This window comes from Lagopus leucura, unplaced genomic scaffold (genome assembly GCF_019238085.1).
Source record: "Lagopus leucura isolate 7727_CA_CO unplaced genomic scaffold, USGS_WTPT01 Super-Scaffold_100033, whole genome shotgun sequence".
Lineage (NCBI taxonomy): Eukaryota > Metazoa > Chordata > Aves > Galliformes > Phasianidae > Lagopus > Lagopus leucura.
Window position 1 is genome coordinate 5,370,013 of NW_024962282.1, and position 215,674 is coordinate 5,585,686.

General features: G+C 39.3%; 2 protein-coding genes and 3 long non-coding RNA genes across 10 annotated transcripts in view; 3 read left to right on the plus strand and 2 right to left on the minus strand.

Annotated features, from left to right (window-relative positions):
- LOC122185803 overlaps nt 1–9,002 on the plus strand; it is a 39,025-nt gene extending 30,023 nt beyond the window's left edge. The window contains exon 3 of the long non-coding RNA XR_006180977.1: nt 8,916–9,002. This is a non-coding gene — a long non-coding RNA (uncharacterized LOC122185803). The remainder of the gene's footprint in view (nt 1–8,915) is intronic.
- Nucleotides 9,003–54,384: 45,382 nt separating this feature from the next.
- SYT9 (synaptotagmin 9) lies at nt 54,385–123,461 on the minus strand. 6 transcript variants are annotated; one of them, XM_042881922.1, is made up of 8 exons: nt 123,279–123,461; nt 91,651–91,999; nt 88,379–88,925; nt 62,850–62,970; nt 61,664–61,835; nt 60,911–61,040; nt 60,119–60,275; nt 59,009–59,086 (listed from the first exon to the last, which is right to left on the minus strand). In XM_042881922.1, exons 1-7 carry the CDS (start codon nt 123,424–123,426, stop codon nt 60,168–60,170), a joined length of 1,575 nt encoding a protein of 524 aa, XP_042737856.1. In that variant the 5' UTR covers nt 123,427–123,461; the 3' UTR covers nt 59,009–59,086; nt 60,119–60,167. The 6 variants fall into 6 exon arrangements, with proteins under 6 accessions (XP_042737857.1, XP_042737858.1, XP_042737855.1 ...); XM_042881923.1 differs by lacking the exon at nt 60,119–60,275 and having other exon boundaries at nt 54,385–59,086; XM_042881924.1 differs by having other exon boundaries at nt 59,007–60,247.
- On the plus strand, nt 75,896–194,935 carry LOC122185801. The gene is made up of 5 exons (XR_006180975.1): nt 75,896–76,148; nt 99,393–99,502; nt 121,636–121,730; nt 190,957–191,116; nt 194,763–194,935. It is a non-coding gene; the product is annotated as an uncharacterized LOC122185801 (long non-coding RNA).
- On the plus strand, nt 136,916–150,208 carry LOC122185802. Its single transcript, XR_006180976.1, has 3 exons — nt 136,916–137,001; nt 148,356–148,508; nt 150,130–150,208. It is a non-coding gene; the product is annotated as an uncharacterized LOC122185802 (long non-coding RNA).
- Nucleotides 194,936–215,472: 20,537 nt separating the features above from the next.
- LOC122185769 (olfactory receptor 14A16) overlaps nt 215,473–215,674 on the minus strand; it is a 1,388-nt gene continuing 1,186 nt past the window's right edge. The window contains 1 exon segment of the mRNA XM_042881846.1: nt 215,473–215,531. Coding sequence (XP_042737780.1) covers nt 215,473–215,531 — 59 coding nt within the window.

Genomic DNA, 215,674 nt, shown 5'->3' on the forward strand with positions numbered 1-215,674 from the left:
ATTGCTCTCTATAACTTCCTGAAGGGAGGTTGTAGTGAGCTGGGGGTCGGCCTCTTCTCTCGTGTCATTAGTGATAGGACCAGAGGGAATGGCTTCAAGCTACGGCAGGGGAGATTCAGGCTGGACATGAGGAAGTATTACTTTTCAGAAAGGGTGGTCAGGCACTGGAATGGACTGCCCAGGGAGGTGGTGGAGTCTCCGAGCCTGGGGGTGTTCAAGGAAAGGCTGGATGTTGTGTTGAGGGACATGGTTTAGTGGGAGCTATTGGTAATAAGTGAACGGTTGGACTGGATGATCTTTTAGGTCTTTTCCAACCTTGGTGATTCTATGATTCTATGATTTTTCTCTTGCTGTAAGTTATTGAGGTCTTCAGTGCGCTAAGCGCAACTTAATGGTAATTACAGGTCTTTGTAAGATGGATAGTGGCTCTACCTGAATAGTCTGGTAAAACAGAAGTCTTATTTTTTTTTCTTGAAGTTGCTGAAATGAGTTGAAACTCATTTTAGTTCTATCCTCTAAACTTTCTCTGGTTTCTCTGCTTTATTAAGCAGTTATATTTTTCCTGGTAACTGCATTTCAGTCAGAAACACGATAGGTGAAATGTGTTCTGGATGAAAGGTGCTGTAGATTAGATTACTACTATGAGACTTCTATCCAAAGCAGTTACTAGGGATACAATTGTACACTTAGGAGTCTTTTTAACCTACCTGATTACCTAGTGCTTTCAGTCTGCAACTGAGATAATAAACATTAAAAGGATTGCAAAGATTTTACAATTCTAGTTAAGCAAACATTATATTGACTTTTGTTCTTAATGCTCAGAATACTCAGAAGTCGTGCTATCTCAATTACTTTTGCAATGAACATCATCCCATGAGAAATTTCAAATCCCCTACAATCTAACAGAATTTAGGCAAAATGGAAAATACGCACGGAGAAATCATTTTGCCCAGCTGGGCTTTGGCACACACTAACTCTTAGAGAAAAATTTTAATTTAATTCAGAACACCGAGAGTGATTCCTTGGAGTTATAATGGCCAGTTTATGCTGAATGAGAAATACAGTTTCTTCAACTACGCCATTAGTGTGACATACTGCTTCTCTCTACAACAGTGTCCTTGATATTGTAGAATATGGCTGGCTGCAGCAATGCTGTATCAGATGGGATTTACTCAGAGTGGTGGTGGGGGGAAGGATGTTCTACAACCTTATAGTCAACATTACAATCAAGCATGAAATGAGAATGAAAATCTAGTGTTTTAAGCTTAGCATTACCTATCAAGAGAGATAATTAGTGATTAGTTAATGAGAACATGCGGCTAAGTATCGTAAATATATGTGAACAATGACTGAACAGGTTATATGGATGTGAGGGAAAAACTCCTCAAAATGACTTGATATAGAAGAGTGTGAAGATAGCTTGTGCTGGATTTAGGTCCTTAGAGAAAACAATGCTTGGAGTAATATTTTTAAAAATAATTTACATTTATTTTAATAAGAAACTTTATAAAGCGAGGAAACACTTCTAAGACTGTGAAATCTTTCCAATAGCAGTCTGTGGAAACAGTGACTACATTTGACTTCATGGGGATGGTTATCCACCATTACTTTTTCAGAAGAATCCCATTAAGTTGAAACTTGCTTCTCTGCAGAGGGTCAACTTAATTCCTATTTATGCCCTTGAAATAAATGACAATTATTCTAGGGCCTGGCATTACCTTCAGCTTTCATGTTCATTTTGTCTTGGTTTTGACATTTTCAGGTGGTGCAGTTTAGTCAGGAATTTTCCAACATAGAAGCAGTTCTTCTGTCCTGCAGCTTTCTACAAGCCTTGAGTATCTCAAGAAGCAAGATGAGGAACTTCTGCAGACTTGCAGAAGACTTGCAGGTTCCCATCATTGTTTTACTTGCTTATTCATATTCTTGAGAATGATGCAGCTAGAAATAACTCCAAACTGTATCATTATGCCAGTAGGTTAGTATTAAAAAAAAAGCTGTTTTTTTTTTTTAAATAGTGTCCAAAACAGAATGATTTTTAAAACTGAACTTTAAAGCCACTTTTATGCATACATGTTTTGGAATGTCTTTAAGCCTCACATGTTCTGATGTTTTTTCTTCACTTTCATAGCTGCTTGTAATATTAACTGTATGCTCATAAATAAAAAAGCAGCTTTCTTGCCTGAAGGAAGTTTATTGTGTTTGTAAAAGATTGGTTCAGGGAGTTGAATTTCACTGACTACACATACTTGGAGGAGCAGACATAAATTTTGCAACTGCAAGCGTGGTTAAATCTTTTATTTATAGAGTAATGTACCTTTCATACTGCCAGAAAACAGTGAGCAGAATGTACTTCTGGTGCATCTGTCTTAATGTAAGGAAAATCTGCCAGTTTATAATTTCCAAACAAATTGTTGTAATATCAAATATCAGTCTTCAGCATGAGATCTTGAGAACTAAATTAAACAAGTCCTCTCTTACTATAAATAGACAAATGTGTTTTGATAAGTTAGTTTCAAAAGAAATCACCTTAGTCGTATGCAAAATATTATGGAAAAATATGAATTGTGAAAGTCTACTTAATTACAACTGGCAAACAGAGGGAGCTGGACAGATTGTGGTTTTAATTTTCAGCACTGCCTATGGGGCTAAAGAATCTGCTCTCCCAGAACTGTTTATAATGCATCTGATGTAACCGTGCCATCTCAGATTTCTGAAATGCATGAATTTTGGAGTAAATTGCAACAAAAAGAGTAAACCTGGACATAGGTCTGTCATTACTGTTCCTTTAACTCTATATGCTTGGCCTATTTGCATATACATGGATACACACTAACTCATTTAGAAGTAAGCATTGTGTGTTTGAAAGCTTGCTCAAGTGATTGTTAGGAGGTTGTTTTTTTCTCTTCACAGTTGCACCACTTGATCTAATTAAAGGTATTATGTCTCCCAGTAAACCTGTTCACACAAATGCAGCTGTGACAGCATTAGTTATATTTGCCATCTTTTGCACATACACTGCAGCCAGTTTGTGTGGAAGGGTAAAAGAAGACAAAATTTGATGCATTAGCTGACCAAGTACATGTTAGTATTTAGACTATTTAAATTTATATTTAATTTCAAATAATTTATTTATGTTTTTGGAAGTTTTGTATTTATTTTTAGCTATTAAGAATAGATGCAGAAGATGCATAACAGAAGTGAGGACTAGGAAAGCAACTTATTTGTTTCTTGGCAAATATATGAGCAACTTTGAAGTTCCATTTGGCATTCAAAGCTCTGCCTGTGAATGAAATTCCAAAAGGCTATTTCTTCACAGCTTTCTGGATAGAATAGTTTTCAGATCATTAGTAGAATAGGAATTTTTTTTTACTGCTTAATCTGAATAATAAATATGCAGAACAATTTACTACTCATCCTTGGCAAAACAATTTCACCAGTTTCAGCTACATCCTACAGCTGTTCTTTGAAGGCTGTGTTATGCAATGTTCTGACAGCAAGAATTGCCAGCAGCAGATTCAAAAGGCATTCATAGCTTTATTCTTATATGACATATAATTTATTACTTTTCTAATGGCTTCTATAACAAACTAATATGCAAGTCCATCCTATGTTAGATTTAATGTCCCTGAAGACAAAGGATATATATATATATATATATATATATATTTTTTTGCTTATATATGTAACAGTATTTATCATATAAATTCACAACTGATTGAAGGAAAAGGCATCAAATCTCATGCAAGATTTTTGTATTACATGAATTTAAGTGTAGTTGGTGGCACGGCATGGAATCAGTGACATGATAACCAAAGCTTATGAACTTTGGAAATGATGCTTTTCAGACTTCCAAGAATGCACTATCTTTCTACTTTAAGTGTATTACAGATGAAGAGTACATGATGTAGGAATCAGGCAGGAGGCATAGCCCTGAAACAACAGAACAATAGAGAAAAGATTGTTTGCTTTTTCAGGGCTGGGTTGTCCATTTGCTATGGTTTTGTTTAGGCTTTGCACAGTTTGCACAGCAATCCTTTTATCATCTGCCAGTGTATGCTGTCCTTTCTGTTTGTGCAACTGGACCTAATTCTGGACTCTAGGCATGGGCTGCACCAGGACCTGGGTTTGAGTGTTTATGTGCTACCACTGCATTTTTATGTTCAGTTTCATTTGCTGCCTTGCTTCCTTTCAGAAAAAGCTGATTAGCCAAGTCAGGCTGTCCTATGGGCTCTTTTTGCTGCCAGTTGGATCAACTTGATGTATCAAGTGGTCCCATGTCGGAGTTTAGATTACTATAAAAATTCTGGCTTTAGGTAGAATGTTCTGCTGTTAAGCCAGGAAGAATAGCCTCTTTCTTCTCTTGCTTTTAAAGTTTTACTACAGATCTTTGATCTGTTTTCTTTTTTTTCCCCCCTTATTTAGGGAATATTGTAGACTATTCAGAGCAGAATATCCATCATGGGATTGATCCTGATGATCTTTTTCCCTTTCAGGTGTCCTTCAAACTAATTTGGACAAAAATAAACACAAGAATTTTCTGTCCTGAGTGCCTCAGACGTTATTGGTCACTAACTGCCACAAATGGGTGCTTTGTCATTTGGCTTCTTCAAGTGAGGAGGATAAAAAATGAGTGCTGTCTGCTGAAAACACTCTAAATAGCTTAATAGCCATTATCCTAGGCAGTACATTTTACTCTCCATTTTGTCTTGATTCCAAAACATGACTTTATCTTTCCCATTTGTCGAATACTTTTCCAGATTTGCAGTCTCAAGAAATGAAGGTGCCTTCCTGTACCCAGAATAACTCCCACAAATCTGTCTGAAAAAGTGTTTTAGAAATCACCACTATAAATCATTAAATACTTGTGCTAGGGGGATGTACATCACCACCTATGAAGTGAATGATGTTTCTTTTTAGTGTCTGGTCTGAACAGATAAGAATATATTGGTGCTGTGATGATGAAGTGAAGTTATGATCTTTAATTACTATTATTTTGTACTGTGATATGTGAAAATATGACCTGTTCCTATGGAAGGTGAATGCATAATATTCTACTGTGGTAGAAAGTAGTTAATTCCAGATCAAGAAACTTTCTCAGAATTTTACATGGCATGGGTGCCAATATGTGCAGTGGGTGTATGCTCATAGCTTTGAGGCTAAAAGTATCTTATGGACATTAATTGTGGAATTGTGAAGAGTACACAGTAACAAATAAGGGAGGAAAAATTAGTTGTAATTCACCTTTCTCTGAGATTGGAAACCGCTCCTTTTATTTTTCATAAATATCTGGAAGTGAGCATGTTAGTGAACAAGTTCTAGTTGTGGAAATATTTATTACAATCTAGGGATATTAATTACTTCATTTTTTAAATTTAGAAGTTAGCCCCCAAGGCTTGACTTTGAACTCACATTTTGAAAACTAGAACATAAAAACTGTATTCCTAATTTAAGGCACTTTGTAAAATATGCTAGTGTTCAAATAAGAAGACAGTTACTGCCTTGAAAGAAGACTGCACAATTCAGTTTTCTCTCTGAAGCACTTCAAATTTACAGGAATTAAAGCTGCAGTTCACAGATAGCAACTACTTTTGAAAGATTGGGTGCCTTGGAAGCTATCTTAAGCAAGAATTTCTCATTTTAAGCCATATTAACCAGTTTCTGACACAATGCTTAATTTCTGTGCTACTTCATCAGGTCCTGTAGAGGGAGTTTGTGTGATTTTTCATCCTAAGTTCATTAACCTACTACTTACCCTAGGCTGGCACCAAATAGCAATGGCTCCATGTTAGTTGAAACTGTAAAATGGGTTGGCTCACAGATGCACCTGCATAAGCAGCTGTATACATACACATTTTATCAGATGCCCAAGTGTTGACGCTCTGTTTAAACACTTGGGGTCATCCAAATCATCTAGGATCTCATATAGACTATGGAGTAATTTTTATGGACTCATTCCAACAACACACTTTTTCTCTCTATTCAGAAGTAATGTTGTAGCTTACATGGCTCTCTGAAGAGAATTTGAGTTGGCAGAAACAAAACATCCTTGAGAGAAAGCTAGCATCAAAACATAAAATTATGTTTTATGTAGTTGTATTGTCTGAGTCTGTAGCTAGTATCAGCTCTGAAAAGGCAGTCTGTACAAGCTGGGTTATATAAATATTTTGTTGGGAGGTGCACTAATTTACGTACAAAATGAACGAAGTGATTGAGTGCCTGAACCTTAAGCATAGAAAAATGCCTTAAAATGGCACTACATGCTGGAACAACAGAGGCAGCAGCAGCAGACTGCTCTGTGTACATTATTTACACCAATCTATTGGCGCGTTTATCATCTGCATGCCATTAGAGGACTGAATGATTGCTTTACTGTATGACCAGATGTTATATTTGAAGACCATTAATCAAATTTCCTAAGGCAAAAGAAACATTAGGCAATTAATTAAGTTATAATACCGGTCTTGTAAGAGGCTTCTGACTATACTAATTAATCAAGTCAAGTTAGAAGGTTTTGTTCAAGGAGCTCTGAACCGCTCTCTGATAGCCTTCGGAGAAAAGAGCTCTGAATTTCGCAGAGATGTAAACTATTTGAAATGCATTCATCTTGCATTCCTGTCTACTGCTGTGATGGATTTGATCTTATAAAGGCATGATGAAGTCAAGATGTTTTCTTGAAGGGCTGCTCTAATGAGCCTCAGAAGGAAGATCTTCCTGGTGAGGTGGAGGAAAATTGTTTGAATTTTGAAGATTAAGCCACACTGCCATTTTGGTTGTTCGTTTTGGGAGAATGTGGAGAGACTACACTGTTAGGAAGAGCTCTCTTCTATTTTTTAATGCAACAATGTTCATGGCTGCAAGAGAGCCTATGGGAGCTTATCTGTATATTTTGCCATGAGTCACTGTCAATAATGAACAGCACCAAATTTCGTCTTAGCTGAAGATCCTCAGTGCTGTAGGAGCATACTACATATTTTTCTCATGATACCAACCTCCACCTCATGCTGAAAATAAAAAGAACAACTTTGTTACCATTTTATTTATTTGAAAGCATTTGAAATCAGCTCTACATGTAACTATCATTCTTCTGTATGTGGTCTGAAGGACCTGGGTAGATGTTTAAGAAACTTGCTATGATCAGTTATAAAGGAAATAACAAAAACTTGAAAATAGAAGATCAGATGATTTGAAGACTGTTTAAGAGAAGTAACCATTAGATGTGAAAATAAGTAAGAAAAGATCTATTTTGACACCTTGTAAGCTATAGCAGTCACGAGAATTCGTCTGAAAAAGTTACAACTATTTCATTAACTTTTAGTACACAAAGAAGTGTATTTGTTTCCTAGGTCACCGGTGCACATTTTGACTGACTGCTGGCCTGACTGGAAAAGCATATAAGTATTTTCTGGCACATACCAGAGGATAGGCCTTTATAGGAGATAGAAAAAAAGTTCATTAATCAGTAAGACCTACAGGCTCTTGAAAATAGAGAGCCTGTAGATGTGAAAAATTAAGGAGCAAAAAGTTCGAATGCTGTGGAAGATCACTGACACCTCAAGTGACAAAATGTGGTTTTGACAGACTGAGTCAGAGAAGAGATCAAGAACTGTGTTCTGTGGGTTTTGTGTGGTGAATTGTGGCTGCAAACTAAAATGGTATCTGTGAACTCAGTCAAGTTAAACAAATACTAATCGGAACTAAAGGGCAAATTCTGGCTCTCATATAATTTTTCCAAAAAAGACAGTCTTAAAAATAAAATATCATATGATGGTTAGGGGCAAGATTCTGAAATAAAAGAACATGACAGAAGCTAACTTTACTATTGGCTTGGGAAAGCTGTAAGACATATGTTTCCATAGAGGCAAAAATGATGGGTTAGTGTAAGTGCTGCGTGGGCCTATCTTTCCTTATTGCCTAGAATAGAGTTCCTTGGCAATGCATTGAACAGGCAGGTGCCAATCTCATGAAATCATCTAATCAACCAATAAATGAGGCAGGGAAGGTATCACTGTAACTGATTATATATGGAAAAACAAATCACATATATATACATGTATGTGGGGGGAAAAAAAAGCTCATATAAGTGTTGAAAAACTTTGTAATGTTTTTACTTGGTTTTTTTGAGTACACATTAAGGTGAAAGGGGGATTTTTGGTGTTTACTATGTACTACAAGATTAAGATATTAGGCAAAAGGTTAAATAGTATTTGGAAAAAACTCAGATGTATCACTTAGTACCAACAATATATCATCCATATCCCTGTCTGATGGAAGCGTGAGATTATTCTTAGCATTTTCAAATTTCAGGTTTGTCTCTCATGAGTCCTTGTGGGGTCTGTCTTCTCTTACGAATCTTCTAAGTATTTCTAAATGTGAGCTTCCAGAGAATGAAATAAACTGAGAGAAGAGACAGTGTCACCTGGGTTCTAGTGTCATAGATTTATTTCATCGTTCTTAATTTTCTTCTCAAGGCGGATGGCAGGATGGTGTTGTGCTAAAGGGAGATCCTAGGTAGCATAGTAAACTTGTTTATTAAGTAATATTCCAGCTTCCATGGGGGAAGTTGTGTGTGTCACATTAATTTATGCGTAGGGAATTTTACTTAGATAAAAAACAGGAATTAAATCAGTTTTGATATAGGACTTATATTTCAGATACCAATATTTACGAAAAAGCTCAAACAGCAACATTGCTATAGCAGAGTTTTTAGTTTATATAGTTAGAATAGGAGAAAGCAAGCCCTTTTTACACAGAACTAGTACTGCTTATTCTGTCTAGTATTTAGCAATTGTAGATTTTCTAGACTCACTCAACTTTCTTATAAGTCATATCTTTGATGAACTAAGTATGAGACTGACAGTGAACAGGCCTGATCACTTCGGTTGCCATTAATGTTGTGTCTTTGTTTGGGCATCTAGGTCTGCAGTATTTCAAACTTAGAAACATGCTACTGCTGCATTTGAGGAAGCATATCACTCAAAACATGCAAGTCTGAAATGAGAGAGGATTGCACCAGAATATTACTGGTAAGGAAATTTCTTTCATAGCTTGTTAAAACTGTCTATTATACAGTTTACTCCAATTAATTTTTTATATGTTGATTTTCTTAAAGATTGTGCACAATACATTTGTGTTATGAAACTGAATGAAAGATAAAATGTAGCGTATGAAGAAAAAGCATTCATTATTTCACAGTGAGTTATTTATTTTCATAATTTTGAACTAATCTTTCCTCCACTGAAATATGTGATGTACTCTGGAATGGAATATTGGTCAGGCTACATGGGCAGTGTTGACATATGCATAAAACAGTTTTAATTTTATTCTACAGAAAAGCATACATTATTTTCTAACATCCATGATCCAGTACTTTTTGCTGAAGCACAGACTCCAAATATTGTTGTTTCTTTGAAGCCCTCAGGAGCAATTTATTGTTCTTTTTGTTTATATGTTTCTGGGGAGCTGATGAGGGTGAAGTGAAGAGAGTACAGGGAAAATAAAATCTTCAATTCACATGACTGGGACCAAAGTATCAGGCTTTCTCATACTGTTTCTGTATTAAAACTGTTATATCATATTGATCCTGTTAGTTTCTACTTCTTCTCTGATGCTGTATTTATAGAACATACTTGACTTCATTACTCCATGTTCCAGTTGAATTTGTTTATTTTACTGTAAGCAGTAAGCTTGTTCACATATCCTAGAAATATGAGATGCTAGTGCATTTCAAATCTGTATGAGTGGTTACTTGAAATCAACAATCATAATACAGGTAAACATTTCTATCCAACACATGCAGATATATACCTGAGCTTCACTGAATTAATAAAGATGGGTCATGTCAATACATACATGCTTCATTCAGTGTTTGGAACTTACAGACTTAGACACATCCATTCTTTATCCATTTACCAAAAGATGCAAGTTGAAGTGTGTACATAATAAGCTTTCTAATGCCATGTCTATCTGTGGGTCTGTGATTACCTACCTGTGGGTAGATGATTACCTATTAAGTCATGACTCAATTTCAAGCCAGTTTTCACTTTTCTTCATTTCTTGCTTTCCACGAAAAAGGAATACTTAAAGATTAGAAGTCACCTGAGGCTCTGGTCAGCCTATGTAATGAATTGCATCAGGGATCATGTCTATCTTGTGGCTGTATGGAGTAAGGCCACTCAAGTGTTCAACTATAAGAGTATGTAATCAACTTACTAATACAGAATTAGCTGCGTAGCTACTTTTGTGGAAATTTGGACTTTTGAGGAAAATGCCTTCAGAAAAGCCTAAATAAATACATGGTTAGATAATAAGTAATTCCAGTGGGGACGTTTTTTTCAGAATATAAGCTTATGATTTTCAGCACAGTCATCAGAGGTTCTTATGTAATTAAAGATTGGAATAATCATGCCAAAATGAATCTACTGCTATTTACTAATCTTCCTTCAGTATCTTCCATTATTCTGCAGGTGTTTACATAAGACTCTTCTCAGAGCCCTTACTTCAGTATGAATTGTAATTAAATTTAGATATGTGAAATTGCTTTGCTTTAATTTTCTTCAATGACATCATTTACACAATTTATTATTTGTTTCTTCTTAACTTGCATCTCTTCTCCATTTTGCTACAGATGAAATTATTTAGTGCAGTAACTGATATAGAAGCTGAACTTTACTGGATATCATGCATGCAAAGACAACTGTGATAGTTAACACTGTGCTTGAAGTTTGAAATGTGAATGGCATAAGGCCCAAGTTCACTTTATACACAAGTCACATTGGTTCATTTCCATGTTTAGCAAGTCAGCTAATAGATCTCAAATATTTTCCTTTCTCATGAGGTGTCAGATTTGTACAATATGTAGTGTTCATATCTTTTTCAGTAGGAGGAAGCATGGTGCAAGAGACTGTAGAAATCCCAGCTCACGCATTGGCTTTCTCATGATTTTGGCATATAATTTTGTTTTGATCTCTCATTATCTTTCACAGAAATCTGTGCGTATCGCAGATATTATAACAAGAAAAACATGGAAATAGATCTCTACAGGGAAAAACGTGCTTTGCTACAGTAGATCTCTTTATAGTTTTTATCTGGTGTAAACTATGCAGGTTATTTTAGAGTAAATGACATCTTGCTTGTTTTAATCTGTTTCTCAGTCACCTGGCCTTTTAAAAGCACTTTTAGGTGCTTTTTTCAGCTTTTGTCTGATTTCAAATGTAGCAGCTGAGATTCCATGGGCTTTTTTTTCATTTGGGCAAGCAGAAATCCCCCTTATTCAGTGCCTATGCAGCACTGAAGTTTGACTCCAAATTCAGCACCCATAAACACTGTGTGTTCTTATGAGGCAGAGGACAAGAAATTTTCTAAGGTGAGGAAAATTTGAAGTCATTCATGATATTCTGTCATTGGAGAAAAAAGTAGTGCCAACAGCCTATAACTTATCATAAAACTAGAAACAACCTTTGAATAATTGATCTCATTAAATAGAGGCTTGTCATTATGGTAACATCATCCTAGTTGATGCAGAAAACCAAACAAGGTCGTAAAACAGCAATTATGAGACTCTGGAGTGTGTGAGTTGGGTAAGAAAGTAGTCTTTTGGGAAGTGATTGTTGGCAGGTTTCCCAGGGAACTGCTATTCCAGAGATGCTTGATTTCCCCTAAACCTCTTGCGGTCCACGAAGCCCAGTAATTGTCTGTTTTACTGAATGAACACTCAGTAAGATTCATTCATCAAATCCGTACTGAGTTAGGAGATTCCTTTCTAAAACTGTTACATTCAGGGACTGACTTTATCCTTAGGGATTTGGTTATGATAGTGAAACCTTTAAATGTTCAGAAGTTTTGAATGATGTGATCATATTATGTAGTACACAATATATGCAAAAACGTGGCAGATTTTGAAGTCGGTGCTTTTGAAGAGCCCATCAGAGAGAAAAGCATGCAAGAGATGGAAGATAAGGGCTATTGTTAGTATGGAAAAACTACTTTGCTGTTCTATGGACTTTTGTTATGTTCCAATTTATCACACTTACTGAGAGATCATTAATTATAATTAAAAAAACTGCAAGCTTTTAACTGTGTGGATTATTTGGGTATTTATGAGGGCAAAATTAAATCACTTCTTTTCTGTTCCTTAGCTCGTTAACTTTCTTGTGTTCTATCTTCAGTTTCAAATCACAAAAAATTTGGAAGTTGCTGTATTGCTGTAAGTTACAGGTGGATTACCAGTTGCTTTGCTAAAATGCTGCCTGTCAGGCACATAAATTTCTCTGCTAATTTTGTGCAGAAATATTAATTCATGTAGGAAAAGAAAGAATAGTGACCAGAGTTCTGGCGTGAGAGTAAAGAATGTTGCCACTGATCTCTTGTGGGACTTGGACAAATCTACGATTCTCGAATTTGGCTACATATACAGAATAGCAATATTTGAACAACTTATTGTCTTGCAGTCCTAAAGGTCTTATATAGACATAAACACATTTTTTTTTCTTTATCTATTAAAATATACTACATTTAAGCCTTGCCTTGTTATAGTTTTTAATCTGGTCATCTGTATAGAACTGCTGTGTGTGTAATGAAGTCAACGTGTATTTCACTGCACAACCTTCCACAGGAGAAGAAAATCTATGTGTGTAGGTTAGAGTAAGTTGAATAGTGTTGCTTTAGTCCTTTAATGAGCTGTTTTATTTACTGTTGCAAGCAGCTTTTGAAGGAACAGATACAAGGGTTGTGTGGCAGTTTGGAGATCTCACAGGTGCTTTTTGAAAACTTGGAAGTTAACCAGCGTTTCATAAAGCTCAGTGCATCAGTGTTAATGCTGAGATATCCAAGTGTACAGCTGGAACCCCTTCTGCCCTCATTATCAGGATCCTAGGTAGCCAAATTTAAGAAGCAGGAGTAACTCCTTATTCCTTATGGGAGTGAACAGCAGCATTCACAGGTTTCTCAGAGGGATAACATTTATCTAAACATTTTTCTGCCTTCCAGCTAACAAATCTGTGTTTCAGAAGTTTTAACACAAGTTTACCTCACCTTTAGGACATTCTTAAACTAACAAATTCAAGGCTCAAGACTACTACTAGTCATCACACATAGCTTCATCCTCTGTTTAACCTCATTCAAAATACATGATAATTTGTAGTAACAAAATCAATAGTTATTTTGATGATCTTAGATGATCAATGCTTACTCATTGTTAAAATGTTCTGCATTAAAACTTCTAAAACTTCATGTAAGACAACTTGTTCATGTGCAAATGTTATTGCTTGTTAACAAAAATGTTTGGATTTTAACTTTCTTATATGGTTATAGAATACCTGGTTTTATATGTAAACTATCAGGAGTTTTTCCTATGAGAAAACGTTCATTCCAAGAGCATAAAGATGTCAGTTCTATCAAATTAAATAGTGTGGGGAACACCAATGGGTATTGAACCTTTGTTGTCTGTATTGTCATAGTTTAAAAAAAGGCCTTTTGCTCCATTTTAGTCTGAGCTCACTGCCCGTACCGAGGCATGGTTTAAAGCCAGCATTGTCTGTGGAATTTCTGCAGTCAGCTGTTAAAATGTGGCCTGTTTTGGAGAGGAACACAGATAAGAGTGTGAGTGTGAACCATTCCATGTCAGCTAAGATACAGTAAGCCAATGCAGTATCTCTCTTATCAGTTTTTAAAATTCAGTTACTCATTATTTATTAAACAAAAAACAAAAACCGAAAACCAAACAAAAATAAGAGGCATTTACTGAAATGACTCAAGAAAAACTTTATTTGAATGTGTTTGAAAAAAGTTTTTGCCATTTTAGATTTTTCAAAATGCTGAGTACCCTCAGCTCTCCCAGTAGTCAGGTGGGGTTGGTATGCACAGCCCCCAGTTGAAGAGCTCTGTTTTGAGACGCGTGGCTGTAATAGATGCATGGAAGTATTGACCTAGACAAGAACAGATACACAGACATGACATGAAAATCAGTGGAACCATGCCAAAGGCGCTTAGGTAAAACAAGGGTACAGACACTGAACTAGATATTTGTAGGTATTTTATGGTAATAACAGAAAGATGCAGACAGATGAAGAATAGCAAAGCTCCGCTAATTTAAAATGTTGTTGCAAAGAAGAATAAATACCTTTGCTTTTAGGATTTTGAGATTTTTTTTGTGCACTGTGAAGTCAGATTCTGGAATATGGCAGAGCCTCCACCTCCAGGGGATGGAGCGGAATCCTAAATATAGCTGAGTCTGGAAAGTATTTGGATGGCACTATATTAGGGAATGTGTTATGAGGTTTCCATACATAAATAAAAGACGAATGCAATTAGTGCTCACCATAGGATATTTCCTTCTGTGTGACCTGAATTCATGGATTTTTTCTATGGTTTTCAGCAGATGTGTCATCAAGTGCCTTTTGAATATCAAGCAGTTGGAATGAGCTGTCATAATCAGCTCCGTAGCCTTTTATAACCATCTTTGGAATATGAAGAGCTAACAGCTCCGTAGTCAGCCATAGCTGTTGTCATTGAATGCTGCATTTATTTAATGTGATGTTTCCAATTTATTTGTAATTTGCTGAGTTCTGATCTTGAAAATGCTTACAATTGCTTCTTTTCATATAAATACTAGGACAGCTTTTGGGATAAGTCTTGGTTTTGGGGACAGAAATTCCATTTTTATGACAAATTTTTTATTTATGGAAATAATGCCAATCTTTTACGTTTTCTACTGTAATGGATGAAGGTGAAATTTATTGCAAGGGATACCCACAGTTTTTTGTTTTTTCAGCATGAAAAGCAGTGAACTTCAGTTTCTGATATCTACTCTAGGTTCATTGGGTCTAATAAAGCATTTCTTTTTCCACATAACACTGCTGGATGTAATTCTGTACAGTGCTGTTAAATAATAATTTCAGACTTGCTAGGGATGTCCATAAATTTTTTATGCCTGTAATAATACTTGTAAAATAACAGACTGACCAAAACCTTTGGTCATGCTTTACCAAACATACTTCTTTTGCTCTGGCTGTTAAGGAACAATCAAATCCAGGGAGATCTAGAATGGCTGTGGGAAAAGAAATTGTAAACAATTTGCCAGTCTGTAAGAAACAATGCGCATAATATATATAAATAATGATGACTTAGTCCTATGATATTTAAAGTCTTGATATTAGATTATGCTTTTTAGATATTGAACTCAGTGACTTCTTATGGCAACAAATCTTGTCTTCGTGATAAGTATCGTACCCTAGCTAGTATGATTTTGATGTTTTTTTGAGGACAGAACCAGAAACTCCTGTAGTAGTATTTAGTAAATGGAGATACAAGACAGTACAGAGGACAACATTGAAAGTTAGAAGCTTGGATCTGAATGGTGAAGATAAAATGGCTTTTGATAAGTTCATTTTGAAGTGCAGTAATTTTATGTGCTTCTTTTCAGATTCTGTCAGTGAAAAATTTCTTAGTCTTGCCTAGTTTTTGGGCAAGCTGGTGATCATAAATATGTTCATAAATAAAATAAAGTGCTTGTGGCAAGACCTCAAATTGGCCAGCACTCATCTGCCTAGGTGTTCTATTGCTAATACACTGCCCCGGCACTGTTTTCATCCAAACACAATTCTACTGACTTTAGAGAAATGAAGAAAGGTTCTTCCAGCACAATACTAGAGGTACAGACCTGATTTTTTTTTTTTTTTTTCCATTTGTATTTCGTTTCTACTTTCAATAGCAAGTAAAGTTTTGTTTCTGGAAAGGATTCATGTTGACAGATGCTCTAAATTATTAGCATTTATTTTATTTCATTGGCTTTTGTGCTCCCTACAAGTTTCCTTTCTTAATTCTGCTCCTTTGAAAACTGCAGAATCTCTTCAAAAATATTTCCTGTGAGTTACAACCTGTAAGTTAAGCTACAATTCCTTCCTGCATAAGCATATTTCTATGTATATATATGGGAACTACTGAATGATGGCCTGAAGCTCTGACTGATCACCTGAGGTGAGCAAGTAGTCAGCCATGGGAGCACAGTGAAGGCAATTCACCTGTGCTGCAGGAAGGGGTGGAGCCTGGCTGCACCTCTCCGAGACCCATTTAAGAGCTGACTGCCAGTGGGGAAGGATCTCTTCTGGAGATCTGCTCTGCTGGAGTTTTGTGAGTGAGCCCAGGATACGAGTAAGCTTTCTATCTATTCTCTTTTTGTTATTATAATCTGCTTTGCCTAACTCTCTTGCTTATTTCATAATTATGACATCTTTATATTCATTGACCATATACTACAATATCTTTACTATTTAAACTTGGATTCATTTTACTGTTGTGTTACAGTCAACTGATTATGTATTGTTAAAAAAAAAAAAAAAAAAAAAAAACCTGCAAGCCAGCTCAGAAGGCCTCATCTCTGAATCTTGGTGAGGAGTGAGCATCCCTGATCTTGTAGGGGGTGTTCTATAAATTTTTGCCTGCTCTCTTGCTCTCTATTTAGCTTTGAAAATATTTATCCCAAACATTGTGAGGTTTGGCAGCATTCTTGTGTTGGGTTTTTTTTTTTTTTTTCAGTCATAAGCTCCAGACTAAATGTATTTATGGTTGTGTCATGAAGCCCATATTACTAATTCCTCTGCCTTGCCTGCAACACTACCTAGTGGGAATTCTAGATGAATTGCTAAGATAATTTTGATTAAAAACTTAAAGAATATATATTTTTAATTGTTGGAAACCTGATGGCACTGACACTGGAGCACTGAAAGCAATGTGTAGTATTTAAGAATAAATCTGGTAGGAGCAGTGGCTGTTGGAACATGCAAGGCCTGGGAAGGATAGTTAGCAGAGGGAATGTATACCTGGGATGCTGAAGTTAGGGGGTCCATCTAGTTTATTTCTTCCTACCAAAAAGAGACTTTTGCATCAGAAACAAGTATCCACAGAGAAGTGTTGAACTTACCAGCTGAATTTTGCAAGATGTTAACATTTCTTGTGCCAGCTGAGCAAAACATTTTGACATGTGATTAGTTTCAAAAAAAACTGAAGTTCTTTTTGTATCTGTGTGTGGGTGGATCAGGACTACAAGTCAGAACTTTGCAGGGTAAGTTTCTTTCTTTCTTTCTTTTTTTTAAATAGAGCACTACTTCACAAATCAACAAAAACAAGTAATCAAAAAAAAAATGATGATACACTGTATGAAGTCAATTAAGGACTGTGAAGTATACAGAGACTCCAATATGACTTATCCAAATAGTCCTTCCATTACTTTTAGAAACAGAACAGTAAGTAATGGGAAGATGAGTTAGATACCCAAAAGAGTTCTGCCTTAATGAAATACATCCTGAAGTTTTGGTTCACTTAAATTCTGCTATTCCAAAGCCTTCTCTAGTAATTTAATTACCTAAAGGCTTTCAAGGTTTTTTCATCCTCTGGACAATGAGGGCTTTGAGATTGCTCATATCTATTTCCAGGTTTTATTGTTGAACTTAAGGACCAAACTTAATTTTGAGGGGAGGGGGGGGGGGAGGGGGGAGAGAAAGATAAACATACAGTTAAAAATAATGAGAAATGATCAGATGAGAAGCTTATTTTGAAGATATGGGAATGTGTATTTGACTAAATATGTGCTATAAATAATTCTGTATCTGTTGCATAAATCATACTGTGTATCAGTTGTAAGGTAGCCTGAGGCTTCTGTAAGTGTTACTCTGCATGTGTGCCTTGCAAAGACCCGAGAAATCAGCAAAGGTTTTGCATTTTATTAAAGCTTTACACAACGCTGATAGATTTCAAGCCTGCTGGGGCAAGAGTTTGTCCTTAAATGACTTTCTCAAGTGAGATGTAATTTGAGCACCTTTTCTTTGGCTACGTTTTCCAAATGTTTTACATGATAACAGGTAATCGTGTTTGTGTAGGTAGGCAATTGGTAACATCTGTTTATTTATTTATTTTGAGTAAATGAACTACAGTGCATCATCATCTCAGAGGTATGCTTATCCAGCTCAAATACTGTAAAGGTAATGTTCTAAGGAAACTAGAGAGGTAGATTTTTGTTTTCCTTTGTTTATACCTAGTCAAGATTCTGTATGTAGTATGTCCAGTATTCAGGCAGCTGAGGAGATAATTCATGTAGTGTGTACTGAAAATATACTGAGCACTGTAAGTAAGCGCTGTAAGGTCTAGAATCCAGCGTTCTGATCTCACTTCTACTTATTTGTACACAGAATCAGTGGAACATCGTACAGTTTTTACTGTTTTGTTTGAGCAGGATCTGCCATGTTAAGAAAAGCTCAACAAACTGCAAGTCACAGTTAGTTTGGGTAATTTATCTGATTAACGAAAAAAAGAAAATTAATTATATTAACTTTTTTTTTGAGGAGCTATAAAAATACAGAAGCTCATATCAAAATCTAAGTTCTATAGCAGGGAAATGCAGAGGCAGTCTTAACTCAGCTGCTGAAACGTGCTTGAGCTAAAATCTTTACCTATTTTTTTTTTTTTTGGTTAAGAACCAGAAAAACTCAAAACCCTGACTTAAAAATTTGTCTGGTGGCAGCAGTGCACTGTGTAAAGTTAAGATCCTCTTAGTCTTTCTTGCACGTCGTTCTCTCAGGCTTTGTTGATTTTTATAAACATGGTTCTGCAATTAAGAAATACATTTGTCCTCTATTCTTCAAAATTATGCCACTGTATTTTTAATTTAAGTATCCTGCTCAGTCTTTTAAAAGAAATCACAGTAGAAGAATAATTAAAAATTAAAATATTAAAATATTTAAAAAAAAACCTTTAAGCAGTGTTATAGTAGATATTACAGTGGCCCTTTAAAATTACTCTATCAATGATGTACACTTTGGTTTGCTGCACTGCTCTTTCCTTTATCAGTTCCTTCAGCTTTCCAGAATGAGGGTAGAATTATGCACTAACGGTACTCGGGGGGCCTCTGCTAGTCTTTGATTATAATCTTTTCTGGGTCAGATTAATAATTCATACAATATTTCCCTATGGAAAAAAGATGCTGCCTGTCATCTCCTGTCATCTTTCTAAGGCTGATTTCAGCCCTCTAACAGGGTGAAGACCAGATAAGTTCATTTGAAAATTAAGCTTGAGAAAAAGGATAATTACTAGGTTATGTGAACAGGCACCACATAAAGGACTCTTTTAACTTGGATGTGGGTTGTTTTTTTTTTTTTAATCTTCATCTATTAGTCTCCAGAGCAACTAGTTGTGGAAAATGATGGAAGATCTGTTACAGGAGGCATGTGTAATGCAGCTGATAATGCCTGATGGGAGGAAAAAAATCACTGCATAAAACTGCAACAGTTTTATGCAAGAGCATAGGTACAAATAAATTTTGTGGCCTTTTTGAGAAAGGGATGCATTTCCAATAGACTTTGAGTGGTTTATTTAGGCTATTTTACTACTCTTAACTTTTTTTACTATTCATGATCTTTGAGATGAGAAAATGGAAAAGAAAACAAGAGGGAGAGAGATGGATCTCTGATCTGAGGAGAAAAAAATGATCCCTTTACCTCCATTTTTAATTGAGGGAGGAAACCCATATCAAGGAGGACTCAGGTATTTCATAAAAATGGATTTGAACTGAGAAATTCTGAACATAAGGTGGAGCCCACAGTTTATAGTTGTTTACATTTTCCCACATTTTTTCTCAGTTACACTCAGTTTGTCTTTATTAATCATGATTTATTTGCTATACATTTACCTGTTGCCTACTTTCAAAGAGCAAAAAAGCAACGCGTAGCTTGAAAATCTCACATTTCTTACTTTGAAATGAGGTTAAAGGAAAGCTGTGGAATAGGATTGAGGAGAACCTCCCTATATAATATCTATGGCTTGATTATTCATAGAATTGTAGAATGATCTGGGTTGAAAAGGACCTCAAAGATCATCTAGTTTCCACACCCTGCTGTGGGCAGGGTTGCCAACTTTCAGACCAGGCTGCCCAGAGCCAAAGCCAGCCTGCATTCCTTGCAACAGAGGTGAGAAATAGACAAAGAAATGATTGCCCAGCTCATGATATGGCAAAGCTGGTTGAAAATCTTGATATATTATTGATATTTTTATGTGTGGGGAAGTTGTCTTGCTTCCCGGTTCAGAATGTGAGAGGGCCCCTGGCGCAGTGCCTGCTATAAGTCCTTTAGGAGATATGTTGAAAAATTGGAAGAGGAATTTGAAAACCAGGGATAAGGATAAACAGAAGGTGATTAAGTATTGTGTTATTGTATGGCCTGAAGAGCCGATTATAAGGGAATCAGTATTTTGGCCAAAATACAGGTCTGATGAAGATTTGTCAGGCTTCGAATGTGCATGTAAACAGTAAAATTCTTTTATTATTTTATTGCTTTGTTTTGCTTTGGAGGAGGAGTCCGCGTATGCTGCTTGTTGGATTTGGGGAGTACAGTAGTTAATCATGGCTAGACAAAATTATGTAGATAAGGAAGAAGAGAGAAGCCCCAGATGGGATCTTTGAAGCTTTTTACTCCTTGTACCCTTTCTCTAGGATTAAACTCGCTTGCTTTCCTCTATGGAATGGCATTCTCTCCCTTTCTCCCCCACCATCCTGGCCTTGAGTCAAGTCCTGTAACTACAAGAGGGAGGCTGGAGACAGCTGACAGAGTGGAGGGTATTGGCTCAGATCAGCCCCTTAACAGCCCACCTGAACCGAGCTCTGCAATTAGCGCTAATGCTGAAAAGAAAAAGGTCCGCCAGTTTGAGAAAGAATTGAAACAATGCAAAAGGGACATTATAGATTCTCCTTTTTCTAAATCTAACTCCATTAATCCCACTAATACTTCCATGTATCCTCTTGATGAAGTTCCAGTGTTATCAGGAGACATCATATGTAAACTCCCTACTTACTAGTGGAGAGGTGAGAAATTTTAAAAGGGAAATGAAATCTTTAATGAAAGATCTTATTGGATTAGTAGAACAGATTGATCAATTATTGGTCACCTTTAGCTTATAAAATACTGGGACTTCATTTAACTGGGAATACCTTAAGAACAGGGGTAGAGGGATCAGGAATAGTTTTACTTTCTGAGACTACTGAATTAAAATGTGAAGATAAAATAGTCACAGGGCAATTGTTGTATGTGCCAGAAGCAGGGACCAATTCACTGGCGAGAAATTTAACAGTTAAATTAGGATTGCAGTTGAAAACTTGTGAAACAGGTATAAAGGTGTTAATGAATTTGTTAACAGCTGATGATGGAAAAAGAAATAAATCCAAAGGTGTGGGCAGGGGAAGGAAACCGGGTGTACTCACTATTACTCCCTCAAAAATAATTGTCCAAGGAGGGAGTAAAGCTGTGAAACAGCGACAATATCCCATACCTTTAGAAAGGATAATGGGTCTAAAGCCTGTAATACAAACATTAGTTAAGGATGGTCTTCTGGAACTCTGTGTGTCACCCTGTAACACTCCAATTATTCCAGTACAAAAGGCAGATGGTACCTATCAGCTGGTACAAGATCTAAGAAAAATTAATGAAGTAGTTCTCAAGCAACACTCCCTGGTTCCTAACCCCTATACTCTAATGAGTCAGATTTCCACACAGACATAAATGGTTCAGTGTAATAGACTTAAAAGATGCTTTCTGGACCTGCACTTTAGACTCAGAGTCAAGATCTTTTTGCCCTTCAATGAGAAGACCCAGAAATGGGACGAAAGTAGCAATATAGGTGGATTGCTTTACTCAAGGGTTCACAGAATCACTTAATGTATTTATATTATTATTTTATATTATTATTTTATATTATTATTTTATATTATTATTTTATGTTATTATTTTAACTAATTAAGTGCTACAGAAAGTTTTGGAAAAACTTCAGGTTGAAGAGGGGGTAAAGTTTTTACAGTACATGGATGATTTGCTGATTTGTGGAACAGAGGAGTCTAAAGTAAAAGAGACTACAAGTAAACTCCTGGATTTCTTGGGGAACACGGGCTAAGGATGTTTAAAAAGAAACTGTAGTATGTGGAAAAAGAAGTCAGATACCTTGGGCATATAATTTCTGAAGGGAAGTGGAGAATTAATTCTGAAAGAATTCAGGGCATTATGCAGCTTCCTCTGCCCAAGACAAATAGGGAGTTGCAAAAGTTTCTAGGTCTAAATGGTACTGTAAATTATAAGAAGTAGTATATGTACTAAACAAACAAACAAAAAAAAATACAAAAAACAAAGAGATTGTATCTAAAACTATCAGAGGGAGAACCCAACATATTAAAATAGATGAAAGAGGGAAAAGAATTAGTATTGAAACAGGACTTAATCACAGCATCTGTGTTAGAACTGCCTGCCTTAAAGAAATAATTTCACCTTTTTATAACTGTTAGTGAAGAAGCTGCTCTAGGAGTTCTAACACAAGAATAGGGAGATGAAAGGAAACCTATTGTATACTTGCCTAAGCTATTAGACCATGTATCTCGAGGTTAGCCCAAATGTGTCCAGGTGGTAGTAGCAACTGCCTTATTGGTAGAAGAGAGTACATGTGTACTCCTCAGGGGTGTAAGGAGCAAATTGTTGAGTTGTTGATAACCCCCTGAAGAGATTGCTCCACATTTTGAGCCGTGACTGCTATTGGGGGGGAAAAAGAAAAGGAACAAGGGCAGGACTCCACTCCTTGACCTCTTAGAAAAGTATGGTGCCAAACCTTCCCTCATGAAGTTGGAGTGGGCACAGAGTAATTGGTCCAACTTGGAGTCGTGGATCATATAAATTCTCTCCACAAGCAAACTTGTATGGGGGAGGGAAAGGGAAAATGAATCATTTGTGCAGTCCTAAGAACTGCTCTTACTTCTACCATACAGATCTGCAACAAACAGCACATGGCAGAAACCCAAATTGGTCTGTCCCTGCAGGAATTGGTTACATACCTACAGGACCAAGCAGAAGATCTTAGGGCACAGTCAGAAAAAGAAGAACATTCAGAAGTCCTCCTTCAGCAAGCACTTAGAGAACAGTTGGTAAATGAGAGGTAGATTAATGCTTCCCCAGGTAGTGACTTTTATCTAGGAGAAAATCTGGAGGATGCGAGAGCCCAAAAAGACAAGTCAGGAAACCTGGTGACCCTTCTCTGCCCTCCGATAGAAATTGGGCATGCATATGAAAAGAGTGAAGGTGGATATTCTTATATTAGTATCAGAGAGGTCCCCTACACCGAGCTGGCCAAATTCAAGAAAGATTTTGGTCACGCCCCTAGGAAATCTGAGAGAGATTATGCAAGATGCCACTAACAGATCCTGTTAACTGAAAAGGAATCAGAGGGTTATTGGGGACCTGGAAAAATTTACACCACTGACAATCACTGTACCCTGTGGTCCCTTACTCAAAGAGCTGCTTATTGGGATGATTACTCCCCGGACAACTGGTGTTGATTGATTTGTTGCACGTTGGTCCTGTCCCTTTAACCCTCAAACCCTCTTAACAAATACATCTGGTAGGCTCAAGATCAAGGAAAAATGTATACAATTAACCATCTGGATTTCACCTGCCTTCCATCTTTGGTTCATTTTGGACCAAGAAAGTTTTGTTTTGTTTTCTTTTCCAGTTATGCTTTCTCTAACCTTGGTTCCTCTGGAAACAGGAAGTTCTTTCTCTTTCATTTTCCATATGCTAACAAATGCTGATCCTGTTGTTGTGCTTCACAATGTTCCCTTCTCACCCTGCTCCTTTCTCTGGGATTCCTGTGGTATCATTAATGCCACTGTTTTGTCCAGGCGCTGTCTTCAGATAATATTTGTAATTGCTTATGCTGACTCTATCACATTCTGGCTGGTCACAGTCCCATGCCCATCTTGGGCATACTGGATGTATGGGACTGAATTCTAATCCTAACAGAGGCTTAACCCTTTCAACCGTGGTTAAGCATGGTGATGAAATGTATTCAGGAAATGAATGAGGCCGGATTAGTAATGGCTGACTCCTGCAAATCTGAGGAGATGCAGGATAAAGAATAAAAGCAGGATGTCAGATGAACAAGTGATCTATGCACCCCTGCAATCTTCCCTATCAACACTGGAAACCAATCAGCAGTTCTTTCCTAATGTATTATCTCAATAGGAGTTAATTGTAGATGCACTTGCCAGAACTCAAAGTAATGTCTTCTTAGCTCTTAGTTGTAGATGGTAAAGGAAACATTTTACCCACTGAAATTTCAAAGGTGATTTGGGACAATGCAAACAAATTTGAAAGAGAATCATAGAATCGCAAGGTTGGAAACGACCTGCAAGATCATCTAGTCCTACTGTCCTCCCATTACCATTGCTACCACAAGCACTTAGCCATATCTCGTAGCTCCTCATCCAGACACCTCATGAATGCTGCCAGGGATGGAGACTCCACCACCTCCTGGGGCAGGCCATTCCAGTGCCTGACCACTCTCTGAGAGAAACAGGTCTTCCTTATGTCTAACCTAAACCTCCTCTGGTACAACTTGTGGCCACTTCCTCATGTACTGTTTGTTGCCTGGGAGAAGAGGCCAAACCCCTCCTCATCACAACCTCCCTTCAGGAAGTTGTAGAGTGCAATGAGGTCTCCTCTGAGCCTCCTCTTCTCCAGATTAAACAATCCCAGTTCCCTCAGCCTCTCCTCATAAGACTTGTGCTCCAGACCCCTCACCAGTTTCGTTGCCTTTCTCTGGATACGCTCCAGGGCCTCATTGTCTTTTTTTTTTTGTAGTGAGGGGCCATGAGAATTTCAATCTTAGTGGCATGTAATTGATTTTACTTATGGTCCTGTTATTAACTTTGCCACAGCTTTTGTCCTAACAATGCGCAATGCTTTGTATATACCATATACCCAGTCATTGCACTGGGTCTGAATCACAATGGGGTTACGCCCTACTTATTAGAACACGTAGTATGGGCCCAATAAAATGAAAACAAATGGCAAACTGTTGATGTTAGTTTGTGTGTTGTATGGGAACAACAAGGATTTATTTGTCAGAGTAATACCATCAAGATTCAAGACATTTGTATTGACATTGACCAAAATATTTGCCATTTTTAGAGGCAAATATTTAGACATGATGCCCCTGATAACTGGACTATAATGGGATTGTCAGGCCCAAAGAGTTCCAAGGAAGAATGGGTACCCTATCTGCCAAAACGCAGCTATGTAAGTCAATGAGATGTCGCTGATCAACTTGCTGCCTCTCCACAGACCAGTGAGACATCACCGGATTCCCTGGTGGTGACTATCCCTGCTCTGTAAACCATTTGCTAGAATTTCTTTCTTTATTATTGTTAAGTCCCCCATCTTCCCCACATCCTTAAAACCTGTAATGCTTATGTTGTAAGATTTACTGCCTGTTCTTACTGGGATGAATCGTACAAAGGTGAAGAAATTGTTCTTCTTAATAATCAATATATATAGTAGACTATGAAGAATAGCAAGATGATTAGCTTTGATAAATTATTATCAAGCATCAGGTTGGGTTAGTGAGGTAGTTTTCTTATATAGAAGTGTTTCATAGTCTCGTGCAAAAACACAAAAGGATAAAAAGAAAAATGGGGGATTGTGAGAGGTAGATTGTGTTTTTGCAGTGGAAATGTCCAGTATTTCTGTACGTAGTGTAGAGTAATTTGCCTTTCACAAAGAAAGTTGCTGAACAGAAGTTGAGACTGGGGCGTTCTGACCTAGGTAAAATTGGCACAGACACTAGGTAAGGTAATTATAGAGGGTAGGGGAGAGTCTGGTACAGGACAGAAGTAGTATGCAGATTGTTGAAAATACTGCCCTCCTATCACCATAAAAAGTACAGAACGTACCCAAAGACAACGGGTTGGTAACAGGCATTGTATGGAAGCGTAACATAGCTATGGAAGTGTAATGTAGCAACAGTGTTGGAAAACTGTGAGCCTGAGATGCTCAACCAATGAGTGCCAGGAGAGGCTTTACCTGCACTGGACCCAGGGTACATAACAGAGTGGATTTCGCTGACTAGTTGCACAATTTCTTCCTTGTCAGTAGGGGGTGAGCGCCCATTATTGCAATAACAAATAAAATGCCCTTCACAGAGATCTTTGCCTGATTGGAAATTTTTGATCTTGAGTGTGTTTCTCACAAGAATAACAGAATAAATCTGTTATGTGACATATACACTGTACTAGAAAAATGAATTTCTTTTTATTCTTTTAAAATCATGCTCTAAACTGATCCTGGTAAGGAAGGAGAAGTCTTCTGCTTAAAAGGTGGTTGTGATTAATAATACTGCTGAAGATTTGGTAATTCAGCTTCTTGCTAAGTCTTGCTGTCCAATTCTAAATTGATCTTGGTGCACTTTAAATTGAATCAAGTAACTGAAACATGATTAATGCTGAAGTTTGAAGATCAAATCTTGATGATCTGTCTGAAAGATAAATGAACGTATAGAAGAGTAATAAAGCTAATACTTTCCTTAGAGAACTAGTGATAACTGTCGTCTTCCTTCCATATTCCATCACCATAGGAAAGATTAATTTCTAAAATATTAGTAAGGATTACAGCATAAAATAGACTGTTATGGGAGAGGCGTAGTGCTTCTGTCTTTTCAGATGATATGGTGTGATTAAATTATAGGTAGAGACAAAAACTGCATTATAGCAATGTAAAAAAATATAGGGGGATAGATAAATTATTCTGAGGCACATGTTTCAAGAATGTTGTGCAATCAACATAAAATAACGGTATAACGTGTAAGGTAAGTATTAATGGCAAAGACATTTGTGCATAGATTTAAAGGTCTAATAACATATTGTAAGTACTAAACTGTCTCCAGCTTTGCCACAGATTGAAATGGCATCTGAGAGAAAGACCCAAGGAGGTAGATGAGGAGATAATCTGTTACGGTGTCTCAGTAGAACACAGGATTTATTTTGAAGCCTAAACCTGTCTCATTTTAACCATCAGCACCTTGTTAATGTGTGCTGGAATTAAAGGTATCCTTTACCATAATTTGCAAAGCCTTGTTTTAGGGAGAATTGTCAGCATATGCTCTGTTTTCATCTCTGATTACCTTTTCTCTGCTCTTAAATTCCTACTGCACTTGAAAAACAGAAAATGAATATCACAAAGCTTGTCCTGCCTGTTTTGCATCCTTTAAGGATTTCTTTAAGATGGGAGAATCCCATCATCCTCAGATTTAAAAGCTTTCTGGAGGTGTTTAACTTGTACATGTTTGTCTCACACAACACCACCACTGGTCTACTGTTTGTGTTCTGTCTGTCTCAACTTGCTACAAAAGGAAGGTTCATGTTTGTAATAGTAAAGGAGGCTGTAGGTCAGATCCCTAACGATTCACTCATACCATTTCTCTCTGTGTGCTTTCTGGACTGGAACAGCTGTAGTTTTGTATCTACAATCCTCTGTGTCTGTTAGTTAATATCTGTGAATAATAACAACTTTCATCACTGTACATTCAACATTAGAAAAGCACAGAGCTCTCTCTACTGTTTTGCTCTTTCTGGTATAAATATTTACATGGTATTTCCTGTTTGATGCAATATATTACCAATATCACTTAAAATACAGCAAATTACTACTGTATAGAGTTATTGAGGTCAGTAGAGCTTCTGAATATGTTATTAAAATATTTTATGTAAAAATGCAAATGTGATCAGAATAAATTCAACCTTTTTTACTTCATCAGAGGGTAGTAACAGGGTATGATTGAATTCAAGTATCTTGACATCAATCACAGAAATGAAATTAGTTAGCTTAGACTGCAACTTTTTTCCAGTGTATTTTACTCAAAGTTGAATAGTTTATGGAAATGCATAAAAGAATTACATTTTTAGTACATGTTTTTATGTAAAGTGGCAATGTCAATAAATGTATGAGCTAACTAGTTATTCTTAGGTTTAATATCTGGAATAACTCTATTCATTGTTCAGAATATTGGATCCACTTTCAGAAGAGTTTGATTATAGGTATAATACCATCCTACGTTTCAGTAAAAAGAAAATGAATAAACAAACAAATAAACCAGAAAAATCCAGATAAGAAAACAAACAAACAACCAGAAAACCCACAAGTTCTATTCTGCTATGGATTTTTCTGAGCTTATTTTTTTATTACTGTTACTTAAAAATGTGGCTTGTTGTGTCCTTTAACCTTTTCGCAGTTTTTTTTGCACGAAATTCAATTAACAAAAATCAAGAAAAGCTAATTAGTGCATGTCCACTGTTCGTGCTTTCACAAGCCATCTCCAGTTTTCTGATAGGCAGAGGCACAATCTGGAGAACATGAAAGAACAGGGAGATGCCGTTGGACTCTGAGTCGCAATGATTCATCCTGCGCTTGTTTCAATAACTGGACTATTCTTTATTTCTCATCTTTGTTATTTCTCATCTCATCTCTTACTTGCAATTTTTTGTAGGTTACACATACCCAATTTATTTTATTTATGCAAATGTTGAGGTTTTCATTTTAATTTTTTTCCCTGAGAACAAAGTAGTCTCTCTTCCCTTGTTGGTCTTCCTTTCATTTTTCTAAAAGCTGGATAATATGTACCATAAATTAAATATACATTAATTTAATAAGCTTTCATACGTTAGATTACTGTACTTCATGGGTGAGTGGGTGTAGGTGTAAGAGAAAATGATCAGCACCCAATTATGCCAGTGTTTTCAGGATGAAAAAACATCTGAATTTGACACTGGAGAAAGCCACCTCCTCTGTATAATTGCCAGGAAATACAAAAAAAAAAACAACAAAACAACAACAACAAAAAAGTATCATTTAAAACAGGAGGTATAATTCATTTTGGAACATATGTTTTCATTAAAAGACAGTTCCATTAAAGAGGATATACAAAATGCAGTGACAGAATTAGTCACCGTTCTACTCAGTACATCATTTTAATCTTCTGTGAATTATATTAAAAAATATTTTTCCCGTATTAATGGTGAATGTACTGGTCTGTATCTGTGGTGTCTCAGGACTTTGCTTTCATTGGTGAAATTGGCTTTGATCAGATCTGTCCTGAGAGTAAAATATTTAGTAGGTTTATACCATGTTACCATACATATGCATTTTACTTGAAGAAATAATTGAGAAATGTGTCAAAGACAAGCATAGATCAGTCAGCAAATCCAGCACATCATCTGTGCAATCATTCCTTTCACACACTCAGCTCAGCTTCCTTGGAAGTATGCTGTATCAGTGGGTGGTGAGACAGAAACGGGGCTGAGAACTCCACAGGGGAAGTGACAGCTATTACTGATGTTTAACTGGATACAGTTGTCTCTGAGTCAGGCATGTGCATGATATTCATAGAGAAGAAGCTAGCAGCTATTAAAGTATAACATAACATATTTTCACTCTCTAATGAATTCTCACAAAATGATGTGGCTTTCTTTAGTACTGAGCAGTTAGCTCTCTATTTGACTGACTTACTGAAACTTTCTCCAGCTTCTGTTAACAAGTGCATGTTTTTTTAAACTTGAGGTGGTAATTATCAATATGGAATGCTGTAATACAGTGCAATATAAGCTGCTTAAGATGCTGGATTAGTAACAGCAGCCCGGAGTAAAGGCAGGCTTACGGATCCTTACACTGTAATGCGTACAGTTCATTGTTACTTTTGGGCAAGTTTCGTTGTTAAACAACTGTGTAAAGTCATTACTAACAATCTTCTCAGATTGTTTGCACTTCAAATTTAATAAGTGTAAAATAAAGAAGTATTTTCTTGCATGTGATCTTGAAATACTTTGTAATATGGCATTAGCCCAGTGCACAAATGGGAAGTTTATTCATGCTGCTTCTAAGTGGAATTCTCTGCAGACATGTTCTCTATATATGCAGAGTTTTAGTCTCTGGTCTCTTCAATATGATGTATCAGATTTTCTTAAAGAGACAAATGGGGAAAATAAGTTCAAATTGCCATTACATTAAAAATCTAATGAGTTGTGTACTTGTTTTATCTATATTAAATTATCGATATTAAATCATATCAAATTGTGATTGCAAGCAATTGTCCTGCTGGTTGATTTCAACTATCCACACATCTGCTAGAAAAGTAACATGGTGAGCTGTAGGCAATCTTAGAGGCTCTTGGAGTGTACTGAGGATAACTACTTGAGTCATGTATAGATGGCCCCACTGGGTTGGGGGAGGTGCAGTATTGGACCTGTTGCTCACCAGTGCAAATGGATGGATTGGTGATGCCAGGAATGGAGGCTGCCTGGGCTGTATTGACCACACTATGTTTGGGGTTCATGCATCTGAGGAGCATGGGATGTGTCAAAGAGTAAAATCAGGTCACAAAATTTTAGGAAAGTTAACTTCCAGCTCTTCAGGGAGTTAGTCAACAAAGCACCTGTTATTGTGGGCAAAGAAGTAGAGCAGAGCTGGCAGATCTTTAAGGAAGCTTTCCTCAGGTGTATGAAATCAGGAAAGGAAAGCAAGACACTGGTTGAACTGTTACCTGCTAGTCAAACTGAAGAGCAAGAAGAAAATATGCAGGCAGTGGAAACAGAGGCTCCTCTTTGAATACTTTCACTGCTATTAGGTCACCTCAGAGCCTTCACTTCTCCAGGCTGAACACCCCAGCTCTTTCAGCCTGTCCTCACAGGAGATGTTCCATCCACTGGATCATTTTTTTAGCCCTGCACTGGATGTGCTGCAACAGGTCCGTGTCTCCCCTGTACAGAGTACTTTACATCTGGATGCAGTACTCCAAGTGAGGCCTCACCAGTGCAGAGTAAAGGGCAGGATCACCTCCCTGGAGCAGCTGGCCGTAATTCTTCTGATACAGCCCAGGATACGGTTGGCTTTCTGGGCTGTGAAGGCACATTCCTGGCTTCAGCTTCCCATCCACCAGTACCCCCAGGTTCTTTCTGGCAGGGCTGTACTCAATCCTTTCATTCCCAGCTTGTTTTGGTAGTGGAGATTACCTCGACCCACTTGCAAGACCCTTGCACTTGGATTTGTTGAACCTCATGAGGTTCTCCTGGACTCTCTCCTGGACACTGCTCAAGCCTATTTTGGTCCCTCTGGATAGCATCCTGTCCCTTTTGCTGTTGACTGCATTCCTTCCTTTGATGAATAAGTTCAGATGATTAATGGAAGGTACAAGTGATTAGAAATATGAAGAGTAGATCTAACAGTCACAGATAGCAAACTTCATCTGAAGTGTTAAAAGCACATAACTTTTAGCCTGTGTGATCACTCTCAGGAGGTTTCTGTTGGAAGCATACATTTTTTCCAAAAATCCTTGCTAATAATTATGTCAACAGATCTGTAGTTCAACACAGAGATGTATGTTTAAAAGCTATCGGAATTACTTCTATACACCCCTTAATGAAGAAAAGATGCAAAGATATTTTGGAGGCTGCAGACCTGAACTTCAGTCTCTGCTCATGAACAGGGAATACTGTCCAGAACCAGAGTGCTAATCTGCTGAAAATACACTCACTTATGCAATATGAAAATGCGTTATTTATAATTGTGAAATTTATGTAAAATCTTAGTGCTTTGTCCTGGTTTTATCCATATTCTAGATCATGACATCATCTGACAGGTTGTTGTCATGATATGGAATACTGTTATCTCTTCTTGTCTTAATTAGGTCAGTTTTTTTTCCTTCTCCCCGAAAAGGAGACAGGTGAAAGGGATCTTTTTCCCCTCTTCCCCCCCATCACATGTGAAATCATAACATGCTTATTCTACACTATAAGTATTTTATAGTATAAAGTACTGAATACACTATACTAAAAGTACTGAGTAGTCTTCTATGAACATCATTGCTTGCTCATTTTAAATGTACATTCTTCTAAAGGCTTTTCCTCCTAATACTTAAAGGGAGTTTATAAACAGGAAGGAGATCGGCTTTTTATGTGCTCTAATAGGGAAGTGTTTTTGAATTAAAGAGGGGAGATTTAGATTAGATATTAGGAGGATATTTTTTACTCAGAGGGCGATAAGGCACTAGATCAGATTGACCAGAGAGTCTGTTGATGCCCCACGCCCCGTTTCTGAAGGTGTTTAATGCTAAGTTGGATGTGCCCCTCGTTGACCTGATCTCTAGTGGTTGGCAATTCTACCCATGCCAGGGATTTGGAACTGAATGGTCTTTAAGGTCTCTTCCAACTCAAACCATTGTGATTTAGTTCCTCTTATGTGTTTGTGCTGGCGTCCTTACTAAATTTGTGTCCAGGTGGCACAGTGCAAGAAATGTAGTTGACAGTGCACATCTTAGAACTGCAGGATCATTGAAATTGCAAGGGACCTCTTGGTAATCTAGTCCAATCACTGCTTTTTAAAAACCTAAGTTACTAATTTTATAAATGTGGAAGTTGCAAAACACTTCCAAGGAATGGTCATTAGCACATGAGATTTGACACTTTTAGTGGTGTAATGTTTTTCTGTTGCCCTTTGTAGCATCCTGTTGAAGAAGGATTCATAGGCTGAAAATTAGCAAGCAGTAATTTTTGAGGTAACATCTAAGCAAGTGTACAGCACATTTTTTTTGCTAGGAGCAGTTCATGTTGTAGAAAATTAATTTGCATGGTTGCAAAATCAGAACCGATTGAAGAAAAGGGAGATTTCTTTGCTAAGTAATAGTATTTTTTAATTCAGTGTTAAAAAGATCAAAGCTGAGCATTTCTCTTTTGTAAATACAAATATTAGAATTAAAAAATCATTACTTTTGAATGCACAACAAAATAGACTGTGTGGAAAAATGCTGCTTTTCTGAAAGAGTGGTCAGGCACTGGAACGGGCTGCCCAGGGAGGTGGTGGAGTCACCGACCCTGGAGGTGTTCAAGGAGCGTTTTGATTTTGTGTGGAGGGACATCGTTTGGTGAGTACTATTGGTGATAGGTGGATGGTTGGACTGGATGATCTTGAAGGTCTTTTCCAACCTTGGTGATTCTGTGATTCTGTGAAAAAATACAGCAAGCACAAATAATTATTTCAGCAGATCACTACATTACTCCATTATTACATACTCCACTACATTACCTTTTGGTGTAATTAGTGTTTCAAAGCCATTCTACTGTGGGAATACAAGAAAAACTGTTCAGAGCAGCAGCTGTAGAGTAAGATAAGCAGCATGAGAACCAAGGACTCCTCTAGAAGAAAGAACGTCTCACGGTTCTGATTGGATAGGCAACTGCATGAACGGTTGAAAAGTGTTTTGTAGAATGCTCTGTTGACGTGTAAAGGTGGATGGGAAAGTCATAAAGGGGATGGGAAAGCTAGAAAAAGAAAACTTGTGAAGGTATATAAGTGATGCAAGAACTTGTAATAGACGATTTGGATCGTTCGCATCTGAGTCTGTGCATCAGATGCTGCATCCTGTAGGCTAATTGTTTGCTTAAGACCCAAGGCAACTCTGTCTCCATGGCAACTGTTCTTTACTTTTTTATTTAGAAAACTGTTCATGCTTCATACTTTACATATTGTTGGGTGTACTAAATAAGTTTAATAGTAACTTTTCCTTTGACTTAGTTGTTGCAGTGGCAATTCAACTGATTCTGAATGCTTTTTATCAGTGTAGTTTTCATGTAATTTAGCAGAGGTTTCTCAGCCGTGATAGTGATTGACACCACCACCAAAAGCAAACACATGTTATGATCCATGTTATATCACTCGTACCTGCTGTTTCATTCGCTAGAAAGTGTTGGAGAATTAGGACTAATAAACTGATACTGAGAAGGGACTCAAGTTAATAAATGAAAAAATATGAACCTGAAAAAGTTCTCTCCAGTGTTCAGGCTGGCATGTCCAGGAAATGAACGCCAAAAGTATATTTGTCTTCCAGACTGAATTACTGAAGACAACTCATTTCACCTCTGACTCAGTTCATAGTGGAAAGAGTGGTTTTTGTTGTTATTTTTGGTTTGGTGTTGTTTTTTTTTTTTCCAAAGTACTTCCAAAAGTACAAAGCACTTTTTTTTCCAAAGTACTGTGCTTTTGAAAACAGATGCTCGATATTTTTCTCTCACTGTGAATACTAACTTGCTTTTTTTGAAATATTTTAGCTTTCATCAATTCTTGCCCAATAGAGGTTATGCTAATGACTCCAAGTTTTCAGCCTTTTCAGCCACCTTAGTCAAGACATTTTTGCTAGGACTTCTTGTATGCTTTTCTATAAAGTTAGTTAAAATTATTAAAATCAAATTAAAATTTGTGCCAACACAGCTCATATCATGTGAGTTTTAACTGGTCAGGAAGGGTTATATTTTCCCTGTGCAGGCTTCTAGAAAGGAGTGTTATAAACTGAATGAAAAGAAATAATGAAGAATAACTACCAGCCTGGTGATGGTTCTGGAGCTCATGCCAGGACTTAATCAAAATGAATGATCTGTTTGGGAAGGCAGGCGTTGTGAGATGCGAGCAGTTCCAGGCAAATAACTGTCAAGAATGTTTTAGATGTAGTTGATTATCTTGAACAAGTGATGGGCCAGAGATCTCCCCTACAGCTATCGTTTTATGGTATTTTTCAGTAAGGTATGATTTTTTTTCTAAGTTATTCATTTTTATTTTTAAAACTATTGCTTTAGCATTTACTAAAAACTTTTTTCCCTTTCCTTTTTCTTTCAAAGTTTTCAGGTTAGTGTGTGTGAATGAACTGTACTTACTGATAGGCTTAAATTGAAGCAGTTCGATGCTTTGTGGAATCAAAGACCGTCCCTTCAGTGCCATGTCCTGCTGCCTATGCGCTCTACTTGAGAAAGATGAGACTTGATGTGGTAGTGACTAACCCTGCTGCTATTGTTGAGGTAGTGTTCAGATGCAACAGTGAAGAATATTATGAAGAATGCTTCCTATTGTTTGGAGTATTCTTTAATAAAGAAGGGAATATTAAAAATGCTTTGTTACCTTGTTCAAGAATAATACAGTTCAGATACTAATACAGAGAAAACATTTCAAACAGCTTACTGTGACCAAGAATAATGCAACTCAGACACCTAATACAGGGAAAACATTTCCCAAGCAGTTTTGTGTATACATCACTGGTCCAGACTAAACATCTGAAAATAATCACACATCTATAAATAATTTATAACTTTTTTTTTTTAAACCGGAAAGTATACAGACACCTTTCTCCCAGCTGCAATACAACCAATTCAGATATCAGTAGCATATGATAATAGCAAACTCTGCATCTATCTTCAAGCTCATATTAATAAACTTCAGACTTCTGTAACAGCTGTAAAGAAGTATAGAGGAAAGCAGAACAAGACTTCCTTTGTGTATTCCTGGATGCCAGCTGATTGCAGTGCATTTATTAAAGGAGCTAAACAACTTGCTGTGTATTTTTTTTTTTTGCATATATAGTGCAGTTATAAATGTGCACATTTCCCTGAAACTGAGCACATATTAGTTCTTAAACAGTTTGAAGGACAGAGAAGTATTGGCTTAAATTTTAATTAACATGTTCTTACATATTACAGTTATTATAAAAACAAATCAAGAAGATTTTATGGATTGAATTCATTCCATTCATATTGCTTTCTCTAAAACCTAGCAGCAATAGCCTTAGTGGTATTTACTTGATGTTTACTTGCAGTAACATCAAAGAGATGACCTCTAATTTTCTAGGAATTAAGCAAATATAAATTAAACAACAGTCTTTGCTTCCCTAAATCTCTCCAGTCTTTTAAATCTTGATATGTTCATGTGCCTTACTTCTTACAGAAGGTGTTTCTTATCTTCGGCTTCTCCATCTCTAAAGTCTTCCTTTGGATCAAGAATTAAGGCTTCAACTCTTGTTTTTATAAAAAAAAACAAGCTAACCAAAACACAATCTGTTTTCAGAACTCTTAGGCCTCTTGGAGAAGTCCAGTGAAAATGAGGAAAATGCATGCAGTTTGTCTGAGGAATGACCGTAAAAATAAGAATACTAACTATACACCTCTTAAATGCTAATCTCTGCAATAGAAAACCTGGAAGAAAATACGTGTCTGCTTTGCATTGCATCCTCAGTGTTCCTGTGGGAAAAGATAACAACAGAGAATCTCCTTTCAGAATTAATATCCATTTTAGATACTTCTGGCAATTGTAGTGAACTCTACAGCTACACAAGTGCTTTGTCCTTTAGTTATACAAGATATTTCCAAAAGGAAAGTAAAAAAAGTTAAAAAAAGTAAAAAAAAAAACCTGTAAACGAAAATGAAGAACATTCAAGAAGGCATAATCATATCCTAATAGCAATTTTATCTTCTTTGGCCAAAATGAAGTCTCAGAACACTGAGTTGAGTAAACATGCTCTTGCATTGTGTTGAGCCCTCTTGGCTTGGTGTGAATGAATAGAAGTTGAATAGTCGCTGAAAATGTTTCTCAAGTAATACTTGCATCAGGTACAATGCTTGAAGCAAAGGATTTACATCTCAGATAAAACATGAATATTCAAGGCATAAAGTGCAAGTGTTATTGTCATATAATCTAAATTAAAAAATAATTGAACTGAAGTTAGAGATACTGAGTAAGCTGATGATACTGTATAACTTACTATAAGCAAAAACCTGGGTGAAATAGAAATAATAGCTAATAGTAGAATAGTTAATTAGCACTTATGTTACAACATTCATGATCTTTGTGTAACGTCCCTATAGACTGAAGTACCTTTACCTGTTAAGTCTCCAGGTCAAAGAAAAGAACAAAACTGTGGTGTTGCTGATATCTAACATACGTTGGTGATCTTTCATCATTTATTTGCAGAAGTCAGATAGTCACAGAAATTAGAAAGTTTTGCTAACAAATATAAAATAGCAGATCTGTGCAGCATCTATTTCATTTTATTGTCTAGTGCTGTATTGACCCATCTCTCAGCACAGTATTGAACTTTGAAGCAGCAACGGTAGGAGGATTGTAAAGAATGAAAATAGAAAATGCAGAGAAGAGAACAAAGAGATACGCTTTATTTTCCTAATAATTTTATTGATTTTCCATTCCTTTCTTGCATGTGCTATAGTGCTGAGTTTGTAGGACTGCAATTAATTGATTAATAACCTTAAAAATAAATAGGCTTGTTTTTGTTAATTGTTTGATGAAGTTTATGAAAGAAAATATGTGGTAACATCACCATGTAGACCAGGGCAGCCTAGTCTAGTGGATGTTGATGTTGCCCATGACAGGGGGTTGAAACTAGATGATCATTATGGTCCTTTTCATCCCAGGCCATTCTGTGATTCTACGATCTGGTTTCTGGCTTGGAAACAGCCCCTATTTTACATTTGGTTTATGGCTGCTAATCCATGCGTGAATATACACCGATGCATTTACCATATATTGTACAGACTTGTTGGCACGGCTGTATCTAAGCAAGATGAGAAGTTCAGCATTATTGCAGTTTTTTAGCATCAGAGATAATGGAAGCTAAGAATATTTGCTGGGAAAAGAAAGACCAGAGAGATTGAGGTGCAGGTTTATCTTTGGAGACAAGAAAGACTGAAGATGTGTGAAAGTAAAGCAGCGTTGAACACCATTTATGCTTTTATTAAGAAGAGTAGTTTGGATTTGATATCCTTGAAATAACATGAGATATTTTGTTACAGTTTCATTTCTAAACATTTCCGTGGTTCTGCTTTCTGGCTGACTTGTTTTGGAGCCTTTGAAGTTCTTCGTTGACAACTCATTGAATTGTCAGGATTTTTTCCACATCATTGCCTTAATTCTAGTACTGTCTCTTTTTTTTTTTTTTTTCATCATATATTCTTCTCTCCAACTCTCACACTGTTGTCTTTTTCCCCTCCATCTCTTGCTGCATTTCTTGCTATTTCTTATTTGAAATAAACATCTCTATCTGATAAAAAATCACAGGCATGTTTTGCATTTTTGCTTTTTTCAAACATAGCCATTTGTTCTAAATAGTGTGCGGAAGTCCAAGTCTTGTGGCTTAAGGTTATCAAATGAATCCCTGGATATTCAATAGAAAAATGATTATTTCTCTGTGTTACTCAAAATTAAAAAGACTGCCAGTAATGTAGCAAGATAAACAGTAAGACCATTATGAAATTAATATGAGATGATAGCACACTGAAACAAAGAACTGTTAACTGAAGCTGGTAAAATATATAGGTCCCTCTGAAATTAATGCCTCCTACTTATTTCCATGGAACCTGTAACATATAAGGAGAACAATAACTATTTGATAGGGCAAATTCTCATCTACAGAACACTCTTCTCTTTCAACACAGTTGCCACCATTAGCTATGCATTTTCAGCAGCAGTGAACAAGAGCCTGCGTGCTACGCTTGTGAAAATCTGCATGTCCATCTGGAATATGGCTTGTTGCTCTTGCCTCTGCTGAAAGACTATCCATCTTCACTGCTCTCACATGCACTGTTTAGCCTTCATAACGTTCAGCAGGTGTCAGTGGGTGCAATTTCTTCCACAAGAAGGAATTCAGTGATGCACCTTTGCTTCATTGGCACCTGCATGTCAGACAGGATTCTGTCAGATTGCCGCTCTGCTGCCATCTGTCACAATGCAGCAAGATGGAACTTCAACCTCTACGGTTGAACCACCAACATCCACCTCTGACATTGAGGGCTGACGTAATAAAACAGAAGACATCATTTTTGAAGCAACCCTCATAAAGAAATCTTAAAGCTGGGACTGTATTTAGTTTTATTTTGTGTGTGTGCACGTGTGTGTGTGTGTGTGAAAGAAGTTCAAAATTTAGGTATATATATATTTTTACTCATCTCTAGAATAAGTAGGAAATATTTCAAATAAATACTATTTATTTTATTATAGACATGTTCTGAATGCTTTCAGCAACGAGAGTAGTTTAAAATCTGGCTCCTGGTTCTATTGCACTTACCTGGGACAAGTTTTTAAGAAGTGTTGAGTAATCTTGACCGCATTCTTGTGTTGAAGAGGGACTTACGTTTGGCCCTTTCTGCAAATCTTATTTGCTTCTTCCCCTAAGTATATATTCCCAGCTTGGCAGAATAATAGTGGAAGCACACTAAATCAGTTAAGACTGTTAATTTGCTTTAAAAAGAATTCTGATAGATGAAATTCTCCTCAGGCTCCATGCCTGGGGGCTTCAGATGCAGAAAGATCCAAAAAATGAGGGGGTTTTACAGCTGAGAGAACAAGGCTAGTGTAAAGATTTGTTAGAAATATTAATTGCTGCTCTTTCAGTGGTGTCCATAGACTGCCTTGGCAGGTTAGGGGGAAATTATTTCCATTTACTAATACAGGATAAGTGGGCAAGAAAGTTCTTTAGTCTTCATGTGATTGCAATGTAACTCTAGGCTGAAAATGCAAGTGAATTAATTGTGGAATGACTGCTTAATAATAACAGAGCTATTATCATTAGTTTGCATGGTAAGTCACATTTACTAACTCATGAATGGTAAGTCCTAGGGAAAGTTATTACTTTGCTGTTCAATCCTGTCATTCCTGTCTCTGATGGCAGGAAGTAACAGAGTACAGATGTTGAATAGTTGAAAACTGTGACGTGGGAGGAACTGCCTGTGATTTATGGTGGATCTGACAGAGAAAGTTAATATTTTCCTTTGCTACCATACAGTTTTTCTACTTCTATACTGAAATCTGTGAGTATCATTTTTCTACCCAGAAAGGATGATTTGCACACTACCAAGTTAATGCCAAGTTAACAATCTCCTTAAAGGAGGATTTTGTTTTTGAACTGTTGAACAAAAAGAAGCACAGTGTTCCTTGTAAACTTCCTAGCTCACTTTGCCCTGTATTCAGGCTCTTGTATTTATAAAATGAAATATAGATCTATACCACGTGATCCAACTTGCTATTTTATAAACTGAAGCAAATATTAAACTAGGAGTTCTTTCTGCACTGTGGTCAATGGCAGTTATTCCCAATACTGTGAGTAAGTGTGAGAATAGACCAGAAAGATGTTTGCTTGAATCAAATGAAGGTACAGTAGATAATTCTTTCAAGAAGTTGTAGCTTATTTGAAACACTTGGTTTGTCTTATGAGAGAAGCTGTATGCAGTCATTGTTTGCATGAAAATGCACTAAACTTGTCCAACTCATTTTAATGAGTCACTGAGGGACCATATTAATGCCTTCATCTGTTAGGCTGTATGTGAAGCAAGGGACTGTAATATTCAAGTTCAGTGCTCTGAAACAGAATGCAAATGTCCAATAGAGACTGTTCATGGCAATTAGGAAACAGTAACAGTTGTATGAAAGACAGAGACTACACGTTAGTTTAGACTATAAGTCTTACAAAAAAGATAATGGAATGCTTTCTTTGGAAACAGGATGAAATCTGTTATCATTTTGTGGTTTTTCTGTTTCTCAACAGGTATGTGTATCTCCAAAAACTAACTATTAAAGTAGGGCTTTAATTCTGTCACTTCAAAGAACTATCCCTGATGATACAGATAAATCTTGTAGTTGTGGCCATCACAAGGCTCCAGCAGAGCCTGAAAACATCATGGAAACCACTATGGGAGTTCTGCATCCACTGCAGACTTGAAGCTGAACAGAAAAGATAGAGTTTATCAGACAGTCACAAGCTCAAAAATCGTAGATAATATGAAGATCATGTGAAAATTACTTGAAGTCTAGAAGTAGCAAACGTGGATAAGTTAATATACTCTGTGCTCTCTGAACACTCTGAGTTCTTTAAATATCATCTCAAACTATGTGAAATGTGGGACATTCCTTTGGCGACTTGGTTCTATCTGTGATTTTAAGGAAAAATGCTGAACAACAAGTGTGAAAACACACTTCAACTCTAAATATATGAAGTTTTACTGTTGGTATCAGAACGGATTTAAACACATAAAAAGGCATTTGGGTGAAGTTTAGGTGCCTAAATCCAAAGATGCACTTCAGAATACTTTTACTGTATCAGGATATTCACTTATGGTTTGCAAAAGTATTAGATCTACGAGAACCTGAGGTCTTAAGTTTCTCGCCAAAACTATATGTGGCTGAAGATGAGAAAGATGTGAATAACCTGTTATATTTTATATGAAGAAAGCAGTGAACAAAAATACAGCAACAGTCTTGCTGGTCATAGCTGGTCATTGCACCCAGATCATGACTTTGACTCTTTCTGTTAACATCTCTGGACATGTTCCCCCCCACTTACTTAGCTGCTCTGTTTCACCCAATTTCATCTATTCAAACTTGAGAAAAATAGAAGGTATCACCACAATCTTCACAGACCTTATTGCTTAGTCTATTACCACATCAGTTAGTGGCTTTATATTTCTTTTGGGAGGTAGCAGCTGGAAGATTTGAAACCTCTCAGGTGAAAAAAAACTTGTTGATAATTACTGTGATTTTAATTCCCTATTATATACTAACTAAAGTTTTAAAAAAGAATATGACCACTTATTCACATCAGAAGTTCATATTTTCTTCATAGCATTTGGTTATATCTAGATCGTATCTACCATTGCTACAAAATTTACTTTATGCCTGGCTTGTTTGACTCACTTCCAATTAGCATCCCATTGTGAAGTAGGTATCAACCTAACACATCACTACAAAATCTGTTTGCATGAGAACACTGAAAATCATCCACTACAACCTCCTTCGTAATTGTCTACTGTTGTATTTGCTGTGATATTTCACAGGTGAAAATATTTAGCTCTGGTTTACAGAGAGGGAAATGGAGGTGTGGGTTTATGACCAAGACTTGAGGAAACCAACACTAAATGGAGGAACAGAAGCCTGTTCCAATACTGCCAACCTGTCCACTTCATCCTAGCAGAAGTGAAAACATCTGATTAGATTCTAGTTGAAGCTTTGGGTGGACAATAGCTTATAAGACAACATTGAGTCTGACCTCATTATATAAATACCAGAGGGCTTCTATAAGATGGGCTGAGATCTGGAGCTAAACTTGGAGTCTGACATCGACAATGCAGTTTCAGTGAGAGAAAGAGTTAGAAATACTTGGAGCTGCACTCCTTGGTAATCTTGGTGATCTCTCTTTGAGTTATTTTTTCCAAAGATAATATTTAAGGCTTAGACCTTCAAATACATTCACATTTGTATGAATAGTCTTGTTTGAATAAATTAGCCATGCAAAGTCATCCTGTACAGGTGTTATTCTGGGGGAATTTTCAACTGTAATAAGCAGTGAGAAGGACAACATTACTTCTTGTTGAGAGGATAATGAAAAATAGCAGATCCTTTGAAATGTATTTTACTAGAGAAGACACGATTAGTGAGAGAAATTTTTAACAAATTCTATGTTTCTAGGAGAGGAATACTCTTCTAGTGGGAAATGCAGATACTCAGGGAAAACTCTGTAAGTATGTGTTGGCAAAGGATTTACAAGGAAGCAGAGGAAAGAGGTAATCACTTGTGAAGGGATGAATGAAACAGTATTCTTTTGGAGACAGAAAACAGGCCTATACAAAACTTTCCTTGGTATTTCCCATACATTCTGTACTTTTCATCTTACTGTAGCTTGAAGAAAATTAACTTTGCTTTTATTTCCAGAACAGAAATCATTGCACAGAGAAGGAATACATAGAGTAGAAAGCACAAAAGAAAATATTAGGGATCAAAGGTCATACTTAGATCATAATGATTTGTTTATTTAAATGATGCTGGAATTCATTCTTCCAGTTCAGTAAAGGCCAAATATTTGTCTTTTGAAGATATAATAGATTTATTATTCTTATTCTTCTTATTATTATTATTGTTTTGTCTTAAAATATAACTCAGGACAGTTTACCTGTTTTGGGGGAGGATCTTAGAGCAACTCAGATTAAAAAGACTGGGCAGCTTGAATCTGTGATTCTGAGTATTAATGGCCCCTGATGATGGAGCCTGATGTGCAAAAAGTTTCTTCCCCGAAACATGATTATGCATTAGGTTGTTCTTGGCAATACCAAAATAGTTAAAATTACAGTCTGAGTTCTTTCCCCATGTTTACGCAGATAGCTGGTGTCTCTTCCTATCTGCATTATCTAAATCTCACTTGCTTTCCAGATGTTTAGGGCATTGATTCTTCAACAAGTGCTCTGAAAAGAAATTAGGCATTTTTTTCCTCATGTCTAGTGGGTGGACCTCTCAGAATTACCAAAGCATAAGTAATACAGCATAACTAAGCATAACTAAGCATAACTAAGCAATAATAATGATCATGTGAAATTAGAAATAGTTCTTAGAAGTTTTGCTGTTTCAATAAATCAGGATACAGCTGTAAATGAAAATGTCAGTGCTTCTTGGTATGGGCCAGGTTACACATAGCACATAAGTCTTAGTTAATCAAATAACAGAGTGGTTAACATTGGGAAGGACCTCAGATCCACTTATGACTGGTTCTGTTCCTATTTCTGTGCTTGAGGTTTGTGTTTAAGTATTTGTGCAGGTCTCTGGAGAATGTTTGAGACAAATAATTTCTTATGAATTAGGTTTGCAATAACAAAGCAGTTGTGCCAGCTGACAGACAACAGAAATGTAATGACTACCCTTCGTAATTATTTTATTCATGTAGCTGTACAACATGGGTTAGATAGCTGAAAACCTGGACCAGCAGGCCGGCTGACTTCCCAGGCTGTCTTTATCATGCTGCTGAACAGTAAAGTCACTATGTGTATTTTAAGTTAATTAGCAAAATGTTAGCATAATTGTAATTTCTTGATAGATTGCTTTCTGCAATCTAATGGCAGCACAGTTGGAGTCAATAAAATAACACTAAGGGAAATTGGATAAAATTTCCATTTCTAAATACCTTCCTTTGGCCATCAGTAAAGAGATGTAGAATTCTTTACATTGGAGAATAAGAACTCTGGCAGAGACTGTGTTTAAGACATTACACCATAAGGGAGGAAGGAGGAAATGGAATAAAAGGTCTCACACAGCTTTCCTAGCAGCTTTAAGGCTCTGAGTGTTCCTCTAGTCTGCTGGTTCTTTCTGTAAGTTCCCAAAAGGGAACACTAGGTTCTCCACAGACTCCCTGTAGAGGATCCACAGCATTATGCTATTTCTGAGACATCACATTTGGCATAGCAGTTTTGTCAATAAGTGGAAAAAGATGAGGAAGAAATCAAGCATGTTTTTGAGGTTCTTCAGAAATACACTAGCACCTTGAGTTTGTCTGCAAAACAAGTCATGGCCAGTACAAATATAATTTAATCTCATATTTCTGCTATCATGCTGCTGTCCTTTTTCTTTGGTATGCATGTCAGAAAGAGCAGGGCTTGGAAGTTTAATGACTGTCAGATATGTGTAACTAGTTACATGACAAAAAATGTCATCAGTGACAGTAGAAAGCAGGAAGCTTGGTCAAAATTCTGAAGTTGCAAAAGCTGTACTACCAGACTGAAGCTGCAATGTCAAGAGGAGCTGGTATTTTTGCAATACCCTACCAAAAAAATTCAGCATTACACAGAGGTTTGAGTTGAATTTAGCTTTATGCCACCTACCAGCAGGGATTAAACAATACTTGATTTCAGCCCTCAATTAGCTATGTGGCAATTATACATCCTTTCATTAAGAAAAAAGAGATGAAAGACTTTGCTAGCAGCCCTGATCTCCATAGGAAAAGTATGCTTATCTTGATTCAGTCAATGATTGTGGTGATGTTTTTTTACTTGAAAACAAGTATCTGTAGATTCAGGAATCCGGGAATCTGTGAAATTCTGTTTATGAACAGGATTAGATGGTAATGACTTAATTGATGTTTGAGCATGTAGACAAACTATCCATACCAAATCCTTTCAATAATTGTATCTTTTCATAAAGTGATTTTTTGTGATTTAGGTCTCAAACCAGCTGCTATTTTAGGCACTCTGAAGCACACCTGTACTGCTTCTTGTGAAGTTAAAAACAAATAGTAAAGCACTGTTGAAGCTCTTAACGCAGCAAAATGAATGAAAGTCACTTAAGGTAACGTGACATAATGTATACATACAATGTATTATTTTAGTTGATATTTATATTAATGTAATAAATTTTCTGGGTTCAGAGTCATGGCTGCATTTAGTCTGGAATTATTTTTTAAGTGTTGGATTGAGTCTTCTGGGTCAAACAGCTCAGGTGTCATTTGGAGACTCTTGCATAATAATCACAGAGTGCTGGGGGCCTTGGAAGGGTTGGGATGAATTGAAATTTGCTAACTTTAAAGGCCATAATGCACCTGCATAAGACACAGTGCAGCTTAGGAAGAAGTTAACATATCTACCTCTACTACCCACTGTCCTGACGTGTTCAGAGCAGACTGGATTTTCAGGGATGTAGTGTAGTAGAAGGTTGTCTATTAGATTGCTGCGTTCTTGTCGAGGCAGCAGGAAGGCTGGCATATGCCGAGATGGGAATTCTCCAAAGAGAAAAGAGGGTTTCCTGTCTGAAGGCAAGAACATGGATTTCTTCTTATCCAAAATGTTCTTATGCAATGCTGTTTATTCATCACACATTGTATGCTGTCTGTTGTCAAGCATGCTTTTCTTAGAGAGAGGAAATAAAACTCACCATCTGAGTATATTGTTCAGAACATTATTTCAAGGAAATTACTGGCTCTAAAATGCTTGTCATTGGCCACTGTGCAAAATAACAACAATCAACTGCCTCCCTCTTTGAAATTGACACCTGATACTAATGAATGTGCTAATTTTGTTTTCTCCATTCTTCTGCATTCCATGCATGAGCAGAGCTGATATACTATCTGTAACCTGTTTTTGCATTGGTACTCTCATTCCTCCATTACAGCAGCTCTTTTTACACCTGTTGCTTTAAGTAATTAATAGGGAAAGTGAAAACTGCATTCTGGAGAGCCATGTAAGAGAATTCTCTGAGAAAGTGATATAGAAATACATTATGAATTTTAAAAAGCAGGTTGTTCCACTAATCATTTAGTCAGCTCATGTGGAATTGTCTTTAAGTATTTCTTCCTGTGGGATTATTCTGCGTGAAAGAATGAAGCAGAAGGTAATCCCACCTGCCAGCTGCTAAGGGGACATAAAGATCTTCTTCCACTCGTGCAGCTTGCTGCTAGCTCGACTGTCACCTGCTGATCCAAGCACAAATACAAGCTAGGTGGAGAATGACTTGAGAGCAGCTCTGAGAAGTATTTAGGGGTGCTGGTTGATGAAAAACTCAGTATGAGCCAGCAAAATGCACTTGCAGCCCAGAAGGCCAGTTGCACCCTGGTTTGTATCAAGAGAAGCATGGGCAGGATGTTGAGGGAGATTTTGCCCCTATACTCTGATCTTGTGAGACCCCTCATGGAGTACTGGGGCTCCCAGCACGAAAAGGACACTGAGCTGTTGGAGTAGGACCAGAGAAGGGCCATGAAAATGATCAGAGAGCTGCAGCACCTCCCCTATGGGGATAGACTGAGAGTTGGAATTTCTCAGCTTGGAGAGAAGGCTTCAGGGGGACGTTTATAGCAGCCTTTCAGTACCTGAAGGGGGCTTTCAGTAAAGCTGGGGACTGACTATATAGAAGGGCATGTAGAGACAGGCTGAGATTATAAAATAGAAGAGAGTGGGTTTAGACTAGACATTAGGAAATTCTTTACCATGAGGATAGTGAAACACTGGAACAAGTTGCCCAGAGAGGCTGTGGATGCCCCTCCCTGGAGGCATTCAATGCCAGGCTGCACAAAGCTTTGAGCAACCTGGTCTAGTGGGTGGTGTCTCTGTATGGAGGTTGGAACTAGGTGATCTTAAAGGTCCTTTCCAAACCAAACCATTCTATGTTTCTGTGATCTGATATACAAAGAAACTACAGAGTTGCATTTTTTTCTTTATAGTATTGTGGTTCTGTATGAAAAACAGGGGACTAAATGGCAGGAGATGTGAGCAGAGACTCAATACTATATTCCTATAGGAAACAGGAGAAGAGGGCAGTGGTGGCTGTAAACTAGTTATGTTTCTCATATTCTACAGGAGCTATTTTTTCTGTTTATAGGAAAACAGACTCATAACTCTTCTGAATTAGAATTGCCCTAGTTCTCTTTCCACAGCTTGCTATGTATCAAATCTTTTATCTGAAGCACATATTGTATGCATCCTGCTTCCATGAATATTTTCAATTAGTTAATCAGAAGGATACTGCTAAAAGGAGATGCAATGGGATCTCAACAGCAGAATGGAAAAGCAGATAATTCCTTTATTTCTGTGAGTAGCTAGCAATCACTACTAAATGTATGATGCTCTGCATTCCTCACACAGTAAAGACTTGCTTGTTTTATTCACTGAAATGTGCCTTTCTCTTCTTTTACTCAAGTATCACAAAAAAGTGATTTTTGTTTTCTTTTTGTTAGAATGTTCTGTATTTCTTTGCTTTGTCTCAAGTTATTACCCTTACTGAAATAGTTCTTACAAAGTACAGGATCTGGCAGGGGGATGGAGGCAATTAATATGGAACAGTAAATCCAAATATCCTTTTTTGGAAGTTCATCTGTTAAGAATGGTATTATTAGAGATTGAAATAAAACTTCCAGAAGGCATTTCTCAATTAACTGTTACCCTTTGGGCAGTTAGAGGGATACTGTCTATTCCCCAAAATACTTTGGTAGCACCTTTTCTAAACACAGCACTCACCTGTTCTTCACTTGCCCTATGAACCAGTATTCCTATATTCCTGAATACTTGTTTGAACAACTCTAAGGATGCTCCTGTGTTATGGCATGTAACACTTATTGAAGCACTCTTTCAAGCTTAGCATGTTAACAAATGTTTGATGTCTTTAAGGAAAGACATCAATAATTATTGATAATGTATTTTACTGAGACCTTGGATTTTGTAACGTTCATCAAAAATGATTCAGGCCTGGCTACTACTGTTAACTCATTAAGTTCATTCTGACAATTAATTCTACTATGATCTGACATTTTGAAGCATCACTTGACCTTACACTGTTGGTCTGATACCTGAAGACAAAACACACTCCTTCCTTAATGAAAACGTTCTTGCTGAGATGCAATGGCAGACTAAATATGAATAGTGGCTGGAAGAGATTGTTACCAGCCTTATCTTCTGGAACTGAACTTGCTGATGAAATTGTAAGAGAAATCAATGTGTTTGAGAAGGTTTTCTTATGTATGAAGAATAAGTATCATTGAAGCAATCTCTCTATTGAAAATAGCTAAGGAAAAGATGATGCAGAAAAGATTATGAGGAAGGAATATGAAGAGAAGAATAGGTGGATAGCAGAAAAGTATGTAATGGGGGGAAAGTGAAAACAGCACAAAATTTAAATGAATATTAGGCATATAATTAGATGTGGCTTAGATAATATTTCTGCTTGGAGTGAAAGTTCTAAGGCAAAGTACCTTGGAGCTCATCCACAGGGCTCTAGAGATTTTGATTTTCCTGCCTTGAAATGTCCTTATTTTAACAGGGAAAGGGAAGAGGGAGAGACTGGCATTCATATTTTCAAGCAGACTTAAGGAAGCATAAAAACAATTCAACAAAGCCATAAAACTAAATCTAAAGATACTTCTGATGAAAAGAAGAAATTTATTTTATGGGGAGTGTTTGAGTTGTAGTTGGCAGCACTTGAAACTAGTTTTAATTTAAAATAGATCTAAATTGAGGGAAGGAGGAAACAGCTTCCAGTCCTCTCACTGAGAGGAGATTCAGCTCCAGTGTCACATTCAGAATTCCACCTTCCATTTCAATGCACTTTCACTTTTGGCTCAGGTATCATAGAAGAATTCTGGGACACTTAAAAATAATTGAAAAAAGATGCAAGAAATGAATTTATTTGGGAAAATACGGATAAAAAAATATGTCAGAAAATCTTAGCTCCTGAAACCAATAGCAGGAAAACCACCTGTAGTAGTAAAATGTTTATTTCCAATTACCAACCCTGTGCCATTATAGTACTGAACAGAATACGATGGTGATCCCAGGTATGCAATAGCTTTCTGCTACCTTTGTGTAGTAATGATTTCAGGAATCTTGTGCCATTTATAATGACCTAAGCATATTTTTGTTATTGACCCCAAAAGTGAAGAACGAGCTTGTGATCCGAGACAGCCAGCATGGCTTCACCAGGTCATGCTTGACCAATCTGGGGGCCTTCTATGATGGAGTGGCAGCATCGGTGGACAAGGGAAAGGTGACCGATGTCATGTACCTGGACTTGAGCAAGGCCTGTGACATGGTCCCCCACCACATCCTTATCTCCAAATTGGAGGGATGTGGATTTGAAGGGTGGACCCATCAATGGATAAGAAATTGGTTGAAAGGCTGCAGACGGAGGGTGGTCATCAATGGCTTTGTGTCCAGATGGAGGCCGGTAACGAGTGGTGTCCCCAGGGGTCTGTCTTGGGACCGGTGCTCTTAACAACTTTATCAGTGGCATCGATGGAATCGAGTGCACCCTCAGCAATTTCCTCTGATGACACCAAGCTGAGTGGTGCGGTTGGCACGGTGGAAGGAAGGGATGCCATTCAGAGGGACCTCGAGAGGCTGGAAAGGTGGGCCTGGGGGAACCTGATGAGGTTCAACACGGCAAAGTGCAGAGTTTTGCACTTGGGCCGGAGGAATCCCAGGCATTCATACAGACTGGAAGGAGCGGTGCTTGAGAGCAGCCCTGCGGAGAAGGACCTGGGGGTCCTGATGGATGAAAAGCTTAACATGAGCCAGCAGTGTGCTCTTGGGGCTTGGAAGGCAAATGGTATCCTGGGCTCCATCAGAAGAGGGGTGGCCAGCAGGGACAGGGAGGTGATTGTCCCCCTCTACTCTGCTCTTGTGAGGCCCCATCTGCAGTACTGCGTCCAGCTCTGGAGCCCCCAGTGCAGGAAAGACTGGGAGCTGTTGGAGAGGGTCCAGAGGAGAGCCACAAAGATGATGAGGGGACTGGAGCACCTCCCCTATGAGGACAGGTTGAGGGAGCTGGGTTTGTTCAGTCTGGAGAAAAGAAGGCTGTAGGGTGACCTCATTGCAGCCTTTCAGTGCCTAAAGGGAGCCCACAAACAGGAGGGGAATCAACTCTTTGAAAGGGTTGATAAGGGCAGACAAGGGGAAATGGTTTTAAGTTGAGGGAGGGAAGATTTGGGTTGGATGTCAGGGGGAAATTCTTTACAGAGAGAGTGGTGAGGTGCTGGAACAGCTGCCCAGAAAGGCTGTGGATGCCCCATCCCTGGAGGTGCTCAATTGGATGGGGCCCTGGGCAGCCTGGTCTGGTGGTTGGTGGCCGAGGTTGGTGGCCCTGCATGTGGCTGGAGGTTGGAGATTCATGATCCTTGAGGTCCCTTCCAACCCTGGCCATTCTGTGATTCTGTATTGTTCTACTTGATGCAGCCATAAGACTTACGGGTGTTTGCAGTTCTTGTAGCTCCCAAAGTCCTTTCCTATTAATTTAAAAATTTTTTTAGGAATTTGGTTATGAAATTCAGAAGCAGAATTTCCTTTAGGGGTCAATTGAACTTTACTACTATGTTTGATGTTGCATGGCCTGGGTAAGCTAGTATCTGAGTGAGATTCCTCCTGGGCAACGGAGGAGAGTGGATCAGGCTTAGCAAAGACATATGATATATGTTAAAAAAATCTGAACTGAAAGTATAATGCTGTCATGTTTGGAGAGATAATGTTTTATACCAAAGAATACATGTAGTATGACTAAAAGATTTTAGATTAGATTAGGTGAGATTAGAATTGTTTATTTTAAACTGTGAGGTTATTCACCAAATTTCAGTGATTTATTTACTCATATAGGGGTATATTTGCTCAAGAAATCTTTTTTTTTTTTTTTTTAAGGTTGAAAATCATTCAGAAAGTTCAAATTGTTGCAATTTCAGTTGATGGGTTTAAAATTATATAGTTTGTTTGTTTGTTTTGGTTTTTTTTAGACCTTAACTGAACTTTTCCATCATTCTTTAATAGGCTCCTTGGAGCAGACTTGTCTGCTCGGGCACATCTCATGCTATGGAACACAGGTTATTTTATTGGAACATAAATTCACTAATGGTTATTTGCAATTTTAAGTGGCTTAAGGCTATGACCTTTTGGACAGCATGGTGCACCAGATTACCGTGTCATTAATTAATTTGGAAAAGAGAAACGCATAAGCATTTCCAGCAAAGGATTTGATCCTGTTTAAATGGCAATATTAAAATACTGATCACAGTGATAAAGTGTTACTTGAAACAAGCTGTGTTCTCACAGCTGCTAAGGAACAATTTCAGTTTCCAGTTCTGAACATTACAGCTTCCTATTTGTACAAGTCATGGAAGGGTAGGATTTGACCCTGATAGATCTGCTCATTTCTGTTTCAAGGCAGAGTGTGGCTTTTGTTTAACATTTATAGAAGTGTTAAAAAAAAAAAAGAAAAAGAAAAAGAAAAAGAAAAAGATGTTGCTTATTAGAAACAGCTTTCAGGGCCAACTGTGACAAATTTCAGTCACTGCATGGTATATTTTCCTTTCCTGGAAAATGGCTACCTTTGGAGTCCCAAAGTTTGCTAAGTTTGTCATACCACTTTCTGTTGTTTTCTGAGCTACTTGTTTCTTGCTGAATGGTCTGTGTCCAAGGCTGTTCTGGGACATTGTCTTGCTCTGACACTCATGCCTGGCCCTTCAGGCTCTGTTTCCAATTTGCTTCAAGATCTTATCAGGCCTTTCCTCTGTGGAGAGTCTCAGCTGCTACTAAAACTCCTATGGTACTCCCATAACTGTTACTAATATGGTATCTCCTATAATTTCCATCTTGATGGGTATTAAATGCGAAGGAGCAATTGAATTTGTAGGTTTAATTCTGCTATAGATCAAGCTTTTTCAATGGGGATTGTATGGGAACTGCTGAATCATGGCCTCAACCTTTGATTGATCACCAGAGGCGAGCAAGGAGTCAGCCCTGGGAGCACAGGTGAAGGCAATCCACCCGTCTGCTGGAAGGTCAAATTGTTGCAATTTCAGTTGATGGGTTTAAAATTATATAGTTTGTTTGTTTGTTTGTTTGGGGTTTTTTTAGACCTGGCTGCACCTCTCCTAGACCCATTTAAGAGCTGACTACCAGGGGAAAGATCTTTTTCTGGTGATCCCTCCTTTGGAGTTTCGTAGTGACCCAGGACAAGGCTAAGCATTCTATCTGTTCTTGGATTGCAAGACCTTTGACGTCCTTATCTCTAAATTGTAGAGATATGGCTTCAGAGGGTGGACTATTTGGTGGATAAGGAGTTTGTCAGAAGGTCGCAGCTGGAGTTGTGGCAAATGACTCCAGGTCCAGATGGAGGCCAGTGATGAGTGGTGTCCCCCAGGGGTCCATCTTAAGACTGGCACTTTTTAACATCGCTATCACTGACACAGATGATGGGATCAAGTTCACTCTCAGCAAGTTTGCAGATGACACCAAGCTGAGTGGTTCAGGTGGTAGGACAGAAGGAAGGGATGACATCCAAAGGGACCTTGATAAACGTGAAATGTGGGCTTTGTGTAAACCTAATGAGGTTCAACAAATCCAAGTACAGTGTGTTGCACTTGGGTTAGGGCAATTCCATATATGTATTCAAACTGGGAGAGCACTTTGAGAACACTTGGCCCTCCCAAGAAGGACTTCGTGGTCCTGCTAGATAAAAACTTAACATGAATCAGCAGTGTGCTTGTACAGTCCAGAAGGACAATGGTATCCCAGGCTGCATTAAAAGAGAGGAGTGTGGCCAGCAGAGAGAAAGAGGTGATTGTCTCTCTACTCTGCTCTTGTAAAGATCCATCTGGAGTACTGAATCCTTGTCTGGGTCCCACAACACAGAAAAGCTTTTGGAGATGGTCCAAAGGAAGACCATGAGGATAATCAAGGTGCTGGAGTACCTCTCCTACAAAGACATGATAAAGGAACTTGTCATATTCAGTCTGGAGAAGGCTTCAGGAAGACCTCATTGAGGCCTTTGAATATTTAAAGAGAGATTATGAACAGGAGGGAAATCGACTTTTTACATGGGTAGACAGTGGTAGAACAGGGTGGAATGGCTTTAAACTAAAGGAGGGAGATTTAGATTAGCTGTCAGGGGAAGTTTCATCACTGAGATGGTTGCCTCAGAAAAGCTGTAGAGTATGCGGAGGTGTTAAAGGCCAACAGGATAAGGCCCTGCGCAACCTGATCTAGTGGTTAGCAACTCTGCCCATGGCAGAGAGGTTGACCTTTGAGCTCCCTTCCAACCCAAGCTACAATTCTACTTTTATTGGTGATAATACTAACTTCAACATAACTAGCTTGCTATGATTTCCTTTCCCATATATCTGTGATGTCAAATACTCTAAATATGACAACACCTACATTAAATTTTTTTTCAGTTGCACGGAATTATTTTGTCACTTTTTTTTATGTCACTGACCCTTCATTAATGCAGTATTTGCACGTAGGCTAGATCTTCCAAATGAGAAAAAACCAAGCTTACCCCCCAAAAAGATAGAGAAACTCAAAGTTAATTAGATGTTATGCACATGTAGAAGCCTTGCTGATGCATATGTAATAAATATTTCAGTTCATATGAAATAAAATAAGAATATAGCCCTTTTAGGTACAGTTGTGGTCACACCACAGTGACATCTGTGCTATTTTTTCCATTTGTTTCTGGGCTCTGCCAGTGAAACCCTGGGAATTTCCCCAAGCTACATGTCATGTTTTGACAAGAAGAATGCTAATCTTGCTAATCTGCCATGCTAAATACTAATTTTGGTATGGTAATTTACCATACTATGTGTTGGTAAAAGTACTTCTGTATCTTCTTTATTTTTATTCTTTATTATTACATATGAGATTCATGTTTGATACATTTAAAAATATTTCTATAATAAAAATTACATCCACAGAGGTAAACAAGAGGAAGATTCTGCATTCAAAACCCCAAATCGTGTTGGAGTGCAGTAAAGTAACTGTCATTGTTTTGTGATCTTTGGTTTTTGGTATTCCACATCATAACATCATGTAGTACACTGGGAGTTTAACTGTTAATGCTCAAGTTCTGGGTACCTGTCTGGAAGAGAAGAAGAACTATGTTCCTCAGGGGGCTTTGTGATCAGAGAGGAGATACAACTCCTGGCAAGGTCACCTGATTTCCTCTTCTTTGTTGGCTCTTCTTTGTCTCCCTGCTGCTCAAGGACTGTACATCTCACCTCAGCGTTATGGTGAGGCCCATCCACCTTTCGGACATTCTCTCTCTCATTATCTTTGATTTATTAGCTTCAGTTCTAATTATATTGTATTACGGTGTGTTATCTTGCATTCCAATACTGCATTTAGCAAACTAGTTTGTTTCTCCTCAGTTGCTGCTGTTTTTAATTATTTTGGGGTCCCCTGTTTCCCTTTTCTGGAGGTGCAGACTTTGTGAAATCCCTCTGCCCCGCTACTCACAGAACTGGGCCCAACCAGCCCATAAACCATTGACAGTAACTATCATGTTAACAGTTTTTTTTTCCTCTGATCTCATTTATTTTATAGAAAAAAAAACATGGAAAAAAAACGGAGTTAAAACACTTTCCAAAGTGTTTTCAGTGTTTTTGAATAATGAACTGAACTTTCATTTATTAAATACAAAATAGCAATAAATTACAATTGCACAATTTCTTACAGAGTTTTTATTAAGATCAAAATTACTTGTTCAGACTAGATTTATATAAATAGATCACAGTACATTTTTACTTGTGTTTAGAAGATTGTAGTACATATTACAAAATTAAGAAATTTTTTGTCCCTCAAACCATCACTGCGAAAAGAAATCATGCATTATTTTTACTAAACAAAAACAAAAAACAAAAAAAAAAAAAAAAAACAAAAAAAAAACCCACCTAGTTGAGAGAGCCTCAGTACAGGAATGGCTCTGCTCTTGAAAATTAGACATGAAACAGAGATACCAAGCCTATTTATTGAACAGGAAATAATAAAGTACAGTACAATGTTCGTGTTATTAAAAATGAAAGTACACAAAAACAACACAGCTCTCTTCACACACCTTTGCAAGGGGCATTAAAAATGACAGCTGGCCAGCATGCAACTGAGTAGAACAGTCCAGTTTTACAATGTCTAAGTGAGCAATGGAAAGACTAACTAAAAATCCAGACAAAACAAACAACCCAGATGCTTACAAGTTCTCATGTCACCTTCCCTTCCGTACCCTGTGTGCTGTGCTCAGTCAGCAGCTGAGTATGTCCTGGTGATACCTCTCCTGAATGGTGTCTCTTTCTGCCACCTGGACTAGTGCATTTCATGGCCCTTCAAGGAGGCAGAGGTCCTTTGGGGACTCTGGAGGACTTCAGCCAGAGTTCCTTGCACAACTCACTGTATTAGATGGTGACTCTAAAAGCAGCTCAGCTGAGTGTGCTGTGCTCTTGCAGAGTAATTCACACCTTGCATAGCTTGATTCATGAATCATAAGGCTGTCACTTTGGAACAGAATTGTGGTTGCAATCAAGGCTTTCCAGTACTTACAGCAAGTATCAAAGTGAAGTTGTTACAGAGTCTGTCCTGCTCCTATTTTCCTCAGCATGGAAGCTTATGTTAAATTCTACAATGTGGTGGATAACTTTCTCTATATGCTTTTTTTTTTTCTTTTGGAACAAGAAAGCCATTGTTTTCTCAATTGATACTGAGTTGTAAATATTTTTAAATGCATTGTTCTAACGGCAAGAAAACATTTTATTGATAACACTTCATGCTGACTTACCTACTGTGTGATTCCTTTGTTGTTTTTTTTTTAAATTCTTTCTGTTCAAATAAACCCAAAATGCATTAACAGTAATTCAATATTATAGATTTCTAAGTGGGTCAAAAAGATTCTTCAAGTAAATTTCCAGTCCTTTCTCCCTTTCCCTTTATCATTTGTTCCTTTTAGACTAGAAGAGAATAAAGAGAACTTTTAAGAGTTTTATTATTACTATTACTTTTTAATAGCAAAGTCCCCTTAATGCTCTAACATTGCCAGGTGACAAAATTGTCAATTTACCTTTAGGTGCCAAGTGTTGATATAGCTTTGTATAATGGTTGGAGTTTAAAAAGTGAAAAAACATATCAACTACTCCTCAAACCAAACATAGGTTCAACTAAGATAATCTTTCTTCTCGTTCTTTTCTGCTGCCCTTTGCTGTTGTACTAGTTCTGCTACTGGCAGCTGCATTGCCCGCCTATATAATAAGTTTGCTGTCTTATGTATCAGCTGGTACAGAATGCTGAGGTGTACTGACTGGCAGGAATAGTATGAGAGGTGGATCTTTTTTCTATGCTTGCTTTTTTTTTTTTGTCTTCTAGTCCCTGCTTCTGCAGGTTGTAATTCATGTATGGTTGGTGTATTGCCAGGATTATTTACGGGGGAAAATGATACTCAAAATCCTCAAGTGCTTTTAATACCTTGTGACTTCAGCGAAAATAAAGGAATTTCAACATTCAGCTGCAGAAGGGTTGTGCTTGTGAGTGTTTTAGCCCTGGAATTTCACACGACAGCCCATTATAGCCTGCTTAGTATCAAAACCTTGGAAAGCTCTCACTTTTTTTCATAAAAAATCTATCTGAAATTGTGGCTTCTTATGAAAAACTAAGAGTTTAATAGAATATTGTTAATGAATAAAGTGGGATTAAAATCTTGCTGAGATGCATTTCTAGGGGATTTCCCTTTTTGCTTCAGTAACACTTGTGATACAGCATAATTGTGTCTTCACAGGAAATAAAACAAATGAAGGTTGGAGGTTTGGAGTTATTCTTATGAGCTGTTCTACTAATTCACCACTGGGAATTATAGTTCAGCAAAGAGAGTGACCAGTACTGGGATCACAGTACTGCGTTTCCAACTGGTGTTCTAGCAGTAGATGCTCTGTTATGTCCAGTATTGCTATTGCCTGGCTCACCAGAACTGTAACATGGGTCTACTGAAGGTCTAGGGAGTAGTATAGATTAAGTTGAGTCAAAAGGTGAAGAGGGAGAAGCACAGAAAACAACTACTGTTCCACTTATGCACTGCTATGGAAAGGCAGATATTTTTATAAAGCACGAAATAATGCCATAGCCTGTGTAACAGCTTGTAAGTCATGAGTCAGAGAGCAAGAATTAGGAAAATTAAAAAAATGAAAAATAAGATTTTTCTTTTCTTTGTAAAAGAAATATTTCAAACTGTTTTCAAAATCATTCTCTTGATGCCAGCCCCTTGAGCATTAAATGAACTGAGTATGATAATAAAATAAAAAACATTAGCAATTACAATGACACTACTTTTCTGCTGACGCCCTTTTGAGTCACTTGAGGCAAATCTGAGAAAGATTTCTGCTCTGTTCCATGGAGACAAAATGAACTAGCTGCAGAGGTCTCTTCATTCTTACAGAAGCTACTGTTCATAACATTGCCCTGGTAATAGCCATTGCAGCGGGACAGCATGCAGCTGCCTGCTTTGCCCACGTGGGATTGCATCTATGCTGATTTATCCAGGAAATCAAAGATCTCCACTTACAAGGAAAAGGTCCTCCTCCTTTGTTCGTGCTTATCTCCCCATGTTGGCTCCTGGGAGATGTGCCTGAGTAAAGAGTGCAGAATTTTGCCTGAAGTGAAGATCATACACGAACAGGTATGAGCACTGTATTACATCACTGGTCTGCTGACATAAGGCTTCACTTGAGCATGTACTGAAATACATTTGCTAGGGCTACTTTGTATTTTTTTGTTCTGGATGTGACCTGTTACCAATCTGAAATTTTGCTCAGGCGGGCTTTAACAGTTGTTGAGTTTGCCAGGAGTGTCCTTGTATGTGATAGCTAAATTCTTCATAGCATAGCATGACATTTTATTTTTATTTTTTTATAACAACTGTACTTTTAAGACTTCTGCTTTATAGCCACACTACACATTTAGAACAGATCCAAGATCTTCTGCAACCATTAGGCTGTGTTTTTACCTGTTAACAATTCTGGTTTTCTGGAAGATCCTCAAATAACAAGTTATACAACTTTTTTTTTAATAAAAGTTGCAAATATTTTCTCGATTTTTTTACAGTCACACATGTGTCAGCTCAATTAGAAACTGAAAATGGTGAGCATTTAACACATACAAGATGCAAAACAATGTTCATGTGCATAAACTTACCTGAACAGTATATACAAAGACAAGGGCTACCTACCTGTGTTTAGCAGGCTACTAGATTGTATAATACACACATAATTTGCATTTGCCCTTTTAAGGTAAAGATATTGATGTAAAATCTTGATTCAAAGTCTCTCTATGAAAAAATTAAGGAAGAGTTAACCCTATGCATGGATAAATAATGAGCAAAATTTATCCGAGGGACTGTTGTTCCAGGACCTAGAGTTCATTATGTGAAGGAATTCAGTGCTTTGCTTTGATTTTTATTTTTATTTTTAAAATGGTCAGAATTCATTAGCATTTACAATGTACAATCATTTAAGGTAGCCCTGTCAATGTTAGTTCTACTACAAATAATAGTCTTCACAGACATTATATAGGTTTGGAGTGGCATTTTAAAATGGTGTGTGTGTGTGCTTGTGTGTATGATGAAAGAAAGCCACCTGTGAGATTCTTCCAGCCCTTCACAGTGTTATGGACACAGTGAAAAGCAGTGACTGGAAAATCATCTAATAACACCGAGGGCTCCCAGTCTCCATACTACACAGATCCTTATCTTCTTTCTAAAAGAACACGCTGTCATTGCAAAACACTGTATGTATCTTGTCACCCAACAGAACTTTTTACAGCTTTGAAGGATTTGAAGCATATCTGCAAAGGAGTGAATTAGTCTTGTTTTCATGTCAGGTGAAAGGAGACATGGAGATGAAAGATACAACTCACCATCAAAAAAGTCTGATGACAGTCATTCTTGGGAAAAAATGACTTACATAGCTTTACATTTACAATACTGCACTTCTTTTTTCCTTTGCAAATACAATAATCATATTTAAAGCTGGCTCCAGTATCTGTTGTTTTCATTGCTGTCATGTTGCTTGTAAAACCTGGGTTATTCTAATGAGCAAAACATTTGACTTGAATTTGGGTAATGCTTATGACCATACAAAAAATCTATCAGTAGCAATAGTGTCAGCTGGAGAACTAATGCTACAAGTGGATAATATTGCACTACTCAAAACCAATAGCTCTTCACACAGTTGAAGACTGAGGGTTCTATTCAGCAGTATTCAGGGTCCTATGGTTGTGGCCACAGAGGTTCCAGAACTCTCGCTGAGCCTAATCCTGATTCAGGAACCAAAATGATATGCTGTGTATATATTTCTCTGCACAGCCTGGATGCGCTGGATACCCTCCCCCACTTGATTCCTGGGAAGGGAAAAAAAAATTAGTCTCTCTTTAGCTCCGTGGCATGAAAAGCAATTCACAGCAATGAAATCTAAAGAAGTTAGCAAGGCATGTATGAAAAGAACAGGTTGCCTGCAAAAAAGGGAAGAGCTGTCAAAACCTGATTGTGGGCTCTGGCTGCAATAAAACTTATCAAAGAGGGAAGACAAGTTTGATTTAAGGATGTAGCCAACTTCTGCTAAGGGACACTTTTCATTTTGTAGGACATAATAACTGTTATAGTGCTCCTCATGTGTTCCCTTGGTCCGTTCCTATCAGGGTTTGGTTACAGCTGAGAGCTCAGTGATGTTTTTCTAAACTCAACTCCCAAATGCCCAGGCGGGAATTTCAATTGTGGCACTTTTGCCAGGAGCTAACTTTTGAATGAGGGCACAAAAAGCTGGGCTCCAGACTTAGCTTGATCTTCCTTCACAGCCATGCTTGTCTGTTGGTATCCCCGTTCTCTCACAGTGCTTCCCTGCTGCAACGGGCTGGGAGTGATCGAAGGTCTCCCTGTTGAAAATGTGCTTCTGTTGTCCCCAGGAACCAGAAAATGTAATTGATCATGGAGACAGACAAGGCTGGAGTATTTCTGCCATTTTGTAACATCTTCCTGTTGTGTGACATTTAACTTATGGAAAAACCTAATGCTGGTGCTTGCAACCAAGTCAAGTCTTTAGTTGCATTCTGGTCACTAGTCTACACTGCAGAAAGTGTCTGTCAGCTGCCTGCCTCTACATATCAGGTGCTTATGGCATTGCACATGGCTTAATATGTTATTTTTTCTTTTCTTTCAGCAGACAATTGTGACTGTCCATAAATATAGTAGCTTCTCCTGACTGGGATTATTGCCCGACTTCAACCAGTGAGAGTAACCATAAAAATAAACCATGGGAACTCTTAGGAAGCAATTTAGTTAGAACACTGAAGTTTTGTGTCTCATGAATCAAGATTAGCATTTCCTGTATTGGGAAGGGAGAGGATTAAACAGAGGGATTAAAAGGACATCTTTACCCCACTGGACTCTGTGGAATAGCCCCTGAGGATATGGCTAAGAAAGAGTTCAACAGGAATGCCAAATTTCTGCTGAATAGGTTAAAAGGGTGAGGAAGCCTCTTCGGCAGCCATCCAAGCGCAGAAGACCTGCATAACATTTCTGCTGAATAGGGCCCTGAAGACAAAAAACAAAACAAAACAAAACAAAACAAAACAAAAACCATAGGAACCTTGAAATTTTTTTCCTAATTGCGTGGCTTCTTATTAATGCCTCAAATCTCCAGAGAAACTTACACCTTTTTTTTTTTCTTTTTTTTCCCCCTTTTCAGGATAGATAGACATTCCTTGAGATTTGCTAGATGACATAGTCTTACAATAGAAGTAATAGAAGTAATCAGATTAGGTTTTTATACAGTAAAACAATAGGTATTGGTAAACCTTAGGAAGCCCACTTCTTTATATCAATTATCATTGAAAGTTACCCTATCCTATGTCTGAAAAACAAAACAAAAACAACCAAGAAAAAAAAACCCAAACAAATAAAATAAAATCTGAAACCTTTATCCACTGTACAATGTATGTGGCTTTTGTGTATTTATCAAATACATTAATTACTTTCTGTTCCCATGAAATTGAAAGGAGCAGACTTAATTTGCATGTTATCAGTATTGGTGTTTCTGAGCTCTTTTCTAGGCTTTAGGGTATACTTGTGGATCTTGTTTTTTTTTTGTAAAATTTCATCCTATTTCTAATGCCATATACTAAGATTTTAACAGTTATAGTAATGGGAAAGCAAGGAAAAATTCTTACCTCTGCAAGAGGATGCCAGTGGGCAATGGGTTTCCGAGGATATGAGAGCATTTCATTCCAATGGTCACGACCTAGACTTTCTGCATCGTTGCCTACTTGACATACTCCAATGACCTCATTGTGACCTACACTGTGAAAATGTTCCATAATATGCTTTTCATAAAATATTACCTTTAGAATTGTACCATTTGCATATTTCATTGAGGCAGTAATCATGATTTTTTAGATATATATATATAGCATAATGTAATAAAGTGTAAATTACAAGGGTTTGCTCTTTGAATTTTCCACAAATCAAAATAATTTAGTATATTATCCATGGTAGCAAACACTGCGTTTCTAGATGCATTTATTTTATTTTTGTATGAGAAATGTAAATTGTTGTTTGTTTTCTGTAACTAGTTACAAGTAAACTGAGCCAAATTTTATAAACTGAGGCATGTGTCTGAGGGGTTAGTGCAGTTGCTCATAAACAGAAAATCAGTGTGTGAACTGATTGTATGTTCAGTTATTTCTGTTCTGGTAAACACATGCAGCTTAGTTATGTTTGTTATGGATGCAAATCTGCATTTTAAAATTTAGAATTTAGAAATTCTCCCTGACAATGAGACATTTTAGTCTTCCACCTAACTCAGCATGAGAAAATATTTAATTTCCCTTCCATTGCGAGAAAAAGGATAACTTCATTCCTGGATGCAAAACTACTATACCAGATTTTGAGATAATGTTATTTTACAGCTACAGGTATCTCACCGGTCGTAATCCATCACAGCTATCGACAAGTTAATTTGGTCAATGTTTTCTGGAGGGACGTCAAAGACTATGGCTTCATTGTAAACGGGATTAAGGGTGTTCCTCTTGGTGGAAGTTTTTCTTTTCTTTAGTCGCCTTCCTTCACACATTAAAGAAACCTTCACGTAGGGATCTGTGTGAATCATAAGAACAACGCTGGTTTTCTTTTGTTGTTTTTTATGAAAAGATAGATGGAAAGTAAAGGCAGTATTCTTGTGTGCAGTTTGCAGTCACTTGCGTCTGGAATTTGAGCTTCTTTATTACCATGGAATGACTGGGAGACAATGGACATTGGAAAGCTTTACCTGTTGGAAATCCTATAATGAACAATTCAGCTTCAATAAGTTTTTCTTTGGGTACTGACTTCTGAAAGAGTATTAAATTATCCACTGAACTTTGACTGTTTTATACATCAGCCTGTGTATCAGTGTATTTACAACAACGTAATTACTTTTACAAATTTATAGGTTAGACAGAAGATGACAGCATTGTACACAGTATTGATGTATGGTTAAATATAATTCCAAGTGTAAGAAATTGCAGTTTATGTTTCTGAAGAGAATTATAATTATGGATGCAGTGAAAAAGGAGAGGAGAGGAGAGGAGAGGAGAGGAGAGGAGAGGAGAGGAGAGTCATTGTAGATCCTTTTTGGGAGTTCTAGTATGAAAAATGAATCTATGAGCTCTTATTTAATTTAGTTTTTCTTGTTTTCATTAGCCAATTTTGAAACTGTTGTTGAAAGGAGTTTGGGATGACTGTTTTGTCCATATGCCAGCAGCAGCAGAATTGGTTTGGTGTCTCTTGGAGACTGTCATGGGTCAGCTTGCCTCTGTGCCACAACAAATAATCTGTTGTATGATCCAGTCTCTAATATGAAATCAATTTCGCCACCTCATCCTGTTTTGAATCATGCTTGCTTTAGAAGTAATAGTGTTGTTCTCTTATAGAGAGGAGATTGTTTTAAACTGTTAGTTAAACCAGAATGAACATTATTTATTTCTCAGAAATTCCTAAGGAGACTTAAGAGCTTGCAGTGTAAAAACGCTTCTTTTCAAATAACATTCTGGTAATTGACAATACTGGAGTTCTGTGGCTTGGGAGGGAAATGGGACACTAATCCACACTGAGCATTAAATAAATTCTTACCTGATGCTCCTGTGATATCCATTGCCTTTAAATTTCTTGCTTTTATTATTGTAATAGTTAGTCTACCAGCTGTTGGAAGGTAGCAGAGTGAAAACATCAGGTCACCAAGATCCACATTATCCTGTTCCAAGGAAACAGAAAAAATATGAAGCAATAATAACAGTTTTCCCTAGACATAATCTGTAGGACATAAAGGTAAATTATACCTTTGAGAATCTACATTTCTGTAAGCAGAAGCTGAATTTTCATTCTCAAATGCAGCTGGAAAAACAGAAACCCATATGCACACAAGATTCTAGTCACTACATTTGTTGCTAGACCTTCAAAGCTGTGAAGTGTAAATGTAGCTACAGTTTTCTTTACTCGTACTTGGAGCTGAGACACATTGATGTGATGAGGTGTACCATGAGGTACTGGAACATCTTTGCTCTATGTTTCGTAGTGATTTGCATGTAATGTTGACAAGCTGCAGCAGATCTCTGTGCCTTCTCTTCTGCAGAATCACAGAATCACAGAACAGCCTGGGTTGGAAGGGACCTCAAGGATCATGAATCTCCAACCCCCTGCCACATACAGGGCCACCAACCTCAACATTCAATACTAGACCAGGCTGCCCAGGGCCCCATCCAACCTGGCCTTCAACACCTCCAGGGACGGGGCATCCACTAATCCCTAAATCTTCCCTCCTTCAACGTAAAACCATTTCCCCTTGTCTGCCCTTATCAACCCTTTCAAAGAGTTGATTCCCCTCCTGTTTGTGGGCTCCCTTTAGGCACTGAAAGGCTGCAATGAGGTCACCCTACAGCCTTCTTTTCTCCAGGCTGAACAAGCCCAGCTCCCTCAGCCTGTCCTCATAGGGGAGGTGCTCCAGTCCCCTCATCATCTTTGTGGCTCTCCTCTGGACCCTCTCCAACAGCTCCCAGTCTTTCCTGCACTGGGGGCTCCAGACCTGGACGCAGTACTGCAGATGGGGCCTCACAAGAGCAGAGTAGAGGGGGACAATCACCTCCCTGTCCCTGCTGGCCACCCCTCTTCTGATGGAGCCCAGGATACCATTTGCCTTCCAAGCCCCAAGAGCACACTGCTGGCTCATGTTAAGCTTTTCATCCATCAGGACCCCCAGGTCCTTCTCTGCAGGGCTGCTCTCAAGCACCGCTCCTTCCAGTCTGTATGGATGCCTGGGATTCCTGCGGCCCAAGTGCAAAACTCTGCACTTTGCCGTGTTGAACCTCATCAGGTTCCCCCAGGCCCACCTTTCCAGCCTCTCGAGGTCCCTCTGAATGGCATCCCTTCCTTCCACCGTGCCAACCGCACCACTCAGCTTGGTGTCGTCAGAGGAAATTGCTTGGGCAGGACAAAGTTTTCTGCAAATCTCAATTTTTTGTGAACTCAATTGTTTATTATTTATTAGGCCAAACTCTTATGAAAAAATACAGTGGATAAAGGATTGTATCAAAGGATTTCTGAGATTTTATATGCAATTTTTTCACTGAGAAGTGAACTGGTACCTTCACAGACCTACTGCCTGCAATCCAATATTTCACTTTTCCGTAAGAAGTTTTCCTTCAAATATACGTTCTAGATTGTATAGGGAAGAGCAATAAAGCTCTTGTGGAACATGTCTATCTTGCCTACATAGCTGTGTGGAACAGCTTTTCTCCTTTCTCAGGGCAGCTGCTCCTGTGTCATTGTGAGCATGTCTTCTGAACTGCACTCAGTATGGGGAAAGCAGCACCTACAGCACAGCTTCTGATTTACATGCCAGCCTCCCTAGAGCTTCTTGGAGAGGGGAAGGTAATGGCCCATGTGTGATTTGTACAGTTTGCCTCAGGTTTTTTACATCCATTAGGGAGTCTGTCATTTGGTATGTGGAAAACAGTTCCAGAATATCAAGTGTCAGGGAGAGATGACAACATAACATCAGCAGTCATTCCTTGGCACAAAATAACAGTAAACCAGGTTCTGAAGACAACTGCTTGTTATGATTAAGTGGCATGAGAGTGAATGAATTACTGTAACCATCCAACGTAATTTTATCAATATTTTGAAACGCTGCCTTTTGTTTCAAAATCACTAGTGACATGCTTTGCTTCTACTGGCAAATGCCCAAAGGATGGTTAGAAATAGTTTCCTGAATGGCAACTTACCTGAGAATAAAATAGCAAAGGTTTATTCACCTCTCTTTTTGAAGTAGTTGTACTTCAGAATGCCTGGTATTTGTTGGACTTAATCAGATACTGAGTCTAGAGGCAAGCACTTGGGAATAGGGAGGCCTGGGCTGCACTCCTTGCTATAATAAATAAATCTCAACAGGAAATAAAAAAGCTTCAGAAAAAGTTAATGAGAAAGGACATCACAGCGAGAAGCTTCTTGTCTAAACTAGAAGACATGGGGTATGAATGGAGTTCTCCCACATATATACCCCATTGAGTAATTTGTTAGTGGGAAGAGGATGACAGATTGCTTCCGACAAGTGTTTTCTGAGAACAAGTGGAAGAAGCATCCCACTGAGCACAGCACGTTGTGAAAAGACAGTTGCTGTAATTCTTAATTTTTTTTTAAATCAATTTCACCTCAGATGAACTTTCTGGTCCACTGAAAATATTTGCTTTCTGAATTGATTTTCCTGTAAAACTCAGTCTTGTAGTGAAGTTTGATAGAATGTAGCTGGATGGAAAAAATGATGTTTTTAAATGTATCTGCATAGATTTTGCACCCTTATCCTGGCACTCTTAAACACTCCTCCCTTTCTTGAATTTGACTGGAGCTTGACACAGGAAATGACTGTCAGAAGTGGGATTACTCTTCTACCTTGACTGCTTCACTTATTTCATGAGGCTACTGCTATGCTCTCCCCTATTTAACTAGATATCAGATACTCAGTGTTTTCTGAATAAGGACTGAGCACAGCATTTTGTTTTGAGAAAAGATCAATGCATCTGTAGATAAGAGTCTTTATCAGCTGTGTTTGTGCCAACTCCTATGTCACACATACATGTGCACTTAACCCCCCACCCAACGCACCCCAAATGAAGGATGGTAGAGGGCATAACCGGTAAGTGAAAATACTTTGAAAGAACTCCTAACAAATGTTTGTCTCTGAGCTGCTGCACAGACCAGTGCCCAGAGCCTATGCGCACACAATTCTGAGTTAGTAGGGAGATATGCAAGACAAAGAATGGTGGTCACTATCAGAGAAGAAGGTACATCAGAAGGGATTTCAGAAAATATGTGCATTCAGTCAGAAATAGCTCCTTTCCTTCTGCTGTTATTGGAGAGAGCTGCTGTCAAAGAAGGAAAATGCTGATAATAAGGACATTTTGTCAGTAATAACTAGTTTTTAACCCTGGCTGAACTTTCTCAACTGTCATCCCTTTCATTCTAAAGACCAGTGTTTTGTGGTGGCTGTAAAGCTGATAAAGGCCATGACAGTATCAGGATAGCTGATGTGACTCATCCTGTTTAGTGTCTTGCTGTATCGTGCTTGGAAGCAGACCTGCTGCAGCACTGTTTTGCTGACTTGCTTTGTGGCAAGTATCAAAGTGCTGTTTGAAAAGATGACGTTCGGTCCTACAAGCTAAAGTGATATCAGAAATCTGGGAGAAGTTCCTCTTGACTGACACCTCTGCTTAACAGTAGGAAAATTTTAGAGGGGGTAGTTTTTCTTCCCATTGTGAGAAAGAAAAAAATCCATAATTTAAGTGTAGTTCCTCAGCTCCAAGGTGCTAAGATTCCTAGCTGTGGAATACTATCTTCAACTGCTAAGTATGCAACTCGAGGGAACAGAATTTCAGAAGCCGCAGAAATTAATTCTGAGCAATGAGGGGAATTTGTCACTGGCAGATTTTGAGAATGGCTATTTTCCAGTATTCGGCCACAGCTCTTAGAAGAAGATAGCACTGTGAAATCATTCCATTTTTCTTCATCATAAAACCAACCCTATAAGGCACCTTGTTGTTTTAACTGTGTGTTGGAATATTTAGATATTGTCAAACATGGCAGGGTCATTCTTTACGCAGCTCCAGTGCTCCACTTGGTAACCAGCTAAAAAATTTGTATTATTAAAATCATTTTCAGTGGCTTTTCCTGAAAGATTTATTGCCCCTGCCTTTCAAAGACAACTCTTCAAGTATTTCCCCCTGTAAATTTAACATATCATGTCTTTTAAAATGCTGAATTCTAGTGCTCACATTAATAGCTTGTGTGACTATTATCAGAAGCTATTTACAGTTTTAAAAATGGTTTTCAGCAAATAGCCCGAAGGATAAGTCACTGCTTAGTAATGTGTCAGCAGCTCCATGATGGTGCTTAGGTTGTGCGTAAGTCAGCCTGACAAACAGGAGGATGTGTAATCTTAAAGGGAACTTGGTAATGGACCCCTTTAGGGCTTCACGTCTGATTCCTTTGAGGCAGCAATAGGAAACTCAGGCTGTATCACACCTTCTCAGTGGAACCTGATAGTTACCTGTTAGGGAGTTTCTGACAAATGGGAATTACGTTTGGCATCAGACTGCTCTTGTGGACTGATTCCTTTTCTTAAATACGTTGGGTGCAGAGAACAGGTGTGTAAAATCATTCTAAACAAGCGGCAAGAGATGGAAGGTAAAGAACAAATCATAGGTCATAAGTTCTCCCTTTGTCTCCAGTCTTGGTGAAAACATGCTATTGCTGAGTTATACAATCATAACTTTCATGCCCATGTCTCCAGAAAACTATTTGATTTCTGTAGCAAACAAGCTGTAGCGGGCTTGCTATCACACAGTGCCTGTGTCACTCTAAACTATATGCCTCAGTTATGAAGGTTCCTCAGTTCCTCATGTCTGTCTGTCTGTCTATCTATCTATCTATCTACCTACCTATCTATCTATCTACCTATCTATCTATCTATCTGTTCTATTTCCGGTACATTACAAAAATAAAGTGATGCTAATGATGGGTAGTGAGGTGCTCAGATATAGTTTTATCCATCTGATCAGCTTCACCATTAAGAGGAGCACTCAGAGGGAGCAATACCCTTGATGACATCTTTTAAAGGTGCTACTTGCTGAAACAGGTTTTCAAAACACTCACAATTTTAGAGGTTTTACAGATTTTTTTGCTCTGTCAGAAAACTGTGATGTCACAAACTACTTCCATTAGCAGTTTTGCATGTCACTGGAAACGAGGAATGAAATGGACATGTTGTTAAATGAGATTCTATCATTTGTGGACTAATTACCAGTATTACATTTCTTTTTCTTAGTTTCTTTTCTTAGTTTTTTTTTTTCTACTCCTAGTGAAGGAATATCAGTCCAAATTTAATTAAAAAAAAAAAAAATCCAGTTATTTCATAATCTTCACTGGAATTACTGAAATTATTCTTCTGTACTGCAAGATAATTTTTATTGTATATTATTCTTCATTAATATCTTTTAAGAATGAATTATCTGCTGGATAAGTAGCACAGCGAGCTGTAGGCAATTCAGGAAGCTCCTGGAAGCATTGAGGATAACTACTTGAGTCAAGTAATAGATGGTCCCACCAGGGGAGATGCAATACTGGACCTGTTGCTCACAGTGCAAATGAACTCATCGGTGACACCAGGATTGGGAGCTCCCTGGTCTGTATTGACCATGCCATGGTGAAAGTCAAAGAGTTTTGCTTAGCATCTTGGCAACTTCTAATCTTTGGATTGGTGTCATTGGGTTTTCTTCCATTTCACAAAGAAAACAAGATAAAGTTATGCTGTAAGCAATCCTATGTCATCACATCACAGCCAGACAAAGATTTTTCTTTTTCCTCTCCTGAATCCATCATCCTTGTGTCATGATTGTTTTTCTTTAGGACTGTATAAGGAGAATCCTTCAGACATGACTTTGTCTTATGTTAGTCAGTCAGAATATCTTAGAATGTGGGTAACAGGAGTCAAAGGGTATGAATGAAAAAGACATTTGAAGCATAATACCAAATGTGGCAACCTACAAACACTGACAGTGTGCCATATACTGAAGTGAAATATTCTGGAAGAAATGGAGAAGTAAATCTGTCCACAGCACCTCACGTAAACTCACGTCTTACAGGCTACGACAAATCCAGTATCTGAGGAGACCATATGCATAACTTGGTCTTGCCACAATATCCTTAGTAAGTCAAGGACAGAGGCCTTTTTCTGCAGGTGTTATACTTCTCTTTCTGAAGACTCTACATCTCCACTATCATAATTTATATGCTGTAAATAGAATGGCAGGGATTAACTGAAATTGCCTTTCCGATCGGTTAGCTGCGTGTTGTCTTCAGTTATCTGAAAGTATTTGCAGAATGTTCTTACTGAGTCACTGAAGACTATTGCTAAATTATTCTCTATTAAGATCCTTACTTTAAAAAGCTTCCATTTGATAAGCTTCAGACTCACAATTATTTTTAAACTCATATCCTATAGCTTTTACTGGCTTTGAATTCTTTACGTAAATTTTATATTTAGTAAACCAAAAACTAAATTACTTTGCTGAATATAGGCTCAGGAGTGACTTTAATGAATTATCCTATAGCTATTGAGATAATGTCTTAATTTATTCCAAAGTAAATTGATAAACGGCCTGAACTGAGCTGATTAAAATTAGTAGATGTGGCTGGAAGAGCTGGAATAGCTGTCCTCTTCATGTGTGTGTTGCTGTGTCAGAAATTGATGTCAGAAGTTAAAAAAAGTAATTTTTAGCTTCCTTGTTGGTTATAGCTTTCTACAAAATACAAAGTACTCTATGAATTCAGCAATACAAAAAGTCTGCCTTCCCTTTCTCTGCCTTTTCTCTTCCAGAAATTATGTGCATCTTGTATCATTTTGACAGGGAAGGGAATGTGTCTGTTTGGTAGGGAAGGATATGGGAACACTTCAGAACTAGAGAAGATTGTTTTATCTTTCTGATCTAATAGTTAAAAATGAAAATGTCATAGCCTGTAAGATGTGAGTTTACAGGTGAGGTGCTGTGGGCACATTCACTTCTCCATTTCTTCCAGTATATTCCATTTCAGTACATGCCACACTATCAGTGTTTATGGGTTGCCACATTTGGTATTATGCTTCAAAAATCTTTTGAAATTGAAGCTCCTTGAAACTGAGTTTGATTATTTCATGCTGCTGAAGTATTTTAGCATAGATTCAACTCAAACTTTTCTCTCTGAAGAGAAAGCAGCAATGCCTTAGAAATGTTGATGAGCTTTGGAACAGCCATGAAATACAAATTGTTCTATACTGGAATAGTTGTTTGGAGAGCAACTATCTTCTTGAAAGGAAAGCTAGAGGGAACTTCAGACGGGAGATGGTAGAGTTTTGATGTTAAGCTGCTATGCTTCAAACCCAGAGGGCAACTCAGCACAGTGCATCTGCTCTCTCACTCCCCAGGTGGGATGGAGAGAGAACTGGGAAGATAAAAGTGCGAGAACTCACGGGCTGAGATAGACAGTTTGACAGGTAAAGCAAAAGTCACACATCCAAACAAAGTGAAAGAAGGAATTCATCACTGCTTCTCATAGACATGCAGGTGTTCAGCCACATCCCGGAAACCAGGGCGCTCCATGCATTTGACAAATGTCATTGTTCCAAAAGACATCCCCTTTCTCCCTCATTCCCTCAGCTTTTATTGTTGGTAATGACATCATATGGTACGGGACATCCCTTGTGCCATTTTGGGTCATCTGTCCTGGTTCTGTCCCCAGCTCCTTTGTTTGTGTGCCAGCACACTGCTGGCAAGGCAGTGTGAGAAGCTGACAGGTCCTTGACTTAGTCTAAGCACTGCTCAGCAATGACACTGGTGTGTTATCACCATTATTCTCATAAAAAGTCTATAGAAGAGCATTATATGAACCGCTATAAAACAAAAATAAAAACAAAACAAAACAAACAAACAAAAAAGCCAACAAAAAGCACAACTTAACTCTATCCCAGCCAAAACCATGATGCTGGTAAAGACTGTAAAAAAAATGGACAGGTAGCTTGGGCAGACAGAGAGGAGATGCCTTACAGAGGGTGGTTTCACAAAACAGTCTAACAGCACAATATGAAAGAATGGATGGTACTTTATCAGTGTGAGAACCAAAGCTTTTAATAAACATCTGTCATTATATGCCATGTCAAAACCCATCATTTTTCAACAGACTTTGGATTTGACCTCAATTGTAGGTGGAGTACTGAGACTGAAAAAAAAAACATAGTAAGCAGAGGTTACTGTCATTGTAGTGTAGTATAGTTATTACATTATGCAAGCTAATCAGGGAGGGCCAGCCTTCCTGTTACATAAACTCTAGATGAAAATCACGCAAGTGGAAAGAGATGAGAAAATAAACCCCCATGGTTTCAAGGCTAAATCCTGGCCATTTGTAAGGAAGAGGAGAAGGCTAAATTACATGTTAGAAGTTCACTATCTCTAGGCAGGCATGAACTTGAAGAAAATGAAGCAGAAAATCCATCCTCACACATAAAATTATTTCTGCCGTGAGTTATTTGACAGTTACCTCTTGCTTCCATTCTGACATAAGTTGAAAGCAGTGTTTAATTTTCTCAATATCCTACTAATAATGAAGATCTCAAATGCATTCAAGAAAAATTGGAAGGGAGGAAATGGGTTTTAAAAATAAATTAACTAAGCAAAATATTTTAATCCAAAATGTCTTGCCTGTTAATATTGGTTTTTAGTGTGTTAAAATTAAAATGACAATTTAAACTAAATTTCTATGCAAATTAATGTAATAGCCTTTCATTCTACCTTGAGTTACAGAGGCTGTGTGTGAACTTACAGCTCCACTAAAACATCAAAAAATGCTCTAAGTTTATTCAATTATCTGTTCACTTACAAGGACTGAAAGCAAGCAGTATGGCAAGGATGTGCGGGCACTTGCTCAGTAGACCATTTTCTCCCCAGCAACAGCATAGGAAGGCCTGCTGTCCCTGCAGTACTGTAATCCCCCACTGCTCCTGGTGCCTCAGCCCCCAGGGAGCCACCAACCTGCCTGTGCCCTGCTGCAGTCTTAATTAAGTCTTGCAGAGCAGCCGTTCCGTAGGAAAAAGCTAATATAGACATGCTGTTAAAACGAGATGAAATTAAAGCTATGGGCCCTAACTAACAGCTCCTCACTCTTCCTTAGTGCTGAATGTCATTCTCAGTACTGGCACCTTTGTGCTGCCTAAAGCAGACGTCTTCTGTCATGAATTCTAATCTGACCATCCTGAGGAGGAGACAAACTATGTGGGTAGTGTTGAAAAAAGGAGAGTCACAGTATCAGGGAAAAATCCATGTCCTTTTTAGTCTGTATAAGCACCTATAGTGTTTTGAGGATGTATCCATTATGCTTACATTGGGTGCTCTCTACTGACTTTCTTTCTGCTCAGTCTTAGCACAGATTGTATTCAAAGTTGGTAATAAAGACAGTTCATTTTTATAAATCTGAATCTATTTTTACAAGTCATTTAGTTTTTGAACAAACTGAAATGAAAAAGAGAACGGTCCAAAAATGTGATGTACTTGAAAACTAGAAAGAGAATATCAACTTTTATGTTGCAGTAGCACATCATTCCTGCCATTCCACAGTTTGACTCTGAGGTGCTTACATTTTTTAATCAGATGTCTTTTGTTGGGTGTAGGCATCTGCTGAGTGAATCCATCAGTAGGAAGATCCATTCAGTAGGGAAGATATGTGGGTCTGCTATATATTCTGTCTATATGCCCTGGAAAGCCAGGAGAGGCTCATTTTGCTCAGGGCTCTTGTGTAATGAATCCAAGAGCCAGAGCAGCATGTGTTCATTATTAATTGTAGACAGACAGTGAAGAAGCTCTTTGCCCCCAGATTTTGCCTTGTGGAGCATAGTGCCATTTCACAGGCTACTACAATAGCTATTACTTAACAGTGCATGGCCATTGATCTAAATTCATCTAATCATTTTAAAATTATTGTGATATCTAGAAATAAAATCCAAATTCAATAAAACCTCTGGTATATACTTTCTATTTCTCTCTCTGATCTTTTCTGTTTTCTCATCCCCTTAAAAAGCAATAAGAGAAGTAATAACTCGGCTAATAAGGTATACATAAGGCAGAATTTTCAGAGCTTTTATAGATGAAAGGTATTTATTCATTCCAGTAAGTAACTCTCATGGCTTTCCTTATTGTTTTAAAATCAAGCATTGAAGTTCCTCCACAGGTTTTGTTGTTTTAAGGCAATTCTTTTCTATTGTGCTGTGTCAAGTGTTACACTCCATACCCAAATCTGCTCTGTTTTAAAACAAAGTTTGTCCAGAACTTCCTGATATTTAAATCCTGTTACTTCTGAAATTTACTTGATCACTATTAAATGTTGGCTGGTGATCTGTCATCTGTATGCACCAGTCCCAGAAAATGCTGCAGAAGAATTGTGATAAAGGATTCTTAAGGCCTAAAAATGTGTCTGAGAACATTTCACATAACCTGCCATTAGACTGAAAGCACAACTAAACGTAACATGCATTTAACTAGTAACACTCCTCTGTGAAATTACCCACTGTTAACAATAGTAAAGCAATTTTCACAGAAGTTTCATTTACTTCAAGTGATTTCTTTAAATGGGTAATGTAGAAAAGAAAATCACTACAAATTTCAAAGTGAAGAAGCCAAGGTAAAGAGACTATTTCACTAATAGCAATTTTCTGTTAATGGATTGGGCGGAAAGTTGTGTGGTCACACTGCTTTGGTTGTCCTAGCATTGGTATTCATCGTAACTGCACACGAGATAGGAGATGACTGCAGTCATGGATGCAAAGGTTAATCCTACAAAACACATTTATTAAACCTGTCAAAATAACTAAATATATAAATCTTCACTACTGCAAGTTGTCTCATTTGATGCTTTAGAGCCCTTCTGATTATGAAATACAAAAAGGAATTAAAATAATGGAGTAGGGAAGAAAAAGAGTGACAACAAAATTAACGATAATAAGAAACTATTATTTCAGAAGTACGGAAAACAGGACGGCTTTCATCCTTTATTTATCAAACTGTGCCACAGGAAAAAAAGTCCCATTTGAATCAGAAGAGTATTTGAGGTTTTAGTTCTTTTTTCAGAGTGAGGGAGAACCATGGCAGAGAAGGCAAGCTGTTCTTCCTCCCAGAGATGCTGTTGACAGTTTTACAACAGACTGCTATGTAAAATTTGCCAACCACAAGATATGCCAATATGCTGTTGGTATAAAACCCCCTCAGAGCAAACCTCCCTGACTGACCCGAACTGATGCCGTGATAATGCCTGAACTGATGTGATGATAAACAACGAGGGGTTGCTTTAACCGCTCCTCTTAGGAAATGCCAGAGATGTTACTGTTCCTCAGTCTTTGTTGCTGCCCAAAAGGTCATACAAATTCAGTGACCTTCTTTTCTTCTGAGGTGGTTCTGCTCTATTGCCGTTCTGACACTAAGCTTCCCAGATGTGAAGAAGGAGAATTTACGCTGTTGCTGTGTACCATTCACCTGCCTTGCAAATAAGTAGAATATTTTAGCCTTGGAGCTCGTAAGCAGCTTACCAGTCTAGCACTGTAGCTTCTTAGAAGCTGTACAGAAAAAGAGCTGTACAGTAGAACTTAGGACTGTCAAGGAAGCTAAAGGAAGGGGAAGGATAAAACACAGATCTATTTTAGAAAATGCAGACTCTGAATTCAAATGTATTCATTTAGGCATTGAGAGGCCAAAAGCACGAACAGGTGATTGTGTAGTGTGATAGCAGTTCTTTTTATGAAGTACTTATTCTCTAGATGTGCTCATGCCTCATTATATTTAGACAACATACACTGCTAGCAATTCTAGGACTTTAAGTGAGCGTGTTTTCTCTCTTAAAGAATGCGTGAAAGGTAGTGTAAGATACAAGATAAAAAGAGTACTAAAGATATATAAGAGCACTAAATATATATAGACGTGCTTTAATGCTAAAAGCTCATTAAAGTGAGTCAATAGAACTTCCTTTTACTTGCATGCTCCACATTTAAAATGTACAGAGAAAAAAAAAGGGATATTTTCTCTGATTTGTTTTACTCTATTCGTATGTCCATTTGTCTGACATGGGTTAGGTTGAGGTGCCCAGACTTTTACATAGCTCTGTTTATAACAAGAAGACCCAGTGTTATTTTTGCATACTCCTATATAGGAAGGAAGAATTGGTTGCATTTTTGGTATCTGAGTGACTTGGTCTCTTGCTCAAATTTTCTCTTTAGTTGCTTATAATTTAAATAATCGCAGAATCACAAAACAGTTGAGGTCAGAAGAGACCTCTGAAGGTCATCTAACCCAACCCCCCTGCTCAAGAGGAAACACCCACAACAGATTGCTTAGGACTATGAATCATCTCCATATTCAAAATATAGCGTGAGGGGTGTTGCTGACCAACTGTTCAGTTGGGAAATTAAACAATCTGATAGTTTAGAAATGATGAAATTGCCTTGTCCTAAATGATGAGTTCACTTTAGAACTCTTTGTTACTTTGATCAATGATGTTTGACTATATATTTGGACACCTTAAAAGGGCCTGCCTTCAATGATCTGAAAGTGTGATTTTGAAAGAACTTAGTGTATTTATCTCTGTGCATCACTGCTTGTAACTTCTGGAGTAAGACTGAATGGAAGGATTGTCCATGGTGTGTGCGCATATGTCTGTGTGTGCTTCTTTAGCACTGTAGTTTCCTGAAATAAAAAAATCATGAGAAGAACAAGAGTGACAGGATGGAGGTGAGGAGAGTGAGCATCTATGGCTTCATCTACTTATCTGTTTCTAAATGAAGGTATTTTTGTGGGAAAAAAAAAAAAAAAAAAAAAAAAAGGAAGTATTTTAGTTAGAGATTGCATGAGAATCTTTTCATGTGTTGTTTTATGGTAAAAACGTTGTGTTGGGTAAATTGTTGCTTATGATTTTCCCAAGAATGCTGATATTAAGTAAACTGAAGAATTTAGAAAAGGAGCTGGCAAATAGGAAACATTTCTGAGCTGCTGAAAACAAACCCTGAAGAAAAATAATCTGTTCTGCTTTTGTTCTATTAAAGCTGCTGCCTACCAGTCAAAAGTTGATGATGTGGATGTATCAGGTTATTCCTGATACAGGGATGTATGGGAACTGCTGAATCACGGCCCGAACCTCTGACCACCTGAATCAGCCCTGGGAGCACAGGTGAAGACAATTCCCCTGTGCTACTGGAAGGGGGGGGAGCCTGGCTGCGCCGCTCCTAGACCCCATTTAAGAACTGACTACCACTGGGGAAGGATGTCTTTTGGAGATTGCTCCTCTTGGAGTCTTCTCAGTGAGCCCAGGACAAAGGTAAGCATTCCATCCATTCTTCTTTAGCATGATAACCTGTTTAGCCTAACTTTCCTGTATAGTTCTTAATTATAGCATCTGTATATTCACTGATTACACAAGGGATTGCTATCTGATTTCTACAGATTTGATCACTGATTGATACACATTTTAGTTAGCCATCTAATAGAGGAGGAGGAGGATGTAGGGATTTCTTTGTTGACCAGGACACTGTCATGTATTTATTTTAAAGAGAGGAAAAAATGCCTTGTTCTGTTGTTCTAAGTGAAATTTTTGAGGTACATCTTAGGAAGTTTATTTACATTATTCAAGGTAGACTTGTATGCTGTTTAAAAGGTACCGTTTTCTAACTAAGAGGGCATCCATGAAACCTGAGATACAGTGAGAATGTTTCCCCTGAATTCAGAAGAGTTGAGATCTCATCCTGAGTACCACTCATTTTTTACTGATGTAAAATGGTGCATTCCTGATTGACTGAAGCTTATTGTTAGGTAAGCACTTACTGTAAGATTCTGTGACCAATGAGGTAATGATATGAAGTTTTCAAAATGATTCCTTTCTTCCTGATGCTCATAAACAACACCTTAAAGGGCTTGGAGACAAAGTCTGCTGTTGTCTTCCTGTTCTTCTTGTATAGATTTTTTTTTTATTTTTTTTTTTTTTTTTTTTTTTTCCCCTATCCCACATATGTTTTTACTGCTGATGTTGTTCAGGAGAGTTATTGTGAACTGGATCAAATGATTGATTAAACCGCAGCTGGTTTTTAAAAAATATTTCTAAAAACTAAGCATGCTTTTAAAATAAAACAGGTGAAGAGCTCTATGAACCTTGAAAACAAATGTACGAAGTAGTGAAAAAATGATTATTTTGCTTTTCCACATTAACTTTCATAGTGTTTGGGTAGTATTTCCTAGTTTAACAGAAAATAATAGATATTGCGTGTATTGCTAATCGCCTGGTCACTGCTCCTTTTAAAATGTTTTGACTGCAAGAAATGAACAGAAGATGTATGCTAGGAGTGGTGGGCTCTAGGTTCTTGTGCTGTGGCTATTATCAATTGGTTGTCTGACAGGCAAGCTTACGTTTTGTGATGTTGTGATAAACTGTTATTTTTAAGGTGCCAGATTTGGCCCAAGAACATGAGTGGGCAATTTATCCCAATAGTTCCCATAATCAACTGTGAAAACCTCCAACTGTCAGGCTTTTTTTCTACTTCCCTGCTCATCACAAGCAAGATGCCGTCACTAGTCAGAAATCTTCCAGATGGTACGTGCAGCTTTTTGGGGTCTGCCTGATGAGAGTGGTAAATGATTAAGTACTCACGAAGGTAAGCATCAGCTTGTGACTACTGCTCTCTTGAATAATAGAGCAAGGTGTGTTATCAAGCCAACAAAGTGCCAGAAAAAATGTAGGTATGTGAATCTCAAACACCACTTTACCTCAGATATCATTTGAGCCTGCCACTTTACCACACTACACCATGTGAAATACTCCCAATGCTCTGCAAAGGGCCATGGGAAGACTCGGGCACCACGAATGACTGTACACATCATTAACTCACCTAAGGGGTTGCAGGGGTTTTGGTGGGACTAAGGGCAGAAGGTCGTGTATCCCTAAGCTTTGCATCCTCCAATTTACCTTCATGTTTGTGAGGACCAGGGAAGGATTCTGAGGCTTGAGAGTGTCATTTGATCTTATCCAGGCAAGCACAAAGTGGTGTAGCCAGTGAACTGTTGAGTTTCTTCTGGAAATGCTATGCTTCATAAGTTGTTCCTTTCTGAATAATCAGAGAAATGTATGTGTATTAACTTTTTAAAAATCTCTGCTGTAAATAGGCAGTGTCTCTGGAGCTAATATATCCAGGCTATAAAGCTTCTGGTTAGGACATGGGATATCAGTTTTGCCATTTTTTTTTATTTTTTTTTTCTTTAGCTCTGCTTCCAGAGATGTAGCTCATGGGGGAGGGGGAGGAAGATGCCTTTGTGTCCATCTTATCTGTTCTAACAAAGTAAAAGAATTGAAGAGCATAGCTGTCCACCTTTGCAGTGACCTCAGAGAGGTTCTCTACAGAGTGGGTCTGTAGGAGCAGCCCTAGAGCTCTGAAAGGCTGATGACCAAAGAGGTAGAAGCTATCATGTGCATACATGAGGCCTTTCAGGAACAGTCAGACTGAAACAATGATGGTATTATCCTTGCAGACAGCACAACCGAATCTTAGCAAAATATATTGTTTTAAAATTTCTGCTCTCCTTTATGTCAGGCCAGTTGTTAAATATTTCATTTTTTTCATACTGTTGGATCAGCTGTTGAAAGCCTCCTAGGTGAGTGGTACCTGACCAAAAGTCTTTAACACGTGGTTGGGAACATGCACACATAATCTGTAGCTTGTTCTTCTCCTGATGTCAATCTATCTCTCTTACATTTGTTATTAATTACACTGCCTATTTAAGTAATAGTACAGGGCTGCTGCTTTTTTTTTTTTTTTTTTTTTTTTTTTTTTTTTTTTTCAGGATTCCTGACAAAGGCTTCATCTGAGTGTTTCACAGAATCACAGAAATATCAAGGTTGGAAAAAACCTACAAGATCATCCACCTATCACTGATAGTTCTCACTAAACCACGTCCCCAGCACAAAATCCAAACGTTCCTTGAACACCTCCAGGGTCAGTGACTCCCACTTCCCTGTGCACCCATTCCAGTGCCTGATCATTCTTTCAGAAAAGTAGTATTTCCTAACATCCAGCCTAAATCTTCCCTTCTGCAGCTTGAAGCCATTCCCCCTGGTCCTATCACTGATGACACGAGAGAAGAGGCCGACCCCCAGCTCACTACAGCCTCCCTTCAGGAAGTTATAGAGAGCAATGAGGTCTCCCCTGAGCCTCCTCTTCTCCAGGCTGAACATTCCCAGCTCCTTCAGCCTCTCCTCATATGGCCTGTGTTCCAGACCCCTCACCAGCTTTGTTGCCCTCCTTTGAACACGTTCCAGGGCCTCAATGTCTTTCTTGCAGAGAGGGGCCCAAAACTGGACACAGTACTTGAGGTGGCCTCACCAGAGCTGAGTACAGGGGGATGATCACTTCCCTGTTCTTGCTGGCAATGCTGTTTCTGATGCAAACCAGGATGCCATTGGCTTTCTTGGCCACCTGGCTGAGAGTGTTCCTGTCCAAGCCACAGGCTGCCAGCTTCTGCAGGAGAATACTGTGGGAGACAGTGCCAAAGGCTTTGCTGAAGTCTAGGTAGACCACATCAACTGCCTTTCCCTTGTCATTAGCTCCTAGAAGGAGATCAGGTTGGTCAAGCAGGAACCCTCTGTGAACCATGCTGGCTAGGCCTGATCCCCCAGTTGTCCTGTACGTGCCATGTGATCTCCCTCAAGACAGTCTGCTCCATTTCTGAATTCCTGATGTAAACATATATTAGTATATATTAGTGCATAATGTACATATATATATATTCCTATATAAATATAATATATACATAAGGAACGGTGTTTTTCTATTAAAAACTGGAGAAAATTGACTGTACATGCAAAAAATGTAAAATTGAAGCATGATACTTGGTGGAGAAAGGTACCTGATAGGTCTTGTGGAGTTTAAAGGCTAAAAATGGCTTGAGGCTTTCTACATAAGCACAGTATGTGCAGTTCAGAAGGAAGAATATTTTCAAGTTTGGCTCCAAATATTGAAACTAAATTTAGAGTGGGATTTTTCAGAAATCCTGGTGGATTTATAAACTACTTAAATGCTATCCATAACCTCTGATAGAAAGAAAGAAAGACAAAGTAAGATTCCCTGAGCTGATCAATAATTAAATGTATGTTTGAAGGGATTTTTTCCTCTGCCTGGCTAAATACACATTTAAGTTGAAAGTTACATTATCTTGTATAACAAAAGGCTGTGGTTCAGTCTAATCTCAAATTATGTGCAGGATGGCTGCAGCATAGGTCACCTTAATACAGCTGGTTTATAGGCAGTGATGTGCGAGTGCTCTTTGCTCACCTTGAAGAAATGCTGCCTATGAATTGTAAAATACTAGAGCACTCTTCTTGTTTGCTGATTCCACTAACAAAATTGCATGGTATAATTGAAGGACAGGATTGGTTGATTGGGATCACGTTTTCCCTTTGCTTTATACACAAGATATATGCCATCATGAGCTGCTTCACTGAGGGCTATCTTGGAGTATTGTTTAGACAGTGATGTCTGGATGCAAGAATTGGCAGAGGGGGGCTGAGAAGAAAAAGGGATGTATACTACAGGGATGGTTATGCACTCTTGCTGATATCTAGAGGAACAGAAATTGAGAATCGTGTCTGGCCTTTTTTAATATGTGGCTAATATATGGAGGAGAGCATTCTTCACATTGCTACTATGGTCAGCACATCCAGTGTTGTGGGGTGGGAGAAAAATCAGTGTGGATACCAGGATTTTCTTTTCTTAAGGCATTTTGATTTATTTCAATTTTGAAGCAGAATATCCATAACTTGACTTGAAAAGTTTCACTTTGAAAAAAAACCACCATCATCCCTTGTTCCTATTGCCCCTTTCAAAATACTTGAAAATATTGTGGTAGGAGGCCATTCCAAATGAGAAATTAAAACACCTTATTTTGGAATCTCAGTCTTCCCAGAGTACTGAGTTTAAAATTATTTTTTCTCTAAAATCATTTCATTGAAAAGGCCTTATTTCTACTTATTTACTCGTTTGATAGATAAACCTTAATGTCTGCACTTTTCTCTGAATTAATTTTGTTTTAAGCTATTCTCAAAGCCCCAGTAAATATTATCTGAGGTTTCTGTGATATTGCAAGACTCATCCTGTTTCTGACCACATCTGTGGAGCTAAAAGGCTTCACTTGCACCAAATTATCACCATTACTGACTATGCAGCCAAGCTTGCAGTGCTTGTACCAGTAGCCACACTGGCTGTATTTCAGACCATTGCTCTTTGAAGCACTTGACTTTTTTTAAGACTTTAAATCATTCCTAAATTTTCTTGAGTCTAATTCTCAGTTACCCAATTGCTCCAAAAAGGATTAGGCTTTACATTTTTCTGAAAACACTTCAATACTTTAACCCACGCAATCTTAAGTAAATGTACCTATCGTTCCTTTGGCTTTGTTGAGTGTTCCAATCACTTACATTTGTCATATCTGACAAATCTCCTGCAAAATGATCACCACTGAATGATGAAAGTAAAAAAAAAAAAAAAGAAAAAAACAAAACAGTTTTGAAAAGGAACCCATTTAAATATAGATACTATAAAATATAAAAAACCAAGCACTGGCTAAAGCAGTGTTTTGATGTACTTCTGTAGCTGCTGATGCTGAAAGCCTGCTGATTTTTTTTTTTTTTTTTTTTATTCTTACTGTGGTGGTCTTTAGAAGAACTAAACATCTGTGCTTTTTTAGCATCATTTCATTAAAAAGTATTCATGAAAAAGAGAACTTCATTTTTTTTAATGTAGATTTGATTAGGTAGAGACTTTCAAAAAAAAAAAGAGAAAAAATCATTAAAGACTGATCTTTATGCCTTATGAGAACACGAATATTCACTTTCTGCCGTCTCTTCTGATTTTGATTTAGTGGGGTTTTGATTGTTTTAATACATGTAAAATGTAAGTGTGGTGAATCTTTTCTTGTCTGCTGCCTTCCTTTGCATAGCCAAGAAATAGCTGTTGCTGCTCCTTAAGCTTCTGGCATGCTCTCGTGTTGGCAAGATATATGGATTTGTGAATCTCTCTTCCAGTGGCACTTGCATTTGTATACCAAGTAGATAAGTACACTTCCACAACAGCAACTGATTACTTCCCTGGTGCCAAAGCCTACCTGATTTTAAGTAAATGGAATGCAAGATTAATGCTTGGATATGTCTTATGTATTATTAAAAAAACAAAAAACGCAATGTTTCTTGTTTGCTGTTACAGTTCTACTAAGTAGTTATAGCACTTAGAATAACAGACCCACAGAATCGCCAAGGTTGGAAAAGATCTGAGATCATGCAGTCCAACCACCCATCTATCACCAGTATCTTCCCACTCATCTCAGTACAGCATCTAGATGTTCCTTGAATACCTCCAGTGTCAGTGACTCCACCACCTCCCTGTGCAGCCCATTCCAGTGCCTGATTGCTCTTTCAGAGAAGTTTTTTCTAACATCCTGAATCTCCCTTCCATGCAACTTGAGGCCATTCCCTCTAGCCCTGTTGCCAGTTACACAGGAGATCAGAACTAATAGTTTGGATTTGAGTTCATATCTAGAGCCAGAGATTTGGGTTGCTTCTCTTCCTTCAACTGTTGACTCTAAAATTTGTTAACTGTTGTCAGCATGCTAAATGCTTTCTTGAGATCTTGCTTAATGCCATCACTTCTTAAAATCCTACAACTTGCTAGAACTGGAATTTCAGAAATACTGGCTAAAACATCTCAACAAGTTAAACATTTATTAAAATCAGGGTAGGTGGACTTAGTTGACTTACTGCCAGCTGCAGTGACTGTTAAATGTTGAAGATGAGCAGTACAGTAGGTGCCAGGAATCTGTGGAGTCTGAACAGTTTTATTTCAGCTATTCAGTAGTGCCATGTCCTCTGTGTCTGTATGTGCACATTAGGACAGTATTTACTTCTTTTAAAGAAGATGATTTATTTTCTTCGAGTTTGGGGATTGTAAATATGAAGGATGATGAGCTGCACCTATGCATGTGCACATTAAATTGCTCACAGCCACTTAACAGGGGTTGTTTTGAGTGATGCAACCTTTGGGAAAGTATTTTTCAGTTTGTGAACAGAGTAGAATTTTGAACCACCAAAAATCCAGTATTCTTGGTCAGATTTCAAAATCGTACTCTTACTATGCTTTTCATGAACAACTGTCTCTCCCTCCTCCTCTCTTCTGCACAGACTGCGGTTGGCATTGACATCTCTGAAACAGGGAACTTGAAACTTCCTTCTGGTAATGTTATGATTCCAATTACATCTGTTACACAACATAAATGCCTAAAAATACCAATTCTCAAATCGTTTTTTCTTAGGCAAACTTGAGAACATCAGCAGTGAACAGTGAGTGCTTCTAGAATGCGAAGTTCAAATACTTACACTATCCTACTTTTTAATTATCTCCTTTTCAAAGCCCTAGTGTGTGTACCAAGGTACCATCTGAATTCTTTTTTAAACTCAATGGTTTTATGTACTGCTTTTCTTTAAAGGGGAGAACATTATCTATCCGAGGCACTGTTGTGTTCTTGACCACTATATTCAATAAAAAACTCAATGACTCTTAAAAATTAACTTTCTTCCTTTGCACCTTTTAGCATATGCTGGCTCTTCCTGGATGTTAGAGCAAACAACTTTATGTACATTTTTATAGCTTTGAGCTCTCCATAACCCTCCTTCAGATTCTCATTTAGCCATCCATGTTCTCTATAGCCTGTGATGATACTTCTTAGATTCCACAGGTATTGCCAAGCTTTTCTTTCTGTAATTTTTCTTTCTTGTATATTTTTCTTCTATATTTTTACCATCCTTTAATACTTAAAAATTGTTTGCTTTCAAATGCAAGTTTGTTTCTTTTTTTGCTGTAATTTTTTCTCCTAGACTACTGTTCTTTGCAGGAAAAGAACAAACTGCTGTTTGAATCTGTCCAACTGCCTTCAGCTTTATCAGTTTCAATTCACTTTCTACCTTCAGAAGAGGAGGGTAGAGCTAAAATTCTCAAGAGAACTGCTAGCTGAAGAAAAACTGGTACTAGTAAACTATGACTTACAAAATACTAGGTGTGTAATCACTGTGAAGTCTTGCTGTAAGGACCTTTTGAGAACAGAATGCTATAGGAAAAACTCATGAAAAGAGTTTAGGATGTTCAACCAGCGGATGAGATGAGACTCCAGTGCCAATGGGGTGTTACGAATAGAAGTTTTTGTGAAGGTGTCTGATTTTATCTCAGTAAATGTTCAGTAAAAAAAAAACATTTTCATTCTAATATTCCTGATCAATATATGTTTGACAGCAGAAAAGACTGTACTAGTGTCAAAAAAACTATATGGATTGTAGTATCAGTTAGAAATTTGCCTCCTAAAATGAGTAGTCATTTCAGAAAACATTGTCCTAGTTAAGAATTAAAGTCTTCATTATTCATTCTTACTTTCATTCCTTCCTCGCTCCAAGTGGAGGCTAATTTAAATATTCCTTTTTCTAAAAAGATGACCTGCTTAGAAAGTGATACAGACCAGGCACTTTGAGCATCCAAACAAACAGTGTGAACGAGAGCTAGATTTTTAATTCATAGAAATTCTTCTCAGTGCCCTATAGCTGCCTGGTGATGTTCATATATATATATGTATACTTGTAAATAAATCAGGAGTAAAAAGGAGCAAAGGCTATGATAGACTGAGGGGCTCACAGAGCTTGGATTAGATTAATAAATTATCATTCTTACACAACAACAGCATTGCTTTCTATCTTCAATAATGCGTAACAGATATCTAGGGTCAGATGCATTTGTAACTGTAAGGCTCAAAGGCTTGAAACAAAGATGTATCTCAGCCTTTGTGTTTAGTACCAAAACAGAATAAAAATACTGCTTTTATTAAAAAAAAAAAAAAGAGTAAATGAAATTAATTTCATAAAATACATCTGCACTTATATAGCCTTTTCTCACTGACAAAGGATCTGAAAGAGATTTCCTTATAGTCATATAAATTTCCTATTATGAACTCTATTTCTGATTATTTCTGCTTAAACGCGTCTTTTAATCACCAGAACTCCAGGCTACTTTGTGTTAACTATGCCCTATTCCAATCTCCAGCCTTACAAATTATGAACTACATTTGTTGCCTCCCTACTGTGCTGGCTGAATCCTACTCAAAAGAATAATCTCCCCAAATTCAGAGGAGCTGCTCACGTAACTCTTCAGCAGCACGTTAAAATATTGTAGAGCTTGCACCTACGCATCTGAGACGATCCACGTCAGTTATTCTGCCTCTGTGGCTTCTTCCTGTAAATTCAGGAGACCATAATGCCACCCTACCAGAAGAATATTTACTCGTTTGGCATCTGCAACCTAGCAGGAAAATTAAACAACTCACTAAGAGGGATGCCTCCCTGAAAGAGGGAGGTCTGTCTCAGGAGCGTGTGTCAGTCCTCATGCTTTGTGAAGAGCATCTTGTTTTCTTTCCTTGATGAGCCAGAGAACAGCGTAATCTGCCTGGTAGCTGTATGAAAAGCTTATCTAGTTCATTTTGTATTCATCTGAAGTTGATCCGCTTAATTATTTCTTCCATTAAACAGCCCAGTGCTGCCTTTTCCTGTTGGAATAAGTGTCTGTATTACAGGAGGAAGATTTTATGCTCAGAGGAGCTGGGATTAGAAGAACAATCACTCTGCTATCAGAGATTTGTGTTTGGAGGCCGATTGCTTTGGAGCACATAGGAAAATTTCTGCGTTGATGCGCATCTGTGTTGTGACATAATTTCAAGCTCTGGCATGGCAGCAGATATTCTAGTCCACAGAATGAGAACTGCTGGTTTGGGATAAAGAAGACATGTAGCGCTATTAAAAATCACAAGGAAGCACACGGCAAAGTAGGCCAATGCAACTGCTTATAGCTGACTTCATGGGCTGTGGTGTGCAGCGCTCTCTTGAAACAGAGCATTTTGGGGCAGAGGAGGGATTGATGCATTCTTTTCTGTTACTGCAGCGAATTCCATTAGACCATAATAAAACGGAGAATAAGGGAAAGGAAAGGCTTTGAGATCTCTGGCTCTCCAATGTACCGAGATACAAGCACTCTTCACAAGTATGGCAAACTTGTCACGGGTAGTTGTGCGGAGCTTCCCTCTCTCCAGTGCTACCTTGGTTTTTCTCTCCTGTGCTCTACTCTCCGTTCATCTGCACCTTGTGAAATTGCCTAGCATTTGTCTGCTTTGCAGTTATGATCATCTGAAACAAGGCACTCACAGATTAAATGACTGAGAACTCGCTAGAGTTGATGCAGTTTCTGTTTGCAACCACAAACTGCCCAGTGGTGCTCAGAACTTTGCTAAATGTTACTTCAAAAATGCACGAGTCCTGCCCAGTACTGCTTTGGAGCACAGCCACGTCAGTATTTACTTCAGCAGCTTCGCTGAGCAGCCAGTTGGATTCAGCTTCTGCTGTCAGTCTGGAGATATCCTAGCTGCACAGACAAGGAAATGTGCTGAAAGCTGGTTTCTTGTGTGACGCTCAGAAGGTTTCCCATCATTTTTACTTGGCCATAACCTTTGACACTTCGGAAATATTAATTAGCAAGCCGAGTTCTCCATACTTTTTTTTCCCAAGACTGTTATCTCAAAATTCAGATCAGCCAAAATTGGATCGTGTCTCCTTCTGTGACTCGGTTGCTTCAGAAAGTTCTCTGTTAACTGAAAACCCAGTGACAAGTCAGCTTATGAGTTTTGTTTGGATAAATACGTTTATGCTTCCTGTGAGAATTCATATTAGTAGGCACTAATAAATGCTTCCTGGTTCAGGCCTGAAGCCTTTAACTTCAGACACTACAGAGAACCTGAGTACATGCTGTATCCATTTTGGAGGAAAATGAGTAAAAAACCAAATGACATAAAACTTATCTTTTGTACACTTAAAGCACTGACTAGGAGCACCTCATATCACCGCAACTCCACTGTGAAGGCACATTCAAGGTCCAGGTGATTATAAACTGGAAACACTGAACTTGGTTGTGACACTCAATGCTGTTGAAAGCCAGGTTTCATTTGGGGTGTCTGTGACTTGCTTTGTCAGATTCTTACTTTTCCTTTTTCATTGGAGAGCGGTAAGCTTCCATAGCAAAGTCAGGCTCAGCCTTCTCTGCCACCAATGTTCATGCCCCTGCCTGCTATCCTCAGGAGAGTGAGCAGCTAATGCTGCTGCTGAAGTTCCCTCCTAGAGTGAAGAGGTTTATGTGGTGGGTGCACAGCACACCCCATATAAAGATAGGCAATGCTGAGTAAGAAAACTGTAAGTATGCTTAAAACAAGAGCAATATCTAATTTCAAAAAGACATCGCAAAGAACAACAACAAAATAATTTAATCCTCTCAATCTGTAATATGCCAGCAGACCACAGAGATGCGAGGTGAGAGTCTCTGTTCAGGACTGTAATTCCGTCAGGACATACTGAACTGTTAAACAGTGTCTTACCGTCAGTTATATATAGGCTTAAATGCTTTCCTGAAGTGAAGTCTAAGTAACATACACCTTGATCTTACTAGTTGTAATGTTGGGTTTGTTTGGCTCTCAATCATGCTCTCCATTTGAGTATGATTTGATCTTTCAAAAGATCAAATGAAATTTGATCAAATTTCAAATCAATTTTCAAATGAAATATTTGCTGACCCTTGGCATCAGCAGCTTTCCCTTTGTGGATTTCTGTAGTGCGTCATTCTTGCTGAAAGTCTGTTCTCCATAGGGTCTGCATTATTAATTTCTATTTGCTTTACTAAGAGGCTGGCTCATGCATTAAGAATGCTTTTTTTTCCAGGAGTAAAATTTGTGGTCTTGTACCTAATCCCAAGTGGGATTCCTTCATTGAACTTCAAGATGTAATACAGACATATTTCACAAGTTTCCCTTTTCCCTACATAAGAAATCTGTGCCAATCAAGGACTTAATCCAATCAATTACATTTTTTTCTTCTATGGAATGTGTACTGAGGTGTGGCTGTAATTTATTTTTTTCTGTCTCTTGAGTTTTGTAAGTCGCTTCTGTTTTGGACAGTATTGTCTGAACTCAGCTTGCCTGGATTATAGATGAGCTGTTATCTGACTTTATATGAAAGCACCCTTTTAAAGCACTAAAGAATGCTACATGAGAAAATCTAAATCTGTAGTTCTGATATGTATACTGTAATTTGTGGGGAAATAATGGAAAACAAAGAAAAACAAGCGAAGTAAGAAAAGCAGTGTTTCCTCAGTAAATTTTAGATTGAGTGAGACTTAGAGGAAGGCTTTCTATTATTCTATGACTTTTCTATCCTATTAGAAGAGAAATATAAGGCATTCTTTTAATATAGCCAAAGAATGAGAAATGAAGACTGAAATTGTACTGTCAGCTTCTGTGGATTAAGGTCAAATCTCAAGAAAAATAGAGAACAGAGTATCTTCATTCATAAACTGATAAGTGAATTTTAGTTACAATCAAGTCATGGAAATAAAATAAGAAAACAAGAATTTAAATTAAAAAAAAAAAAAAGATTGTACTTACATTGGTGACATATTCAATATCCTTCCAAATATTACATTCCCTGGGAAAATCTGCCAATTCTAAAAAATTATCCACTACCACTTGGCCAATCAAGTCATGCCTGGAGAATCTGTCAAAATCATAGACAGAGAAATGGAGCTTCCGTGCATTCAGATCATTGTATGGAACAGTAAATAAAAAAACTTCATCAAAAACTGGATTTAGGGTTTTTCTGTGCACTTTAGTCTGGTGTTTTGTTTTCCTATCAGGAAGGAGATATATCTTCACATATGGATCTGAAGTTCCCGAGAAGTCTTTTGCTGGCAGGTTGATGGCCTTGTGTATCTTCACTATCAGCTGCTCTAAATCACAGTCGTATTTCAGAATAAAGTTCAGTTTTCCACATGCCTTGCTATTACTCCTCCGGCCATCATCTGTGTCCACGGATCTCTGTTTATACAGCTCTGGCTTAATGCGGCCAATTCCAGTCAGTTGCTCCTGTTTCTGAACCTGCTGAATGTTGAAGTCAGGATTGGAGAGGTTGAGCTGTCTTCGGATTGAGTTATGCCTTAAGTGAAAACAAGAGAAATAGGTTGGGTTGGCGATCATAAGAATCTGTGCACACAGTGAAGATCCTCTTTTCATTTAATGTGTTTTCTCAACATACAACATCCGCAGTGTCAGACTTTTACTTGCATAATGTTATAAAACACAATAATTAATTTTCTCAATCTAGTGGTATAAACTCTCCAAATTTGGCTGAAGAATGTAACAAACTCAAATTCACTGCCATTGCAAATCTACTGTATTACAGTCTATTGCCAGTAACTGTTATCAGTTACCATTTTCTGCAGAATCTTCTGGATTAATGCCTATGAAAATAGGTCATTACAGGCTAGATCCTATTACAACTGACATACCCACTGAGCTTGGTGATTTCTGGTGTCAAGATAAAGATGAAAAAGAAGATACTTCTTCATAGCTCTGCGTTTCAGTGACTTGTTGATCTCCACTACTACCCCATTGCTAAGTGAACTATTCTGGCCTGAAGTTATTTGTTGATCCTCCCATTAGTTGTTTCTTTTTGTTTTTCACTCATGACTGATGTAATGAGCTCTGAAGTACTTAGGCTGCAAAGCTCCTTTAATTTCATTACTCCAAGGAGAGAAAGTTGTTTTATCTTCAGTCCAGTGAGATTTATTACCTGGATTCACTCTTTTATTGTGATTGAAATTTCCACTTCATGAGATAACAGAAATCAAATCTGCAATCACTGCAGGGGTGAATCACTTTCAGGGATGTGAAAGCTGGATTAGGTAAAATCTTAATTTTATGAGTTGGTTTCTACTTTATTGTCCCATTCATATGCAGCAATTGTTCAGTGTATTGGAGTACGATGAATTGTGGTTGAATATGAAAGGATAACGTGGAAAATGCTGACATAGGGTTAAGTCAAAACTATTTATATTGAATGTAATCAACAATAGTTATTTGCTTCTGCTGTTCTTTTATTCCTTCTAAGTGTGTGTTTATGGATGTGCAAATCCCCTTACAAACTACCCTCATATTTTTTTCTGTTGGTATACAATAAATACATAATTTTATAGGTATACATAGGTAATTGACATGAAAAAATATTATCAAGTCACAGAAGAAGATGTATACTGTTCAACTGTAAGTTCCTCGGAGCAGTGGGAGGTGCAGAATATCCTTGGAGCAGTAAAAAGGAGGGAATGCTTCCTTGCCGAAGTCTTAACAAGGATTGTAGCAGAGGCAGGTGCCTGGTCTCTGTGGCCACACAGGAGACTTATGCAAGGAAGGAGAGGTAGGAGCAGAGACAAAGGTGAACAAACGAAAGGTGTGGTACAATAAAGATGGGCCCCTCCTTTTTCTGGAAAGGTCTTTTGAAAAAGACCTGGGCAAACATATGAGGTAATGAATGAAACTGTAATGAGCGATCCTACTATCAGCAAACAGAATAGTGAGGAGACCTGGGCAAGTCATTTCCTTGTGGGCATAGAGACAGACTAGGAACAGCTGGCAGAAAAACAAACTGCAGAAATTCACAGAAGTGAAGACGTAATTGTGGCTGTTTCTTGTGAGATGACTACACGGTGGTGATACTGCGCATTTGTGGTCGTTTGACCACATGTCAGAAGTGCTAGCCTGTTGTAGAAGAGTTCCTATATTTGATTCCATGATTTCACGATACCAAAGACATATAAACATATGAGAGTTCTTGGTGTTAGATATTCGATATGAATCTTCTGTTGTTAATGAATCTCACAACATGCTTATTTCCTAGCACTTTGTAAACAGAGCAGCACCAGCCCTGTAGTTCTGGGGTATCAGTTTTGGGTCAGAATTCAGCCTTGCATGCGGTAGAGTGCAAACTTGAGCATCTGTAATTGTGGTTTGACCTCAGCGATTCCTACATCAAAATGAGCCCATTCTTACACTAATCTAAAGAGAAAAAGTACTTGGAGATTTTGCTTCACAGCATTAATGTTGTTTTGGGATCTTCTCAATTTCTGCAACATATGTTTTGCACTACTGGCAATTCCTGAAGTGGCTGAGAGCTGCTGTCCTTTTACCCAGGTGACCAGAAAAGAGGCTACCAGGAAACTCTTGGACGACTGCTGTACCTTCCCAGCTAGACTCAGAAATTTACTGACTGACTCTCTGCACATTGATCCTTTCTCTTACTGTGTGAACCTTAATCCTTTTATCATCTGTCCCCAAATGGTCACACCCTGCTTGTTTCCTGTTCCCTCCGGGGTTAGTTCTCCTGTTCCCCTGGAGTCTTCATTGACTCTTGTTCAGTCACTGTCACCCCCACAGTTATGATTGTGGCTAAAATCTATGACTTTAAGTCCTATCCCTAACTCTTGCAAGTGTTTCATTAGCTTGCCCTACTTTTCTTCGTTAGCTGTTTTAAAAATGTTCGAGGAGACATTACTGAGTGCTCAGCATCACTGCTTAGTGCAAATGGATATGCTTTACAAGCTAAATGTAGGCTGTTATGGTGCTTTAAGGCACCCACTTCTCTCGCTGCTGACAGAGAGGCACAAATGAGGCAATAGCTGACACAATGGTGGAATGTCATTGTGATCCTGTGCTTTTAATCTAAGAGACTTGTGCACCTTGATAATTTTACATATTTTTTTAAAAAAAAGAACATGACCAGTAATTATGAACTCGTAATAGACCAGCATACCAGATAGATAATCAAGCTGTAATTCTTTGGCTATGTCCATATTCATTAATAGTAGAGATAAATTGAAGTTACTGACCGTGCAGAAGAGGTTGGTTCAGTGATCTGACGATGCATTCGTGCATTGTGTACACAGTTCTCCTTTGTCTCCCCCTGAGCATCCACTGGGATATCAGGAGAGGTGTGGCTGATCTTCATGGAGGACTCTGGGTAGGTTGTTGGCTGACCAAGATAATCCTCGCTGTAGTCATGGTCATTGGTCTCTGTATCTGTGTAGTTCAGGGACTCTTGTTTCTCTTTGTTCCCAAATGGCAGGCCACGCTCTCGCCAAGGAATCCAGCAAAGCTTCCAGGACACGAACAGGGACACACCAAACAGAGCAAGACCACAGGCTGTGACAACTAGGGAAAGCAAGCTTATTGAGATATCTGCAAACAAGAACACATGTATGGCACGTTTAGTGCTTTTTGTTAGGAAGTCTGTATCTCTAAGGCATAGAATATGAGAAGTAAATGTCTCTAGATCGCAGGTCTTCAAAAATTAAATTCTGATTGGTGCAGCAGTCACAAAATGGGAACATATTAAATTTTCTATTCTTTTTTAAAATCATTTTTTTTCCAATAAGAAAAGAACAAACTTATTTTGAACTTCAGTGTAAGACTCATTTTGATAGAACTGAGTTTATATTTTCCTTTCAAAAGTTAAGTGTATTGAAGGGCCTTTCTAAATATAAAAAAAAGGCTTTCTATTTGATCACTCGGTTTTCAATTGGTGAGAAAGTTAACACCTGCAATACATGTTTTCCCTTTATTTTCCTTTTGAGTAGTGCAGTTTCCTTCATATTGTTTGCCAGTTCTTACTACCTTCTCTTCTAGAGACTGTTAGATACTTTCACAATCAAAAACATTTGCACATGCATACATGGATTTTTTAATGTATTCAACTGAAGTATCTTGTGTTATTATTAGTTATTTTCCTCCCAATCCTAGACTCATTCTTATATTTGCAAACAGTTACTGACTATGAATACATGTCCTGCTGTTCATCGTTAGTTTAGATACTAATATCTCTTCAAAACTGAGATTTTTAACTTTGAAGGCTCTTTACTCCGCTTCCAAACTTCTGGTATAAAAGGAGTGCAGAGATGACTCTCGAGTTGTTTTTCTCCACGTTCCTAGCATTATCCTACTCCATAATCACATGAACAGACTTAATTTACAACTAGGAGAGAATTTTCTGTTTTGTTTTGTTTTTAGTTGCATGTTAGGAAAATGACTCAGTGGAGCAGCTGCTTTTATGGTTACAGTGTTTTTGAAATTAGTTTCTCTGCAGATTACAGAACAGATCACGCCATAAACACAGCGTGAATTCTATTTTACAGCCTCAAATTATAAGCAACCTTATCAAAGCCATTTTTCATACTGCTCTATGTATTTAGAATATCAGCCTGCATCTCTATAGGTAAGAGCTAGCCTAGATTTTAAAAGAGTGGCATGAGGTTGAAAGGTTGCTCTTAGTGGGACAGTTATTTAAGGATGGCAATTCAGATGAAACAGCCTCAGTTAATTTGAACAAAGAATATTTTTTATAAGTGAAAAAGCCAGTAGACTCAGCCCCTGATGCGAGTCATTCTCACTGGCCAGACAGATTAAATTTCTGCAGAGTGGAGAGTGACACTCCAATCAGCTTCTTGCAGGAACTGTCTGGTTTATTTTGCATGCTGAAAACCAATTTTAAACATTTTTAGCCAGAATCATCTCTTCTGTCCTTCTCCCAGTATGAAGACAAAGTTCTTTAGCAGTGGGGACAGCCTAGCATCTACCTACAGTTACAGCAAAGCGTTTCAGAGCTAAAATTAATTAAAGAAATTCCTCCCATGCATAAAAGGCAATGTGGGAGAAAGTAGAACAGTGGTTCTTGATATTTTTGGAATATTCACCGGTAAACAAGCCTGGCAGTGGAGGCAGAGACAACTTCTCCGTATGATTAAAAGGCAGAAGAACTGGGATGCAGTCATGAAGGGGGACCTTGAGAGTAAAGTGATTTGTCTTAGATTCCCTGGAGGAAATACACTAGATGTCTGCCAAAAGGTTGCTTTTTCAAAGAACTAATTGGTATAAATGATCCAGCATTGAAGGAAATGAAAAACTGGGAGCTGTCAGAACGAGGCAAAAGATCACAAGGTGAGAACTGAACAAGAGACTGCAGAATGCAGAATGCAATGTGTGAAGGTGAGGAACAATTTGAAAGGCAGACCAACAGTTCCCAACCTTGAGAATGATGTTAGCAGCAAACACAGCCATCTAGAGAACTGACATCATGAGTAAAAAAAATAAAAAACGATTGCAGTATAAACTACATTTCATTCAGAGAGTTTGAAAAGCTTTACTAATATGATTCCTCATTTAACGGAGTAACAGTGAGAACCCTCACCTCATCACTTTCAGAGAAGATGGTTGATAAACAGTTTAGGTGACTTGCCAAGATACAAAATAAGAAGTGATAAATCTTCATCATCTTGGTTTTACTTCTGACTCTTTAGGTGGAAACCATGTTTTTTTGGTGTGGCTGTTTTATTTCTGTGGGTGGAAAAGGGACGATCACATACCCATCTTACGGCTATAAAGGAGAGTGGGACTGAGCAGCTCTAAACTGTTGCCTTTCACTGGCCAGTAATTTTCAGCTATTACCCTCCTGGCTATCAATTTGCGGTAGCAGGCCAAGTTCAGTTTAGATAGCTGAGGTCAGTGCAGTGTCAAGCAAAGAGGTTCTTTACTGTATCCTGGAGCTGCTTTTACACATAAATTCTTCACAGACACTCATAAGAAGAGAAAAAGAGATTCAAAATGTAAAAATATATGTATTTTTTTTGTTTTGTAGTAACAGCATTTGTGGGACAACCAGGGGATCGGGCTTAGCCAGAATGGGTTCATGAAAGGCAGGTCCTGCTTGACCAACCTGATCTCCTTGTACGATCTGGCAGATGAGGGAAAGGCTGTTGATGTAGTCTACCTAGACTTCAGCAAAGCCTTTGATGCTGTCTCCCACAGTATTCTGCAGAAGCTGGCAGCCTGTGGCTTGGACAGGTACACTCTTTGCTATGTGAAGAACTGACTGGATGGCTGGGCCCAGAGAGTGGTGATGAATGGAGTTAAATCCAGCTGGTTACCAGTTACAAGTGGTGTTCCTCAGGGGTCGTTATTAGGGCATGTCTTATTCAGTGTCTTTATTGATGACCTGGATGAGGGCATTGAGTGCACCCTCAGTAAGTTTGCAGATGACACCAAGTTGGCTGGAAGTAGATCTGCCTGGGGGTAGCGAAGCCCTACAGAGAAAGCTGGATAGCCTGGATAGCTGAGCTGAGGCCAATGGGGTGAAGATCAACAAGTGCCAAGACCTGCATTTTGGCCACAACAACTGCAGGCAACGCTACAGGCTTGGGGCAGAATGTCTGGAAGACCGTGTAGAGGAAATGGACCTGGGGCTATTGATCAGTGCTCAGCTAAACATGAGCCAGCAGTGTGCCCAGGTGGCCAAGAAGGCCAATGGCATCCTGGCTTGCATCAGAAACAGTGCTGGCAGCAGGAGCAGGGAACTGGTGAGGCTGCACCTTGAGTACTGTGTTCAGTTTTGGGCCCTTCATTAAAAGAAAGACACTGAGGCCCTGGAGTGTGTTCACAGAAGACAACAAAGCTGGTGAGGGGTCTGGAGCACAAGTCACATGAGGAGCAGCTGAGGGAACTAGGATTATTTATTCAGGAGAAGAGGAGGCTCTGGAGAGACCTTATAGCTCTCTACAAGTTCCTGAAAGGAGATGATGGTGAGGTGGGAGTCAGCGTGTTCCCATGTGACTAGCAATAGGACTGGAGGGAATGGCCTCACGTTGTGCCAGGGGAAACTCAGTTTGGATGTTTGGGAATTTTACTTCCTCTCCAAAAGAGTGGTCAGGCACTGGAATGAGCTGCACAGGGATGTGGTGGTGTCACCGTCCCTGGAGGTGTTCAAGAAACATTTAGATGTTCTACTGAGGGATGTGGTTTAGTGGGAAATATTGGTGATAGGTGGATAGATCTTTTCCAACCTTGGTGATTCTACGATTCTGTGATTCTGTGACAGAAACATTTTAGCTTTGATTATTAAGAAATGCTCTTATGTAAGCAGAATATTTTGTTTGTAATTCAGGTAAATTGGCTTCATATTGAGATGATTTATTAAGTGCAATCAAAATAACATGTGAGCACAACACTCAAAGGTATACCTGATGAATAAAACTGATCAGTTTCTATGATAATCTTAACTTTCTTCCTCCTAAGTTAAATTTGTTTTGTAAAATTTCTTCTTGCTTGCCTGCACATCTATTTCCTCAAAAAAGACTTGGTCTGCATTAACGCAAAATTCCTTGGCAATTTAGGTGACATATCACAATCATAGAATGGCCTGGGTTGAAAGGGACCACAATGCTCATCTAGTTCCAACCCCCTGCTATGTGCAGGGTCACCAACCAGCAAACCAGGCTGCCCAGAGCCACATCCAGCCCAGCCTTGAATGCCTCCAGGGATGGGGCATCCACAGCCTCCTTGGGCAACATGCTCCAGTGTGTCACCACCCTCTGTGTGAAAAACTTCCTCCTAATATCTAACCTAAACCTCCCCTGCCTCAGTTTAAAACCATTCCCCCTTGTCCTATCACTACCTATCCTTGTAAACAGCCGTTCCCTCTCCTGTTTCTACGCTCCCTTCAAGTATTGGAAGACCGCAATGAGGTCTCCTCGGAGCCTTCTCCAAGCTAAACAAGCCCAGTTCCCCCAACCTTTCCTCATAGGAGAGCTGCTCCAGCCCTCTGATCATCTCAGTGCCCTCCTCTGGACCCGCTCCCAGAGCTCCACGTTCTTCCTGTACTGGGGGGCCCAGGCCTGGACGCAGCACTGCAGATGGGGCCTCACAAGAGCTAAGTAGAGGGGGACGATCACCTCCCTCTCCCTGCTGGCCACCCCTTTTTTAATGCAGCCCAGAACACAGTTGGCCTTCCGGGATGCAGGCGCACACTGCTGGCTCATGTCCAGCTTCTCGTCCACCAAAACCCCCAAATCCTTCTCCACTGGGGCTGCTCTCAAGGGCTTCTCCTCCTAGCTTGTATAAACACCTGAAATTTGCCCCTGCCCAAGTGCAACGCCTTGCACTTGGCTTTACTGAACCTCATTAGGTTTTCATGGGCCTCTGCATGGCTTCCCTTCCTTCCAGTGTATCATCTGCAACGCTCAATTTGGTGCTGTCTGCAAAAATGTCTTCACTGATCTAAGAGCTGGCCAAGTGAGCTGCAAGTTAGCATTCCAGAGATTCTTAGACAGAGTTGAGAGGAGTCATATCTTCAAGGATTTGCATGTTTCTTTCTGACTTTTATGGTTGCATCTGCCTAGGAATTATATACATTATGTTCTTCTTGTGACAATGAGCACTTCCATTTTTTAAGAATTAAGAATATACAATAATAATACAAACAAAACAAAATAATAAAAGTTGTCGTGACGGCATATACACAACCGTAGTTGCACGCATACAGGAGAGTACCCAAACTACACACTGGCTTATAGAAATGAGCACTGAAGGTCTGATGTCAGTACATACTGAAGTTTTATACTGGTTGTACTATAGTTGACCACAGAGGTAAATTCAAAGCTTTATAACCACTGATCTAAACAGTTCTTCAAATAACGTTTGAAAAAAAATTGTAACAAATGTTACAGTACTTAAAAAAAATTAAAAAAATCAGGAAAATCAAAACAGTGCATTTCAACATTCATTTACTGCCCTATCAGTGAAGTAACCGCAGGCATGCTGCTCTCTGAGTCTGAGGCGTCAGTCTGAGTTCACAGAAGTGATGTAAATTGCTGCTAGTGACTGCTGAAAATGAACCTGTTACATGCTCTTACATTTCTGGAGTAAAATTGCACAATTATACCTGGAGAAATGTGGCCACATCAAAGGGCTAAAGGGGGGCACTGAATAAATCAATGAATGGGAAAGGTGAGATGTTACTGAGAACTTGTTAGATTCGGAGAGAAAACAAATCTTCAGTGGGTGACAGATGGGGGACAAAAGACAAAGATAACAGCTATATATCATCTTATGTATTGTTATCTTCCAGCTTGGCAAATCCCTTGTACCTTCCTGTCAACAATACCCACAGCTGTTTACTCTGGGAAAAAAAAACAACCAACCGATTATGATGATAAATGACAAAGAGCCATATCAATAACTAGCTCATTAAGGCTAGAAATTCTGGCAGCTGCCAAGGTTAAGATGTTCCAGCTTTTATGGAAAAAAAAAAAGGCTTATTTTTGCCTGTACAAATAACAAATTAACCTGTACGTAGTAAGAGAAACATTTCTTAACTAACACATATCTTTAAAAAGGTCTGCTCAGTCAGAATTTAATTTGTTTTTCATTCATTTTGACATGAAGGGTCAAAATACATTGTAGCATTTCAGGATTTTAATGCTGGTAGTAACTTAACTGAAGACTTTAGCTTTCCATGTGTCTAGAAGTATTACAAGCTGCAAGAGACATCACAGTGCATTTAACACCTAAGAAAAGCAGGATTTTGTTTTAGATGTTTAAGGAATCTTTTGCACAGAGACTTTTTGCACAAGAAAGGAAGCATCCACTTTTGAGCTCCGGAGAATCTGTGGTTAGCAAAAGTATCAGAAACTCTTATATATCATACAAAAAGTCACTTATTGCAATGACTGCTTGTTCAAATCTATTTACCACTATCAAGCACTGTGAAGAAAATGTATTATTATTTTAATGTACCTAAGAAAAATGTTCAGCAGTTGAGAAATTAGCACTTAATATTTTAAAAGGGAATTCAGCACAGTGACCTCAGGCATACAGAAAGAAATCCTCTGTGCACATTGAATAGCCTGAGTTTGACTAGCAGCTAGTTGCAAGCTTAGTGTACTCCCAGGACTGGGATTATTCAGGAATAAGTGATTAAGATTAGGTGTCTTCTAACACCTTTCTTGTCACAATCTTCAGAGTGCTTCTTTGGTGCAAAATGCATTCATCATTATTGTTAATCAGCTGGCAACATCAACTAATTTCAAATACCATACAAAGATGGAAAGTAATGCAACTCTAGATAGAGAAAAATGTAATTTAAAAGAATCTTGAGAGAAATCTGTAAGCTACTGTTTTTCAGATTTTCTGTCTGAACAGCTTAGTGATGTTGTATCTGAGACATTCACTCCTTCTGTGCTGCTGTGTGGGCATGTAATTCTTAGTCTCTGAAAGCTACATTTACACACATGAGTTTTTGGCCCATGATGTGCAACACCGCAGATGTTTCTGTTGGTGATAATGTTCTAGTATGCTTTTTTTTTTTCCCTGAAGAGACATTTTTAAAGCCAACACTTGGATAACACCAAGACCTATTTGTTTTAGTAAGGGAAAAAATATTTTTTTGTATGTTTACAGACATCTTCCTTGTAGTTGTAAGTTTATCGTACACAACCAGAATAAATTCTTTCTAATAGACAGCTGCAAAATAGAATGGAAACAGGTTAAATTCCATTCTGGGTATCAGCTGAAGCTGTGTTCTTGCTTCTTTCCACACCTGAATGGGTAAACTCCCTGAAACTAGGTCAGCTCATCCAATTTTCTTCAAGAAGAAACTGTTGTTTCGACTCACTGTTTTCTGACTTTTTAAACAGTATAAATCCTGTAGGGATTTCATTGATAGGGACCACTTCAGACATTTTACTGATGATACAAAAAATAAAGTGCAGACTATGATTATGCTTGCATTCTATATTTGCTCCAGGTCTCAGCTCAAAGAACCACCTTACTCACCACTGCTGTGTCTGGATTAGGTCTGTTAGTCTGCGTGGAACATGCCTCAGCTCTGAGATGTGGACCAGCTGCTGAGATACAGTAAGGCACTGCTTTTTAGATGCTTACCCATTGGGTTGTTACTGTGTGACTCATACTACAGCTCAATTGTATGGAAGATGGGGAGACCATACCACTAATGGTGTTTTAAGGTAACACTGTTATTACATAACAGATCAGATGAAATGATGACTACTTCAGCTCCGATAAAGTTCTGGTAGTTGTTACTTCCCAGATGCAACCTGTGTTTCACTCCTACTGCTCCTTCTTATTTCCACTAGTAAATGAATCAGGGTTGCATCAATGCTAGCCACAAACCTGACTCCATAATGATAGGGAAGGAAAGCACGAATGCTTTCCCAGATGAGATTCATTTTAACATTTTTGTTTTACTGTCCCTATTTCTTAACCGTTATCCTTTAGCTTCCTGTTACAGTGTCCCTCGTTCTCTCCATACTGCCTGTGAGAAAGAGCTCAGATGTGTCTAAGCTGGTTGCTATTCCATGGGCATGCGTGCTCACTGCCTCTCCTGAACTCAACATCCTCTCCCCTGAAAAAACTGATTGCAGTTATTGTGTTGCTAGTTACTTTGCAGTTAGCATGAATTGAAGAAGAGATGTTTTGCTTTTTGCTTTGTTAGTTTGATCCTTCTGAATGCACTGCTGGCCCCACAGTTCTGGTTACTTCAGGTCTCTTAGATTCCTGAAGCTCAATTAAGCTCTGTAAGAACAGAACACGCTGCTCTTTGAAAGCAGTGTGTGCAGAGAGCAAGAAAAATCCCACTGAAATGCCCCTGCTCCAGATCTTTGCCCTGAATTCCCAGACACTTTAGAGCTTTGCCATAGTAAGCTTTCTGGAGGACAATTATAACTACCTTTGTTTTGGCACTTAGTACCAAATGTACTGGATATAATCTTTAGTAAACAGCCTGCCAGGAAAAGAGCTCTTGATGTTTTAAAGCTAATTCTTGTTTTCAACAACAGATCCTTAGCCTAGAAAAGAAAACAATTCACTCATTGAACATTGAGGTGATTTTCTCATACACCTGTTTTTGTCAAATAATACCAAAACATGTTGTTTAGGCATTCTTCTTCTAAGAAAAATCTACAACTATGCAATGGTCCTAAGTTTCTTTATTAGGTAATTGTAGGAGCTTGAAAGATGCAAATGTCAGGAAAAGATATAATGAATTTGATAGTCATTCCAGTCAAGGAGAAACTATACCCTAATAATCATATATTTCCACCCTGAAAGGAAATCTTTAATCCTCCTAGGAGCAAGAAGAGAAAAGAAGAAAAAGAGATTTTGACACTAAGTAGAGAAACTGCAATTGTGTGTCATTTACTCAAGAAGTAATTTCTATATTCTAATTTTCTTAAAAAAAAAAAAAAAAAAAAAAAAGTGGGAAATAATATAAACGAGGCTAAGAACTGGAATGTTTGCAATTTATTAACTTTGGCTGTCCTCTGAATGTACTCTGAGTGCTCCCCTGAAGTCACATGTGTACATTTTATGAAATGTCCCTTATTAGAAAAGACAGAATAAATTGAAATAAGTAATTGAATTTCTTTCTGCTTGTGGAATACAAGCAGTTGTGTGAAACGTCCTTGTGAATTAAAATTATTAAATTGGCAATTTTTATGGAAAATTTCTTCAGACCTTAGGTTATCTTAGTGAAAATGTCAGCTGTCTGCCTTAAAACAGTGCTGCCATTGTTTGTTTAAGAAAATCAAAGAACGCTCTTGAAATTTGCGAGGAAGCATTAAAAGTTTGCATGCATTCCCTACAAGCATCCAAACATACACAGTTGAAGCCACTGGGAATAAATCTCAATCTGGCAAACGTTAATCAAATGTAAACAGACCAAAAATGTGTTTGAAAACCCTAATGGTTCTTTGAAGAATTGCTTGTAATGTTTTTCTATCCGCATTACCAAGTAGCAGGTAGCACAAAGCTGTTAAATTATCAGTGTTAAACTGTTTATCACTAAGCAGCTTTTTTCATCCTTCCATAAATATCAAAGTTATTGAAATGTCTTTACAAATGGACAAGGGAAACCAATATGGAGCGCAGTTGTTCAAGGTGAAGTTGGGTGAATCAGTTAAAAAGTTAAAGATGGAATTGGGATCTTCTGATTTTTAGTCCATCGACCTTTCCAGCTGCTTCTAGTAAAACAGCCTGCAGCTTGGTAGAAAGAGATGCACAGTTTAGTGAATGTTGCTTAGTGCAAAAGGGGAATTATGACCAGCAAGCAGGTGATACATCTTTTCCAAATAATCTAGTTATAAATTAGTGAAATAATTGAGTTCTGGGGAAGCTGTTATCTCTGCAAATGCACCTGCCTTCTGTTAGACAGTAGGCGTAGTGCCACTGCATGTAGAGTGCGACTGACAAAATGAACAGGTTTGAGAAGCTGTCGTGATATTCTGGACCGCTGCAGACTGGAGGATTGCTTACTGTAAATTCTTAAGTTGAAAACCAGGAGACACCTAGTAGGTCCTAAGATGCCTGAAATACAGCGCAAAGCAATAAATATCAATGTCTATGATGATGTTAAAACAAACAAACAAAACAATAACAAAGCAAACAGAAAATCAGAAGTTTTAATAAATGTAGTAATGTTAGAAGATCCAGGCAGAAAATTAAATACTGTTCATCTTCAATCTTGTATTATTCTGATAGTAAAGATTTATAGTGGATTCATACTCTGTGTAATAACAGGGCACACAGTATGTAGGTGGAACTGCTATTGAATTTAATTGTCTCTTTTAACTTAGAATTCTGTAGATGTCAATGTTGCTATACTTTCTTCTAAAGCAAAATCTGAAGTAATCTTTTCTTATCGAAAGTCCATTTTACATAACAACTTTAATCTGATAATTGAATGGAAAATATCAAAATAATTAACTAAAATAAATGCAATCTCCAAGATAAGCCAGAAATCCACCCGTGGTATTTAGGCTTGTCTTTTCACTTGCACTAAGTGAAAGTCATACAAATAAATTAGTTTCTGTTTACATCCTGCATTATGATAGAAGATATTTCTAATACTTTATGTACTTCTAGTGGCAATATTCATCATATCCAAACTCTTGCAGAGATTTTTGACTGGTGCTCACAGCAAAGAGAATCTAATGGATTTACATTTTCATTAATTAAGTGAATTTAGCTAGATTTGTATCTTTTCCCCTAAAATTATTTCCTCCAGAAAAATTAGAACAGCTAGTTCCTTAAATATGAGGAACTAAATAGTACCCTCTGCTTAACTTAATACAGCAGAAAAGCTTATATGATGAACTGTTCTTTGAACTACCCTACTAGGAAATGAAGGGAGCAAGTGCTGTCAGTCTAAACATCAAAATCAGACCAACATGCAAACCTCTGCTAGTATCAGGAGGCAGCGTAGCTCCCCATCCCTGGGAAGGAAAATTTTGCATGCTGCTGTCTGTAAGAAGGGCTTCATGTTTGCTGTCCCAGAATGCTTCTTGGCAAAAGTCTTCCTTTTATTGAGGTTTCTAGACAGACCATGTTAATTCTGGAGCTTGGGCTATCAAAATAAAAAATACTGCCAGGCTAAGCTCATAGATGAATTCACATGTGCAGTTCAGTGCACACCACAGAATTCCATATTTTGACCTTGGATGTGCAGAGGTAATACATTCCTTTCAAGGACTGCTATCAATTTCATATGCAGAAAACAATCATCTCTTCATTGGATGGCTACAAGCTTTTCAGAAGGGATAGAGGAGGAAAGAGGGGTGGTGGTGTGGCCCTTTGTATTAAAGACTGTCTTGATGTTGAAGAGCTTGGAGTTCGGAATGACAAAGTTGAGAGTCTATGTGTAAGGATTGGGGGAAGGCCTGTAGGAGCGATATCTTGGTGGGGGTCTGTTATAGACCACCTAATCAGGATGAAGCGATGGATGAGGCATTCTATGAGCAGCTCATGGAAGTCCCATGATCGCCAGCACTTGTTCTCGTGACAGACTTCAACTTCCCTGATATCTGTTGGAAACATAATACAGCACAGAGAAAGCAGTCCAGGAGGTTTCTAGATTGCATGGAAGATTGCTTCCTTATGCAACTGGTAGGAGAGCCTACCAGGGGTGTTGCCCTGCTAGACCTGGTTTTCACTTAACAGAGAAGGACTGGTGGGAGATGTGAAGGTTGGGGACTGTCTTGAGCAGAGCGACCATGGAATTGTAGAATTCCCTGTTATTGGAGATGTCAAAAGATTGACCAGCAAAACTACTATCTTGAACTTCCAGAGAGCGGACTTTGATCTGTTCAGGACACTTGTAGCACGGGTCCCTTGGGAGTCACTTCTTAAGGGTAAAGGGGTCCAGGAAGCCTGGACATTCCTCAAGATGGAAATCTTAAAGGCACAAGAACAGGCTGTCCCTGAGTGCCGTAAGGTGAGCCGCAGGAGAAGATGACCAGTGTGGATGAGCTGGGAACTAGTGTTGAGACTCAGGGAGAAGAAGAGAGTTTATGTCCTCTGGAAGAAGGGACAGGCTGCTTGGGGGGATTACAAGGAAGTTGATAAGGTATGCAGGGAGGAAGTTAAGAGGACAAAAGCCCAACTTGAACTCAGATTGACCACTGCAGTAAAAGAGAATAAGAAATCCTTTTATAAATATATCAACATTAAAAGAAGAACCAAGGAGAATTTTCATCCTATACTTGATGCAACAGGGAATGTGGCCACTGAGGACAAGGAGAAGGCTGAGGGCCTCAATGTCTTCTTTACATCTGCCTTTAATAGCCAGACCAGTTATCCAGTTATCAAGTCTGGGATGCTACTCAGAATATACCTTCCGCGATTCAGGTGGAGACAGTCAGAGAGCTCCTTCTTCACCTGGACTGTCACAAGTCCATGGGACCAGATGGGCTGCACCCTCAGTGCTGAGGGAGCTGGTGGGGTGATTGCCGAGCCGCTCTCAGCCATCTATCAGCGCTCCTGGTTAACTGGAGAGGTCCCGGAGGATTGGAGGCTCGCTGATGTGACTCCCATCTTCAAGAAGGGCCATAAAGAGGATCCAGGGAATGACAGGCCTGTCAGCCTGACCTCGGTACCAGGGAAAGTCATGGAGCAAATCATCTTAGGTGCAATGACACAGCATGTGTGTGGTGTCCAGGGGATCAGGCCCAGCCAGCATGGCTTCATGAAAGGCAGGTCGTGCTTGACCAACCTCATCTCCTTCTATGACTGGGTGACCAGACTGGTAGATGAGGGAAAGGCTGTTGATGCAGTCTACCTAGACTTCAGGAAAGCCTTTGACATGGTCTCTCACAGGCTTCTCCTGGGGAAACTGGCTGCCCGTGGCCTGGACAGGTATACCCTTCTTTGGGTAAGGAACTGGATAGAGGGCTGTGCCCAGTGGCTAGTGGTGAATGGAGTGAAGTCCAGCTGGTGACCCGTTTCAAGTGGTGTCCCCCAGGGCTCTGTACTGGAGCCCATCTTGTTTAATATCCTTATTGATGACCTAGATGAGGGGATTGAGTGCATCCTCAGTGAGTTTGCAGATGACACCAAGCTGGGAGGTGGTGTTGATCTGCCTGAGGGTAGGGAGGCCCTTCAGAGGGATCTGGATAAGCTGGATTGCTGGGCTGAGGTGACTGGGATGAGGTTCAACAGGGCCAAATGTCGGGTCCTGCACTTTGGCCACAACAACCCCATGCAGCGCTACAGGCTTGGGGATGAGTGGCTGGATGCTTGTGAAGAGGAAAGGGACCTGGGGGTGTTGGTTGATGCTCAGCTGAACATGTCCAGAGAAGGGCAGCGAAACTGGTGTGAGGGGTCTGGAGCGCAAGTCTTATGAGGAGCTGCTGAGGGAGCTGGGATTGTTCAGTCTGGAGAAGAGGAGGCTCAGGGGAGACCTCACTGCACTCTACAACTTCCTGAAGGGAGGTTGTGATGAGGAGAGGTTTGGCCTCTTCTCCCAGGCAACAAACAGGACCAGAGGAAATGGCCACAGGGTGTACCAGAGGAGGTTTAGTTTAGACATGAGGAAAAAATTTTTCTCTCAGAGGGTGGTCAGGCACTGGAATGGCTGCCCAGGGAGGTGGTGGAGTCACCATCCCTGGCAATGTGTTCAAGAGGCGACTGGATGAGGAGCTACGAGATATGGTTTAGTGCTTGTGGTGGCAATGGTAATGAGAAGAAGGTTGGACTAGATGATCTTACCGGTCATTTCCAACCTTGTGAATCTATGATTCTGTGATTCTATACAGATAGAATGAATAACTTGTTTCTGCATCCTTAGCCCTGGTCTTCCTAAGTAATATAGGATTGCCCACATAAGCAATTTAGTATTCAAGTGAGAAGGGAGAAGGATTGTTTTTGGTGCAGACCTGCCTCGTGTATACCTAGAGTCTGGCAGCACTCACTTGAATGAGACACAGAGCTGAGGGGTGTCTTTGGTGTAGCTGGTCCTCCAGGTTGGGCCGAGGCTGCAGCCAGGCTTCTGCTACAGCCCTGGGGGTGTAGGTTCTTCCTGAAGCCCACACTGATGTGTGCCATGGTCTGGCAGCCAGCCCAAACTTTACAGCTAGTAATTGCACCATGGGGATGCTCAGTCCTATAAGCACAGTGGTGCACAGCATGTCAAACTCCTCACTTGGGGCCACGCAAGCTGGTAATGGTGATTTATCTGTAGTATCTTTTAAGTTACTCTCCCAGAAGTCAGTGAGGTTTTCCATACAGAAGAACTATGAGTTTCAACATGAGTTATGTTAAAATCCTCCTGTTTTTCCACTCTGAAAAGAACCAAACCACCTCACTACAAGATTGCCTTATTTTGAATTGTATTTTTCTAAGCAATTAACTCCACACTTTTGAAATCCAAATAACAAAATAATAATGCATTATACACTTTAGAATAAATACACTATAGCAATTACAGTTAATTGCATGAGTTTCTCAGTGAGGCCTAGGATAAAACAGAGGTGACAAGCAATTTAGCAGACTGTACTTTCAGTGCCGAAATCAATTAAGACATTCCAAATCCTGTAAACGTTAATAGTAATTAGTAAACTGCTTGCTATTGTACGTCTTTGACTGATGTCCAGCATGTACTGCCTTGTGTTTAACTACAGTGAATACTTACTAGCAAGTATTTTACAGAGTTTGTATAGCATGTGTTTGAAGAGAGGGAACAAAATATCTGTATGTCTATGTGCTGCTGCTGCTGCCGGGGGCTCAAGACTATTTAGACCAGCCCCTGGATGTCATCTACAGCATAAATACTTAATAATGATACTAGGCAATGCAAACTGAAACCAAATGAGGCTGAATGAGAAGCAGTGTTCATAGTATTATTATTCATTTTGGCTCACTATTACATGATGTTAGTAACAGGGGATTACAAATCCCTTCAGGGGTTATTCTGCAGTGGAATACCACCAGTTGCATAGTATCTTTCTTCTTCTGAAACATAATTTCAAATGTATTAGGTTCATTCAAGCAGTAAATAAGAAAAAGAGTATAAATAATGTAACCACAGAGAGCAATAATAATCACGGCATACAGAATAGCTTTCTTAGAGACTAGTACAATTAGAATCTTTCCCCAGTAGCCAGATGCCTTAATATACCCTCTGTGTTAACTGCCAGCATCTCCAGGTGTGTGTACAGAAAGGAATGGGACGTAGAGAAGGAGCCATCAGTTTTGCAACATTGTCCTCTCAAAACCACGGCCAAGGGGAATCTGTACGTGTGGCAGAATGACTTCTCTCAGCACTCTCAGAATTACACACTGTGAAGAAGAAAATGCTGTTAGCAGCCCAACATCCCCCAGGATCATCATCCATAGCAGTGGGATATTTAAGAAAACAGAGAAAACCCTAAGCTGCTGTTTCCATGTCTTCTCTCTTTTCTCAAGCATTGATCTGCTGGATTGCTCTTAGACCTGGGGATTTCCTTGGTTTTTGAGGAACTCCAGGAATTCTATTTATTCTGAATGGGAAAATTAAATGGATATAACAGAGGAAACTGATGATAAATTTCTAGGCACTGGTTTTTTTCCATCTTCTGATCTCTATACTTTTTATCCTTGCCTAGAAAAAAAAACAAGAATGCAACTAGCAAATAGCAATACAAGTTTCTTCTCAGCTCCCCAGAGACAGTTACAGCCCACTTTCCTTGCTATCTGCAATGCTGATGATAGGATTTGCTAATTTTTCACAACTTCAGCTGAATGGCACTGGGATAAGTTTCATTAACACTGGGTCCTTATTTATCGTTCAACATTCCTATGTAGATTAGGTATCCATCAATTTCAAATACTTATACTGGTCCCATATGGCCAAAAAAAATGATGAAACCAAAATTGAAGGAATATCACTTCCTGAGCCTTAATTACATTATGAAAAAAAAAAAAAGTACATAAAACTGTGTTATATTAACATTATTTTAAGTTTCTTTAGAATCAAGTTCTTGTATATATTCTTCTCTCTGGAAGTATCTGTGATCCTATGTCCTTTAAATTAACAGTATTCTCACCCTTGGGTAGGCACTTAGCAACCTATTTTTGCCTTACTATGTTCACAGAGATTACCTTTCTCGCAGTAGATTTCTAATTTCTGCTAACAGTGCATGGCATTGAAGGTAGAAGTTGATCATGTTCTTGTATTTTAAAGGAAGAATTTGTGAATTTCTTGTGGCATCATACTTTTTTTATCCAAGTAAAACAAAAGGGAATAAATGAAATAAAGAAGATGAGGTGATTCAGAATAGATCGGTGTAACCCTAAGATCAGAGAATCACAGAATGATTTGGGTTGGAAGCAACCTTCAAGATCATCCAGTTCCAACTCCAGAAAAGCAATTTGGATAGAAGCAGTCGTTTCTTCTTTTATGGAAACACAAGTCATATGGCTTAGTTTTTCAAAAATATGTGAAGGACTTACATAACAAATTCTCACTAAGTTATCAGTTTCATTCACATGCATTTCTTTGAAAATGTTGCTCTCAAAGATTATTTTGAGTTACAGTAGTACAGGAGTAAAGAGGTTGGATTTAGTGCCTCTGGCTTGCGAGCTTTTGAAATCTGATTTAAACAGAATTAAGTCGTACCCTAAAATGCATGAAGTCAGATGAATGTAGGGGAAGGGAATAATTTTTGAATGACCCAAATATGAAATTAAAAAAAAAAAAATCACTTGTGAAAGTGAGATTATTTTCACTTAAATAAAAAGAAAGGAAAGGAAAAAGGCAGCAGAAAAGAACTGTGCACTTCAAAGAGCTGTTTGTTCCAAATTTGCAGACTGATGGAGATCTGACTGTCAGCAGATTGCTCAATAGAGTTACAGAACTGTTCAGACAGTTTCTTTAGAGAACTTTCACATAAGGGATGGATGGTTCATTTTATGAACTGCTTACACGTCAGATACACTACAGAAATTGATAAACAAAGATATATCTTTGATAACAAGTAAGTGGAGACAGTAAAAAATACACTGTTTAATACCCAGCATGTGCCTGGTGGGCGGTATATTGGAGAACGGGGACAAGTAAAAAATGCCCCTCCCTCCAAGAAACATGCTTTGTATCATGTGTTTCTGCTACTAAAAATGTGAGAAGGATTACTATTATACTGATCCTTTCAGTTTTCCTTTCAAATGGTATCATGCCGAGATGCGCATTTGCAAACCTAACCAGGCCAGGAAAGTATATGTTTGAAAATGTATTGCTGAGAGGCAGAGAACTAGAATGTGCTGGGATATGCAAAAGATAACTACAAGTTCCCCTGTCAGTTGCACAGAGAGATACAGGCTGGAGTCTGGGGTGGGATTTAGATCTGAAGACAGACAATCAAGCTCACAAACAGCTATCGTGAATAAATTCCATATCTGAACATTCAGATTAACCCTGGCACAGAAACAGAGGTTTTGAAATCCTGTTTATGCTTTTATTTATTCCTGTTTGAATGTGTATTCCATCAAATCTCCACATCTCAATTTCTGCTTCCTTGCTGGTAAGAGAGGCACATTTCTATTTGCTAACCTACACAGGAGGAGAATATATTCTGTCTATTATTTATAATAGTAAAGTGCTGAGGGGCCTTATCAAAACACAGGCTCTTCTCCATTCACTGAAAATACACAGAGACATATTCAAGCACTTTTACCTAAGTCAGAAGACCAAACATTTTCTCTTGGTTGCTTTTTGGCCAGTTTCTTGCCTGGTGCTTTACTGAAATCACATCTGAGACATGCCCTGCTCTCTCTCCACTGATAGCAAGCAGGGGATTAAGTGCAATTTTAGCTGCATATCTGTACTGAAAAGGCAACTGGAAGGGCAGAGAAAAAGCAGCACCAAGAGATTTCTCCAAATGAAACACCAAGTGGCTGGCACAGCTCAGCGAAGAGCAGTAGCATTCAGTTCCCAAGTAGCAATTTATCCAGCCAGCTGAACTGTGTCTCTAAAAACAACACTGGTTCAAAAAGGTTTGTATTAATGTATAGTGGAATAATATTTGATTCACACAGATTAATACTCGGACATGTCCTATACCCTTTTGTATGTTGGTAGTCCTTGTTACTCTGGCTGTCTTTCCATTACTTTGAACTGACCACATCAGTATAATTCCTGTAATGAATTTGTCAAAAAACAAAGGCTTTCCCCAAAAGAAAGACCCCTCCAAAGATTAACCAATAGATAAAATAATAAGCAGCATTTGAGTTATTCAATTCATTATTAATACACATCTTAGAAACACATAAAGGCTTGGCATGTGTTTACTGTAACTTATGGGAACAGATCTGCTTGAAACATTCCAAAAACGGGGGCTCTCCTAGTGATCTGAAAGCTGTTGATCAACTAACTACAGCTCTGTACCTAACATCTTCTCTATTCCCATCTTGAGCAAATAAATCTTTATTTAGTGTTAGCATTTCCAGATTAACAACCCTGGCACGTGCTGTATTACTCACAACGAATTCAAGATCTTCTGCACATACAGGCACAGCGGTGATGTTTTTTTTTTGGCAGGTCTTTCAATGTACTTAATGCAACCATGTTTCAGAATGCTGGGGCTGAAATAGAAAAGTAAAAATTGCTCCCCTTTTATAGCTTTGGATGCTTTATACTGTTGGAATCTTGGACCTGTGTGTTTCGTGGATGCAGCTGACTGTTCTTACTGCTATGTGTTTCACTGCACCCCTCTGCTGATTGGTTTATCACATCTAATTTGGTCATACATCGTCAAGATAGCATTTTAAGGCACTAATTTTACAGCTTTCTGCACAGTTTTGCTTACTGAGAAAATGAAAAGGGAATGCTAAACACACCAGGCCTGGATGCAGCACTGATAAAAGAAAAAAAGAAAATATCAGAGGCTAGAAGGACTGCACAGCTTCTTTATAGCTCTGTCTCCTGTACAGCATACATCATGCTGTTCACGGAGCTAGGGAGAGAGTAAGGAGAGTGGAGAGGAAAAAGCAAAGGGAAGAGAGAGGGCTGAAAGCCTTTCTGTACACTGATAATTTTAACCTTTGCAAAAATACCTCATGAAGCCAGCAAGACTGTCCTGAGAGTAAATCCAGGGTGGGAGATGGTTAGGGATACTGCTTAAGATAAAAGAGCCTAGTGAAATAAAATGCAGCAAGATTTGTGCATTTAAATTCCCCAACTCCACTCCTCTTCAACTCTCACGATTTTGAATGAAACATTAATACTGCTTCAGATACTTCTTCCCTCCAAGGCCAATCAGCTGCTCGGCAGGGCGTGAAGCGGTTGTTCATCTGAGCAGCTAACGAGAAAGTGGAAGGACAGAGCTAATTCTCAGGCTTTTCCTGCACTGCTGAAGCTGCATTTGCCTTGACGCATGGGGAATGACCTGAAGAGCCTCTCCCCACTTTGGAATAAGAGAAATAGTACTGTATTAATTCTGAGTAAACAAGCCTGACTTGTCAGAAGGGATAATTATTCACTACACAACCACAAACATAGTTTTCAGATTGGAGTAGACACCTTGTCCTTCTTAGTACCAGGGCAACAACTGCCACTGGAATTCTTCCTTTTAAGGGGGGGGACAGAAAAACGAGGTATAGTAGCCAAGCCAAATTAACATTTAACCAAACTTCTGTTTTAACAATATTTCTGTTCCTTCTCTCTGTGTACACATCCTTCAGAACAAGAAGTAAATCCTGAGATTGTATTTTAGATGTTGCTGAAGGTAACAAATTACTTTTCTCCCCTGTTTGGGAAGGGAAAAAAAAGTTGAGGAGGCTGAAGCTGTTCCTGGTTTTGTTGTTTGTAAGGTCTGTACTGGTTTCTAGCTCCCAAGAAAAATAGGAAAGAAAGAAAAATGCATCAAAAGAAGCAAGTGCAGTTTTTGTTCACAGTGCTGGGTCTCACATGTAACACAGAAGGACAGATGCAGTAATTACTGTCAAGTTGCTCTGGCAAACCCATACCTTTACACTGCTATTTTGGGCACTGCTTTAACTATTTTGTCATCACTTGCTATAGGAGTAGTAGGAAAAAAATCAGCCTGACTAGTCAAACCCCTCATTATAACATAACATCAGAACAAGAGACAGGTAGAGAATGAGTAAGGTAGGCATGAACAAGACATTAACTTGAGAATGAGAGGACAGATGAAAATGTTACACCTTCTATATCTAACAGAAGCTGGCAGGAACAATGATGCTGCTGTGCAGGAAGGAGCTGAAGTGACAGTTTTCCCTTATTACGTGAAGTCATGGTGGTGATGTTTCCTCTTTCTTGATTAACCACATCTCTAGTATCCTGGTCAAATAATGGTACTCAGGCAGGCTTGCCAACCTATGAACTCTTTTAAAATGGCAAATTTTAGTGTAATAAAAAATAGAAATATAACTTCTTGCAACAGAAGAATAATGAAGTTTGTCTACAACTTTTCCTGTCTACTATGACTCTGTAGGCAGGACTTCAAAGTCCCAGGCTTCAATTCAATTAACTCTATTGCCAAGTGACAGCAAATCTGCTCAGAGTTCATTGGCCCCTCAGGAACATTAATGACGCCCATCTCTTCTGAGACCTGGCTGCCACCTCTGCTCCTTGCATCCATCTCTGGAGCTGAACAAGAGACAATCTTCCTGCTCAGGTTTGTTGCACTGTGGGGTTTCTACACTTGCAGCACAGCGGACTTGGCTGTGTAAGGAACAGAACTTAGTCCCAGCAAGGGGTCCCTTTTACTTCTTTTAGTTTCTAGGACAGCTAGAAACTTGGAACAAACAAATCAAAGGAAAATAAAGTTCAACACCGCACCTTTCAGTTTACCAGCTAAACTTCATTTCTCCATGTTCTAGTCCCATACTTTTCTTCATTAAGCCTCATCATCTATCTCTCTTGGCTTAGATGGGAATAATGTTCAGTTTGAGTCATTCAACCCGTCGCTACCATTTATCACTTAAAAACAACAACAACAACAAGCTAGATTAAGTAAGTTGTACTTTTGCTACCATGGATACCTTAGGGGCACGTGCAGAAAGAGGAGTCATTCCTGACAGCTCCAGACAATCCGCTCCAGAATCGCAGACCATCACAGAATTAAACAAAGGTGGAGTGATTAGATTAGATTTGTCGTTTATATAATCCCAAGCAAATTGGTAAAATTTGAAAAAAATAGTGTCGTTAAGAGGAGGATTTTCTGTTCAAAACTTGCCTTTTTTACAGCAATATCAGATCTCTTTTCTCTTGCATTCATTTGCTAGTTGAACGAAAAGCTCTTTTCAGCAGGTAGGAATTGTCATAAAGCCATTGCTACATACCCTACGTCACTTCTATTACAGGGGATAGAACAGCACTCAGGAAGAACCAGCTGTTTGATTTCCCTGGAGCCAGCCTCATGAAACATTCTGCTCCTTTACGCTGTGCAGAGAGACCTTAACATAATAAATACTTGAGATCAGCCTATTTATGGTAAGCTTCCCACAAAAGATGAAGTGACTGGTCATTAATTTTTATCCGTTGATCTGTAGGGAAAAAAAAAATGAAGGAAACTTCTCCTTTGAAGGGGTAAAACATATGCTGCAAATGGAAACAGAAGATTGTGAAACTTGGTCTCACTGATAACTTTCTAATCAGCATTGCACATTATTTTGTGTATATGCTATATACTAGGACAATTCTACTGAATTACAGTCTGTAATAATTTACAAAACTTGATAGATGTCAGAAACATCCTCTATCTTAGTCTATGTTAATAAAATCATTAACTGTATGGGCATGAACCTCTTGCAAATTACAAAAGTAGGTAGAAAGTTTTGAAAGAGAACTCTAACAAGTACTTTATATGGCTTTGGCTAGATGGCTCATGAGATAATGTATGTGTGAGCTAGGTCAAATACTGTATTTTTTTTATTAAATAGCAACACAACTGCATTCTCAAATCATGCTAAATTTGGGGAGAAAACAAGATACTTATGAAGTCAAGGAATTAAAACATAGATGAATTAAGATTAGATTTTCCTGAAAGATTACATGCTCCTGGATTCTTCCAATGTTCATCTTAATAGACACAAATGAGCTGTACATGGGCTTAAGACGTATCTGTGTATGCCAGTTTCCACAGAATACAATGTATTTTTCAATTCCAAATAACCATAGGGAGTATAGAAGAGAAAATCCTGCAGTGTGTCTGCCAAAGGAAGCCAAACTGATTTGACTTGGCTAATGAATGTTGAAAATCCAAAACACACACAGCTAAAAATATTGAGCAACATAAAATACACAAGATTCAGTGTGGCCATGGTAATGCACCAACTGTGCAAGCCATCAGTTGTGTATAACATTTTCTTTGTGTCACAGAATTTTTTGTATTTTCCAGATAAATGAATCAAGTGCTCACTACTTCACAGTACTACAGAAGATACAGAAAAGGTTTCACTTGTAAGATGATGATCTTTGAGAACTGAAGATTGTAGAAGTTGTAAAATTGCAACTACCTGCTTTTTTTTTTTCATCCAAGACATCCTTTCATCTGTAATTATTCTAAATTCTTATCACTTGATCTGAAATTTTGTTAACAGTATAAGAGGGACATAAAGGTTTAGACCAAAATTATGGCTCTATATATCTTTAGTGTAAATAGAGCCACAAAAGAGCTTAAGTTAATGACAAAATATAGGGGAAAAAAATGCACAATACATGTTCTTAAGTACAGCTTTGCTCTAAACCATCCAGGATCTTTATTTTCAATGTGGGAAGCACTGAAACCTAGGAATGTGTTTATTAACATAAGTATAAACTGAAAAATGAATTGCAAAAATATGATGGGCCCATGCTAAATAAGGGAAAAGCCAGGAATTACAGCTTTCAGTTACAAACCTGTTTTCACTGCTTATTAAATATATCATTGTGACCATATTGCTTGATGATCTGCATCATTCACCTGCCTGGGGAACTCTTCTTCCCAGACCATGGCAGAGAAAGGGATCAAGGAGAAGCAAAGAACTGCAGCAGCTTCTTTCTGCTCCTGACTCTTGTAGATGAAAGGGTAACAGGGAATGCTTTGGCTCCAAGCCTCTCTGCTAAGATGACCTGTAAGTACTGCAGACTGCTCTATCTTATTTCTTATTGAAGTAAGAGGTAGGGAACACCTTTTTTCTGATTCAGTTTAACCTGAAAGCAGAACATGAGCTGTCACTGAGCAGCACCACTATGAGCCTTCTAAGACAAAGTTATTGCCAAGCACTGAATAATAAATGCCAGATCTATACTCACTCAGTTCAAAACACCATTCAAATCTGTGCCCTGAATGGTTCAAAACAACAGGAAAAATAGAAGGTCTTCCTAAAGGAAGATTTTACATTACCTAGAAAATGCAAAGCCTGCAAACATTTCCTGTTCCTTTTTCCCAGCACAGAAGCAATTTGAGAAAGCAATGTTTAATTCCCAAGCAATCCTCTAGGTCTGCACTGCCAGCACAGCTGCCTACATGCAATGTCCTGGCAGACCACTGGGACACAGAGGAATCATGGAATAGAATTCCAGTGGGAATAACATAAGGAAACATACTACACAGTGGCAAAAATGCACTTGCAGTCTCATGTATCATATAAGTAACTCCTGCATCTATTCATCAGCATCAGTCAAATCTGTGGTAAGGGCAGAGGCTTCCAATAAGTTTAGATCTTGATTATGTTCAAGGAACCAGAGTTCTACCCAAGGAAAAAATGCAGTTCAAACTCTACATGTTGCACACCAAAGACACTACACTGGTCTGCAGCCTCAAGACTCAATTTAACTGTATCTGCTGTTCACAGAACTGCTTGTGACAGCAGTCTTTTCAGAGTTACATCTCTAGGTTTCTGAATTGTCAATGTAATTAAACTCTGACAAATTAGTTTGGAAAGGAAGTTTCCAGAAAGCTATCGGGGAGGGGGTGAAAATGTGGCAGAGCACTTGGACTTGGATCACACAAAAAATGTAACAGTGCAGAACTGCAGCACTTCAGAATAGCACCATTCTTGTAACACATGTTCATGTTTTTGATGAATTAATGACCCATAAATCCATTACAGTTACACCCCTACTTAAAGGATCAGAGTTCTTTCTCTCCAAACAGAAATTGTTGCCTGCAGAAATTAAGCTTTCAGATGTTTCTTAGGAAACTGCAATTAACAAATTCTTCCCATTCCCCCCGCTGTCTAAAGGAAACATGCAAAACCTATTGAAATAAGAGTTATGACAAATGCAGTGATAAAGTTTTAGTGGTGAGAACAGTCATATGTGCAAGGGCTAAATTTAGCCTCCTGTTTTTCACCAGCAAAATTGGCATTAAGAGGAAAATTCAGGTATAAGACAGACTGTGTGCTATTTAACCAGCCTACTTTTTAAAAGGTTGTTGTTTCTGTCGTTACTCTCTAAGCTCTTTTCAATTATATATATTTTTGTTACCATTCAAACTACTGGTTTTCTTTAATATTCATCGCACGTTTGGAGGAGACTTAACCTGTGGGATGGCTATAGACATAACTGGCTTCTGAGTTAATTGATGTGTTATTCTGACTTTCAGGATGACTTGACAAATGTGATTGCAATGACTTCAGTAAATACATACTCTTGATATACATACATATAAAGTGAATTTAGTATATAAGAAAATACACTTAAAAATGTATACAAAAGAGCATAGTTGACATTAATCTAAGACAAGCATTATACAGTGTTTATGCCATTGTTTTGGTGTGTGAATGCATACTGTAAACAGCATAAGTTAAATATAATTCCTATGTAAGTGAGAAGTAAAAACACAATGGGAATGGAAGCCCTAGAAATCTCTTGCATTCCATACCTATTTTGGATGTAGATGCAGAGGTCAAGAAGAGCTAGAAGGCCACCTTTCTCCTTTCTATCATACGGCTCCTCCCCAAAGCAATCCAAGGGCAGCCACAAGAGAGCAATGGCACAAATATTTGTCAGAGCACTACAGAACACCTCAACGGATTTCCATCCTCATGTTAAGAGCAAAGGGACACCTTGAGGTAGTTTTGCACCATTAAAAAAGGAAAATGACTTTGGTAATGAAGGGGGTCTTTCATATTTGAACAGTGTATAATTTGACTATGTTCCAACCTCACCGAAATTCAAGATCATACTTAATAATGTAGATGATCTTTGTAGTCTTCCTTCTCCTGTTTCTGGAACATAAATTTTAGGTGAAATATCTACACATCTCCAGGTTACCTGAGGAAGTAACAAAATTATTTATCTCTAAGTAGTTGTATTAAAGTAAAACCTTTATCTTGAACTGTAGTAATTTATCTGTTCTTCATTTTCATTCATGTTCTCCATACTTTCTTCTTTATTTTGCAAAGAAACAATTAAAGCTATCAGGCCATTAGTAAGCACACAGTTCCTTTTCCCTCAACATAAGATTTGCTCTTTTCTGCACTATGTTTCAAATTTCAGAGTGACCTGTTTCAAACAAATTTCCCAGGATATCCAGGTACGAAGCTTTTCCAGTAGCACAGGAAAATCTTTGATTGCTTATTTCTTTACATGGAATTAAACTAGCAGAGAATCTCAATATAATCAACAGGAAAGAGTTACATTTACCTTCTGCAAACTCGCTCATGACTTTTCAGAAAAGAAAAAGAATTCATGCTTTCAGTTTAAAGTACATAAATGCATTGCACTGCTTTTTTAAAAAAAATCCTGAAACTGTACTTTGGTTCTTGAAATTCAAAGAACTTGGACTTTGCTGTTCATTTGACATTGTCAGTGGCTGTTTTGTACTGACAGAACATACAGAATATGATCAATTTTGAGTGGCAGCATTTTATATTCATTTTTCAGGGTGAAAATAAGGTAAAAAACATGGCAAACAATGCCTCACAATGAGTAAAATCAAAAACATTGGAAGTTTTACTCATGAGTTTGACTCATTACAACTCTGTAAATGTTTTATGCATTTATCTACATAAACCTGTACGTACTTACTATCTTGATGAAACCCTGCTACTTTTTATGTTCCTGAAATATAGTTCCATATAAAGAATCTTGCTTTATTTGGTGAACTACACATCCTGTTTGCATTCTCTTCTCTTCTGAAGAGCAGAAATACACGAAGGATCAGCTTCCAATGGAGGAATCAGTCCCCTAGAATGATCTCCACAAAAAAAAACTTTCTCACATTCCACTGGAAGCTGGGAGGCCACAGTTCATCCTGTGAGGCCCTTTTGTTTCTTTGCCCTTTTGTCCTTCCTGAAGTTGATAGCATCAATCGCTACATTATTTGTAGAAGTATGAGATTCTTAAATCCCTCTACAAGAACATAACTGCATCCTCATAAGTTGCACCTTAAATATCCACCACGTTTCAAAGCTCACATTTTAGTTTCTTGATTGTCAACTATTTTTAAGTCAAAGAGCGAATTCTGACTTTCTGACATGGTACAGTACTGACCTCCTTCTTATGACCCATGGCATACATTATGCCTAATGGCCATGCTTATATTCACAACATTCACCACTTTTCTGTTTCAGCATCTATTAGCCAACTTTCAAGTAGGAAGGATAGAAAACTTTTTAGATAGGAAAATTTACTTTCTATTTATTATTCCACTCACTGTGACATTAAAGAAAATTTATTATGATTAATGGCCCAGACTTTTTATATATTTCTTATCTTTATAAATGTCTTTTTTTTTTTCTCTCTCTCTCAATCCTTAAGCTCATAACAGCTTTCTCTGACCTTTTCAAACCTTTTACTTTAAGTTTTCAAAGGTTGCATCTTTCTATATCTTAACTAGGGGAAGAAAAACTCAGTCTGTAGAATATTCTCAGGCCATGTATTTTTATGTAAGGCAGCTTTTATACTTTTCATTTATGTGACTGAATTTTAGTGATACTCAGTATCAGCAAACATGAGGTAACTATGTATTAAGCACTTTGTTGCTGCATCTAGCAGTCAGTAGAAGGTAGGCAGCCAGCACGTCATTGCGAAGTTGGCAAAACACTGTAACAAAAGGCAGTGCAGAAATTCATCAGGTCTGTGCAGAACAGTGGCAGCCTACCACTGCACTGCTCTGCAAAGTTGTCCTTGCTTAAAAAACAAAAACCCCGCCACACAAAAAACGCACCTATACAGGAGAAAAGCAACAACAGCAAAGCTTTAAGGTTGATTTCAACACTGACACAGTCAAACTAATGAGAATGAAATGCTAATTCCAACTCATGCAGCCGATTCATGTTGGCAGACCAAGGGCAGAACATTAGTTCAAACCAGCAATAACGGTTCACTTTCTCTCTCTTTTCTATGCCATATCTATTCTATCCTAAATTGAAGCAATGTATCTATTCCTCTTGAATTTTTTTTTTTTCCAAAGCATCCATCTTTTTAAAAAGTCCAGCTGTGTACAAAGACATACATGACCTTTTTGGCCGTTCTGATTCATGCTCCACCATGTTTTTCAGTTAAGAAGTTGCAAGGGAAACCTATTAGAGAAGCAGTCCAGAAAGAGGTGCAACTTTTGTGGTCTTAACTTCTATTTTAATAATTATTGGTGTCATCATTCAGATTTCCTGCCTTCCTGTTTTTGTTACAAATTGCTATAATTCCTTCAGTCACGCAATTTTTATTCCAATGTTTGCTCCATTCTTTGAGCAACCTGGTCTTGTGGGAGGTGTCCCTCCTATAGCAGGGAGATTGGAACAAGATGACCTTAAAGGTCTCTTCAAACCCAAGCCATTCTATGATTCTGTGATTCCTCATCTGCAGCAATTGCTGTTGGCTTTACCTGGTGTCATGAAGTGACCTTGAGGAGCTGTTCTCAAATGTCCATATGACAAACAAGGTTTTCATTTGACTATTTATATGAGGTCCATATGAATTCTCTTTATGATTATATTACATATTTGGTACGCTTAGCCTTTTTACAGCAATTTATCCTCATAAAACACCTCTGTGCTCTAGAAATACTATCAACATTTTACAAATACAGAGCAGAACAATGAAAAAGATGAAGATGCAGCTTATTAAGGTATCCAAATGCTTAAGGATGCCTATTGGGATCTTTAAGAGTGGTCTGACATATAACTCCTATTGAACTAACTGAAGATTTTTTACTAAATGCCTAATTTGCATTTTTACTTTTCTGAAAACCTTTAAAATCTGACTCACCCATGTCACCCTTCAAATCCAGACCAGTGCATTACGTCTAAAACTCATTAGCCCTTAAACTTATGTTCTAAGCAGTGCAGTGCTTCCCAAAATAGAGCAAATTAAGTGAAAAATAAAGATGTGTCAGCAGCACCCAGTCGCTGACCTGCCCCTCTCTGCTGCACACCAGTCCAGTGCTGGGATGGTGGCAGGCCACGGACACAGCTGCACGGGCATTATGTATGAAATGAGAGGTTTCCATGGGGACTTTGCTGCTGAGTGTGTTGGAGGGTCTGTGAGACCAAGTTTGCTGACGGACCCTCATGTTGAGCTCAGTATTCCCACAGTTCAGTTTGGCTTTGCAGTAACTACTGCAGCTGTCCAGCCCTGCTGCAACACACATGGTAAAGCCAACCACATTAATGGCTCAAACCGAGTGTGGTGCTGCATGTCAGCTGTACCCTTCATGTGGCTGGGGCTAAGCAAGTAGTTGCTTCATTAGAGAAAAACACACACAAGCCAGGGGCAATGCCTTCATTTCTGCACAAAAGCTAATTATGTATATTCTCCAGCTACGCTTTTCTCAACTGAGAGAACTGTGGAGAGGTAACGGCCTCGGGATGTGCCAGGGGAGGTTCACAATGGATAGTAAGAAAAACTTCTCAGAAAAAGTGGTGAGGCATTGGGATGCACTTGCCCAGGAAGGTGATGGAGACACCATCCCTGGAGGTGTTAAGAGTCATGGAGTCATGGCACTGACAGACATGGTGGGGATGGATTGCAGTTGAATCTTTAGAGGTCTTCTCCAACCTTCATGATTCTATGATAACATGACATTTTTAGACAGGTCTATTGCCTGGCCAAACAGGAGATTGCTAAATTTGTCTAATGCACATCACCTTCACACAGCTAAGAAACATAGGTTATAAAAATCACAACTTCATCTTTTGCCAAATTCTGCTACAAAGACACCCTCTTTCAGCACAGGCTTTCTTCACCTCTCTGTTCAGGCCCCCAGTTGCTGGAGAGTGGCTGGATCTGCTATCAGGGCTTCTCCACCATTAGTAAGTCAACAAAATCCACAACTTAAATCAAGCCAGCATACTATTATATGATTGCAAATCATGTTATTTATTTTTGGAAGCCAGGTAGACTGTCTTCTTACCATGATATCCAAGGATTGGCTGAACAAACCTTGTGGGCAGCCAGTTTAGTGGGATACCATATGTATTTTAATCAAAGAAATGGGAGGTAGGGTAAATTTGTATATTCTTGACATAATACTGGAACTCTACAGAAGCGGTTTCTGAGTCAGGGCTCATGGGTAATGCGTTCCCTGCCAGACCCTCTGAGATTGCCTGCAGCTTCAGAAAATAAAAATGTTAAAACTGAGGCCAATACAAAGATGCTGCCTGCAGCATAATTGCTCACTGTTGTTGCGCATCGGCTGGCGAAGGTTAGGGAGCACTGCTCTGTGTAACTGAGCAGGTTTGCAACGATATCAGAAGTCTGTTGTGTAATAATGCTTTAAGCAAGCCAGGTAGAAATAAATACAATTTTATTTATTTATTTATTTTACCTTTAGGTAGTGGTAATGAATTTTTACTGAGCACACCTTGTTTGAAGAACGCTTCCAGATCGACGCCAGGTACTCTCTGCCTCAGGCTGATGGAAAAACAGGTACTTTAAAGAAATCTGGAAAGCTGTTATTCAAGTTAGATGAGGCTGAAGTCCTCCTATGCATTTCAGGTAATTTAGTATTCAATGTGGGCACTGATTCAAGTAGACATTTTAGGAATAATCACCTGATATACAAATATGTGATTGATCCCTTGGTAAATGAAAATTACAGAAAATCACAGGTCTCACCAAAATTGCTGCTTGTGTGAACAAATTAAATTGGATTATAAGAACAAAACGGATTTGTCTAATTTTAAAGAATCCTTATCCAATAATTGCATGAATTACTTTAATTTGAATATTTTTTAATAAGAGAGAAGCCAGAATGGCTGCAACTAACACTGGATACAAGCGAACTTAGTATTGTATCCAGTGTTTGCTTGTATATCCTTATTCATTTATAAGAGCTTCCCTTCTTCCTTCTCTGAATATTTTCGTATTTTTCCTGGTTTCCTCCAGACTTTTTGGCATATCCAAACATTTGTCAGTAAGCTGCACTTTGAGCTGTACTTCAGACTTTGCAAATGACAGAAAATGTTTAAGAATACACTGAAATAAGACTGCCCTGTGCTAAATGAGCTAATGTATGTCAGAGAATATTAAGGAACATAATGTGAGGCTGTGATGATAGCCGATCTAGCACCAAGGCTTCACAGTATGACAAACATTTCAACTTCTATTTTAACTCTTTAAATGTCTCCTCCTCATACTAAGCAAACTCCACTTGATGATGTAAACATAATAGGCTCCTACTTCAAACCGTACTCTGCCTTTCCCTTATGATCAGAGATGTACAGAAAGAGCATCATTAATCTTTCAGCATTTCCGAGCAGCTGGAGCACAGCTTCTTCATTAAGAAGCTTCCTGACGTGAAAGTTTTAAAATCGGTGCTATTGCCAAGATACAAAAAGGCAACCATAATCCTGAAACACGCAGACACAAACACTCAGTTTGCATCTTGTCAGACCTACGACCCCTACACCTGCTACAGTCATACGAGAAACAGCCGGTTTGCCTTGTGAAAATGCACAGCTGAAAAGTTAGAATCGTAGAATCATAGAATGGCCTGGGTTCAAACTGTGTCGTACGTATGCTGCAGCGCAAACCCTGCGCCTCCACAAGTAAGGCCACAGGAGCACAGCAGGAGCCCCGTAGCCCCGCGACACGGCGGCGAGGCATCGGCCGCGCTGGGCAAGGTCGCTCCGAGCCGGGCCGTCCTCCGAGGCCGCGGGCCAGCCGCCGCCTGCCGGCCAGGAAAGTTGCCCGCGACCCTGCCCGCAGCTCGCAGGCAGCCGGCGCCGAGCTGCACCGCGGACGCTCGCTAGGCGAGCGGGATCGAGAGCGATCGGGGAGCTTCGCCCGCCTTCCGGGGATGCACCCAGCGCCGGGGCTGCGGGGAGCTCCCGCTCCCGCCGCCGGCATCCCCGCGGGCCAGCAGGCCTCGCTCCACCGTTCCCGGCCTCCGCCTGCGGAACTCGCCCTCCGCCCGCAGCCGGGAACGGCGCCGGCCGCCGCGCCCGGCCCGCCGAGCCGCGCCGCCGGCCATACCTGAGTCGGTGAGGCGGGGCCGGGCTCTGTCCCGCAGGTAGTAGATAAAATCCCGGCAATTCTCGTTCTCCACCGCGCCGACGGAGCACAGCTCGGCCAGCAGCTGCAGCGCTTTCTGGCAGATCTCGTCCTCCCTGTCGCCGGGCATCGCCCCCCAAGCATCCTCGGGAGCGGAGCGGAGCTGTGCGGTCAGGCGCCGCGCCGCTGCCCGCCGCCCGCCAGCAGCCCCCCGCGCCACCGGGCCGCCGCCCGCATCCTCCGCCAGCGCCGCCGGCCGCCTGCCGCACCCCCCGCCGCTAGCCGCGCCGCCGGGGGCCGACCCGGCGCCGCTGCCCGCCGGCCGCGCCGCGCTTCGGTGGCGGAGGAGAATGATGGAGAGGAGGAGGGTCCCACCAGTTGAACGCGGGAGCCGGGAGGGCGGGCGTGCGCCCCGCCGCGCCTCGGCAGCCCTCCCCGGCGGGGAGCGCCCGTCCAGCCGCTGCCCTGCCCGCCGCTGCCGGCGCCTCTGCCGGTGGGCTGCGCCTTTCCGCTGGGGCGGCGCGACCGGGCCGGGAAGCCGGGGAGAGGCTCGACAGGCGGCAAACCTCGGGGAAGTCTTCCTCCTCCTCTTCATCCCCAGCCAGGCCCCAGGCCCCTCTTTGCTGGTCTCCGTTTGGTCTTCATTTACAGTTAAACACCGTGAGGTTTTGTGCACCGCTGCCTACTCCTTTTCAGAAAGAATTACATTCGCTCAACTAGTTGTCTTGAAATTATTTTTCTATACGTAATGTGTGCCCTCACTCTCGGGAACCTAGTGGAGGGGAGAACCTTTATAACGTCATGGCCCTGTAGCAAATGGTACGCTCCAGCTGTTTGGTGTGGTGGGTTCAAAAGAGTTAAAGCACTGGTGACAAATCTCGGGCACCTTAGACTTGGACATGGCTTGAGAGGCAGGCATAGCACCGGAGGCAGGCGTGAGAGCCTCCTGCCCCCTGAGGAGGCAGCTGTGGAAACGTAGGGGTGGCACAGCCTTCTTCCATCACACGTGGTTATCACAAGAAATAAGCTGTAAGGTGCTGCTTCCCTTTTAGGACTTGTAGGCAGGGCGGCTGGTTGATGTAGGGAGAAGTAGCCACCACGTTTAACCTGATGTTTGTGTCTCTGTATTGGGATGGCTTGACCAAATCTCAGAGGCCAGAATGATCTGGGAAAGTTCAAACTGGCATAGATGTTCAGCCTACTGTTTAAAGACTGGTAATAATGGTTCTAGAAATAATGTGTACAGCAACATCTTCTGTAGAAGTTCTTTTGAAGAACTGAAGTAAGTTAAATTGTGTTCTGTTAATGGAGATATTAACAGCAGGAATTGTTTAGTAGTGTAATGATTTCTAGTGCTTTGGCAGCGTTGCTTTTAGCATGACTTTTTCCTCATTTACAATAGAAAAAGGATATCTCTAAAGTGTGATTGTATAAGGCAAGTATAACTTCCACAACAAACAGGCATCCTTTTCACTCTGGTTTTTCTTAGAAATTACTAAATGATAAAATGGTCTGCAGCTGTTATAGTTGCTGAAGTCATATTTTTAAAGCTCAGAGATGTTCATGCCATAAGTTTACGTTTTCACATCTAAGCAAGAGGAAACTTCCTACTAGCCTCAATAAATGCTGCACAGATACTTATGTTAGTGCTGCCAATAGCAGTGGGGTTGACTTGCTTCTCCAAGCATTGGAGAAGAGAGGGAAAAGAGAATTTGGAAGAGTTGCTGTGAAACACAGTGTTCTTGGAAACCAAGTACCAGGCAGTAGGAGTACTGCTGCTGCTCTTGTGCTACAGTGAAGAAGGGCTTCACTGCAGCACAAGAAGAGATTTATAAAACATAGGAGAACTCTGATATACCAGAGTCTCTTTGGGGGAAAACTGACTTCAGAAAGCTAAATGAATTATTCACGTCTGTAAGCTCTCTGTAAGGGAGCAACTCTTTCATCTCTAACACCAAATTGAGTACTGCTCCATGCTGGGGATAAAGAGGAGGAAAGACAGAGAAGCTGTCAAAGGCCACTGTTGGAGACATCTGTCAAGTACAATCTGAGGAGTCCAGTGATCATGCTGGACAGCTGTGGTGTTCTATTGCTTGCACTGTGTCCAGGATGGTTGAATGTATCAATTGAAAGGAATATTAATGTATTTACTCAAGTGTGGTTTTGATCCTGTAGCACCATAAGCCCATCATTAACCTGGAATTCTAGCTCACTGCAGAATGAACTCTGGACAGCTGGGTGATGGAGTGGTAAATTCTTTTTCTTTCTCCTCTAATTAAAGTATCTTGTTTCATTTTTAAATGGTAGCAATTTGAAGGTGCTGAGATGTTTGTAATGCAGGTGATGGCAGGAAATTTCTCACAGCCTAGTAGAGGAAAGACCATGAAATTGCTTGGATGTCATTCATAATAAACAAAGACATATATTCTCAAAAGCACTGAGCATATACTAAGTGCATTATCCAAGAAAATACCCATGTCTTTTTCTAGAGATAACTGCAGTAAATGTAATCTGCTGTGTCTAAAAGCAGATGCAATCTCTCCTTCCTATGCACATTTGTGAAAACTGGATTACCTCTCCATTTGTTGCCATCAGTTATGTGTTTTTGTACTTGCAGTCATCCCTAGTTTTGATGAGTTTACTCTTGTCTCAGCTGCAGATTTTGCCCATTCAGGGCAGGCGTTCTGCTGAAGATCACCAGTGAATGCTGCCCTAATTAACTGTTGTCCTGGAAGGGCATTGCATGCAGCAGAGGGCCACTCCTTTTAACCATATGTTGAATGTTAGAGTTTGTAATTACTGACCATAAGGGAGGTTGTGATGAGGAGGGTTTGGCCTCTTCTCTCAGGCAACAAACAGGACCAGAGGAAATGGCCACAAGTTGAACCAGAGGAGGTTTGGATTAGATATAAGGAAGAACTTTTTCTCTCAGAGAGTGGTCAGGCACTGGAATGGCTGCCCAGGGAGGTGGTGGTGGAGTTGCCGTCCCTGGCAGTGTTCAAGAGGCGTCTGGATGAGGAGCTACGAGATATGGTTTAATAGCTTGTGGTAGCGATGGTAGTGGGAGGACAGGTGCACTAGATGATCTTGCAGGTTGTTTCCAACCTTGTGATTCTATGATTCTATGGATGGACAACAGGCCAGAGGCTGAGTAATCTGCACCATGATCAAAGAACTCAAAGTTTCTGGCTGGATACCAGCCAATTATTCATTGCTTGTGCTTTCCAAGCCCACTCCGTGTCATTCACAGCCACAGAAGGCAGAGAACAAAAAATCACTTGAGCTCCCACTCCTTGAACTAAATGCCCTGAACCCATGAAATCTCTTTTCATAGTTCATAGGTTTCTCTGAGCAATTTCATCACTGCAATTTCAACTCCAATCACAAGGAAAAAGTAAGAATTGACAAAGCAAGTCACAGACACCCCAAATGAAACCTGGCTTTCAACAGCATTGAGTGTCACAACCAAGTTCAGTGTTTCCAGTTTATAATCACCTGGACCTTGAATGTGCCTTCACAGTGGAGTTGCGGTGATATGAGGTGCTCCTAGTCAGTGCTTTAAGTGTACAAAAGATAAGTTTTATGTCATTTGGTTTTTTACTCATTTTCCTCCAAAACGGATACAGCATGTACTCAGGTTCTCTGTAGTGTCTGAAGTTAAAGGCTTCAGGCCTGAACCAGGAAGCATTTATTAGTGCCTACTAATATGAATTCTCACAGGAAGCATAAACGTATTTATCCAAACAAAACTCATAAGCTGACTTGTCACTGGGTTTTCAGTTAACAGAGAACTTTCTGAAGCAACCGAGTCACAGAAGGAGACACGATCCAATTTTGGCTGATCTGAATTTTGAGATAACAGTCTTGGAAAAAAAAGTATGGAGAACTCGGCTCGCTAATTAATATTTCCGAAGTGTCAAAGGTTATGGCCAAGTAAAAATGATGGGAAACCTTCTGAGTGTCACATAAGAAACCAGCTTTCAGCACATTTCCTTGTCTGTGCAGCTAGGATATCTCCAGACTGACAGCAGAAGCTGAATCCAACTGGCTGCTCAGCGAAGCTGCTGAAGTAAATACTGACGTGGCTGTGCTCCAAAGCAGTACTGGGCAGGACTCGTGCATTTTTGAAGTAACATTTAGCAAAGTTCTGAGCACCACTGGGCAGTTTGTGGTTGCAAACAGAAACTGCATCAACTCTAGCGAGTTCTCAGTCATTTAATCTGTGAGTGCCTTGTTTCAGATGATCATAACTGCAAAGCAGACAAATGCTAGGCAATTTCACGAGGTGCAGATGAACGGAGAGTAGAGCGCAGGAGAGAAAAACCAAGGTAGCACTGGAGAGAGGGAAGCTCCGCACAACTACCCGTGACAAGTTTGCCATACTTGTGAAGAGTGCTTGTATCTCGGTACATTGGAGAGCCAGAGATCTCAAAGCCTTTCCTTTCCCTTATTCTCCGTTTTATTATGGTCTAATGGAATTCGCTGCAGTAACAGAAAAGAATGCATCAATCCCTCCTCTGCCCCAAAATGCTCTGTTTCAAGAGAGCGCTGCACACCACAGCCCATGAAGTCAGCTATAAGCAGTTGCATTGGCCTACTTTGCCGTGTGCTTCCTTGTGATTTTTAATAGCGCTACATGTCTTCTTTATCCCAAACCAGCAGTTCTCATTCTGTGGACTAGAATATCTGCTGCCATGCCAGAGCTTGAAATTATGTCACAACACAGATGCGCATCAACGCAGAAATTTTCCTATGTGCTCCAAAGCAATCGGCCTCCAAACACAAATCTCTGATAGCAGAGTGATTGTTCTTCTAATCCCAGCTCCTCTGAGCATAAAATCTTCCTCCTGTAATACAGACGCTTATTCCAACAGGAAAAGGCAGCACTGGGCTGTTTAATGGAAGAAATAATTAAGCGGATCAACTTCAGATGAATACAAAATGAACTAGATAAGCTTTTCATACAGCTACCAGGCAGATTACGCTGTTCTCTGGCTCATCAAGGAAAGAAAACAAGATGCTCTTCACAAAGCATGAGGACTGACACACGCTCCTGAGACAGACCTCCCTCTTTCAGGGAGGCATCCCTCTTAGTGAGTTGTTTAATTTTCCTGCTAGGTTGCAGATGCCAAACGAGTAAATATTCTTCTGGTAGGGTGGCATTATGGTCTCCTGAATTTACAGGAAGAAGCCACAGAGGCAGAATAACTGACGTGGATTGTCTCAGATGCGTAGGTGCAAGCTCTACAATATTTTAACGTGCTGCTGAAGAGTTACGTGAGCAGCTCCTCTGAATTTGGGGAGATTACTCTTTTGAGTAGGATTCAGCCAGCACAGTAGGGAGGCAACAAATGTAGTTCATAATTTGTAAGGCTGGAGATTGGAATAGGGCATAGTTAACACAAAGTAGCCTGGAGTTCTGGTGATTAAAAGACGCGTTTAAGCAGAAATAATCAGAAATAGAGTTCATAATAGGAAATTTATATGACTATAAGGAAATCTCTTTCAGATCCTTTGTCAGTGAGAAAAGGCTATATAAGTGCAGATGTATTTTATGGAATTAATGTTATTTACTCATTTTATGTTATAAAAACAGTATTTTTACTCTATTTTGGTATCACAGAACCACAGAGTGGCCAGGGTTGGAAGGGACCTCAAGGATCATGAATCTCCAACCCCCTGCCACATGCAGGGCCACCAACCTCCTCATTTAATACCAGACCAGGCTGCCCCGGGCCCCATCCGATCTGGCCTTAAACACCTCCAGGGATGGGGCATCCACAACCTCTCTGGGCAGCTGTTCCATCACCTCGCCACTCTCTAGGTAAAGAATTTCCCCCTGATATCCAACCCAAATCTCCCCTCCCTCAAATTAAAACCATTTCCCCTTGTCTGCCCTTATCAACCCTTTCAAAGAGTTCATTCCCCTCCTGTTTGTGGGCACCCTTTAGGCACTGAAAGGCTGCAGTGAGGTCACCCCACAGCCTTCTTTTCTCCAGGCTGAACAAGCTCAGATCCCTCAGCTCCCCTTCATAGGGCAGGTGCTCCAGTCCCCTGATCATCTTTGTGGCTCTTCTCTGGACCCTCTCCAACAGCTCCCAGTCTTTCTTGCACTGGGGGCTCCAGAGCTGGACGCAGTACTGCAGATGGGGCCTCACAAGAGCAGAGTAGAGGGGGACAATCAGCTCAAAGTGTTACTGCAAATGGCATTGCATCAGGCTGGTGACCAGTCACTAGTGGGGTTCTGCTAATCTCCATTATGGGGCCAGTTCTCTTCAGTGTTCTTAGAAATCTTCTGAATGCAGGACTTGAATAAACAAAAAGTAAGTTTGCAGCTTATACTAAAATAGGAAGAGCTGTTTAGTCTCACAAGAGTAGGGAGGTACTAAGGCTGTTCAAGTTCAAGAAGCATTTAGACAACACACTCTGGTACAGGGTTTTATTCATAGCTTACTGACAATTTACTTTCAGTCTTAGAGTTCTTTTTAATGTGCACTTGCTGACGTATTTCCACATATTACTGGGGAAATCTGGAAAAAGGAGAGATGAAGTTAAGAATTCAGGTGCCGGGAGTAAATGTCTGTGTAACACTGTATGTACAGTTTGTATATGGTATGTGTGCTTTGAACAACCATTGGAATAAATACTTGAGTATCACTTGCAACAATCCTGAGGGCAATGGCACTGACCCCAGCTCGACAGCTGTTGGGAGAAAATGGTGGCACACGCTGCAGGCAGAGCGGCGTGCTGAGGTGGGGGTGACATACTGCTCTAAGTTAATAAATCCCCACCATTTCCAGTGGGATATTTTGTGAGAACTTCCTTCTTCCTGGATATTCAGTGAACGCTTGCAAAAGGTGTGTGGTGATGAGGTGATAAGGCAACTGTGTGTATGGAAGGATAAGGCCTTAAAAGCTCTTTTCACTTTTGATATGATCTTATGCTTGTTCTTAGCGAAGGCTTCACATTTCATGTCCAGTTTTCTTTATTTCTGGGGTTACCTTAGCTTGTCGTTTTCTGTAAACACTCTAGAGCTTGTGTTGAGTCCATCACTGCCCTGGCCTCAAGGCAGAGTTTGGATGTGTAACCCCTTTTTCCACAAATGTGAATTCAGTCAAGCTTGCACCTCGCTTCAAGCACCATAATACTTCTGTGCTTAATTAAATGAGACAATCCATGTCTCTTAAGTTTAGACACTTCCCCAGTATCTCTCTGAATTAGGGCTGCCTGCAGTTAATGCTCCTGGACTGCTTGTTTGAGCAATAAATGATGGAAATAACGTTGTTCAATTTCCATTTCTCTTTTGCTTAATTCACTAGAAGGAAAAGAGAGAAATGAATCCCATATGATTTTGGTTGTTGTGTAACTTGCTATACCTAAATGCAAAGGCTGCTGCTGCTGACCTGCTCCTGCACAGAATGCAGTGCTTGGCATAAATCCATAAGGCAGAAAGAGTGAAGGGGGATGTCCAGGTCATCTACAAAACAAGAAAGAAACCAATAAGTGATTTATTTTCCTATTGCAGTTGGAATAGAGAGCAAGTAGATGAGCTGTGCTGCTGTATGAGGTATTTCTGAGGAAAAGAAAGGAAAGCTGTTTCTTTAGTGCAATCATAACAAATTTATGACTGAAGCCCCAAGTATAAATGAGTTTCTTGGAGACCTACTGGTAATACAACAATACACGCTGACTAGTACTTTATCACAGTAGAAATGTGAGCAAACTAAGGAATATATTATGATTAATGATTTTATTGTTAATTCTCCTCATTGAACTCTCCAAGGTGACAAATTATTTAATGAAGTTATTATTGGTAATAACTTTGGTCTTTCTTGACAGACATACAATCTGTTTTGTTGCTATCAATAGTAAGATTAAATTTCTGTAGCATCAATTAATTAATAATGAAATTTTAAGGCATTCATCAAAAGAATCTTTGAACTTTTTGGGGGGGTCCAACATCATAATACTTAAAATCAAGGAGAAATGCTTATAAAATGTGACAGCATGGCTTTTTTTGTTTCCAAGTGGACATTTATCTGTCACTGGAGTTGTCTAACATTTGATCAAAGTATTTAAAACTATACAGTAAATACTTAATAATTAACAGATCAGGACTTGCATTCAGTTATGTCTCAGAACATAACCTATATTTGCTTGAATATAGAAAGAAAATCTTCTGAGTTTATTTTCTGCTTCTCACATTAGGAACTAACATTGCCTAGTAAATGTTATTTAACTGACTGTTGCCTAATGTAATCACAGTGTAACTTCTTAAGCTGACAATCTCTGATATTAAAGTCATATTTCTGGTTTGTATCTGAATCCAAGCTTCTGTTAATCACAATACAATTAGAGTTGGATGGGAAATGCCGTTCCAGTTCCTTGAAATTTTGAGGAACACCGTATCTTCCGTTCCACAGTGTGGGCAGAAGATCCTTCAAAGTATTTTTTTTTGTTTTGTTTTTACTTCAGTTTTGTTTGCTTGGTTGGTTGGTTTTAGTTCTGCTGATAAAGTAAGTGTCTTCATTTAGCCAAAGGTTTTGTATCTGAGTCAAATGTTTTCTACATGAGCTTCCTGACAGCTAATTTTGCTAAATGAAACTGAGAAGAAGAAAGGAATTTGTTTGTCATTCTGCCTGTCTTTCTGTCTTGTCTATATTTGTAGGTATCTCATTCCACCCCAGCCCTCTCTCCCATGAAAGTCTGCTATTTCTATTAACATAACAAAGCAAACAGATTGAAATTTACTTACAGAAACTTCCTGAGCTAAAAGATCCCTGGCAATTGGTATTGAAGCTTATGAAAGGGTATTTGTTTGACTAACAAGATTCTTCTTTCTCCCTTGAGACTGAAGAGACTTCCCATTTCTCTTTTTTTTTTTTTTTCCTTTAAATCTGTGCAGCTGATAAAATCTTCACTTAAAAACATTATTTGCTTTCCCCAGGAGTCTGAGCTCTTCAGTCCTGGACTTCTTACTGCCATTAGGTCAGTGGAGCTGATATGAGCTTACTGTGGATTGGCTTCACTCTGCGCATCCAGCTATTTTTCCCTCAAACCATGTGGAGAAGAAGAAATGATCCATAGCCAGCTATAGCCTTTGCTTTTCCCCACTGTTATGTTTCTGTTCACACACAGGCCTTTAAATTTTATGACGCCAGCTTTACATGAAAACTGAGATTTAATTGCATCCTCCTGAATAAAATTTATAATTCCAGTGCCAATCGCGCTTTTAAAGACAAAGATTACAGCTTTCACTCTGCTGCCTGCATTCTTTGCCTATAAATCCCTCTGCTGATATAAAGGGATTAAATATTCTGAAATGCTAGCTGGACCAAGTCATTGTAATTTCATAAAAGCAATGAATAACACCTACATTACTTATTTTTGTCTTAGGAAGAAACAAAACATAACAGGTATGCTTCTTCCAGTACACTTTGTTTTACTTTACCAAACACCATGAGGACTCAATTCAGCATGCATCATGCTTATTGTCCAAATCAACTTTAACTTCAACCTCTGTCATACCTCATCGATCTAAGGCAACCTGCTAAATACTGTGCAAATGGCAGCTCTATGTGCTGAAATGAAGAACTTAAATATGATAATATTTATGTCATGGGGAAAAGAAGTTAATAAAATTGTACGGTTGCACACAAATTACTTTCAAATATCTTTTTTTTTTTTTAATTGTTTCTAGCATTCTTTGTAGGTTTTGTAATACCTTAGCAAAGACCTTGGAAATTGATGACTTTTACAGACCTGAATTTAGATACAGCATTTTATATTTCATTGATCCCATTTTATAAGCTTCCCAGGCTTACTCACGCATTTTATGCTAGCCTATACTCAGTCATAGAATAGTTTACTTATAATTATTCTGTGAGCATAAAAATGCCAATACAGCTCACTTTCTTTGAACAGTGTACACAGACTTCTCCTCTCCCAGCCAAATGATGCTCTATAATTCCCTGAAAGAGTAACTGATAGCAAGGTCAAGTAATGTAGTTCTTATTCTTAAAAATGTGCTTCTCTGTCTCAAGTCAGCACAACCTTTCCTCAACACTGGAATTCATTGTTTGGAATTCATCTCTAATGTCCCACAGAACTGTAAAAAAAAACTCAACCAAGCCTACCAAGAGGAGGATAGAAGAAAGAGTCCTTCAGAAGGTTTCTAGGCTCAAAAAGACATGAACTCAAGAGACTGGGGTATTTGGGATAAAATGATATTTGGACACCTGAGGAAGGAGAAGAGACATGGATCATCAGAAGGACTGTAAACACCAATACTGATCTATAACCTTATTACTATTCAGTCCAGCTGCTCCTGTCCTCATCCTGATCTTGAAGCAGTTTGTGTATTTAGTACTGATTTTAGTTGTTCATCATATTTTGCAGAATTCAGACATTTTCCTTGACTACTCTCAGTGGACACGTGTGAGCTTATTATAAAAACTGTATACATATCATGATTTTTCATATACACTGAATTCAATTTGAGCCCAATTTCATTGATGTATTTAATAATACCTCTCAAGAAGGAATATTTTAGGCAGCTGTTTAAGTATGTTTCTTCAACCACTCGAACGTTAAAATCTGTAATTTAAATTTCACTCTTCTGTTAAAAGAATTGAAATACATTTCATCTTGCTGATTTTGCTGTGAGCTCCTTAGAATACCCTAGTGGTAGACAGTTGAATTTAACTGCAAGGTTAGTGTTCTCAGAGCAGTTTGGGAGTGGAAACCCCAGATCAGAATTCATCTATAAATGCAGTTTGTTAATACAACTACTGTAATGGGATTTTAGATATTGAATTTTCAAACTGAATCAGACTCCACTGCACTTATATAACTTGCCATTAAATTAGTTTCATGGAGAGATTTCTGAAAATGCTCTGTACCAAGCGTCCATGCAGTAGGCGAACTGCATACACACGGTTATTGTCAACTTTTAATATTTCGATATGGGGAATGATGAGAAGCATAAAAAATGAATGGAAATCGCTAAGTTTCCTACACGGCCACAAATAGGAAAGCCTGAGTGCTAAGGTCTTGCTTGCCAGCATTCTGCTGTCTTCCAGGGTCATCAGACTGGTGAAAACAAGGTTGTACAGCAATGTTAAGCTAAGGAGTTGTACCCAGCAGCCATGTATCCATGGAAGAGTTTCTGCTCCAGAGATCCTCTACTATCCCAGGAACAGCATACAAAACTCCATAATAGAACGTGCTACAGAAAAAGAAAATCCTTTACTTGCCTTGGATTGAAACTATCACACAGCACCAAATGTATCTCGCCTGCTTATTGTTAAGTTGTAAAGGGTATAGAAGTGAAGGCCTTTGGTTATATACCAACAGTACTCTTAGTTAAATTATTCTGTAGCTTTTTAAATAGCAGTTTTACGGTCTACTTGTGTTTTGAGTTTGTTACTGTTTTTAGTTTGAGGAGTTTTGAACATGGATATTTAATTGTTTGCTGCTAGGAAAGAAAAGCCTTTTGTATAAGGAGTTTTGTTTTCAGTGAGAATTCTGTGGCTCAGTTTCACACTAGTCTGACCTGAGTTTAAGCTATAAGCAGCAGTATCGTTTATTTTCTGTGGAATCAAAAGGATTGATAACCTTACTTAGCCTTTCTCTGTGTTTTGTGCTTTACCTTAATAAAACACCATTTTGCCTTGGGCTTCCTGCTGACTGTGCTGTAATAGCTGCATCCCAAAACGTGTCTGTCAGTGCATGCCACATCTCTTTCTATCTAGCTTGGTACAGCTGCCTATTGAGTAACCTTCTGTAGCATCAAATGCTTACCAACACAGGAATGCTGGAGAATACCTCATCACAGAGATATCAGTGCAAGGATCCTACATTTCTCATCTTGTTTCTGTAATGATGCAACACACCTGTGTCGGGCTCTACCACACAGCTGTGGATGTTAGTGATCTTGTAATTAGGTGAGGCTGTGCTTGCAGGAAGAGATAAGAGTGAGCACATGGCTGCAAACACTCAACAGCAGATTTCTTTCATCTTTCTTTCTATCTGTAGAATGAGAGAGCTCATGGTATCAAGGAAATGTTGTATGATGAGCTATATAAATACCCCAGAGAGCCTTGGTAATAGGGAAATGTGAAAGTGTTTGCTGCAGCACTTTTTATTTAAAATTAATATTGCTTTGAATAGAGATTATCCTATATGAAATGAAAGACTATCCTTTGCACAAACAAGTTTGAAAGGAGAGGATTACTATCAAAATAAGAGCATAAAGTATGCTTGGCTGGTCAAGACAATAGAGATAGAATAGGATACAGGAATATGTGTATGTATACAAAATGGCATAAGCACAGAGAAATGGAAAGAAATCACATTATAGCCGGCTGTCCAGAAAACATTTTTTGCGTAGTGAAAGATGTGTAATACAAATCCAAATAATAGCAAGCAAAAGAGTCTGAGTGACTGTTAAATTCATCAGAGATCAAAGCACATTTGATATTGGAGGTAGAGGAACTACAAGTATTCTCCATGCTACCTCAATGTTTTTCATTTCCTGCTACTTTCCCTTTCCTCTTAATTTTAGTTGTGGTTGGCATGTGACATCCTAGCTCTTTTAAACTAACCTTACTGTTAAGCAAAACAGATATTGAATGCTTTTGGGTTTTTTTTTTGTTTTTTTTTTTTTTTGCAGGGGTCCTATACTCAAGTTTTTCCAGGTCTTGTTCTTTTGTTTCTTATTGCTGTTTGTGTCTTTTTGCTAATCCATCGTGCCCTTCAATCTCCAGTTCTGGTGTTACATACTCATAGTTTTCTCTTGTGTTTGTTACAATTGCACTCCATTTAATTCATCTGTGAGTTTGATGTTTAACTCACTTGTAGCTGCTCAGCTTCTCCCACTTTTCTTAGGATAATGGTCTCTCCCTTTCATGAGACTGTTAAAAATACCTACACGTATCTGTACTTTGTAATGCTTAATTAGTCAGGTCCAACATATTTGTGTCCTTCAACTTCTTGTTTTGTCTTCTGAAATAAAACTTTTTCTCAGCATCTTTCATTAACCTGTTGCTTAACCTGTACCAAATACATGTTTCAGGTGCAGGAATTTCTCACTAACAGCTGTGAGTCTTTTAAAGCTAGAGTTCCCATTCTACAACACAGGAAGTAAAGATAACATTAACGGTATGGGGTTCTAAAGTAAATTGTGAAAATATCACAAATAAATTCTTCATCTACTACCTGATTACAAACTGGAACTGGTATCCAGGGCTTTCTAGGTTTTGGTGATTCCACAGAATCGTAGGGGTTGGAAGGGACCTTCAGAGATCATAGAGTCGAACCCTCCTGCAAGGTCACACAAGTAGGTGTTCAGGTGGGTCTTGAACATCTCCAGAGAAGGAGACTCCACAACCTCCCTGGGCAGCCTGTTCCAGTGCTCCATCCCCCTCACTGTAAAGAAGTTCTGCACAAATGTGTGCAAAAAATCCCTATGCCCCAGCTTCTGGCCATTTTCCCCTTATCCTGTCTCCACACATTTCTTGGTTTCCTTTAACACTGCTAGCTGAGATGGATTAGACAAGGCTGAAATTAATCCTAATGCAGTCCAGGTGTGCCATTTGTGTGCTCCTTGCTCACAGTAGTGCACTGGAGTCCAGCAGCTCGCTCTTACTCTCTGAAGTTTTTTACTTGGAAGATTTCATGAAGGGAAGACAGCAGGAAAAGCAGGGTAATGGACTTTTGAATATAAAAATGTATGCGTTCAATGTTGCCTTAGAGGAGATAGGAAATTATCAGAGGAGAAACCTGAAATGGTTTTCTAAGACAAAAGTAGTTTTTGTTTGTTTTTTAAATCTAAGGTGGTATAAACGTGTATGATGCTCCCTAGCAAAGTAGGGGAAGACACATAATCTCTTCTACTGTGTGCTTGGATAAAACAAATCTGCTTTTTGTAGATTAGGAGAACACTGAATATATGATTACAAGTGCTATGGTCTCTGGTATGTTTCTTGATCTTGGCTTAGGAAGAAAGCACAATCCTTCTGAGATTCTGGAAGACTGAAATAGAGAATTGCTGATACAACAGAAGTGCTTGCTTCAAATAACTGCTGATTGAGTGCAATGGGGTAGATTTCATCTGATAGGGAGTTTTTGCCCCACATGTGCTAAAACTAGATTTATTGATTGTAGTATGTATTTTCATGGTAGAGCAGCCTTTGTTGCCTATGTTTCTCTCCCTCTAAAATAAGGACTGACAATACCTAATTACAGTGAATTCTCTGTTAAAAAGAAGCTTGTGAAAAACAGTTATGAAACTGTCTTGGTAAATGAGCTACCCAAGTTCTTATTTTTTCAGGCTGACTTCAGCTTTGAGGAGATGATAATCTCTGTAGCAATTAGCTTTCATTTTATTTTTTTCAGGCTTTACTTACACATGTTAGTGGAAGGGAATGCAGGTCACTCATCTCCTTGGAAACCAGAAGATAAAACTATTTTAGTTGTATCTGTTGCCTGTATTTTGTTAAAAATAATTTTTTGTTTTCCAAAGGATAGCGGCCTAGGTAGTGAAGTATTAACCAATTTGTAATGATTTTCCATCTTACAGTAAAGTAAGGGGTCTTGCAGTGTAAGAACAATAAGAGTCTTCTTAATTGGCCAGTTCTGATATGCTTCTTTCCTCAAGCATCTTATATTCTAATTAGAAATCAAAGCATTACAAGGTGTTCCCTTTGACTCATACTCCTGAGAGTTTATGGAGTTTCTCTCCCTCTTCTACAGCCTTTCCAGTGCAAGCTTATTTCTATGCAAATATTTTAAGTAAGTCGTGTAGAATGTGTTCCTTCTGTAAAACTTAAACTGCTAATGGTAAAGAGCTCATCTATAATATATGTCACATAGTTTTTATTCCCATGGAGGTACTAAAACTGAAATGCAAGGAGAATGAACATGAGAATGTGCTAAGAATCTGGTAACGGTAGGTCAGAAGCACTTTAGCAGGCGTAACCGAAGTGCAGTGCTCTCCTCAAAAGATAGATATAATGTGACAGGTGGTTTTTACTGATAGTAGTGTGGTAACAAATAGAGGCAGTCTGGGGAGTTGTTTTTTGTTTTTTTAATCTCTAAGCATTTTTGTTTTCTTGACTGTTTCTCATTTATTTCAGTGTTTAACACAAGGAAGGATGGCTACATTCAGTGAGACTACTTGAGTTTGATCTATATCGTGACTGTTGACCCCGTGACTTGTTTTTGTATTTTTTTAGCACACTGGGGACGTTTTCCAGTGAAATACGTTCATAAGCATGCAGTGGATAGTATACCTACTTTGAGATAATAGAATTGTTCCTGCAATGCAGAAAAAAATAATTCATCTTTTGATCTATCCTTGGTTCTTCTCTACGTGCCACCTGTGAGAGTCTGCATAGTTAGCAGCAAAGAGCCAAGCTCTTTAACTCCCATGTGTGTTTCATACCATCCTTTGCTTATAAAGGAAAACTACAGGCTTTATTTCAGTGCTGGGATTCTATGAGGACTAAAGCAAATCTGTTTCCAAGACTGACCAGAGCAGTGAACTGGTATGGTGTCCAGCTCTGCTGGCAGATCTAAAGACTGGAAGACTGCTGGCAGATCTGGAAGTGGAAGTGGGTATTTGAGAAAACTACGGAGCAAATCGTGTCAGGTGGAAAGGCATTGTAATGATATTGGAATAGTTTACACATATTTTGTTTTTGTGACTTACTTTCCAGATCAGGATGTGGTTTGGGTTACTTTTATGTCTATATGCCCGAAAAACAACGTCTGGAGTTCAGCTTTGAGTTGTAGCCCAACACTCCTGAAGGGAAGCTTGCTGCAATCTGAAGGAAAAATACAAAGTAAGCTACTTAGCATCAATGCAAGGCTTGCTGAGCGATTTCTAGGTATTCAAACTGAGTTATCCATTGAGAAATAGGTACCAGTTCCCGTTTGCATTTAATGTTCTTCACTATTTTTCTGTGGTTAAACGTTAGTAACTTTGACAGTGACAGGAATGTGCATGACAAATAAATTGTGCACAGTGGTGGTCTTTTATCCCTTACATGAAAATGTTCAGCTGTTTTGTGGGTTTTTTTTCCTGACTGATAATATGCCAAGGAATAATAAATTGTGTAGCATTACATGCAGAAAGAGATAAGCCTGTCTAAAAAATTTCCCTATTTCTGGTTTTCTAGCCTCATAATGCCAGGAAATTTTATAGAAGGACAAGACATTTTGATATACTTGTTTACAAAGCTCTCTTATTTAACTGTGTTTTCTACTAGCCATTATAAATATTTGTCCAGATAACTTTTAAAAAAATTTTATTTATTAAAACAAGGCTGCTGCAAATAGAGGAATCTAATGATAAGGGTGCAGTTCTGATGTCAACATTTAACTTATTTCTTAAGTAAACAAAAAAAAGCTCAAATCCTAAGGCTTAAAGGAGTGTGGGGATGAGTGTTTTAAAGTAATTTAACAGATTTAATAGTTTTAGTATGACAGATAATTCTTGAGAAGGTAAAATGGTCCTGCATTGTGAATGACTGCAGAAGGTATCTACAAATGTTACTCAATGTCTGTAACATATGTCCCATTCATTTTAAGTTTTTCTGGCTAAATCACAGCCTTGTAGCATTAACTGAAGGAAAAACTATTTGATGTGGAAAACAGTTAATCTCTGTTCAAGGGCTAATGCAGCTTAATGTTTGTAATACAAGTGGAAAACTAATGCCATATTGTAATGCAGTGGACTTGCAGTAAGTCAAAATTGCAAAAGATATTACCATTTCAGAGAATTATGTTCTGTTCAATTGAATGTTGATATGGCTCCTGTGGCGTGCAGTAAATCTCAAATGCGTCACTGTGTCTCAGTTGAGACTTTCAGTGAATTAATGACAAATCTCAGTAGTGTATCGTGTGTGCAAAACTGAAATAATGAACAGAGTGATCTAACGCAGAATTCTTTCATTTCTGGACATCCAGTCTCGTCTGAATTGCTTAACATGGCAATACAAAGCCCAGCTTTGTATGGCTGAACTCAGGAAAACTGATAAACTGTCTTTAGATGTTAGCCTATTCCATAACATTAGAAAGGCTTACTTTTGCGTCCTTGTAGCTAATACAATTTCTAGGACCTATGCATCTTGGTGAATGATGACGTTGACAAATCTGTGGGTTTTTGCCTGTCTTCTAAACTAACCTTTGAATTTGTTTGACTCACTCTCTGGGCAAATCCACCCATATTACTTGCAGACATGAAAGACCATCCTGATTTTCTTATATTCTCCCCAGAAGAGTAATAGTTAAGCACTTACTTTGGATTTGTATTGTTAGCCGCAGTAATTTTGAAAGTTGCTGGGACAGGTTTGTAGCAGAGAGGGTTTTATTTGTATGTCCTGGCTCTTAGGAAACCATTGTTACTTGTAAAATGATATTGAGGTGCTCATCTCTGCGGAGATGTTATAGAGCTGTTAGCAAAGCCAACAAATCCAAAGACAGCTGGATAGAAATGCTGTGGAAGCTTATGAAAATAATGCAGTAACAAGTGTAAGCAACGTGTTATTAGTTCACAGTGTTCCAGATAAAGCTGCAGCTGCCACACATTGAACTCTTCTGTGCAGCAATTACAGATCCCATGGTAGAGTCTGTCTTTTCAGGTATATCCAAAAGATCAAAAGCCTGAAAGGTTTTTCTATTTTTGCAAGTGTCTGTTTTGTTTATTTATAAGTCAGTTTACAAGCTATAGTAAAGACATTTATATATTGGTGTCAATTAGATTTTTCTCCATGGAAACTGGAGAAGGCAATCGTAGAAGTGGAAATGATAGAAATCTCTTTCTCTAAGAAGTGCATAGCATGGACTTGTTGCTGCCTTTTCTGAATCAGTTGTATAATTCCATGCAATTTAATCCTGCTTCCAAAGAAATCACTTTGAACCCTTCCCCGGTTACCACTAAAACAGTTGAGTTTTTCAGGATTTATCTAATGAACCCTCCCTAGGATAACTAGTGTCAAAGTGGTTCAGCAAAGACTAAATTAATTTTTGCTGATGGCTACTGTCAGTTGTTCAGTCCTGTTAGTCATAATCACCAGAGCTCAGTGAGTGTAGTAAAAGTAGTTGCCAAAACAAAGCCTTTCTGTCTGTAGGTGATCTGATGTGTCCTTCATTTCTAGATGAAACCCTAGTTTATAGACATGCAGCTAAGAACTTTGCCTACTTTCAGTTTGTGTTTACAGCAGAAAGCAAGTGGAATTAATGATGGAATTAAAAAATGCCACATAATAGAAGTATGTTGAAACGATAATTTGAATTTCAATTGAAGATGAATCTTGTGTAATGCATGCAGATGCAATATGCTGCAAATTGGTAGTAAGAGCTCTGAGAGTCATCAGATTAAAGTGATGCTGTCCAAGGAAATCAGAGCTTTTCGTTGTTGTTGTTGAGCCAAACAGCAGTGGCTGCCCTCAGACATTTGGAAAACGATATTTAAGCATAGGATAGCTGTTGATTACAAAATGCAGCAGGTCCTTGCAAAAATTTCTTACCTAATTCCCTGGCAGCATCTTGTGTGGGACACAAGTTGTAAAACTCTACTGGGAGATAAGTACTTAGAGTTTAGCTAAGAGAAATTTCATTTTCTCCATCTTGCTATCACTTTCATCCTTTGCAATCAGTGTTCAACATACTGAGGACAGAGTCAGAAGAGCAGCTAGTGTTCTTAGCTGTTAGTTTCTAACTGTGTCAGGTTTATTGAAGTTATTTCATCAGTTACTTCAGAATAGAGCAATGCTCTGTTGGATGCTGCTGCTATGTATTTCAAGAACATATCTAGTTTGAGTGCATGTGAACAAGAAATTGCATTGATATTAAAATTAAAAAAAGAGGGGGATGTTTTGGACCCTACCTATAAACTTTACGCTTCTCATTAAAGAAATTTATTAAGAGCTGGAAGGAGCCTTTTGACTTTGATGTAAGAAGTACTTCAAGAGTTCTGAGAGGAAGCTGTTCCTCCAGGACAAAACCACTTCTTTCCTCCTTGTCCTCTAGAGTTCCTGTGCTAAGTGTCTGCTCTGAGAGAAAAGGAGTAACTTCCCAGGTGCTGCAGGTCTTATCGTTGTGCTTAGCCATGTTTTCTTCCATTCCTTGCCACATCTTCAGCAAACCTGAATGTAATCAGGTCTCTGCTGTCCACGTATGCTCAGTCAAGCAGATCCCACATGGCAGCAATCAATACATTATTTTTGACCTGTGGGAATTAGTTGTATAAAAGCACAGCTCAATAGGTATCAGCTGCACCCAGAGCAGAGTTGGGACAAGAAAGCCATCTTCTCCTATTCATATGAGGGAAAGGGGAAGTCCCAGACAAATCTGGGTCTCAGCTAGCTGGAGGAAGCTTGCTGGGAACAAGTTGATTTGGAAACTGAATTTTTCTTGCTATCTGTTTTGTCTAGATTAACACCTCCAGCACCATATGTCTTCTGTGCAATGCTCTGTTAAAACTGAACTGTATAGATGTGCCGTGTTAATGTGGAACATAACTTCTGTTTGTAATCATTTTTCTGTTTGTCTGTGCTGTTTTTCTTGGGGTCAGTACTTGACACTAGGAAGTTGTGGCATTTTTTAGTATCTGGAAGACTTAAAAGATTCAGGAACTCATGCTTTTTGAATATGTTGTAATGAGAAAGCAAATATTGAATAGACTATTGATTGCAAGATCTTCTGTAGCTATGGTTGAGAATATACTAGAAGTAGTGTATTAAGTTTCCTTGATTCATTATTTCTGAACGGTTAGCTAAGTTTGAGTCTTGAATTCTGAATGAACTTATACTATAAATACACACAGATATTGAAGAAGATTAATCAGCAGTTGTTCAAGAAATACTGATATTTGGTATCTTTTTTCTTCTGTTAGAGGATGAAAAAAACACATCAAACAAGAAAACTCCACATAACTGAAACCTCTGCTATCATTTCTGAAAGTTACTTTGCAGTCATCTTGGTTTTTTAAAAGTAAAATCTCACACACACAGAATGCCTTGTGGGGAAAAAAAAGGTGGTAGGAACTGTTAAGACTCCAAAAGAAACTTGCAATTAACCACAATTTTATGCAGCACATTTTTCAATATTTTTATCAAAGTAAAATGATGAAGTCTCTACAGGTAGTTGAAATCAAACCAGAGAAGTGGCCATGCGATGGGAACTATGCTTAGTAACATGAATGAATTTGTAGATGCTGATGAACTATTGTGTTGGGTTTTTGGCGTTTTTTTTTCTTTTTTTTGAGAGAGAGAAAATTTAACAATATATGGCTTGTGATTTTAATACTGTGGTTACACTTCAAATCAGGTCTGGATAGGTCATTTGAAATACCAGTTTAGTGCACAATGAGGGTCTTAAATGTGAACATGTTATTAGGAATTGCATGAAAGAATAGGGAGCGTGGTATTGAACCACTACAATCATCTGGTATGTTTGTGCCAAATACTGTGCAGTTTTAGCAGTCCTTCAGAGAACTTACAGAGGTGATCGGGAGCATAAAATAGTTTTATGTGAAGAAAGATAAATGACTGGGGACTATCAAGTTTGCAAATCAAATGATGAGGAGGAGATAATAGGCATATGTTAGACACTTAAACTCATAACTGAAATAAAAAGATTAGGAAGCCCTTTCCAGTACAAGAGGTAACGCTTTGGTACAGCGTTCCTGAGCAGTACAGCAGTGCTCTGGAACTGCTGAGGATTACACTTTTTTTGTTCTTTTCCCTCTCTAAAATAATAAGTCCCACAGTTTAATTGCTGCAGAGTGTAATAGAGGGCAAAATCAAGAATTCAGAAAGGAATTTGATATACTTCAGGAGGAAAAAACAAAACAAAACAGAGCCATAGAGTTGGTTCACGTGAAGTACAAGAAGTCTGTCAACAGTTGATTTCTAGGAGCTGGTAGGGCATGGAAGAAGATACACCATGTTTATTGTACTTATATTTTCCACAAGTGTTTATGGCTTTTCTTGGGTAGCAGCTGCTGGGGATGGATATGCCTCTGTACTGATTAATTTGTGTGTTCTTACATCCAGTCTCAGCTGGGCTGTCAGGGTGCTTTTGGATGTCCGTTTTTCAGCAGCAAATTTGAGACTTGACTCTGCTGGATTTAGATGTGGAAGAAGCAATTGTCAGAGGAGAATGAGCGTGAAGAAATAAAAATAACAGTTATTGAGTAATGAGCATCCTCTTTGCCGTGCATTTCAGGGCTGTCCTTTCTAGATGAAGCCATCTATCTAGACATTCTACATCCTGCCATCTGCCGCAACGGGTAAAGTTAGAACAGTTTGTCATCTTTGGAAACGTTGTGATGTATTTATGAGATAATTTGCATGGAAAGATACCCTTGTACAAAACGTGGTAGCTCTGAGCCAAATTTTCGAAATTATTTACATAATATTTTCTGAATAATTTTGGCAAAGAAATTCTGTGTGACCTGCTTGTAAGTAACTCCAGACAATACTTCTTTAAAATTTAAACTATCCAGATTATATGAAAGTAAAAATCAGGTATTGCTTCTTCTTGATAGGTCTAAGCATAATTCTTAAAAATTGCAAGCCTGAGCTTGATTCCTTCCATTTTAAAACCACTGCTTGCGATTTGCACAGCATTTCCAGGTTGTTGGCACTTAGTTCAGGATTTTCCACCCTCTCCCTTCAGTATGTGGTGATGTTCTTTCAGAACATGAATTATTAACACTGAAATGGGTACAGAAACATTTCTTATAATGTACGTTGCCTTTCTGGTTTTATTACTATCACTTTGGATATAAATCCCTGTATTGTTTCTAAACAAATGCAATTTGTTTAGAAATAGCATACAATGGAGTCTTATTAGGAAAAACTATCCTGCTATGCTTTTTCCTACTCTTTGGTGTCAGCTTCTTCCCTTACCTCACCAGTTCTGAAACTACTTTCTCTTCTGATGCTGCACTTGCAAGAAAGATTTCCTTAACGTCTGTGTTTCAGGCTGATTCACACAGGAATCTTCAGTGTCTGTCTGTAGGGTTCTGGTTCATCAAAAGCTGTCAAAATGTGCTTCCATGTGAGCAATGTATGCCAGTTGTCTAGGAATAACTTGTAATCCATATTCTCTGTAAACTTTTCTTTAGCTTTTATATAGGCTGCCTTCAGCACTGGAAGTGGTGACGGTGCACGCATCTCCAAAATGTCAGTCTGGGGGGAAAAAAGGAGAAACTGTTGTTGTTGTCAGCAAACACTAATTGCTATTAATAAAACAGCATTATAAGCTCTTTCTGTCTTAAGGTGGCAAAACATCCTCTGAGGAATATAAGAAAAAATGAGGTATATAAGAATTCCATTTTAGGTTGAGTAACTTCTATAAAAACTATAATCATGTTTCAAACCACTTAGTCAGTTTCAAACCACTGAGTCAGTGATGATGCTAGAAATATGCAAGATGCTACTGACATAAACACAGGCAGGAATTTTATCAGGAGAGATGAGAAAATAAAGCATGGAGTGTTTTGTTACAGTCATTGATTCTGGTTCTCTTGTGATTTCTAATGGCATCTGTTGATCTGTTCATCTTGTGATTTCTAATGGCATCTGTTAACTAGTGGATGGAGAGATTGAATGCTTTGGAAATGCTCTTTCCCTTGATTCTGAGGCACTGTCATCTTAAATTTCCTGGACGTGTTCTGTTATCCTAATGGCAAAATTTTGGGGACTGAATCTGTTGGTGAGGGTTACCTCTGAGGGATAAACACTGATCAACCTTTAGTTTGGACTTCATTAATTTCCTGATATGTGTATTTGTAATTTTTATCAGCAATTAACAATTTGTAGTTATATTTCAAATATTCATTTCCTCAAGATTTAACAACAATTGTGTTATGCAGTAAAACCTTAGGATCCTAAATACAGGTCTTAATTTCTTTTGTGCAAACACATACTTGGCTGTAATATTAAGAGTGAAACTGGTGCTCATCCTTCTTCTCTGTTCATTTCTCATAAGATGTATGGAGCACTGTATCCAATACAGGGCTCCCCAGTGCAAGAAGGACATTGGCATGTTGCAGTGAGGCCACCAATAAGCCACTTATGGTCAGGAGGCTGGAAAACTCACTGTACAAGAAGCTGAGAGACCTCAGCCTGTTCAGCTTGGAGAAGAGGCAGTTTTTGGTTTCTTCAGAAGTTACCAAAGAGATGGAACTAGGATCTTTTTGGAGATGCATGGTGATAGAATTAAAATAATGATAAATTGGGATCTGTAAAACTGTAAGTACTAGGGGGAAAAAAAATATTTTCATAATGTTGGTTAGTTGCTGGAGGTTACCCAGAGGGGGTGGGGTCTGTCCTTGGAGATGCTCAAGACTTAGACAAAGTCCCGAGCAGCCTGATCTAATTAGACCTGCTTTCTGGAAGGAGATAGGCTGGATGACTTTGGAGGTCCCTTCCAATCTGGATTATGATTCTATATGGCTGAGATTCTAAAAACTGTCCAGAAAGGTTTTACTCCTAAAACTTGTTGCCATTCTTCCTTGAATGTAACGGAACATGGAGTTGAGAGTATTTGCCATGTCCTTACATGCAGGATCTCAGATTAATTTGGTCTTAGGAAAATGGCCAGGATCATGCTAAGTGTGCACCATGATATAGTAAACTGAACACCTTTGGGACTTAAGTCATCTGAGCTGGATCATACTAGGCCTCATGACTGAAACAAGTCATTTGGAAGAAATCACAGCCCCGCTGCAAATCTCTCCTATCGTCTGCCCTTCTCTTCTATTTACCCAATTCACTGAAGTCACTGTGCTTTGAAAGCAGATTTGTCTCATTAGAATGAATTAGTAATACAGTTGTCTATTGCTGTGTTTAAAGAAGTATGGCACAGTAACAGAAGGATCATCTGATTCTTAACCTGAATTGCTTAAAAATAGATGCGGGTGACTGATTTTATTGTAGTAAAATAATGTCACAATATATTAGCTGAAGTAAATAACCTAAAATGTTGACTGCATCCTGTAAAACTGTCTTGGTGGAACTCTGATGGCTTATTCAGTGCAAGTTTAGTTTAGCTTAATGTTATCTAAAATACAGATATGCTCTTAAGTAGGCCTGTCATCTTGAACATGTGTTATTGTGCAAGCTCTAAGAAGAAAGAGTCAAACATGGCAAAAATGTTTACCAGCAGTCTTGCTAAAGAAATGTTGTGCTCTAGCTCTATAGACAGACTCTAAAGCCTTCCAGGTCACTCACAATAAAATTTATCTTATTAGATTGTGAACAAATATTTCTCAAAGGTAGGTGCTGGAACTTGGAAGGTCCCAGAATGTTTTGATAGGTGACTTTTAAGGCACCCAAAAGAAACTGAGCTGAAATACTACATCGAATTTTAATAAGGCAAAATAAGCACATCAAGAAGAGTTTTGAAATAATGTCATTCTTCCAAGCTTTCATTTAATTTCTTGCTAACTTCTCAGAAAATTCTAAAGCTAGCAAAGGAGGCATAGCCATTAAACTAAGAACAAAGCTGTGTTACTGCAGTTCATGTTTATACGAATAGTACATCTATGCTACAGTACACGAAAATGATTAATATTTAAATGATTCACAAAATATTATTTTGCAAGATTGCTGTATAGAATTAATCATGCAGATACAGTAGTGGTCTAGAAGACAATATATATTTACTGTAAAGTTGTTATTAAAAAGAAATAAACACAAAAGCCACCCACATGTTCAAAAAGGAAAAAAAGGGGGGGGTGGAGTTCCTGCCTAATAATGATTGCTGTGCTTTAACCTGCTAGTCAGCTAAGCAGTGTACAGCTAGCTGTTTGCTCCAAACCAAAGTGGGGTGGGGGAGAGAATCAGAAAAAGATAAAACTCGTGGGTTGAGATGAAGACAGTTTAATAGGACAGAAAAGGGATGGAAGATAATAACAGTAATAACAATGAAATAATACACTGAATGAGTGATACACAATGTAATTGCTCACCACCTGCCAGCTGATGCCTGGCCAGTCCTTGAGCAGTGGCAAATTCCTGTCCAACTCTCCCTGTTTTATAGATTAGCGTGATGCCATATGGCGTGGAACAGCCCCTTGGCCATTTTGGGTCAGCTGTCCTGATCGTATCCATTCGCTGCCCTTGCTGGCAGGGCAGTATGAGAAGCTGAAAAGTCCCTAACTTGGTGTAAGGACAGCTCAGCAACAATTAAAATGTAAGTATGTTAATGACATTGTTCTCATCCTAAATCTAAAACACAGCAACATATCAGCTGCTGGAAAGAAGACCAACTCTATCCCAGCCCAAACCAGGATAAAGAATCAGAATCTTTGGAATACAAATATTTATTTCTTTCCTGCTTCTTTTTGTCTCAAGACTTTGTACAGTAAAAATGCTCAAAGGAAAGTTAAGAGCCTGTGAGGCTGCTAAGAGGTTGGTGAGAGATCAACAAAAATAACGTTTTGGAAAATTAACTGTGGTGGACCCGAGAGAATCCATAAGTGAACTGGGAGCAATGGGAAGCAAGTTTGTTCTGAAACTGCCACATTTAGAATCTGCTGAAGTACAAGCAGATTGCTTTATTTCATAAGAATCTGTTTAGCTACTCCCAGTTCCTCCTCTTAACAGCCAGTGGTGTTACGTTATCAGAGGCTGGGACTGTTACACTGATGTCCTGTGACAGCGCTTATTTCAAAGATGGAGTATGTTTTTAACTGCAAACCTTGCTCAGCACTTTCTCTCAAAGGACCTGTTTTGCTTCAAGATATTGTAAGTTGTTAGACAGTTAACTGACAGTTAAGAACAAGCAAGTAAAGTAGGTTTTTCTACCTACACCCTGCTGCTTTCATGTGTGTGGCTTTTATTATTTATATCCCATGAATATTCCAATGCATGCTTCTCAGACAGCTGGGGAAAGTAAGATATAAAAATAAAGATTTTATAGTTAAAACATGAAATAACACATTCCAAGGTCAATGCTTTTGCGTAGGAGACATTTTAGTAAAGACTTTAAAACTGAGCTGAATAATATGTGAAACTTAACAAGTAACAACCAGATGACTGTCTTTGTCAGCTGTTTTTTAAACAAAACACAATGTAAAAAAGTTCAGAAGATCAGGATGTCAGGCCTCACTCTTCTCAGCAGAACTCTCAGAACTGTCCACCAAAAGGTTTTGCTTAATGTGGAAATCTTCTAAAAAGAAAAAATCAGATAATATTTTCACTGGAAGTGCTACAAGTGCACTATAGCTGTCTTGATATTTAACTCAGGGTGGATATAATCCATCTTATCAGCCACTTTTTTCTTTCTGGGTCAGAGCCCATCAGCTGATGTGCAGTTGTGTAACTCGGGTAGCACAGCATGTTCTGATTACGGAGCTGTGTGCTGTGGGGAATGTCATCCCTTGAGGTGGCTGGGGAAGAGGGAAGCCTGCAGGAATCAAACCCTTGCTGCTAAGAGGTGCTTGCTCTTAAGACATCACAAATCTGGATTTTTATAATTTCCAAACTGGGCGTACTGCATAAGTAAAATACAAGTCACTTCATGTATCTCATAACGACTGTAAAGGCTGAAACTGTTGTGACTAACATCATATTAAAAAGCAGATTTTTGTCTTTAAAAATCTTATGACTTTGAAGTCCTGTTTCAGTCTTGTCTTAACACACATCAATGTTCTCGGTCTTAGGAAAGATAGAGTTGGGCTGAAAATTTTACTGCCTGTTGAGGGGGTTCTAACTCACAAGTTGTTTGAAACCCAACTACTTGTGCAATACAGGCTGCAACATAGAGGTTTAAAATATAGCCAGCTTCAGGGGCTTTTTTTTTTCCCTGACAGAAATACTGCCGTTTCTCCGGAATGAACCAAATTTTGCATTCCCTTGGGACCCTCGATATCTGTTCCTGACAGCCCTGTGGAGCAGGGTGCTTCATAGTGCTTCCATGAGAGCTGGAAGCTGCAGATTACTCATAAACAAGTCATCTAACATCCATCAGCAAGCAAAGCCACTTACTGGGATATTTTACCTAATAATACAAATGACTCATTTGAGAATTCCAAACTCAGTTCAAAATAAAATCAAACTAGCTCTGCTGCAGGTCATACTCTGAGATTCTTAGCTTGCTAAATCATGGCTTTTACACAGAATTCTGCAGCTCCACATCTAATTCTTTCACTGCCTTACTACCTGTGAGTGTCCAGCTGAAGATACTTGTGAATCATCATCTGTCCAGATATATTTGAAAAAGGATTTTTAAAAAATGACTGTCCTTTGGCTACAGTTTTTTTTTTTTCTTTTTACGTGGTCTCCATTCTACTGTTTTAATTTCTCTGTCGCTGCTGGAATCAAGAATTTTATGCAGTTGAGTACAGGTGGGTTGTTACCAGCAATTTTGCCTGCAAGACTCATTTATCTTGTTAAGCTGCCCTGCGAAAGCACTGCCTGGTTAGATTCATCTGTAAGAAAAGAGCTGTGAAGCTAGCTCCTTTCTCGTGCTGTGCAGACGGGTGTGCACTTTGTGCTTCGTGTGATTCATCATCCCAGGAACTGTCTGAGTGTGTCAGCTGTGGGCAGCGCATGGGGAATCCTTCAATGAAAATGGCTCTCAGTGATTTCTGGAGTTAGGAGTGTCACATGAGAATGCGTCAGCACAAAGCAATTGGTACCATTTGCACAATGCTATCAGTGTTTTGGAAGTAATATTCCTTGGATCGAGACAGAGAGAACAAGATTACTTGTTCTTTATTGTCTCTTCATCTGTCGAGTTGTCATTTGATTGTTGGAAAGCATATTAAAACAGGGAAAATATAGAAGAAACACCATAGAAACTGATAATGCTACAAAATATTTTTTACTTGGGTTAGTTGAAGTGAAAGCAGTATCATGTTTGAAACCTCTTGGAAACTTCAGTGTTTGTAAGTGCTCTTGTCTGTGTTTATGATAGTGCAAAACCATACTTCATACTAAGCTGCCCAAGATGCTGATTTGAGTGACTTTTAGTATTCCTTGCCTAGAAAGGAAGGAGTTGGGATGGAAAAACAATTGCAGAGGGGAAATTCTGCTTCATGTTTACTCAGAATCCAGGAAAAAAATTCAGAGGGATTTCAGAGCAGGTGTTTCCCTACAAGGAAAGGGAAGATCTGTGTCATTGGAGACGTTTGTTTTCTTTGTTCTTCAGTCCCAGATTAGGGGACTGATAGATAGATGGTGTCTGCTTTGGCTCCCCTCTGTCAATGTCACCATACTGCAAGAAGGCTTTGTTCCTTGCTCTGTGGAGGAACTGCTGTTTAATGATTCTTGTTTTGAGATACCCGTTGCCAGTATCAACTAATCTACAAATGCTGAACAGATTTTTAGCTGCTGTTGTTAGAATGACAGTGTAATAAATATCAGACCAACGGTAGTTAAATATCTTCATTCCTTTTTTATACAGTTGAAAATTATTGGCTTCAAACGCTTATACTGGGATGCTGGCTATTTTTCATCTCACAGGGATTTTAGCAAAACAGACCACACTTCAATATCGTGCAAGAATGTACTACTTTTCCTTATGTTATTCTGGACTCAGAAGTCCCATTCACTTGTTCTACTTTTCCTTAAAATCATGCCTCTCTGAGAGATTGATATGTACAGACAGACAAGCCCTTTTTGCATGATCATGGTTTTATATTGGGTAAGCTGTTCAGTGCTACGGACAAAAAAGAACAGAGGTAAAATAACTTTTATTCTAATGATTAGCTACTTCCTGTATTAACGCTTCTGCCACGCTGTGCTGAAAGTCAAAGCCCTGCAGTTATAAGCTTTGGGAAGCATCTCCTCTCTTAGATAAATAGACCTAATGGGTATCTGACACTGTTCCAAAAAGAAATAAGTATCAGCAAATCACTGATTGCTTGCATCCTGATCATATGGCACATTGGGATGTGCAGCTCTTTAAGTCATTCATGTACACAGCTGAACCAGAAAGCATCCAAATTTGTGTGCAGTGATTCTGGGGAAAACAAACAAACAAACAACAAACTTCTGATGCTATACCTCTCTACAGTATTCTCTTCTTGTGAGAATCTTAATTCATGTGCCTGCTGATGTAAGGAACCTGAAGATTTCTGGGACACTGTTGTAACCTTGAATCTATGCAATAGGAAGTATTATCAGAATGTGCTTTATGCACATCTTTTGTGTGGTTTCTTTTATACAATCAAACAGTATTGATATGAGGTTAAATAAGGATGGCTGCAATAATAATTAAAAATTTATTAGTATCTGTCAATAGTTTCAAGCGGTGAAATTTTGGTAGCTGTTCATGCCCTTAGAGAAACTGGAGCTTGTAGATTTGATATTCCATCTTGACTGACACGTGTGTTACTTTGCGATAGGAGGGGAAAAGGGCATCATAAAACCAATGGCCAGCCATAGACCTGAAGTATTGTGCTGCTGGTTGTTTGGGTTTTTTTGGACAGTAAATAAACAATTTCATTTTTTCAGTGTCTGTATTTTATTAAATCTGAAATTTACAGTAAGCAAACTTTAAAAGTGGATTATAAAAAAAAAAAAAAAAAGTAAATAATCAAGACTAGTTCTTCTCCAACTTTTGTATTTAGGGAAGCATTATAAAAAGTGAACTCAAGATGCTTTCCTCTCCAGATATATAAAAACAGGTATCTTTTTGTTGGATAAAGTCAATCTGATACAGTCTTACTACTACTTTTTGCTAAGCATCCCTGTTTTCAGGTATGTGTTCTGGTGCAGGAAGACACCTGCTTGCATTCAATGTCCCAGGAAGCCCAGAGCTCTGCTCTCTGCTGTGTCTTGTTCTATGACTTTTCCTCTGCTTCAGCCAAATCTTTGCCTGCCTGGGCTGCTTTTGCCGTTAAATCTCTTAAACTGTGTGTCTCTGGCAGTTGCAGATGAGTTGGGTTCTTTCAGAAGGGCACTGTTTGTTTGGTCTGCTGTCTTCATTGCAGTTGTGCAGCTTACATTTAGTCTTGCATACGTTGCCTCTCTACAGTGCAGTTTATGAAGTACAATTTGGTGCTAGCTTAGAAGAACATTTTAAATTTTCACTCTTGAACCTGAGAGTTTATTGAAAATTAATGTAACCTTGTTAGATTCTGCATGTTTTGGACTTAATAAACTAGTTAAAGTTAACAAGTGGATTGAGCTTCCCTCTTGTGGCCACACTGTGTAACTAAATACATTTGATAAAATACATGAGTTTAATCTTGATAATCTTTCATAGAGAAATTTCTCTGACATCTCTTGAGCTGATTGCTTGGGATTTGCTGGTTTTGGAGGCTTTAATTTTTGCCCTTCTGTAGGTATATCTTATAATGACAGCATGAAAAGAAAAGATGAAACAAAACAATAAGATCAACTAAAGAAGATTTAAGGGAGGCAATGAGCAATAGATTGTAATAAGTAGGAATCTTTTTCTGCTTCTGCCACCTGGGGGAAAAGTCCCACTTCTTTTGTCTTGGAACTCCTTCTCTCAAGTAGGCAATTTGAGTGTATAAACTGTTGACCATTTCTATATTGGTTAACATTTTCTGTCCCTAATTTTTCAAGGTTGATGTTATTTCTTAAGTAGGTAGGTGGGGATTTCATTGTTTTCTTAAAAATACTGCCTCTTAAATTAACTGTGTTATTAACTCTGCTTATAGTAGTCATCAAAATGTCAGATTTGGACAACCTTCCAGGCTGTCATTTGTTTAGCTTTCTGAACATCTCCATGTCTTCTCAGCATTTATACCTCCTTTTGGAGAGAGCTTAAAAATCAAAAGTCACACTCATGGTTTGAACTGAGATATGCAGTGAGACCAGCTATAAGGTGTGTTACTGATCAGCTGAGTGCCTGTTCTCTGTTTGGGAAGCTGCCATTATCTGATAGGGAGGAAGGGACTGGCAGTAGGCATCATAAGCAACTCGTAACTGCACACGTTACTCAAGTCTCATGTACGTGGAGTTGAGGTGATATTATGGAAGATAAAGCAATAACTTTGAGTCTGCATTTACTGCTGTTCTAGGTATTGTGTTGTGAACCAGACTATATGCAACTTCTTCCTCTTGTCACTTTGCTGTTGCCTAGAGTTCTGCCAGCCTTTGCAGTACCAAGTGCTCCTGCTCCACTAAAGGAAAGCAAACCTTTGCAAATTTTCAGGAGACAACTGTACTTGCTATACTTTTGCAGCCCTTCCTGCTCTGTTGTATCTGATCATTTGATCAGGACCATGCTACTTGCACTTGGAGGATTTTAATAATACATACATTTTATAGGATATTTTGAGTAATTTAAAAAAAAATCCTTCCAATGTACCTGTGACAGTGAGTCCCAATTGAAGGTTAAAAGCCTCTTGACAATACAGTATATAGGAATATTTTGTGGAGTCTGAGTGTAAACAGAAAAAGAAGTATGATTTTCCTCTCGCTCATCATTAAGTATCAAGGTGATTTTGTTTCTACTGACTGATGCTTTCCTGGTTTAGTTGTAATAGAGGGGATAAAGTCAAATCCTTAAAGAGAGATGCTTAGATAAAATTGTACAGTGGGGAAGTTATGTCACAAGTTCACACGATCAAATATTGTAATAACCTAATAAATGCCTATTGTAATAACCTAATAACCAGTATTGCCTATTGTAATAACCTAATAAATAGATGGCAGTTAAAGGACTTTACGGCTTACCTGGTAAAGTTTTCTTTAGAAAAGTAGCTACAGTGTGTAGAGTATCTGAATCAGTAAATACCATAAAGCAAAACTTAATTACATGGAGAGAGAATGTTCTCCATGTTGTTCTACCTCATTCACTAACCCTTTTCTAAAGCTTTCTGCATAATCAATAGGAAAATCAACATATGAACTTAACCAATATTAGTGAGCAGATGTAATTTACTGGTTAGTAAAGACTTTACCTCTGGGGGGTATTTTGGATTTGATTCACGAATCAAAGGTAGTCTCTGTAGCATTAACTATTTTTATCCTTTTGAAAGCACTCTCGATTTACAGAGCATTTAAAAAGATGGCGCAGCCTGAAAGGAGCAAAGTCAGAATCACAGTATGGATCCTGGGGACAGAGTTACAGTGACAAGTCTCAAAATAAGCCTTCTCTTTGTTCATGGTAAGGTGTTGACACTCCATCCTGAAATACTCACCATGTTAGCTTGGAGTTGCACATTTTCAGAAAAATTTGATTATAAAAGGTTTAAGTAATTTCTTTGTATGTAGGATTAAATTCATGCATTTTCTCACATTGGTGTCTTTAGGACAAACTGTTGTGTCAGTAGTCAGTATTTACAAACACTGACAACTCTGTTAAGTTAACATAATGTAGTATGCATAACTTCCCTTATTCCCGCTGTGATATAGACTGAAAGGTCTGTGTTAGTCTTTGAAGTGACTAAGAATGATGTTTGTAGGACAGAGGAAGCGCCAGTATTTGTTAAGCTTGACAATTCAATTAGAGAAAGCCATGTTAGTGGTATTGTGTTTTGTGTATTTGGTATTGTGTGCTGTATAATAGTGTGAGAAGAGGTGCATATAAGTCACCATGGTTAAAACTCTATCTACTGCTTTTTGGGGTAAGTTTGATGTATTTCTGACTGTATGACTGCGAGTGACATTGCTTTCTCTGAGGAATTGTATTTTTTCTTTCTAATGTATCAGAGTGCATGATGTAGGTCCAAAGGCAAGGTTACACTGAAAGACTCCCTATTATATCTGTTTGCAGTGGTGGGAGATGTAAAAGTTTCTTTGCAAGTGGTGTCTTTGGGTGTAGTGAAAGATTCTTCCTCAATATGTGTCAGTTGATAGTGGCAAAATGAACTTCTTTTCATTTTTAGTACTCTTGGATTACTTCCTGTAGTAAAAAGTGATGTTTGGTTTTTGTTGGTTTTGGTTTTGTGTTGTTTTTTTTTTTTTTTGTAAGAGTGCACAGTGCACTTCCTTAATAACCAAATGGTACTTGAAGTCCTGAAATAAACATTATCTTGGTACCAACAGCTGGTGGGTGACTTTTTATGCAAATACTGTGGCATATTAACATAACAAATAGCCAGATGATAAAATAAAAGGATTAGATTCTTAGCTATTGTGCCCCATAAAATAGGGGGGAAAGTGAATAAGCCGACTGAGGTGCAACCATGTTTAGTACTCAAGTGGAAATATTTAAGAACATAAAAACTCTGATCAAGTATGTGTTTGTGATTTTTTTTCCCTTTGATACTTCAGACTTCAATACAGAAAGATGTCACAACACTGTGATTAACAGCTGAACTGCTGAAGTTACAGCAAGAATTAAGAACAATTTTTCTTTCAGTGTGAAAAATATCTCTTCAGAATTGCAGCACTGATTTGGTGGATATTAAATGTATTTTCTGAAAAATGCTATAGTACATTTTTATTTTAATGTATATCTCAGTCATCAGAAGAGATTCTCTTTGTACTTCAGACATAAGCACCAGTCTGTGATCTCATAAATCACATTTCTGTGGAATCTTGAACTTTGCGGTAACTGAGAATACATTTCACGTGACCATATACTGCCCTTCTATCCTCTGGTTAATTTATAAAGATCATCAGTTTTACTTGACAGGTTTTTACATCTTGTTGTTCGCGGATTCCTAGACAACCTTTCAGTTTCTATTACTAGGTTCTTTTAGCCTCTTGTGGTTCTCTGTTGTGCTGTGGTAGGTTAGTAATTCACCTCTCAACATTGAGTTTCTTAGATTTTAGGTAATGAAGGATCTTTAAAGTCCTGATTTTCCCCAGAAGAATACAAAATGCGTAACTACAGCATAACTAAAGCATACTCCTGGTAGTAATGTATAATAAGTTCTGCAAAAGTGTTGGAGCCTTGAAATAGGATCTCTTTAGATGTCAAGAACTGTAATACATTGCTTTCCTGCAGACACTGAAGATCTTCATGATATCTCCTTCTGTTTTGCAAAATCTCTCAGGTGTCATTTTTGAGAGAAAAGAAAGAGAAAAGAGTGATGGTAACGGCAGATAAGAGGGTCAGGCAGCATCACAGAAAGAAAAGAAAAAAAAAAAAGTCTAGAGAAAATCAGTAGATTTAAGGATGGAAAGCTAAATTCCATGATACAGGAGATCATGTGGGCATCTGGGAGAAGAGTAAATACAGAGGTGTGGTATTAGAGTGAAAATGAAGAGAAAATAAAACAGAAATGAAATTGATATGAGAGATGTTTAAAGAAATCACGTGGAAGTGCGGAGAAGAAAACTGAAAGAAGGTGGTGTAGAGCTAGGCACCAAATGAGTAGTAGGAACCCAGGTCAACAGATGAATTGGTTTTATTCCTTTAAAAGGAAGAATAATTTTTAAAAAGCAAACAAATAAGAAACCTGGGCGGATGTGAATAGTGCTCTGAAGAGAAGAGTGAAAAACAGGTAGCCCTCAATCTGAACTGCAAGCTTTCTTGAAATAGTGACCTCATAGCTTATACTTTCCTGTAAGCTCTTTGCTTAATGCTATTAGGTTTACAATTCGCCTCAACAAGGATGACCTCTTTTGTAACATATTGCATTGTTTTTTATAAGTTCTGTGTTGCTGCAGTTTTTGTCCCTTGTCAGTTGGTTCTTTTTAATTTCTAAATATAGCTTTTCTTAGCGTTTCTTCCCCTGAACATACATTACTGGTCTGACACACTGTCAATAGTAAGAAATATATTGACACAAAAAGCAACCATCAAGACATTAAAACCACTAATGTTTCCCAGGTTAATTGTAAGAAAGAGAGCACAAAATACATTGGCTAGTCTAAAGGAGTGTTTTGTGGAGTCCATTTTCATTTCACATTCTGAATAACCCTGCAGTAAATGTTCTTGGTTTCAGATACAGTGGTCTTTTATTTTCCTATATTAACTCTTTGCTGCTGATGAATATTTTTATGTTACTTAAAAACAGTTTTCTGTTCATATAGTGAGATATCTTTGAGTCAGTTAATTCAGATTAAATGTTATCCAATTAAGTACGTTTGTACTTTCTCATTTGCAACCTTACCTTAGAGATGATTGCAGGTTTTAATTAAATATTGGCTAGCTTTACAAGTGGCGTTTGCATAGGCAAACCTTAAGTGAAAGTAATGCCTCAGTCTTTCTCTGTTGCTGTGCTAGGCTAGTTTACTACACAAGCTAGTTTGTGGTAGAGACTTATCTGCTCAATGTAGAACTGAATATATCTGACCAAAGCCTGCAGATGGACAGCTGACATGACAAGTGCTCACTGGCAATAATAAAGCCAGCAGATGTCTGAACAGTATTGTTCTTTATTGAATTTTGAGACTGCAGAAGACTAGAGGGCAGATGCAAAGTGAGGTAGAGGTCACCTGAAAATTCTGAGTGGTAATACAATTTTAGTCTTCATTAGAATATAAGATGTTCTATGGGAACATTATGAAAAGCATGATTCTTCCAGATCTAATTATGCTCACAGCTATAATGGTTTTCTCTGAAGTTAGTTTTTTACTGGTGGAAATGGAAATTACACTTTGAAAATCTCAATAAAGATGTTAATAAATTCAGTTTTCAAAGCCATTTCAGCTAGGACATATCTCTCCCTTTGTGAAAAAGCAGTGTGCTGGATATCGCTTGGCTACAGCCTTTGAATTATGACTACTGTCTACAGCAGAGAAGGTTTGATAGCAGGTATCAGAAGTAGAAGCAATGCATTTGGATCCAGAGATGGATCTAATTTGAGCTGCACATCTCCTCTAGTAAGCATCCGTGAATCAGCATGCGCTCCAGTTTGAAGTAATCTTAAGAAGCTGCTATAATCACTTCAGTTGAACATTTGGCTTAATTTTCCCTGAGATGTGAGACTGTGAGGCTTCTGGAGATTTGAGGATAAATGAGGAAATTACTAGTCTGTGATAAACTGTTCACTGTTCCAAAAGAAATTTGGAAAGAAATTCTTTCATGTGTTGTGATTTTGTGTGCGTGTGTTTTATCTAAGGGCAGCAAGGAAATTAATTACTGAAGAGAATATCCAGCTGTTTACAAAACACATCAGCATTTTTTCCATGAATGACTTGGGAATCTGAATTTAGGAACTATCTATTTACTAGCATCTATTTAGCAACTTGTGATGAAATTAGGACAAACTTCAGTGCTTCTCTTTTTTTTTTTTTGTTGACTTATTAGGTTGGATTGTTTGCAAAGATTTAAGGGATGAATCTCTCTCTTAAATAATGATGAAACACATCTAGTGCTTGTCGATGTAGTTCGATAAGGAGCTTTGGAGACAGAAATCCTCTGCTTATTCAGAGCACGTGTTGAAAGCAGCCTAAGCTCCTCGTGGTCTGTATAATATTTTGATCTGGAGGGCTTACTACAAGTATTAGTGCGTTTGCACTCACCTTTGTGTTCATTCACTGCAGAGCCTTTGCAAGGAAATGTCTGAGGTTTAGCATTCGCTTAGGACCAGAAAGGTGACAGCTAAGGAATGGACTGGAGGGATGAGTACGTCCCAGGCAGAAAACTCAAATGCTTTTAGATAATGACTTGCAAGAATAGCTGGGGGGATTGGTGTTGTTGATGAGAGCTGTATTTTAATCACTAGCAGTATCGCTTCACTCATCTGATGATAAAAGGTTTTAAGGGCAGTCAGAAAGCTTAAAAACACAAGTTGCAGAACTTACATCTGGAAACTGAACTTATTTTTGCTGCTCTCAGAGAACAAATTCGTTCTGAGCCTTCTTTGCTGTCAGCAGGGATTGCTAGGGCCTCTCTCTTTGAACACATGCAGTTTATAAGTGTTTTCAATACCTTGGGATTTTTACTTTCCCACTGCACTTAACTGAAATTTGCAAATGGATTTAGAAGTCATTGGAGTCATGCAGTTTCAGTGTGTAAATCTCGTTTCCTGATCTGGCTCAGAAACAAATTTGCCTGTAACTTAAGAGGAAAAAAATTCAGTGGGAGAAGGATTTTATTTAACAGTTTAGTAGAAAATATCAGCTGAGTCTGACTAATTTAAATGACAGGAGAAATGATTATCACTGCAACAAATACTGTTGCTCATGTAGATCTCCATTTGTTCAACAAAGTCCAAGTCTTTGTACAACTTCAGAAGTACAAACTGCTTTACTGGGAAAAACAGCTGCAAGTATAGTCAGTGTGTTGAAAAGGTAACAGCAGTGGGAATATGCCAAAGAACAACTGGGAAGAGTTGTCTTGTTCTGTCTGAGCTTAAATCTAATTCAAGATGTAATACCTTAACACCTTTTTATTGCTCTTTCTGTCTTTGGAAATAGTGGCTAGGAGGAGAATTTTATGCAATTTAAAAAGTCTTCTAAGAATTTCAGTGAGACTTGTGCAATGATTTTTGTTTTAATTATTATTAAAAATTAATTAATGCCAAGACAGTTTTACACTCGTAATGATACCGAAAATAAAAAGGAAAGCTGAAGCACAGTTATTCTGATTCTTATACTCAAAAAGTATAAGAACTAATTAAATAATTGATCTCTATATCTAAGAATTTCTGTACATGTCTAGTAGCAGTGCTGTACTGCTTTATGGTGCTTACAATGACGGTTTTATGGAAGGCTGTTGTGCCTTTCCAGATGAAATTTTTCTTCATTGGTAGCAGGCATAATGTGGCTTTGTATCTGTTGTCAGAGACTGGGGCCATCTGAGTACAGCATGTTTCTATTGAATTGTGTACCTAGAAGTCCAGTTGACTGTGATTGGTAGAGACAGGGATCTAGAGCAGTTTGAAAGCATTACTAAAGAACTGCTAACAGTGCTGCTTTTAACTCCCCATCTCAGGCTATGAATGCATAGCAGGACTCAAGCCAATTGGAAAGTGCTTGCATGATTTTGCTAGAGGACAGATGCATGCTCTGTTAGATTACGGAATCCCTGTAGTATGCATTGATTTTCTTTCAAAGCAAAGGCTGATCTCTAAGTCAAATGGGTTCTGAATCTAAAAACTGCTTGTCTTCCATATACAATATTTCTTTTCTTTGGGCTTCTTGAAAATCCCCTTTCAATTTTTCCTGTGTGTTATCTGAAAATCCCTAAAATGCTGAGGGCTTTTTATGCTTTCCTCTTTCTTATGTAGTGACGTTCCAGGCTGGGATTGAGCTTTCATAATATTTTGAAGGATTAAGCCTTGGTGTCTTCCTGAAACCATCTGACTGAAATTCTTCAGCGTGTGCATATCTCCTTATATATGAAAAATACAGCAGAGCAGTGACTGCAACATGATATTGGTGGAATATCTTTAAACATTATTCATTTGTATGCACTTTTTACATTTAATTTTACGTTGTCTCCTATATGTTCCTTTCTGTGCCTTTTGTTACTGACAGTAAGTATCTGTAGTATTCTCAAAGGTGGTTGGTTCATTTAGTTTTATTAACTTGAAGCAGACGGGCAAGTATTTGCAGCACAATTATATCTCAGATGTTTGAAATTTTCATAAAATAGGAGTTGCCTTATTCTTCACACACTACTTATCTTACATTTAGGCAAAAAAATGTATTTCTTGTATTACTGTAATGCTAAAATTGCATGGATTTGTGGAGATGAACTGTAAGAACACAAAGGTGCAGGGGAAATTTTGCTATTGGTCACTTTGTAAAATTAAAGGGGTTTAAAGTGGAAAAAACTCATCAGTCTCCTTTTGGGAAACTCCAGCAGAGTCACTTTGAATACGGAGAAAAAGAAAACCCACAAAGTATGATGCAAGGGTAATAGAACCCTGCACTACACCAGATGCCTTCACGTGGCTCAGTATATGCATAACACAAGCTATTCTTTCCTTGGCATCATCCTTAGAACTAGAGATTCTGTAAAATCCGTCTAATCTCATCCCCCCCATACCTGCATTTTGTCTGGAATGCCACGAGGTATGGATAATTTCTGGAAATAGAAATATATCTATGAATAGCTGATGGAAACCTTTCTGGTGAGTAAGAGGCACCATTTCTTAAATTATTTTTTCTGCATAATAGATGTATGCATCATCAGAAGGCCATGATTTGTTTTTGTGAGTTCCTTGTAGTGATGTAATCATGGATTTTTCTTGCTAGAAGAAAGAATAAACAAATATTGACCTTGTTACACAGAAATATGTATTTAGAAGAGCTTGACTTTAAAAAAAAAAAAAAAAAAAAAGAGCTATGAGCTCTCCTAAGTGTGTTGCAAAGCTTTTAAGAATAATCAAGCATTTAAAAGTTATTTAACATTTGGTAAGCTATATCTATTATTCATGGGGGTAAAATGAATAAGTAATATCAAATGACAGAAGATTGTTGAATTTTGCTAGTAAAAAAACCCACTGTATTGATGGAGACTGCTGTTACCTCACATCATGGTGAGGTAAGAGTCTTAAAAATTAGGCAAAAAAAGGTTCTGCATTAAAACACAGTCGTCTTTGTTGAATTTGAAGTTGTAGTGATTGTTTAGGGAAAGCACATTTAAAATGAATGTGAAAATTATTTCAACGCAGGAGGATGACTGCCTCTTGTTCAGGAGCAGCTGAATCAGCACACAGTGCTGATAAAGTTAGCTAACACTCACAGGTGTAGTGCTTGCATTATTAAATCCTTGTAGTACTGCATACTCCTTATGGCTTTGGACAAATGCATGGTGCTGTTTTTGCCAAACATTTAGTTCTGTAGAAATGATGGGAAAGACACTGCTCCTGAAATAAGCAATGCTGAATACTTGTGCTTGACCCTTGACACTAGTATTATTTGTCACTCCGGTACCTGTTCATTAAGTGGCTGCGTGGGCATTGGGTCGCTGTGGTGTGGTCCTAATTATCATCCAGGTCGTCTTTGCGTTTGCACACCTGATTTTAATCTTCTCCGATATAGCTGGTGGGTTGAGACCTCTGGGTATTGTACTTAGTCAAACAGAACTCATCAACAGTCTGTTTTATATAAATCTTCAGAGGCTAGCTGTTGATTGATTGCTGGAAAAGCAACACACGTTTGCTTCCAAATAGTTCAAAGACAAATAAAAATCAGCACAAAAAAAGGATTTTTTTTTTTTTTTTTTTTTGTATTTGGGGCTATAGTTGAGCAAAATCTGGTTTTTTAGCTGTTAGTCCAGCATTCCTGGGCTCCAGTGTTTCTTCACATCACAGAGGAAGAGTCCTAGCTGTGCAGTTGTCAGCTCTTTCTTTACACCATCGCCCCGTTACTGGGCACAACAGAAGCAGAGACAGCAGCAGTGCTTTCAAAACTGGTACCAAGTCAACAAGTGTAAAACACATTGCTGTTTGGGTCTTCTGAGTACAAGAAATACACTCTGCTGCACTTCCTGCATCACTCATTGAGTATTTCCATTAGCAGAACAAGTGTTCTGAGCAAGCCAGTAATAACAGTACTTACATTAATAACCTTGAAGTGTTTGTGTATGTGTGTACATATATATTCCTAGGTTCCACTTGCCAGTTAGCAAGGTAGGAGATAGAGAGGTTAAATCTCCACATGTCACTAAGAATACAAGAAGCAGACCACAAGGATGAGGGGTATAACTTCTTAAGGTAAGGGAGGTTTCTGCAATAGAGGAAGTCTGTGCAGGAGGGACAGGGTTATGTGAACAGCAACAACAACAAAAAAAAGCACAAGACAGGAGAAAATATAAGAGAGAAACACAGACGATCCTTGATCGCCGAGGTCCGCGGCTTGGAGCTGTCTCTGGCAGAACCGCCGCGACTTTTAGCGAGGTACGGGGGGATTTAATCGCTTTCCTCATCGAGGATTCCCGCGGCAACCGTGCGGACCCCGCTCTCAGTCGGGCTAGTCTCGCGAGAGCAGCTGACGCAGCGCGGGCGTTGCCTAGGCAGCGGCGGGAGATTTAAACGGGCGCAAACCGGAAGCGGCCCTTGATCGCCGAGGTCCTGTGCTGTGCTATCTGAAATTGAAAAAGCAACATTGCCTAGTTTATTGATTAATTAGAGGGCAAATCTGACATAAGACTTGACACTCTCCTTTTCTGACAGTATTTCAGTTCGTGTCTTCTGACTGAGACCTATTCAGTTGAAAACTTTTTGCTATTGCTATTGCAGTTCTTCTCCAGTTTTGTGCCAGTCTAATGTAACTGATTTCAATGGCATCACATCAGTCTTACATCAGTGTAACTGCTTACAAATTCTAAAACGCATTTTCAAATATATTCCCAATGGCCTTACTACTAGTAGTAATTACCTTACTACTGGGAGATGGCAATATTTGAAATGTTGATACTAAATTATTTAATGCTGGGCAGGCCTTTTGAAATGTTTATGCATGTCTAGCGTATCACAAGTTGGAGGATGTGAATTGCAAATGAAACTCTGCTGTTAGGCTTTTTCCTACTGTTTACATTGGTTATTGTAGCAAAGGAACTAAGTGATGAAATTATGCAATGTTAATCTATTCATTTGATAGCTGCCTTCTGGTAGCTGAGCTCATGAGTAAGGAACAACATCCAAGAGCAAACTTCTGAGAATTCTTTGCTTACGTGTTTGTATGTATCCAAAACCAAAAATAAGATTTTAAGATTTAGTGTTTTCAGTGTATCTGTCCTTATAAGATGTGTAGTGGGAATTTGTAACTCACAGTGACTTTGGTTTTTAATCTGATAATTGTTCTGCATCTAAAGAAAGGAAATAATATTGTTCTCCATCTTGCAAAAAGTGTATTGAAGTGCAGAAAGGCCAAAGAGGCAAACCCTCAAAGTTATGTATGCATCCATGCAGGGTAGAGAATTTCCTGCATTGTTTGGATCACGTTTGGCCTAGGTTTGAGCCAGGGCCATCAAATGTTGACCCTTTTATTGTTCAAGTTAATACTTGAGGTTCACTGATGCATATCTTCAGCTCAGTAAGTGGCTTTAGGCTAGTCTATTCTTATTCACTCATTGGTAATTTCTTTCTAAAATCCTTGTCCTAGATTGTCTTCTACACTTCAGTAACTGCAAATTGAGAAAAAAAAAAATTGTCTCAACTAAAACTATTCTTTCAACTCAGCTTTTAGTTACGGTCTCATCTGAGGTCAGGTTACTGTCTCAGTGACTACTGACAAACCATTTCAGTGTAGTGTCAAATAGATTAATATAAATCACGGCCAACAGTGGCTCAACCTAACTTGTTTCAGCACAGAAATAGACCCTGTTGATTCAATCAGTTCTGATGAATGCAGTTAGGGAAACTGTTCTTACCATTAGGCCATGAATTTTTTCAGGCTTTCCTGCTGCTCTGCTCTGCTCTGCAGAAACGTTAATACGACGGAGCCCAAGCACACAAGAAGTGGGCTGCCTTTTGCTCTGAGCTCATGGGGGTTTCCAGGCATGCTCAGAGAGTCACCATGTTGGTTGCTGGTGTGGTTGAATGGCAAATCAGTTGGCAAATATGGAGTAATTAAGAGTTAAAAAATTAAACATTCACTTTACTAAGTTAGTATGAATAGTGATAAGTGGTTGAGCTGGAGGTTGTCAGTGATGGAACTATTCACCTATGCTAAACATAAGAATGAATTATGTATTTTTATTAATACATAATGAATGTCACTATTAAATATGAAAATTAAAAGCTTAGCTAGGGAAATAGTAATTTTGTAATCTTCAAGCCCGTTTAGAGGGAATATCTTATGAATGTTTGCTACAGAGGGAAATTCTAAAAAAAAAAAGTAATATTAAAAAAAAGCCCAGCAACTGTAGGCTTGGTACAGAATATAAATACCTTGGGAAGCAAGGCTTTTGTCCAGAGCAATTTATTTCTTGCTTGGAGGTGAAATGCTTTCTCTTTTACTAATATACATAATATATAGTTAATCCTCCCTTTTTAGTTAGATTAGCTGTGGACTTGATTGACTACAAGATTTTTCTAATGTCATGAGGAACACAAAGCAAATAACAATGCAGAAGTACAATGCAACCTTCACTGCGTACCTAAACATTTTAGCACTTGGCTTTGCATCTCTAGTCATCATTTTTCAGCTTACTGTATTTCATTGACTTTTCGAAAGCGTGTTCAGGGAAACAGTTTCAAATTCAACACAAAACACAGAGATTTGCCGGTGGAGGCTGAAAAATGTTAAAGTCATTTCAGAAATGCGTGCAAAGATTCACATCAGGTTTCATTCTCTGTGATGTTTTGGAGATGAGAGACGGGTGGGTGTTCACACAGACAACAAGATATCTGGGGTTTTATCTCTCCAGGTGCTGGACAGAATGAATTCTTACACATACACATCTCAGCTCCATGTAGCCTGATTGTGAATTATCATTGTGTATGATAAAAACCAATTAGGGTTACTTTAATTAGTTTTGCTAGGGGATTTCATAAAGTTCAGGTCAGAAAAGAAGATATTATTGAGAGAAGATAAATGTAGAAGATTGTAATTCCATCTTTTGCTAATGTAGATTATTAAAAGTGAAGGCAAGGAATACAGTTACTGTACTTAGCTTCTTACTGAGCAACCGGAGGGAGGTCTTGTCTGTTGCTGAATATTTTATACTTTTAGAATATAGTAAGTGTTTATGTCTTACTATGTAGGGAGTTTGACAGATGGCTGAAATTGCATCACTGATATTAAGTGGGTTTAAATATGGCAAAGTGACTTGGGATTACATTCAGGTTTGCTATATCTCAAACTAAGAATGAAACAAAACCAATAGCAGCAAAAACAACGAAACAAATCTGTTACTTGAGATGCTTGTGTTTGGGTCACAAGACGTGCTTCATAGTTGTGCAAGTTAGTTTTCTGATTGTGCAGACCAACCATTAGTCCTGGAGAACTGCCACGTGTGCTCTAATTGCAGTTCTGTAAGAAAACTTCCCTTCCAGCCTGTTATTTTTTTTTCTCCATTCCTTACCTACTGAGAACCACTTCTTGAGACAGGTACAGGCAGTTAGCCAAGCAGCTATGGTCTCAGTGCAAGCTGCTGTGTCACCGTATCACTGATCTTTTTCTCAGCAGAAACCTTGCTTAGTTTGACATCCACAGCCACAGCAAAAGAGATACGAGATAGTTAAAATCTGACCGTGTTACCTGCAGAGAGCATGGTAATGACCACAACACATCACTGTGGCCCAGCTCCTGTTCAGCTAGGAGCTCTCTGGTGTGCGTCTCTCTTGAATTTGAAATCCCATACAGACGGAAGCTGCACGCTCAGAGCACTTTGCTAGTGCAGAGCCCAAAGGGGAGCATGACTGAATGTGAAAGCAGGATTCACAGGTATAAGGACAAAGGTCCAACATCACAAGCCTAAATGTTGGAGTTTTTCACTCAGATTTGAGTTAACCTTGGGACATATCTCAGTGACTGCTGTGAAGCTGCTAGGTGTACTGATTGTTTGTGGGCTCAGGTAGATTCTTTTTCTTTTTAGCAAGAGCTTTGCTTCTGGGCCGTCTTTGAAAAGCCAAATGCACAACCAGTGTCCAACTTCAACCCTCAGAAAATGTTGTTATCTATTTCTTTTTTTTATTTGTTTGCTTTACCTTTATGAGTAACGGTTACTAAAGTTAAAAAAAAACAATTTTCTTATTGCTATGGGGTTGCACAAACCATCCACTGTGTAAATTCCAAATACACAATGCTAAGTATTACAAGATAATTTAGAATGTTCCATTAATTTCCACTGCTGAAAATAGTCTGAAAAATTTCTAATGCAATTATTTGTCCTTCTAACACATGCATCGCAACATTCTTCTTAGTGCTTTTTTTGGTCACTCTCTTCCAATTTTAAGAAACATGTATCACACAACAGTAATTTATCATGTATTTTGCAACCTGCCTACACTGGGGAATTTACTTCAGTCTGTTCAAAGCAGGATCTTCCATTATTTCTTTCATTACCCTATGCTGGTCTGTTGTTCGTTTCCTATATGTGATATTTAATTGTAGTAATGATAGCAAGGCTATAAGGAGTGTAAGCAGGAACAGGTTAACTGGGAGGACAGCAAAAAAGTTGTCTGAGCAGCTAGGGATAAGATTAGGAAAGCTAAAACCCAGATAGAAGTAAATCCAGGCAGGGGCATAAAGGGGAACAAGAAGAAATTCTGCAACTTTATCAGTGATAACAGGAAGGTCGGGGAAGATGTGCGCCCTCTCTGGAAGGAAACTGGAGATCCGGTCACAAGGGATACGGAGAAAAATAAGGTGCTCAAAGACTTCTTTCCCTAAGTTTTCACTGGCATGGACTCTAACCACACTGCCTAAAGTGCAGAAAGCAAATGTAACAAGTGGGAGACAGAAGATCTGCCCTCTGTAAGTGAAGATCAGGCTCGAGACCACCAGAAAAACCTGAAGGTGCATAAGTGCTTGGGACTTGGTGAGATCCATTCACACGTTCTGAGGGAACTGGTGGATGAAGTTGCCACGCCACCATCCCTCATATTTGGACGGTCATGGCAGTTTTGTGAAGTTTCCACTGACTGGAAAAGGGGAATCTTAAGTCCCATTTTCAAGAAGGGAAAAAAAAAAAAAAAAAGATCCAGGGAACTGCAGGCCAGTTGGTTTCACCTCTGTGCCTGGTAAGACTGTGGAGCAGATCCTCCTGAGGGCCCTTCTAAGGCACATGGAAAATAGAGATGAGATGATTAGCAGTAAACAACATGGCTTCTCCAAGGGCAAGTCAAGCCTAACAAATCTGGAGGCCTTTTATGATGGAATTACAGCATCAGTGGATAAAGGCAGAGCAACTGATATCATCTACCTGGACATGTCCAAAGCTTTTGACGCTGTCCCACATGACATCCTGGTCACCAAATTGGAAAAAAAAAATGGATTTGATGGGTAGACCACTTACTGGATAAGGAATTGGCTGGATGGTCACACTCAGAGAGTTGCAGTCAACAGCTCAGTGTCCAGGTGAAGACGGGTGACGAGTGGAATTGCTAAGGGATTGGTGCTGGGACCAGTGCTATGTAACGTTTTTGTGAGTCATGTGGACAGTGGGATGGAATGCATCCTCAGAAAGTTTGCAGATGGCACCAAGCTGAGTGGTGCAGCTGACACGCTAGAGGGAAGGGATGCAGAGGAAATAGTGCTCTCCTGAAAGGAAAGTTACAGAGAAACTTCCTTGACATTAGAAAAGTTGATCCTGAGCCTTCTTTCAAGGAGACAGCTCCTCAAGAATGATAACCAGCCATAAGGGAGAACTTAGATTTTTCATTTTTTTTTTCCTTGTAAAACATTATTTTTATTTTGAATTGTGAAGACCACAAGTTAAAAATGTGGTACTTCAGTGCTTTTTTTTTTTCCTTTGTAACAGTCCAATTGCCTGCCACAGTATTTGCAAATTTGTAAGTTGATGCAGCATCAACTCCTTGAAACACTGAATAAGATCAGATAGCATTCAGATTGGTTAGAGAGTCTCCAAAACAATTAAACTTGTGATGCTGTTATTGAGGAGATTTTTAATAGCATTTTGTTAATAGAGGCCACGTGTGAGTTGTTACTGATTAAAGTCCTAGCAGATCTCTGTAGCTGAAGATTTGGGAAAGCTCAAAACATACAACTTCCAGTAAGCATGGTAAAAATGGACTCAAAGTGGATTATTAGCACAAGTGATAGCATTTTGAGTCAATTTTAGCACAAGTAATGTATATCTTTGAAATGTTCATTATCTCAAGCTGATTGGGCCAAAATTTACAGCTTTATTCTAACTCCGTTACTAAATATTAAGTAAAGATTGTACTGATTTTTTTTCCTTTTGCATGAGGCACAAACGTCTCAATATACCTATGGTATTAGCTCTAGAGGAGGATTTTGAACTTCAAAGTAGAACCGTAGAACCATTATGCTGGGTAGTGCTTTACAGTCATAGTGCTACCATTAGTGTAAAGCTGAGGTGTCTAAGTAAGGTGGCCAAGGCAAGAATTTTTAAATATATCTGTCCTCCAAAAATTAATGGGCCACTGTAATAATGTATTTGAGTTCTTCTGCGATGCTTTCCAAAAACATTCTCATTACATGGCTGGACTTTCAAAATGGTATGGAATTTATGGAACTTCACAGAACCATAGAAAGGTTTAGGTTGGAAGGAACCTTAAATACCATCCAATTTCAACCCCCTGGTGTCGACAGGGAAATCTCCCAGTAGATTAGATTGCCCAGGCTCTCATCCAGGCTGACCTTGAATGCCTCCAGGGATGTGGGCATTGTAGCATCTCTGGTCAACCTGTTCTGGAGCCTCCTTGCCTTCACAGGAAGGAATTCATTCCTAATATCTATCCTCTTTCAGTTACTGTTTGTCCTATCACTACACACCCTGCAAAGGATCTCTGCCCAGCTTTCCTGTAGTCCCTCTTTCAATACTGAAAGGCTGCAATAATGTCTCTCTGGAGCCTTCCCTTTAGGCTAAACAGTCTTATCTTGTCTCCGTTAGGAGTTGTTCCAGTCTTCTGACCATCCTCACAGTCCTGTTCTAGACTTGCTCCAACAGTTCCATGGCCTTCTTATGCTGAGGGCCCGGAGAATCACCATCCTTGACCTGCTGGCCATATTTCTTTTGATGCAATCCAGATACAAATTCCTTCAGACAAACAAAATGGAACAAGTATTTTGCAACTTCTCTTTTATGAAGGAGGCTATAGGAATAAATAAGGTAAATGTTCCTGATAGAACTTTTGTTCTCTTTCCCTACAGCAACCTTAAAAAACAAAACAAAAATTTAATAACTGAGTCATCTTCAGTAGACTAGAAAGATAATTTAATCTCCTTTGTAGTCACACTCATGGCTGTTTCAACAGATGCTGCTATAGGCTTGTAGGCTGTGTCAGAGCCACACTAAGGATCCTGCTTTGCAGAGCACTGCTCAGTACTTTGGTCTTTGGCAGCGTGTTGGAGTTCATGTCTCTTGCTGCTTCAAGGACTTTCTGTAGCAGATACTTAGGTAATATTTTGTGATTAGTTATAATGTAAGTTCTAGTTTCAGATGGCATGGAATTAGCAGACACCCCCGCCTTAATCTTTTCATCTGGGTAGTGGGGAACCCTGGAAAAGTGACCTTCGTATGTACCAATTCTGTATGAAATAAGAGTATTAAGCAGAGGAAATGAAGATTCACCTATGTGGGACAAACACAGACGTTATGAACAAAAGACCTTGGAAATAAGTAAACGAGCTTGACAGCTACTTGCACCAGACGTAAACACGCATGAGGTACCTGGCCAGTACATGTGCCCAAGAGGCTGTTGCTTGGCTATAAAAGATTGTGAGCACCTGCAATAAAGGTCTTTGTTCTGCACCAGCAATGAAGTCTGTGACTCTCCTGCCACACACCTATATTGTGTGACATAACAAACATACATGTGTGCATCTATCTAACACAATCATAAGATAAACTTATACTTCACAGCCTGGCAGGAGTCTCCTCTTACTGATATGAACATAAAATATCCTCTTCACGTTGTATGATTTTCTCAGTCCATTCAATTTGGTGCAAGTCCAAAAGCAGCAGGGGCACTGCTGACCTTGATGCTCCAACAGAGATATGAGTGATCTGAAGCAATAAAGCGGCTCAGCAAGAGGAGCCACAGTGTTCACTTCCCTGCTCCTTAAAAATAACTTCTTGTTATTGTTTTATGGACCTTTTGTCAGGAGGGAGCCGCTATCCCAGCAGAACCTTGAGAAGAGTGCACACTTCAAGGTGTAGACTTTTCTCATCTTCACATTCAATTTAGACACACTGCCTCATGGATTCAGGACGTGAGTCATCGCATGCACCTGGCACAGTTTATTTTTAGGGCAGAAAAGCAACTAAAGCTTCTGCCAATATTTCCTTGAGTCTTCAGGGCCTTTTCTGTTGCTCATCTGCTACATGTTAACTTTCAATCCCTAAAGGACATACAGAGTTGTGTCTACAGATATGAAGACACTGCCCAATATTCTTGATAATTATTGTTTCACTTCCAAAGAAAGGTGTTCTTGTGGGCTGTGACCGGGTGTAACAGGGCAAGGCAGAAATACCCAGCTTAAGCACGAGGGTTGGCAATGGGGAGCTTTGGGGAGCCTCACGGGGCAGCGGGGCGGTTGCGTGCATGGGCATAAAACGCCTTGTTGAGCAGCACTGCATTGGCGCTCGCTCTTGACACTGTGTGTGTGACAGCGTGTGTGGCCCTGATCGGGGGGATCAGACGGACGGGGGGCGGTTTAGTCTGCAGGGTAACGTAGGTTGCTGCTGCAGTTATCTTCATGCTGGCATATGTACATCATGAAACTCGAGAGCATAAGTTATTGGCTGAAAGCATATGACAAAACGTCATTCGCATGTAGTCGCAATCTCTCTTCTGGAAAACAGTTCAAAATTTCAATGTTTCACAACCCATTTGAGATCTGGTATTTTGTTCTAATTCTGTGCTGGCCGCTTAAGATGCCTTATTACAGAATTTATTACAAACCCAGCTAAGGATAAAGTCTTAATCTTGTGGTAATGTTAATTCCTCCACTCCTCATTAAATCCTTTTATGTCTACAAACGCACTCAAGTCTGCTCCCGTATCATTTCTTTGCATTCCTTGGAAATTTAGTATGCAGTGTGGTTTTCAATAAGAAGAAAACCTGTAAGGAAATGGCTATATCAAGTCACAGAATGAGGAAGACTGTTAAGCAAAACAGACCTGGCTGGCCTGAAAGGGTCAAACAGGGAACACGCGGCCCCTCCTGAAAGGGAAGGACTGCCATGTGAAACTAGCAAGCATAAGTTACAGCTTCTTCATTCCATGACCAAGAGCAGAACATGTTCTGTGGAGAGAACGCCTTTTGATCACTGTACTGATCATAATACAAAAGAGTTAATTAAGTAATGATGTATTGCTGTCAGCTCCATGAATGTTATCTGATTTAAGTATTGTATACTCCTGTAGCTAAAAGATATAAAAACCCTGTAACAACAATAAACTTTGCTTCTTGCGCCACCAGAGCCTAAGCCCGTCTGTCCCAGGTGTCTTGAGCTGGTCTCCGTCAACAGAATGACTGGTCTGGTCCTAGAGAAAGCAAGGTAAGCTCTTGGGAGACTTTTACGATCATATGAGCAAAGGATGGAACAGAGGAAGATATTTGCTTCTTAGTACCTCAAAGAGATTGCCAAGCCCAATGTGAAAAATGTTAAGAACAAAGTGAAAATGGTGCCATTTGTGAGGGTGATGGAAAGGTCTTGGTGATGTTATCAAGGTTACTAAAACCAATGTGCTTTTCTTCATGTGCATTCTTCCTATGTAGCTGCAGCTGCCCATCTCATACAAATCCTGTAATCATTGCCATAGAATTTCAAGTATAGTATCAAGCTGTTATCCGCTAAGCATTAATATCAGAAGCAATGTAATTGTGTGCTGCTTCATCAGTGGATGATCGCATAGAGCTGATCACAGAATGTGATTATGGACCTATGTTCTTGCTGCCCAGCTGCTGTTTGAATCAAATAATATTTTCCAGTTGTTTGTAAAAGCTTGAGATTTCACATTAGTAGAAATGGAACATTAATAATAAAATCAGTAACAACTATAGAAGGACAGTGTGAAAAACTGTAACTGAATATTCTTGCCCCGGATATTGCTATCATCTGAGCTTTTAGGGTGCTGTGTAGATGAGTGCAATGGATTCTCTTTCCATACAGCTCAGCATCCAAGTTTACTTGCTTCAATGGGAATAGGACTAAACTCTTTGATAACAGAATTTCCTGAGGAAGAATAGCACAGCACAGTCACGGTCAAATCTAGTAATTTTTCTGCTCTAATCATCCTAAGTCTCAAAGAGGCACTTACACCCCATGGGGCTGATATTTACATAATTGTGATTTATTGGGTAAAGATTTTTGTAAGGTAAAGAAACATCAAAGTGTTTTGTCTTCTTGCTTGATCGCCGAGGATCGCTGCTTCGGAGCCGGTGCGGCCAGAAGCGCGGCGACTGACCGCGAGGTCCGGGGGGATACAGGGATCCCCGACAGAGGGCAGCTCTCGGCCGGGCAGTTCTCGCGAGAGCGGCCGACGCGGCCACGGCTCTGCATCCACGCTCCCTCGCCTAGAAAAGGCCTCCGGGAGGGCAGCGACCCGTCACAGGACACGGAGGTGTGTGAGAAACACCTCGGCTGATTTATAGGGGAGAACGGTAAGCCGCTCCTACACGGGACTCCCCAGCAAGGACGGCTGTTATCGCTCTGGGGTGAGTGGTAAGTGCGCGGGCTCCTGTTAACGACCCGCCACGGGGCGAGGGCAGAGCCAGCACTGCCGGCAGCAGGCGGGGTGATCAGGCACACCTCATTAACACTGTTTAGTAGCGTTACTGTGCCTGCTGGTTTGCGATGGCTGCACCCCGAGGAAGGCTAACGCCACAAAAATTGTGGAGACCCAGATGGAAGTCGCATGCTCAAGCAGAAAAGAGACTGCAGCCAAAAAGTACATGGAGACCCAGACTGAGGTCCTGTGCGTGCTTGAGAGGATAGCTGATGCTAAGACAAGTGTGGAGACTCAGAGCGAGGCCCCAACACAAGATGCTAGGACGCAGGTCACCAGCTGTCACAAGAGCCAGAGCCTGGCCTTTGCCGTGCTGGGCAATGGCAGTGGTAGTTGCATAAGATGCGACCAGCTACATGACTTACTCAGCCTTCTGGTCAACCTGGAGGAGGTAGAGAGCTGAGGGCCATAAAGGAGTGTGAGAAGGAAACTGATTGGTGGTGTCCTTCACTATTGGTCCCGAGATGTTGGCATGTAGCTGAGGCACCACATGGAGCATTTCACCCCCCACTGCCTTGTAAATAGGTGGGAGAAGGGAAATGGCAGGCTGATGGTGCTGCAGTGAGCCTCCTGTCCTCTCTTCCCTCTAGCAACAATTTGAGAAAGGAGGAGGAGTGAAAATGGGTACCGGCTCGATGAAGTGGGCATCCCCCATCCTGACCATCCTCGGCTCCCCAGGTGCCTCTGAGCAATAGGGTTGAAGCCCTGGAACTCGAGAGAGAGAGATGAGTGGGGGTATGGAGGGAGGTTCACCTGTTAGGTTGCCTCGGGTAAAGCAGTCGACCCTGCACCTCAAGACTGCCTCCACCCGGAAGGTGGAGTGTACCCTCAGCAATTTGCTGATGACACCAAGCTGAGTGGTGCGGTTGGCACGGTGGAAGGAAGGGATGCCATTCAGAGGGACCTCGAGAGGCTGGAAAGGTGGGCCTGGGGGAACCTGATGAGGTTCAACACGGCAAAGTGCAGAGTTTTGCACTTGGGCCGGAGGAACCCCAGGCATCCATACAGGCTGGAAGGAGCGGTGCTTGAGAGCAGCCCTGCGGAGAAGGACCTGGGGGTCCTGATGGATGAAAAGCTTAACATGAGCCAGCAGTGTGCTCTTGGGGCTTGGAAGGCAAATGGTATCCTGGGCTCCATCAGAAGAGGGGTGGCCAGCAGGGACAGGGAGGTGATTGTCCCCCTCTACTCTGCTCTTGTGAGGCCCCATCTGCAGTACTGCGTCCAGGTCTGGAGCCCCCAGTGCAGGAAAGACTGGGAGCTGTTGGAGAGGGTCCAGAGGAGAGCCACAAAGATGATGAGGGGACTGGAGCACCTCCCCTATGAGGACAGGCTGAGGGAGCTGGGCTTGTTCAGCCTGGAGAAAAGAAGGCTGTAGGATGACTTCATTGCAGCCTTTCAATACCTAAAGGGAGCCCACAAACAGGAGGGGAATCAACTCTTTGAAGGGGTTGATAAGGGCAGACAAGGGGAAATGGTTTTAAGTTGAGGGAGGGGAGATTTGGATTGGATGTCAGGGGGAAATTCTTTACAGAGAGAATGGTGAGGTGCTGGAACAGCTGCCCAGAGAGGCTGTGGATGCCCCGTCCCTGGAGGTGTTCAAGGCCAGATGGGATGGGGCCCTGTGCAGCCTGGTTTAGCATTAAACGTGGAGATTGGTGGCCCTACATGTGGCAGGGGGTTGGAGATTCATGATCCTTGAGGTTCTTTCCAACCCTGGCCATTCTGTGATTCTGGTACCTTAATAGTTTTGAACATCATATGCAAAGGAAAGGTAAAGGAAAATATATCTTTGGAGTAATTAGGGAGAAATCACACACAGTATTTGAAATCACATAGGCTGTATGACTGTTTTTAAAGGAATGCAGTCAACATATTGTGATGAGTACTTATCATCAGTGCTGGTATTGGACATGGCTGTAGGGCTTGAGTATCTGATTAAAATAATTGGCTATGTGCTTGAGCAGCATGTTTATACTAACTTTACAGGGAGCTAATGCTGATGTGAAGAAGAGCTTTCCATAGCATTTGATTTTTCTCTGAAGAGTAATGTAGGGCATTGTAATTTCAGTTATTATGCCACAGAATATATGTTCTGGAGAAATGCGGGTTGTTTATCAGTTACCTTGGGCTGTTATAACTTCTGACTGTACTTCGTTTCAGTACTTAAGCATAGGCTTGTTTATTTAGCACTTTCACACATTTTCTGTGCAAATTCTTGGTATCCTTTTTGTTTGTCTCAGGTAAACTTAATTCAAATGAACCATTGATGTAGCTCTCTGCTGTTTGTCGTATTATGATCTCAAACTTCATTAAAGGCATGCATTACTTGAACTTAATTGATTAAGCTTCTTATAGACATGGGAAGAACTGTGCTTTTGCTTTGTACAGAAAGAGGCAAAATATTGAAGGCCAGGCTTAGGAAATGAAGCAGGAAAGATTCTGAAACTAAAACCACGGCTGTTCTCCTTCAGTGCTTGTTACAGCTTCTGGTCTTGGATTTTCTGTATTTTTCAGAACATAAGTAAGAAAAGTGAGGATGTCTTAAGGGCTTCATGTTTTGTTTCAGTGATGGGAGGGAAGGCTGCTGGGAAGCTGTGTCTTTGAGTAGATCAGCTGATGCAGCTGAGGGATTAGCAGGAGGCTTGCACAACACAAGCACGTGGCAAAAAGGAGCACGAGGATGTCTTGAGGAGCAGGAGCTGGGAGCAGCTTCCTAAATGTACTCCATCTGAAACTGAAATCCTAGTTTATATGGATTAAATATGCAATATTAAAAATAGCTAAGAGACCCAGAATTTTTATGGTTCATATGCAACTGGAGTAAAAATCCATACCGATTTGTATAGTTTCAATGATTTTTATTTTTTTTTCTAAAATACTGAAGGGAGAGCTTTAGATAAAAGATACACTTTGATAACTTCAGATTCTGAATTAATGGAAAGAATAAAAAATATGTATAAGCACTAAATGCTGAACTTAATTTTATTTATTTTATCAATTGAAAACAGCTCTCAGGCTCACGCACAAAAAAATTGCCCATAGGGTGTTGTATCCAAAAGGTGATTTCCCATTTAAAAAATCCTCTCAGTGAAATTCCTGTTTTTTCTCTTAGTAGTGCTAGCAGTAATCACCATACTCACTTCTAGTATCTCCATGGCTTGCAGCGAATGACAAATTCTCAGTGGTTCTCAAGTATTTTGTCAATTAAATGTTGTAGTTAAGCAGTTCCACACACATGAAATACAGAGCATGAATACATCATATATGAATACGGACCTGCTGAAGTCTGTTCTAAGAGAAAATGTAAAAATAAGTTTGTCTGACAGAAATAGCCATGCAAAGCACTGCTCTAGGTTGTGATCCATCACAAGCTGTAATATGTCGGTCTCTGTTGACTGTTACCAGGGGTTAAAATGAGTTCTTACAAGGTTGCTGTTTGTCAGACATTTATGCTCACATCTTCCACTAGGTTTTACAGCTGCAGGAGGTTCGGAAACAAAGCATTTGAGTTTAGCAACCAAACCCTGAGGGAAGATTAGTATTAAGTGTAGACAGTGTGAGAATTCAGATGGTGCTGGGATGAGGTGGGTTCTCTTATCTGGTGTTGTATCGGAAATGCTACTGAGAGATTTACAGGCCTAGCCGTGTTGTGTGCTCAGGGAGGAGACATGTTATTTGTAAATGTTTTGGTTGCACATTCTGGCAGCCCCCTGCCTGCTCACCGCCCAAACAAATTCTCTGGCTTGTGATGCTCAAAGTCTGGCAGTTTTCTGTGGAGTTTCTTCCCTGTGTTGCCAGCCATCTCTGACCACTGCGTTGTTTTGGTACTGCTCACTGAGATGCTAAGTTTTAAATCTTTTTCTTCACTTTCAGAATCTTAATGTGACATTTTTCCAAGATTCTTTGTTCCCTTTGTATGACTGACTGAATCACATTCAGGGAAGCTGCTGATGGCTGAATTTAAGGAAGGAGTTTCTGGGAAAGAATCCGCTTAGAGATCCTCACTGCTTCCTTGCCCTGTGGGTTCCCATGCTAAAACATCGTCTCCACTAGCACTTAAAAATGGGGTTGCCTGTGTGTGGGGAAGATACTGGGGAAAAAGGCAAAAAAAGCCTGCACAGTTCACTGCTTGCTCATTACTCAGATAATTACTATGGGAAGGGGTATCTTTTAACATCTATTATAGCGGTACATTAATTATCACTTATATCACTGTCTTCTGACCTGTTTCATTTCTGATAACCTCTAATTCAGTTTTCCAATGAAACATCACAACCCTTTGACTTCAAATGGTTTTCCCCTGCCCGCCGTACTTTCTTGTTGAGTGTCCCTACTTGGAGGTGTCTTGGCAGGCCCCAAAAAGGGTGCATGACTGCCATGGGTACAGCAGCACCAGCTGCAAAGGCTGGCAGTGGGGGCAACAGAAACAATGGGCAAATGTCCAATTTCATACAAGTGCAAATTGTCATCCTGCAGCTTAGGTCAGCTGTGCATATACTGCCAGTTATTTCTGTGCCTCCTCCAGGTGTGAGCTTACATAACTTTGAATAGCTTTGTTCATTATTTATAAGAAAGGGTTTTTTCACTTAATGATTCCCTTTAATGTCAGGTTGTTTTAGAAACTGTAAAAACAGTGACAGTTATTGAGGTCTAAGTTTGCAAATCATAGGGAGGTATTAGTTAAAGAACTGAGGAATTAAATGATGATCCAGGTGAACTGTGGTGTATTTGTCTATTCAGATATTAAGAAATAAACAAGTAGACAGTTGCAGGCACTTTTAAAATGGGAAATGAGCTCAAAGTTAAGTACTCTGGAGGGAGTAGTGTTAAACTAAACATGCTGCAAAAAATGCAGGCATTGTGCTCAGTGGTGGAGCAGCTAGCAGTTCCTGAAAGCACAGATCAGCAGTCAGAGAATTGCAGTGGTATTGACCGGAGCAATGCGCCCGATTTTCCTTGCATAAGTAGGAGGGCACCTATGCTGCAGATGGAATTAGCAGAGAAAAGGTTGGTGTTTCTGAGGGAGCTGTTGAGGTAGGCTGTCCTTGTAATATAACTCTGAATGAATCAGAATAACCTCATTTACCTTAATCAATTTGAAAAGAGGATAAATTATTTCAAGGACAGGGTTCATTGTGTTTATTCACACAGTACTACTCCTTTGCACAGCAGGCTATTGAACAGGCTGTAATTCAGCACTCCTTTACACATTTTTCATTCTATCTTTGTAGGAGATTCTAGGGGTTATATAGCAAGGAAGCAGATTTAAAGCTAGCTTGATAGGGGATTCAGCTTTCTCTGATGTTACACGGGAATTTACTTTGTATTTTTTCAAGCAATCCTTATTTCTAGTGGAATGGACAGGACAGAAGAACACATTCATTTGCACTGTCAAGGGATTTTGTTGCCAGTAGGAATGAAAACGTTTACAGGTGTCAAGTGTCACATAATAAAAATGTGAGAATGATTTCCCTATTGGAACTTCCCCAGGTCCTGGTTTTTCAAAAAGAGAGCAACTGTGGACCTCCTGTTTCCCCCACTTCTCATTTTGTGTGTAGGTGCAGAATTGCCAGCAAGTGGAGCAGGGAGAATTTGGAGGACTTTATAAACAGAGGCATTACAACGTGATGGCATACCTTTGTTTTTTTCCCAGCTGGAGAACCTTCCACTGGAGGGGGCTGAAAGCAGTGGTGCTGTGCAGAGGCTAGCTTTAAGTGCCCTCTGGCACTGTGGAAATCTCCAAGATGAAATTCAAGGCAGCTTTATCATGTCTGCTTTGTGTCACTCATTGTTCAAGCAGAAGTTGAAGGATCAGGTTTTATGAATGGGACTGACCCATGATTCAAAAGATGCGATTTCTAATTGTAGGCTGGCTATAAACTTCAAGCAAGTCCTTTTTATTTGATTTTTCCTGTATCTTCTGCTTGGTTAATTAGTATGGTAAGCTCCTGGGGCCAAGCATGAATTATTGCTATCAGCACACAGCATGTCTGGCTCAGTATGGCTTCAGCCTCAGAGATCTCTTGGTGCAGTTGTAATGTGAATAATACTGCCTTCAGCATAATAGCTTTTCTGAGATGCCTTGAAGATGGCTCGTGCTAGGCCCGAGATATGCTTGAGAGGCTTAATAACATCTAATGTGCAATAAGGATTGCATCACTGGGAGATTTTTAAATCTTATTGAATGGCTCTGTGGATGCTTTCAGAAGCAATAAAAGTCAGTCCATGTCATCCTGTATTAAAGAAGAGGAAAAACAATCCAAGCTCTGCCTTCGCTGCATCTACTGAAATCGAGTCCAGCATAATGAGGTGACAGTCTGCTGTATGTCTTCTCATCCACTTACACACTTTCCAGAGAGTCCTAAGGAAGGAGGAGGAGAGTTTTCCACTTATATGATTCTGGCATAAATTGGATCTAGGAGAGGGCAGGAAGTGTTTTTTCAGAAATACAGTTATTCTGGCCAGTAGTTGTCCAAAATAGTTTGGTTTGTGTTACTTAGGGTAATTACGTGTAGAATTGGCAAGGTAGCTAGCTTTGTGTATAACTGACTACTTGGAAACTAACTTTCAGCAGTGTGATCTGAGATGATCATGTAAGCAAGTAGCAACTTAGCAAACTATGATATCAAACAAATGAAATAAGCAAAATGATACCAGACACTCAGACTTAATAATTTTATTTCCTTGTAACGTTTCTGTTAAGCGATGCATTGCTATGTCAGTATGGCAGCATCACAAGTAGCTATGACAACTTACTACAGTACCAACTGCCGTGCCTTTAATACTTGCTGCTACTCAATCTTAAGCATTACGTAAAGCAAGAGATTAAGTAGGGATTATTAGTGGGGGGGAAATCGTACAAGGACTTTGTATGAGCTCTTCTGCACAATGAGATCGCCTGAGACAGATGGCCCAGTTGATGTTTGTGTTCAAGTAATGTTGTTAGTCTTGATGCTTGTAAGTATGCAAGAAAATAACTGCCTGCTGTCACTCAATGTTGTCAAAGAAAGCACTGTTCTGTAGAGTTTGACATCAACCACTTTCCTTTTGCCTTGTAGTTTTCTATTGCAGGAATTGTACTGCTTGAATGTCTGTTTTGAAGTACAGAATGGATGCTTCCTGGAGGATGTTGACTCAATATTGCGATAGAGTAGACTGCTGTAAAAAAACTGTCTACAATTTTAGAGTGGAGTTCTTTGTATTTGCTGGATCTTATAGAATTAATCTAAACTCGAGTGATGCTTGAGAGATGTGTAGTTGCTAATACACTAAAGCTGCGTGAACACACATGGCTTCTTGTGGCCTTTGCCTTCACCTGACCTGCTGCTCCTCCAGCAGATCTGGAGAGACAGATGCAAAGATGTAGGCTTGACGTCTGTGGGAAATGAGATGGTGGTCATTTGCTAGCAAGCTGAAGGCCATGGGCTGTATGCAAGAGTTAAAAAACCCTTGCTATTCAGAATGTTTGTGAGAAAACAGTGCACTTGGTCTCATTACATAGGAACTTTAAACACATAGAAAAGCTAAAGAGCTGCAGCAGGAGTCCAAGCATCTGGAAAGTATGTTGCTAAGTAAATGTGATAAATGATAAAATTGTTTAGAGGAGAAAGTAGGGAAGAGTTAATTAAAGCAAATATGCCAGATCCTTGGTGAATAACTGGTAGGGCTCTAGATAGCTTCTGATGTAGAAGAGTTCTGTATCTCAATAGAAACTGTCTTATCTGACAGTCACTACACTAACCAGGCTGAAATCGAGGGCATGGGGAGAGAAGTTACGCGCGTGTACAAGAGCAGTGCTGATGCTGCGGTGAAGAAACGACTGTAGTAACAAATCAAAGAATATCAAACACAGTGAATAATCTGCAAAGAGAATACTGATACACAGGCAAGCCTAAGCCAAAGAGCATAACCATACCGTTGTAAATCTGGAGGAATACTAGTTTGTGTCACAGCTGGTAGTTTATTTTGTTGAACATGCATTTTAATTCTTTATTTTACAGAGGGTCAGATTTATTCATCTGTTTGTACTTTAGCCAGGATTCCCTCAATCTGATAATCCTTCATATTTGTGTAACATCTTAATCATTTTCATGCTATAATATTTTGAGTGTGCAGAGGATTATAATTTAAAGTGATGAACAAGCAGCTGGAACAGAGAATTCTGTAATAGAAATGCTACTACATTACTTTTTACTACCTTTAATCTCAGGTTCTTCATTACTTCGGTGATACTGACAGTGATTATGAAGCATGGGGAGAGAGGACTCTTGCAGGGCAGTTGTGGTGAAATGGCAATGTATGGTCTGTCAGTCCTTGCTCAGAATAATGCCTGCTGGCCCATAGCACCTCCTAAATACAGTTCAGCTTCTGTATTGAACAAACAGCAGCAGGGAGTATCCATAATGTATCAGAAGAATTATGCAAAAATTAATTGTTTTTTAAATACAGTGAGCTTATTTCTCATACAGTAGTTACTGCAGTTTAAAATCTCTTTGCAAACTGGTTGTTGAATAAAGAAAATGGTGTTGAATCCTCTTTACAGGGGAGCACTTTCGGGCCAGGCACTGGACAGGGCAGACAGTGAAAAGCTGCTCTCAGACCTTTTAACCAAGTACAGTTAACTACAGGCGTTTGTTACTCTGAGGAAACTCTGTAGATCTCAGTTATCTGATGTCAGACTAGATTAGTAACATTTGGTCTATTGCAAATGTAGGCTCTTTTGTGACTAGTGTAACAATAGATGTTTCATGCCGTCACGCAATAGCATTAAAAAAAAATGGCTTCTGGGCACTTCTGAAAACTTAGTGGAAATTTTGTGTCTCACGATGCTACTGGAACAAGAAGGGGATGGCACTTCAGCAAAGCATTTCAAAGCATGGAAATGGACATCCCTGGGACCACAGTTAGACCCAAAGGAGTTATTTAGGACAAATAATTAATTAACCAAAAGATGCTTAGCTCGTTAACCAAAAACCATTTATACTGAACTAATGGGAATCACAGTTGTGGGTCAAATGTGCATAATTGTTTTTGAGGTGTCGTCTTTTAACTCAAATTCTTAATGTGAAAGGAGGGATAAACTAGATTAAACGTAATTTTGGATTCAAGTACTACATTTTAAATGGAATTCATTTTTTAGTGGAGAAAATGGGAATATTTGCAGTGGTAAGGTGACATTTTTCCATGCTTTGTCTTTGGCCACAGAACCGTAAGCAGCATTTGTGTAAAAGTCAGTTCTCAGCACCACGTCAGCCTGTGAGTGCCACACAGCTCCAGATGCTGGCTGATGTGGGATGAGGAGCCCTGGCCGCCGGCCCATCCCATGCCTGTACCATGCTTTTCCCAAGCCCTTCCCACTGCTGCTCTCCTTGCTACTCCACTGTGGCTATGATTTCTGCCATGCTGCTAGTGCTGACCTCATGTCTCAGGGGAAGCCTGTGGCAGTGATGGAGGCAGAACTGGCAGTGCCAGCTGCCACTGAGCTGGTGGCAGGAGCTGGCAGTCTGAGTGGTTCGCATTACGGTAGATAATACAGTAGATAGTGCTTAATCCTCTAGGTCCTTTCATTCGTTGCTAGATTCTCCTGAGAGGGACTGTGAGAGCAGTAACATTTCAAGGACTTTGCCTTCAGAGAGAGGCAACAATTTAGAACTCAGTCTGAAAATATCTGCTCAGCGTATGTGCAGAGTTAACCTCCTTTAGCATGCTGAGCGGAGAAGCATCAGCAGCATTTGCCAAAAGCCTCCTAAGGGAAGTAATTTTCGGTGCAAAGTGGTCTTCTTCAGTTGCACACTGAGCAATGCTAAAATGGAATTACGCTTCCAACTGATTTCTGCAGTTGTTCTCCATGCTGATAACATGGGTACTCTGAGTTCTGTGTAAGCTGGTTATCTGCTCCTTGGGCAGCAATTCTGTTTGCCCTGATGTAAAGCTTTAGTTTCCCAGAGACGTTGATCGTATTGTATTGCATCAGGAGGAAATGATGTCTGCTTTGGCTGAGATGAGGCTTAGTTTCAACGTGCAGAGTTCATTCAATAATTGCTCCTGGTTTCAAGAAAGAAAATGAGGATACATGGAGTCAGACATGTACAGCTGTTTGACTGTGACTCTGTATGTTCCATTTAGGCATAATCGATGAGTTTGTCATTTACATAAAAAGGCTATAATACATTGCAGTGTTCAAACACAGCTGTTTTGAGCCCCTGCTGGCTGCAGTGTGTGCAATTCTGACTCTTCCTGGAGAACTATGCGTTTGGAAAGTGAATGGTAGTGATTAAATTTACCTACCTCTCATCAGTGTACAGCAGCGATGATTCAAGTACTGTCCACAAAATGTGTCACATGCTGCACGTATCGATATATTTCTTCTGCAGAAAGCTGTTTGGTTTTGCCCAGATTGTTTTTGTTGGATTTTTTCGGTTGGTTTAGTTTTGTTTTGTTCTTTCCTTAATACTACTTAGATTTTTCACTGCCAACAGATTGAATTTATTTTATATTTTGTTTCAGAAAAAGAAATGATAGGAGAAGAAATTACATCCTGATGAGCTTTAGTTCCTCTGAGTGGCATGGAAAGCAGGAGAAAACTCTTGATTTTTGTCTCCAAGCCATTCCCAGGTAGCATTGAATTATTCAAGTGATTGTGCTGCTGGCTTCCATCACACTCCGTCAGAAGTGAACTTGGTGGCAGAGATGTGTAATTTGCAGAGGTATAATTAACTAGACATTTAGCTGCTTCACCAGGGGGTTAAGAAAACAGAAGGCCAGACTGACAGTTGGTCAGTGGATTGCTATAGCTGCATGGCTGGAGAGTTTCTGGTGTCCAGAGAGCTCGTTCATTCAGGCAGGATTTGGTCGCCTCCACTTGCTGCCCCTCTTGTTCATTACCTCATTATTTGAAGAGAGTATAGGCTTCCACCAACAGATAGGTCTGGGATAGCCAACAGCTCTTAGCGCTGCCTCATTTTGTACAAACCCTAATCCCTCTCCCCTCGAGGGAAGAATCTGTCACTCTCTCCATTAGGAGAAATTTATACTGCTTTGTTATTAGCTTCTGTCCTCCCTTGCGTTTTATGCTGAAGGGATAATAGGGTTCTGTATTACGAAATCTCCTTCCATTATTTATCAAACCAACCACATCCTGGCATGACTTTGCTTTTCCCTATGGTGAGACTTCTGAGCCAAAACCTAATAAATGCATCTTGCACGAGTGCTATTATATCCAAAGTGCTCTGTATCACTGGACTGCAGTGGTTGTGCAGCACCAGCTGTGCCTTACATACCTAGCACGTATGTGTATAAGCTGTCTATGGGTATGCTAAGAATTTACTGAACATAACAAGTTACTATCAACAGAGTGACTTTAAAGTGTCCAGAGATCCAACTCTCTGCTACAATGAGAAGTGCAATTGAAGAGTGAATTTCTGTGCCGTCTGCTGAAGATGGGTACCTTTGGTATGGCTTTTAGAGACCTGCCCAGAGTGTGGTTTTCAAAAATTGACTAGAGTGGCAGTGGAATCCCTTTGAAATATCAGCTTGGTGATTTGAGCTTTACCTTAGGAAGTGAAATAGCACCAGTTTCACCCTGAGATGTTTGAAGCCCACACTTTACCTCCTGTTGGAGAAGGATGTGCAGTGAGGGAGGAGGATTGGGGAAGGCATTCTCTATTGCTGCTGTTGATACTATCATTATGCCAAGACAAATTCAAAAGACTGCATGGGAAACATACAAGGGCTGCTCTGAAAGTAATGCTTCCTATTGTATGATGTTGGCCTATGCTGTCAGAGGCAGATGTTGATGGATGGCAGTAGAGGTTGAACCTCCCCAACAATGTTCCATTCCATTTTGTTGCTGTGTGATAGGTGGCAGCAGAAGGGCATTCTGACAGAATGGTGTCTGACATGGAACTCTGGATGAAGCAGAGGAGTGTCACTGAATTCTTCCAAATGGAAAGAATTGCATCCATTGCCATTTGTCAACCAAAACCAAACAGTGGATGTTTCAGCAGTGGTGACAGAGTGAAATTAAAAATATTGCTCTTGATTAATTTTCTTGGTAGCAGAGCTTACCCTAACCTTTAAAGAATGTTTGATTTCTGTCTGCTTCTTCAGAGTTTCTAGTAGGAGGCAATATGGTCAGTACCTAGTTTTTACATTAAACTGTCTTTTATTTATAGATAGATTATCAATAGGTTGCATTTACAAAACTACTGCAGTGTTGCACATTGTCAAGATATTGGGAACAATGTCTAAGGCTAAAGTTCTGCTTAAGGAAATAATAAATACAATTTCTAATGATAAGCCTAAAGGCATGAGGCTGTTTCTCTGAAGCAGAAAACTGTATTTGGAATTGCTCCTGTAATAACCAGCTAAGAATCTAGTTTTCCAGAGATTCCCATGCGACAGATATTTTTAATAAATTCTTCCAAGAAAAAAAGTTCTTTTCCTACTACCTCCTTTGTGATTTTGTATGTGGTAGGCATAATATGTGAGCATCAGATAGGTACAGTTCCTCCTTGGGTAATAAATAGGGGAAGAGAGGAAAATAATCTTACCTCATGGCTTAAGAGATTTTCCCAGCAGACAGAAATGTGTCAGTCTATTGCAGTTTTCTTCAGCGTCCCATGTGAAAATGTTACATTGCCACAAATGAGAGAAATCTGAGAAGCTTAGTCTTCCTCTTCACTTGTCTCCATCTCTGCCCCACTGAGCACTGGGATAGGTTTGGCTGCTGTACCTTGCAGTAGATGCTGTCTCCAGACTTCTTGTGAAGGCTTGCCTACCCTGTAGCAAAGGCCGGTCCTCGTGGGTCATGGTGTTACAGGCTTGGTAGTATTGCAGTGGTGGAGTTCAAGAGCCATCTAGCACTAGGATTATGTTTTTATAAAGGTCCTGGTTAATGCACGGATGGCCTCTGGTCAGATTGAAATGCAGCAAGTGATTTGTAGTAGAGGGAATCTGTGATAAAGCCAAACCCAACTTTTGGAGATAAAATGCTTATTTATTCCTTATTTTCATCTCAGTGTGTATTAAGGTCCCCTGCTCAGAGGCAGGTGGGATGAGGGAACACACCCCAGTTATGACATGAGGCATAAGGCAGTGCTTTTCTTATGGCACAGTATTTTGACAGACATTTACTTGAGGAAAAGAAAAATAAGAAAGAAAACAGAAATAGCTTCTGCACACGTTAGAATTGGTGGCAGACGCTGTGCTAAAAGGATTTCTGGATTACCCGTGGCGGAAAAGGAAGGACTTGCTGAAAGCAGGTAGGGGAAAGAAGTAATTTCCTGAAAGTTTACTGCAGTTGGTGTGGGCTCACGCTCCTCTGGCACTGCTGCTGTGGCCTCATCAAGCAGCAGCACAATGTAGTCGGATGAGCCACTAAGGTCAGCAAGAGCAGCCTCTGCAGGCTGCCAGCAGCCCACCTAGGGGTGAATTGCAGATGCAAAGCAAGCCAAACCTAATGCATTTCAGACTATAAAATATATTGGCATGACTGATAATGTTAGTAAATCATTTTGTCACTACTGATTTTTTTTGTTGTTGTTCACAACAATCACAGCCAGATTTAATGTGAGAATGAATGCAGAAAGCTACAAGTAATAACCTGTGGAATCACAGAGCAGCTGAACTTGTGTGAATGCTAGATTTATGTGATTGGAGTATAAGGCAGTTTGGGAATGACCAGAACAAAAGGTCTTGTTATTTTTTCTTATCTGTAAATATTTAGCCATTCTGTTCTTAAGGGAAATACTCCATATTTGCACTCTCTTTCGATCTCTGTGCTTGTGGACAGAGTGTTACATAAATACTGACTGAAGCATGCTTCTTTCAGAGTATGTATTCCCTTCAAATTCTGTGGGTTTTTTTTCATGAAAATGAAAACAACTATAAAACATCATATTTATTGCTTTCCATAGTTGTGAAAAACTTTTCAGAAAACCCCTTCTTGACAAGTAATTAAAAATTGACTAACTCATCCTTTTTGAAAACATCTTTGTGTCTCATTTCTGAGTTTAATGAGCGTGACTTCAAACTAATTCAAGATTTAACATCTACCTTTACTGCTGAGAGTTGTCAGCAGCCGCCCTGGAGAGCCATTTGGTTCATTTAGCAGGCAGAAACCTTTCAGAGTCTGTGCCAAGGCCTCTGTCCTGCTCATGGCCAAGGTAATGAAGAAAGCAGGTTTGAAACTGGACCATACAGGTTGTCTGTTAGTACTTGCTATGCATGTTTGGAAGGAGCTGTTTCACACCAATTTTTGAGGTATATCACTTGTTCCAGTCCATCTGTATCCAGCCTTTTGCAGGTAGATGAATACATTGCCTAATTTTCACAGTTCTTCCTATCAGCTTCCCTTATACAATGCATGTGCACTTCAACCCATGTCTTAAACTCAAAGGAAAGCCAAAAGAATTCAGCAAATGGGCAAGACAGGTTTTTTCATTGGTTTAATTATCTGATGTTGTTTTGCTTGCAGAGGTATTTAAGCTTTACTGCAGTATGTTGGCCCTTGTTAATATATGGCACTTTACATAGATCCCCCCTGAAACTGCTACAAGCCTAGCTGGGTATGCTGAGCAGCTTGCTTCTTTAACACGCATCATACTGCTGCATCTGCTGATTTGTTTGACAGTGGGTGGGTGCAAGCTGCTCACTGTGCTGCTCTGCAGGGTCATGCACAGTGATTTGAAGAAGCTTGGCATGGACTTCCAGTAGGCAATTTTACATGCCTAGCATGCTCCAAAAGGGGTTCCACAAAACTTTGAGTATATTACAGATGCAATCAATACAGGAAAAGATTTTTCTCCTTCTTCCCTCTTTTGAGTTGAATTTCAGACAAATGTAGGCTTAAAAGTGTCTGTTACTTAGTCTCTGAATCTACCATCTGGGAGACCAGTGGGGAGGTGTGCATGCTCCTCCATAGTCACTGCTGGCTGGCTTTACTCTGCTGATGTCACAAGGATAAGTGTTTCAGTTTCCTATTTTGTTTTGGTCGTGTTGGCTCCTGCACTTGCAGTGACAAGTGAACATGGCCAACTCCAGATAAGAGGTAGCACCTTCATTGTAATTTCTGATTTACAGTGGGCTCACCAGATACAGATACTCTCACGTAAAGTCTTTATTAATTACATTATTCACTTGAAGTCACTTTGCGTCTTTAGCTGGAATATAACTTTTTGTAGTTGTTGACCCTGATCCAAAAATGAGATTCTGATTTGGATGCATTTGGATTCTGATTTATCAACACACATTTTGCATCTCTTAGGGTCCCTGCTCTAAATATATGCATGGGAAGCTAAGATGTGTCAAACATAAGCAGCACTGAGTGTTACAGCCTGGGGATAATATTCTACAGCATGTTAAAACCCAAGATGCCACTTCTCAGTGAGGACAGAACCCAGTTCTCATGTTATTTTCTTGTTGCATAGGGAAAGCTGCTTGAGTATTCTGGAGAAAGTAGCACAGCTTGCTGCCCGCACATTGCTCCCTGTCCTTGTTACCTGCTGCTGGCACTGGGGGATGCCAAGGACAGGGGTAGATGGATTTAAGATCTGATGGAGAACTGTTATCATAGTGCACTCATGTGATTGCATATGTGACAGAAAACAGTAATTCCTTTCTGTTCTCCATTACTGCATAATGAATCGTGTTCATTTCTAATTTTCCATTACAGCTGTATACTGAAATTAACTGTAAAAAAAATGGAATATATACATTAGTCTGTATAGAGCTGAATGTTTGTAGTATTTACTGAATTTGTACTATTAGCAATGTGCTCATTCATAACTCTTTAATGTTTTGATATATAGAATAGTTTGAGTAGATTGGTTTTACTTTTTTCTTCACCTGTAGATTTACTTTCTGCTTAATTTTATCTGTGTGGCTCAAACAGACTGAACTTAGAGTAATTTTAGTTCAGGAAAAACAATGTGTATGAGGTGCGTATGTGTACACTGCACCCTGTGAATGCTGTGGGCTTTCTGCTGTGGGTCCTCCAGCAGCATCTTCTTGCTCTTTGTTTTGCTTTCACACTGACTGTGGCTGAATGCCGCGTCTGGGGCCTTTCACACAAATAACTGGCAGAAGTAAAGTCTTTGAGGGGGTTTATGGAGTCTTTTGTGCTCCTTGTTGAGAGCAAATGGAATCAGATAATCTCATCTGTTTCTGGGATGGAAAATATTTGAGCACTTAATTAAGAAGGGTGTTTTCAAGGATTGCAGTAGGGAATATAATTTATATAGTAGTGTGCCAACTCTCTGCTGATTATGAAGACTTGTTATGGAATTTGCCTGTTTTCTAGCCAAAGGATTGGTAGTGGAAATGTACTGAATATGCGTGTTAGAATATAAAAGGCTTGCTTTAGAAAGTAGAGAGAGAGAGACATACATCATGATCATGATCACTGCAGCAATAAAGAAATCTTCCTGGTAAGAGAACTCTGTGTGGTGTGACTAACTCGTGATAATTGGTGCCCAAACAGGGACCTGACCAGAGACTTAGCCTAACTTGAAGACTGACCAGTCCAGAGCACGTTGGAAAATATATGGCAGGTGTTGAGAAAAAACGTGGAAAGGGGAGCGCTGAGGTAAACGCAGCAGACCGAGGATTCGTCATCCCTTTGTTTCGATTGCTGGATGAAGGTAAGTGTGCACACCATGGGGAACAAAATGACCTCAGAACAGAAAAACATCTTAGTTACCTTTCAATATATACTCAAACGACAGGGGGTGTGAGTATCCTCCCTTGATCTACAGCAAATGCTTGCGTGGGCCACCAGAAAGGATCCCTCCATCACTAGTTGGACAGTTTACAAGCCAGAGACTTGGGAAGGGATCGGGGTGAAATAGTGGGACGCATCCACTAAAGGTGATAAGATGGCATCCAGGGCCTATCATTGGTCACCCCCAGTCTGCCCAAGGATGAAGGAGCTGCAGGCTCCTCAGATTCACCCGCTCTGCCAGCACCCCCCTCACCACTGCGGGGAAGCTTGCCACCCCTCCTCCTGAGGACCCTGATGATCCCTTTGATCCTGGCCCGACAAACTGATGAAGAGCCGGATCTGTTTCCCCCCGATCCACACGATGCATGGGCGCTCGTTCAGAGGGAGGCTAGGAAAGCTGGAGACATGGATATGTTATGGGCTTTTCCTGTGATTATAGACCCAGAACAAGAGCCACAGTGGGGGGGCTGCATTGTATAGTATCCTGCGAGATTTACAGCGTACAGCCACAGACCCTTATACTGTCAACTGGATTCAATCTGTATGTAATAGCTCCGTTCTCGCAATGCATGGTTTTAAAATGATTTTAAAGTGTCATCTTATCATGATCGATATGCAGTATGCTGTGCGGGGAAATTGAGAGGATTGTCACAGACTCAGGTGACTGAAAATCAAGTGCTGCTGCAGAGAAATCCGCTCAGGGCTGTAGGTGGGAATGCTTTGATGAGGGAGGGGAATATCTCCACCCCAGCTCAGCAGGTGCAAATTCCTGTAGAAGGGTTACAGCAAGTTAAGCAGCTGGCAATGCGTGCTCTTCGAGCCGTGCCTGAGGCAGGATAGCAGAGAAAGTCTTTTGTGAACATCAAACAGCAGCCCCAAGAACCATATATGACATTTCTGGATAGGCTTAAGAATTTGCTAGAGAAGCAGGTCGATAATGCACAGGCGAGAGCTTTTATATTTCAACAGCTAACAACTGAAAATGCAAACGCTGATTGGCAGGTGTTACATGCTTTATAGCAATCCCACTACTGAGGATATGATTAATGCCTGTATGAATGTTGGCACGCACCAACACCAAGTTGTGCTAGTGGCCCAGGCGTTTGCTGCTTTATCTCTTAACCAACAGCGCAGACACATTTTGACTGTAACCAATTTGGTCATGCTCGCGCAAAGTGTCCATGGAGGGGCAGGAAATCACAGCAATTATGCCCAAGATGCAAGAAGGGCAACCACAGAGCAAGAGATTATTGGTAAAAACATGGTATCAATGGCCGACTGCTTCCTCCGGCGGGAGGAGCACAAGGGGGGAGGGGGGCACACGATGACAGTAAATTCCCCTCAAGCACATGATGACAGTAAATTCCCCTCAAGCAGCTGCAGCAGCTTGTATGCCAGAACCTGGGGTAGCACTGGCATGGATTTGGCCGCCTCCTCAGACACAATCCTAAATGATACCACCTTCGCCTTAGCTACACAGGTATTTATGGACCCCTGGGAAACAGCATGGCAGCACTCTTAATGGAATGGTCTTCTGCTACATGGGTGATCCTTTTGTTTTGCTTGGTGTTGGTGCAGATTACATTGGGGAAATTGAGATAATGCTGCGGACACCAGCCCCACCTTGCACTGTCCCTGCAGGAAGTCGTATAGCACAACTGATTTCCTTTCAGCCTAATCCGCCCCAACGAACCAACATCCCACAGGGTGATAGAAGTTTAGGATCGACCGGTGAACTTCAGGTTTGCTGGTCTCAGAAGGTCTCGCAGGGGAGACCAAATCTGATTTGCGTGCTGCAACAAGGGAAACAAGAGCTTAAAGTGATAGGTGGAGAGGAGGTGGGGACAAGATAGCGGTGTGCATCACCATGATTGCCAAGGAGAACTACCCCCTCTACATCCAGAGTGTTCCAACAGAAAATGAGGCTCTGGGAAAGAGACAAGGGGTCTGAATAAACGGGGTGTTTTGTAGCTAGCCTAAGATAAACTCTGCTGATTATGAAGACTTGTTACGGCATTTACGTGCTTTCTGTCCAATGGATTGGTAGTGGAAATGTACTGAACATGCATGTTAGAATATAAAAGGCTTGCTTTAGAAAGTAGAGAGAGAGACATACATCATGATCATGATCACTGCAGCAATAAAGAAATCTTCCTGGTAAGAGGACTCTGTGTGGTGTGACTAACTCGCGACACAGCAGTGCCTGAAGTCTGTTCTGTAAAAAGTTCTTACTTTAATTGCTACCCAGAACAAAACCCTTTACTTGTATAGACAGTTCACAGTTGCCTTTGCCAAAAAAATACTGCGCTGTTTGTCACTGAAGTTAAATGTTTGCCTTGAGTAAACTGTAAGTTGTAAACTGTTACAATAAATTGTGGGTTACTGCAGGATTTCTTCCAGGCAGTTGGCTTCTATTATATAGAATAAGCACATGCTAATTTGTATTTTATATGTAAACATGTAGAAAGACTTACAGCAGTCAGACTGTTCACAATATGATTCCCACTTGCACTAGGACTCCTACTACTAAACTCTTAGTTGAAGGGAAAAGTTTATGCAGTGCAATTGGACAGAAATCTTCAGCCAGCAGGCATCCAACAGTCAGGAAGAGGAGCATGGTGGGTGCACTCCTGATGCAGAGACCTTGAGCAGACCTATGAGTGGGAGACCTCATGGAACCTGCTTCCCACCTGGATACTCACAAGTGGGGTTCACAACCCCAGAGTTCCTAGGGCCAGATCCTGGCATGGTTGTCCCTTTGTATGCAATGGGAACAGATTTCTCTGATGACTAAGGGAAAAATGAATTGCTCCTCCATAACAAAATGGAGCAAAATACAAACAGCAAAAACATTGCAGATATTTTTCCAGATGGCCTGACTTAGATGTGCTTTTCAGCACCGGTCCTTTGGGGGTTCATTAGGAGGAACCTAACAGAATTTCCTGGGTCCAGGTGGTACCATGTTCATACAAATTATTCCCAAAAGATTGCACCAGTTTCAGCCAGACAGTCAGGTATTCATTGTGTGTTCATCCTTGGAATCAAATTGGCTGCTCTTAATCAAGTTTTATGTTCAGTCCATTACTTTTCCCAATTATTAGCAACATTTCCAATAAACTTTGATAAAAAGACTGACAATCCACATAGATCAAAGAGAATCCTATCAATATTCTTTTAAAAATACAGGCTGGAAAGCCCATATGTGCCACGCATCTGACAGCACTCATCTTCCAGTTTTGCAAAATTTTACTCATGCTATAGAAGTAAAAATTTTTGGTTTTTTTAATAAATGAATGGAAAATTCCATTTTTTTCCCCCTAATTTAGTTATGTTTTCATGTATTGTGAGCTATCATCTCTTCAATAATGGGAAGATTTTTTTTTTTTTTTTTTGAGCAATCATTCCAAGAGCTGCCTTGTACTTGAGTGTCCTGTGAACATTCTCTCAGATCTCAAGTGGGAAGAAAGCCAATCAGCCATATATTAAAATGGTGACCTGCAGAAGGGCACAGAGCACCCTGTCACTGCCATGTTCTCTAATCATTATCTTCTCTTTTTCCTCCACAGAATATGAAAAAACTGCTTGAACAGAAAGCAGAATCCCAAGTCAGACACTCTTCAAGCAATTCTGTTTCCATGGTTCTCTTAGCAGAATTTGAAGAAAACATTTCTAAACTAAAAGCAAACTGACTGACCTAAAATGTCAATGCACTTACATTGTTGGATTTAAATAGTGAAATTATGCAGACATTTTTAGTATTTAGGCAAATTAGTAAACACTAAAAATGCCAGCAATAACACCAGTTCTTGTCCTGTTTACATTCTGTGTTTGAAATCCTGTGTAACCTTTGCTGAAACCCTTCAGAAAATGGAAGTGATCTGAGTTGAGCTTCCATTTCCGCAGTGAGCAGTCAGGTTATATGTCTGCTTCTGCTTGTTCCAGCCTGCAGGTACTGCTTCATTTATCATTCTACAAAACTCTTGGAAGTAAGATCAGTCCTTTTTACACGTACAGAAGTTTCATTTTTGACAAGCTATTCAATTGCTAGGCCATTTATGCTTTATTTATTCGTAAAGAGAAGTAATCACTCCCAAAATGGCTACTGCTTGACAGCAACATTGATATTTTATCAGAGACATTTTATCAAAGGGACATTCTATTTCTTCCTTTCCTCAGTACCCATTGGCTCAACTAAAAGTCAAGAATTCATGAGCTCTACTCTTCAGTCACAAAATATTTTTCTCTGAAGTTTCCCATTTGTAAAATGAATTCTTCCCTTTTCCATAAGAATAAAAAAGCAGACAGTAACGATTTTCAGCTGCATTTTTAATACTGAGAAGTATTGTATAAAATTAATTTTTATGATTTAATGTTGTCATAAGTGGATAAGCAAAATATTTTTTTAAAGCTGTAACTCACACATGTTCCACTAGAGTACATCCAAACCTGTGCATAAGATGGTGTATGTAAATAAACAATTAACTCCATTTCTTAGGACAATAAATACTTTTACTTTTTACACTCAATTTCATTCTAAATCTTAGTCTAAGGATTTTTTAAATTCTATGCTTAATTTTTATGTAATCGTTTTGACAGGCATTATATTATCTAATGTCCTCATTGACAAATAATATCATATTTCAAAATAGCTTAGAGAGCTCTTGTTTTCTATTGCACTGTGTGCTGGTTGTGCCTGGTGTAAAGCAGTGGAGCGATACAATGACCTGCTGATCTGCTATTGAAAAAAGTGAAACTTTGCATCCTGCAGACAGTTGCAGTAACATGTTGTGTGTCTGAGGTGGTAAGCAGAGATCTGTGAAGCTATACCCATGCCTAGCCAGCTCTGTCTCTTTGTCCACAAGTCTTCTGCATCCAGTCACTGCTTTTTGCTAAGCCTCACTTGGGACAAGTTTTGCTGTTATTTTAGTGAGGGTTTTTCCTGGAGATAGGACTTGTGGCAGAAAACTCTCTCTTAGGGACAGTTAAGGTTTCCATGAATCTGTTCTTTGATTTGTTTGTACCAAGTACCTTGATTGCCTGCAAATCCTGAGAAACTTCTTCCTGAAATGACAGTCAGAGTTACAGGAGTTGGATCTGTGCAACGGACAGCTGCCCAAACAGCAATGAGGGGAACGCTCCATTCTTAAAGTAATGGCTTGAAATGGAGCAAACAGAATTCATTGTACATCTGAACAAAAGCAAAGGACTCCACAATACAAATTATTTACATAAATATATTTACAAATACGTTAATACATTAGTCTTATATCTATAAATTAACAAAAATAGTAAGAGTACTAAAGGGCTGGAATCAGGAAAATGGCTTATAAAATAGTGGGTCATTCAACTCAATAGTGGGTCATACTAATGCGGAGTCCATTCCAAGTCTCTGTCCATCACAGATTTATGAAATAATGATAATAAAGTAACAATAAATATGTATATATCCTAGCAGTGATTTGAGTACCAGGCCATATGCTGCAGATCTTTCCCTAAATTCCCAGGGTAATACAAGTCACAGTCCTTTTTGTTTTGCTTTACAAAAGGCTGGAGCTTAAGATCTCACAGAGTGGGTTTCACTGAGGGCAAGGTATTCTGATTTAATACCAGCACTGCTGTAATACCCAGGTGCCGTAGTCACATTTAGCCTGTTACTCTATATTGCATGTACATGTGTGTATGTGTGCTTATATATAAGCAAAAAAAAAAAGCCCTCAAAATGGGATTACTCTGTGAAACCCTAAACGTGAAATATAACCCCTTACATGCCTCTAAGTGCTGAGGATAAAGCTGCTCAAGTACTCCAACCCCAAATTAAGTGTGAACATGTTTCTCAAACTGTGATACTTAAGCAGATATGTCACTGTGTATTTTTATTCTTCTAAGGCAAAACAGTGTCAGACCACCACCAGTTTAATTTGGAAGGTGTAATTTACAAGATAATAAGATACTTTTCTTTCCCTGTATCATTCATATTTGCATCAAATGTGCTGCCTTATTTCTCATGGATCCTCTCTGTATAAGTATTCTATTTGTAATAGCAAGAAAAGAAGAAGTGCATATGGCACAGATGTAAATGAAGAAATTACACAAACTTAGTCTGTAGACTGACTGTAACAGAAATTTGGGAAGTTTCAAACATCATAGTTTTATTTTCTCACTGCAGGGTGGTGATACATACATTGCTATCCAGAACTGATAAAAGAGAGCTTGTTTTATAAAAGTCACCTGATCAGTAATATCATCACCTTTAAGCAACTGAATTGCCATATCAGCAATCCCCCTTATATGAAATGACTACAAAGAGTGCTTAGCTTCATTTACATTTCAAACAGGCTGACCTTAATATACTATCCATCTCATCTGAAAAAAAAGGCAACCAATGATTGCAGTGTTATTGAAATATGTAACAGAATGCCAACATCAGGATGTGTCATAGGATCAGGGGTTGCAGTCAAATGTGGGGCGAGGCACTTTTTTTTTTGAGTGAGAATGTTTTTTGGGGAGTGCCACTGAAAGCAGGTTTCCTGTTGTATGTGCTGCCTGGATGCTCGCTAAGTAGCAAGTCCCACTTCTGTAAAGGCAGATGTGTGTGCACAACATCATCCATCAAACTGTTTGGCAACAGGCAAAGTGCAGCTGATAAGTCACTGCAAATGAATTAACTTTTGATTCTATATAATCATATATAATCCTAATATTTCTGTCCCTCTAGTCCTTTTTTTGAAGCAGGAAAGTCAGCTTCATCTTTTGTCTTCACTAGCTGGGGTGGAAGCTTGGTTTTCCTAGTGATCATAAAGCAAGCTGAATCCACAGAGATTGTTCACCCCATCAAAAACAAACAAATGCAACAGTTCTGTTCCGTACATACATTATATGGCATTATTTTTTTGTCCTGACCCACAAAAAAAGCCATAAAGCTTCCAGCATGCAATACCTAAATTAGTGTTTCACCTCTTGGAGCTCCAATCTGGTGGTCCAGGGCATGCAAGAAAATGGCTGCAAGAAACGTATCTGTGCAGTTCCTTAACTGTTTTTCAGAAGGAACACTAGAATATGTTTAAAAATTTAATAAATCTCTCTGGCTTTACAACATCATAAATATTTCTGTAGACTGCTACCTTGGTGATCATAATGAAATATTTTACATGAGCGTATTCAGTCAAGATCAAATTTTTCTTTAATGAGAAATCATTATAATAATTGTTAATGTTACTGAAGCTACAGGAACATTAATTATTGTTTTCCATTAAGAGTTGTCTATTTAAAGCTGATAATGTGTTTTACATATGTACATTTGTGCGTATTGCACTGCGTTGCTCTGCTCTTCCCCACGGTTCTTTTTCCAGCTTGTTGATTTGCATACTATGCTTTTGGAGGAGTGATTTTTCCTTCCAGCTATGGGTGCCTAAAGTAAACAAGGCTCCTGATCTTGTTTGGGGATCATATTTTATTCAGTAGAGATGATGAATATGAACTGGAGCGAAGGAACAACTTGGTGCTATGCCAACAGGCGTGTTTAACCTAGGAAAGGTTTGCATAGAGTACTTTTCACACACTCCTCAAGTCTGTTTAAAACGATGGGAAGCTGTTGTGTTCATTTATTCATTTTAAGGAGGCTCTTCTCTCTGAAATCAGCTTCTTATTAACAGCACATGAAGATGGAGCTGCTGTTGCTTTTTTACTCCCTACGTGGTCTTATAAATAATAATAATAATTATTATATAGAGATTATGTAAAGACTAGGTGCATTTCCCCACAGCAATATGAACACTGACTCTGGAAAGCTTTTTCTGCTAGACCAGAAACATGCAATTTAGTTGTAGCCTCAGAGGTAAACACTGGTATTAGAGCAGTACTCCGAAGGCATAATTAAGTGCTTTTGTGGCTCTGTGCTTCATCGATGTAGGCTCAACAATTGCTGTGGAGCTCTGATCATGAAGAGCAAAGCTTTCTCACCATGAGAAATTCTATGTTTAAAATAATGTGAATCATGCTGCACTGAAGGTTAATGCAATGGGCTTCTGTTTAAATGGCATTCTTTCACATACAAAAGTTTGAATTACAATGGTTTTTTGGCTAAGCTAAATTCAGCTGTCTGAAATACCTGTCAAAACATGGCATGTAACATTATACAAGTGGATATCTATACTTCCTCAAGCAGAAGAAAAGTTTCTTTCCTCCGCCTAGAGGGAATGCAGGGTAGGAAGCAAAGCTAGAGGAATTGAGTGAGTGAAAGGAGCATTCAGGTAGGAGACAGGAGTTCATTTCTGCATAAATATAAACATATCTGACAATGTATTATTGTACCTGGAGCTAAATCTTACACAGAAAAATATGTCAGGCATCTTGGAAAACTGAAAAGCAAGGATTGTCGTGATTTGCAGTGCCAGTTCCTGGTCTTTTTGGGATGCATACAGGGTAAATAACTCCTGGTTCAGGTTCTTTTCAGAGAATCTGAAGGCAATACATGTCTTATCCACATGTTGTTAGGGATTTATAAGCAGCTGAAGAGCATCTTTTACTTTTGTGGTTGAAAAGCACAGAAATAGAAGATCTTGTACAGCTATTGCATTAGCCTGCCCTTTTTAATCTCAAACATCTTTGTTCTATAGAGACTAATAGTGTATTGAGAGTGGAGTTTGATTCTTAAAGTCATTATGCAAAGTGGTGTGTATGAGGAAAGAGTGATCCTAGACATATAAAAAATACACGAGAAAAAAGCCAAAACAATATATTATAGAATGGCCTGGGTTGAAAAGGACCACAATGATCATTTACTTTCAATTCCCCTGCTATGTGCAGAGTCACCAACCACCAGACCAGGCTGCCCAGAGCCACATCCAGCCTGGCCTTGAATGCCTTCAGGGATGGGATTGGGGTTAGGGTTAGAGTACCTAAAAGGAGCCTACAAACAGGAGGGGAGTCAACTCTTTGAAAGGGTAGATAACAGCAGGACAAGGGGAAATGGTTTTAATTTGAGGGAGGGAAGATTTAGGTTGGATGTCAGGGGGAAGTTGTTAGTGAGGTGCTGGAACAGCTGCCCAGAGAGGTTGTGGATGCCCCGTCCCTGGAGGTGCTCAAGGCCAGGTTGGATGGGGCCCTGTGCAGCCTGGTCTGGTATTGAATGTGGAGGTTGGTGGCCCTACATGTGGCAGGGGGTTGGAGATTCATGATCCTTGAGGTCCCTTCCAACCCTGCCCATTCTGTGATTTTTTTTTTTCAGAAAATTATATATGTTATTAAATATTAAATTAAAAATTGAGCATATGTTGCATAAATTGACCATTTTTCTTCCTTCAAGTTGTAGCAGTACTGCCTTTTGGCTGGAGCTCTGGGTGCTAGGGTGTCATGCACAATACAGACCTTCAGCCAGTGTTTTAAAATGAGCCCAGAAGCCGCGGTGAATTCTTCAAAACTGGATTTTTTTCCTCTGCTTTCAGGGTTTCAAAAAGCAATTTTGTGGGCAAGTGAATAGCACTTCTTATTGCTGATCTCATTTCCTTGAACTCAGTCGTCACAAATATTTGTTAGTCTTTGTATATGCAGATAACAATGAGCTCTTTGTCTGCAGGTGGGTGGGAAAAGAGTTGCCTCAGTCAGCGTGCTGCTGAAGATGCAGATTATTCCTTGAAGACAGCACATTTGTCACACAGGTTAACTACATCCTCCTGCCAGGAGCACTCATTGGAATGAAACCACACCTTGTTCTGAAGGTGGTTTTTGCATTCCTTACAAAATTTCACTTGACTGAAACTTTCCTTGAAAGCGTTGTGCACCTCTCGAGGGCAGGATTTGCTGCAACAGCTGATGTGAGTACTGTTATTACACTTAAGCATTTGGTGTGAGTGCATCTGTATAGGCATCAGGAAAGCTTCCTGTGTACCTCAGAGTGGTAGCAGAAACAAGTGTGTGTTTGTTAAAACAAAAAAGGAAACAAACCGAAGGCCCGAGGTGATGATTTGAGAATATCTAACAGGGGTAGGCACTACAGGGAATTCTAACTCAAATTCCTTCTCTGATCAGATAGCTGCTCTGAATGCACCAGGCTTCCTTGATGGATAACCTCCTCTGTGGGAGTCCAGAGCTGTTCTCCAGCCCATGCTTGCTTCCCGAATTGAGCTCACGAAGCACCATGAGAATAAGCTTGGTAAAAGGGTTGGATGAGGGAGTGTGTGCTCCAAGGGACCACAGAGTGTTAACTGTCTTTCTCAGCTCTCAAGAGCTGTGTTACGTTTTGCCTTTGGTAATCGTAAGGCAAGTTTTTATGCATGCAGAACCCACTTTGTGAAAAAAATGAGCAGTTGGATTTCTATCAAATATTTTTTCCAGAATACATTATTTCTTACTGACTGCTTTATGAGTTGAAGGATGCTGTATCTTCAGAATGAAATAAAACTTCACTTTTGACACTTGCACAGCATATGATGAAATGCTGGAAAACAGTTGTTTAATTCTGGATCCTGTGTTTCCCATCGAAGGCACAATGTTTAACACCATCTATCTTCAATAGCATCTGCTAGTAACTCCTAAGCTCTTCTTACAGAACACTGCAACATATGTTTTCAAAGCCAATCAACCTCTGAAAATGTAGGAGATGCCAGAATTACAGACATTCCTACCAGGCAGAGAGAGACTTTCACCTCCTCTTTCCCATTTTGGCAGAAGTATTCCCATGTTTGTTGGGTTCTATGAAAGCTGCCTCATCTTTTCTTCAGTCTTCTGAAACCAATGGCTGTTAAACACTGCAGAGCTTCTTCTAGGGCTTATGTTTCAATGATTGGATGGACCTGCTCCCCTGAAATTATTTTCAATTATGCAACTTTAATTACTGTATTTATTTGTTACTTAGTATTTTGCAGTGTGACAAACAGCAGTGATGAGAGAAGGCCATTTTTTTCTTTGTAAGTCTGACTTCATGTGCTGCTTCCATCCCCTGGGAGGTCTTTCAACACAGAGATCGTCTAATTTAGGTCAGACCGAATAAATGTCGATTTCCTGCATCTCAGTAGTGACAAAGGCAGCTAAAATCTGTGACTGTTTGAAATTGTACCTTATTTCTACTAGGAATGGAGAATTCAATGAAATTGTTTAGCAGATGAAGCTCTTTAGGTAAAATGAATGACTTCAGCTAATACTGCTCTTCTGAGATGGAAGAGAACAAGTAAATTGAGAGGCATAGTGTGTAATCTCATCATTTCCATAAACTAGAGGCTTTCATGATTTGCTTGGTGAAATTATTTGTGTAGGAGTATGTACACAACAAGAATATTTCAGTCAAGTGTGCTATTTAGTTGTTAGAGGCATTGTTACTTGTGATCTTGACCAGAATGATGGATGCACTCAAAAGGGTTAAGCTGAAGCTACTATTATATGATCCACTTACCAGGATCAAGTTGCACTGGAAATAAGGATAGCTGGAAATAACTGGAAATGAGTAGAAAGTGTTAAGTGCTGTGCGCTTGAACATATTTATTAAAATAATCTAACAAACATGCTTTCTGTTGCTCTGTCAGGGTCATTTTTGCTACATCTTCTTTGAGCAGTTGGGAAAACAGGATGGAGTACTTGAGCACTTTATGGAAGCTACAAAATCTGCTCTTTGGTTTTAGCAAATGTGAAACTCCTTTAATTAGTTTTATAGTAAATCTGGCAAATCAGTGCGTCGGTCTAGCTCTGCTAGCATCTGTCTCCCCCATTACTGATAAATATGTTGACTAGTAGGAGGGCAGGGTGAAGGTGCCCACAGACGAGCTCAGCGTATCTACCTGTGTCAGTATACACAAATCCTGGCTGCATGGTGATGGATACAGGTTACTAAAGCAAGCCATTAGCAGTGGTAGTGTCATGTTAGATTAACTGAGCAGCAGAGTGAACAAAATGTATAGGAGTGTATGTTACATTACAGAGATAATTCAGCAAAGACTGCCTATACAGTCTATAGATTTGACTACCTGAAGTCTATTAATGCAGTCTTGGATTAAAATTATCTGTAGAATAGGAGGAGAAGGACCACTATTACATGGGAAACGGGACCAGAGTTAGATAAAGAAAGTTCTGCTATTTACCAGGATTTTTATATAGTTGTATAATGGTATGAAAATAAAAAGTTTTACAGGTTCATATATTCTCTTTTATCACAACCCCTTCCTCCCTTGCCTCTGCAGCATCTGACTTCTTTGCAACAGTAGACAATTTTACCATGGGCAATGGAAAGCAAAGTAGATGGGTGTAATTCTGCATAAATATGCTACAAGTCATATGTACAGAGCCATGTTTTATCTGGGATTTAAGGCATCAGAAGAATATTTTACCTGCCACACTAGATAATGTTCTTTTATTGCAGAGAACTCAGCTTTTTCTTCAGCAATTCCTAGGTATCTTCAGAATTGCATTCTTTCCTTACTGATACTGTTCTATGAAAGCAACTCTCCCTTCTGCCTACTCTTTTTCAAGAGGAGCATAAATTGTGGCTCTGCTTTTAGAGCACTTAATGTTTCCATTTAAGCGTGTGTTGCATTTGAAGAGTATGGGATTATTCTCTCCTTTCCCCTCTGATCACATCAGTGCTGGGGTAAAAGCTCTCGTCTTGTATGAAAGCTAGTTTTGTTTCATTGACAGTGACAAGCGCCACATTTACAGCAGTTTGTTGCATGAAATCACACAAAAATTATATGTAATGTAGATTTATTCTGATCTTAGACGTGCCAGATCAGATCTGAGGAGAGGTGTCATGCTTGAGACATCTTTTTGTCACAGTTCCATTGTCTGAAAGCAAAATCACCTCCTTCATTCCAGCTCACACTGAGCGTTTTCTCTGGCATTATTGGTTTTGTAGTATTTTACCTTTAGATTTACTGTTTGCTCATAATTTAACATGAATATAATATATGTAAGACTGAGGTACAGTCCGAACTGGAGCTTGGCAAAAGATGGGGAGAGTCTGGACAGAAATGTGCGGGGTAGGGAAAGGGAGAGGTCGAGGCTGAGAGGAAGCCTCTGCTTCTTGGTCTCAGCTAACAACGTAGTGAGCCTTTGCTGGTTTTATTCTGCTGGAAAAGCAGAATGTTGCTGCAGGGAATTCCCGTTTGTTTTTGAGAATATGTTTTCTGCCCTGTCCTTCATGGAAAGTGAAGCAAGGATAAACAGTTTGAGCAGAGGAGATTTCTGTTTTCTTGGAGTGACCCAAATGAAAATTGCCTGCATGACATGGCAGGCAAAAAATGCTATGCTTTATCCACCTAGGAATTAGAACCTGTGTCAGGAGTCGTAAGAGGTTTCCTGTTGCCATTTGTGTACAGGAGCAATAGTTTGGACTTAGAACTTGTGAAAAGTTATGTGATATTTTAATATTTTTATCAAAGGACACTGTGGAACAAGTTGATCGTTGCTGGTTTTCCTCTGGTCAGGAGAGCTATGCCATGGATTAGGATAAGAGGGAATGGTTTTAAGCTTAAGGAGGAAAGGGTTAGATTAGATGTCAGGGGGAAGTTCTTCACAGAGAGAGTGGTGAGGTGCTGGAACAGCTGCCCAGAGAGACTCTGGATGCCCTGTCCCTGAAGGTGTTCAGGGCCAGGTTGGATGGAGCCCTGGGCAGCCTGGTCTAGTACCAGACCTGGAGGTTGGTGGCCCTGTAACAGGGGAGGGCAAGGGTTAGAACTTGATGATCCTTGGGGTCCATTCCAACCCAACCCGTTCTGTGATTAACCAAAGCCAAAATTTTCTCTTAGCTTACTGGAATACTGGGGCAGTAAGAAGCTTTTAAACTAAACAATCATGCAAACCTAAAGTCATGAGCAACGCTGACAGTCAAACCTCCTCCGGAAGAGAATGTACTATCAGAGCAATATTCCCACCTGGCCTATCCTCTCTCTGAAGAGCACAAAGAAGCACTTCCTCCACAAAAATAAACAAACAAGCAAACAACACCACAAACACCTGAGGACCTATAAATTAAAGTATATGTCATGAAAAGTCTTCTTACTACTAGCTGTTCATAGAACTGACTGGATTAGAATCTGAATACTTGTTTAAAGCAGAGACTTAATTTTATCGCCAGCCCTTCTAGGACCAGGTTTAATTTCAGATACCTCCATATCCATGCCCAAACAGATGGAAGTGAGCAAACAGCACCGGGCTAAGAATGCATGGATGACATTGCTGCGTGGATAGTTGTGGAGGCATGGGAATGCAGTGCAGGAAAGCAGGCAATCAAAACCAACAAAAGCAATTCCTACCACTGCTTGCTGAAGAATGGCATGGGCCCATTCTTCATGGTTTCCATGACTGTGACTCCTTACAGTGGGTGGCCTACATCATTAAGTGCATACAACATGCATTGTTCAGCACACTCTCAGCCATCATTATCATCATCTTCATTTCAAAGTATTCATCATTCTTGGGAGCACTGGTATTGTAATGATGAAACATTGTGTAGTTGGGCCTGGATCTCACACTGAAATAGCAGAGCTGCACATTTTTCAGCTAATACATAAAATAATCGGCCTAATAAAATCAGGTAGCATTAATAATGCTGACAAAAATATGAATAAACTCTGGGATGGAACGAGGACTGGACTACCCCTTCTTGTATTTGGATAGAATATTATGGGTATTCATGTCTGTAACTTTATATTGTTAAAGCAATTTCCAGGTGTGTATTAAAGCATTTCAGCAGTAAGGAAGAAGTGGTATTCAAAATAAAACTAGAATTTGACTTCATTTCTCCCCCTTTTCTCTTTCATAGCCCCCAAAACTAACTCCAGTGTAGAAGTAGATTACAGGAGATTACATTGCTGCTTTTGGGACTGTTAGATATATATTAGATCAGTGAGTCTTGGCATTGTTTGGTTTTCTGTTTGCTTGCAACATTAAACCATTACTGTATGAATTATATACCCAACATAATAAAACAAAGAATTTCTAGAAACGTTCAGTCAGATTTGTGATTAACAGCTCTGCTTTTAGAAACTTCTGAAAATATCTGAGTCATCTTTGTTTTTGCCTGTCAAATTACTGGCACATGGAGGATACTAACGATTACATTTATTATGCATTTCCTCTGTTTTCTCCCACTGTTTAATTTGTTTTGTCACTTCCTTGGCTTCCATTATATTTAATCCCTTTTATTGTTTCTTTCCAACTTTATAGCCAACTAAAACATTAGATTATGGCTGTGGAGATCTAGCACAGACGGTCTAAATCCTGGCTGCAGGAAGGCTTGCTCTCAGACAAAAGGCTGCTGAGCACCTCCAGGGAAACATCTCCCTCCACCCAACCTTATGTAGTGCCAACCCTTTTCCTGGGCACTGGGAAGAGCAGGACAGGGAGCCATGCCCCAGCTATGTTTTTCCCTCTTTGGACATGCTGTTCTTTCACTTACAGATGCACAATTCAGTGTCCTTCCCATCCTTATACAAGGCAATTTAAGTGGGTCTGATGAGAAGAACCTCTTAACGTCAGGAGAAGGGGCAGAGATTGTACTTTTTTAAGATTTCCTATTAAATGCTCGTGCAGGTTTGTCCTTCTGGCAGGTGACGGTGGCTGCGAATTTAGATACAACCTTTTATTGTACATTCAGGGCATTGTGCATTCAAGGCTGCAAGGAAAAGTTGACACAAGATGCTGATATTTCCTCAAAAAACATTTGTGTTTTATGGTGTAGATTTGGAAAAAGAAAAAGCCCTCACATACCTTATTTTAAAATTGGGATTCATCATGTTTTTGCTACTGTGAGGTTTGTTCAGTGAAATAGAGTCTTATTGAATAAGGGAAGAAGCATGTTTGCTTTTTTGCTGTGATTCTGCCAGCTGTCCTCAGTTAGCACCAAGAAAGTTGAGTTACAATCAGCCACATGCATTATATCGTTATGTGCTTCCTGCTCACTTTATTGCAGCCAGAGGTCCCCTCAGTTTCCCAAGGCTCCTGGATCAATTGATGTTTCTCTAAGGATTTAAATAAAAGAATTTAAGAGAGTACTGATGAGTTGCCAAGACAGAAAAGAAGCTTCAAGGAATGCTTATTTCTTCTCTTTGGCAGACTGATATATTGTTCTCAAAATCAATTGGTGATGTGACTTTATCACAGAGTCATGCAGCATGTTCTGACTGAGGGTACTGAACTATATTATGAGAAGAATCCCAAGGTTTTTTTCTAGAGAAAACACAAAAACTACCTTGAAAGCACACTTTATTTCTTGGTAAGATTCCTGACAGCATGTATTTTTCCAGTTCTGAACAGTAGCGTTCTTTAAGTTTTTTTGGAGGAAGGGTGAGTATGTTCTGCTCTGCCTGGCTGAGCTAGCAGTAGTTTAAAAATGCCAATACGTGGCAACATCTTCTGCCAGTAATCTGTTTGCACTGAATTAACAGGGAATATTCTCTGTCAGGAAAAACAAAGTAAAATGCAGCTGTGCGTAGCATTGCAATGCCTCAGAATTGAAATGCTCAACAGAATCGTTCACGTTCCTGTTCAGATGCCATTGTTATTAGAGATGCTGGAGTAGATGAATCAGACAGCTATCAGACAGAGTGTCTGTTAGTATGCGAGATACATTTGACTTTTATATAACTGTTCTGCATGTTGGACGCTGTCTGCCACGTGTCTGATGGAGCCGTAACAAATCGCACCGTGACAAGCTCAGTTTAAGCCTATTTGTGCTGCCCACCTTTGTTTCTGTCCCCACGTAGTAGCATCCAGCCCCTCAACTCCTTTCATTTGAAGCCAGAGTGGTACGCTGAGCACAGCTGCACCGAACAAACAGCTGCACCAGCAAAACTGGCCAAAAACAAGCTGTGGAAGGCACAAACTTTGGGCCACTGTCCTTTTTTTTACCACTCAACATTCTATGGTATTAAACCTGGGGGAGCTATTTAGCAGCTAGTTACGTTGATCATTGATGACCTTAACAGTTGCAACTCTTCCAAAATGAAGTCCATGCTGTGTATAAATCCTTCCTGCTGTGTAAAAATCACACCTGATCTTGAGTAGCTAAGAGGTTTCTGCTGGCTTTGACATCTTGTCACGGGGTTATCCCTAGACATAAGTCCATGACAGGGGGGCACAGGCAACAGAAAAGTCACCAAACCACAACATATCTGCAGGAACTCAACAGAGAAAGTACCCAAAAGCCAGAAGAGATGGTTTCACATGCAACAGCAAATCGAACAGTGATTCAGTCTTCTGAGAAAACGCAACAGGACAAAAAGATATAGTTTCAGAAAATGAAATCACGGAAGTATCCACTAAGCGCATGTTTACAAACCAGCACTTGGAGGACTGCAGCCAAATTTGTTCTGACCTGTAGGTGCCGAAGTCTTTCTTCTAGTGCGTTGGATGATACAGTGGGAAAAAATGTGTAATGGCAAGCATGTGTTTGGATTCTTAAAAGTAAATAGCGTTGTTCGTACTCGTAAAGCATTAAACCACTCTGAGGGTGTGACTGTCAGAGGGCAAGTCTTACATGGGAACTTGCAGCAACTTTTCCCTTAAATACTGAGAACATTTTCCATCTTTTGTTCTTCTTTCCCTTTTGGTGATTTTTAATGCTTCCATGAATATCAGATGAAGTCTGCTTAAGTGGCAGACATTTGTAACGTGCGCAGGGACAAATGGGGAGTAGCATGATTGTTAATTGCAAGGCCCTGGGCATGGAGTCAGAGTGCGCTGTCTGCCGAACAGGCTTCCACAGATTGCTTGATAACGATATTAAGATTGATTTCATAGAGCTGCTCTTGTAACTGATGTTAGCTGACCTACTTTTAAAGGGGGTTAATTTGCAATTTCGCTGTAGCAGATAGAGATGTTGGTTTTGTAATGCAATTTACTAAAAGGATTCAAAACATGCACAACTTTAGCTCTCTTTTTGGAAGAAAGTATCATCAGTTTGCATTGTCGATCCTCTTTTCTGCAGAAGGAAATAATTTCAGGGGAGATGATGTTTTCAGACATTGTTACTGAAGCATTGCCTGGAGAACAGGAAGGGTGTAAAGACCCATCGCACTGAGCGACATGCTGTAGGACACTGCCTGATGCAGCCTGCTGCCCTAAATGAAAAGCTGGAGGAGAAATGATGCGTCCTTTCCAAATGAGGCACAGAGGCAGAGAGCGATGGTCCTCACAGTGATTTCTGCTCTGCAGCCCAACTTGAGAGATAGCTGTGAGTCTGGTAGCCCTTCACAGCAGTAAGAGCACTGTGACCTGCTGTGATCTGACATGAGCCTGTCCCATAGCAAGCAGCCTCTGAAATCTGGGCAGGGTCTAATATGCTTCTGGAAGAAGCCTCCAGGGGTTAATTCAAGGAAAATAATGAATTAATTTAAATGAATTTTCGAGGAAATAATGAAACACAAAAATAAGCAATCTGTTTTAACTAGAGATATGTTCTGTACCATCAGCTCTCTGTTGTTGATTTCTTGTAATTTTTATTTTAGCTATAATTAGACAACGAAGAAGGATCTCTGTGGCAGGATAGAAATGGCTGAGTTGTCCTCAGTTAGAGAAGTGAGTCTGGTTTCGGTTACTATAGAAATGAGGAGCTCTAAAACATGCACCTGGGAGTGAGCAGGACTTCAAGAAAGCAGATGATGGATTGTGCATGCAGTTAAGCACATCCTGCTAGTAGAAGATGGGAGTGCAAAGCTCCAGGCCCACTTTTTCTGCTGCCGTAGAACAACTGCTAGGCCTCAGCTGGTTGCAAAACAGAAAGGGACAAGCTTGTATTGCCCACCTGTCCTGTTATGTCCAAAATGTAAACCTCAGTGGGAAATGGAGCATCTGGAAGGAACGTTACCATGGCTGGGAGTTGTATGTCGTGTATGTATACTCACAAAATGAGTAAACAAGCTCACAAAAATGTGTCACTGCTTAATGATGTGCATTGCATTCTTTGTACATTCTAATTGAAAATGCAACATTCATACCTTAATTAGTAGAGCAGTGCCTGTTGTAGGTGGGAGTTAGTTTGGTAAATGTTACTTGTAATAGTATGGCTTTTTCACACCCTCAGTGACAGCTGACATTTTGATTTTTGTTCTAATTGGTGAAAACAAAAATAAAAAATGTTGTAACATCTCCTCTTTTTGATAAGAATGTGAAATGTTCTGCTTTGTTAGGGTGAACCACACTAAAATGCATTTTTTTCCTAACGCATCAAAACAGCCAGATTACTTCTTTATTTACCTGTCAAACTGCTTTAATTGTAGAATGTATCACAGTGTGAAAAAGGAGAAAAAGAGCTCACGGAAAATTAAATGAAACATTTTATATCTTTAAACTCCAGTGAAAATATTCCTAAATTTGTACTTCGCTCAGTGTTCAAGGCAGTCGGTGGCACTGGGCATGTAGGTTCTGCACTGGGCCGGCTTTGGTTATTTCCTATTTTCTAAAGAAAAACCGTCTTTGTTGGCTTCGAGTGCCATCTGGTGGGCTGCAGGTTTATTTATCCGGGTATGTAATGTTTGTGGAAAGAGACTGCAGTCCTGCATGCGTAGCCACACACAAATCCATCAGTATTGCTTTCTGATTTACACTGACTTACACACCCATCCAAGGGTGTTTATGCTCATTTCTGGCACTTAAGGTAGATACAAATTAGGGCTTAATGCAAGTTATACATAAGTAAAGCAGAAGTAGACTGTATGACAAAAGTTCGTCTTTTTGTTCAGTGGAGATTTCTGAGACAGAACGTAAATGTGACCAGGAGGCCCAGGTGGCCAAGAAGGCCAATGACATCCTGGCTTGTATCAGCAATGGTGTGGTGAGCAGGACTAGGGAAGTCATCCTGCCCCTGTACTCAGCACTGGTGAGGTACTTTAACAAGCACTGTGTTCAGTTTTGGGCACCGCAGTACAGAAAGGACACTGAGGTGCTGGAGCAGATCCAAAGAAGGGCAACAAGGCTGGGGAAGGGCTTGGAGAATGTGCCCTATGAGGAGAGACTGAAGGACTGGGGCTGTTTAGCCTGGAGGAGGCTGAGGGGAGACCTTACTGCTGCCTTCCAGTACCTGGAAGGTGATCACAGCAGAGCAGAGTTGGTCTCTTCTCACTGGTGACAGGTGACAGGATGAGGAGAAATGGCCTCAAGTTATGCCAGGGCAGATTTAGGTTGGATACCAGGAAGAATTTCGTTACAGAAAGGGTTGTTAAGCACTGGAATAGGCTCCCCAGGGATGTGGTTGAGTCACCATCTCTGAATGTGTTTTAAAACCGTCTGGATGTGGTGCTCAGGGACATGATGTAGCAGAAGGCTGTTGGAGGTAAGGTAGTATAGTTGGGTTGCGGTTGGATTTTATGATCTTGAACATCTTTTCCAACCTGAGCAATTCTATGATTCTATGACCCCATAACCATTCTAAGTCCATCCCATCTCCACAGCCCATCCCATACATATCCCATTTCCCGATATCCCATCCCGTATACATTCCATTTCGATATCCCCACACCCCACATCCCAATCCCAAATCTCACATCCCAATCCCACATCTGTGAGAAAGGCTCCAAGTCAGAAAATCCAGATGAGGGAAAAATCCTAGTGATAGCAGGCGAGTTTATTCATTATTGCAATGGCGGGCGCACGCCCCCTATCGGCAAACGAGGAATTGTGCACCAGTCAGCGAAATTCATTCTGTTGCATACCCTAAACCCAACGCAGGTCATACTCTCCTGGTGCTCGCTCGTTGGTTGAGCGTCTCAGACTCACAATCTCCCTGATGCTGTGGCTATGATACATTTCCATATGAGGTCTGTTACCAACCTGTTTGTTTGTTGGTTGGTTTTGGGTTTTTTTATGTTTTTTACTTTTCTATGGAGGTAGGAGGGCAGTGTTTCCAAAAGTTCATATTGGTGTTGCTTTCACAAATAAAGCCTTGCTGAGTTCTTACTGTACAGGTGCTGACATCAACTGTCTGCCATTTCTTAGTTTCACGATAGGCCCATTCTCAGCATTCAGTAGGGTAAAGAACAAACTCATTGTGCTGTATACCAAGGGCAGTTATGGGATATATAGTGTATACTGATGCTTGGGCTATGGTCATCACAAATGCTGTGACTGAATCTTGTATTGGGTCATAGGCAAAATTAACCAAATTCCACCAAGACTGGAACCTTCTTTCAAAGTCATTAGCATTGTCCCAAATGATCTTTTGAATCTCCGTGGATAAAGTACCTGCTTCTCCTTCCCTCATCAATGCGGACACCATTCTCTGTATCCATAATTGAGCCTGTATGCCACTCAAAGCCATAGAGATGTTTGTCTGAAATGTACCTAATCCTTCAGCCATCAACTGATGATCTTGGGCATTAAATTCTTCCCACTGAGGCAATATAGGACCATTGATTATTTCCCAGTGCCGAAAGAGAGGAGTGTGTGGGATGTTCATTCCCCTGCTCTCGAACACAGGCCTTACACTAAGTGTAAGTGGTGATAGAATTGGTACGTGGCTGTTTTCTAAATAAGTCAAAATAAATGGTCAATATTAGTAAATCCTTGGTAAATCCACTCAGAGTTCTCACTGTTTCCTCCTCTTTTTTTTCTTTTTCTTTTTTTTCTTTTTTTTTTTTAATCTGCTACTACGGTCCTGTTAAGCAGGTGCCACTCCTGGCTGCTTACTCCAAGAATAAGGGCCATGAAACTTGTCCCTGCAAGTTGAAGTTACCACCACCCTGTGCTTCAGCTGGAAATCGCCACTGCTTATTTGGCTTGAGCTCGGGTCCTCCACAGCTATGTAAACTTGTGAGACCAGCTCTTCAATCATGTTGTGAATTTACCTAAACCCACTTTCAGTTCAGTTCAGTTCAGTTCAGTTAATGTATTTGGGTTTGTGTTGCAATGTTCAGTTAGGTACGTCTGCTCACTCCCAACAGGGCAAAGCAGACAGAACGTTTAGCATATTTCTAGCACATTGCTAATAGTCTTTGCTCCCTCATGCTTCCTCGAAGTAATTCTCGAGTAATTCTGGCTCCTCCTCTTTTTCCAGTCCCTGTGCATGGATAGTTACTCACAGAGTGCAACGTGTTCCACTGCAGGTCAGTGTGCACCAGTGCAGGCTCAGCATATTGCCTCATTTGCTATTGCACTGCTTGACTGTCTCATAGCCACATTGGTATTCCAGCCCAGGAATGGAAGGATTGCACTCGTGAGCAATGCATGCTTTGTCCATTCAAACATTCGGTCATCTAGAAGCTTCTGTCTGGGGAACTTCAAAAATGCAAGGGCGGAATCCTTGCAGATTTCTTTGCTGTAAAATGCTGAAGTTTGTGCTTCAAGAATAGGTCGTACCCTTACCCAAGCTGTGCAACTGAACAGAGCTTCTCCACAGTGGAGCAGATGTGGTTGGCACTGTGGTATGAATGTTGCGGGATGGCATTGCTGTATCCCAAAGAACCTACAGCTATGTCATCTTCTTAAATTCTAATGTAATTAGAAATTGAAACTGAGAGTGAGTTTGTGAATAATCTGCTCTGCATCCTGATGGAGAGTCAGTTCTCCAACCCATGGAGTTCAGCCCCAAGCAAACCTCTCACGTTCTTCCGTGTAACTAGCAGAACACATAACTCAGCTCTCAGACACGTACTGCACAAGTTCTCTTAGCATCCTTCACGTGTCTGGCATATCAAACAGCCTTTTGCAGTCTGATACGAACAGCTATTCATTTATTTGGATTTGGGATTAATAAAGGTGGAAGAGAGCATTTGGTGAATTTTATAGGACAGTTTCAGTATTAAGAAAAATAAATACCAGGCTTTATATCTTCATGCAAAACAGCTGGGGAGATTTGATAATATTATGATAATTCTGGCTTTAAAAGGTTTAAGTTCTGTAACCAAAGTTGTGGATTTCATTTACATTCATGAGATTACGAAACCTATGTCAAAATGTGTCTTGTCACTGGTGAGTGGAATTTTAGGAGTTACTGTTCAAAATGTTCTTTCATCACCTTCAGCACTGCAATGAATACATGCATTGTCCATATTTAAGTGGGGGGAAAAAGTGACTATTCTCAATAACTGGAATATTCATATGAACTTTTATGTTAAACATTATTTGATACGCTCTTTCAGAAACAAAACCATGAAGATTGAGTCCAACAGATCCTTGCTATTAAGGCAATATGATTTTCTGTAAATACAGTGTTGATGTGTGCTTAAAAGGTTGTACTGTTACAGGGAGACACTTGAAATCTAAGGAAATAAGCAGAAGACAGAGCCTTGTGTAGTCTGACTTTGTGAGATGTCAGATAGCATGTGAAGTGTCTAAATTTTTTCATTTGGCTAACGATACTGAGGCACATAGCAACACTCAAGGAGTGATAGACACACTGGAGTGAGGTCATAGTTGTGGAAGCTGTGATAAGGTGACAGTGCCACTGCTACACTGCTATCTATTATCTAGAGCAAGTGATAAAATACACTTACAAGTGATAAGGGATACACTCTACCAGAACAGATTTATGACCATGCATCACTTCAGACAAAGGTGCACTCTAAGAGAGCTAATCTTGACAGTTTATTCTGTTCTGCAGGCAGGTGTTCCACTTGGGCTCTGTATCACGCACTGGCCATGCAGTGTGGTGTACAAATGGAAAACACCCTTTGGATCCCAAGGAGAATTATTATAATAAGCAAGAGAGAATCTGTGATGGGTGAGAGAGGAAAAGTGTACTTTGAAGCAGGGGACGCCCTGCTGGCACTGCCTGTCGCATCCACCGCCAACATGTTCTTTCTGCCTCCTTTTCCACAGTTTGTTGTTTCTCTAGGGTCGATAGGTAATAGTGCCCCTAGTGATGGTCTAGCACATTTGCCCGCTCATATTGATTCCATCTGACATGCAACTTCATAAAGTTGTACAACCATTAATTTCCTATTAGCCCAAAGGCATGGTCGTGAGCACTCTAAAAGCATTTGTTGTACAAATTTTAGTGATCATTCAAAATCAATATATCAGAATATGCGAAAGTTGAAGAGTTTTTCCTAACCAGCTACATATTAACACAGAACTCAGGGATTTATTTCCAGGCTGCGGAAACTTGGGCTGCAGATGAAATGTGTTTGTCCTTTTTAGTAGGTTAACAGCATTTCTTGTCATTAAGCTATGTTTGCCTATTCTCCTTTCTCACGTTTAGCTTTGACAAGCTCTAAGAGAGGAAATATATACCTGTTTGCAGCTGTTGCACATAGTGTTTTTTAAGATATTGCTTACTTGAACAGGGAAAGTGCCTGTGAGAGTCTTAAGTCTTAATCTCAGATGGTTATTCATACTGTTGGAAATACTCAAAATAATTTACGAGGACGGTATCTCTGATAAAGAAGATTTTATTCGCAGTTGCAGTGGCAGGCCTCCTGCAAGCAGGAGAGCACCCAGAAAACAGCGTTACATCTTTTATTCCCTATTGCCTGATGCTTATCTCTTTCTCCCCTAGTTCCTCGCTGGCTGTATGTAAATCTGTAATTAATTAACTAACTTGTTTCACACTTGATCGTTG

Coding starts and splice junctions, on each gene's coding strand:
- SYT9 (XM_042881920.1), bottom strand. CDS start 123,426: ATGCCCGGCGACAGGGAGGACGAGATCTGCCAGAAAGCGCTGCAGCTG. Junction 62,971..88,378: donor ATATTGAATATGTCACCAAT/GTAAGTACAATC, acceptor TCCTTGGAACAG/GATAATGTGGATCTTGGTGA. Junction 61,041..61,663: donor GCTGTGATGGATTACGACCG/GTGAGATACCTG, acceptor ACATTTTCACAG/TGTAGGTCACAATGAGGTCA.